The 260,832-nt window shown below is 46.3% G+C and overlaps 6 protein-coding genes and 2 long non-coding RNA genes across 21 annotated transcripts; 3 read left to right on the forward strand and 5 right to left on the reverse strand.

The window, feature by feature from the left end:
* Nucleotides 1–7,800: 7,800 nt before the first annotated feature.
* LOC140708767 (TBC1 domain family member 3B-like) lies at nucleotides 7,801–17,462 on the reverse strand. 3 transcript variants are annotated; one of them, XM_073005558.1, is made up of 14 exons: nucleotides 17,296–17,462; nucleotides 17,051–17,133; nucleotides 15,715–15,754; nucleotides 15,146–15,226; nucleotides 14,582–14,689; nucleotides 14,143–14,252; nucleotides 12,852–12,900; nucleotides 12,206–12,326; nucleotides 11,397–11,491; nucleotides 10,982–11,068; nucleotides 10,412–10,511; nucleotides 9,892–10,044; nucleotides 8,557–8,912; nucleotides 7,801–8,370 (listed from the first exon to the last, which is right to left on the reverse strand). In XM_073005558.1, exons 1-14 carry the CDS (start codon nucleotides 17,383–17,385, stop codon nucleotides 8,116–8,118), a joined length of 1,728 nt encoding a protein of 575 aa, XP_072861659.1. In that variant the 5' UTR covers nucleotides 17,386–17,462; the 3' UTR covers nucleotides 7,801–8,115. The 3 variants fall into 3 exon arrangements, with proteins under 3 accessions (XP_072861659.1, XP_072861658.1, XP_072861660.1); XM_073005557.1 differs by having other exon boundaries at nucleotides 15,715–15,937; XM_073005559.1 differs by lacking the exon at nucleotides 10,982–11,068.
* Nucleotides 17,463–52,095: 34,633 nt separating this feature from the next.
* HEATR6 (HEAT repeat containing 6) lies at nucleotides 52,096–88,613 on the reverse strand. 2 transcript variants are annotated; one of them, XM_008011114.3, is made up of 20 exons: nucleotides 88,369–88,613; nucleotides 85,780–85,887; nucleotides 83,455–83,595; nucleotides 82,742–82,857; nucleotides 81,795–81,909; nucleotides 80,294–80,395; nucleotides 79,301–79,438; nucleotides 77,030–77,328; nucleotides 76,102–76,279; nucleotides 69,797–70,003; nucleotides 69,322–69,421; nucleotides 66,940–67,295; nucleotides 66,009–66,131; nucleotides 65,221–65,307; nucleotides 60,404–60,538; nucleotides 59,141–59,263; nucleotides 57,839–57,963; nucleotides 56,890–56,986; nucleotides 55,281–55,485; nucleotides 52,096–53,049 (listed from the first exon to the last, which is right to left on the reverse strand). In XM_008011114.3, the coding sequence occupies exons 1-20, from the start codon at nucleotides 88,585–88,587 to the stop codon at nucleotides 52,478–52,480; spliced, it is 3,546 nt and encodes a 1,181-aa protein (XP_008009305.2). In that variant the 5' UTR covers nucleotides 88,588–88,613; the 3' UTR covers nucleotides 52,096–52,477. The 2 variants fall into 2 exon arrangements, with proteins under 2 accessions (XP_008009305.2, XP_008009306.2); XM_008011115.3 differs by lacking the exon at nucleotides 79,301–79,438 and having other exon boundaries at nucleotides 88,369–88,609.
* LOC103242770 (uncharacterized) lies at nucleotides 88,527–186,996 on the forward strand. Of its 8 annotated transcripts, XR_012088792.1 has the most exons (11): nucleotides 88,541–89,136; nucleotides 139,200–139,347; nucleotides 140,775–140,898; nucleotides 141,165–141,328; nucleotides 143,604–143,736; nucleotides 145,017–145,329; nucleotides 148,944–149,030; nucleotides 151,314–151,439; nucleotides 153,603–153,688; nucleotides 177,043–177,930; nucleotides 186,915–186,996. It is a non-coding gene; the product is annotated as an uncharacterized lncRNA (long non-coding RNA). The 8 variants fall into 8 exon arrangements; XR_012088787.1 differs by lacking the exon at nucleotides 186,915–186,996 and having other exon boundaries at nucleotides 88,527–89,136; nucleotides 152,727–153,688; nucleotides 177,043–185,698; XR_012088786.1 differs by lacking the exon at nucleotides 186,915–186,996 and having other exon boundaries at nucleotides 88,532–89,136; nucleotides 177,043–185,698.
* Nucleotides 94,356–97,206, reverse strand: LOC140708640 (uncharacterized). Of its 2 annotated transcripts, none has more exons than XM_073004868.1 (2): nucleotides 96,880–97,206; nucleotides 94,356–96,272 (listed from the first exon to the last, which is right to left on the reverse strand). In XM_073004868.1, the coding sequence occupies exons 1-2, from the start codon at nucleotides 96,884–96,886 to the stop codon at nucleotides 95,230–95,232; spliced, it is 1,050 nt and encodes a 349-aa protein (XP_072860969.1). In that variant the 5' UTR covers nucleotides 96,887–97,206; the 3' UTR covers nucleotides 94,356–95,229. The 2 variants fall into 2 exon arrangements, with proteins under 2 accessions (XP_072860969.1, XP_072860967.1); XM_073004866.1 differs by having other exon boundaries at nucleotides 96,799–97,206.
* On the reverse strand, nucleotides 101,369–106,270 carry LOC103242771 (uncharacterized). The gene is made up of 3 exons (XR_500855.3): nucleotides 106,163–106,270; nucleotides 103,071–103,171; nucleotides 101,369–101,540 (listed from the first exon to the last, which is right to left on the reverse strand). It is a non-coding gene; the product is annotated as an uncharacterized lncRNA (long non-coding RNA).
* LOC103242769 (C-C motif chemokine 4) lies at nucleotides 168,503–175,823 on the reverse strand. Its single transcript, XM_008011112.3, has 3 exons — nucleotides 173,242–175,823; nucleotides 172,567–172,681; nucleotides 168,503–172,005 (listed from the first exon to the last, which is right to left on the reverse strand). Exons 1-3 carry the CDS (start codon nucleotides 173,315–173,317, stop codon nucleotides 171,918–171,920), a joined length of 279 nt encoding a protein of 92 aa, XP_008009303.1. The 5' UTR covers nucleotides 173,318–175,823; the 3' UTR covers nucleotides 168,503–171,917.
* Nucleotides 186,997–188,590, forward strand: LOC140708641 (C-C motif chemokine 3). The gene is made up of 3 exons (XM_073004869.1): nucleotides 186,997–187,139; nucleotides 187,826–187,940; nucleotides 188,355–188,590. The coding sequence occupies exons 1-3, from the start codon at nucleotides 187,067–187,069 to the stop codon at nucleotides 188,443–188,445; spliced, it is 279 nt and encodes a 92-aa protein (XP_072860970.1). The 5' UTR covers nucleotides 186,997–187,066; the 3' UTR covers nucleotides 188,446–188,590.
* A 36,101-nt stretch (nucleotides 188,591–224,691) lies between these two features.
* On the forward strand, nucleotides 224,692–234,318 carry LOC103242587 (TBC1 domain family member 3F). Of its 3 annotated transcripts, none has more exons than XM_073005560.1 (14): nucleotides 224,692–224,824; nucleotides 224,987–225,069; nucleotides 226,183–226,405; nucleotides 226,894–226,974; nucleotides 227,431–227,538; nucleotides 227,868–227,977; nucleotides 229,221–229,269; nucleotides 229,795–229,915; nucleotides 230,633–230,727; nucleotides 231,056–231,142; nucleotides 231,613–231,712; nucleotides 232,080–232,232; nucleotides 233,207–233,562; nucleotides 233,749–234,318. In XM_073005560.1, exons 1-14 carry the CDS (start codon nucleotides 224,735–224,737, stop codon nucleotides 234,001–234,003), a joined length of 1,911 nt encoding a protein of 636 aa, XP_072861661.1. In that variant the 5' UTR covers nucleotides 224,692–224,734; the 3' UTR covers nucleotides 234,004–234,318. The 3 variants fall into 3 exon arrangements, with proteins under 3 accessions (XP_072861661.1, XP_072861662.1, XP_072861663.1); XM_073005561.1 differs by having other exon boundaries at nucleotides 226,366–226,405; XM_073005562.1 differs by lacking the exon at nucleotides 231,056–231,142 and having other exon boundaries at nucleotides 226,366–226,405.
* The last annotated feature ends 26,514 nt before the right edge of the window (nucleotides 234,319–260,832 follow it).

Raw genomic sequence — 260,832 nt, forward strand, 5'->3', positions numbered from 1 at the left:
CCCGAGTAGCTGGGACTACAGGCGCCTGCCACCTCGCCCGGCTAGTTTTTTTGTATTTTTTAGTAGAGACGGGGTTTCACCGTGTTAGCCAGGATGGTCTCGATCTCCTGACCTCGTGATCCGCCCGCCTTGGCCTCCCAAAGTGCTGGGATTACAGGCTTGAGCCACCGCGCCCAGCCTAGCATTAAGTATTTTCAAACAAGCTTTCTAAGCGAAGGGAAACAGCTTCTTCTGCCTAATAATAAAGACAACTAAAGATGGTGGCCACCTTGAATGACAGAGAAACGGGACAGGGAGAAAGGAACTGGCATATACTGGATACGTCACTGTGCCAGATTTTATCCCCCTCCCCCACATCTCCTATCTCCACCCCCTTTAAAGATCAAAAACATTATCAGAAGTTATCTTCATTTCACACATGAAGAGACAATGGTTTGCCCAGGTTTACACAACTTAGTTCCCCAACTCTTTCGATTTCAAATCCCAACTTCTCTCCTTCACATGACACTGTTTATTACTTTTCCCTACACACTGCCGTTTACCTGATTTTAGATGTAAATATTAATGTTACAGGGCTCGGCTGGGCGCGGTGGCTCACGCCTGTAATCCTAGCACTTTGGGAGCCCGAGGCGGGCGGATCACAAGGTCAGGAGATCGAGACCATCGTGGCTAACACAGTGAAACCCCATCTCTATTAAAAAATACAAAAAATTAACCGGGCGTTGTGGTAGGTGCCTGTAGTCTTAGCTACTCGGGAGGCTGAGGCAGGAGAATGGCGTGAACCTGGGAGGCGGCGCTTTCAGTGACCCTAGATCCTGCCATTGCATTCCAGCCTGGGCGACAGAGTGAGACTCCATAAAAAAAAAAAAAAAAAAAAAAAAAAAACTTGTACAGGGCTCAGGTCTTGGCCTAGGAACAAGGACTGGCATCCTGTTTTCTTCTTCTCCCAATCTTCACAAAACTATCTAGAATTCCTCATTCAATCACACTATCTGAAATGTTAACAAGTAGAGACTTCCTAGGGTAAGAAGCCTCCTGGCTGTTCAGATGTAGGAGAATCCCGTATTTGATCATAATCACATTTTACCTCCTCCTTCCAACTTGAAAAATACTTAAGTCTTCTTGTATTATAGGTTCTCAGAAATGTTGATCCATCTTTTATATCTAACTTTTTATTTCTCCTTTTGCAAAAGCTGCTCCAAATACCAGCTGTGCTGCTCCGCAGGCTCTGAATGTTCAGAAGAACATTCTCGTTACGAGGATGACTCCATGGAATGCTTGACCGCTAAGTTTGATAAACAACTGGTCAGTCTTTTTCACTTTAGCCACAGTAGGGGAGGCAAGCCTCTATATGGGTGGCAGAGGCTGGCTGGCTGTTTAGCAGACTCATTTCTTCTTTCTGAGGACACAGTAGCTTATATTTCCTAGCTTTCTTCGCCATTGGTTTGCCATGGCCATGCCATTGAGTTCTAGCTAATGGAATATAAGCAGAAGTGATGCACCCCACTTCCAGGGTGCGACCCTGAACTCCCCTGCTCCCCATGCACAGCCTTCCACTCTCTCCTTCCTATTGCTGGCATGAAGCACATAAGCAAGCTATCTTGGAAGCCATGCGTTGAAGCTGGTGAAGACTACAAGATGGAAGGAGCCTGGTCCCGGAATCACCACTTGGAGAAAAGCTGCTTGCTGTTCATATACACCGGTTTTGGATTTCACACAGGGAGGCATAACCAGTAAAGAATAACCAGTTAAACCAGTAAGACTTGGATTTCTGACCCCCTAGCTGACTGACAGATCAGCTGACCCCCTTCTGATCCCCTAGCTGACTGACAGATTCATGGGAATGATTGTTATTTCAAGTCACTGAGCTTTGGGACAATTGACTTTTGTTGCAGCAGCTGATTAAGACATTGCAAATTCTCATTAGTTGCATCAGTTTGACAAGTCAGTCTAACCTCTTTCTTCTACCCACACCACCACGACCACCACTGCCGCCGCCCTCCACTGTACTCCTAAAGACAGTGGCTACTTTTGGGGATTCTTAATTTCTTGAAGTCACTGTGTGGAGGCCAAAGCAACTCCACGTTGGATGCTAATCTGCCATGTTGACTTCAGATTAACCTCTGCTCTGGGAAGACCATTAAGATTTCCAGTTTGTCTAGTATTCCGTGTGTAAGATCACATACTTACTGTAAATCCTGCCCTTAGATCAAAACAGCTTTGCTGTTGTCATACTTTAATTGTCCTACACATCACTTCTGAATCATGTATACTCTCTACCTGTGGGATATCAGCCCTGGGTCTGCAGGGTAATGGTGCGGGGATCTACCATCTCATCTCTCCACCACCAGACACTGACATGGCTTCTGTTTGTAAGTTCCTATTAAATATTACTTCATGTTTTTGTTGTTTGTTTATTTTGTTTTTTTTTTTTTCAGACGGAGTTTTTCTCTTGTTGCCCAAGCTGGAGTGCAATGGTGTGATCTTGGCTCACTGCAACCTCCGCTTCCCGGGTTCAAACGATTCTCCTGCCTTAGCCTCCCGAGTAGCTGGGACCACAAGCATGTGCTAATTTTTTGTATTTTTAGTAGAGACGGGATTTCTCCATGTCGGTCAGGCTGGTCTCGAACTCCCAAGCTCAGGTGATCTCCCCACCTCGGCCTCCCAAAGTTCTGGGATTACAGGCATGAGCCACCACGCCCAGCCACTTTCTAAGAGGTAGGATTTGTCAGCCGCTTTCTTCCGCCACTCAGATTCATTGTATTTTGGGGGTAGGTTTGCATAGATTTGCCCGCCATGGAACAACTATGAATTTTTTCTGAAAGAATGGCGGTGTTATAGTTGTGGAATACCATAGTCATATTACATTCAGGGAGTGGCAGCTCCTGCTGTATTTCAGATGTAATTTCATTCCTTCCTATAGGCTGGCGAGGCCAGAAGACTTTGGGGTTACATCATGGTGCATTTTGTAGAAAGGCAATATTTGTGATTCTTGGGGTTTCAGCATGAAACTGAGAAAGGGAAGCTCAGTGAAGAGGGAACAGTGGTAGAGCAGACACATTATTTTTTGAAGTTGGACCAGCCTGAAATAAGTACAGATTTCTGGGCCAACAATGACTGTCCATGGCACAGATCCAATGATACCAGTCAGAAAGCAGCCACTTCCCATTGAGCATCATGTAGTTTTTAGACTCCAGGGAAACCACAAGCCACTGTCAGGTGAGAGGTGCAATTCACACAACCCAGCACAGAGGCCCCCTCTTTATTTCTCAAAGTTTTGGGAGAACCCAAGACCCATAGCCTTTATTTTAGGGGCTGTTTAATTGGCTTGGCAGAGAAAGAGACTATGTAATTGACCCAGGTCTTTGAGCTCTTAGCATCAGCGAAGATCCTGTAACACAGGCAGATTTAGCTCTTTTGTTCCTATTTCTATATTTAATATAAATTTATATTAAATTTTTGCAAAAATTTAACTTTTGGCTAAAGTCAGCTTTCGGCCACATCTGTTGATCAGCAGGGAAACAGAAGGAGAAGAGGGATTTTCACACTTAGCAAGCGACTCATGTGTGCCAGTTGCACAAAAGCAGGGTTATAGTGAGATATCCAATTCCCATTAGAGAGACAAGGGAGCTGGAACTCAGAGAACAAAGTGATTTGCTGACAGTCAAGGCTGGTGAGTGGCGGTGCTGGGATTGGGGCCAGGCTAAATTGGCCCTGAGGTCTATATTGAACAGAAACCTTCTCTAGGATTCCCCAGCAGACACACATAGCCATGCCGTTTCAGGTGCACTCTCAGGTTGCTTCTGCAGAGGCCTTATGTGCCTGAGCGCAGAAACTCATAAACAGTTGAGAACCCACGTGGTGTTGTAGTCCAGCATGAACATTTCAAACTCTAACCACTCCTGCATCTGCAAAATGGCATTTTCCCTGCTGGGTGTCTAGGGTAGGGTAGCATCCTACCCGGTATGGTTCCTAGCTGGGGCCCCTGTCACCAGGGAAATGGTGCTGGTTCTCACCCAGAAATAGATAAAGAGGAAGTGTCTCTGCTGAATAAGAACGGATATGCAGCCTGTCCCGACTCCCTGCTCCCTGAATGAAGCAGGGCCTCCTGGCATCGCTTGATGTTTGTGAAGCTATCCCAGGTTACACTGGCAGTAGCCAATACCAGGGTTTTCCAGAGGCTGAAGTCCAACACACGGTTAATGTCATTGCCTTTTCTTCCCTTCCTGGGTATCAGAGGAATAAATATCTCTTACTTAGAACTGTTCTATGCAGACTTAGAGTGGCAGAGGAGTAATTTAACCTATCAAAGGTTATTTTGAGCAAAAGCCACCTTGTGTCTCTGAAGCTGTAGAACTGAGCCACGGTAGGAAACGGTTAAAGTCGCAGGGTCGAGGACTAGGTACCTATGTTATCCTGACAGCACAGAAGCACAGCCTGAGTCTCTTCTTTGGCTGAGCCCAGGGTGTGCTGGAGGGGCCTGAAAGAAAAAGGAGTGGCCCTTGTGACCAGTGCCCTTTCGGTTCAGAAGGAACGTCTCCTCTTGTTTAAGTGACTTGGCTGAGCTTGCTACTTCTGCTTTGAGGGTCAAATATCAGGATCAAGACTTTCATTATCCCCAATTTACAGATGATGAAACCATATTGGGCAGGAGAGTAAGTCACCCCAGGAGAGCAAGTTGGGCCTGGGCACTGGCTGAGGACACGGGGGAATGACCATTTGGAATGTAGCTCGTTAAGGGGCTTCCCAAGTGTTCTTGTGGTCCAGGTGTTGAGAGGATAGAGCAGAAAGGTTGCCACGGAGATGAGGGTGGGGTGCACTGCGGGACTGGGAGAAATTAAAGAGAACACACAACAAAGCCTCAGGACACCGGGAGGGGGATGGACCACTCTGTTTTGTGCTGCAGGAGAAGAGAGCAAGAAAAGGAATCTGTGTTCAATCCCGACAGCCTGCAGGAGAAGCAAATGCCCTTCATTTTGTTCATCCGCAGGGAGACTGGCATCCCTGTAGCTTTGGGAAACCAGGCTAGTGTGGATGCCAGCTCACTCCAGGGGCCTGATGACTGGGAGACCATGGGCTGGGCTTCTGGTCTGAGGCTCCTAGACCTGATGGGAGGAGAGTTCAGCCCCAGGTTTCCTGTACTTCAGCTCATATCCAGACGATGGGAATTGTTGGAATGAGAGACTCAAAGGAAGCTGGAACCTGAGCTTTGTTGTTGTCCCATGTGGACACCTGTGTTCACTTTCTAGTTCTACCTCTTGCTGTCGGTGTGTTCTCAGGTAACTCACTTAAACCTTTCTGAGTCTCATTTTGTTCATTTATAAAATAAAAGACACAACATTTATGTCATATATTGTCCTGAGGACTAAATGAGAGAAGGAGGAGCCTCTTCTGCATTCCCCTGGCTTCCAGTGGGTGGAGGCCAGAGAAGCTGCTAAACATCCTGCCAGGCGCAAGACAGCCCCATCACAAAGAACTGTCTGGCCCCTGATGTCAGTAATGCAGTACTCAGGAGCCCTGGTGTGGGGGAAAGAGAAGAAACTCAGAAGCTTGGCACATCTCAATTCAAACCCTGGTTGTACCACCTCCAGCAGGCCTTGGTCAGGGAATAGTATCTAGCTAAAATTCATTGACTTCATTTTGTTTTCATTGAATTTATATTTTGCTGGCTTTCCATTTGTGAGAGTGATAGAAGTTTCTTTTAAACATGAATTTGTAAATACGAACAAGTAGGCCATCCACAGAAACACAAAAATACGTCATAGGAAAGGTGGCACTCTCACGTGGCAATAATTATGACAGAGGCTGGCAAATGACCTGAGTGACCCGGAGTGACCTGAGCACTGACTTCCAAACACCGTCCGTAGGACATCCTGTATCCCCCAGACCCTTTCCTGGGTCCTTCTGGGCCCTAAAACCTTCTAGACCATCCAGACCTCAGGCCACCCACCTCTCTGTTGCCAGAGCAGTCTCCATTCCAGAACGTGCTGGTCACCACCAACAGCAGCTGCTCCTCCTCCAGGCAGCTCAGCTTATACTCATCCATACAGAGAACCTGGATGGCGCTGAGGTGGACCCAAGTCCTCAGCTCCCAGTAGACACTCTGGGCTTCCTCCCAAAACTCCCCCCGGCCAGGAATCCTGGGCTCATCTGTCTCTCCCAGTGCCCAGCACAGGCGTGGCGCAGAGGAAGTGAATGGACCGATTTGAACACATCATCCTCGATTCTCCTTCCCCGCTCAAGCCCTGCAGCTAACCCATCGGCGAGTCCTGGAGGCTCTGCCTCCAAAATACTGCCTATCCCATGTCCAAACGCCTCTCACCACGTCCACTGCTACTTGCAATTCTGTGTGTGTGGAAATATTTCCAGAAAATTGGAATGAGCAGGTCACAGCGGCACCTGGAGGGAATGCCCGGGGAAATGTGCCCTCGCCTTGTTATTCTATCCAGACACACCCAGCTGAGGATGGGGGACCTGGAACCACCCTCCTGGCAGTTCCGGACTCCTGGGAGCCAGCAGGGGAGGACCCAAGAGTGTTTTCAGTGACCTGGCTGAGCTGGTCATCAGTCACTCCCACCTTGGCCTAGGCCTCTACATGGCACAGATCACAGCGCATTCCAACCTGGCATTACACTGGCCTGTGCCGTGTCCTCAGGGTCACATTAGTCCCCCAGAAGCCGTGCAACCCTGGAAAACCCATGAACCTGTCTAACAGTCAGGTTCCTCCTCTATGCATTAACAATGACATTGACGCCTGCTTTGCAGGGTGCTGGGAGGGTAGAGGGAGGTGTACGCTGGAGAGTTCCTCAAGGGCAAGGCCTGGCTCTGCATCACTCACTCTCAGATCCTCAGAGCCTGGAGCTGGCCCAGCAGGTGGCCACCATTCCCTAAGAGTTGGATTTGATCCGTCAGTGCTGAAGGCAGGGGATGGAGCTTCAACAGACCCCCTGTGTCCTGTCTTCTTTACCTTCAGCTTACTCATCTTCACCCCTTTCACATGCACCCTGCAGAGCAGGTGTTCACTGAGCTTCCACAAAATTCACTAGAGCAGCTGATGGATACTGGGGCCTGGATTCACTGTCAAAGTGTTTCTCAAAGGGTGCTCTCCAGAACACCATGGAAAAATCATTTGCTGTATAAGTTTGAAAACCCCTGCCCACAGGTCTCCCCTTGTGTACGAGCAATCAGCTCTACCATTCAGCCCAGGTGTGTGTTTGCTGGACCATCTGGAGGAAGCTGAGGAGACATGAGCTGAAGGCAGAGGGTGAGTCCGAGGTGGGATCTTGGGACAGGTATGAGAAGTTGGGCAAAAATGGGATAATCCCAGCCTTAATAACCTTAGATAATAGTTCACATTATTATTTAGTTAATAGGATTGTACTCCTGTTGAACTGCTAATTTTTTTTAAGAGGGGAAGTCTCACTCAGTCACCCAGGCTGGAGTGCAGTGGTGCAGTCATGGCTCATGCTTCCTGGAACTCATGGGCTCCAGCAGTCCTGCCTCAGCCTCCTGACTAGGTGGGACTATAGGCACACGGCACCATGCCTGACTAATTTCTTTGACTTTTCTCTAGAGACAGGGTCCACCTGTGTTTCCCAGGCTGGTCCCAGACTTCTAGACTCAAGTGAACCTGAACGTCCTGCCTCCACCTCTCAAATTGCTGGGATTACAGGTGTGAGACACCACACCCAGTCTAAATTCGCTATGTGCCATGGTACTGCAAAACATCATTATTAGGGGCAGCTGGATGGAAGGTGTAGCAGGTCACTGTAGTGCCTTTTCAATCTTTTATATCTAAAATAATTTCAACAGAAAACATTTATTTTAAAACATGTAGGGGGTTAACCATCTATGAGTTGAAAATACAAAGGCAGGCACACGGTGTCGTCAGAATTCAGAAAGCTGGTCACACGGCTGGGGGTGCTGGGAGGGGCTGGGCATGGTTGGCTTTGTGATCTGGGGGCTGGTGTGTTCCATCTGTGAAGGTCTTTCGAGCTGCACACTTTCTTAATCAATTTTCGTAAGTTTAACAAAAAATAAAATGAGGACGTGAAGTTTGCTTGGGTTGTTAAGCCTCAGGAAGTTATCCAGCCATGAACCCTGCCCTAGATGCTTCTAGAAGGCTGGAGGGAACTGAGAATTTTCCAAGTAGAGGCGGCAGAGGCAAGGCCCTGAGGTGGGAGCGCACTGCTGCTCGTCCCTAGCTGTGACGGGGGTGTCCTGGTTGGAATCAGTGCTGGGTGCAGTGCAGGGCTGGAAGTCCATGTCCACATTGTGGCTCAGTGCAGTGAAAGCCAATCTAACCCCCTCCGCAGGGTGTTCCGCCTGCCAGCAGGTGGCCAGCTGGTCCTCCTGGGGTACGGTGCCATTCTAGAAATTGGGTGCAAGTCTCTTTTCCGTAGACAGGGTGCCCTGTTGCAGTGGGATATCTCCTTGCCTCCCTCAGTCCTGATGGGCCTGGGCAGGGCCTGGTGTCAGGGTCCCCGTGGGCTTCTCGAGATGGCCCTGTCCCACAGTCCTGGGGCTATCCAGGACACATTCAGAAGGGTCACGGACCCAGCAGCTCTGTTCGAAATCATAATGGGGGAACCAAGGGCCCCCTACATCCAGGTCCGTCGGGAGCCGGGGCATCGAGTTCCACTCCAGGAATCTCCAGGAACCCTGAGGTCTTCTCTGAGCCGGGGCCGGGCTGGGCACACCCCAAGCGCACACAGGGCAGGTGTCTTCCCGGACAGCCCCACCAAGACAGGATGTGGAAGAACGAGGTGCCCATGGTGGGGAAACTAGCCAAATGGGCCGCTGGAACCGGGCTGGTGGGCCTGGAGGGGCCTGTCTGTCCCCCTTGCAGAGGGTCATCCTGCCATGTGAAGCCAGCACAGGCCTGGGTGTTGAGGACCGTTGCTTGGGTTTGGCTGAAAGGAAAACAGACGTGGTCAGTGTCTCTAATGAGCCCATGCAGGCCTTTCCCGGCTGGGCCCCACCTGCCTGGGTCTCTGGAGTCCTCGGGGTCTCTGTGTGGCCCCCGGGGCCTGACACTGAGGACACGCCTGTAGTCTGCTGATCCCAGAGGGAGGGGTGTGTGCCACCTGGCATGGGGAAGCTGTCAGGGCATGACAGGTAGCTCCTAGGACTGCCCCCAGGGTTTGGACTGGCTGGCGGCTTCCTACCACACACGCTCGTCCCAGGGCTGTTGGACCAGGGATACAGCCCCCAGTGAGAACTCAGGTGGGAGGGAACTTGGATGTCACCCAGCCCCTTGTCACCTCACATGGGGACCCATCTCCACAGTGGGTGATGGGACCTGGAGGTGGGTCACCCTCTGCCTTCCTGGGCTGCCCAGTCCATGCCAGGACTGACCGTTCCCACATCTGCCTGAATTCTTGGCTCTGGCTCTCGCCTGGGGTCCTGCCTGTGCCCTCTCCCTGAATGCTCTGGGGTCAGGGACACCGGATTCCCTTGTCTCCCTGGCTCAAGGCTGGTTGTCCTGGCAACCTTGGAGGAGTGTGCAGCAGTGAGGGGCCTCTGCTGCTCTCTGAGGCTGTGGCTGCTTGCAGGGAGGCCTGGGGTTATCCACAAATGGGTCTGGATTCTTTAGTGCCCTTGACTGCCTTGTGATGGGGAGACAGAGACACTGCGGAATGTGGGAAGGTGCTTGTTGGAGGGTCATGCCCACATCCCCCTCTTGCGTGCACATCACATCCAGTACACACGCACTGAGCGCCTGCCCTGAGGACCGGTGGGCCTTCTGTACTTTCTTAGAGTCCAGGAGGAAGAGGAGGAAGAAAAGGTGAAGAGGAAGGCCCAGGTACTAGGGTTGCGGGTCTCGGGGACTCTCCCACTATTAACTGCCCCAGAGGGTGACATGGGAGGGGACATGGCACTGGAGCCCACCTGGGGGTGGCAGGTCCCCTTGCTTCCTTGTTAGTTTCTTCATAGAGGCCCTAAGATGCTTGAGCACAGAGTCATCATCCAACTCCCAGGTATGGAAGAACTGGTTCCAAAACCGTGTCCACGGGCCACACCTGGACGTCTTCGTGAGGCGCTCTAGGGACAGGGTGGACATCAGGCCAGGAGAGTTCCCTGGGAGGGGGCACAGCTGATACCCCATGGCCACTTCAGTCTCCCACTAGGCGATGTGGGAATCTTTTGTGGCCACCCCGGGGGTTCGGATGTGCACAGGAGACTGTGGCCAGGGGAAGTGGGTAGGGAAGTGCTCAGGACACTCCTGACTTTCATCTGGGCCATGTTGGGGACGGGCTCGGTGTCACTGTGCCTTGCCCAGCCCACCTGGCCAGACCTCCCTCTGAGCCAGAACAGAGGATCACGAGGACAGTGTGAGGAAGTTGCCCTCGGGTAAGTCGGGGTCTGACCTCAGGGCTCCCCAGGCCCCACTGGGCACATGTAGACTTACTTTTCTGAACTTTAAAGGCAATCCTTGTCATCGGCATCAACACCTGTTCTCCTTCCAGCAAATACACGTCCCACAGGCGCAGGATGAGCCCAAGAGAGATCTGTGGGGATAGTAGGTGTGGGAGACTGTAGCCCTTCCAGGCTGGGGCTGGTGGCTCAAACTGAGCCCACTGGGGCTTCAGTCCCCAGAGTCAGTAACCTTCCCCATGAGGGTTTCCTGAGTCCTCCAGGAGGCTGGGTCAGACAAGGTCTTGCAGCTCCTCATGGGGGGCACTCATTGGAGAGGGGGTGTGGCTCCTGGAGAGAGGGGCTTGCCCAGGGCTTGAGGCTTCCCTGATCCCTCCCAAGTCAGTTCTTGGCCCAGTCTGCCTATAAGGCTCATCCTGAGTCCCAGTTATTGCCCTGGGATGAACCCTCTTGGGCAGAGGGTTTTGCTTGGGTGTCCTGTGGGGACCCCCCTGTGGGCGGAGCCTCCTGTGGGCTGTGGGTGAGCCAGACCCCCGGGCTGGGGAAGCAGGGCACTGCAGGGCAAGGAGGGTCCCTGAGCCAGGGTCTCCCTGTGCCTTCTTACCCCGTCATTCAACATCTGGAGAAGCCAGCCTAACGAGGAACTCTGCGTGAAAAGACCTTCCTTGTCCTGATGGGAGGAACAGAGGTGCTCAGGGCCCCCTGGGCTGCCCTAAAAACTTCCCTCTTCCAGGGCCTCTGAAGACCCTTCCTTTAGTGCAGAACAATGGGCGGTGTCCAGGGCTCCCCACAACACCGTCCCCTTCCCACACTCCCGGTGGACACACTGTCCTTTGCCCTGCTCTGCGGGAGCTGGGCCCCCATCCCTGTGTCTCTGTCCTATAGACCAACTCCCAGCCCATGGAGAACCCGACATCCCAGGTCAGCCAGTGGCTGGGACTCAGCCAGTCACCAGCCCCACGGGATGCAGGTCCTCTGGAGAAGAGCCCAAGCTTGCTCACCAGACGCCATAAACTCACCAGACGCCACATGGTCTTGGGCTGTGACGTGGGGACCACACGCTCCTGATGGTCTTGGAGGCCCTGGACTGTCCCGCCATTTGGGCTGTGGAATCCTGAGAAGCCCCCAGCCCGTCAAGAAATCAGAGCCTTTCCCCAAGATGTGGAGCCATCAGCTGGAAGAGCTGGGCAGCTGGAGAGGCCCCCAAACCGCAAGGCCTTTCACCCTCCCATCTGGTGACCCCACCATGCAGCCTTTGCCCTGGGGAGGTTGGTCAGGAACATCCCCTGGAGTCTGGCTGCAGGTTTCCCTAGAGGCCTCCTGGACCAGGGTGCAAAAAGGGCAAGCCTGACTTGAGGCCACCACATGGCGGCCAGAACAGGGCGGGTGCTGGGCTTCCTGGTCGTCTCCTGGAAGTGGGGTCGGGCCAGGGGACACGGGATGGGGAGATGCTGCCACCTGGGCTTGGTCGGCCCATTTGTGGGCACCAAGGGCAACACGAGCCTGGGCAGCTGGAGGGCAGGAGGACTCTCGGGGTGGGGGGAGAGTCAGCTACACAGAATCAGAGCCAGAGGGCGTGGCAGCAGGACACAGAGGGTGGCCACGGGGAGGATGAGATGCCCTCCGCTGATGGGGATGAAAGTCGTCTGACTTGGGCTTTGGGTGTCAGCCGCGGACTCCTGTGAGACCCTCAGCAGAGACACCCTGAAGACTCCCAAGGAGCTGCCTACACAAGGAAGGTACCTTGGCTGAAAGCCGAGATCACCTGGCCAGGGTGGCCATCCCTGGGTCTGGCTGTATGAGGTCCCATGGGCAGCTGTCCACTTACCCTGCAGGGAGTGCCTCTCCCTGGCCAGCAGCTGCACCAGTGCCCAGAATGCATCCTCCTCAGGCAGATACAGGAGGAATAAGGCCGCGATGGTGCTCAGGTCCCTGCAGTAGCCCGCCTCCTGCAAGAGCCAGAGTCACCGTGAAAGGACAACACCTGGGAGGACTGAGGTCACCTGGGAGGACTCATGTCATTGGAGACGGGAGAGGTGACTGGGGAGGCTTCCTCTGAAGAAGAGGCTTCCTCAGGGTGCAAATTCATTTCATGACAAGAGCCAAGTCCATCAGGCACTTCAGCACCTTGTCCAAAATCTCTCCTGATGGCACCGTCCTGCCTGTGACCCTGCCATGCTCCCGGGCTTGGGTGAAGCCCCAGGAGGAGGGCGTCATTTCTGGTTCGGAGAAGTGGTGGTCAGACCCAGGTGACACCAGGAGTCCAGGCCCCGACTCCTTTGTGTCTCAGCTTGACCCCTTGAGGCCACCCCCTTGCTTGGAGGTTTATGCCAGCAGTGAGCTGGAGTCCTGCCTCCTATATCCTGGTGGGTCACAAATACTAACTTTAAAAGAAGCAGCGACACCCCCACCAGACACCCACTCCTGTGAACAGGGAAATACTGCCTGGAAACATCACTGCCGGGAATACTCACCGGGTTATACTCCGAGTATGCCAGGAGGATGTAGAATAGTTCCCGCTGCCTAGGAGACAGAGAAAGGAGGCTTTTGTTTGTTTTGTGCAGATGCCGTTAGTTTCAGTTTGTCTACAAAGCCTGACAACAAATCCCATTTCAGGTTCAGATGATTCACCAGATAAGCAGTGAGCTCTTCAGGGTCTTTGACTTTGAGGAAATGTTTCAGGAAAATCCACATCTGTGACATGCAGATAGCCCAGTTGTACCGTGACTTGCCTGCTCCTTTATACTCTGAATAATTTTTTTTTTTCAATTTGCACACACGGCAGCTCAGTCTTTGGATGTACAGTTCCTCCACGGTTCTAAATCAATGGGCAGAGTCTCCTGGCGACTGCTTCAGCCCCTCCTGGAGCGACTCCTTCATCTTCCAAGTCTCCAGGGTGGCCCCTATGCACCCGGCCTCTCCCTGATCCCTCAGCCCCCGGCCACCCAGACTGCTTGTCAGTCCCTATGGTTTGGCCTTTTCCAGAATGGCCCAGGAATGGGAATCCTACGTGGTAGCTTATTGGGTCTGGCTTCTTTCCCTCAGCAAAATGCATGTAGGATCCACCCACGTTCGTGCGGGCATCACTGGCTCATTCCCTTTTCTCACTGTGTCTTCCGTTTGGAGGGAGGACCAGCCTTGCTCTCCCCGTTCCCATGTTGAAGACCGTCCCCGAAGGCTCCTTGTGTGAGTGACGATGAATCAAGCAGTGGACGTGGCATGCAGGTTTCATGTGGACATCAGTTTTCAAATCAGTGGGTTCAATATTTGTGATACTTTGGGGACACGTGGTTCAAGTCCATTGAGCTTTGTGAGTCACTGCCAAACTGGCTGCCAAAGGGGCTGTGCCATGTCATGTTCCCAGCAGACCAGGATGACAGTTTCCAGGACCCCTAATTGCCCCAGCATTTGGTGCTGTCAGTGTTGCCTGGAGAGGCTCATGGGCCTTCAATCCTGCCACCCTCCCATGGGTCCTACCATGGGTCCCCGTGGGTCAGGGAGAGCACCTTTCACCATTGTGCATGATTTTGTTTGCTGACTTCTGTCTCCTCAGGGTCCTCCTCGTTTCTGACCCCACATGCTCCAGTCTGGCCCAGGGCTTGGAACCAGGTCCTCATTTCATGGTGCCAGCTGCTCCCTGGGTCAGGGGAGGTCTTGGCAGCTCTGTCATCCCTCCTAGGTGACCCTGGCCCCTTCTCCGGGGAAGCCCCCATCCCTTTCATTCACTCCATCTCTGCTGAGACCCTGTGGCTCCCATAGGCTTACTTGGTTCCGTATCGATCCCTGAAGAAGATGTGAGTCCTTAGTGTCTCTCTCACGTCCACATCGATCTGGTGGATGTGTTCAGATGACCTCTTGCCCTTCTCCTTCATGACCTGTAGGGCAGGGCCAAGAGGAGGAAGCAGCCTCAGAACAGATGGAAGACTCCCTGCCCCAAATGGCAGTCGGCCCACAGTCAGCACTCCGGGAAGGAAGGAAAGCAGGAAGGTTTCCTTCTGCACAAAGCTGCTTTTTGGCTTGTTACTGAAGCCGGGGAGGGTCACCGGAGCCGAGTTTGTCTGTGGTGACTATGCCACCGTCCGTGCCCAGGATGTGCATCTGACCATCCCACCCACCTGCCAGCCTGGGCTTGATGCTCCCTCCAGCTGGAGACCTGGGCCCCTGACACGGCCTGTCCTGTTTGTTGTGCTCTGGCTGAGCGTACCTCGTATGTTCTGGGGTTTTTCCACTTGACTTCCTGTATGTTCAGCAGGACTGACCACACTTGGCCCCTGAAGTTCATGGGAATGCCCTTATATACTCGATCTATCAGCTGTGGGCAGAAAACAACCTGGTGTCACAGGCCACGGGGCGACCCCAGTGAGGACCAGAGCCCGAGGATTCTGGAAATGGTTGGTTTTGGCTCCATGATTCCTCGTTAGAGGTGACATTAAGCTGGGACAGGGTCTCTCTTTTCAGGATTGAAAAAGTGGATGGACACTCAGAGTCGGGACTCTGATCTGAACCTTTTCCTTCCTTTAGGTCACCAGGGTGGAAATCCCTAGCCTTGAGCTCTGGGTGTTTCCAGCCCTAGATTCAGATTCCCTCCCAGCAAGGTGACGCTTGCATAAATAGGCAGGCAAACCACCGACCAGGCCTGCAGTCCTCTGGGTGAGGACAGTGTGCCACCCACCCTCAGAGAGGCTGACGGTGCCAGGCCATAGCCATGGGTGCCTGTCCCCTGTCTCTGCAGAAAGTGGTTCCGGGGGCCTCTCCCTCCACACATTACCTTTTTACTGTTCTTATATGTCTCCCATTGTCGCAGCATTTCCATCCACTTGCTCTTTCGTGTTATCTCCCGCCGCATTTGCTGTCAAATGAGGAATGTTGGTGTTAGGGGAGCTGCCAAGCTTCCCAGAGCCACCTGTGGATGCTGGGTCTTGGGCTCTGGAGCCCTGGTGGACCCAGCTGAAGGGAACCAGGGAAGGGCAGACCCTAAGGGCTGAGAGCCTTTGAGCAAAGGAGCACCAGTGGGCTGGCTTTGGGACCCCGGGACGTGCCATCCTCAGGCCACAGACACACCAGTCTTAGGTCAGGTCCCAGCCTCTAGGTGGGGTCCTGACACAGGCGGGCAGCCACCCCCAAGCCACAACTGTGGTTCTCACTTTGGAATCTTATCAAGCTGCCAAAGTTACAGCAACCAGGGGTCAGGTCCAGCAGAGAGTGCTGCCCCTCCCAGGGACATCGTGTTGGCCTCACCCGCCACCGCCCAGGCCAGCTGCCTCCTCTGCCTCACCGACCACCCGCCCAGTCCCCACATCCCTGGTTCAGCCCCCTCCCCATGCATCAGGCTCTTACCTTCACCTCCCGAGCAGTGGCAGGAGGCAGCTCTGTCTCACTGTAAGACAACGCAGGCAGAACTGAGGACCTGCACAGGGCCTGGAGCTGCCCCAGACTGGGACCCAACCCCCAGAAAGGACAGGCTCTGTCCCTATCCGGCTCAGGGCTCAGTCCAGGAAAAGACACAGGGAAGGGAGGACAAGGGCCTTCCTGTGGGGCTGACTCCCAGGAGGGGCAGGACCTGGGAGAAGAAGGAGTGTGGGGCCAGCCTGACTGGGGTTACTGGGGCCCCTGGCGTGGGGGGCGGTCAGGCTGCACAATGGGGCTGCCCATCCTGGACTGGAGGTGGTGCTTTCCGCTGGAGCTGAGAAAGGTCAGGCCTGAGACGGGATGGGGGCTGCCCAGGGTGGGCGACAGGGCCCTCACAGGAGTCCCTCAGGGAGTGACTGCATCACCCCACCAGGGTCAAGGGAGCCTGCCGTGAGACCTGCCCGGTGTACTCCTGGTGCACCAGGGGCCCATCCCACTTGACAGCCCCAAGGCCTGACAGCCCCAAGGTTCTGACTCCCCGCATCCACCTGCCTCTCCCTGCACCTGACCCACACACCCTGCGTTTCAGAAGTGGCGCCGCTCATCAGCTCCCTCCCACCCTACCTCCCCCGGGATCCTCTGTCTCTCCATCCTGTGATCCCTAAGGGATGGACTCCTGGCTGGGCTCCTCTTACCTGGCCCCAGATCCCTTCCCAGCACCAGACCCAGGGTCTGTAGCCACAAGCCCGGCTGCCTCCCTGGCCTCACGGTGAGATGCCCATAACAGGTCCCTGCCCATCTTCTCCTCCATTCTCCTAGGGCCACCGCTCCCATTGTTCCCATGCCTTTCCCCCTTCTCCAAGGGGACAGTGAGGGCTGTAGCTCTAGGAAAATGAGGGAGGACAGGGGCCGGTGGGCCCTCAGAGACCTGCTGGACAACAGCCCTGAGGCTAGGCCAGGCGTCCCCTCACCCTGTAGCCAGAACCCTTGGATTTCACTGGGGTTGTTTCCAAGTAGACATGGCCAGACCCTCAGGCTGCCCCGCTCCTCTTGTGCTGACTTGGGGACAGAACTGCTGAGAGTCCAGGGGCCTGACCTAGCCCAGTCTCCATTCCCACCCGCTCCCTAGATGGGCCCCGCACCTCTGGCCTAACAGCAACCTGGGGCTGGACCTGCAGGGGAGCCAGGGAGGAGTTCTGACCCTGGAAAGGAGGTTGGCCTGATCTGGCGAGACAGTCCCGCCTCGGAAAGGCCTTTCTGAAAGCAAACCCATCCCTGAGCTGAGACAGGTGCTTCAGGGGTGAGGGGAGCACAGAAGACTCACTGCAGAATCCCAAAGCGATCAATGTTGTTGTAGATTCTAACAGGCCCAGGCCCCATGTCCTCTGGCAGCCCAGCTAGGTGTCCCTGCAACCCAGAGGGAGGCTTGGTGAGGGGCCCAAGTCAAAGGGTGCAAGGGCCTGGGGGTAGTAGCCACCCGTGCCCACTCTGTGCTCCTAGGGAGCCCAGGACCCTTTGACCAGGGCGCACTGGAAGAGGCCTCCCTCCAAGGAGCAGACCCACCTGTACCTTCTCATAGTTCATGATGATATTCTCTCGCTCCTGTGCCCACAAACTATCTGCATCCTCTATGATTACCATCCTGTGAAACAAAATCATCTAAAAGTTACATTGTACTTGAGAGTTTCAGAGAACACCTGAACCGTTCCCGCCAGGCTCCCAGATGCTGGCTGGCCATGTAACCCTGATTCCATCACTTTCCCCAGGTAAAAAGGTGCCAGACCTAGTGTCCCGCACCTGCATGAGTGTCTGGAGTCTCCAGTCCCAAGCAGGGGTGGGCATCATCCCAAGGACTTGAGGACAGTGGGACCTGGACAGAGAATCCCATCATCCCCAATTGCCATGAAATGGGGACACACCTGCCCCAGCAGGTTGAATAGTGTCCACCTGCCAAGGGTGAAAGGCCCATGATGGGCTATTCCAGGGATGTGGAGGGAGACTGAGGTCAGCGACCAGAGGTCGCTGTACAATCGGCCTTCTGGGATGCTCGGGGACCACAGAGATGTCCAGTTTTCTACAGGGAACAAGATCTCTCCTGACTGCTCAGTTCTACTCCACTCATCACTTTGGCTCCCGTGGCCCTTCAGTCTGAACTGTGAAGTCACTTTAGGAATAATGCCAGTTGAGCAGGAGGGTGTTCGGTTTGGGGGATGAAAATGATCTATTGTGCTAGGGGAAACCCTCACTCGGGGAGGAACTGTGGACTCCACTATTTTGTACTGTCCCTACAGGAGGGGGCTTCATTTTCCCAGGTCACTGTGGAAGGAGAGTGGGTCCTTGGTCCCGGAGAACACCTGGATGGACCGTCCCTCCTGGGAACACTTGGGGCAAAAGGAGGGCGAGGCCTCGAGAGGACCAGACAGAGCAAGAAATACGTGGAGAGAACCCCAGTGCCTGGACCCCTTTGAACAGAAGGGAAGATGGTCTCCCCCCAGCCAGCCCTCCAGGGCTCCTTCATTTTCCACAGTTACCCAAGGGCAGAAGGTTCCCCAGGACAAGGGACCATGTGTGTTCAGTGAGGCACACAGCCACCATCAGGACCCAGTTTAGGGCACAGAGGTGTTCTGAGGACCCTCCTATCCCCCCCACCCACAGTGGATCTATCCCAGTGGCTCTGCCAGGGCCAGGCTCTGCCCCATCGGGATGGGAAACCTGGGAAGACTTGGGATCTAGGGCAGGGAAGTCACAGGGTTCAGGCCTGAATTCCAGCACAGCGCATGGCAGGGCTGAGAGCAAAACCCACGGTCCTGTCTGGATTCCCAGGCCAGTTACCGCCTCTCTGACCCCAGACGTCTCACCTGTCGAATGGGTACACTAGGGAATGGCACTCACTCCATGAAGCCACCATGAGGACGAAAGAGCCAATTGTCTACACTGGCAGTGTAGAACGGGCGACCGGTGAGTGCTCAGGGATGACCCTCCTTGGTAGCTGCCCAGAGGCCAACACCGCCCACAGCATAGCCACTGTCTCCAAGTCAGCCTGGAGGGAAGAGAGCAGGTCGCACTCACCTGATTCTGATGAATCAGCTGGCCTGCGTTATGCCTTTCAGGTAGAAAACCTTTGAGTCCACAAAACTGTTCCCAGATACCACTGTGCGTGTGTAGCTGATACCACTGTGCACGTGTAACTGCCGTAGAACACAGAGGCAGGCCTGAGAGCGGATTGGTGCTAAGCACCAGTGACACTCTGAGGTCATGGCACGCATCACAGTGGGGCCTTGCCCGGGTCAGCAGGGTCCAGAGACAGGGTCCTCCGCTGCCTGTGGCGGCCACATGCCTGCCTGCAATGTGTTTGTGTGCATGCGTGCACAAGTGTACATGGATAAACACATCTGTGCACGTGTGTGTGCTTTCTCTGGCCAGGCCTGGCTGCCCCACTCATGTGTGCACCCAGTTCCTCATCACTGTCATCCCCCAGGTCCAGGACCAGTATCAGAGCATCCACGGGTGTTCCCTAACCTCAGCCCTCCTGGCCCAGGGTGGTCTGGGATACACATAAGGGTGGGGGGAAGTGACCAGTGCTGTTGAATCTCAGAATACAAATGCTAATACTATTACCTAATGGTTTTCTCGTGTCTCTAATGGTATCTTTTTTTTAATTTCTGATATTTTAACTGGGTATTTCTCTCCATGACCCTTGAATGTTCTAGCTAGAGGATCCTATGGGGAAAGTGCCAGGCACACAGGAGGGCCTCACTCTATTCCAGACACGTTATCTAAAATCTGGTTCATCTGTCCTTCCTTCCAGGGCCAAATTCCAGGGTCCAGAAAGAGTTTGGGATAAAATGAAACTTCAAGGGGTGAACTTTGACCGGGGCTGAGTCTGCCTGTGCCATTCAAACGGAGTCTCAAGTCTGGAGATAGGGCGTCCAGATGCCCCAATGCAGGGACCTCTGATCGACACCTGCTCCCCTGTACTCATTAGCAACCTCACCCACCCTACTCTCAAAGCACACTTGGCCGTCATAACCAGGAGCTCTGCATCTGTGGGTTCAGCAACAGCAGATGGAAAATATTCAGAAAATAAATTGGATGGTTATGTCTCTACTGAACATGTGCAGACTTTGTTCTTGTCATCATTCCCTAAAGAATACAGTATCACAACCATTTATGTAGCATCTGCATTGTATTACATATCATAAATAATCTAGTAATGGTCTATGTCTACTGGAGGATGTGCATAGCTTTTATGTAAATACTAGGCCATGTTATATCAGGGACTTGAGCATCCATGGATTTTGGCATCCCCGGGACCCTAGAACTAATCCTCCATGGATACCAAGGGACAATTGTATAAACTCACTCAGGAAGGCTGCTCATTGGAGGAAGGGCCCAGTTCAGTACAGATAGGGACATCATACCTGGACTACTGTCCATCCATCCATCCATCCATTCATCCATTGGCACCACCCTCTAGTGCTGTCCGAGTGACAGCCCTAGCAAGTGGAGACATTTAAAAAGACCGGCTCACGTTGTCCAGGTTTGAGGTCTTGGAAGAAGTTGCACCAGTGTGAGAATAAGGGGTCAGTTTCCTCCAGGATCCAAAGAGCATATCAGGGCCCCTTGGGGTGAGGAAAGGAGCGCGGCCTCTCCAGTAGCCACACGGGCTGCAGTAGGATGGGGCTGGGGCTGGCCCTGTTTATCACTTGGCCCTCATCAGGGGAACAGAAAGACCGGGGGCAGAGGAGGAGCATGGGGCAGCTGGTTGCCTAAGCAGAAGGCACCTCAGGGAAGGGGTTTTAGCTTGTTTTCACACTGCTGTAAAAAATGCTTGAGGCCAGGCGTGGTGGTTCACACCTGTAATCTCAGTACTTTGGGAGGCTGAGGGGTGGATCACCTGAGGTCAGGAGTTCAAGACCAGCCTGGCCAACATGGTGAAACCCCGTCTCAACTAAAAATACAAAAAAATCTAGCTGGGCGTGGTGGCTGGCGGGCGCCTGTAATCCCACTTACTTCGGGAGGCTGAGGCAGGAGAATCCCTTGAACCTGGAAGGCAGAGGTTGCAGTGAGCCTAGATGGTGCCGTTGCACTCCAGCCTCGGTGACAAGATTGAAACTCTGTTAAAAAAAAAAAAAAAAAATACTTGAGACTGAGTAGTTTATAAAGGAAAGAGGTTTAATTGACTTACAGTTCAGGGAAGTTACAATTATGGCAGAAGGCGAAGCGGAAGGGACACCTTCTTCAGAACGCGGCAGGAGGGAGTGAATGGAGAACGAGGAGTGCCACACCTTGAAACCATCAGCTCTCCTGAGGACTCCCTCACTCTCAGGGGAGCAGCACAGGGGAAACTGTCCCCAGATCCAATCTCCTCCCACCAGGTTCCTCCCTTGACACAGGAGGGATGAGTTTTGGGTGGGGACACAGATCCAAACCTATCAGGGTCTCAGCCTGTCTTGCAGCTCCCCAGGGCTGAGGCTGAGTACAGATCTGCTGGCCCTGCTCTACAGCACCGGGGGCTCTGCCTGTGCGCCCCCATCTGCTGCTTCCTGGGGTGGTAGCTGCTTCCTCAAGAAGAGGTTGGATCTGCTCTCCTACCCACCCCTCTCCAGGGCCTTGTGGTGCCCTGGCCACATCCTCCCAGGGTAAGGGCAGGAAACTGGGCTCCTTGCCCTTCTTGTTGCTTGGGTGACCATCCTGGGGTCATTCGTAGGCCCCATCACTGTTCCTCCTTCTAAATGGAGAGCATTTTGGCAAATCTTCCCGGTAGAGGCCGGGGGCTCATTCCTGTTATTTGTTCTAGCTTGGTAAAGCCAGGTGAAGACATCTGGGCAAGCAGAAAGTAGAGTGGCCCCCAGGAAGGGTGGGTGGAGGGTGCTGGCCTTTGGGCTTGCCTGGACCAGCGTGTGAGGGGCAAGATTATCAGCAAGTAGGGTTGTCAGGGCTAACATCAGGAGGCAGTAATAATGCTGGTGGGGGGACGGCGGTGTGGCTGGCTTGGTGTGGGGCATGAGAGCCAAGGTTTGTCAGCTCGCAGAGAGGCGCCTGACCCATAGAAGAGTGGCTGTGGAACCCAGTGGTTGCCCTTAGTTCCTGGATCCTGGGAGACTTCTGGAACCTGGTTCTGGGGCAGCCTAGGGGTGCAGCTGGTGGGTGACAGGGGTAGGGGTCTCTGCTTCTCTCTTTCAGTAAGAGGGAGAACCAAGAAAGGCACTGAAGCATGGTCTGCAGAGAAGGCACTTGTGCAATCACCAGGAAAATGAGGGGCCTGAGTTGTCTTCATTTCTCCTAAAAACACACATTCCCTCCCAGGACACCCTGGTGAGGGCATGAAGCACAGGGTATGTGTGTGCATGTGTGTGTGTGCGCGTGCATGTGTGCATGTGTGTGTGTGCGCACATGTGTGCATGTGTGTGTGTGCGCGTGCATGTGTGCATGTGTGTGTGTGCGCGCATGTGTGCATGTGTGTGTGTGCACGTGCATGTGTGCATGTGTGTGTGTGCGCGCATGTGTGCATGTGTGTGTGCATGTGTGTGTGTTGCAGGGCTTTACAGTGGACAGGATGTGGGAAGGCAGCTGCAGTTCCAAGCTGCGAGTCTTTCTGATAGAATGGTTAAGATTCCCTGGACCACAGAAAGAGTGTTTCATTTGCACCCATTTTTATTAGCATTTAAATCTGCATTATTTGTAGCAGGTAAACCTTATGTTGCTTAACTATTTTCAGAAACATTTACACCAGCGTTCCCCAAACTTTTTGGCACCAGAGACCAGGTTTCTTGAAGACAACTCTTCCATGGACCCGGGAGAAGGGGAAGCAATGATGCAGAGATGATTCAAGCCCATTACATTTATTGTGTGCTTTATTTCTATTATTATTTCACATATATTTCTTTTTTTTTTTTTCTTTTTTTTTTTTTGAGACGGAGTCTTGCTCTGTCGCCCAGGCTGGAGTGCAGTGGCCGGATCTCAGCTCACTGCAAGCTCCGCCTCCCGGGTTTACGCCATTCTCCTGCCTCAGCCTCCCGAGTAGCTGGGACTACAGGCGCCCGCCATCTCGCCCGGCTAGTTTTTTTTGTATTTTTTAGTAGAGACGGGGTTTCACCGTGTTAGCCAGGATGGTCTCGATCTCCTGACCTCGTGATCCGCCCGTCTCGGCCTCCCAAAGTGCTGGGATTACAGGCTTGAGCCACCGCGCCCGGCCATATATTTCTATTATTATTTCATTCCGTCTCTCCACTATCTGTGGGCTAACAGGCTGCGTTAGTTTCCTAGGGCTGTTTTACAGGACCACAGACTAGGCACCCTCAACAACAGAATGTTACCGTCTCCCAATCCTGGAGGCCATGAGTCCACCATCAAGGTGTCAGCAGGGTGGGTCCCTCTGAAGCGGTGCAGGAAGGTTATGTTCCAGGCCTGTCTCTTGCTGTGTGGGTGGTCGTCTTCTCCCTGTGACTCTTGGTTAAGGGTGACTCTGGTGAGGGCTCAGAAGAGGAGAGCCGGACAGAATGTGGGTAGCCTATGGAGGGGTTCGGGCCTGGTGTCTCATGCCTGGAATCTTAGCACTTTGGGAGGCCAAGACAGGAGGACCACTTGAGGATGAGACTTCAAGACCAACCTGGCCAATGTAGGAAGACTCAGTCTCTTAAAAAAATAAAAATATGGATGGGAAAAATCATTCAGATGAAGTCTCAGATGGCAATGAAGAACATGTTATTGGAAACTGGAGGAAAGGTGATGCTTGTCATAAAGTGACAAAGAACTTGGCTGCATTGTGCTCCTAGTGTTTTCTGGAAGGCAGAGCTTGAGAGTGATGAACCTGAAATTTGGCAGAAGAAATATCTAAGCAAAGTATTGAAGGAGCAGCTTCAATCTCTTGAATGTTTCTAGGAAAATGAAAGAAAAGAAGAATGATTTAGAGACAGAACTTATAATCAAAAGGGAAGCAGAACTTAAAAATTTGGGAAGGTTCTAGCCTTCTCAGCCTGTCCATATTGAACAGATAAGGAAGTGTGTTTGGGAGAGAACATGAGGGTGTGGGTCAGGAGGCCTGCATGGATCAGGGCTGTGCTCTTCACCAGGACAATGGAAGAGAGACCCTGAAGGCAGTTTGTAGATCGCTCAGGCTGCACTCTCATCACAGGCCATGGTGCCAGGGCAGTGACAGCAGTACGGTTTCCAAGGAAGGCCCTGGGGCGCCCTGAGGACCTTGGGACTTGCTGCCGAGCACTCCCTGACGTCACTGGTCCCCACATTCTGGTGTGGCACTCCTTGACTCCTCCAAGTGTTGCTTAACGGGCTCCTGTCCAGGGGGGAAGTGATGTCACCCCTCCAGGGGGCACAGGCAGAAAACCCTTCGGCAGCATCCATGTGGTGCTAATGCTGCAGGTATACAGATTTTGCTTTTCTCTTATAGAAATGGTGGAGTCAATGAAGAAAATAGCAGGGATGGATGTGGAGCTGACAGCTGAAGAAAGAAACCTCCTATCTTTTACATATAACAATGTGATTGGAGCTAGAAGAGCCTCCTGGAGAAGAATCAGCAGCCTTGAACAGAAAGAAGCAAACAAGGGAGGAGAAGACAAGCTAAAAATGATTCGGAAATACTGGGAAATGGTGAGACTGTTGTACAATAGTTCCCCCTTATCCGCAGTTTTAGTTACCAGTGATACAGTACAATAAGATATTTTGAGAGAAAAAGAGATTACGTTCATACAACTTCTATTAGTGTATGTTACAGTTGTTCTGGTATTAATCTTTTACTGTGCCTGGTTTATAAATTAAACTTTACCATGAGTAGGTATGTATAGAACAAAACAGTATATATCAGGTTTGGTATTATCCATGGTTTCAGCGTATCCACTCGGGGGTCTCAGAATGGATCCCTCTCAGATAAAAGGGAACTATTGTATTTTCAAGAAAAATGATGAGTGGTTTGGGTTAACTTTGTTCCATTCTTCTTTTTATTGAAAGACTCAGGTTTATTTTTAAATCCAATGTCGTAGTTTTTAATCTTTGGGTTTTATACAACAGAAATTATCTGGGAGAAGGAGGCTGTTGTTACCTGAATATGTCCTAATTTTTGCCTTTTATTTTTATGGTTTTAGAAAATGTCTCTGAAAAGGGAGGCTTGTTTCTTTTGAGTGTCTGGCTTAGTTCTCAGGCTTACGTCTCTCAGTAATTCGGCCATAGGGATTGGCGTTTGAGGTCACCAGCCTAGTGCTCAGATGACTGTATATATAGTACACATTTTATATCTTGGCGGATTTTTGTCTTTTGCTCACATGGATTAGGCTACAGAATATTTCAGGGCAAAGGCGAATATCTTTTTCTCCTGGAAGCTGCAGTAGTGGGCAAAAAAGTGAGACCCTGTCCCTAAAAATAAAGTTGTAAGCTGGGATTGATGTTACCACTACTATGAAATATGTTGGGTCAAATAATTTTGATGACCAATAGACAAGTTTTGTGTCCCAGAGGAATGAGGAAGTGAGAAAGCTGAAAGAGGTGAAGAAAGAAGTCCATGAGCTACACTGTGGGACTTGGGCTAGCTACGAAAGGGAGCAGGAAGCAAAGAGAGCAACTGATACATTTGGAGAAGATGTGAAAAGTTCCAGTCTGGATGTCTTAGATGAGATACATGCAAAAGAAAGAAAGAAGGAAGGAAGGAAGGAAGGAAGGAAGGAAGGAAGGAAGGAAGGAAGGAAGGAAGGAAGGAAGGAAGGACAGAAAGAAGGAAGAAAGAAGGAAGGAAGGAAACGAAGGAAGGAAGGAAACGAAGGAAGGAAGGAAGGAAGGAAGGAAGGAAGGAAGGAAGGAAGGAAGGAAGGAAGGAAAAGAAAGCAAGAGAGAAAGAGTGTAGATGTCTTGATGAGTCCCTAAATAGATACAAGAAGAGAAAAGGAAATAAAACACGAAGCCATGGGCCAAGAGTGGAGCATTACAATGTAGACTTCTAGTATGGAGCAGCACAGTTAGGGATACGGACAAGTGCAAGTCTTGGAGTAGAAAGCACAGAACTCTGTTGACTGGAACGTGGCCACACCACACCTTGGTGTGATCTCAGGTATTGGATAGGTTGGCTGAATGAGGGAGAGGGGCCTAGAGATCTACTGATGACAGAAACTGAGAAATAGAATGTAGAATATCAGCTTGTAAGTAGGAAGGGTTTTGAGTAACAGGAAAGGAGTCACTGAGTATGTGAAGAGCTAGGAGAACATGGAAACCTTTCGTCTCCTACAGCAGTCTCTATTTGAAAAGCCATCAGGGAGATACTTGATTCAGAAAATAGTTTTGCTTAGCTAAGATAAGGATGCAATTATGGAAGAAAGGGTGAGCGAATGTTTTACAGTGGAAAGGACGTTCCAGGAGCATGAGAGGAACCTAGAAAGGTCCAACAGTAGTGCCATGAGTTCATAGAAAATAGGAAGCAAGCGGCTGGGCACAGTGACTCACAGCTGTAATCCCACCACTTTGGGAGGCCGAAGCTGGTGGATCACGGGGACAGGAGATTGAGACCATCCTGGCTAACATGGTGAAACCCTGTCTCTACTAAAAATAGAAAAAAAAAATTAGCCAGGCATGGTGGTGGGTGCCTGTAGTCCCAGCTATTCAGGAGGCTGAGGCAGGAGAATGGCATGAACCCGGGAGGCAGAGCTTGCAGTGAGCTGAGTTCGTACCACTGCACTCCAGCCTGAGGGACAAAGTGAGACTCAGTCTCAACAAAAAAAAAAAAAAAAAAAAAAAAAGGGGAAAAAAATACGAAGCAAGCTGGCTATATGCGTTTAGAGGTGCTGTACATTTTCAGCATTATAAATGAATAGAGATGAGTGGCAATAGTTTTTTTAGTCCATAGATTGTTGGTAGACTAGTTTTGGATCTCTTCCACTAAAGGGATTGCCTGTTGAACGTTGTTAGGAATGTAAGTACTGAAGGCAAACTGCCTGGGTTTGAATTTTATTCTGTCCCTTGCACCCTGCTTGGCTTCAAATCCTAGCTCTACTTATTAAGTTCTTTTAAGGGGATGATCTTTGAGCAAATGTTGAGCTCCTGTTTTCCCAAGTCAATGGACACAATAGTTGCTACCTTGTGAAGGATTCATGTAATTGACCAGCATTTACCAAGTAGCATCAGTGTTTAGTTTTAGTCATTGGTGATTCTGTAGTTGGATTCTGAGGGGGTGTTGGGGTGGGAGGTGGTGTGTGCCTGTAGCCCGGGAGGTGGTGTGTGCCTGTAGCCCTTAATTGCAGGCAGAAAAGAAAAGATACTTTTGATAACCCAGAGGCAGCTTTTCTCTGCTTTTGTGTCAAAAGAGAAGAAGGGAGTTTGCAGAGGGATAGGAATCCTCTTGAATACTAAGCTCTCTTCCACAAAACCAGAGGAACATGGAATATGTAATAATTCACAGAATTTCTAGACTGAAACACTCTGAGTTTTTACGATTTATTCTTTATTTCTTCAGGTTGAGACAGCTAAAGTTAATCTGTGGCGACGTTGTGGATGCACTGGCCAGACACCTCATTCCAGCAGCAAGGCTTTCTATTATGAAATGTAGGTTCTATAGTAGAAAGGAAAATGTAAGATTAAAACTTGGCCTTTTTAGAATCATGACTTTCTTCTATGTAGGTCTCCAACTTTTATTTAAAAATAATTGTTTAATGTTAGAAGGATAATTGATGTTGGAATAAAAAGATGGTCAGGCTATTATAAAACTGCATTAGCTTTTGCTTTACTTATATTCTTTTGCTTTCATGGGACCTATCTCATTCCCCTCCCCCAAACGGCCACACATTGCACAGTGCTGGCTGAATGTTTCATGTAGAAATTTTATTTTATGATTAATACTCTTGTGCCATTTCTTGGAACTACCTGCTTGTTTAATTCTAGTCTATCAAGTGATAATTTTGTTGATATTTAGAGGCTCCCCACTTAATTTCGGTGCGATTTTTGGTTATATTTAATAAGGAAAATATACGAAATGTCTCAGAAAAAAAAAAGAAACAAAGTCAATTATTCCTGAGACTTTTTTAAATTATTGAAGTACACTTGTTAATTGTTAGTGTAGAACCTACATTTCATAATAGAAAACCTTGGACTTGCCAGTGGTAGCTGCTGGAGTGAGGTGTCTGTTCAGTACATCCAGAACGTCGCCTCAGATTAACTTTACCTCAGTCTCAACCTGAAAAAATAAAAAATAAAATTAAAAAAATCAGATTGTTGAACTCTAGAAATTCTGTAAATTATTACACATTCTACATACCTCTGATTTTGAGGAAGGGAGCTTAGTATTGAACAGAATTCCTTTCCCTCTGCCAACTCCCTTCTTCCCTTTTGACACAAAAGCAGAGAAAAGCTGCCTCTTGGTTACCAAAAGTATTTTTCCTTTCCGCATGCAATTATGTGCCAAACACACACACACACACCACCCCCCACCCCAACACCCCCTCACAGTCCAAATGCAGAATCACCAATGACTAAAACTGAACACTGATGCTACTTGTTAAACGCTGGTCAATTACATGAATCCTTCGCAAGGTAGCAACTACTGTGTCCATTTACTTGGGAAAACAGGAGCTAAGATATTTGCTCAAAGATCATCACCTTAAAAGAACTTAATAAGTAGAGCTAGGATTTGAAGCCAGGCAGGGTGCAAGGGACAGAACAAAATTCAAACCCAGGCAGTTTGCTTTCAGTGCTTACATTCCTAACAACGTTCAACAGGCAATCTCTTCAGTGGAAGAGATCCAAAACTAGTTAAGATACCACAAATCTATGGACCAAAGAAACTCTTGCCATTCATCTCTATTCATTTATAATGCTGAAAACGTACACCACCTCTAACAGCACATACCCAGTTTGCTTTCTTTTTTTTTTTTTTTTTTTTCGTTTTTTGAGATGGAGTCTCACTCTGTTGCCCAGGCTGGAGTACAGTGGCAAGACCTCGGCTCACTACAACCTCCATCTCCCAGGTTCACACCATTCTCCTGTCTCAGCCTCCGGAGTAGCTGGGACTACAGGCACCTGCCTCCACGGCCGGCTAATTTTTTTTCTATTTTTAGTAGAGACGGGGTTTCACCGTGTTAGCCAGGATGGTCTCAATCTCCTGACCTGGTGATCTGCCCATCTCACCCTCCAAAAGTGTTGGGATTACAGGCGTGAGCCACCGCGCCCTGCCGTTTTTTTTTTTTTTTTTTTTTTTTTGGTGTTTTTGGTTGGTTGGTTGTTTTTGAGACGGAGTCTTGCTATTCTCCTGCCTTAGCCTCTCTAGTAGCTGGGACTACAGGCTCCCACCACTACGCCCGGCTCATTTTTTTTATTTTTTTATTTTTAGTGCAGACAGGGTTTCACCGTGTTAGCCAGATGGGTCTCAATCTCCTGACCTCGTGATCCGCCTCCGTCGACTTCCCAAAGTGCTGGGATTGTAGGCGTGAGCCACCATGGTCGACCTACTCATTGTTTTTAAACAGAACAGAACCTATCAGAGTGGGACATGTGAGGGGAAGAATGATTTAATGAAGTTTTTTCACATACCGTGTGTGTATATACATAGAGAAAAGGGTTCTTATCGTAGATCTTGCTCCAAAAACTTTGGTAGCCATCATTCTAGTGCAGCGGTTCTCAATGAGAGGTGATTTTGTCCTTCAGAGGACATTTGACAATGTTGAGAGTTACTTTTGACTGTCACAGCTTGGAGGGTGCTACTGACATCGAGTGGGGTGGAGACTAGGATGCTGTAACCATTCTACTATGCACAGGACAGTCCCCACAACGAAGAATGATTCTGCCCAAACTGTCAATAGCGCTGCTGTTGAGAAGCTGATTCTAGTGGAAGAGACAGGCGTGTAAACACATGAAAGAGAACACGGAAGGGAATTGCAGGGCAGGTGGAAAGGGAGCTTGGTAGGGAGAGGGCAAGGTGGGGGAACCACAGTTACTGACCCACCAGCTCTACTGGGCACTGTCCTGAGTGGGAAACTATTTGTATTATGTGTATTTGTGTAAGGTATTATGTGAAATCTTTAAAATGGCACTGGAAGGGGTAGGTATTATCCCAACCTATGAATGCAGAAACCAGGGTTCTGAGTGTTTAAGTAACATGCCTGAGGTCACATAGAAAGTTATGAGTTGGGGCCAGGCATGGTAGCTTATGGCTGTTATCCCAGCACTTAGGGAGATGGAGGCAGGAGATGCGTTGAGCCCAGTAGTGGGCAAAAATGTGAGACTCTATCTCTAGAAATAAAGTTGTAAGCTGGGATTGATGTTACCATTGGATGTTACCACCCAATCTGAAATAGGTTGGGTGAAAGAATTTTGATGACCAATAGACAAGTTTTGTGTCCCAGAGGAATGAGGAAGTGAGAAAGTTGAAAGAGGTGAAGAAAGAAGTCCATGAGCTACACTGTGGGACTTGGGCTAGCCAGGGAAGGGAAGCAGGAAGCAAAGAGCAACTGATACATTGGGAGAAGATGTGAAAAGTTCGAGTCTGGATATTGTCCTGAGGATGAAATGGGAGAATGAGGAGCCTCTTCTGCATTCCCCTGGCTTCCACTGGGTGGAGGCCAGAGAAGCTGCTAAACATCCTGCCAGGTGCAGGACAGCCCCCATCACAAAGAACTGTCTGGCCCCTGATATCAGTAATGCAGTGTTGAGGAGCCCTGGCATGGGGGAAAGAGAATAAACTCAGAAGCTTGGCAGATATAAATTCAAACCCTGGTTATACCATCTCCAGCAGGCCTTGCTTGGTCAGGGAATAGTATCTAGCTAAAATTCATTGACTTCATTTTGTTTTCATTGATGATTTGTTGGCTCTCCATTTGTGAGAGTGATAAAAGTTTCCTTTAAACACGAAATTGTAAATATAAACAGGTAGGCCATTCACAGAAATATATAAAATATGTCATAGGAAAGGTGGCACTCTCACATGGCAATAAATATGACAGAGGCCAGCAAATGACCTGAGTGACCCCGAGTGACCTGAGCACTGACTCCCAAACGCCGTCCGTAGGATGTTCTGCATCCCCCAGACCCTTTCCTGGGTCCTCCTGCACCCTAAAACCCCCTAGACCATCCAGACCTCAGGCCACCCACCTCTCCGTTGCCAGAGCAGTCTCCATTCCTGAACGTGCTGGTCACCACCAACAGCAGCCGATCCTACTCCAGGCAACTCAGCATATACTCGTCCATACAGAGAACCTGGATGGCGCTGAGGTGAACACAAGCCCTCAGCTCCCAGTAGACACTCTGGGCTTCCTCCCAAAACTCCCCCCGGCCGGGGCTCCTGTGCTTATCTGTCTCTCCCAGTGCCCAGCGCAGGCGTGGCGCAGAGGAAGTGAATGGACTGATTTGAACACATCATCCTCGATTCTCCTTCCCCGCTCAAGCCCTGCAGCTAACCCATCGGCGAGTCCTGGAGGCTCTGCCTCCAAAATACTATCTATCCCATGTCCAAACGCCTCTCACCACGTCCACTGCTACTTGCAATTCTGTGTGTGTGGAAATATTTCCACAAAATTGGAATGAGCAGGTCACAGCTGTGCCTGGAGGGAATGGCCGGGGAAATGTGCCCTCGCCTTGTTATTCTATCTGCCCAGCTGAGGATGGGGGACCTGCCACCACCCTCCTGGCAGTTCCAGACTCCTGGGAGCCAGCAGGTGAGGACCCAAGAGTGTTTTCAGCGACTCCCATCAGTCACTCCCACCTTGGCCTAGGCCTCTACATGGCACAGATCACAGCTCATTCCAACCTGGCATTACACTGGCCTGTGCCCTATCCTCAGGGTCACATCTGTCTCCCAGAAGCCGTGCAACCCTGGAAAACACATGAGGCTGTCTAACAGTCAGGTTCCTCCTCTGTGCATTAACAATGACATTGACGCCTGCTTTGCAGGGCGCTGGGAGGGTAGAGGGAGGTGTATGCTGGAGAGTTCCCCAAGGGCAAGGCCTGGCTCTGCGTCACTCACTTTCAGATCCTGAGAACCTGGGGCTGGCCCAGCACGTGGCCACCATTCCCTAAGAGTTGGATTTGATCCGTCAGTGCTGAAGGCAGGGGATAGAGCTTAGACAGGGACCCTGTCTCCTGTCTTCTTTACCTTCAGCTTACTCATCCTTGCCCCTTTCACATGCACCCTGCAGAGCAGGTGTTCACTGAGCTTCCACAAAATTCAGCTAGAGCAGCTGATGGATACTGAGGCCTGGATTCACTGTCAAAGTGTTTCTCAAAGGGCGTTCTCTGGAACACCATGGAAAATTCTTTTACAGTATAAATTTGAAAACCCCTGCCCACAGGTCTCCCCTTGTGTATGAACAATCAGCTCTACCATTCAGCCCAGGTGTGTGTTTGCTGGACCATCTGGAGGAAGCTGAGGAGACATGAGCCGAAGGCAGAGGGTGAGTCCGAGGTGGGATCTTGGGACAGGTAAGAGAAATTGGGCAAAAATGGGATAATTCCAGCCTTAATAACCTTAGATAATAGTTTGCATTATTATTTAGTTTATTGGATCGTACCTACGTTAAATTTCTTAAGTTTTTTAAGAGATAAAGCCTCACTCTGTCACCTAGGCTGGAGTGCACTGGTGCAATCATGGCTCACTGCTTCCTGGAACTCATGGGTTCCAGCAATCCTCATGCCTCAGCCTCCTGACTAGGTGGGACTATAGGTACACGCCACCATGCCTGGTTAATTTCTTCGACTTTTCTCTAGAGACAGGGTCCACCTATGTTTCCCAGGCTGGTCTCAGACTTCTAGATGCAAGTGAAGTCTAGACCAGCCTGGGCTAAGTCGGCCTGTGCCATCCAAACGGAGTCTCAGGTCCTGAGACAGGGCGTCCAGATGCCCCAGTGCAGGGCCCTCCTGATTGACACCTGCTCCCCTGTACTCATTAGCAACCTCACCCACCCTACTCTCAAGGCACACTTGGCCCTCGTATCTGGGAGCTCTGCATCTGTAGATTCAGCAACAGCAGATGGAAAATATTCAGAAAATAAATTGGATGGTTATATCTCTACTGAACATGTGCAGACTTTGTTCTTGTCATCATTCCCTAAACAATATAGTTATCACAACCATTTATATAGCATCTGCATTGTATTACATATCAAGAATAATCTAGAGATGGTCTAATGTCTACGGGAGGATGTGCATAGCTTGTATGTAAATGCTAGGCCATGTTATGTCAGAGACTTGAGCATCCATGGATTTTGGCATCCCCGGGACCCTAGAACGAATCCTCCATGGATACCAAAGGATGATTGTATAAACTCACTCAGGAAGGCTGCTTAGTGGAGGAAGGGCCCAGTTCAGGACACACAGGGATATCCTCCCTGGACTACTGTCTATCCATCCATCCATCCATTGTCCTCTACTCCCATGCCCATCTATGATTGTCCCAATGACAGTCCTAGCAAGAGGAGACAAGAAAAAAGACCAGTTCACATTGTCCAGTTTTGAGGTCTTGGAAGAAGTTGTACCAGCATGAGAATAGGGAGTCAGTTTCCTCCGGGATCCAGAAAGCACATCAGGCCCCCTCGGGGTGAGGAAATGAGCATGGGCTCTCCAGTAGCCACACAGGCTGCAGTAGGATGGGGCTGGGGCTGGCCATGTGGATCACTTGGGCCTCATGAGGGGACCAGAAAGACCAGGGAGCAGAGGAGCATGGGGGCAGCTGGTTACCTAAGGAGAAGGCACCTCAGGGAAGGGGTCTGTATTGGTTTGTTTTCACACTGCTATAAAGAAAGACCTGAGATGGGGTAATTTGTAAAGGAAACAGGCTTAATTGACTCGCAGTTCAGGGAACTTACAATCATGGCGGAAGGCGAAGGGGAAGCAGGCACCTTCATCACAAGGCGGCAGGAGGGAGTGAGTGGAGAATGAGGAAGTGCCATACTTTGAAACCATCAGCTCTCCTGAGGACTCCCTTACTCTCAGGGGAACAGCACAGGGAAAACGGTCCCCAGATCCAATCCCCTCCCACCAGGTTCCTCTCTTGACACAGGAGGATTACAATTCTACATCAGTTTTGGGGTGGGGACTCAAGAGCCAAACCTGTAAGGGTCTCAGTCTATTTTGCGACTCCCCAGGGCTAAGGCTGAGTACAGACCTGCTGGCCGTGCACTGCAGCACGCGAGGGCTCTGCCAGTGCGCCCCCATCTGCTGCTTCCTGGGGATCGTGGCTACTTCTTCCAGAGAAGGGTGGATTTGCCCCCCTGCTGCCCCTGTAGGGCCTTGTGAAGCCCCAGCCAAGTCCTCCAAGGGTAAGAGCAGTAAACTGGGCTCCTTGCCCTTCTTGCTGCTTGAGTGACAACCCTGGGGTCATCCCTAGGCCCCGTCACTGCCCGTTTCTAAATGGAGAACATTTTGGCAAATCTTCCTGGCAGAGGCTGGGGGCTCATCCCTGTCATCTGTTCTAGCTTGGGAAAGCCAGGTGAAGACATCTGGGCAAGCAGACAGTAGAGTGGCCCCCAGGAAGGGTGGGTGGAGGGCGCTGGCCTTTGGGCTTGCCTGGACCGGGGTGGGAAGGGGGAAGTTTACCAGGAAGTAGAGCTCTCAGGGCTGTGGTTAGGAGGAGATGGTAATGCTGGTGGGGGATGGGGCTGTGGCTGGTTTGAGGTGGAGGATAAGTGACAGCCAAGGTTTGTCAGCCTGCAGAGGGGTGACTGACATGGACTCGGGGCTGAGGAGTCCAGTGGTTGCCCTTAGTTCTTGGATCCTCGGAGACTTCTGGAGCCTGGATCTGGGCAGCCTAGGGGTGGAGGTGGTGAGAGGCAGGGGTAGGGGTGGGAGGGGAGGCCTTGCATGACAAGTTGCAGGGCAGGAAGCCAGCCAGGGACTGGTTTGCAGTGGCTGCTCCCATCCCCATTCCCACGCCAAAACCCACCCCTACTCCCACCCTGGTGCAGGGTCTGTCCTGGGCAGGTGTCCTCTGGCCTCAGCAGATCCCAAGCTGGAAGCGGGCAGCCACACAGGGATGTCACTTGTACCAGCTTTGTCCTGCACTTTGCTTCCTGAAGTGTGAGGCGCCTGCCCAGGAGAGCACAGGCACACCCCACACCTCTCATTTTGAGGATGCTGGGAGATGGGGGACCGAGGTCCTATAGCTCTGTGCTTGTGCCATGAAAATTAGCCTAGGAGTCCCGTGTCCACCCATCCACGTGAATTCCCAGGAGCATGAACAGTGTCACGCAGCGAGATGAGGACGGAGAGAGAAGTGGAAAAGAAGGAGAGAGAAAGAAAGATTGGGAGAAGGGAGTGAGAAAGAGGAAGAGAGATGGCGAGAGAGACAGAGGATGCTGAGAGGATAAGGAGCGAGAGAGATGGGGAGAGAGACACAAAATGCAAAGAGACAGAGAGAAACGTGCATGAGGAGGAGGTCGAGTTACTCTTGATGCCAGTTCCCAGTGAAAACTGTAGGCCACCATCACCTAACCACACATGCAATAAATCTTCTGCCTGCTGCTTAGAGCCCTGAGAGCCCCTTCTCGTGGAGCATAAAACCTTTGACTGCAGCCCTTCCGCACTGCAATTTTGTTATGTCTTCCGGTGAACCCTGATGTCTTGTCTATTGCCTTCCTGGGCTCAAGGATCCACCAAAACCTGATGCCTCTTTTGGGAGGAATTGCAGTGCCTTCAACTCGCTAAGCTCCCCAGGATGCTTGCGCACTTGGCTTGGGCCCTAAACAGCTGGGGCCATGCTGGGGCTCTGCTTCTCTCTTTCAGTAAGGCGAACTAAGAAAGAGACTGAAGCATGGTCTGTGGAGAAGGCACTTGTGCAAACACCAGGAGACCGAGAGGCCTGAGTTGTCTTCCTTTCTCCTAAAAGCATGCATTCCTGGCTAGGAGCGGTGGCTCAGGCCTGTAATCCCAGCACTTTAGAAGGCCAAGTTGGGCGGATCACCTGAGATCGGGAGCTCAAGACCAGCCTGACCAACATGGAGAAACCCCATGTCTACTAAAAATAGAAAATTAGTCAGGTATGGTGGCGCATGCCTGTAATCCCAGCTACTCAGGTGGCTGAGGCAGGAGAATTGCTTGAATCCAGGAGGCGGAGGTTGCAGAGCTGAGATTGCGCCATTGAACTCCAGCCTGGGTGACGAGTAGAACTCCATCTCAAAAAAAAACAAAAAAACCCATGCATTCCCTCCCAGGCCACCCTAGTGAGGGCATGAAGCACAGCGTGTGTGTGTGACTGTGTGTGCATGCGTGTGTGCAGGTATATGCACATCTAGGTATGTGCATGTGTGTGCGCATGTGTGTGCGTGTTTGTGTGTTGCAGGGGTTTACAGTGGACAGGATGTCAGAGGGCAGCTGCAGCTCCAAGCTGCAAGTCTCTGACACAATGCTTAACATTCCTCGGACCACAACAAGAGAGTGTTTTCATTTGCACCCAGTTTTATTATCATTTAAATCTGTATTTTTTTGTAGCATGTAAAACTTAAGTTGCTTAACTATTCCTTGAAGCATTTACACCAGTGGTTCCCAACCTTTTTGCTACCTGAGACTAGTTTTCTTGAAGACAACTATTCCACAGACCTGCAAGGAGGAGAAGGGATGATGCGGAGATGATGATTCAAGCCCATTACAATTATTGTGTGCTTCATTTCTATTATTGTTTCACTGTAATATATAATGAAATAATTACACAACTCACCATAATATAGAATCAGTGGGAGCCCTGAGCTTGTTTTCCTGTAACTGCATGGTCCCATCTGGGGGTGATGGGAGACAGTCACAGATCATCAGGCATTAGGTTCTCATAAAGAGCACGCAGTCTAGATCCCTGGCTTGCACAGCTCACAGTAGGGTTCATGCTCCTATGAGAAACCGCTCATCTGACAGGAGGCAGAGCTCATGCGGTAATGCGCGGGATGGGAAGCAGCTGTTTCTACAGATGAGGTTTTGCTCACTGGCTGGCTGCTCACCTCCTGCTGTGCAGCCTGGTTCCCAACAGGTGGGGACCTGATTTACCCAGCAAGATAAATACATTATTGGCCGGGCGCGGTGGCTCATGCCTGTAATCCCAGCACTTTGGGAGGCCGAGGCGGGCGGATCACAAGGTCAGGAGATCGAGACCATGGTGAAACCCCGTCTCTACTAAAAATAGAAAAAATTAGCCGGGCGCAGTGGCAGGCGCCTGTAGTCCCAGCTACTTGGGAGGCCGAGGCAGGAGAATGGTGTGAACCCGGGAGGCGGAGCTTGCAGTGAGTCGAGATTGCGCCACTGCACTCCAGCCTGGGCGACAGAGCGAGACTCCGTCTCAAAAAAAAAAAAAAAGATAAATACATTATGTCAATTGAAATTATTCACCCTGCATCACCCAAAGTTACCTTGTACACCTACACCCACCTGAGGGTCCTATAGTGCACTTTGAGAGCTGTAGACAGTAAGCCTGGAGCTCCGTTGCACACTCCATCCCTTCACCATCTGTGGGCTAACAGGCTGCGTTAGTTTCCTAGGACTGTTTTACAGGACCACAGACTGGGCACCCTCAACAACAGAATGTTACTGTCTCGCAGTCCTAGAGGCCATAAGTCCAAGATCAAGGTGTCAGCAGGGTGGGTCCCTCTGAGGCTGTGCAGGAAGGCTCTGTTCCAGGCCTGTCTCCTGATGCGTGGGTGGCCGTCTTCTCCCTGTGACTCTTCATTAAGGGTGATTCTGGTGAGGGCTCAGGAGACTTGGACAGAATGTTGGTAGATAAATATGTCAGTGGAAACCAGAGGGTAAACAGGATTCCATCCATGCCCAGGGCTTTCTGGGGACAGAGCTGTCTGAGCAGCAGCCATTCCCAACCGAGTTCTATTCCTGGAAAGCCAGGCAACAGCCAGGGCTGGGCCCTCTAAGATTTGTTTAGTGACCTGATTATGTGGGAGGCCTGGAGCGGGTGGTTGGGGGCGGGGTGGCAGCGCCCCACCTCATTACATCACTCACTTCCCAGGCCCTGCCCTCAACCCCTCCTGACCAGGCCCTGGCATGGTTCTCAGTCACCCTGTCCCAGTGGGTGCTTCAGACCACTCACTGACCAAGTGAGGGACTGACTGGAGGTTACAGAGTGCTGTGTTTATGTGACCTGAGAATATGTGTGCACAGACTGTGCCCGCAGTGTCCTTGCACAGTTGAGCATGTACATGTGCTGCCCGTGTGTAGGCAGCCTGTCCACACATGCCTAGGAGTGTGACTCCGTGTCCTGGTAGATGGGTAAGGAGAGAGGGAGTTGTGCCCAGGGTCCCCTGATTACTTCTGTGGGTGCATGTTTGTGCGTCTTGTTAGGGGTGCTTGGGGGTATGCAAGATTCTGCCCTGGGTGCCCTTGATCACGTGTGTGTGTGTGTGCATTAGGAGGTGTACTGTGTTACAGCATCCTCAACCAATTCTGTATGTGTGCTTATGTTTGTGTGTGTGTCCTACAGGTGTGAGCGAGTGGACGCTTCCACTACGTGCCTGCACACTTGTGTGAGCACTTGCATTGTCCTTGCACACCTGCGTGTGTCCCGTGAGAGTGAACGGAGCCCAGCATGTGCTGGCACCTGGAGGAACGTGTGAGTGTGCGTTCTACGGGTCCCTGTCCTGCTGGCTCCCCGCTTGTCCTGAGGGTGTGCGCGCGTGGGGTCCCAGACAGGCGTGCCCTCCAGTGTGACTGCGAGTGAGTGTGGCCCACCCAGCTCTCTCTGCCCTGTGCTGCCCGCGCAGCCCGCACACTCATCCTGCGTGGTTGCTGCTGGGTGACGCCAGCAGCTCACCCTGCTTGGTTACAGCGGGTGGTTGCTGGGCCGGCCCCCTGCCTGCCAGCTGCCCAGGCGGTGCAGCGCTGCCTGTATGACCTCCCTCCGCGGCGCGGGGAAAAGGCGACCATCTGCCTCCAGGAGCATGTGGCCATCGACATGTACCCTGGACCCAAATCTCTGGCTACTTCCAGCGGGACCTGCCCCATGACGCCCCCGCGTGCCTGGCCACCTCCGAAATCACCCGCGACGATGGCGAGGATGGGGACCATCTCTTCGGAGCCTAAGGATCCAGCACTGCGCAGCCGCCCTCCAAGCCGCCAGAGGACGAGCTGGACGCCGAAGGCTACGAGTGGACGACTGCAGTAGGTTTCCAACTCGCCGACTTCGCGCCTCTCCACTGGCTCCTGCTTTGCTGTCCCTGGCTTCGGGGTGCCCTCGGTCCCTCCCCGTCGCGTCCTCGTGTCCTCCCTTGGCATAATCCCCACCGCGGGGCCACAGACCCCTAAAGGCTCTGTGCTCTCTCCGCGCCCTGCCCAACGGCCCCGACCCCTCCCCCGAACGGACAGGAGAGGTGGAAGTTTGGCGGCACCCGCTGCGGGTGTCCCATTGCAGGCGCTGGGCTCCCTACCCGCCAGCCCTTTGGGAGCTCAGGCGCTGGCAGCCGCTTTTGTTCCCGGGAAAGGCGGAGTTGCGTCCCGGGGGGAGACGCATTGCAGCCGGGAGCGTGGTCGCTCCCCGCTGGCCGGCCGCTCCGGGAGGGCCCCGCAGCAGAGGGTCGGGGCTGGGGCGGGCTGGGGAGGGGGCCCAGGGCTGGGGCCGGTTCGGCCTCCCGGGTGGCGCGCGGGCCTAGGAAATAGGAGGACCATCGGGCTGCTAGTCCTTTGGAAAAACCTTGGCGGTTACTCCTCTGGTGGCCATGGACCCCGCGCGGCGTTCTCCAGGACCGCGGACCTTTGCCACTGGTTGCGCCCGCTGCCCCGGGGCAGAAAGGACGCCCCTCCTCCCGGACCGAGCCCCAAGCCCCATGGAGCAGGCAGGCGTCGGAGTCCCTGGGCCAAGGCAAGGTCAGCAGGCGCTCTGGCACCTTTTCCCGCCCCCGAGGGTGCCTGTCAGGCGCGGCAGGGACTGGCTGGCAAACCGAGGCCGGAAGAGGTCGCAGTCCACCGAGGAATCAATTTGTGGGGTGGGGCTGGGATGGGAGACCTCTCCCCAGTCCCACCAGCCCAGCCCAGCTGTGGCCTCAGCCGTATCACTCAGAAAACCAGCCTCAAGCCCCAGCCTTGCCAGGGATGTGGATCTTGCCTGGTGAGAGTCCTGCTCAGGATTCTCCAGGGCCCCTCCCCCGCGCAGCAGGGGTGTCTGCGCCTGGCCTGGGCACTCACCAGGGCCTGCAGGCTGCCGGGCTGGAGTTTCCCTAGCATCAAATGTGCCACCGGAACCTGAAGGTGGGGATTGGATTACCAGTGCCCCGCGGAGCGCAGACCTCCCCATCTCTCCAGGATCCGGGGTCTGCTTAGGGGTCCACTTAGAGGTGTATCCCTCAGGCATTGGAAGTGGGGATGGGAGGCCCTGAGCCATGGTGGCTCCCCCAGTCCCCAGTTCTTTCTCTGTGTAAATCCAGCTTTGCAGGGAAGGGGATGTGGTGCATTTCCCAGAAGAACTGGGGTCCTGGGGTGTGGGGAGCTGGGGTTGGGGTGTGGGGAGGGGCCCAGGGTGGGTGAGCTGAGCAGGACTGTCACAGGCCTCTGGAGGGCCTGGGGGAAGCTGGAGGTCCCCGGGATGCACCCTAGCTTGTCCACTCTTCTAAGGGCCAGTCTCAGTTTGCTCATCTGTAAATAGGGTTGATTGTCCCTGCCCCATGTGGCTGTTGTGAGGATTCAGTGAGCGCAGCCAGTCCTGGGAGACTCTTGGGTTTTTTAATTGTGTTAAAATACACAAATATAAATTTCCCATTTCAACCATTTTTTACTCCTTCACTCCCCACCTACCCACTCATTTTTAGCGTCCATTTCAGTCGTGCTCAGTACCTTCTACCTTCACACTGTGTGCAACCCATCTCCAGAACCCTCTTCACCCTGCAAAATTGAAACTGGACCCATTAAACAACAGCTCCCCATTCCTCCTCCCCTGTCCCTGGCAACCGCCATTCTGCTTCCTTCTCTGTAGATGTGACTATTCTAGGAACCTCGTATAAGTGCAATCACCAGTATCTGTCCTTTTGTGTCTACCTTCTTTCATTCAGCAGAATGTCTTCAGGCTTTATCCATATTACAGCGCGTGTCAGAACTTCCTTTTTCAGGCTGAATGACACTTGAGAGTCAAAATCTCCTCTCCCAAACACCGCCCCAGCAACAGCGTCTGAGAGGCCCAGGGAGGGGCAGGGCTGGGGTTTTGGGGAGAGGCTGTCCTCTCAAAGCCAGATCCCACATCTCTCCCCTCAGTGCCAGCGCCAGCCAGGGCCTCCTCTCATGGCTTACTCCACCTGTCCCTCCCGTCGGAACTGCCCCTAAACCATGGGGTCAGTTTCTGTCTCTTGCCAACTCGCCAGCTGGGGAGGGTCTACCCAGGAGCCCCCCAACAGCTCCCTGACCTGGAATCAGCCTCCTGCCCTCCCCCTTCTGTGGACAGAGGTCACACTCCGTGGGAGGGCAGCCCCACAGAGGGCTGACTGGAGGCACTGGTGGGAGCCCCGGCTCAGGGCCAGGGAAGCCACTTGTTTGGGCCCAGAAGCTGGCGGCAGCACAGTGACACAGCCTCAGGAAGTGCCCACTGGTCCTTTTGCTTCTGGCCAAATGTGTGGCTGTTCAGGGTGCTCAGGGACCTGCCGGGTGAAGGAGTGGAGAGGCGGCACAGAGGGCCCATCACAGTCCAGGGATCTGAAAGACAGAGCAGGCATCGCTCCTGTCCCAGTGTGGCAGCACCCCCAGCCTAGCCCCCAGGGGCCTCTTGGGGTGCAGAGGTGGGACAACCAGAGCGACTAGACAGACATGCCAAAACTTCTGGTGGTCCAGAGATATGCAAGTGAAATGTGTCAGGACCCAGTGAAAACATTCTGAGCTGCAACAAACAAATGTATACGAATTGTAAGACTAAGACACGGTGGTCAGGCACCCCCTGCACAGGGTGGGCCACCAGATTCCCAAAGCTCTGCACTCCAGGCACGTGGTGGGAAAGGCAAGAGGCCAGGGTGAGGGAGTTGGGTTTGGAAGAGCAGCCATGTCACCGTGGGCGCACATGGGGCCACTGAGCCAGGCCCTGTCCACGATGTAGTCCCACAGTGCAGGGCACAGCTCAAGATATGTCCTCCTGACCTTAGCCACTTCTCTGGCATCTTGCAGGGGCCTGGCATGCAGGGAAGGGGAGGAAACGCTCTGCCTGCCAGACCCTGTGTCCACATCGTCTCCCTCTTTCTCACTTCAGCCCTGGGAAGATGGGACTACTACATGCTTACCATTTTTTGTCTTTTAAATTTTGGGAAACGGTTTCAGTCTGTTGTCCAGACTGGAGTGCAGTGGCATGATCATGGCTCACTGTAGCCTCTGCCTCCCAGGTTCAAACAATGCTGCCTCAGCCTCCCTAGTAGCTGGGACCATAGGTATGTGCCACGACAGCCCAGCTAACTTTTAAATTTTTTGTAGAGATGGTGTCTCACTATGTTGCCCAGGCTGGTCTTGAACTCCTGGGCTCCTGGGCTGGGATTACAGGTGTGAGCCACTGCGCCCGGTTCAGGCGCAGATGATGATAAAGCTGAGGCTTAGGGTGAAAAGTACTCATCCACTTCATAGCTAGTGAATACAGGGGCTGAGCCCAGAAAGCAAGCCAGCCGACCCCCAAACTTCTGCCCTTTGCCAGTGGCAGAGTAGTAGGTGGTTGGAAGCCCCCCGATGCCCCGGAGCTCTGCCAAACCAAGATGGGGTCGGCCTGGGAGGAAGACAGCCTCCCCTTGGAGATGAGCCTGGTGTGAGCTGCCATGCTGCCTCCCCGACCTGGCTGGGTGGAAGCCTTGCGGTGCATCTTTGGATAATGTTCTGGGGTTACCGGCTGCGCCCCACAGATGCCACAGCTGCCTGCCTACAGCCCTGTGCTCCAGCTCAGAAGAAAAAAAAATGCAATTTTCAGAAACAAGAGCCTGCTGAGGTGAGCGAGAGCTGACAAGAGCCCATCTGTGTGTCCCTGGCTGTACACGCTTGGCTGGGTTTTCTAAAGGAAGCGAAGGCAGAGTGAGTGAGGGGTGCCGTCTTGTGGACGAACCCTCTGTGGCCGGTCAGCTTATGTGACCTCTGTGAACTGACAGGGAGTTGTGACAAATATGGCCAGCAATGGTGCCTGGTCTCAGACAGTGTCCTGGGGTTCCGTGCATTTAGGGCCAGTGAGGGACATGGCCTCTCAGGAGGCCCTGCTGGGAAGATGGGGGAGGGGAGTCAGGACCAGGGAAGGGCCTGACCAAAGCGGGGTGGGGAGGGAGTCTCAGAGGAATGCCAGTCACCGGGCTTTCAGGATGATGAGGAGACAAAGTCTGTCCTGACAGGGGCCCCGTGACACCTGCCCTGGGCCAGGATGTTTGGGGGAGGGGAGATTGCACGGGCATTGGGCCGCCCTCACTCCTTCTGTCTGGAGGTGTGGGGCCAGGGGCTTCTGTGAAAGAGGCCATAAATGGACCCAGCCAGGAGATCCAGGAGACAAAGGCATCTGCTGGCCCAGGCACCTGCAGGCCCTAGCAGCTCTGTCTCCTTGATTTCCTGTTCACACCCTTTGCTGTTCTTTACCCAGGACCTGAAGCCCATGGACCACAATGGGCTGTCAGACCCCTGTGTCAAGCTGCACCTACGGCCAGGAGCCAGGAAGGTGAGGGAGTTTCACCCTGGCTTGCCCACCAGCTGTGACCACTCATGGCGATGGGGCCTGGACTGGGCTGGGGGCACCCAGGGAGGCCCACAGATGCCACTCCTCCTCAGAGCCCAAGCAAGCTGATGAGACCTCAGCCATTCACCTCCATGCAGAACAGCCGGTCTGTCCCACACCGGGGATGCCTTCCAGCATAACCTACCTGCTGATCTGGGGAAAGCCCTGGAGAATTTCCAGGCTGGTTTTTTATAAGAAGCATTCTCAGCTGGAGGTTACTATGATGTGCCAACAAAGAACTGTGGTCAGATCACATTGGAAAACATTAGTAAACCAGTTTCTTTACTGCAGGACTTACCAGAGCCTTTAATGTGCTGATGGCCTGTTGCCTGACTCTCAGTAAGGGGGATGAAGTAGGCAGCATCTGCCCAATGTATTTGACCACAGAATCCTCATTCCCACGAGAGGTGGGCCAAGAGGCCAACCACAAATGCACTTAAGGCACCAGCACAACACATACATCTAGGAGAGGAGAGAAAAAAAAATGCTATTAAATAAAAGCATCAAGGTGATCTTGAGCCATGAAAAATCAGAACTTCTTAGACTTACTTCCTTCTGTGCATCCTGCACTTCAGTGTTGTTTTATTTTTAATTTAATAGGGCAGAGTCTGAGTTGACTTGGGGACCTAAATGTGTATGCCTGGGGCCCACCGCAGTCCAGGAGGCCCACCCCAGAGGGGAACATTGCGCCTTCTCTGGGGAAGGCAGGGCTGTAGGAAACACGGCAGTGCCCCACCACCTACTCCTGGGGAAGAAATGGCTCCTCACACCAGGCCTCGATGTCCTTACGCTGCAAGTGGAGCTCAGGGATGTGAGAGCCAAGAGCGAGTGTAACCAGAGAAGTATGCCCAACGTGGGGGCTCAATGACCCCTAACTCGTGGGACTGGAGCTGGCAGGGCCTGTTATAGGAAGTCCCCGGGACTCTCCCCAGTGTTTTATAAAGAGCAGTCTCCTTACAGGCAAGCTCCTGAAAGCAGTGCGAGAGAGGGATTCCTGTGTCCTTTCCACGGTGGGGAACCTGACGCTGCCACAGAGCTGGAATTGGAACCCCGGGTTGTCTGACCTCCAAGCCTGGGCCGGGGTGGCGGGCATCAGACTGAGTCAGACACGGAGCTCAGAGTCACTGGCACAGAAGGAGTTGTGGCAATGTTCCAGCTCAGAGAGGTCACTGCAGGAGCATGCCCAAGGACAGGATGGGTTCCAGGCAGAGGGGACAGTCTGCAGAGACAGGGCATGCCCTCGGAAGGAGACTTCAGTTCCACACCAGGCGTCCTGCAGTACCCACCCCAGGGCATCGGGGCTGGAGCTGGGATCCTCCTTGGATGAGCCTCCTATGGCTGCTGCAGCAAATGACCACAAACTTAGAGGCTTAGAGCAGCATACTTACTATCTCACAGCTCTGCAGGTTAGAAGTCCAACAGCGGTCTCCCTGGGCTCATGTCAAGGTGTTGGCAGGGCTGCATTCCTTCTGGAGCCTGGGGATTCCACCCATTTCCTGGCTCTTTCCAGCTTCTAGAGGTCGCCTGCCCTCCTTGGCTGGTGGCCCCTTCCTCCATCTTCACAGCTGTCCCGGTTGCATCTCCCTGACCTTCTTCCTTGGTGACATCTTGCTCTCTCTTCTCTGTTCTTTCTTCTGCTTTTAAGAAGCATGTGACCACATTGGGCCACTCAGTCTAGGATAATCTCCCTATTTTAAAGTCAGCTAATTAACAACCCTAACTCCATCTGCAGGCTCAGTTCCCTTTGGCATATCAATAACATATTCACAGCTTTGGAGATGAGGACATGGCTATCTCTGGGGGCCATTGTTCTGTCTACCACACCTTTTGATGCTAATACGATCATTTTTTCCTTTCTCCAGGCAAATAAGCTCAGAACAAAACTTTCCGTAACACTGTGAACCCCGTGTGGAACAAAACCCTCATTTCCTATGGGATCACAGATGAAGACATGACCCACAAGACCCTGCAGTGGGTGAGGGCCCTCGGCTGCCTGCCCCCTCCCCAACCCCCACCCACAGAAACTGATGCTGGTGCAGGCTCAGGTTCAGACCTCAGACCCTAGTCTCCCACTTTGCTCCCTCTCTCCTCCTGAGGGACCTGGAGGACAGAGTGTGCCCCTCCTCCTTCCTGGCATAAGCATCAGGTCAGTTGCAGTGAAGAAAAGGGTCCCTTGTGCTTGGAAAAAAGAGCAAGCATTCCTCCTGGTTCTCACTCCGCCCTTCCCCTTCCCCTCCACTTCCTGGTTCGCCCTTCCCCTTCCCCTCCACTTCCTGGTTCACGCTGAGTACTCGGGGCCTCCAGGTGGTTGCTCATGGCATCGTGGCCCTACCACCACCACAGATGTCCCTTTCAGGAAGACTTGGGGGCAGTCCAGGGCCTTGTCTCTGGGGAGGCCTGTGGGGCTGGCTCCACACTATGACCACAACTTTGTAGATTCCCCACGATGTATATTGGATTGTGCACACGTGCACACACACACATTTGGAGCAGGTGTAAGCGCACACTTAAGAGTGTATACCCATACACACATGTACACATACCATGAAAAAAATCTGTAATGAAACATATCAAAATGAAAAATATCAAAATCTCCAGGTGGTAAGAGAATAGGTAATTTTTTCTTACATATGTGTCTTGTGTTTTCCAAATGTTTCACAATGAAGATTGATTACTTTTATGATATGGAAAAACAAATGTTATTTAGAAACCTAATCTATAATGGCTGTAATATTAAAATAATTTAGTCTGGGCATAGTGCCTCACACCTGTCATCCCAGCAATTTGGGAGGCTAAAGCAGGAGGATGACTTGAGGCCAGGAGTTTGAGACAAGCCTGGGCAACATAGCGAGTCCTCCATCTCTACAAAAAAAAAAAAAAAAAAAAAGATTAAAAATTAAAATAAATAAAATAATTTAAACACTTTGATAAAAGAGAGTGAAAACAAATTTGGGGAGTAGATTACATGAAGGCTGGGAATCCACTGGGCTGAGTGGCCTTTTCCTTAACATCCCAAAATGGAACAACCAAACACGACTTCAGGAACTCTTCCAGCACCTGCCAGCATGTGTGGCCTGTACTTCTCTGGAGAGGAAACCCACTGGCCCAGTTTGGAAAAGAATCTAGTATGAGACTATATCTGATTTATCTGTTTATTGAGACAGGGTCTCACTCTGTCACCCACGCTCGGTGCAGTAGCACAATCTCAGCTCACTGTAGCCTTGACTTCTTGGACTCAAGCCATCCTCCCATCTCAGCCTTCCAAGTAGCTGGGACTACGGGTGTGTGCCACCATGCCCAGCTAATTTTTTAATTTTTCTTTTGTAGAGATGGGATCTTGCTGTGTTTATCAGGCTGGTCTTGAACTCCTGGATTCAAGTGATCCTCCCACCTTGGCCTCCCAAAGTGCTGGGATTACAGGTGTGAACCACCACACCTGGCCTTGTATCAGATTCAGTACTGATTATCTTTTGAACTATCGTAAGTTTAGTATGTCATCATTTTAGAATTCACTGGTTCTCAAAAGAATGAAGGCTACAACAGCCTGAGTCTCTTTTTTTTACAAATTCCCCAGATGATTCTGAAACACACCAGCTTGAGGCCCTGTGCTGTTGCATGTTTGAAAGCAGTGGTTCTCAAACTTGGCTGCAACTAGAATCACTCGTGCAGCCTTTAAAACTCTCAGTGGCGAGACCATACTCCAGACCACAAAACTCAGGGGTGGGGTGAAGGGGGCTGTTCATCAGTAGTGTAAATGTCCCCAAGTGGCTTTAATGAGCAGCCAGGTTTGAGAACCAGTATTCCGAAGGGAGCAACCTCATATCCAGGTGTTGTGCTCCCTGAGCCTGGGATGTAACTCTGGCAAAACCTTGCGTCTGAATAACTTTGTGTTCTCTGTCTCCATCTGGTGGTCATCCCCCTACATTGCTGTTATTTACCTGTGCAACTTGGGATCTTGTACTTTTAAGATCAGTTTGCCAAAAGAATCAAAAAGAACCAAAAAGACTTGAAATTTCCAGAAATAAAAATGGCTACAAAATATGCCATTATAAAGATCCGAATGATCTAAGAGTTATAAATGCATTTTAATAATGCATCTGAATCTTTTGTAGTACTTGGCAACTTGAAAAGAGTCAATAAATGCTACTTATTCCCGTTATAATTAAACGGAAGTTAGACCCCATCTTTCGGGCACCAGTGATTCATTTTGAATGAATGGCTTTAATTCAACCAAAAAACATATTTAATCTTATTATTACCTGGCATACTGTTGGCAGTGGTGAACAGACACATCTGCATGGTGAGAAAGAGATTGTGTGTGTGTGTGTGTGTGAGAGAGAGAGAGAGAGAGAGAGAGAGACAGAGAGAGAGACAGAGAGCGAGAGAGACTATTATTTTAATAAAAAGACTGTTTGGGAGTATACCGCTCTATGAGTGTTGTAACCCCACCCCAATCAGGATTCCGAACGGTGAGAGAGAGTATTATTTTAATAAAAAGGCTGTTTGGGGGTATACTGTTTTGTGAGTGTTGTAGCCGCACCCCAATCAGGATTCCGAACAGTTTGATCATCCCCACAAAACTGCTTCATGCTTCCCTGTCGTGGCATGCTTGCCTCACCCCAATCCCTGGCCACCAACCGATTTGTTTTTTGTCCCTGTAGCTTTGCCTTTTCCATAATGTCGTGTATCCATAAATATGTAACCTTTTGAGAGTGGCTTCTTTAACTTACCAACATTTCCTTCCTTCTGCTTGTTTTAGATTCATTTTGCCCTTTTTTTCTTTAGTTTATTAAAGCTGAGGTTTAGATCGTTGATTTGAGCCTTCCTCCTTTTCTAAAATAAGCATCGAATGCTATACATTTCCATCTAAGCTCTTCTTTAGCTGCATCTACACATTTGGATGTATTGTGTTTTCGTTTTTGTTCAGTTTAAAGTATTTTCTAATATTCTCATTTCCTTTGAGACTATCTCCTTTGACCCATGGATTACTTAGACGTATATTATTTAATCTCCAAGTATTTAGAGATTTTTGTCAGTTATCTATCTCTGGTTTAATTCTATTATGGTCAGAGACCTTGTTTTGTATTATTTCAGTTCTTTTAAATTTGTTAAGATTTGTTTTACGGGCTTGGAGCGGTGGCTCATGCTTGTAATCCCAGCACTTTTGGGAGGCCAAGGCAGGTGGATCATTTGAGGTCAGGAGTTCGAGACCAGCCTGGGCAACATGGCAAAATCCCATCTCTACCAAAAATACAAAAATTACCCAGGTGTGGTGGCACAAGCATGTGGTCCCAGCTACTTGGGAGGCTGAGGTGGGAGGACCATTTGCGCCCGAGAAGTTGGGCTGCAGTGAGCTGAGATTGCATTAATGTACTCTAGCCTGAGCAGCAGAGCAAGACCCTATCTAAAAAGGAAAAAAAAAAAAAAAAATTGTTTTACGATCCAGAATGTGATCTATTTGTTCTAGGGATTACTGAGAAAGGCAGGTTGGGGTCTCCAGCTATCATTGCTGATCTGCCATTTCTGTTTTCGGTTCTGTCAGGTTCCCCTCATGGATTTTGAAGCTCTGTTGTTAGGTACATAGATGCTTAGGCTTGTTAATGTTTCCTTTGAAAATTGACCCTGTTATCATTGTGTAATGTCCCTCTCTATCCTTGGCAAATTTCCTTGCTCTGAAGTCTGTTTTGTCTGATGGTGTATAACTACTCCAGATTTCTTTTGATTAGTATTTGTATATCTTTCTTTTTTGTCCTTTCATTTTTAATCTATACTATTTACTTAAAATGAGCTTCTTAGACACAGAGTTGAGTGTTGGGTTTTTTGTTCGTTAGTTTTTTACGTTCAACAATCTGTCTTTTTATTAGCATATTTCAACTTTTTAAATTTAATATAATCGTTGGTATGTTTGGATTTATGTTTACTATTTTATTGTTTGTTTTCTATTTGTTTTCTATTTTTCCCTGTGTTTTTCATTCCTGTTTTGACTTTTCCTGCCTTCCTTTGGACTATTTGAATTTTTTTGAATTCTATTTTAATTCACTGATTTTTTAAATCATATCTTTTTGTGTAAGTTAAAAATGTAGTTGCTTTAGGGATTACAAAACACATAGGTTTTTATAGTCTATTTAGGATTATATATTTAGTGCTTCACGTGAAATGTAGAAACCAGCTTGACCAACATGGAGAAGTCCTGTGTCTACTAAAAATACAAAATTAGCTGGGCGTGGTGGCGCGCGCCTGTAATCCCAGCTACTCGGGAGGCTGAGGTGGGAAGATCCCTTGAGTACCAGGAGTGTCTTCAGGAAATTGAGGTTCTCTCTGTTTTCTGCATGTCAAATAATTATGGACAGTATCTTGAACATTTGAATTTTGTGTTATGAGACTCTGGGCCATGTTGGAAGCCTATGTTTTTGCTTTAGCAGACAATCATCCTGGTTAGGTTCAGTTCACAAGTTCTTACCTGCCTCCTGTGGGTTGTGGCTCAATGTCAATAAAGCTTCAGAGCCTTTTTCCGCGCTGTTCAGATCCGCCCGGTGTGTGCGCCACCCAGTGACTGGTAGGAGACTGGGCAGTGGTTTGTCCCACGGTTCAGTTCTCAAAGCCTTTGGTCAGATCCACACATGTAAAGCCGGGGCGTGAACCCAGAAGTTCATATACAACTTGAGGGTATTACCTTCCTGCCTTCCCTCCTTTCTGGAATCTCAACACTTTCCAGTCTCAGGGGTCCCTCTTTTGGGTCCTCTGGCTAGAAAGTCAGGGTTTTAACTGTACTGCTCTGTGCTAGCTTCTGTGACTGTCTGCCTCACGGCCAAGCATAGAAGGATGTGTAGAGAAAAAAAAGCCATGGGCATGGCTCCCTTGCTGTTGGGACCATTCTTCCCCTGGCAGAGACACGAGTTTCCTTCCCTTGAAGCTCTAGGCACCTGCCTGGCTGCCACTGCCGCAGTGAGATTGCCTGGGGGCTGGTGTGGGGAGAAAAGAGACAGCAAACACAGGATTTTGCTATATTGCCCGGGTTGGTCTAGAATTCCTAGGGTTCAAGTGATCCTCCCGCCTTGGCCTACTGGGATTACAGATACGAGCCACAGCACCCTACCTGAGAAGAGGCGCTTTCCTTGAGTTCTGGAAGGGGGTAGGAATTAATGTGTGTGTGTTTTTTTTTTTACTGGTCACAGAAAAGGTTCAAAGAGTAAGATAAGCAATGTCTCTTAATGCTGTAGTCTAGTGGACAAGGGCCCTAGCCATCTGTGCCTGGATGACTCTTCCTCCCAAGTTTTAAGTGTCAAAAGATAATTTAGAATCTGGTATTCTGCATTAGAAATCTGCATCAGTGGGGCTGTCTGCTGATTTTCACCAGCTTCAGGTGTCTTTATTGTCTGTGGCTTCCTTTCCCCACAGCAGCTCTATGGAGGCACGTGCCCAGACATCTGAGGAGCATCTGTCCTCGGGTGTGCGTCCACTCACAGCGCTGCAGAGAAGACAATCAGCGTACTGTCGGGACACAGCAGGTACCACTGCCCTCTGAAATTTCTAGAGGTGCTATGCCTTGGTTCTTTTTCTGCACATGAACATGAACATCCACATCAGGATCTGGAAACCTTTACAGAAGCTAAAGTTTTAAAAAGAAAATGAATGGGATTTTATTCAAGATAAGGAAAGGACAAAAGTGAATCATCAAATGAAACCATGAGGCCACTTCGCAAATATTTTATCACAAAACTCACCTGAGAAAACTCAAAAGAACCACAGTAATAAGCTACATATGCCATATTTTTCCTTTTTTGAAAAGCCAAGAAGCTACTACTAAGAATGTATTCAAGAGAAGGAAGTTCCAAGATTTGTCACAGGGTCAAGTGGGCTCAGCTTAGTTTCCCGGGCCCTCTATAATACTTTATGTTCAGAATCGTCTCCAAAGAAAAGCAGTTTAAAGGACCATTCATTATGGGTGTCTTTGCTGTGCTTGCAGTCTTAAGTCTGTGGACACTGGTACTCTATCAATGGAAAATCGAGCCTTTAGTGAACTTGAATACCCTGTTCCCCAGTCACTGCCCAGAGAGCAGTTTTGAGCTGCCAACATGTCAGAGGCAGGAAAAGTGCAGCTAAAAGGCAAAGGAGAAAAACAGAAGACACATGCCTTTACACGTGTATGTTAAGCTAAATAACCGTGATTAAATATCACCAAAACCCATTTTTTGTATCTTCTTAATTGTCCCACATCACATTAAGTATGGGCTTTAATTGGTTCTTATATATCCCTAAATTTCTAATTGAAATCAATTCCAATAAATTGTCGGTGCTCAATAGAGAAATGCAAAATTTAACTATACATATTCAGTAGAAATTACTTTCATAACTTTTGGGGCATTATCAAAATATAATTGGAAACCCCTCTTTGTAACCAACTAGATTAATCAAATGATCTTTTCTTAAAGGCACAAATTAAAAGATGGCAAAACTATAAATTTCGTTGTGGGATCACATTCTCCTAAAGGGCATCAGGAAACTGAGGTAGAAGTCGATGTTGTGGCCTAGGTTAGAGGGCCCTGCTTGCTGGGAGTTAACTCTGGTTATTGGATTGTGGGGAGGTGCGGCAGGGAAGGCGGTCGGGGGAGCACGGGCACTCCAGCAGCTCAGAGCAGCAGCTCCTCATCCACTGTGAGGACTGTCAGTCTCCTTGCACCCCGTGCAGCTGCGCCAGTACCAACCAGCTGCACTGCAGCTCTGCTTGCAGCCTGCCAGAAATACAACTTGGTAACAACAGGAGATTGTGGACACATAATTCTTCATTAGTTTATTACAAAACTACAGATACAATATATAAAATTCTAATTCCTAAATCCTTCTACTTTTTTTTTTCTGAGACTAAATGCCCTCAAAGCCCCTGTCTGCTTAGCCCATATTATAACCTGACTCCTCGGCTCCTGGATGCACAGGTCAGACGTTCCAACAACCCTGAACATGGCCAGTGCCATGGAGCCACTCCAAAGGTGGTTGAGCCCTCTGTGAAAATTTAAATTGCTGCTAAGTCATTCTAAATAAATAGTGAATGGATTGTTTCTGCCCCTAAGATGAAATCCCACAGATGTTACGCTCAAGTTCAGGTCTTCCTATTGTCACCTTCGACACCCAGAAAGTATGGTGGGATCCTCACTGATCCGTTAACCCTGGGAGTGCCCCTTGTGATCCAGATGACTCAAAACAAATGGCCAGGATCTCTTCTAAAAAGCCCATGATGGTCCTTCTGGCTGTGTCTCCAGCTGGTGCCTGGATGCTGCCCATGTGCTTAAGGGCCATTCTGACCATCTGGTCTGTTTCCTGTGGACTGTGAGGTGCTCCAGTGTCATCTCCCTCTGCTCCAGATTTTAAAAACTGTAGGATATAGGACTGGACCATATTCCCATTCAGTTCAAGGATTTCTTTGATACAAGGGAGGTCCGAGGCACTGGCCAAGCTCAAGAGGTGAATCAGTGCCTGGCAGATTTGGGTCCGTAGGCTGGCACAGTACTTGAATTCCAAAAAGTCTATGGTGTCTTCGCTCTTCTGTAAGGCGGTGACCAATGCATTCCAGATCCGAGCATACTGTTCAACAGACCCATACTGCTCTCTCTTCCCCGGGACGGAAAGGGCAGCGGCAGATCTGATGCGCACTTTGAAGTTCTTGCATGATGTCACGACCGATGTCAGGGCACTGTAGGCCTGGGAGGTCCACGGGGCTGTCCCTAGAAAGAATCCACAGTCACTAAAACAAATGCAGGCTTAGAACTAGGTGGGGTGAGAAGGAGAGGGGCGGAAGGCAGCATAAACACTAGTGCCCAAAACACTCATTTTATGTGTTCACTTCATTCTCACGATCATCCTGTAAGACAACGGTGGTGACTGACTGTAGGATCCTAGGTAAGTGGCCAGGTGCCAATCCCCAAACCTCCCTCTTTCCCTACCTCAGCCTGTGACATGCTTAGAGCCTCTGCTACCCGATATAGGGCCTTTGGTGACTCAGAAAAAGGCTTCTTCTCTGGGAGGATTCTGTCCCATGGGGTATGGCTTCGTGGGCAGAGCATGGACTGAATTGCAACCCCACCTGTCCTCTCAGTTGGGCACTTCCGAGCTGTGTGCAAAGCACACTCTGCATGTGGCAGTCCTGTTCATGCTGGCAAAAAGAATTATTTCCTCACTTGCAACAGCATCCAGACACTGTTCTGGCCATACCAAGTCATGCATTTTAATGCAAAGAAAAAGAAAATGTCCAGTTTCAAGAATAAGATGCCCAGATTTCTATTCTTTCTCCGTACCTGTAGGCCCTAGGAAATCAGCCTGCTTTCCTCCTTACCAGAGCTACTGCTACCCACTCCATTTTGGGGTGTCCTTACTCCTCAAGATGGGCGACAGAGTAGAATGCAGCTTCTCTTAACTCACCCAGCCCCTCCCGGCTTCTCTGTTGCCTCTGAAGACAGGCAAGCAGGCCCTTTCCATTTGGTGGATGCCACTGCCATTGACAATGGGCCACTGCTAGACCTACAAGACACTCACAATCTGACCCGTCAGAGTTCTTTATCAGTTTCTGGCTCCCTTTTCTTATGTGGCTCTTGATAGCTCTGCTACTGGATGTTTTCTAGTTCTCAAACTTCCTGCCTCTTTGGAGATTCCCTTTCCCTCCAAGTCATGCAGGTCACCTTCTCTCTCTAGTAGGCTGAGGGCAAGGGCCATACAGGAAGGCAGGTAGGAGCCAACCACCACTGAGGTGCCCTCGTTTCAAGGACTCCTTGGCTCTCCAGAAGGCAGACATCCACCTCAATGAGCTCCAACCCCAAAGGTCACCCTTAGGTGACTTCTCAGTGGAAGAAGCCAGGAGGCTACTTCTCCACATGCTCCCAGCTGACTGGGCGGCCTGGACGCTCTGGGCAATAAAGGGGAGCAGAGCCAGACTTCCCTCACTTGATGCATGAGCTCCTCTCCAGGAACACATCGAACATAAATAAAGCGAACACTGGCATTCAAAGTGAGTGACGTTTGGAGGCTCCGATCCACACACCTAAGCAGCTACTGGTCCTGAATGACATATCAAGGTGCATGGCATGCCGCTACTTAGAGACAGATGCCCTCCTTACATTTATTAATGGCATCCACTTCTGTACACAGCTCACAGGGAATTTCCAGTTTATATCCCCTCTCATTCCAGTTTTGTTTCCTTCCTTTTTTCTTGACCATTAAAACAATATATGCTTATTGTAGACAACTGAGAAAATGAAAACAGAAAAAATCCTACTCAACCAGAGGCAATCAGTGTTAATAATTGGTCCAATTTCCTTTCAGTCTTTTTTCTACCCATCGATTGAGGTCATTCTGTAGAAATGATTTAGTATCTGCTTTCATTTGTTTAACATCAGAAGTATTTTTCCAGATTATAAAACTCTTGTAAGTGGCTGGGCGTGGTGGCTCAAGCCTGTAATCCCAGCACTTTGGGAGGCCGAGACGGGCGGATCACGAGGTCAGGAGATCAAGACCAGCCTGGCTAACATGGTGAAACCCCATCTCTACTAAAAAATACAAAAAATTAGCCAGGCGAGGTGGCTGGCGCCTGTAGTCCCAGCTACTCGGGAGGCTGAGGCAGGAGAATGGCATGAACCCGGGAGGCGGAGCTTACAGTGAGCCGAGATCCGGCCACTGCACTCCAGCCTGGGCGATAGAGCGAGACTCCATCTCAAAAAAAAAAAAAAAAAAAAAATTCTTGTAAGTAATTTTCAATGGCAACAAAATATCCCATTATATATCCCATTGTACAGGTAATGATGTATTTGTATTTCAATGTTCTCCTAAACTTGTTCTCAGTATGTCTCCATTTTTTCCTCATACTGTGATAAATAACATGTGACAAACATCTTTAACAACAATGTAGATTGGTGTGTATTGTCCAAGAGGCTTTCCACCAGGGAGTGAAGGGAAACTTTCTTACCTAATGGAAGGGCAGGATTTTTAAATACATTTCCCATTGCATAACAAGCATTCCATCGGACTTTCATGGCAGCTTCTGTTAGAACAGTAGAAATTAGGGCCTGGATAGACTCCTCAATTATTTCTGCAAATGTGGGTTTTTCTATATGAGAAGGTTGCAGAAAATGAAGCAAATTTCCAAGGGCCCGGACTGCATTGCTCTTTACCTAGAAAAAAGTGTAAACGCTTTAGAAATCTGCTTTGCCAAAGAGATGTTTTCAAAAGTCTAATTTCAGCTTTAAAAAAAACCCAGGAGGTCCTCGACTTCTTAAAGCAAGTCCTTGGAACTCACAAGGTCTGCTCTGGTTAACATCCTGAGCCATCAGAAAGGTGAGGTTCTACAAAACTCCTCTCTCTGATTATGTATTTATTTATTTTATTTAGTGCTAGACAGGACCTCAGAGAGGTCCATCTTCCTTGTTTTACTGAGATGGAGTATAAGGACCGGGGACAACAGGATAAGGCTGGTTGATAGCAAGATGACGAGGAGAAGCTAGGTTCCATAATTCCAGTCCAATACTTTTCTACTACACTAGAGTCTCAACCTCTGCAGCCCACCAGAATCATTTGGGGAGGTTTTTCCTTTTGTTTTAAAACCAATGTGCAGGCCCAAACCTCAGAATTTCTGATTGAATTACTCTGAGGCAGGGCTTCCTGGGTGATTACCAGATTTTCAGAAGTAGTATTAAAGTGAGCACATGGTATGGGTCAGGAATTGTGCTAGGTGCTTTAACATAAGGCATCTTTATATCCAGTGAGGTATAGAACTTCCATGTTACAGGTGAGGAGCTGACCTTCAGAGAAGTTACATAATATACCAAAGTCACCCAGCTACTAACGGGCAAGCCAGGGCTTGAATCCATGTATGTCTGACCTAAAGCCCAGACCTGTGCTTTTTAAACTGATTAGTTTAACAGGTAATATTCAAAGCCAAGAGCTACTCATTTTTCTGACTTGTCAATTCTACTTAAAATTTTTTTTGGCCGGGCGCGGTGGCTCAAGCCTGTAATCCCAGCACTTTGGGAGGCCGAGATGGGCGGATCACGAGGTCAGGAGATCGAGACCATCCTGGCTAACACGATGAAACCCCGTCTCTACTAAAAAAATACAAAAAACTAGCCGGGCGAGGTGGCAGGCGCCTGTAGTCCCAGCTACTCGGGAGGCTGAGGCGGGAGAATGGCGTAAACCCGGGAGGCGGAGCTTGTAGTAAGCTGAGATCCGGCCACTGCACTCCAGCCTGGGAGACAGAGCGAGACTCCGTCTCAAAAAAAAAAAAAAAAAAAATTTTTTTGGGAGGGGGAAATAAAAAAAAGTTAATTTAAAAGGAACCTGAATATGTCATGTAGTATTACAATGGGCACTGGTATTTTTCAGGAGGCAGGAGACAGTAAAGAAACCATACATGTGTGGAATGGGCCGTTTACATCCTGAGCACACGCTCAGTCTCCTTTGAACAGGAGTACATTTGGTGGGATAGTCTGAGGAGCATCAAGCCACACTAAACTGCCACACTGCAGCTACAATACATTAAGTATCTGTTTGGGAGATACTGGGTTTTGTTGTGAGTCTACCTTGTCTTTATCCTTGGATGCTTCTATAGCTGATCGCAACATTTTCAAGAGCAGGAGACCACAGAACTCTTCCTGGAAACTTGGGTCTGGTGTTTCCCTGTTCCACCCAATGCAGGCAACACATGTTAAAAGGTAAATACACTTAAATATATACATATAGAAATATATTCACTTAGTATAAGCATAAAAGTTTAGGAAAACAGTTTAACAGATCTGCTTAGATTGTATCAAGAAACTTACAGTATATATATTTTGACCCAATAGTTCCCCACCTAGGAATGTCTCCAAAAAAAAATCTCAAAATGCAGATTTCATGCACAAAAATTTTCACTGAATATAAAAACCTACAAGCCTAAAGCCTAAAACAAATGTTCAGAAATAGAAAAATGGTTAATCATCACACAGTGATAATTATGTAATCATAAATAAGGGTTTCTAACAAGGCAATAATAAAAGAGAATGTTTACACATGTTACATGTCGCTTATATGGTGAAGTGACAAAAAGCAGGACACTTGCACATGAATAACCAGCTACCTCTGGGGAGGGGAACTAAGGTGTCAGGGTAGAAGACAGGCTGCACACCAAATGCTGCTTTGTACTATTTGGCTTTTTTTTAGCCTGTGAATATACCACTTTAAGAAATTTTTTAAAATGCATTTTAAAAGTACAGTAACCATTACTAAGGTTTTGCTTTTATGTTTTCTATAATGTGGACATATTACTTATATTGGTATACAGTATTTTTAATACATATATGTCTTAATATATTCCTAATATATATTAACAACAGCTTATTTTATTTTCTGAAAGAATATCAGAAAAAAACAAAGCAGGATGTGGGATAATAAGCGGAACTACTGTTGATTCTTTCATGGTAGGGATTGAGGACATTCTCTTGGGCCCTCAGTCTCAGAAGTCAGCTGGAGAAAGCAAGGTGAGTCACCTACATGTTGACAATCAGAGTGTCTGTCAGGTTGCCCAGGGACCAGGCTGCTTTGGCTCGAACATTCAGAGACTTGTCTTCAAGTGACATCAATATTGCATTTGCTGTGTCTGCAACAAATATGACATCCTATAAGACAAAACAAAACACTGCCATTACTTCAGCAGGTCAAGTTGCTACCTTTGAAATTCTCAAACTTATTTTCAGATAAAGCTATAAGCCTTCACGCAAATTTCTACTTGGAAATAAAAATTCATCTACTCAATCAATTTACTGTTCTTTTTATATTTTACAATTTGGACACTCAGAAAAATCCCAGGGGAAACTCCTATGATTTTGGTATGTGCCATGGACACCCAAGAAGCCTATGGATTTTGCCCTTATGAACATCGAATATATAACCTGGCCTGGGACAGTTATCTGTGAACTCTGTGCTTGGTTGATTTCCATTTCAGGAAATAATGTTCTGAAAAGGAAATGCATTTATTTCCAAAACATATCCTACACACCTCTCAGTGAGATAAATGTCACAAGTAAGAGTGAAAGAGGACCTTATGTCCTTTTGAGTAAAAACTATGTCAGCTTTCTAAATGATGACTACCACCTGGTAATGTCCCATTTCATTTTTATTATATCATTCATTAATTTAAGCATTTATTGGGCGCCTAAGGTCCCAGGCAGTGTGCTAAGCAATTAAAAATTAAAAATAAATACCATATTTATATATGGTAATGCCTCAGTTCATTTATATATATGATCTATATGTGGTAATGCCTGTAGTTACATATATACAACTATATTTATGTATAACTATATATAGAGAGCGTGTATCTGTGTGTGTGTGTGTGTGTGTGTGTGTGTGTGTGTGTGTGTGTGTGTGTGTGTCTGGCTCTGCCACCCAGGCTGAAGTGCAGTGGTGTGATCTCTGCTCACTACAACCTTCACCTCCCAGGCTCAAGTGAGCCTCCCATCTCAGCCTCCCAAGTAGCTGGGACTACAGGCACACACCACCATGCCTGGCTAATTTTTTTATTTTTTGTAGAGACGGGGTTTCACCAAGTTGCCCAGGCTGGTCTCAAACTCCTGAGCTCAAGCAATTCATCTGCCTCGGCCTCCCAAAGTGCTGGGATTACAGGCATGAGCCACCATGCCTGGCCCATGACTGTATTTTAGTAGCAATTAAGGAAATCAGATTACAAAGCAATTTAGTTTCCTTTACTGTCCAATGCAGGAGCTCTATATCCACAAAATAGGGGTGTCATGGACAATAAAGGAGCACAGAAGAGCTAAATAGGCTCACTCTGACCTGTCTGAGACAGGGAAAAAGCACATAGACTCCCAGGGCCCGTGAGGTTGCAGCTTTCACTAAGCGATTCTTGCTGTCATTGAGTCCGAGCAGCACTGTGATGCACAGGATCTGCCTGTCATTCTGCAATGAGAAGGTTGACAAGGGAAAAATGAGAATGAAAGAACTACGAGCCAAAGGCTTCCATAAAAGATGTGAAATATCTGTGTCTGAGACCATATTCAAGAGTTGAATACCACTGCGACCTTGAGGTTATCCTGGTAAAGAGCAGGTTCAATGCAGACCCCATGATTATCTGAGCACCCACTTTGTGCAAGACACACACAGCAGCTCATCACATTTAACCTTTATTAAAGTTGCCTTCTTTATAGAAGCTCATTTATGTAAATAAGAATGGATGCAAACGTCACTGAGGACTAAAGAAAAAGAGCGGTCTGCAGACCGCTATTCTGAATAGCAGTATTCTGAATGTTTATGCTCCCTCAAAATTCCTATGTTGAAATCTTCACTCCCAGGGTGATGGTATCAGGAGGTGGGGCTTTGGGGAGGAGATCAGGTCATGGGAACAGAGCCCTCATGAAAGAGATGAGTGCCCTTATGACTGAGGCCCCAGAGAGCTGCCTTGCCCCTTCCATCACATGAGGACACGGCTCACATGGTGCTACCTGTGAGCCAGAGTGAGCCCTCCTTGAGGCACCAAATCTGTCTGTCAGTGACTTGATCTTAATTCCAGCCTCCAGAACTATGAGAAATACATTTCTGTTGTTTAGAAGACACCCAATTTATGGTATTTTATGACAGCAGCTCAAACAGACTAAGACAAATACTATATGTGTTGGACAACGAATCTGTGTTTTCACATACTTTGTTATTTTTCACATGACTGCCATCTTATTGATGATAATATCACGTTTTAGAGAGGCTAAGAGTCAAAGAGCTAGCAAGTCGAAGAGCTGGGCTTTAACTCAGGCCTTTCAAAGTTTAGATAAGAAATCTTCCTGAAACCTCTCTGCTTTCCAAGCTTCTGCTACCCTTGCCTCTACCACCTACATTCTAACGCATGGGGGAAACAGCTTTCCTGATATATTAAGGCTTCAAGTTTTCCTATTTGCTGTTCCTCAGTGCTCTCATCCCCAACTCAAGTAGAATTAGCACCTTTTCATCAGAGATGATGCTGAATACTGGTTCAAAATGCAAAAGCATCAAATTCTAGCTCTGGTGCTCCAGCCATGATTTAAGGGTGAGAAAACACCCTTACATTACCGGCAGACTGCTGAAGGCCTCTGGCAAGATGGAAGACAGGGCATCACAGGCGCTCGCCTGGAGAGTTGGGTGCTCCGAATTCTGCAGGGCTCTGGGTAAAGGACCATTCAGCATCATAGTCCAGAACATCACCACCTGGAACAGAGGCAAAGGAAATGCTGCAGCCCAAGACATAACAGGAGAACCAACTCGGAGATAAGCCTACCAGAAATGGCCTTAGTAGTGAAACATTTTTCCTTAAAGTAGCAGCTTTCTGTAAATGTTTTCATGGGCTCTTCTTCCACAGTGATGAAAGGACTTTAGAAAACAATTGCAGTGTTTAAGCCTTCCTTTCAACTCCTATTGATTAGGAGACTGTGGTCTGATAAAGTTAAGCAACAACCGTGATAATAATCAAGAGGAGGCTGAAGACGGTGATGACAGTAACAGCAATAGCAGCGACAGCTAATGTTCTTCAGAGAGCTCATCCCATGCAAGCCATTGCTCTAAGTATTTACACGTATCAACTCATTTTATTCCTTGGCACAAATAAATGGGGTCTGTAGCATTATCCCTGCTTTTTCACAGAAGGAAACTGAGGCACAAAGCGACAATACAACTGCAGCAGGGGTGAACTAGAATCCAGATCAGTTGACACTCGGCTGGGGCTTTTTCAACTACTTTGCAGAGTCTGTGTGATAATAAAATGTAATGCTCTGTGTAAGGTTTCTAGCGCAGGGTCTGATACACAGTGGACACTCTTAAACTGGGCAATAGGTTCTGTTTTCAGCACTTTGAAGAACTATCTCACTTCACAGCCTCTAAAGTAGCCATGTGAATAGTTTCCTTTCCATGCTTTATACATATCCTGTGATTTCATGTTCATTTGCGAATCTCTATAGTTTTGGTATGTTTTGTTTCTGTCCCATGGACCTAGTCCAGGGTTTTGCTGTGTATTTCACACACCAGTTCTGTCTTTCTCCTACTTCAGCTCCTGGAAACCCAGTCTGGGCACTCCCTACCCCACTCCAGAAGAATGTGGACAAAAAGTGGTTGCCAGTCTCCAGGATGGCATACAATTACACTCACCTACTAATATTTACAACCTTGTGTAGTCCCCTCCCATACTGAACAGGCTGACCTGTGTAACCATTAGGATGTTGTGGAAAAGACGGCATGAAACCTCCAAAGCTAGCTCATATAAAGCACCACAGCTGTCTTGCTTTCTTTCCCTTGGATCACCTGCTATGAAGGAAGCTGGCTGCCAGTCAAGAGGATACTCAAGCAGCCCTCTGAAGACGTCCTCATGGGGAGGAAATGAGTTGAGGTTCTGCCAGCAGCCAACACTAATTTGCTAGGTCTATGGGTGAGCTACCCTGGAAGAAGATCCTCCAACCCCATCAAGTCTTGCAACCCATCAGTTGACTGCAACCCTGGGGGCGTCTTGATCCCAACCTCATGTGAGAACTAAGCCAGAATCACTCAGTCAAGCGAATTCCTGACCCACAGAAACTGTAAGGAAATAAACGTACATTGCTTTAAGCTGTTAAATGTTTAATTTATTACTCACTAATAGACAAGCAATATAGAAAACATGTCTTTTTTTTCCCCATAGATGAACAATACCTGAGTGGGAACAGTTAAGAGGCTTGCCTAAAGTTATTTATCTAGCAAAGGGAAAAGTTTGAATTCAAACCTAGTTCTGTCTGATAACAAAGCTCAGCTCACCTCCCTGCATATGTTACATGGAAGCTTTAGTGGAAGTCTAAGGCAGGGACTAGGGTTAGAATCTTTAACTCATTGCAAGGATGGCAGAAATTGTGAAGGGAAAAGAAGAAAAGAATAGGCAGCATGTGGAGGCAGAGGGAGCAAAGACCACCAGCACTGAGCTGATTTGGCTTTAGCACTAAGTAGAAGCCTTTTTCGGTGTGGTCACGTGCCCTTCATCCATCTTTGGAACTGGCACAGTGTGGAGGTAGCAGAAACAACCTGAAATCACAGGAATTTAATAGAACCATGGTGGGGCTGGTGGGGGGCAGGGAGGTCGCGGGTACCAGAATTACCTCCTATGTGTTAGCATCTTTACATGTCATTCGATTTTTCAACAGCCTTGTGACTGAGGGGTTATGGTTTATTATTCCTTTTTACAACGAGGAAACCATGCCTATAACCACATATCCATTAAGTGGCTGATATGGTTTGGACGTGTGTCCCCTCCAAATCTCATGTTGACATGTGACCTCCCATGTTGGAGGTGGGCCTAGAGGAAGGTTTTTGGGTGATGTGGGCGGATCTCTACTGAATGGCTTGGTGCTAGCCTTGTGGTAATAAGCGAGTTCTTAATCTGATATTCAAATGAGAGCTAATTGTTTAAAAGAGCCTGGCATCTCTCTTGCCTCCTCTCTCGCCATGTGACATGCCTGCTCCCCTTTCGCCTTCTACCATGAACGGAAGCTTCTGGAGTCCTCACCAGAAGTAGATGCTGGCACCATGCTTCTTGTATAGCCTACAGAACTGTGAGCCAGACAAACCTCTTTGAAAAATAAATTGTCCAGTCTGAGGTATTTCTTTACACAGCAGAAAAGAGACTAATACAGAAAATTGGTACCAAGGAATGGGGTGTTGGTATAAAGATACCTAAAAATGTGGAAGCAACTTTTGGAACTTGGTACTGGGCAGAGCTTGAGAGAGTGTGGAAGGCTCAGAAGATAGGAAGACAAAGGAAAGTTTAGAACTTCTCAGAGACTGATTAAATGGTTGTGACCAAAGCGCTGATAGAAATATGGAGAGTGAAAGCCAGGCTGAGGGGGCCTCAGATAGAAATAAAAAAGTTTGGAGAACTGGAGGAAAGGTCACCTGTGTGACACCTTAGCAAACCACCTGGCTGCATTATGCCCGTGTCCTAGGGATTTGCATAAGGTTGAACTTAAGAGTCATGACTTAGGGTATCTGGGGAAAGAAATTCGAAACATCATTCACCAGGTGATGTGGCAGCTTCTCACAACCTATAGTCAGATGTAGGAGCAAAGGAATGACTTAGAGTTGGAACTTACCATTAAAAAGTTAGCAGAGCATAAAAATGTGGAAAATTTGCACCCTGGCCCTGTACTGGAGAAGGAATCCAAGCTCCCAGCAACTACTTGCTAGACAGATTAGCAGGACTAAAAGGGAGCCAGGTGCTAATAGCCAAGACTATGGGAAAACAGCCTTGAGGGCATTTTAGAAATCTTTGAGGCAACCCCTGCCATCACACACCCAGAGGTCTAGGAGGAAAGTGGTTTTGGGGGCCAGGCCCAGGGCCCCACTGCTCTGCACAGCCTTGAGACACTGCTCCCAGCATCCCCAGCCTTGGCTCAAAGGGCCCCAGATACTGCTTGGTTTTCTGCTTAGTGGGTACAAGCTGTAAGCCTTAGCAGTTTCCATGTGGTGTTAAGCCTGCAGATGCACAGAATGCAAATGTGAAGGCGGCTTGGGAGCTTCTACCTAGATTTCAGAGGATTCCCTAAGCCTGGGTGCCCACGCAGAAGCCTGCCACAGGGACAGAGCCCCCACTGAGAGCTTCTACTAGGGCAGTGCCAAACAGAGATATGGGGTTGGAGCCCCCAAACAGAGTCTCCAACCGAGCACAGCCCAGTGGAACTCTGGGAATGGGACATGGCCTACACCCGGCAAAGCCACAAGGGCAAGGCTGCCAGAAGACTTGGAGGCCCACCCCTTGCACCAGTGCGCACTGGATGCGGGACATGGAGTCAAAGGACTATTTTGGAGCTCTAAGGTTTAGTGTCTGTCCTGCTGGGTTTCGGATTTGTGTGGGGCTTGTTGCCCCTTTCTTTTGGCTGATTTATCCCTGTTGGAATGGGAATGTCTACCCAATGCTTGTACACCACTGTATCTTAAAAATCAATAACTTGTTTTGGATCTTACAGGCCCACTCTTACAGGCTCACAGGTGGAAGGAAGTTGCCTTGAGTCGCAGCTGAGATTTTGGACTTTTGGGTTGATGCTGGAAAGAGTTAAGACTTTGGGGAACTATTGGGAAGAGATGACTGTATTTTGCAATGAGAGGAACATGAGATTTGCAGGGGCCAGGGGCAGAATGATATGGTTTGGATATGTGCCTCCTCCAAACCTCATGCTGAAATGTGACCTCCAACACTGGAGGTGGGTCTAATAGAAGTGTTTGGGTCATGGGGGCGGACCCCTCTTGAATGGGTTGGTGCTGTCCTTGTGGTAATGAGTGAGCTCTCACTCTATGACAGCTGGTTGTTTAAAAGAGCCTGACATCTCCCTCTTGCTTACTCTCTTGCCATATGACATGCCTGCTCCCCCTTTGCCTTCCACCAGGATTAAAAGCTTCCTGGGGCTTCATCAGAGGTAGATGCTGGCATCATGCTTTTTTGTATAGCCTGCAGAACTGTGAGCCAGATAAATGTCTTTTCTTTATAAATTGCCCAGCCTCAGGTATTCCTTTATAGAAACATAAAATGGACTAATACAATCATGTTCCCTAAATTTGATCCCATGGCTTTGGATACAAAATTTCTGGTTCTTTGTCTCTTGGGCAGGCTGAGTAACCAGACTAGGTTTTATGCAAAAGAAATACTAGTTTTACTATTGCTGGTTATATGTTATACACAAGCCTACCACATACTAAATTGCAAATAAACTGAAATGTAAAATAAAACCCATTTATACTAGTTTCACATTTTCCTGGATTATAAAACACAATTTTTGACACTGGAAGACACCATATCATCTACTCCACTTATCACTGAGCTTCAAAATAAAACTGCAACTGAAGCACTAATAAAAGAAAACTATGAATTGACATGTATTTACCAAGAAGACTGGCACTCTCTGCTCAGGTGCTACAGTAGAATCCGGTTTATACTGCTGTATTAAGCCTGTGCCCAGTTCTTCCAGAAGCTGCCAAGAAAAAAGAATTACCAAAGCAGAGGATTAGGACTAACAAACAACTTCACTTTAGTTTGGAGATCACCTCAAATCAAGGGGAAACATAATTCGCAACTACTTTTCTTCCTTTTTTTAGTCACTCTTTTTTTTTTTTTTTTTTTTTTTTTTTTTTTGAGACGGAGTCTCGCTCTGTCCCCCAGGCTGGAGTGTTGTGGCCAGATCTCGGCTCACTGCAAGCTCCGCCTCCCGGGTTCCCGCCATTCTCCTGCCTCAGCCTCCTGAGTAGCTGGGACTACAGGCACCCGCCACCTCGCCCGGCTAGTTTTTTGTATTTTTTTAGTAGAGATGGGGTTTCACCGGGTTAGCCAGGATGGTCTCGATCTCCTGACCTCGTGATCCGCCCGTCTCGGCCTCCCAAAGTGCTGGGATTACAGGCTTGAGCCACCGCGCCCGGCCTTTTTTAGTCACTCTTAACAGAGGTATTCTTTCAAGGACTGAAATCAACAGCTATATCTTATTCATTTGTTACCGAATCAATTCTTGGGGTTTACATGTAAGAGCTGGAAACAGAAGAATGTATAGTCTTCCTCACCTGAAATCTCTTTAAGAAATCTCAGAGTTGAAGGACATGTGACAGAAGAATATAAAGTGAAGAAAAGGAGGGATATAAAGTGACGAGAAGGAAAAAGCGTTGTGGTTTTGATGAACATTACCTTTGCTCCATGAAGCTGAATGGATGGATCTGCTTCCCCCATGCACTTGCAAATCACCTCTCCAAGCTCCATCAAGTAGGCTTGAGCCATTGAAAAGTAGCCCCTTGCCAGAAGAGCCAATACCTGCAGAGAGAGCTCAGAATTAACCCTCTAAGACCTGAGTGCAAGGTTGCAAAATCCAGAAAAGTGTTATAATATTTCAGAAATCGCTTATGTTTAACAGGGGCTGAAAACTGTCAAATGAAATTAAGAACTATCATCTTTATTTCATGACTAACATCAATTAACTGTATCATAGTTCTATGGTGCTTTAGTATATGATTGCTTTTCATTAATGTAATCTCATTTAAGTCTTGGAACTATTCTTTAAGTTAGGTATTAACTGAATTTTACAGCTAAAGAAACTAAGCCTGACAAGGTTAAAGGACATGTTTCATGTTGTCCAGTTACTTAGCAGCAGACCTCAGGACCAGGCCTAGTCTCAGATCATATTTGTATAGAAAAAGTAAACTCTTTTATCTAGGATTGTTTTCTTTCTTTGAAGGAACAATTATTTTGTTGCTCTAAGCAGGTACAAGACCAAGGAGAAGCTTACAAAGAATTAAACATTTAAGTTGCAAAAATCGAAAATTAACTGTACAATTTCACTCAGAATTATTCTACCATCTATTACATCCACCTGTCATATAATACCTGAAGTGACTAAAATAATTGGCAATCAAAGAACAAAAAGGAACGAATCTGCTATTTTGCAACCAAGGAACACCTCCCCAAAACAAAACAACAAAAACAATAGACCACCCATACCTAAAATACGACTCCCACAAACACAGCTGACATATGGCTTGGTGTCACCTGCTGGCTCCTCACGGGCACTCTGAAGGAAGAATGGTTACTTCCACTTCAGAGATGAGGACATGAAACCTCCTACCTGTAAGGCCTCCAGTCGCATGGGGGATGGTTCGTAGGCACTTCCTGCTGCAGAGCCAGCATCGCTACCTGAACAGGAATCCTCCTTGGGCAGTACGACAATGGAAATGCAGAGTCGAATGAGCCAGCAGGGCTCTGAAGACCCCTTAGGTGAGCTAACTGATGTTTCTTCCAGAGAGGGTCCTGCAGGGGCTTTCTTCCACCAATCAGGAGGGCTGAGGTGAGGGGTTGCTGAATTGCTATTACCGAGTCCAGAAGAACATGGCTGTTGCAGAAGTAGCTGGACCTCAGGTAAAGGTGCGTGGGTGGACACCATAGCTCCCAAGAGTGTGAGACTTGACACGCGAACATTAACATCTGTTAAAGGAAGCAGTAAGAACTTATCACCATGGGAACAGCTACCGTAAAGATGGTAGTTATCCCTGCAGGCAATTAAGAATAGTTCCTTGTGTAACCTGAATCTAATCAAACTTCTAGACCTCATTTCCAGTTTGGAAATATATGGGACAGGAGAATAAGTTAACACCATAAAGAAACAATCTGACAAATTGAGAATGTGGTTTATTTTGTTATCTTTGGTGACGAGCTTAGAGTTCACATTCTACAAGACAATTGGGCTGGATTCTTTCCTAAGTCAGTTTGATGTAAAAAAGATGGGTGGGGGGACTCTAGATTTAAAAAGACTACAGTGATATGATAACTAAATGCAATGCATGTACACTGAATGAACCCCGAATTTTAACAAGAAGTATTTTTAAAAAGCTAAATAAACGGTCTGTGCCTAAACTCATTTTTTTTTTTTTTTGCATGTGATGTCCAGCTGTTCCAGCACCATTTGTTGAAAAGTATCTGCTCCTTTGTTGTAGATCAGTTGACTATATTTATGTGGGTCTATTTCTGGGCTCTCTATTCTGTTCCACTGATCTGTTTGTCTCTTCCTTGGCCAATATCACACTGTCTTAATTACTGTAGTTTTATAGTAGATTCTGAAATTAGGGAATGTCAGTCCTTCAGTTTTGTTCTTCTCTATCAATATTGTGTCGGCTATTCTGGATCTTTTGCCTATCCATATACATTTCAGAATCAGTTCGCTGATATCTGCAAAGTAACCTGCTGGAATTTTGATTGAGACTGCACTGAATCTATAGATCAAGCTGGGAAGAAGTAACATCTTTACAATATTGAGCCTTCCTATCCATGAACATGGAATCTCTGTCCATTCATTTAGTTATCTGATTTATTTCATCAGAGTTTCACAGTTTTCTTCATATAGATCTTGTACATATTTTGTTAGGCTCATACCTAAGAATTTCCGGGTTTAAACATTTTAATGAAAAAAAGTTACTTGAGGATAAAGTCAGATACTTGAAAGGAACCTTTAAGACATGGCGCACACTCTTCAGCTGAAGATGCAGATAATGAAAAGCTGGTACGGTGGAATGAGCAGGGGTTGTTTTCATCTAATTTCTGCCATGAATGTGATGGGAAACTTTAGGGTAAGACTTATCTTTCTGGGTCCCTTTTTTACACATTAATGTAAGTAGTGAACTAGACTTAGTTTACACACACCTCTTATCTCATTTGAGCCTCATAAAAATCTAATGACATAGTTATAATTCTTGCTGTTAGCAAGAAATTAGGGTTCAGAGAGGGCCATGGCCATGAGGTGGCAAAAATGGGAGTGGGCTCCAGACCCTTGGATTGACTTCAGGTCCCATGCTCTTCCCACTATGTCACTGAAAACAGCCACTATTCCTTCCTTGTTACAATCCTGTCTGAAAAACTGAACTCATCAGAATGTGGTGTGATGTGAAAGCTTGCAAACAAAAGAAAAGCAAATCTACGAAAGGCAAGTGTTTATAGCACATACACATTATGTGTGGGAGGAAATAATAAGGCTGCAATTAGTAAAGATTTGAAGTTCTGGGATTTTATCTGAACTTACAGGAAATAACGTCAAAGAAGTTAAATTTTGTATTCGTTTTTCTTTCCAAAAAGTAGATAGTATCTATCTGTCTGTCTGTCTGTCTATCTAACCATCCATCCATGCTCTACTTATGCCTAAGGGATTTAAACTATCACACCCCTGAGTGGGGCTGCTTGCACCTGGCTCAGTCTTAATTGTAAAGGGATACTCTGGTCACTGCCCTGAACATTAAACAGGCATTACACTTTACAATTAATTCTCTAGCTCACTTCCACTGGGACTTGAGGGGTCAATTCTTGCAACAGCTGATACCCCTGAAAAGTTGAGAATAATAAGCAGAGATCTCTTAAGAGTTGTAAAAATGCTTTGAATATATACATATATCTATACCTATGTATTTTTACTAATAGTCTGTATCTGATATAAAGAAGCCATCAGGTTTAAGACACTACCAACCTTTGTGGCGAATATAAGGCTTTATCTGGTTCCAGACTTTGGTCAGCAGGCTGAGTTTTAGACGATTATAAGGTGCATTTGATACTAAATTTGCAAGGCACTGTAAAACACAAAAAGTAGTTCATCAAAAGGCTTGATTAAACCACAGCATAGAAACAAATTTTGCAGCGTTTAATTAGAAAAGTTTTCACACAACTAAAAATTAGTTCTTTTTTTTTTTCAAACTAATACTTGTATTCTCATTGGTACAACTAAAGATAAAGAAGTATTTTTAGCAAATCATTTATTAGGACATACAGACATACAGAGATTATAGGTAAGATCACACAAGTAGGTACAGACTTCCAAATAGGGTATTTTTAATAAAACTATTACTTAGTTATATTCTTAAGTCAAGTTACTTTTGGGCTATGTAAAACAGTATACAAAATTAAAACAGAGAAGCCCCCTCTGGAACCCGCAGTTGGTACATTACCTTAATTATCTGAGTAAGGGTCTGTGAGGATGACTCTGCCACCAAAGCTAACAAAAGACATCTGTGCAACTCTCTAATGCTGGAAGCGATCATTACAGAGAAGGGGGTAAAAGCCCTTCTGTGGTCACTGGTATCTTCAGCAACAGAAAGAAATTGCTTTGAGCCTTCCAAGATGGCAGATAAAACTTGCAGAGCACAGGCACGTGTCTGAAATTTCGGGATGATTCACACTGATTAGCTGAAAATTAGGAGTCAGATTCCCTTCTTCCTATACATGCTTAATGTTCAAAGTATTTACAATCATTTTAATTAGAAGAATAAAGGCAATGGGATTATCTGTTAGTTCCTAAAAACTAGGCCACTTGCATCCCACACCTAAGAAAAGAATCTTTATTTTAGAGACACAGTCTCGCTCTGTCACCTAGGCTGCAGTGCAGTGGTGCAATCATAACCACTGCAGCCCCAAACTCCTGGGCTCCAGCAATCCTCCCACGTCAGCCCCACAAGTAGTTAGGACTACAGGTGTGTGCCACCACACCTGGCTAAAAAAAACTCTAGAAACACATTGCTGTTAGATTTCTTATAGTAAGAAGTAAATCTAAGCTACACCATAGCACAAAAATCTGAAATCCTGAGCATGAGAACAAGGATTAGAGGCCTGCTTTATTCAAGCAGAATGCCAACTGAAAAGTTAGAACTAAACAGCCCACGGCGTAGAAAAAATACATGTGCCTAGAGTCTGTTTCCTGTCAAAGTTCCTGAGAACATTATGCCTCATCTTCCATTCTTACGTATGTGTTCAATTTAACTTAAATAGGACTTTAGGAACTTGGTGTACATGCAACTTGGCAGACATCATTAGTGATCCAACTTTTAGAAACAGTCTCAGGTACAGGAAATAACACTGCCTGCAGTGACAGTATTTGACAATTCAAAAAAGGAATACCATTAAGTACAATCTTATGAATGGAAAGGACAAAAAGTACATCTTTGTCATGGACTGCTATATTTGTCAGGAAAGGTGTCACTGGCACCAAGATTTTCTTAATAAGGTTGAAAGATTACTTTCAATTGGTACTCTGACGATTTTGCAGTATTAAAAATCAGAAAGGAAAAGAAAGTCCAACTTTACAAAAACAGGATACAGGTAATAAGCAAAGGACTATTAATACGGAATAATATTGTGCTCTCTTTAGCCAGCTCATCCAAAAATGACAATTAACATTTTTAGTCAAAAAATTTAAAAGCAGGGAATCAACATTACAATTCTAGAATCTAACCTAAATAGTTACCCAATATGAAGCATATCTGAGTTTGGAGCAAAAAAGCTTTTCCCAAAAGCCTTCAATTATATTATCTCCAAATAACCAGATGATAAATTACCAGGCAGGCCTTTTATAGACTGGAATCATAGAAATCTAGACTTATTGCTCCGAAAAGAAATTTGAAGTACAGTAGCATCAGACTTCAGAATGAACCATAATCCCCTAAGGTGGAAAACTGACAATGTATTAGGAAACCGTGTGTATATGTGCGAAAAAACGAGACATCAAGAGCATGAACACAAGTCAGCTGATCCAAAAAGGACTCAGATCGGGGGCTGGCAAACTTTTCTGTAAAGAGCCAGTGGTACACATTTTATATTTTAGACTCTGCAGGTCAGTTTTGGTCACAACCACCCAACTCTATGATTGTAGCACAGACACGTAAAGGAGTAAATGTGGTTGTATTCCAAAAAGACTTGATTTACAGACAATGAAATCTGAATTCCATATAATTTTCACATGAGACATTATTGTTTTATTTTAAAACCATTTAAAAGTGTAAAAACCATTCTTAGCTCACAGGCCATACAAAAACAGGTGGTGGGCCAGATTTGCCCTATAGGCCACAGTTGGCCAATCCCTACTAGAGGCTGGTCCGAACTCAACAAGATAGATCTTATGCTAAACCTTCATTTCTTTAGAAGACAATTAAAATTCACAATTCCAACAGCTCATAAACTGAATAAAATTAAAAATCGAATGGAAAGAAATGAACTAACATTCCAAAAGTCAAAAATTTTAGCACAATTTTGGCATCTTAAGGGGAAAATCACGACTATCACAGATGCAAACAAATGTCATAGAAATTCGTTATTTTTTTCCACCAAGTTATAAAATCTACATAGAAATTTGATACTACATCATATTGTACTTCTCACAGTTCTGAGTTAATTTCCTTTAAACTCTGTTTAACATATCTTTGTTGTTATAATTGTTACTTAAGATACTGAATCTGGTACAAGTTTTGCTTTATTCTTATATCAATATTTAATATCTTGTTTGCCAGTTCTAATCAGCACTTTCAGCAGAAATTACTAATGTGCAAGCAAATCTTAATAGGTGTAGCTCTCCAGGGAGCTCATTTTGTTAAGTTTTTATTGTCTGAATATTTAAAATGATGAATGAAAGGCTTTTCCGTCTTACAAAAGTCAGTGTGCTTGGTTTTACTAGTGTATAGTTTCATCTCCTTGGTCATGAAGGCTTATCTAAAGCTAATAGAACAGAAAAGTACTTTTCCTTTTTTGCTACTTAAGAACGTAGCAGAAATGTTTGCTGAGGCAGCTTAGTCAATCCTAATTTGTTTTCTTCTTTATGTGTGTTTGGTCTCAGAATATTTCTGGAAGGGTGACAAAGAAGTCCCTGCTGGGAGTGGGTACCACTGAAGTTTCCATACAGGGCACCTGACTGTTCACACGTTATTTTATTGGATCTCACTTCCAAAGTCAGTTGTCTTTTACGTAAAGGCATTTCAACATTGTGTCAGGGACTCTGGATCGGGAGGTATCTAAGTGATATGGTTTGGCTGTGTCCCCACCCAATTCTCAACTTGAATAGTATCTCCCAGAATTCTCACGTGTTGTGGGAGGGACTTGTGGGAGGTAACTGAATCATAGGAGCTGGTCTTTCCCCTGCTATTCTCGTGATAGTCTCACAGGATCTGATGGGTTTATCAGGGGTTTCCGCTTTTGCTTCTTCCTCATTTTCTCTTGCTGCCGCCATGTAAAGAAGTGCCTTTTGCCTCCTGCCATGATTCTGAGGCGTCCCCAGCCATGTGAACCTGTAAGTCCAATTAAACTGCTTTTCCTTCTTAGTCTCGGGTATGTCTTTATCAGAAGCGTGAATACAGATACACTAATTAAAGACTGCCTGTTCTTTGCTAATACACTAAGCAAAGATTGCCTGTTCTGGGCAGGCCATATGAGAGAAAATCTACCATTCCATAACGGTTAACAATTCCAACCTTTTCATTCTCTTTTCTAGTTATACCATCTATTATCTTGATTTTGATTTGTTTTCACTTTTTATAGTTATCTAAAACAGCAATAAATCATCATCCTAAAATTTGTAAATCAGGATAATTCTCAAGGTACCAAGATAAAGGTTTGCCCTGTAGTTTGTTTCTTAGACAAGTCTTGATGATATTCTCCATAATATGCCTTTATAACACCTAAGGAAATCATATAAAAGAAATTATTAAATTAGTCTTGTTCTTTTTATTGATAATTTGCTCTGTCCCTTTTGGAAGCATATAAAATGTGCTCTCTGAAGCACATTTCCAACATGGAAACGTGATCATTTCCCAAGTACCACAACACTGCCAAATCCTAATGGACATTTCTAAGTTTTCTTCTCCCCAGTTAACCATTCTAGCATATCATGTTTCAATTTCCTAAAAGTAGCCTCTGTTTAATGTTGGCATTCTGACTGGAAGAGTCTAATCACCTTTCCTTCTGTCCATTTGTCTTTAGAAAATTTCTCAGTACACCAGTTAAAATTGTGCTTTCAGCTGAGTATGCCATGGGTCATATCAGACCTGCCATAAAGTCAAAACTAACCACTAAGCACTTCAATGACAAGATAAACTATTGTTGTCTTATTTAATCCTGGCTAAAAGGAACTCCAGCCATCTAACTCTACATGCACAAGGAATACCTGAGATGACCACTTGGCCTGAAATCATGGCAGCTCTTTTAATCTGGTCAATCCAGAATGCTGTTGCATTCTAATTACATGATCTGTTATTTTTAATTTTAACGTACATAACTTTCTAGAAGTCTTTATTTTAAAAGCCTGTCCCACTGCGCTGGGTGCGGTGGCTCACGCCTATAATCCCAGCACTTCGGGAGGCCGAGGCAGGCAGATCACCTGAGGTCAGGAGTTCCAGACCAGCCTGATCAACATGGAGAAATCCTGTCACTACTAAAAATACAAAATTAGCCAGGCATGGTGGTGCATGCCTGTAGTCCCAGCTACTCGGGAGGCTGAGACAGAATCACTTGAACTCAGGAAGTGGAGGTTGCGCTGAGCCGAGATCCCACCATTGCACTCCAGCCTGGGCAACAAGGGCGAAACTCCATCTCAAAAAAAAAAAAAAAGCTGTCCCATGACATCACCTACCACAACACTTCCTTCTAGTATATGTCTTGGTGCACAGTTAATTACACTATGGACAGACTGCAAAGGTATGTTCCAAGCTTTGTTGTAAACAATAATCTCCACACTTATTTAAACCCTTCCAAGTTAACACTTGATTTAAAAAATCTCTTAAGTACAATCATTTCACTTGCAATTATACTGAACTAATTTAATTTTTTTCATCTTTTAAAATCCTCTTTAAGTAGGATGACTGGTTTTGTTTTGTTTTGTTTTGTTTTTTATTTCTCCAGGAGTTCCTTGTGGCTTTTTGTACTGGATCTATGACATCTCCAGAAGGAAGTTCTGTATCTTTATTCCTCAGCACATTTCTTGCATTCACCAAACTTAAACACCTAGAACAAGTCTAAAAGGTACGTAAATCAAGGAGATGGATAAGACCACTTTGCAATATGTGAAATTTCTCCTGGCACTTTAAGTGAAATATAAACATTTTTTAAAATATGAAGACATAAACATCAGGAAAATTATTCCAATTCATTTTCATCAGCTATGACCTCATAACCTTTATGTCTTCATGTTCCAAACCCCCACGTCCCGTATCCCCTTGGCTGGGCAGCTGTGATACAGGTGATGAAGCTGGGCTGCTGCTTGCTCCACAGCACCATCTCCTTGGCCACTGCTGGCAGCTCCCCTAGCTGGAGTGTCTTCAAATATATGTTCTCAATATTTTTAGCAGCTTTTATTTCAATTACTCTAATGGCTTCATTACTGATTTATTTGCCACTACTCATTTTCCATTTTTCTCCCAGGTTCTCATTCACTATTGATTTAGTTAATTTGTAAAATTTCTGCCAGTTTAATTTCCTAGGATAAGGAGTATTTGAAATACCCCACAAGTCATTTTTTTGCGGGGGTATAAAATTGAAGCTAACTTATTTTTCTTTACCTTGTAAAAGCTTCTGATGGGTCATCCAGAAATGTTCTTATATAGTAAGTTACTCAAGGAGATGACTCATATGGAATTCCAACATATTGTGGGTTACCACCCCTGACCCCTTAACAATCTTTAAAATAGAAAAGGAACAATACGCTGTTGGCCTAATTAAAACTTCTCTCTTTGTGGGTAGTTGGTTACCTGAGGACACCCAGATGCCATTCGGCATGACTTTTTAATATTCACTGTTGTAAACAGCAGGCTATTTTCCTTACTTGGTTAAGTGGCTAAATTCTGGAGAGGAATTAACATATTCAAGCAGAGGCAAATATTTGATCAGCCGTGAGATATCTTGCTATAGGTATCCATGCCTGCCAATCATTTTCGTCTTCTTTTTAAAAAATAAGTTTTTCTCATTAAAATATGTAAATATTTATTACACATGATTTGAAAACTGGAAAAGTTACAAGGAAAAAAACATGTTTGGGATCCTACTGTACATATAATTCCATATCCTGTGTTTTCACAGAACATTTTGAGCATTTTTCTAAGCCTTATGCATCCTTCATAGCCATTAGGTACCATAATATTCTACTGAGTTGTTTAAGCCATTTCTGATGTTTTCTTATTATAAATATCACAGCAATCAACATTTCCACAAAACGAAGAGAAGCACAGTGCAGTTCAAGGGAGACACCAAAGTTAGAATTCAATGTGCTCAGGCTTCAAGCAAGCCCTGGGGCAGAAGTGATCCTACATGATCGGCCTCAGCATATTATTCACAAAAGCCCACTTCCTATTTTCCTGTCTGTCCAGTGGTTCTCAAGTCAGAACTTGGGTCAGTGTTACTAAGAGCTATATTCAGATCAGATAGGATAAGGCAGAGAAAACAATAAGGATCTGTACATTTTTTCTTCCTATTATAAAGCTTAGAGTTTAAATTCTCTTACCTTTGGAGAAGGGTCTTTCAACGTAAGAGTCATCAAGGACACTGATTGTGGGCTGCCAAGTTCAGGCGTATCAGGAATAAAGGCCGACCAGTAGCCATAAAGAACTTTTTTTTCTATCGATTTTATAGTAGAAAGAAAACAAACTAAGGCTCCTTGGCGAACTTTGGCTTGGTAAGACCTTTCATACCCAAGAGAAAAAAAAAGAAAAACATTTTAAAAATCTTTTTTTTTTTTTCAAAATGCAAACATGAAATGGTATTTGGTATTTATTTCCACCAATTCAAATGATACATACAAAAATTAAACATTCTAAATAATTCCTAAAGATGTCAATGTGTTATTAAAATTTTTCTTTCAAAGTACAATCAAAACATGTTAAGACAATTTGTTTCTATAACAAGTTATTAAGGCTGACAATTAAAAAACACAACTGGAGAACAAGAGGACAATATTTTGATATCAGGAAACTAGTGTTAGACATGAAACACTGCCGAGTATCCATCCATCCATTCAACGAGTATTACTGAATGACCTGTGTATGTGCCAGGCATCATGCTGAGGCTGCTAGACATAAACAAAGCCCCAGCCTTGACAAGCTAGGCAGCGAGGGACAGTTAAGGAGATAACCATAATACATCACGAATAACACTAAGACAGAAAAGGCTTCCCGGGGAATATGATTTCAGAGCCCATATCAAAGATGAGTAGTGGTTCGCAAGATGAAAAGGCAAAAAAGAATATTCTAAGGAGAGGAATGACATGTGCAATGGCAGATCAAGACAGCAAGTCATGTTCTGAATAACACTATGCCCCCAGAAATCAGGCTCTTCAAGTTAAATCACATGCAGCAGTCAAGTTTTTCAGGAAAGTTATAAACTTACATGCAACTTAGAATATAACATATAAAAATGTAACAAAATACTACTACCTCATTTTACTCTGCATGCCTCCTTCAGCATCAGAATAGTCTGACTCACTACTGCTGACCCTTTTCCAACTGGAAGAACTGAAGGGTGAGGAGACTCCATCTTTTCCTGCAGCTCCACTTCCATCTAAAGGCAAACTCTGGACACCCAGGGAGGAGGGAGACCAAGTGCTCCCTTCATGCAGGTTCACTCTGCCTGTGCCAGTGACTGAGGCTGCCTCTATTTCACCACTGGATTCCTTTTCCTCCTCCTCTCCTTGCTGGATTTTCTTTGGTTTAACTTTGGATTTTTTCTTTTTATTCTGATTTTAGGAGCAAACGAAGACATACATAATAGCTACTTCAGAATGGCTTTTCACTGAACCATTACTTCTTCATGTTAAAGTGACTAAATATGTCCCCAACATGTAGTTTAAAGAAAGAAGAAAAGAGAAAAGAAAAAAGTGGAACTTCTTTAATACCCTAGGCATCAGGCACGATGCTAAGTGCTGACTGTCTACTATAAGAAAGAAGGAATGAAATACATGAGACACAGTAAAACACGTGGCCTGGGTTTAAATTGTACTTCTCTGACTTGAGGCAAATCATTTAGCCTCTCTTGAGCTTGACCTTGCTTATCTGTAAGTATGCGGCTAATCCCACCTACCTTGCACAGGTGTTGGGAAAGTACTCAGCCTTCTCAATTGGAATTTCTCAAGAGCATTAAAGCCTAGAGAAAATGACTTGAGTGTCTATTTTATCCATTCTCCAAATAAGATACATAGCTAGTATCACTACATGCCTGCATAAAAGAGATGGTAGTCCATTACATACAATGCACATTTCAGGGCCTTGGGTCTCTGTAGAAGTAGATACTAAGTAGAAGCCAGTTTTCTTTCTTTCTTTCTCCCTGTTACTCTCTTTCTGATATCCAAGTATATCTGGAATCTCTGTCTTCCTCCACGTTCTCAAAGTCTGTGGCCTTGGGGAAGGAAGCTCCCATTACTTCTATCTTGGACTACTTATTGTGGCCCCAGACCCATACTTTTTTATTTGCTACCACAGTGATTTTTCTAAGACGCAAATCTGATAACGTCATTCCCCTATACAAGATTCTTTAATGAATCTCTATTGCCTACGAGAAAAAAACCCAAACTCCTCAGCCTCGTGTACAAGAATCTCATCATTCAGCCTCTGCTACACAATGGCTCCACTCTTTCTCCACCGCACTGAAACTCTAGTCCTGCTAGTTAACAAATGGGCAATGTATACTCTCATTCTCTATGTCTATGCGCCTTTCATTTTATCAGCATGAAACACTCATTCCTCCTTGTCAGTACTGCTACTCACTCTGAAATCTCTGTTTAGCTACCACACCTTTAAAAAGCCTCCTCTTCCTCCTCCATTTAGACTGGGTGCCCTCAACGTGTTCCCAGAGTACTCTGTGACTATTCTAATGAGAGAAACAATAATATTGCATTGTAGTTGTTTATCCATCTTTGCCTTCTCCCTCAAACTCCTAAAAGCAGCCAGTCTATATACTTAGTGCTTAGCACAGTGTCTGGAATACAGCAGACGTTGGGTAAACGCTGAGTGAGTGAATGAGTGAAATAATTTCTAATAAGAAGCATTTTGATCAGGTATGACATTTCTGGAAGTGAATCCTTGGCCATACATCTGTATGCTCCAGGTTCTCCAACCTAAGCATGAGGCAGATGGCAGCTATCGGGAAAGGCTGGGAAATGAGGTGAATGTCAGGTGTGGAGATGGCGCGCTGACTGGTAGGTGGGCTTCTAACGATCTAGAGAGGGGCTGGCAAATTATGGCCCAAAAGCCAAATCCAGCCCAACACACGGCCTGCTTCTGTAAATAAAGTTTTAGTGAAACAGTCATGCCCATTCATTTACATAGTGTCTATGGCTGCTTTTGCTCTGTTACAATAGAGTTGGCAGTTATGACAGAGACCTAAAGTATTTGCTAGCCTTGTAGAGAAAGTTTAGAAAACTTTGTTGACTCCTGGTCTTGGGCATCATGGGGATGACAATGCTTGGTTTGGGGTATAAAGTGGATGCTCATTTTTATAGCTGTCACACTGACTATACCTCTAAGAAGCATAAGATGCTTAACTGGTACTTTGAGCATCAGATGAATTTAAATTTATTATGCTAACAACCCTAAACTGAAATAAAATTCAAGGCAGGCTTTTAGGGTAGTAGTGATGCAAATCACAGAAAACACACATAGCAATCTATTAAAAATAAGCCACAACTTAAATCGAAATAAACATAAATGTACCAAAGTTGGTCGAGAAGCACTGGATTCTGATTGCTGTGGTTTGATAGGTGTTCGCCCATCATACTGAGGAAGCGGAGTTGGGTACAACACCGTGGGCATCTCTATGTTTAGTCCGGGGAGTCCGTGAAACATGAACTTCTAATAATGATGAATCAAACACACACACACACACACACATACACAAAACCAAAAAAACCATTAATCATAAAACAGAACTATTTACCATGTCTGGATCAGACCACTCACAGATTAATGTTCAAAAGACTACTAAGGAAATATAAATGAGACAGAAAATAGATACCTTGAAGGCGTAGGGCTTAAAGAAGAGCTGAAGTTTATCTGGCCTCCAGCTGGATCTGGTTTAGTCAGATCAAATCAGGTCTGGTTTTAGTTTCCTTATTTATTCATAAAATTTATCCAATTACTTTATCTGTCTATAATTTTTTTAAACCAATTTATCATTTTTATTTACCTATCTCCACCTATAGCTATCTCTCTATTTGATGTGGGAGCAAGAGACTGCCACAAGGAAAGAATTACTTCTTACTTTGCTGGCTGAAGAAGCTGGGTCCCCGGAGATGCCGGCCTGACTTTCCGACTGACTGGCACGCTCGGAAGCTGCCCACTGACACACGTCTTGGTTGGCCTGCCTACTACTTGGAGGAGAAAGCCAAGGAGAAGCACTGGCTCTTCTTGCAAGTACAAACAGGTACAATATAATCTATAATTAAATCTTCTACAGGTCATACCCCTCTACCTATTCCCTACCTAAGATTCAGAGATAATTTTAAAATGTTGATGCATTTATTAAATGGAGATTTATTATTTTCTGTTCTTAAGTGTCTTTGAATATGAACATTTTTGTCTACTTTCTCAAAATATATGTAAGAACTTTTAATACCTCAAAGTTAGCCTTAGAATAAGGATGTAAAGTGGTCCTTGTACCATGGGTTGAAACAGGAAAGACAATGATCATATGAAGACTTGCCTTACCTTTAGCACAGCTAAAAGTGCTCCAAGTTCATCAGTCTGTGTTAGTTTCATTCTCCCACCATTTAGAAGTGACTGTATACCTTTTAATGCATTTTGCAGTAACTAGGGGGAAAGGGGAGACCCAGTTAGAAGGCAGAATAAAATCTGGTTGTCCAGGAATCAACTTACTAGCACCACTTAGGAAGCAAGAGAGACAGTCTCTGGATGATGGAAAAAACCTTTAGACACACACATACACACACAGAGCAGAGATGAAGATCCAAGGAGACCTGATAAACTACCATGAATTCTTTTCTAGAAGAAAAGAATAATGAAGTGGTCTTATTGTACACATTTATAAACCCGTATGTACAAATGGTAAGAAAAAAGACAGAAGATGTTTAGCAAGAAAAATGTGATAAGGGATAAAAAAGAGATAGCACAGATCAGAATTGGGGAAGCTCTGTAACATGGCAAACCCAGCCCTCTTAAAGGAAAGGGGATGTATGTGGGAACAGATGATAAATTATAAAAACTTGGTTTCTGGAGGGCAATTCTGACCAAGACTGATTTCTTGACTCAGTAATCTCATTTCTAGAACTCTGTCCTTAAGAAATACTTCCTACATTGGGATGATGTGAACTGTAGTCTTGTTTGAAATAGTGGGAAAATTTTAAAAACTTTAGTTATGATGATTATGATAATAATTTTAAAAGAAGCTAACCCTCTGCTAAATGTAAAACTCAACAACAAGAACAGCAGACCCTTTGAATGCTTTATTTCATCTACTTCTCTTAAGAACCCCACAATGCGGTTATATCAGTCCCTTTTCAGGGAGGGATATGGAGGCTCCAAGAAGTTAACTAATTTGTCCAAGGTCTTCCAGCCATAGCAGTTAGAAAGTATGAGGTATATTAACAGGAACCGAATAGATGTCCCAGAGATATTAAGTTTTAACAAAACAAGAAAGTTACAAAACAGCATGTTAAATATGACCCCATTTAAAGTTGTAAATATGCTCATTTACATACATAAAAAAAAACTGAGAGCACATAGCACAAATCGTCTTCAGTGGCTACATCTGAGCAGGAGACTAGAAGGAACTTTATCTTAGATATATAACATTCGAAATGTGTTACTCTAAATTTAAAGGATGTTAACAAACTGTCATTTGCATCATATTTTTTAAAAAGAAATAAAATATTGTAGATATATTTGGTGAAATCTCTCTTCACTTCCATCTTAAAGATAGTCACTAGCCTGCAACTGTTGGTTTTATACTCAGAAGGAAAAAGAATAGTTTCCTCTAAAAAGCTAGAATTGTAAAATGTAGCAAATAAAAAGCTTCTTATAATTTAAACCGAAACGGTATGATTTTAGTCTTTCTAGGTTACAAACATTTCATATATGTGTATTGCTCTAGACAAAGCTAATAGTGCAAATTAAACTCATTAGTAACACTTTTCCAATCTGCTGCTAGACACATCCACGACATTCACTAGAGCAATGATAGTCCACTTACCATGCAAAATGTGATATCATCCATATCAGATGATTTTGGAGATTGTAAAATAGTCAGGAAAGCTTGGAAACAGATATTTTGGTAGGGTTCCTCCAAATATGGCTGTCCAGGCACACTAAATGTGTATAGAGAAAACAACTCAAACTCAGTCTCTTTTGAAATGAGGCTTGCAAAAGACTAATTAAAAATAGCAGTAATATGGACTATTAGAGTTAGAATATACCCTTGAATGCAACTATGCTATGAAAAGTTATTATTTTGGTTAATTAGTTACTGCTGGGGGACAGGCACAGGGCTAGAATGAGTAAGAGGAAGGGTGGATTCCATAAGGAAATGTTACAGAATTTTGTGGCAGAAAAAGTATGGAGAAAGAAAAATCTTGTTTTAGTTCTGCTGTTCAGTCCCAAGAGGGAAATAATCCAGACAGGTCCTGTCAAGCTAGAATCACACATCTGTACCTGCCTTCCTACTCACTGGACAGCACTGTGCCATGCAGAGACGAGTTCACATTTGTGCTGCTCGTTTTCAATTGCCTACTGTGAGAATCTAGGGGGAGCAGCTGGGGCTGTTTCTGTCTTCTTCAAAGAAAAGAAACTGCCCTTTACAGATACATCTCGCCAGCACTGAAATTTGCATGAATATATCCTTCTAAAAACTTAATATCCTTAGAAGTTATACCAATAGAAAACAAAATTTTGACATACTGCACATTATGTCACTATTACCACATTTTAGGAATATGGTCCTAGTCTATTTTTTCCTTCTTTACAAGCAATATTAAAGTTAACAAACAACATAAGATGATTTTATTAGTAAAGTACATGGGAAATGCAAAGTTAGCTATTTGTCTAAGTCGGCCCCGGCTTCAGGCAGAGGGAACTACCTACAAAAGGCCCAACAGAGGAACTATCTTATGATTGTTGAGAAACTTGACTGGAGCCACATACCTGAGACATAAGTTTGCCATACAATGTACTGCAGCTCTCCTGACTTCAGGATCAGACTGAGCCAAGTCACTCAACTTCATTAAGAGTCCGGTCTTGCCTAGTAGCTCTGGGAGGTACTAAGACAAGTAAGAGTCAACATAGGTCAAAGAAAAGCTTCTAGGAAAATATTATGTTTTACACAGTTTTCCTTCCTTCCTTCCCTCCCTCCCTCCCTCCCTCCCCCTCTCCTTCCCCCTCCCTCCCTCCCTTCCTCCCTCCCTTCCTTTTTCTTTCTTTCTTTTTCTTTCCTTCTCTTTCTTTTTTCTCTCTCTTTCTCTCTCTCTTTTTTTTTTAACTAAATGGCAGTTAAGCACCAAAAGACTAGCTGTTAGATAAATGTCTCAGATGGATATGCAAAGATATGCCAAAAAGCATCAATAAGGATCATTACTCCCAGCCTAGGAAGCAGCTGATGCTCTTTAGTGTGGCCGAATGGCTGATGGGTAATGATAATATTAAGAATAATGGTTACTATTTACCGAGGGCCATGAACTTGACAAGTATTGTCTCACTTCATCCTCAGAGTATCAATTTTATACATGAGGAAACAAGGCCCAGAGTGGTTAAGTAAGAATTGCTAGAGATTAGTAGCAAGATAGAAACCTGAACACAGTGTTGGCACCAGAGCCTGTGCTCCTGGCCTTTCAAAGGAAGGATAAAGCACTTTAAACTACCTTTTGACATTTTGAGCCATTGCAGTACACCAGAGCTGCCAGGGCTTGAAGAATTTCCATGTGTGTCCAGGAACTACACTGATGAATAGCCGAAATAGTATACGCCAACAGGAAATCCAAGTGCTGTTCATCCACAATTACCTAACACAACAGGAAAAGATATATTCTGATCTAAATTTTAAAAGATATTATGCTTTCATGGACATGTATGCTCACCTGAATCAAGCTGTATAAAAGACAGAGTGTGTGTCTGTCATTTATGTGTCAAAAGGATCACCTCTAAAGGGCCTGAAAGTTTGATCAACGTAGGGGCCTTCTCCCCGCCCTAAGGTCTTGCTCACTTCTTCCTCTTTAGTAAAGTAGAACTTGATAAAGTACTTGTAACTTTTCCTTGAACTAACCAGACATTGGCAGCTGTGAATACACAGATATGAGTATTTCAATGCACTGAAATTTAATTAAACTGCCTTATACATAATACACTCAACAAATACACAGTGAACCAATATAACTGCTAAACACCTACTGTATCTCTAACATGACCTAGGGAATACCCCCTGAAGACAAGGCATATCCCTGCTGTCACAGGGCTGATCATCTTGTTGGGACAGACCAGACTAATCCAAGTGTCAATTCACGGACAGTTGAGACTGTCACCAAATGCTGGAAAGCTGGTAAAGGGTGATAGGTGCCACAGGTGTTCAGGAACAGCTCCAATTGCCAGTGTTACAAAGACGATACACCTGAGAATAGGAAACATACAGGAGCTACCCCATGTTAGTTTCAACGATTCTAAACTGAAAACAGCCTTACTCCATGCAGCAGAGTTGGTTGGTTACCTACCAGCATCCATTTCTTCCTTCCCTGCTGGCAGAGTACTAATTTAATTTGGAAGTCCACCTCTCCCACATGAGACCTAAGGGTAAACGCTAATTAGTTTAAGAGAGTGGGGCAACCTGGGGCAACCTTAACCCCCAAGAAACATTTGGCAATGCCTATATACATTTTTGACTGCCACAACTGGAGAGCTGCTACTGGCGTCTAGTGGGCAGAGGGCAAGGATGCTGCTAAACATTCCACAATGTGCAAGACAGCCCCTAAAACAATGATCTGGGCCAAAATATCAGTAGTGCTGAGGCTGAGAAACCCTGATGTAGGCTAATTGTTGCTGCACATTGTAAGCATCGAGGGAGCTTAAGCCCTCCTCCAAGTGATTCTAATGTGTAGTGAAGGCTGAAACTACTGGCTGGAGCTATTAGTCTCTCCAGCAAGATACTAGGGAGTCTAGTAGAGAGTTTATGGGACACATTTCCTTACTCTTAAGTACAAGAAACACAATATAAAATACAGTTATTTAGCTTCTGCTGAACATTAATCATTTCTTTGGCAGGGGATGTCCAGAATTGGCATAGCACTGTGAGAGATGCTAGCTGAGGGTAACCCACATGCTGAGGATGGTGAAGGGAAAGATGAGCCTCTTATTATTAAGGGGCTACAGATGCCTCCCTTGGGACTTAGGACATGGAGTGATTCCTTTTTATTTTTTAAAAAGTTGTGTAGTGACTCTGGGATGGCTTTTCTGCTTCTTGCAGCCAAAAGCATCCTAATTCACATAATGCTAGTTGATATATTTTGTGCTCTTAAATATATGCACATACTCATGTGGTAACAGTCTTAAATAAATAACTGGGCTCTTTTTATCCTTCTGTCCCCTTGGTCCCAAGCTACTTCTTATATTTTAGAAGCATCAAAAGTAGACCACAAAAAATGGTAGCTTCAGGAAAGGGGAAAAATATTGGTGGGAAAGAGGTAGGGGGTTATTTCAATTTATTCTTAGATATATTTTGTTCAAATATATCTTCCATAAGAAATTATAAATTAGCCAGGTGTGGTGGTGGGCGCCTGTAGTCCCAGCTACTTAGGAGGCTGAGGCAGGAGAATGGCGTAAACCCAGGAGGTGGAGCTTGCAGTGAGCCAAGATAGCGCCACTGCACTCCAGCCTGGGCAACAGTGTGAGACTCTGTTTCAAAAAAAAAAAAAAAAGAAAGAAATTATAAGGTTGGGGGGCCTGAATTATACTGGTTAACTGAACCAAACAGAAAGGCATACTTTTAATAGACAAACTACTAGAATTCTACAGAATAATTTTTTTTTTTTTTTGGATCAGTTATATTTGCTTTAAAAGTATTCTTATTAAGGCATTTGCTTTTCCTATAGCATCTCAAAAAACAATCTATCATACCTACTACAGATGTAGTATTTCAAAGGTATCTGCATAGTCTCAAAAGTTCATGATCTGAATTCTAGAGTTACACACATGATTACCTGTAATCTGTTAAGTAAATGGTGGATAAGCTGGGACACTTTGCTGACAAGATGATTCTGGTTAAGAGGTACCAGTCGGCAAGCCTGGACAAGAAGAGCACTAACGTCCTACCAAAAAAAAGAAAACAAAGAAGAAGTAAAATACTTATTAGTCAAGTGAAGATCCTCAAAACACAGCCAAATGGGAAAACAAAAGTAAATATTCACATTCAAATGGGGAAAGAAAATGTGAGGCAGGAAGGAAAAAAATGAAGTGACAGCACAAAAATAGGATGTGCTAAAAAAGAAGGAAAAAGTCAGGCACAGTGGCTCACACCTAATCCCAGGTCTTTGGTAGGTCAAAGCGGGAGGACTGCTTGAGCCCAGGAGTCCAAGACCAGCTTGGGCAACATAGTGAGACTCCATCTCTACAGAAAAAACTTTAAAAAAAAAATTATCTGGAAATGGTGGTGTGTAGTCCTAGCTTCTTGGGAGGCTGAGGTGGGAGGACAGCTTGAGCCCAGGAGTTCAAGATCACAGTGAGCTATGATCTTGCTGCTGCGCTCTAGTCTGGATGACAGAGTGAGACCTTGTCTCTTAAAAGAAAAAAGAAAAAAAAAAAGGAAAAGAATCAACATGGTTTTGGTCAGGCTGAAGACTCTACTCTCTATATATGTAGAGACAATATAATTAAACAACCAAAGAAAGGCTTCTAGGGCGTAAAAGCACAAACTGCAAGTTAAAAATACCAAAAGGTAAGTGAACCAGATTTTCAATGTCATTGGGAAAAATCAGACCTAACACTTCTATGGATTTTATGCATAATTGAGGAATTCGCAAAAAAAAAAGAAGAGGGACCTATTTGCAAGTCACACTTTTCATTCATCCATCGATGTTTACAGAATGACAAGGTTCCGAGCACCCACAATGTGCCATAGTGTGCTAGGTCCTTGGGCTCCAAAGGTAAAAACAAACATGTTCCCGAACCTCAAAGAGCTCATAAACTAGTGACAGAAAGAAACACAACAAATAATTAAAATAAGGTGAATAAAGTGCTGAAAGAATAAAGTACAAACTCTGTCCAGAAACAGTAATTAGGGAGGCCTTGTGGAGGTGACTGTAAAGCAGAACCTGGAATGATTTGAAGGATGAGGAGAAATTTGCCAGATAGGGCATCAAAAAACACTGCAAGCAAAGTGGTCAGAGTATGCAAAAACCTGGAGGTGTGAAACACCAGTAGGTGCCTGAAGAACAGCAAGTTTTAAATGACTGCACACAGGAACAAAAGGAGTAACAGGAGAGAATGGAAAGGTATGACGTTTTGTTGCAAAAGTATCAAATTATACAAATACAGCAAAAGTCCCCGACTACTGCCTTAATCTCACTCTGCTTCCTAATGACATACACTATTATTCTGTTGTCAATTCTTTCAGACCTTTTACTTTGCATACATAAACACACATATTTTAAAATCCCTCCTCCAGCTTCATACAGATCTCATTCTGTATGAATTGTTCTGCAACTTGCTTCAACCATTTACCGATACGTATTGAAGACTTTTCCAAAGCAGATTTTAAATTTTATGATTAAATTTTTTTCCTCCTAAAGAAAAGATCATTCTGGCATCAGAGGAATGACTGGCTTGGAGAGGAGCTAGACAGGAGGCAGGAGATCAGTTAGAAGAGACCAGTGGAACAGTCCAGGCATAAGACGCCTTGCCTGAGGTCTAAGGCACTCGCTATGGGAACAGACAGGAGGGGATGAACTGAGAAATATATATGAGACACATTCTGAAATATCTGAATTGGACAGGATCTGGGATGAAGGAGGGAAGAAATAGTGTTTGTGTCTTGTGTGACTTGGTGGATGGTGCATGTGTGTTGGAAGGTGGGATGGGTTGGGGACGGGAATATGAGTTTGGAGCTAATGAATTTCATCTTTAGGAACTGTCTAGTTTGAAATGTCTGTGCAAGCAGGCAACTTGCACCACTTTCCTCTTTCCTACGTAGGGCCAGAAGGCCATGGTGTCAACAGTTCAGAGAATTCATTAATTTAAGGCCTTATGTGTGTAAGATTACTCAAAAAGACGGCAGAGGGGAGGAGTCAGTGTCTAGGAACATAAAACGTAGGGGCTTTGTGGCAGAGTTTTGTATACTGTATTTTTATGAGCTTCAGTATTTTCATCAGCAAAAAACGACCTAATACTACTCAAGTTGTAAGATTCCCACGTGGTCCGTGTACCATGTACGCAATAAACAGTACTAAGGCATTTTGTCAACAAAGTGTTCTGGGTGCATAGAGAGGGAGTGAAGGAGGGTGCGGACAGATGGAAAGGTGGTATCAGAGAGGAAACCCGAGGCATTATCAGAGAAGGAGTCGTCAAGTTGGGTTTTGAATGAGTCGAGCGTGCCAAGCACTGCAGGGTCTTCCAAATGGAGAACTAAGAATGTGCCAAGGTAGGAGGGGGCACGCCAGCCTGAAACTAAATCATCAGGCGCGAGAGTAGGAACAGCAGGGAAAGGCAGCCGGAGGCCACCAGCTGGGTTCCCGGAGGGGTGGGGCTGGGGCCAGCAGGCGCCGCACCAGCTCTCTCCCGGGCGCGCCGCCTACCTCCGGAGCCACGCCACTGCCCTCGCTGTAGTTCTCGGAGATGAGCTGATCGAAGAGCAGGTGGATTTCGGTGCGGGCGGAGCTGCTGCCATCCGGGCGAAGGGCGCAGAGCCTGGCAGACAAGCGGCGAAACGCATTGCCTCGCTCAGGGATTGCTTCCTGCGGTGCCTCCCGCGGCTGCTCGGAAGGCAAGGAGCCCGCAACTTGCACAGCAGCCATCTTTTCTATGTGTCCGGGAGGGGGGAGGTCCCAGGGAAATACTTCCGGGGCATCCTCCCGCTCTGCGCGCTATTTCCGGAAGTACTTTTTTTGGACAGGACTGGGACTCAGAGGGGTTTCCGTGACTGCGGGACGCCTCTGACTAGTACCCTACAAATGCTTGTCAGAAATTGGCTTGGAGGCCGGGCGCGGTGGCTCACGCCTGTAATCCCAGCACTTTGGGAGGCCGAGGCGGGCGGATCACGAGGTCAGGAGATGGAGACCGTCCTGGCTAACACGTTGAAACCTCGTCTGTACTAAAAATACAAAAAAAAAAAAAATTAGCCAGGCGTGGTGGCGGGCGCCTGTAGTCCCATCTGCTCGGGAGGCTGAGGGAGGCGGAGCTTGCAGTGAGCCAATATCGCGCCACTGCACTCCAGCCTGGGCGACAGAGCGAGACTCCGTCTCAAAAAAGAGAGAGAGAGGAGAGAAGAGAGAGGAAATTGGCTACAGAAAGAACTGACTTGGAGATTTTTCGCTGGCCGCTCCTTCTTGAGCCCTGACTGAAAAGTGAGTTCTCAATTTGTGCTTCCAGAAAGTTTGCCCTCCCAGAATTTGTTCCTGGACAGGGCTGAAGGTACTCTATTAAGTACTAGAGTTTCAGATTCGGGCTGGAGTTGGAGAGGTTATGCTGTGGATGGCAGTAGCAGAAACTGCTAGTTGTAAGACACCCTTCTACTCTTCTAAAATCTTGCCCCAGGCACAAAACCACCCGGAATAAAGGCTACATTCCCCAGCATTCCTTGCAGTTGGCTGTGGCTATGTGATTACAATCTGGCCAGTGGAATATAGGGCAGCTTTCCCTACTTAAGTGACAGCTGGATGCACTCTTGGTTCCTTTTTCTCCCCTTTTCCCAGTGTGAATCCTGTCATACATCATGAGGCACCTCGCCTCACTAGAAGAGTAATTTTGGAGTTCAACTGAATCATGTAAAACATAATCTGCCCAAGGGTGACCGGGTTGAGTTGAGACACCCCAAGATTTTTTGAAGTCAAGAAGCTGGAGAATACAATGGCCATTTAAAAATCTGTGATCAGTTTTCAGTCATCCAGGAAGTGGAGGCTTGGCTTTCACAGTTGGGCAGATTGGGAAAACCGTCTCTAGGGCCTTTGAGTTATGCAAATATAAAGCAAAACCTCACCCTTGGCCCTTAGGGAAAGCCTTGAAGTCACCTGAATGTATATTTTATCCTGAGAATAAAACATTTCTGTTCAGGAATGAAAACTGGGGGTATGCTTTAGCAGAGGTAGTTTTCTGAAGACTTTGGGCTTGGAGAGAGATGTTACTTTTTTTGTTTGGATTTAGATTCCATTGTGCTGGTATATTATTTCTTATTCCTGGTCTGTGTCCGTATGTGCATGGTATATGTGCATGTATGTGTGTGTATTCGTTTAAAGAAATGTATTCAAGCATTTGTTCAGAGAAGATCAGGAGCTGAAACCTAGTCGTTGGATATTTTAATCTGGGTTCCCTGAAATCAGAGCCTCAGACGACGTTGATGGGTGAGTGGTTTATCCAGGAATATACAAGGAAGGAAGGAGAATTAATACCAATATGTGCTATTGAAATGGCCGTTGCAAGGGGTGACTGATTGTTCAGTCCTCAGGAGTTTCTGAGAAGCCTTGTGAAGCTCTCAAAACCCTTCTTCTGAAGGAACAGAGAGGGGAAGCATTTATCTGTCAGCTTTTGGACTCTATTGTCAAAAGTTGCCCACAAGGCATTAATTCACTGGTGTTCCTGTGTTGAGCATGTATCTGTGCTTGGTTCCTGCAGGAGTCCTATGTTGCATAGTCAAAGAAGCCCTGAGGCAACAGTGAGGAAACTAGGGTGCATATCTGAGGCAAGGCTCTCACCAGTTAGACCTATGCTAAGCTAGTAGATGCCTGTGATAAACTACTTGCTGTACCAAAGGCTAGAATAAGAATGTAAGACCAAGAATATGTGAAGTAGTACTAAAGAGCTGTCTTACACATTGGGCTAGAAGGATGTGAGTGGTCATTTTCACAATGCAGGTGGTTCAAAAAGACTGTGGGAAGGATCTGGGTTTGGTGTGGTTGACCTTAAGTTGCAATATGGATGACCTATGTATTGTGTTATTCAGGTTGGAATGGTCCAGGAATTGTAAAATACAGTATACTGATACCGGTCTGTTGAGTTCTGGTAGAAAATACCCTTGTGAATTAGTGTGGTTCCTTTAAGGAAATGGATATCCCTACTCTGCAATGATTACCAACTAAAGGAAACATATCTCAAGCTCTGAGGAAGGTCTTGGAAGGCACCCTGCATTGGCTTGAGTTTATACAATAGCACTCCTGCTCCCATCTCCAACACTGAAACTGTGGAAACACACCATGGCAAAAGCCTTCTTCCAAGAAAATCTCCTGTCTCCTCCTCAATTCTCCACATTTTCATAGTCCTATAGTGACTGAGGGGCTTTAAGCGGTGCTAAGCACATTGTCATCGGATAATCTGGAACCTCAGTGGAATTTCACTCCTTTCGTGTTTGGAAACCTCTCAAGACTTCATTTTTATCCCTTCATGAGAGTCTGGGTCATCCTAACTCACATAGGCTTGCATACCCCCATTTCACTATAATTCACATCTTTAATTATTTCCTTCAGAAAATTTATCATAACCTGCAGTTATCTTGTTTATTTGCTTACTTTATCATCTGTTGCTTCCTCTAGAATGTTAACTCCTTGAAGGCACAGATCCTGTTTGTCTCATTCGCTGTTGTAGCCCAGGGCTAGCACAGCCCCTGGAATGTGAATGAACTCACTAACTTTTTATTCAGGGTCCCCTGTTTGCCATTGGTTGATGTGCAAATCAAGTGGGATTTTTGTGAAAATGCTTTGTAAACTATAAAGTTTTATAAGTCTTAGCATCAAATGAGGTAGATATTATTTCTCCCTTTTACAGTTGAGAAAATGGTGCCAAAGAGTATAAACGGTTGGTCAAAGCTGCACAGGCAGCAAATTGGTTGAAATCAGATTGCAGCCCAGGCTGGCTGTGATTGTGAAGAACATAGACAAGAAATTATAAACACATTGATTTTTACCTCCCACATTTTGTAATGGGGAAAACCAGAAGAGAGGAGCTTGATTTCAGTATCCAGATTACACATTGAACCAGGAGAGGCTAGGAAGGAGGATTGGCCTTGAGTTCTGTTTCAGGGTCATCAGACTATCTATTTGATTACATAGTAGTCCCCCCCTTATCGGTAGTTTTGCTTTCAGCCTTTTCAATTACCGTGGTCAATCACAGTATGAAAATATGAAATGCACTGGGCGCAGTAGCTCATACCTATAATCCCAGCACTTTGGGAGTCCGAGACCGGCTAATCATTGGAGGTCAGGAGCTCAACACCAGTCTGACCAACATGTTGTGTAGGAACCTAGTTTTTAGATTCCTTCCTGGGCAGGGGTTGTCACGAGAGACCACTCGACACGGAAGTCACAGTGGAGAGATTTATTGCTAGCGCGCTAGGGTCCCATGTCCGAGGTTGGCCACAGGACCCCGAATGCTTGTTACAGACAGTTTATAAAGGCAAAAAACCACAAAATTTTACAAAGCTTGAGGCGCAAGATGATTGGAGCAGGTTATGGCCTGAGCGAGATGTCTTACTTTAATTGGTTGGTTTGAACCTGGTTTGAACCCGCGCGGGGTATTTCCCGGACTTGTTCTTCTGTTTGAGTTCCAGGAATATGGGTGGGTGTTTTAGATAGCCACACGGACATCAGGCGGGTGCTTTAGATGGCCACCTGGTCGTTGGGTGGGTGCTTTTAGATAACCACCTGGTGTGGCTTTTCTAAGCTTCTAAGTTTCTAAGTCTCTAAGTCTCTGAGCTTCTAAGTCTATAAATTTCTAAGTCTCTAAGTTTCTAAGCTTCTAAGTTTCTAAGTCTCTAAGTTTCTAAATCTATAAGTTTAAAGGTTTCTAAGTTTCTAAATCTATTTTCATTCCCTCCTCTTTTTGTGACCAAGAGGCTCAATCTTGAGCCTCCTCTTCTGTTCTGAGGGCTTGGTACTGTTGGGTTAGGACCATAGCCTGCACAATGTTTAACTTATCTTTAATAAAGGCGAGTAAGCGGTTAAGTATACACGGCCCGAAAGTCAGGATGAGCATGAGTAGGATAAGGGGGCCTAAGATGGTGGAGACTAAGGTGCTGAACCAAGGAGACTGGTTGTACCAGCTTTTAAACCAATTTTGTTGAGACTCTCTTTCTTTTTTCTGTTTGTCTAATCTTTCTCTTAGTTTTGCCATAGAATCTTTAACCACTCCTGAATGGTCTGCGTAAAAGCAACATTGTTCTTTGAGGGCTGCACAGAGCCCGCCTTTCTTTAAGAAGACAATTTTTAGTCCTCGCCGGTTTTTTTTAATACAACTTTAGACAGAGAGGTTAGAGATTCTTTAAGTTTTGAAATAGAGTGTTCTATGGCTCTAAGGTCTTTATTTATGGCTGCCCTAAGTTGTTGCAGATGGTAGCTACCACGTACGAAAGCTGCTGTTCCGGTCCCAACCCCAGCTGCTACCCCCACTCCTAGCATTACAGCGAGGGTGAGTGAGACAGGTTTCCTTTTGGGTCTACTATAAGCTTTCTGTTCATACCGGAGGTCAAAGGAGTTTCCAGAGTGATAGTATACTCGGGGAACAACCTGTACTAACATGCAATAGTCTGTGCTGCGGTTAAACACTGCTGTGGATACACAGGGAGTGAGTCCAGTGTTGCAAGCCTACCAGTCTGTCCCGGAAGGGACCAAATAGTGATTGGAGCTAGGCACTGTCAGAGTCTTGTCACAGAGATGCTGATGGCTAGTGGGTACCTTTTCTATACAGATTCCTGACCCGGAAACTTCAGCCAGGGTCAGCTTTTTATGCTGATCCTATGCACATCCAGTAGGATTAGTGGAGTTGGTGAAATTATTAGTGGAGGCAATGCCCTCATAATAAGGGGGGGCTGTCGCTAGGCACAGCCAACAAGAGGAGGTGGATTCTGGCCTGGTCTGGTTCAAGGCAAAGTAAGAGCCCTTTTATGAGATTAAGGAGCCTGTCACCTAAGCCCGGAGAACTCAAGGGCAGGGTAGTGCCTGGAGGGGCCTCCGGCCGAGGGCCCTGAGGGGCCTCCGGCTGAGGAGGCCTTGCTTCTGGTAAAACTGGGTTTTGCCCTATTGAGACAGGAGCTGAGGCAGGGCTGACTGCTAGTCTAATTTGGATGGGGATTCTAAACAGTGGCTTTTGGTGTAAATATAGGCCCCATATTAACCCTGACATCTAGCGGCCATCAGATTTCGCCGCTTTTTTGAATTTGATGCAGACCAGATTACAATCAGCCGAATACCGGGTTCTGGTGCAGGGCTTAACAAAGGACATGGATATGTACCATGGTGTTGTGGCCTATTTTCATTCTCCATTATTACTAGTTACACAAGTCCAGCTAGCACAATACAGGGAAGTTATATCCCTGCAAGTTTGTTTTATTTCTCCTGTCCGGAATCCGGGGCAGGCATAGAACCCGTTCTGGCTTATGGACACCTTTCTAGCCTGTTTTCTCCATGCTCCCCCTTCCATGTTATCTACCCCTGCTACTTTATCTAGGTTGAGATAGAGGTCAGGGAACCAAGTTCCCACAGGGGCAATTTGTGAAGTCTCATATAAGACTTCATGGGTGTTAAAATTAGTTACTCTCCAGGTTAGGTTAAAAGGTTGGTGGGGGTTTTTGGTGTCAGCGACGCGGGGAAGGAGGGCTAGTAGTAAGTAAAGGGTTAGGTACGAGTAAGTCTTATCTTGAGGGGGTCCTCGGAGCGACGGAGTCTCCATGTCCTAGGTGGTCCGGGCGTCTCTGGAGCAGCCTTGGTGTGGGATGCGTGGATCTAAGTGGCGATTCCGTCAACCTTTATGGCTGTGGGTGTGGTCAGGAGAACAATGTAGGGTCCTTTCCACCGAGGCTCCAGTCCTTGAGAACGGTGTTGTCTAACGTAGACGGAGTCCCCCACCTGGAAGGGGTGGCTGGTCTGCGAATGTCCTGGCCGGTACAGTTCTGCCAAGGGGGCCCAGATTTGGGTCTGTACTGCTTGTAGTCCTTTTAGCCGGGCCTGTAGGTCAGTCTTAGAGTTGGAGGGAGAAAAGGAGTCAAGTAGGGTTGACAAAGGGGGAGGTCCTCCATAGAGGATTTCATATGGAGTGAGCCCAAAGCGGTTAGGCGTATTCCGGGCTCTTAATAGAGCTAGAGATAGGAGGCGTCTCCAATCTTTTAAGCCAGTCTCTAAGGTCAATTTAGTAAGGGTCTCTTTTATTGTTCTATTCATTCTTTCTACCTGTCTTGAGCTCTGGGGTCTATAAGCACAATGCAATTTCCAATTAATCCCCAGTATCCTGGCTAGCCCCTGACTTACCTGGGAAACGAAGGCCGGCCCGTTGTCTGACCTAATTACCTTGGGAAGTTCAAATCTAGGAAAGATTTCTTCCAGAATCTTCTTGGCTACTATGTGTGCCGTTTCTTGCCGGGTGGGGTAGGCTTCTAACCATCTTGAAAAGGTATCTACAAACAGTAGTAAGTACTTATACCCAGCATAGTGAGGTTTTACTTCAGTGAAGTCTACCTCCTAATAAGCCCCCGGGCGGCTGCCACAGGTTCGTATTCCTGCTGGCACTCGAGTAGCCCCAGCGTTCACCTGCTGACAGACCTTGCAGGCAGAAGTCACCTGTTCTATTAGAGTACTTGCCTTAGGAATTAGAAAGTCAGTTTTTTCAATCAACGTTTTTAACTTCCGGCTACCTAAGTGTGTCCAGGCGTGCATCTGCTGGATCATAGCCACGGCTTCTTTTTGTGGGAGGACTGTCTTCCCTTCTTTTTCCCAGTTTTTGGTGTCCTTGTTTCTTATAGCTCCTATGGCTCTTGCCTCTTCCTGATCTTCTGGGGTGTAGGTGTGTCCATCCTGGTCGGTCTTGTTGGGTTCTGAGGCTAAGGTTAGTACTTTTGCCATGGCTGCCTGCTTGGCCACTTGGTCTGCCTGTCTGTTTCCCACTGCAACTGGATCCTGTCCTTTCTGATGTCCGGGACAGTGGATTATGGCTACTTCTCGTGGGAGGAAGAGGGCTTTTAACAAGGCAATTATTTCAGCTTTGTTCTTGATTTCTTTCCCCTCTGATGTTAGGAGACCTCTTCTTTCATAAATACTTCCATGGGTATGAGCCGTTGCAAAAGCATATCGGCTATCTGTATAAATATTAGCCTTTTTCCCCTTGGACAGCTCTAGGGCCTTTGTTAGCGCTATTAGCTCAGCCTTTTGTGCAGACGTGCCAGGGGGCAGTGACTGCGCCCAAATGGTGGTGTGGCCATCTACCACTGCCGCTCCCGCCCTCCGGGTACCTGAGTCAAGATAGCTGCTGCCGTCTGTATACCATGTGTGGTCCGCGTCTGGGAGTTCTGTGTCCTTGAGGTCCTCCCGCGTTCCGTGGGTTTCTGCCAACACCTGCCGACAGTCGTGAGGGCTCAGTTGGTCTCCTGGTAGCGGCAGCAGCGTTGCAGGGTTCAGGGTGACCGGAGGGCCAAACCGGACGCGGTCTGTGTCCAATAGGAGGGCCTGGTAGTGGGTCAAGCGTGCATTGGTAATCCACCGGTCCGGGGGCTGTCGCACTATGGCCTCTAGAGCATGTGGAGTAATAACAGTCAATGGCTGCCCAAGGGTTAACTTAGCAGAGTCTTTGACTAACATGGCAGTGGCTGCCATGATGCGGAGACACGGGGGCCAACCGGCTGCTACAGGATCTAGCTTTTTAGACAGATACGCTACCGGTCTCTTCCAGGGCCCTAATTTCTGGGTTAAGACTCCTTTTGCAATTCCTTGCCTCTCATCTAAGAAGAGGGTGAAAGGTTTTGAGGTATCCGGTAACCCAAGGGCTGGGGCAGAGAGGAGTGCTTTCTTTAGAGTCTCAAAAGCCAATTGATGTTCCTCCTGCCAGGTAAAAGGGGTACTTCCCTTGGTGAGGGTATAAAGGGGGGCGGCCAGTTCAGCGAAACCGGGTATCCACAAGCGACAGAACCCAGCAGTTCCCAGGAATTCACGCACCTCTCTGGGATTCCGGGGCGGTGGAATGCGAGCCACAGTCTCTATGCGCCTAGGGGTGAGCCACCTTTTCCTCTCACTCAGTATGTACCCCAGGTAGGTTACCTTGGTCTGACAAATTTGTGCCTTCTTGGCGGATGCCCGGTATTTTTTTCTCACCCAGTTCCTGGAGTAGATGCCTAGTACCTTGCATGCAGGCTTCCTTTGTGGGGGCCGCCAGGAGGAGGTCATTTACATACTGGAGCAAGGTCACTTCTGGATGCTGGGTCCGGAAGTCAGTTAGGTCCCGGTGGAGAGCCTCATCAAAGAGAGTGGGAGAGTTCTTGAACCCTTGGGGAAGTCGGGTCCAGGTCAATTGGCCCGAAATTCTTTCTTCAGGATCTTTTTACTCAAAGGCAAAGAGTTCTTGGCTTTGGGGGGCCAAGGGTAGACAAAAGAATGCATCTTTTAATTAAGGTGCTGAGCAAGTTGTAAGGCACTCAGCTCCTGAAGTAAATGCCTGGTAGGCACACTGGTCCTTATCTACTTTAGGCCGCCTCCGCTTTTCCCCCTGTCTCCCTGGCCTTTTCTCCGTTACTACTGCCGCCAGGATTTTTGTTAAATACTTATCTCTCTTTTATCTCTTTGATCCTCTCGTTCCTCTTGTTCCTTCGCTAGCCTGGCCTTCTTTTCCTCGGGAGTGTTTTTTTTTTTTTTTTTATTATACACTTTTTTGTCTTTCTGACTAATTCCTGTAATCTATAGGTCTGGATCCCATCTAATCTTTGGAGTTTCCCTCTAATATTTAGTGCTGCTTGGTCTATGAACGACATGGCCACGGCAGCCTTATGTTCTAGAGCCTCTGGATTAAATGGGGTAAACATTCGGAACCCTTCTAGAAGTCTTTCCATAAAGGCTGCCGGGTTTTCGTCCTTTCCCTGAATTATGGTCCTTACCTTGGCCAAATTGGTGGGGTGTTTCCTTGCCCCCTTGAGACCCGCCAACAGAGCCTGGTGATAGATTCGGAGACTCTCCCTACCTGGTGCTGTCTCATAATCCCAGTCTGGGCGGGTGAGGGGAAATCCCTCGTCTATTTCGTTGGGGAGCTGGGTTGGAAGGCCTCCTGGCCCCGGCACATTTTTCCGGGCCTCCAGGAGGACTCTTTGCCTTTTTTCGGTGGTCAGAAGGACCTGCAAAAGCTGTTGACAATCATCCCAGGTAGGCTGGTGGGTGAGGAGAATGGATTCTATCAATGAGGTTAAGGCCTGAGGGTCTTGGGAAAAGGGGGGGTTGTGAGTTTTCCAATTGTAGAGGTCGGAGGCAGAAAAGGGCCAGTACTGGATCGCGCGGTTGACCGTGCGAAGGGGGAAAAGGGAAGACTGCCAGGTGGGAGTGCCATCCGGGTCTTCAGTCCGCCGTAAGCGGAGACGAGGTGTTGGTGGCGGCGCGGAACGGCGGAGGGGAGGAGGGGCGCGGGAGCGGCGGTCGGCCAGACGCCGGGCCACCACCAGGGGCGGGCTCCCCTGACCTCTCTCTCTCTTTTTTTTTTTTTTTTTTTTTTTTTTTTTTTCACTGCGCAACCCCTCCGACCTCGCCTTTTACCGCTGGAGGCACGCAAACCCCGGGAATGTGGCTGCGAGCGCGGCCGGGCGGGCCGCGGGGCGGGCTTCCGGCCCCCCTGACGCGCGGAGCGAGCGGGGAGGACGGGACGGTGGCGGCGTTCTAGGGGTTAATTTGGGCGGGGTTGGAGAGGGAGGCGAGGTCGAGGAAGGGACCGATGAAGGGGCTGGAGAAAGAGTAGGGGCCGAGGGAGTAGTGGGAGGGATTGGGGATAGGGTAAGGGACGAGGGTGAAGCGTAAGGTGGCTGAGTTCCATCAAGGAGGGTAGATTGGGACGGGGAGGGGGAATGGAAGAAGGGTTTCACCCAGGAAGGGGGGTTTCGGACCAAATCTTCCTAGGTGATTATGTAGGCCACTTGGTCCTGGTGTCCTTGTGGCCCAGGATTCATCACTTTTGCTTTAACCTGTAAGATAATGGAGAGGTCAAATGTTCCGTCCTGGGGCCACCCAACCTGGAGGGTTGGCCATTCAGACGAACAGAAAGTTTGCCATCGTCCTTTACGGACTTCCACGGAGAGATCGTGGGCTCGCGCCCGGACGTCAGGGAAGTGGGTCAAAGTCAAGGCTAAAGGAGTTGTTAGTGTCTGTCCCATAGTTTCGTCCAGAAAGTCACGCACACACAAGGACGAAATGACAACAATATACACAGTGACCAAACAAACACAGAGGAGCCGCGCGGCCAGAGAGTGGCTCCACAAGATTACAAAAGATTCAGACGGCAGGCGTAACCTGCCTACCGATTTGAGGAGGCCAACAGAGTCGTCAGCTTTCCTCCCGACAACCACCAGGGCGTCCCCCGGGGCACAAGGGGGAAGGTGCCGAACACGTCTGCCCCCCTTCCCCACTTGATTATTCAGACGGAGTACTCCTCAGAGCTAGCCGGCAAGACAAACAGAGCACAGAGTGAAACGAAAGTACCTGACAAGAGTCTGTTCGTCCGGTCAGCAGTCGGTGGCCCGGGCCAATTGTGTCTCCACTGGAGGGGTCGAGGGTCCTCGGGCGACCCCCATTCCCGGCCAACGCACCAAATGTAGGAACCTAGTTTTTAGATTCCTTCCTGGGCAGGGGTTGTCACGAGAGACCACTCGACACGGAAGTCACAGTGGAGAGATTTATTGCTAGCGCGCTAGGGTCCCATGTCCGAGGTTGGCCACAGGACCCCGAATGCTTGTTACAGACAGTTTATAAAGGCAAAAAACCACAAAATTTTACAAAGCTTGAGGCGCAAGATGATTGGAGCAGGTTATGGCCTGAGCGAGATGTCTTACTTTAATTGGTTGGTTTGAACCTGGTTTGAACCCGCGCGGGGTATTTCCCGGACTTGTTCTTCTGTTTGAGTTCCAGGAATATGGGTGGGTGTTTTAGATAGCCACACGGACATCAGGCGGGTGCTTTAGATGGCCACCTGGTCGTTGGGTGGGTGCTTTTAGATAACCACCTGGTGTGGCTTTTCTAAGCTTCTAAGTTTCTAAGTCTCTAAGTCTCTGAGCTTCTAAGTCTATAAATTTCTAAGTCTCTAAGTTTCTAAGCTTCTAAGTTTCTAAGTCTCTAAGTTTCTAAATCTATAAGTTTAAAGGTTTCTAAGTTTCTAAATCTATTTTCAGTTGAAACCCCATCTCTACTAAAAATACAAAAATTAGCCGGACATGGTGGCACACACCTATAATCTCAGCTACTTGGGAGGCTGAGGCAGGAGAATCACTTGAACCTGGGAGGCAGAGATTGCAGTGAGCCGAGATCGCACCATTGCACTCCAGCCTGGGTGACCAAAGCAAAACTCCATCCAAAAAAAAAAAAAAATACGAAATGGAAAATTCCAGAAATAATTCATACATTTCAACTTGCTGCTGTTCTGAGTAGTGCGATGAAATCTTGCACCGTCCCACTTCATTCTGGAATGTGAATCATCCCTTAGTCAAGCATACCCATGCCTTATATGCTACCCACCCGTTAGTCACTTAATAACCATCTCAATTATGAGATCCACTGTCCCAGTGCTTGTGTTCAAGTAACCTTTATTTTGCTTAATAATGGTTTCAAAACATAAGAGTAGTGATGTTGACATATTGTTTTATTTGTTCTATTTTATTATTAGTTATTGTTAATCTCTTACTATGCCTAATTTATAAATTATACTCTATCATAAGTATGTATGTATAGGACAGAACACATGTATATAGAGTTCGATGCTATCCATGGCAGTATATGTAGAGTTTGATACTATCCATGGTTTTGTGCATTCACTGGGGGTCTTGGAACATATCCCCCATGGATTAGGGGTACTACTGTGTTAATAATCATTGTAGTTAACACTTACTGAATGCTTTCTATGTGTCAGTATTATACATGACCCTCTTTTATCTTTGTAGTTTTATGAGGTACTATTATATATATAAGAAACTGAATCACAGAAAGACGAAGATTCTCACTGAAGGCAACATGGCTGTGTGGTGGGCCTGGGTTTGAAATTCAGAGTCAGGGCTCCTGACTACCATACTATAATGCATAGGCCTTATGTGGCATTCGACATGAGATTATAGTTTAGGCCCTGACACTTACTTGCTATATGACTTTGCCCCAAACCTGAGTGTCCTCAAATGGTGATGATAAGAAGTGCAGTCCTGTAATCCCAGCACTTTGGGAGGCCGAGATGGGTGGATCACAAGATCAGGAGATCGAGACCATCCTGGCTAACACGGTGAAACCCCGTTTCTGCTAAAAAACACAAAAAACTAGCCGGGCAAGGTGGCGGGCGCCTGTAGTTCCAGCTACTCGGGAGGCTGAGGCAGGAGAATGGCGTAAACCCAGGAGGCGGAGCTTGCAGTGAGCTGAGATCTGGCCACTGCACCCCAGCCTGGGCGGCAGAGCCAGACTCTGTCTCAAAAAAAAAAAAAAAAGAAGTGCAGTCAAAAGATTGTTAAGGATACTTAGATAATGTCTAGGGAGAATTTAACATGGTCCTTGTTGATAGTCAGTACGCAACAAATGTCATCTGTCCTTCTCCCCCCTCCTCCTCACCTTTAACCAAATAACTCAAATAGTATGAGTGCTTTTAACAGTGATGATTTATTAAAAGAAACAACCCCTCTTCCCTGCCTCCCATATCCCCTGTAGTCCCTATCCACAGGCTCGCCATTTTCATCCATCTTCTTAGTCAAGGAACTCCAGACAGTCACATCTTGGAAGATAGGAACTCCAAGAAGGGATGCTTATCTTAGAGAAAGATGATCCTTAAGATAACTCTTCATCTGAGAAAAAGACAAAAAAATTATGCCCCAGACCTGCTGGTTTGGGGACCTGGGTCCACAGAATACAATCAAGAGGCAACAGTTCCTGATTTGGGAAATCAATCACACCTGCAAAGAGCCAGCCAGGCCCTAAGCACCCCAAGGATTGCAGGTGGATTGGCCAAATAATACATTCTGAACACAAAGGGTTTTTATTTAAAGTGTGTGCTGATTCTTTTGTGTTTAGTGCAACTTAGTTTATAATCAAAACTGAATTATGGTAGCTTTTTATTATGCATTTTTCAACTAATGGCTACTGAAAACAAATAAATTATCCTGTGAGGCCCCTGAGACATTTTCACAGAAAAGGGGTTCTCATAAGTCAACATGGCAGTGTACATCACAGGGTTAAAATGAACATACTTTTCTAGGATGGAGTGCAGTGGTGCAATCTCGGCTCACTGCAAGCTCCGCCTCCCGGGTTCACACCATTCTCCAGCCTCAGTCTCCTGAGTAGCTGAGACTACAGGTGCCCGCCACCATGCCCGGCTAATTTATTTATTTATTTTTTCGTATTTTTAGTAGAGGCAGGTTTTCACCGTGTTAGCCAGGATGGTCGCATCGCCTGACTTCGTGATCCTCCCGCCTCAGCCTCCCAAAGTGCTGGGATTACAGGCATGAGCCACCGCACCCGGCCAATGAACATACTCTTTAGTCATCAATTTTACATCTTAGAATTTGTCCCAAGGACAAATATGTATACAGTTTAGTACTTGTTACAGTCCTATTCATAATATCAAAATAAGAAATATCTTAAACATGTATTACTAAAGGTTGCTAAGTATCTGAGCATAGATGATGAACTTCTATCAAAGATGATGGGATAGAAGCATTAGTATTGACATTAAAGTTGTTTGAGGCTGGGCATGGTGGCTCAGGCCTGTAATCCCAGCACTTTAGGAGGCCAAGGTGGGCGGATCATGAGGTCAGGAGATCAAGACCACAGTGAAACCCCGTCTCTACTAAAAATACAAAAATATTAGCCGGGCACGGTGGCTGACGCCTGTAGTCCCAGCTACTCAGGAGGCTGAGGCCGGAGAATGGCGTGAACTCAGGAGGTAGAGCTTGCAGTGAGCTGAGATCATGCCACTGCACTCCAGCCTGAGGTGACAGAGCAAGACTCCGTCTCAAAAAAAAAAGGCACAAGATTATCTCATTTTTATATAAATATTATATATTTGTGTATGTTTAAAATATGCACCAAAGTGTTAAGCAGACATTGTTTTGAGGTGGGGGATTATGTGTGATTTTTATCATTTTGCTTAAATAAATAGTCTGATTTTGCTCCAGGACATACTGGGTTAGGGAATTATTTTAAAGGTCTGGAAACCACCATCTTGTGATGGATGCATCTTTTTCTTGGGAAGGTTGGGGGAAGAGGGAGACAGGTTTCTGTCCTACTCATTTCTGGAAAGTCCCACTGAGGCTAAGTGCACAACCTACCTAGACTGAACAACGTTTGGGAAAGCAGAGAGGGCCGGGTGTTTTTACCTGTCCTTACTCTGCAACACACTCATGACCACACCCATTGCTGACACAGTGCTCTCCGGGATTGCAGTCCCAGTCACCTGTGCAGAGCTCGACGCAGGTACCTATGGAAGAACAGATGTGCTGAAAACCACCATACTTTTGGGACAGATGCTACAAGAACAGTCCTTGATTAAGAAGTCAGTTCTGCATTTTTCTTTTCATTCATTATGCAATATGATTTATTACTTGCAGAATAATATCATTAACATCTTATACATTCCAGTTAAAGGCAATGCATTCACATGATCTCAAAAAAGTAAGGTCTACTTTAGAGATGGGGATAATTGTGTTTGTGGAGGGGAAGTGCAAAGAAGCCCACTGAAACGTCTTCACTCCCCACTCTGCAGGGAATAGAGTGGAGAAGAAGAGACTCACACTTACCACGTGTCATCGGGAGTCCCTTGCAGTCACCCCATGCAGTGAGTCTTACTAGGCCCACTTTACAGGTGTGGCAGTTGGGGCTCAAAGAGGTGACTTGCTAGCCAGTGGGTACAGAAGTGAGATTCAACTGAGATTTGCCTGGCTCCTCAGTCTGAGCACCTTCTGCTATCCCACATGGTGAAGCTCATCCTGACATAAGTACATATCTCCAAATTTCAAGGAGTCATTCCGGACCTGATTGGAGGCTCCCAAGTTCCCAGAACATCAAGCTCTTTGAGGACCAATGAAGTAGGTTCAAAGAGTTGGTTAGGATTCTACCGGCTTCTAGGAAAACATACTCAGAACTCTGGATGAATATGTACTGTACTTTGATTGGCTACTCAGCTGTTAGCAGGAATTTCTTTACCTGATTATGTCTCTGGATCTTTCTGGGACTTGTCTCATCTGTAAAAAGGGGCCCCTGGGTTCAGCAGGGGTAATGAGTTTTATTCTCCATTGTCAACTTCAGTCAATGGAGGTGGCTGTCTGATGCTGTTTTGAGAAGGGTCAGACACCTTGTCCAGGTTCAAAGAGAATGAGTGCTAGGACTGATTAGCAGTATCTGAGGGGTGTAAGAAGGGGACCTGGTGGGATATCTTCAATGTAGTTGTAGACCTCAGAGAAAATCAATACCATCCCCCCATGCTTCCCGTAGCTTTTGTTGATTTGTGGTGAGCAGGCTGAAGATCCCTCTTCACCACTCACAGCAGTTTGACTTATTAAATCAATAATATCTACTTATTAAGTATATATCTGTTGATTTCTTACTATGTATAAAAGAGGAAATTATTCAGCAAATACAAAGATGTAAGACAAACAGCTTAGAGTCTAACAATATGGATAAGACATATTCAAAGTACTAAAAACAAAGCAATATGTAACAAGTGTCCTAAGAGTGGTATATTTGAAGAATTAAAGAGTCTCAGCTGGGTGTGGTTGCTCATGCCTGTATTCCCAGCACTTTGGGAGGCTGAAGTGGGAGGATCGCTTGAGCACAGAAGTTTGAGACCCAGTCTCTACAGTTTTTTTTTTTTTTTTTTTAATTATCTGGGCTTAGTGGCACATGCCTGTGGTCCTAGCTACTTGGGGGACTGAGATAGGAGGATCACTTGAGCCCAGGAGATTTAGGCTGCAGTAAGCCATGATTGTGCCACTGCACTCTGGTCTGGGCAACAAAGCAAGATCCTGCCAAAAAAAAAAGGCTCAGAGAATATGACATTACTTCCAATTAGATTAATCAGAAAAGGTGAGTTTTGAAGTGCAGGAATCTTTTTAAGTCAGAACTGAGGGGCATGGGTGGAGTGTTGTGAGAAGAAAAAAGAATTACTAACAACAATTCACAAGGGGAAATGCAGGGCTGGGATTAGGGTGAGGCAAGTGAGGTGCCTAGGGCATGCGATTCCAGGAGGCCCTTGCACAATGCTGGCGGTGAGCACCCGTTTAATGTTTGCACCCTGGGTACCTCATCCACTTCACTCCTCACCCTGAAATACAAGGAACACAGGAGGAGTGGCAAATGGAGGGCTGGCTAAGTGTTAGGGAACAGCTGGAAATGAAGCAGGAAAAGTAAATAGGGTATCGATAAAGTTACGGGGCGTGGGGGGTGCAGATCTTGAGGGCCTTAGGAGTTTGGACCTCATTTGATAGATCAAGACAGGGATGTGATTGATGTTTAATTAGGAAGATTATTCTGGCATGAGAGCCTAGAATGGAACAGAATGCAACAAGCAAGCAAACTGCAGCAGAAAGACAGGGGCAGGGAGAGCTGTTAGGAAGCTCCTGGCATGGCCCAGACATGAGGTCATCGGGGCTGGAAATACTGCGTGACAATGGGAGATGGCAGGGGAAGGAAAGAACATATGCAAGAGACACTTTCAGAGAATGGACAGTATTTGGCAACCAGTTTAATGTTGAGGGAAGGAGAGCAAAGAAGAAAAGAAAGTAATAACTGAATCCAATAATGTTTAGAGAGAAGAATAAAATATCATGAAGGATAATGCAGGAGAAAAGAAAGTTTGAGAACTGAGGAGTGGCAAGCAGTGTCAGACACTACAGAGGTTAAAGACTTGGCGACTGAGGAGTCACGAGATTTGTCCACAGAATCTGGAAGAGAAGTTTCAGGAGAGTGATGGGGCAGGGCTGGAGGCTGTAGGCCATCTTCAAGGGGTCAAGGAATGACTTATTGGGAAGTAAGAACAGAGAACTAAGATTACTCCTTTGAGAATGTTGGTAAAAGGAAAAGAAGAGATTGAGATGATTAATGTTTAACATGATTAAGAAAATATTTTCTCTAGGTGATCCAATTTATTTGTAGCAAGAGAGGAAGAAGCTTATGGAGAGGGAGATGGCAGGAGTCAGAGGGTGGCTGATGAGGGGGAAAGAAGGGAGGTACAGAGAGTCCAAATGGAGCGGTGACCCAGGGAAAGGAGTGGGGGAAAGTGGAGGTAGAAGAAAAGAGATTCTGCTCTGGGGAGCTGAGTAGCACTGGAGGGTCCCTGCAGTGGCCCTTTAAGACCTTTTCTTCTCTCCTTTCTTCCCCTCTCCTCCCCAGCACACACTGGTCCCTGATGTCCTCCTTTCTGGCCCCCTCATTCAAGGAAAAATGAACTGGGCTACTTTTTGCCTGGACTTACCCAAAAGTCTCAACGGTCTCACTGCAGCCTGAAGCCCTTGTACCTCTAGGCTGAAGATGATGAGAATCACAAGGAGGAGGAAGGCTGCCAACTTCATGTTGCTGTTAGAAGGCTTTAGAAATCACAGCAGGGCTGAGAGCAGCTGAAATTTATACCTTCCACCTGCTGAGCTGGAATGCAAGGCCAGGGGTGGGACTAGGGACTGCAGACACCTAAGCCCTGCCCAGAAACTGACATTTCCGGAGAACAGCCACCTACCTTGTGTACCCTGGGTCCTTCCACGTTACCTAAGCAAGGCTCTGAGCCAAGGGAACACCCTCCTCTGACAGACAGATAGGACTACTACACCAGGCCGGGTGCAGTGGCTCACATCTGTAATGCCAGCACTTTGGGAGGCTGGGGCAGGAGGTTCACTTGAACCCAGGAGTTCAAGACCAGCCTGGGTTACAAGAGCAAGACCCTGTCTCTACAAAATTAAAAAAAAAAAAAAAAAAAATTAAATAATGAAAAAGATTCCTAAATCAAAAAAGCTGTGAGTGACTGAGAAAAGGGCTGGCATAAGTATTGAACATAAGTATTGAATGTCTGCTATGGGCCAGGCATGGGCTCGGCAAGAGAGAATCCCAAAGAGAAATTACAGTCTGGGAGCTAGGTGCCAGGTAGCAAGGGTGCAGTCTGCTCTTTCCCTTCTTCCCCCGACCCACCCACCCCCAACTTCCAGGCCTAGCACCTCTGGAAATGAGGGTAGGGAAAAGCAGTACAGAACAGGCAGGGATGTTCCTTATCACCTGCTGGTGGTACAGAGGTGACCTCAGTCTCCCACTGCTTTGGTCTGATTCTCTCTGCTGCTGGGCACCTAGGCAGTGATGGTCTTTGCCTGTAGGAGCTATGTAATTTTCTTGAGATAAAGCTCTGCTTCCTCTCATCCAGCTTCATTTCTGAGAACCCAAACTCAAGTTACACATATTAAACTCTTCTAGGATATCTCTCATCCTGCAGTTCTGGGGTGGGAGTGGGGGTGGGGCCATAGTAACCAACCTGCTGGGGAGTGAGGTTTCATTTCCCCCTCCTTGTAGCACTCCTAATCTAGACGAATGATTTTCTTAAACACACACTACCCTTGTTTTTTTTTTTTTAGTGGGGAGTGGGGGTGGTGTCAGGTAGGGAGAAATATGCCCTCTTCCCTCTCCAATGGCAAGGAAGCTGGAGACATATATAACCTTTGGCCATGTGTCCTGTGTCCCAAAAGATATATAATATGAGACAAGGAGGATACCTGGGCTGGTAGAGGGTAGTGGGATAAGTTTGCAACCTTGTGATAGTCCCCCTGGGCCACTTTCTAAAGTGAAGTCAACTTTAGACTTCACTTGTAAGTCTAAAGTACTTGATGTTTCACTTCTGGTTCCTAATTCTGAGGCTACAGGGAGAGACCCCCTCTGTTCTACTTCATGTATCACAGTTCCTGAAACGCTATTAGTTAGAGGTCCTTTGGGCAAACAGCTGACCTTTTCTGCAAATCCTTCTTATCTAACAAGACCCAGCCTAAATGTCACCTCCAAAACTTTCCTCAACCTCCATCCACCCCAGGAGAGTAACATTCTCTTGGTACTTATCTTGTCATAGGACTTATCAGACTCTATTGTAATTAATTATTGTGATGATTTTACATTTCTCTCTTGTATCTTGATGGCTAGCATGGGGTCTTACTGATCTTTCGTCCTCAGCGCTCAATCATGGGCACTTATTGTCCTCACTAATGTGTGTTTTGGGAGGATGAGGAGAATTCAGAGAGCCGTTGTAATTAGGAAGACACTCACATGGCTTCCAGTACAGATAGGCATTATTACTGCCATGTTACAGTTGAGGAGACTAAGCCACGGAGAGTTTTAGTAGCCCAAAATAATAGTTAAATGCAGAACCACAACTAAACTCCAAAGACAGTGGTCTAAACTAGTACACATGACTGTCAGGCTACATCCAAATTCTTAGAAAATAATTTGGACTCATCTCTGGGTACAGATAAATGACCGTTTTGAGGTCAGAGAATTCTGTTTCATCGAGTGTGGCACTCATAATCATGATTTCATTAGCGTAGAATAACTGCTTTGAGCTAAGCAACTTACTCTAGAGGCTTTGGAGTGCTCAATCAGATTAAAAATAGGTGCCATCCACCCAAAACTGTTACTTTGGATTTCAGTGAGTTGAGGAACAGCATGATGACCCTTATTGCTGGCTGTTTACTAAGGTCATTTCGAGGTTGTGAAAAGAAGCCTGATCCAAGTACAGCACAGTGGCTGAGAGTGAGGACCCCGGAGTGTGACAGGTCTGGTTTGCATCTGGCTCCACTACTTGCTAGCTGTGTGACCTTGGGAAAATTAACTTCCCTTTCTGAGCCTCACTTCTCTTTTCTATAAAGTGGGGATTATAATTCCTACTTCAATGTTGGACAGACCAAATTACAATATATGTACACAAACATACTCCTGGCACAGAGCCCTCAACACTAGCAGCTACTATTCTTGTGAATTTCTGTGAAAGGGGATGCGTGTCTTTCTATTCCCTAGAGCGGGGCACCTACAGACAGCTCATGCAAAGTGTATCATTTCATTAAGGAAATATCTCAAGATAAAGAAAACTCAGAACCTGTCCCTATTTTATTCTGCTGGATATTGTAAACTGAACCATGAGAGACTCCAAGGCTGAAGCTAGTATTACTGTCACTTCCATAGCTCTATGTGGGCTCATGATTTCCATATGGAGATCAGGAAGCTTCGTATGTGACCAATTCTGCCTCAAGAGTCATTAGCCAGGGGAGGGTCAAAAAAATCACAGTCTTACATAATTTCCTCACAAGGTGACAAAGAGCATAGCAATTGTCTACAGGGTACTGTCGCCACCCAAAGGGCTCCTGCTCCCAGTGAGAGCCTTTACAATATGAGAGGGTCATTATCAGCAATGGCTTGTGAGTACTCAGCTCTCCCAAATATCAGCTCCACTGCTCCTTATGCTCTGAAACTAGAGCATGAGACCAAGACCTGGGTTTCTGGGAGGGGCCTGCAAGAGATAGCTGGACACCACAGTAAGTATGTGTCCTTCCACCTACACCTCTTCATCTTGTACCAGATCTAGAGAGTGTAGATAGTGTAGCAGGTAAGCCTAAGAATCTGAGCTCAGGAACCAGATCACCTGGACTCAGATCCTGACTCCAACTTAGTAGCTGCATGACCGAGGACAAGTTGTTTAATCCCAACATCATGTTGCTGGGGGAAGTTTCCTTTGATGACAACACAGATGGGCAGAGATGGGCTGAGATTTACGTCTTCCCTCCCAGCATGTGCGTCCTGGGTGATGACACAGGTATTTGTAAGCTTAAGCCACAATAGGAAGCTGACCTTTCTGGATTCTATAGATCTATGTTTAGCATTAAGTATTTTCAAACAAGCTTTCTAAGCCAAGGGAAACAGCTTCTTCCACCTAATAATTAAGACTTCTAAAGAATGGTAGCCACTTTGAATGACAGAGAGAAACAGGGCAGGGAGAAAGGAACTGGCATATACTGGGCCAATTCCTTCTATGTGCTAGATTTTACCGCCCAACTTTTAAAGATCAAAAACATTGTCAAGGTTGTCTTCATTTCACACCGGAAGAGACAGTAGCGTGCCCAGGTTTACACAACTTAATTACCCAAGTCTTTCTGATTTCAAATCCCAGCCTCTCTCCTTCACATGACACTGTTTATGACTCTACTTTACACACTCCCATTTACCAGATTTTAGATCCAAATATTAATATTACAGGGCTCAAGTCTTGGCCTAGGAACAAGGACTGGCATCTTCTTTTCTTCTTCCCCCAATCCTCACAGAACTATCTAGAATTCCTCATTCAATCACAGTATCTGAAATGTTAACAAGTAGAGACTTCCTAGGGTAAAAAGCCTCTTGGCTGTTCAGATGTAGGAAAATCCCGTATTTGATTATTATAACATTTTGCTTCTTCTTTCCAACTTGAAGAAAACTTAAGTCTTCTTGTATTACAAGTTCTCAGAAATGTTGATCCATCTTTTGTATCTAAGTTTTGTGTTTTTTTCTCCTATTGCAAAAGCTGCTCCAAATTCAGCCCTGCTGCTCCATAGGCTCTGAATGTTCAGAAGAACATTCACGTTACGAGGATGACTCCATGGAATGCTTGATCACTAAGTTTGGTAACTAGCTGGTCAGTCTTTCACTTTAGCCACGGTTGGGGAGGAAAGCCTCTATATGAGTGGCAGAGGCTGGCTGGCTGTTTAGCAGACTCATTTTTTCTTTCTGAGGACACAGTAGCTTACATTTCCTAGCTTTCTTTGCCATTGGTTTGCTACGGCCAAGCAGTTGAGTTCTAGCTAATGGAATATAAGCAGAAGTGATGCACCCCACTTCCAGGGTGAGACGCCTAACTCCCCTGCTGCCCATGCACAGCCTTCCACTCTCTCCTTCCTATTGCTAGCATGAAGCACATAAGCAAGCTGTCTTGGAAGCCACGTGTTGAAGCTAGTGAGGACTACAAGGTGAAAGGAGCCTGGTCCCGGAATCACCACTTGGAGGAAAGCTGCTTGCTGTTCAAGTACACCAGTTTTGAATTTCACACGGGAAGGGATAACCAGTAAGGGATAACAAGTTAAACCAGTAAGATTTGGGTTTCTGACCCCCTAGCTGACCAACAGATCAGCTGACCCCCTTCTGATCCCGTAGCTGACTGACAGATTCATGAGAAATATTGGGGGAACCCGCCCCCCAGTATTTCAATGTAGGTCCTTTCTATTTTCCATAAGTGTCAGCCAGCTGAGAAAGAATACAAAGAGAGGAATGTTACTGCTGGGCTGCCAGGGGTGACATCACATATCGGTAGGACCATGATGCCCACCTGACCCTCAAAACCAGCAAGTTTTTATTAAGGATTTCAAAAGGGGAGGGGGTGTATTAACAGGGAGTAGGCACAAAGATCACATGCTTTAAAGGGCAAAAAGCAGAACAAAGATCACAGGCTTCTGAGGAAACAGGAGAAGGGCAAAAGTAGAACTCCTGACAAGGGTCTATGTTCAATGGTGCACATAATGTCTTGATGAACATCTTAAGGGAAAACAGGGTTTGAGAGCCAAGAACTGGTCTGATCACAAATTTACCAGGGCCGAGTTTTTCCCCACCTTAGTAAGCCTGAGGGTACTGCAGGAGACCAGGGCGTATTTCAGTCCTTATCTCAACCACATAGGACAGACAGTCCCAGGGTGGCTGTTTATAGACCTCCCCCTAGGAATGCATTCCTTTCCCAGAGTATTAATATTAATATTCCTTGCTAGGAAAAGAATTTAGCAATATCCTTCCTACTTGCACGTCCGTTTATAGGCTCTCTGCAAGAAGAAAAATATGGCTCTTTTTGCCCGACCCCGCAGGCAGTAAGACCTTATGGTTGTCTTCCCTCATTCCCTAAAAATCGCTGTTATTCTGTTCTTTTTCGAGGTGCACTGGTTTCATATTGTTCAAACACACAATCAATTTGTACAGTTAACACAGTTATCACAGTGGTCCTGCGGTGACGTCCATCCTTAGCTTACAAAGATACCAGAATTAAGAGATTAAAGTATAACAGGCATAAGAAATTATAAAAGTAGGCCGGGCGCAGTGGCTCAAGCCTGTAATCCCAGCACTTTGGGAGGCCGAGATGGGCAGATTACGAGGTCAGGAGATCGAGAGCATCCTGGCTAACACGGTGAAACCCCGTCTCTACTGAAAAAAAAAATACAAAAAACTAGCCGGGCATGGTGGCGGGCGCCTGTAGTCCCAGCTACTCAGGAGGCTGAGGCAGGAGAATGGCATGAACCCGGGAGGCGGAGCTTGTAGTGAGCTGAGATCCGGCCACTGCACTCCAGCCTGGGCGACAGAGCGAGACTCCATCTCAAAAAAAAAAAAAAGAAATTATAAAAGTATTACTTGGGAACTGACAAATGTCCATGAAATCTTCAAATTTATGTTCCTCTGCTGTGGCTCCAGCCAGTCCCTCTGCTTGGGGTCCTGACTTCCTGCAACACTGTCCCTTTCTTTTTATATAAATGTGCCATGGCAATGAAGGCTTGTTCATTCTCTCGGTTTTGACACAGGATTCTTTGACTGGTCCGGCACACTAAAGACGAGCTGATTAAACAGAGAAACATAATTCCAAAATTTACTACAGTGGAGCCCCCAATAGACTTAATCCAAGTCATGGGGTTTAACCCATATTTTCTGCCACCTGATCTAATACCTCAGCTCCAGGCACAATGGATAAATGAGCTTAAGAGGCTTCAAAAATTTGTTTATTTAATTTAGTTATGTCCAATGATAAATTATCTTCCCTACCCAGAAGGTGTCCTTTGACCATTTCCCATGAATGATCAGTCTTATTATAGGAATGCAGGATGATACAGAAATCAGAGGTATTCCAGTCACTCTGCATTTGCATGTGATGTTTGAGACTTATTAGCCGATCCCCAAGCCAAATAACAGACTGTCTTAAATCATTAATTTGATTAGCTAATTTCTGATCAATGCCTTGTTGAGAATTCCACATTTGGGTGGAATTGGTTGGCCAATTATTAACAAAATGAGCCGTTTGAATAGATTGGTGTAATGCCACTCTGGCAGTGATGGCCAGTGCAGTGACTGTAATTAGGTCCATGATCACAGCAATTAAAGTGAAAACAAATCTCTTAGATCTTTTGAGAATTTGTTGTAATACTTCATTAATTAAATGTACTGAGGGGGAAGATTCCCAAGGTCTGAGTAAAGTTGCCGGTATCTAGATTCCTTCTCGAGCTCGAACCAACATTACACTTTTCCTGGAGTCAAAACGGGAGTTAACACAAGTGTATAAGTGACAATGCATTGGACAGTTTGATTGTCCAAATTTTGATACTTCCCACTAACAGCAGGCTTAACACAGCTCTGAATAGGAATAGTCAGGTTGGAGGTAAACAAAGCAGAATGTTTGAATCTATGTTGATACTGAGGGAGAGAAGCGGTGGTGGTCACACCAGATTATCTCCACCATAAAGAAGCAGTCCGAGGTGCCCAGGGATGCTGGAGAGGTAGAGGGGCATACCTGGGTTGAGAAGAATTATCATAATGCCAATTGGAGTCCCATAAAGGGGAATCAAAAAGAGGAAAAGGGTTCAAAGGGGATTTATCATGGCGGTAGTGGGGACAACAGACAGAAAAGTTTCCCCTTCCCATACTCACAGTCCAGACATGGCAATAGCCAATTTCCAAAGTTCTGGGTGTTCTGGGCTCAGAATGGGGAATATCATATGAGGCCTTGGTGGGGGAGGGGGGGTAATGCCCTTATCTTCCCATTTTTAAGGGAAAGAACAAACTGAACCTCCTATGCAAAGTAGGATGATGATCCTTGTCCTCCCAATAAGAGATAAAATAAGTAGCCTCCAGGCATTCCCCCAGAGGAGCAATTGTTTTTTAAATAGCCCTTTGGTGCCCAGTCTACTACTAAACCATATGAGTCATTTTTTAATACTACTGCATGTGAGTTAATACAATCTTCCCAAATTAAAGTTTTAGATGGGCCCTCAAAATTTTTAGGACATGGTTTTCCTACAGGTTTATATTGAAAGTATGAGGTATCTCCTATTACTCCCCTTTTCATTTGTCCTAAAGGAGAAAGGGAGAGGCTGGAGACCAAATGTCCCCATTATCCTGTAGCCAATCTCTCCAGAAGATAAGCAGCCCAGACTTGAGTTTCTAGATGGATACAACCAGGTGCGTGTCCCAGGCACAGAGGAGGGTATTTATAACCCATAGTAACATTAAATGCAGTGCCTTCTGGTTGAGTGGGGCAACGGTCATCTATAGCTCCAGGCAACAACACACTATCATTAGTATGGATTTCTGCAGAGCAGCCATCCAGGTAAGAGGTTGAATAAGTGGAGGAAAAAGCACATAAGCCTAATAATAATTTTGTGTAGCAGGTAAATTCGTTTGAGGGGAAACTAGTGAGACAGAAAGTATAAGGAGGAGAATTATTAAATAAAACCTATTGTAAGTGAGATCCAGTGCTGAAAGAGGAAGAGAAGAACAGAGGGATGTTTTCAGGCTAACAGAAATGGTGAGATTTTTAGGTTCATAAGGAGAAAAAGGGAATTAGGAGAAGTGGGATTAGTTAGAGGGGTATCCATGCCATTAGGGAGGATTGAACCAGACGCATTTTGATTTGGCCTGCCAGTTTCTGAGGAGTCAGCACAGATCTCACCAGGTATGAAGGCAGTCTCTGACGCTGATGTCTTTTCCTGGTAGTTTTCATTTTCAGTATTCACATGAAGTTTAAGTCTTCTAGTGGGCACCCAGACAGGGAATTGATGATCTGGTGAAACGCAAACATACCCTCTTCCCCACATTATAATTGTTCCAGGTTCCCAGGTATTGGTCTGGGAGTTTTTCCATAACACTGGCTTGCCTTCATTTAGGGAGAATTTTTCACCTGTATAGTGGTGTTCAGCTGCAGTCAGAGTATTGTCTTTAGGAAAATTTAGAAAGTTTAAAGTAAACAAAGCTAAATGTAATTGGGAGTGGGGAGTGGTTGAATTATGCTTTTAAACCAGCCTTGTCTTTTACAGTAACTTGAAGAGGTTTAGTAATTCCTTCATGTTTTGGACCAAGACCGAGTCTGGGAGCAAACCTCATGTTTTCCATTATATGTTGACTGGGAGCACTATAAGAGTTATGTGGAATATTAATTTCAGCCCCCTCATTGTGCCAGCAAATCTCTACCCCAAAGATTAATGGGGATTGGCATGATACAAGGCTGAATTTTACCCTTTTGACTATCAGGGCCAGTACAAGGCAAGATAAATGTGCTCTGGTGAACTTCATCAGCTTTCCCAACACCTACTAGTCCCATGTTAGCAGGACGTTTAAGCCAGGAGGAAGGCCATAAATCAGAGGAAATAATAGAAGCATCAGCCCCAGTATCTGCTAGGCCCTCAAACTTTTTTCCTTGAATGTGTATAGTGCAGGTGGGCCATTGTTTAGAAATTACGTTAATCCAATAAGCAGCTTTTTCACCACTGGAGCCCATCCCAGGGCTCTATGTCTTATCTCCTTTGTTTAAAACAATATTAGGTAGTAAAAGTAATTGAGCAATTGACTCACCGGCCGGAATGGAAACAGGAACCTTGGCAGACACCATAAGTTTAATCTCATCAGAGGAATCAAAATTAATGAGACCAGTATGAACAGTGATTCCTTTAGCAGAGGTGGATGCCCTACCTAACACCAGGCCCACCGAACCTTGAGGTAAACGGCCAGTGACCCCTGTGGGGACAATTAAAGGCAAAGAATTAGGTAGTAAACTTAGAGGAATGGTACTACAGAGATCGACCACCCTGCCCCCTACTGTGGAGGTAGACAAGCATTGTACTGAGACAGAAGAGGCTGGGGCCCATCTGGGTTGGCTGTAGGTAAATTTGTTTGTGCTGGGGGCTGTGTTGGGATGGCCTGAAGTGGAAACGCAACATTGGTCTGAGTCTGAGGTGTCCCATTTGATACTGGGGCCTGAGACTGGCCCCGCTTCCCATTTCCCTGGTTCTGTGGCAAGGGATTTCCATCTATATCAGACTTAGAGAGGCAAGTACTTGCCCAGTGTTTACCTTTACGACAATGAGGGCAAACAGTAGCAGGAGGATTTGGCCATGTTTGTTGAGCTGGCTTGGCCGCTTTTAAGTTTTTAACAGTGCAATTTTTTTGTGGTAACTGCAAGGGATCACAGGATTGGTATGTCACTAGGATGGCACGTGCCAAGGCCCAATCACTCTAAACAGTGATGGGAACATCATTTCCTGTCGGGACCAGTTCCCAGAATTTTGCAGCAACATGACCCATGGTTCCATATCTAATGTTCCCTTTTCAGGAAACCAAGGACAGTGCTCTTCCACCACCCTGAATAGGGTGATGATATTTTCCAAGGGCACCCGAACTCCACCCTGTTTTAACAGGAGTTTAATATAGCAGAGATAAGCATAATGTTTACACTCCATGTGACCCATAGTTACCCCAGACAATACACAGACAACTCACCAATCGTCAGGGAGCCAAACAAGCGTTTCTGTGGACTGGACGGATGAACGTTTTCTCTGTACCTTCCAAAGGGAATCGGGTTCCCACATGCACTTAGGAAATAGAAAACCACGTTGGCCAGATATCAGCAGAACCCACCCCCAATAGTTCAATGTAGGTTCTTTCTATTTTCCATAAGTGTCAGCCAGCTGAGAAATAAAGAGAAAGAGTACAAAGAGAGGAATTTTACAGTTGGGTGGCCAGGGATGACATCCCATGTTGGTAGGACCGTGATGCCCCCCAAGCCTCAAAACCAGCAAGTTTTTATTAAGGATTTCAAAAGGGGAGGGAGTGTACGAACAGGGAGTAGGTACAAAGATCACATGCTTTAAAGGGCAAAAAGCAGAACAAAGATCACAGGCTTCTGAGGAAACAGGACAAGGGCAAAAGTGGAACTCCTGATAAGGGTCTATGTTCAGCAGTGCATGTACTGTCTTGATAAACAAACAACAGAAAACAGGGCTTGAGAGCAGAGAACCGGTCTGACCACAAATTTACCAGGGCTGGGTTTTTTCCCACCCTGAGGGTACTGCAGGAGACCAGGGCATATTTCAGTCCTTATCTCAACCGCATAGGACAGACAGTCCCAGAGTGGCTGTTTATAGACCTCCCCCCAGGAATGCATTCCTTTCTCAGAGTATTAATATTAATATTTCTTGCTAGAAAAAGAATTTAGCAATATCTTTCCTACTTGCACATCCGTTTATAGGCTCTCTGCAAGAAGAATCTCTTTTTGCCTGATCCCGCAGGCAGTAAGACCTTATGGTTGTCTTCACTTGTTCCCTAAAAATCGCTGTTATTCTGTTCTTTTTCAAGGTGCACTGATTTCATATTGTTCAAACACACATGTTTTACAATCAATTTGTACAATTAACACAATTATCACAGTGGTCCTGAGGTGACATACATCCTCAGCTTACGAAGATACCAGGATTAAGAGATTAAAGTATGACAGGCATAAGAAATTATAAAAGTATTATTTGGGAACTGATAAATGTCCGTGAAATCTTCAAATTTATGTTCATCTGCCGCAGCTCCAGCTGGTCCCTCTGTTCGGGGTCCCTGATTTCCCACAACAGAGAATGATCGTTATTTCAAGCCACTGAGCTTTGGGACAATTTACTTTTGTTGCAGCAGCTAATTAAGACAGTGCACATTCTCATTAGTTAGAATGGCTGACTTTGACAAGTCAGCCTAACCTCTTTCTTCTACCAACACCATCACTACCACCATTGCTGCCACCCTCCTATATACTCCTAAACAGAGTGGCTACTTTTGGGGATTCTTAATTTCTTGAAGTCACCATGTGGAGGCCAAAGCAACTCCATGTTAGATGCTAATCTGCCATGTTGCCTTCAGATTAACCTCTGCTCTGGGAAGACCATTAAGATTTCCAGTTTGTCTATTATTCCGTGTGTAAGAGCACATACTTACTGTAAATTCTGCTCTTAGGTCAAAACAACTTTGATGTTATCATACTTTGTCCTACACATCACTTCTGAATCATGTATACCCTTTCCCTGTGGTGTATCAGCCCTGGGTCTGTGGGTTAATGGTGCGGGGATCCACCATGTCATCTCTCCACCACCAGAGACACAGACATGGCTTCTGTTTGTAAAGTCCCTATTAAACATTACCTTTTAAGAGATAGGATTTGTCAGCCTCTTTCTTCAGTCTTTCAGCTTCCTTGTACTTCGGGGGTAGGCTTACATAGATTTGCCCACCATGGAACAACTATAAAGTTTTTCTGAGAAAATGGCATTGTTATAGTTGTGGAGTACTATAATCATATTACATTTAGGAAGTGCCAGCCCATGCTGTATTTCAGATGTAATTTCATTCCTTCCTATGGGCTGCTGCGGCTGGAAGACTTTGGGGTTACATCATTGTGCATTTTGTTGGCATAGGAGAAGGTAATACTTGTGAGTCTCGGGGTTTCAGCATGAAACTGACAAAGGGAGAAGAGGAGAAAAATGGTGGATTGGACACTTTTTTTTTTTTTTTTTTGAGTTGGACCAGCCTGAAATAAGTAAAGATTTCTGGGCCACCAGTGAGTGTCCATTGCAAAGATCCAAGCACACCAGTCAGAAAGCAAATACTTCCCAGGGAGCGTCATGTAGCTTTTAGACTCCAGGGACACTACAAGCCACTGTCAGGTGAGAGGTGCAATTCACACAACCCAGCATAGAGGCCCCCTCTTTATTTCTCAAAGTTTTGGGAGACCCCAAGACCCATAGCCTTTATTTTAGGGACTGTTTAATCGACTTGGCAGAGAAAGAGACTACGTAATTGACTCAGGTCATTTGAGCTCTTAGCATTAACCAAGATCCTGTAACATAGGCAGATTTAGCCCTTTTGTTTCTATTTCTATATTTAATATAAATTTATGTTAAATTCTTGCAAAAATTTAGCTTTTGGCTAAAGTCAGCTTTTGGCCACAGCTGTTGATCAGCAGGGAAACAGAAGGAGAAGAGGGATTTTCACATTTAGCAAGCAACTCATGTGTACCAGTTACACAAAAGCAGGGTTATAGTGAGATATCCAATTCCCATTAGAGAAACAAGGGAGCTGGAACTCAGAGAACATAAGTGACTTGCTCACAGTCAAGGCTTGTGAGTTGCGGTGCTGGGATTAGAGTCAGGCTAACTTGGCTCTAAGGTCCATATTGAATAGAAACCTTCTCTAGGATTCCCTAGCAGACACACATACCTATGCCGTTTCAGGTCCACTCTCAGGTTGCTTCTGCTGGGGCCTTATGAGCCTGAGGGCAGAAACTCATAATCATTTGAGGACCCACGAGGTGGTGCAGTGCAGCATGAACATTTCAAACTCCAGCATGACATTTCAAACCATATAGGGTAGCTCCTTACCCTATATGGTTCCTAGTTGGGGCCCCTGTCACCAGGGAAATGGTGCTGGTTCTCACCCAGAAATAAAGAGGAAGTGACTCTGCTGAATAAGAACGGATATGCATGACTATCCCAACTCCCTGCTCCCTGAATGAAGCAGGGCCTCCTGGCATCACTGGATGTTTGCGACACTATCCCAGGTTGCATTGGCAGCAGCCAACACCAGGGTTTTCCAGTGGCTGAAGTCCAACACATGGTTAATGTCATTGCCTTTTCCTTCCTTCCTTGGGATCAGAGGAATAAATGTCTCTTACATAGAACTGTTCCGCACAGACTTAGAGTGACAGAGGAGTAACTTAACCTATCAAAGGCTATTTTGAGCAAAAGCCACCTTGTGTCTCTGAAGCTGTAGAACTGAGCCACAGGAGGAAACTGTTAAAAGTCGCAGGGTCAAGGACTAGGTACCTATGTTATCCTGACAGCACAGAAGCACAGCCTGAGTCTCTTCTTTGGCTGGGCCCAGGGTGTGCTGGAGAGGCCTGAGAGAAAAAGGAGTGGCCTTTGTGACCAGTGCCCTTTCGATTCACAAGGAACGTCTTCTCTTGTTTAAGTGACTTGGCTGAGCTTGCTACTTCTGCTTTGAGGGTCAAATATCAGGATCAAGACTTTAATTATCCCCAATTTACAGATAATGGAGCCATATTGGGCAGGAAAGAAAGTCACCCCAGGAGAGCAAGTTGGACCTGGGCACTGGCTGAGGACACAGGGGAATGATCATTCAGGATGCAGCTTGTTAAGGGGCTTCCCAAGAGTTCTTGTGATCCAGGTGTTGAGAGGATAGAGCAGAAAGGTTGCCAGGGAGACGAGGGTAGGGTGCACTGCAAGAGTGAGAGAAATTTAAAGAGAACACACAACAAAGCCTTGGGACACTGGGAGGGGGATGGACCACCCTGTTTTGTGCTATGAGAGAAGAGAGCAAGAAAACGAATCTGTGTTAAATCCTGAGAGCCTGCAGGAGAAGCAAATGCCCTTCATTTTGTTCATCCGCAGGGAGACTGGCATCCCTGTAGCTTTGGGAAACCAGGCTAGTGTGGATGCCAGCTCACTCCAGTGGGCCTGACTGGGAGACCATGGGCTGGGGTTCTGGTCTGGGGCTCCTAGGCCTGATGGGAGGAGAGTTCAGTCCCAGGTTTCCTGTACTTCAGCTCATATCCAGACGATGGTAATTGTTGGAATGAGAGACTCAAAGGAAGCTGGAACCTGAACTTTGTTGTTGTCCCATGTGGACACCTGTGTTCACTTTCTAGTTCTACCTCTTGCTGTCTGTGTGTTCTTAGGTAACTCACTTAAACCTTTCTGAGTCTCATTTTCTTCACTTATAAAATAAAAGGCATAACATTTATGTTAGATATTGTCCTGAGGATGAAATGGGAGAATGAGGAGCCTCTTCTGCATTCCCCTGGCATCCAGTGGGTGGAGACCGGAGAAGCTGCTAAACATCCTGCCAGGCGCAGGACAGCCCCCGTCACAAAGAATTGTCTGGCCCCTGATGTCAGTAAGGCAGTGTTGAGGAATTCTGGTGTGGGGAAAAGAGAGTAAACTCAGAAGCTTGGCAGATCTCAATTCAGATACTGGTTGTACCACCTCTAGCTGAGTGACCTTAGGAAGGTCTGTGAACTCTCTGAGACTCGGCCTTTTCATCTGTAAAATGAGGGAGATAAAACTACCAAGCTCACCCAGAAATAACCCCATGCATATATGGTCAGCTAATCTTTGACAAGGTCATCAAGGATACACAATGCAGATTCTTTTATTCCTTTACTTTCGTAGTAGACTTGCTTTCACTTTACTCTTAAAAAAAAAGAATGCACAATGTAGAAAGGAAACTCTCTTCAATGAATGCTGTTGGGGAAAGTGCCTGCAAAAGAATGAAATTGCACACTTGTTTTACATCATATGCAAAAAAATAGCTCAAAATGGATTAAAGATTTAAATGTAATATCTGAAACCATGTAACTCCTAGAAGGAAACATAGGGAAAAAATCTTGGCATTGATCTTGGCAATAATTTTTTTTGCCATAACACCAAAGAACAGGCAACAAAAGCAAAAATAAATAAATGGGACTACATCAAACTTAAAATGTTTTACATAGCAAAGGAAACAATGACCACATGAAAAGGCAACCTATGGAATGGAAGAAAATATTTGCAACCCATGTATTTGATAAGGGGTTAATTGAAAATATATAAGAAATTCACACCACTCAGTAGCAAAAATTAATAAATACATAAATAACCCAATTAAAAATAGGCAGTGGACCTGAATGGACTTTTTTTTTTCCCCAAGGAAGACATACAAATGGCCAGCCAGTATATGAAAAGATGCTCAACACCACTAATCATCAGAGAAATGCAAATCAAAACCACAGTGAGATATTGCCACATAGGATAGGACGGCTATTCTAAAAAACGACAAGAGATAACAAGTGTTGGTGAAAGTGTGGAGAAAAGAGAACCCTTGTACACTGTTGGTTGGAATGTTAAGTGGTATAACCTTTATGGAAAGCAGTATGGAAGTTCCTCAAAAAATTAGAAACAAAGCTACCATACAATTCAGCAACCCCACTTCAGGGTATATACTCCCCAGAATGGAATTAGAATCTTGAAGAGAGATCTGCTCCCCATGCTTGTTGCAGCATTGTTCACAATAGCCAAGATATGGAAACATCCTAAGTGTCCATCAACAGATTGAATGGAATGGATAAATTATATATATATATACACATACACACACACACACACATATATATACACACACACACACACATACACACACACACACACACATACATACACACACACACACCATGGACTATTAACCATTAAAAAGAAGAAACTCCTGTCATGAATAAACCTGGAGGACATTACGCTAAGTGAAATAAGCCAGACACAGAAAGACAAGTTTTGTATGATCTCACTTATATGTGGAATCTAAGAGAGTCAAACTCATAAAAACAGATAGTAGAATGGTGGTTGCCAAGGGCTGGAGGCGGGGAAAATGGGAAGCTATTAATCAAAGGGTATAAACTTTAAGTTATAAGATGAACCAATTTTGGAGATTTAATGTACAGCATAGGTGGTAATGGATGTAATAAGTTTGTGATAATTAGTACACAATATATACATATATGAAATCATCAGGTTGTATGCATTAAATATATACAATCCTTGTCGACCAAATTTTTTTTTTTATTTAAATGCCTAGGTCATAAGAATTCTGAGAATTAAATACAATAACATACATGAATGGGTCTGCTACATAGAAGGTGCTAAATAGGTTTGTTTTGTTTTATTTTATTTCAACTCTGGCAGATGTAGACTTATTGGGAAAGAATGTAGAATACACTTGTGCACAAAGCATTATCTATATGATGACTAAATATCTTGTATACATGCCGTGTCATTTCTAGTCCTCATTCAATGGATAATAAAAGCAGAACCAGCCTTCTGGTGATCACAAAACTATTTGAGATGAGAAAGGCTCATGATGAGCAATTTGGCAGTGTACACCCCAGAGCATGCACACCTTTTGACCCACAGCTACCATGATGTAATGTCTAGCAATTAGTCCTAAGGAGATCATCAGAGATGTGTAAAGAGATTACATTCTAACAGCATCCTTTGTGGTGGTACATGTCGGGGGCTGGCAGACCATGTCCAGAGGAGCAGGCTGCATCTAGTCCACCACCTGTTTTTGTAGTTTATCAGAACACAGTCATGCCCATTCATTTACAAATTGTGTATGGCTTCTTTCCCTGCAACTGCAGAGTTGAGTGTTGCAACAGAATCCTATGACCTGCAGAGTTTAAAATATCTACTCCTTGGCTTGCTCTGTCACCCAGGCTAGAGTGCAGTGGTGTGATCTCGGCTCACTGCAACCTCTGCCTCCCGGGTTCATGCCATTCTCCTGCCTCAGTCTCCCGAGTAGCTGGGACTACAGGCGTCTACCACCACACCCAGCTAATTTTTTGTATTTTTAGTAGAGACAGGGTTTCACCATGTTAGCCAGGATGGTCTGAATCTCCTGACCTCCTGATCTGCCTGCCTTGGCCTCCCAAAATGCTGGGATTACAGGTATGAGTTACTGCACCCAGCCTAGTCTTTGGGCTTTTATGGAAAAAAGTTGCTGACTCCTGGTGAGTATATTAAGAAAAAGTTGGAAAAACCTAAATCTTTAAGAGTGGATTATTAGAAAGTAAGACGTGTTATGTAAAACAGACAGTGTGTGTGTGCATTTATTTGTGAACATATTGTTTGGAAGTAATGTCAACATCTGCTGCAGGTCTTAAAAATTGTTCAATATGGCCGGGCGCGGTGGCTCAAGCCTGTAATCCCAGCACTTTGGGAGGCCGAGACGGGCGGATCACGAGGTCAGGAGATCGAGACCATCCTGGCGAACACGGTGAAACCCCGTCTCTACTAAAAAATACAAAAAAACTAGCCGGGTGAAGTGGCGGGCGCCTGTAGTCCCAGCTACTTGGGAGGCTGAGGCAGGAGAATGGCGTAAACCCGGGAGGCGGAGCTTGCAGTGAGCTGAGATCCGGCCACTGCACTCCAGCCTGGGCGACAGAGCCAGACTCCATCTCAAAAAAAAAAAAAAAATTGTTCAATATATAGTGTTAATCAACAAACAGGCAAATTATAAAATGTAGACAGAATGTGATTGTGTATTTTGTGCATCCACCAACAGAAAAGGGTGCTGGGAAGCCTGTGGACCCACATGCTAAGTGAGGCTCCTTTGACAGTGGTGTTATGGATTTTTACAAATCTTGGTTTTGTGAAGATTCTGACTTTCCGATAATGAGTGTGAATAATAAATACGTATTTTTTTTGAAATGTAAAAATAACTTTGTCTTCCCAGATTTCTCATAATTGAAAATGTTGGAACAAATGTCCTGGGACAGATCTTTCCATTGAGAAGGACAGAGGAGGGGATTCAGCTGGGTTTCTGTTGCATTTCTAGTAACACACAGTTGTGAAAGGCCAGTGTTGGCCATTCCCCAGGACAGACTGGAGTAGAGGAGGTCAGGACTTAACTACTTGAGGGATCGGGGAACAGATGTGACCACAGCCCTTCCTGACTCACTGTTTTCCTGTCCACAGTCCCCGTCTTCTCTTCACTGATGCACATAGATGCCTGACCAGAGGAGAGACTTTGTTTTCATCTGAGGATTATCTCTTATGTTGCAGTTCTGAAATTCCCATGATGTTTAAACTAGAACACAATTCATTTCATTATCTCCAATGTGTATGACTTGATAGAAATATATTCCATTATGTAGCACCTTAAATTCAGATAAAACATAAGGAACTTTTATTCCATGTTTGTATGATCAATGTTAATAATATAAAAAGTCTAAAAAGTAGCTATTTCCTATATTACAGTATGAAAGAAATATGTTGAATGATTTGTTTTGGGGGGTGGGAAGGTGTAAGACTGAGGAGGGTGCCTGTGGGGAACAGTGAGAGGAGTCCTTTCTTAAGGGTTGGGTTTTATATACATCTTTTAAAATAGATGATATCATTCATAAATTATATGTGGTCATCATGCAAAAAGTTTATAATATACAACTTTATGAGCTTGACAGTTGGTTAAACACTTTTCTGTTTAAAATTTTATTTGACCCTCCCCAAAAGAAATGTTTGTTTATGGGTATTAGGGTAGTTCCAGTAGTAATGCCTCAAAAGAACCAGGAGGTACAGTGTTGTCTAAAATGTGGACTCAGGAGCCAGACTGCCTGGCTGTGCAACCAGCCTTGTCATTTCCTAGATATGGGGCAAGTTAATTAACTTCTCAGTGTTCTTATCTGTAGAATGGGGATAATCATAATATATATCTCAGGGTTATATTAAAAATTGAAAAAGTTAATTTTGTAAAGCACTTAGAATAATACCTGGCAAATAAATGTGTTTATAAAAATACACCCTATAAAAGTGTTTACTCATTACATACAATAATCTGAAACCATTAGTGATTTAAACATTTGTGGCTGACTAGGTACTATTTATGAAAATAGTGTATTTATAATCTTTGACCTTATTTTACTTATTTTACAATAAATAGGAGTTTATTGTATAGTAAACATTTTCACAGGGAGACAAAAATATTACTATAAAATCATATTTATTACATCTATCTGTGCAAAAGGAAAAAACATTAGGCAAATAAAATGACCAACAAAAGTGGTATTGGTTCAATGAATTATAGTAAGTCTGCTCATTAGTAATCATATAATCCAAAAAAATGAGGCATATTTATGTGATATGGGAAGATCCACAACTAATGTTAAATGGTAAAAGATATAAAATGTTATGCCCAATAAAATACTTTCTGTGAGAGAATATATGTTAATTTATGCAAGCGTGCCTATGTAGAGGGTTTGTGCTAATTTCATTATACCTCACAGGCAGACCTGGGCTCTCCCACTCATTATCCATGTGGCCTAGGGTAAGTTATTTAACTGCTGTAAGCCTCAGCTTCTTCATCTGTCAGGCAGTGATACCCTGACTACCTTGGTAACTGAGATTTAAACATGATAATCTCAGAATATGCCTGGCAAACAATAGGAGCTCAGAACTTGATGTTTTTTCCTACAGTAAGTGCATGTCTTTTGGGGACAGCCATTAATGCATGAGGTTGGTAAATCCTTATATACATCAAATATTGTCGAAACATAAGTACATGCTACTGTTCTTTCAAACCTCTTTTTTTTTTTTTTTTTTTCTTTTTCTGAGACAGAGTCTCACTCTGTTGCCCAGGCTGGAGTGCAGTGGCACAATCACTGCACCCTCCGACTCCCAGTTCAAGTGATTCCTGTGCCTCAGCCTCCTAAGTAGCTGGGATTACAGCCATGTGCCACCACGCCCGGCTATTTTTTTTTTTTTTCCTTGTATTTTTAATAGAGATGGGGTTTCGCCATGTTGGCCAAGCTGATCTCCAGCTCCTGGCCTCAAGTGATCCACCTGTCTCAGCCTCCCAAAGTGCTGGGTCAAACCTCTTATATCCAGTAAAACAGCCTCACTGGGTCAATGGATATCCTGTGGCTGCCTACCATTTTTACATTATAAAAGGTCCTCATGAGGCCATTCGAAAGTATGAATCAAAACATTTTAAGATGAACAGGACCATAGCTTTGCATGAGGCCTGTCAGTGGACCTCCAGGATGGAGACCAAAGTAATTGCAATTTCATGGCCAGCAGCCATGTTCACACATGGAACAGGACAATGACAACCAGGAATAGCTGCCCCCGGTCATATGCCCTCATGAGCCCAGCTTCACAGGACGGGGCCACTAGGCCCTGCTTAGGGGAAAGGAAGGGGGTTTGTAAAGGAAGCCCAGCCAGCCAACCAGAGATGGGAAAAACCCATTGGGAAGAACTTGCTTGCTCTAACTGGACTTCGCAAAGAACAGGAAAAGATGAGTCTAGACAGACAGAAATGGGCCCGAGTGGGAGCCTGGCCGAGAGCTTGACTCAGGGTGTGGTCAGTAGCTGCCACACCAGAACACAAGATATGCAAAGATGCTGGGTGTTTGGTTCTTAAAGATTTTGTGCCTTGAGAAAACTAAAGGATGCAGACATGGGCAGAAGGTGGCTCTTTAAAAGTGCTTCAGGTGGCCGGGCGCGGTGGCTCAAGCCTGTAATCCCAGCACTTTGGGAGGCCGAGACGGGCGGATCACGAGGTCAGGAGATCAAGACCATCCTGGCTAACCCGGCGAAACCCCGTCTCTACTAAAAAATACAAAAATCTAGCCGGGCGAGGTGGCGGGCGCCTGTAGTCCCAGCTATTCGGGAGGCTGAGGCAGGAGAATGGCGGGAACCCGGGAGGTGGAGCTTGCAGTGAGCTGAGATCCGGCCACTGCACTCCAGCCTGGGCGACAGAGCGAAACTCCGCCTCAAAAAAAAAAAAAAAAAAAAAGTGCTTCAGGCAAGGAGGCATTATGGCATGGTGGAAAGTGGTCTGGTTTTTCAGTTGAAGAGACCAGCCTTGCCATTTATTTTTTAACAGATCACTTCACCTTCTGGGCCCTAATTTTCATGTCTGCACAATGAGTATAACATTATAACTAAGATGTAACAGGAAATGAAAGCACAAGTGTAAGATCACCCCATACTTTCACCTCATCCACCCTAACCAGGGCTGACATGGATGATTTTACAGGTTGTGCACTGAACAACTATGTCTGGTGGCCAGGATGAGTGGGACCATCATCCATCTCCAGTGTCATTTCTAAAGTGCCACACCCTGGCAATGCCTGCACCTAGAGGAAGGGGCACTTTTCCTAAATAGGATAAAGGTGCTGTCTGTTTACCCATGGGACTCTGTCTACTGGAAGGGGGCCTTTTTCTAATTCTCATAGAAGTCTCATTTAAGATAATGGTGGTCTTCATCCAGCCTGCCATGACTTTCTGCATTCAAATGCAGACTGTTTACACACACATTTCTCACCCTCTATAGAGCTGAGGCTATGGTTTTTCCTCTCTGGAACCAACTACTCTTTAGTACAAACTGGGGACAATTGTAGGCATGAGAACCTAATGGGACTCTGTTTATTCTGGGAATAGGGTAGAGATGAATCCTGCCTGGGATGTGGGAAAGAAGAAAGCCTTTGACTCATCCCTTCAAGAGAAGGGGCTTTTGGCAATCTGGGGTCTTTATCTTTTCTGAGTTCCTGACTGACACTGATGTTTTAAAGGTTAACACAGTTTGGAAGGTCCAACTCCCAGGCTGACCATTAACTCCAGCCCGTGCCACAAGCACCCCAGGAAGCCAGGGTTGGAACCCAGAGCCAGAGGGAGGGGTGGCAGCCCAGGCTCACAGGAGCCAGTTTCCTAAGCCTGGTGCATATCAGGCAGAATCAGACAATGCCTGTCCTGAGTGTGCTGGAGCTGGGCTGCCTGGAGGTGAAGAATCATACACAGAAAGGAGCCCCTGAGAAATGCCCCCAGGCTAGGAGGAGAAACCCACATGACTATTGTAGAAAGTGTGGATTTTGGTGTAGAATTTGTACTCGATGATGATTTGAGCACTTTTCATCACCACGGTGGGCCGAGGACGTGCCCCAACCCCCAGATATTGCTCCAGACAATGAGTCTTGCAGCCCCCAGTGACTATTTTCCCTCTTCAGCTGCACTACTTGGGAGGCTGGCTCTGTTAGGAAGATGTGGGCAACCCTACTCCCCCACCCCAGGATTGAACCAGGACCAAGCTGTATCCAGGAAAGCCGCTGTGGCCAGCCTGAGCATAAGAGAGACTGAGACTCCCTGCCCAGTGGAAATACACTGTACTGCAAGATGCCAAAAGAAGCCACTTGAATCCTCTTTTGGGAAGTCAAAAGTACAGTGAGGCATGAGAAGAAGGATCTCCAGCTCCAATTTGTTCTCCCTCTTATGGCTGATCACACTGTTACCAGATACTTATCAAACCATTTGCATATGGTACAAGCCCATGTGGGAGAAATGAGAGCTCTGTCAACTTCTACCCATCTTCTGTCCTCTCCTGACAATGCATTTCCATCACTAATGGTGGCTCCTGGGTTTTACTTTCTTCTGTGCACAAAGAAAACAGCTGGTGGCACTCGTACATAGAGAATTCCAGAGGCAGGAAACTCAACCTATTTTTGGACAGTGCACAGCAAAATGTAGTTCAGCCAACCTGGATTGCAAGCCACCTGGAGCAACATGGCCTTAGACAAGTCACATGACTGCTGGGAGCAACTCTCCGAAAGAGAGTAGTGAAGATGCCTACTTCAACAGAAGGTTAAATAGAATAACATGTGTGACTGGGCAGAGCACACAGAAGGCACCACATATGTGTTTTTTAGACCCTTTCCCAAATCTAGGAGATGCAACTTAGCAATGAAATGCCTTAAAACCTAAAAAAAAAGTGATAAAAATACATTCATGGTCATGGAAAAAATATACATTAGGTAAAAAAAGGGAGATTATAAATGTATGTAAAATGTAAGGTAGTAACTAGTTTGCGTACACTCAAATAAAAGTTCTGTAAGGATATGCACTGACCAATTTCCTATGGCTAATTCTTCTAGGTTCTAGGAACCCTGACAGGTTTCTGTTGCACTTCCCAGCGACATGACTCCTAATCCCCTAAGCCCCTAAACCTCCCTCTTTTCTGCTCACAGAGAACTGATAAGAGGAGAGACTCAGCTCAAAAGTGTTAAGTGAATGAAATCATTTCTTAAAATATTGGGCTTATTGTTTCCTTTTTTAAAAAAATAAAACAAATGATTATAAACTTTTTGCTGGAAAAATAATAAAACCTTGTTTAAAAATGGAGAATGTTAATGTTAATGAGATATTTTCTCCCTTAAAATCTCATCTGATACTCCCATCAAATAAGATTTATTTTTTAGGATTTGAGTAATTCTGGGAATAAAGCCATAATAAATCAGGAAGGAGAATGTAGTCCTCAAGTGGCTGGGTGCTGCAGACGCTGGTTTCCAAACCAGCTCCTTACTGTCTAACTTCTGCCAAGTTACTTTGCCTCTCTGAGCCACAGTCTTCTCATGTATAAAACAGAGTCATTAAAGTTCTCACCTCAGGATGTCATGAAGATTCAAGGTCCAGGAACAGTACCTAGCACAGCACAAGCATGATATAAGTATTTGCTAAGTGAATGAATAAAAATTTGATGATCTTTTATTATGCTGCCTGATTTGGTAGTATATGTTAATATCAGGGGAACCAGCCCCCAATATTTCAATGTAGGTTCTTTTCTATTTTCCCTAAGTGTAGGCTAGTCTGAGAAATAAAGAGAAAGAGTACAAAAGAAAGACATTTTACAGCTGGGTCTCCAGGGTTGACATCACATGTCGGCAGATTCCATCATGCCCACGAGTCACAAAATCAGCAAATTTTATTAGCGATTTTCAAAGGGGAGGGAGTGTACGAATAGGGTGTGGGTCACAGAGATCACATGCTTCAAAGGCAATAAAATATCACAAGGCAAATGGGGGCAGAGCAAGATCACAAGGCCAGGGCAAAATTAGAATTGCTGATGAGGTTTCATGTCCCACTGTGCATGTATTGTCACTAATGAACATCTTAACAGGAAACAGGGTTCAAGAGAAGACAACTGGTCTGACTAGAATTCGCCAGGCTGGAATTTCCTAATCCTAGCAAGCCTGGGGGCACTGCAGGAGACCAGGGCGTATTTCATCCCTTATCTACAACTGCATAAGACAGATACTCTCAGAGCAGCTATTTTAGACCCTCCCCCTGGGAATGCATTCTTTTCCCAGGGCTGTTCCTTGCTGAGAAAAATAATTCAGTGATATTTCTCCTACTTGCTTTTGAAAGAAAAGAAATATGACTCTATTCTGCCCAGCCCCATAGGCAGTCAGGCCTTATGATTATCTCCCTTGTTCCCTGAAAATCACTGTTTTTTTGGGATGCCCAGATTTCATATTGTTCAAACAGACATGTTTTACAAACAATTTGTACAGATAATGCAATCATCACATGATCCTGAGGCAACATACATCCTGTGCTTACGAAGATGATGGGATTAAGAGATTAAAGTAAAGACTGGCATAGGGAATTATATGAGTATTGATTGGGGAAGTGGTAAATGTCCATGAAATCTTCACAATTTATGTTCAGAGTAAAGACAGGTGTAAGAAATTATAAAAGTGGCTGGGCATGGTGGCTCAAACCTGTAATCCCAGCACTTTGGGAGGCCGAGACAGGCGGATCATGAGGTCAGGAAATCGAGACCATCCTGGCTAACACAGTGAAACCCCGTCTCTACTAAAAAATACAAAAAACTAACCAGGCGAGGTGGCGGGCGTCTGTACTCCCAGCTACTCGGGAGGCTGAGGCAGGAGAATGGCGTAAACCTGGGAGGCAGAGCTTGCAGTGAGGTGAGATCTGGCCACTGCACTCCAGCCTGAGCAACAGAGCGAGACTCCATCTCAAAAAAAAAAAAAAAAAAAAGAAATTATAAAAGTATTAATTTGGGAAACTAGCAAATGTCCATGAAATCGTCACAATTTATGTTCTTCTGCCGTAGCTTCAGCTGGTCCCTCCGTTTGGGGTCCCTGACTTTCCGCAACAGTTAGTAAATGTTTATGATTAATTTTATCATCTCACTCTTAGGAATGTAAACAAATCACTTCTAGAAGTGTACAAAAACACTTGCATATGATCCTGTTCATTTCAGCATTATATGCAAGAGCAAAAAATTGCAAACAATTAAAATGTTCAGTAAAGGAATGTTGATTAAATGGATTATAGTAAATTCATTAAATGGAGTATGACATAGTCCTTTGTAAGGATAAAGTAGGTAGATTTATAGGTTGATAGAAGTATCTATTCACAATTATTGTTAAAATGAAAAAATATGTTATAAAATGTTAGGTATAATACACTTTATATAGCATTAACATAGTATCTGTGAATATTTTCAAATATAGTCCGCAGTGGATATTTCTCTCATGCTATACAGACAGATCAGCGTCATGATCTTGGCTCTGCCCCTTATTATCTGTAGAACTCTGGGAAAATCACTGAGCCTCTCAGAGCCTGTTCCCACATGTATAAGGTGGTGACAACATCAATTATTCTGCAGAGTTGTTTTAGGTTTTCTTTTCTTCTCTTTTTCTTCTTTCTTTTTTTCTTTTTCTTTTTTTTTTTTTTTTTTTTTTGAGATGGAGTCTCACTCTTTTGCCCAGGCTGGAGTGCAGTGGTGCGATCTCAGCTCACTGCAACCTCTGCCTCCTGAGTTGAAGCGATTATCATTCCTCAGCCTCCCAGGTAGCTGGAATTACAGGTATACACCACCACACCCAGCTAATTTTTGTATTTTTGGTAGAGATGGAGTTTCATCGTGTTGGCCAGGCTGGTCTTGAACTCCTGGCCTCAAGTGGTTTGCTCACCTTAGCCTCCCAAAATGCTGGGATTACAGGCATGAGCCACTGCGCCTGGCCCTGTTGTAGGTTTAAATGGCATCATCTCCATGAAAATCCCTAGCAAGCAGCAGGTCCTCAGGGTGGTGTTTGTTCCCACAGTGACTATAGGTATTTGGGGGACAACAGGGGTAACGCATGAGATTCACAAGTCCATGTGTAACCCACACACTGTCTGTAAAATTAATAAGTGATGTTACTCTTTTCAAATATAAGTAGAGACTGCTGTAAATGACACAAACTCCTATTTAGTGGCATTACTGAACCCATTAGGCAGGTAGACATACTATAAATTTAGCTATCCTATGAGTAATTTAATGTTTCTGATGTTTTAAAAGGTCCCTCATGAGACAATTTGAAAGTATGTATCTAAAGCCTTAATATTAGGCAGGGCCCTGGGCTTTGAATAGAGACTTGTTTTGAGGTCCACAGAGAGGAGACACAAGGTCACAAGATGGTCCCAAGGCTAGCAAGTGGCAGAGTCCAGATCCAAAGGATGTCTGTCTGACTCCAGACCTCAGGATCTTAACCCCACACAATGCCCATGTTCCTTACTGACCGAGGGAGGTTCAGAGAAGGTCCATACCTCGTGCCAGCTTCACACGACCATTTATTGAGCACTTGCTGTGTACTCACTAAATAAGCACTAAGAGCTGGGTGATCCCATAATCTCATTCAAATCTCAGAACAAACCTACAAGTAGAAGCTATTGTCTCCATTTTAGGATGAAAGAGGCTCTGGGAGTTTGATTCACTTGCACAAAGCCACAGAACTAGGAAAAGGAGGGTGCAGGGTTTGAATCGAGTCTATGTGACTTCAGCTCCCCTCACAATGCTGCTGCCCGTCTCGGTGGGGCTGGGACTGTGATGGCGGCCCCAGGAATGGCTGGCCCAGTCAGAAGCCCCCATGATCTCATGTCTCACCCAGCTGCTGCTTCGAAGGCCAGAGAGTGGTTGTGGAGGATTCCAGCCAGCCAGCCAGAGATGGGAAAACCCCATTAGGACAGAATTTGTTTGCTCCAGTTTGGACTTGGCAGAGAGCAGGAATGCATGGGTCTGAGCTGGAAGAAACGGTCCTGTGCATGAGTCAGCAGCTGCCACAGCAGAAAGCATTTGCGGCTGCTCTGTGCAAAGGTGCTGGGTGCTTCTTTTGCTGTTATCTTATAGTTGGGTGTTTCTTTTCCTGTTATCTTATAGTTTGAGTGGTTTGGAAGAAAATGCAGAACCATGTGGACAGCAGCTCCTCATGATTACTTCATTCCGGGAGGCAGCACGCTGTGCTGAAGTGTTCTGGCTTTGGCGGCAAACAGATCAGCTTTGCCATTTACCAACTGCTTGATGTGGGACACATTTCATCTCTCAGAGACCCAGTTTCCATGCATTTGAAATAAGGATAATAATATTTACTTCAGAAAGGTGTTAAGAAGAGCAAATGCAGATGTGAAATTTACAGGTATTTCCACCTCATTTGCTCTAGCCAGTACTGCAGTGGGAAGGTCATGCACTGCACAGTGATTGCCAGTAGAGGGGGCAAGGGGCCTGCCGCCATCCCAGGCTTTGTTTCTGTACCCAGCAGGAGAGGGGACACCTTTAGCTACAGTGACTTCCTGGGGTCACCATTGCGATATAATCCCAGTGACTTAAAGGAGAGAGTAGAAAGGAATCATGGTAAGGTGCGCAAAAGAAAAAAACATTTTGTTGATTCCTCAGTTTCCTCTTCTGTAAAATATGGGTGCTATAAATCCACACATCATAAAAAGCTCTCAAGATTAAAAAAATAATGTACTTGAAAAGATCTGACACAAAAAGGGTGCCAACTACATGTTTCATGCATCCTTTTCTTACTCTGGGAGATTCCAACTTATTACAAAAGATTGTTGAAACATTCCTCCAAACAAGCAAATATTTCACAAACATAACTGAGGTGTTTTTTTTTTGTTTTGTTTTGTTTTTTTTTTAAATGTATATGACTTAAAATTGTAAACTCATTGTCAGGCCTCTGAGCCCAAGCTAAGCCATCATATCCCTGTGACCTGCACATATACATCCATGGCCTGAAGTAACTGAAGAATGACAAAAGAACTTAAAGTATAATAATAATAATAAAAAAATTAAAAAAAAAAAAAGAAGTGAAAATGGCCTGTTCCTGCCTTAACTAATGACATTACTTTGTGAAATTCCTTTTCTTGGCTCATCCTGGCTCAAAAGCTCCCCAACTGAGCATCTTGTGACCCCCACCCCTGCCCTCCAGCGAACAACACCCTTTGACTGTAATTTTCCTTTACCTACCCAAATCCTATAAAACGGCCCCACCCCTATCTCTCTTCGCTGACTCTCTTTTCGGACTCAGCCCGCCTGCACTCAGGAAATAAACAGCCTTGTTGTTCACACAAAGCCTGTTTGGTGGTCTCTTCACATGGATACGAGTGACATGAGTGAAACTCATATGAAATTATACCTACCGTCAAATAGTGAAAAATTAAGCTATATCCAGTATTTGGAGGTTGATCAAAACTCTTTGGCATACAAAAATGTAACCTCATAACAGCAATTTGGCAATGTATTTTTGGAGTTTCAAAAGCATGCATGCTGGCCAGGCACAGTGGCACGTGTCTGCAATCCCAGCTACTTAGGAGGCTGAGGTGGGAGGATAACTTGAGCCCAGGAGTGTGAGACCAGCCTAGGGAACAGGAATGCCTAATTTTTTGGGGATCCCTAAAAATTAAATAAAATTAAAATGTAAAGAAATGCTTGCTTTTTCAACCAGAAACACTTCAAAGAATATTTCCTGAGGAAACAACCAACTGAATGGAAAGATTTCATTCTAAGGGAATCTTTTGCAGCCTAAATATCCATTGGTCAAGAATTAGTAAATAAAATGTGGTATATGCACATGGTGAGAATGATGTGAAGCCTTGGGGGGGAAATGAAATTGTAGAAATACATCCGCTGATAGGGGAAGCTGTTTACTGCATATTGTTGAGTGAAAAAAAAAAGAAGAGGTTCAAAATTATGTAGAGTGTGATGTCTCGATTATTTTGCACACACACGCCTTGGATCAAAGTAGGAAAGGACATGACAAAACATGTAAGTATGTTTATCTGCTGGTAATGAGATTACGAGCAAGTTTTACCATCTCTTTGTTCTATACATCTGACTTTGCTATAATAAGTATCTATTCCTTGGGAAATATGAAATGATTTTTCTTTTCAGGATTCTCATACTTGAAAATGTGGGAGTAACAGGTCTTAGGATCAGCCCTTCCCTCAGGAAGGGTGAGGGCAGAAGGAGCCCTCAGGCCGTTGGGGGCATTTCTGGGTGACCACACTACTGTGAAAATCCAGATAGCACCGAATCCTTAATCAGTCCTGGACAGGCCAGGTGGGGAAAGTCGGGACTTACCTGCTTGGGGAGGAGGTCTGGGGGAGTGGGGACATAGATGTGGCAGCAGCCCTTCCTGATGCAACATTTTCCTTCCTTGTAGTCCCTGTCTTTTCTGCATTGGTGCACACAGATGCCTGCCCAGAGGAGGGACTCAATTAAAAGCTTTTAAGTCTTACATATTCAAAATCAAAATAATATTTTCAAATGCTTTTTTTTTTTTTTTTTGAGACGGAGTCTCGCTCTGTCGCCCAGGCTGGAGTGCAGTGGTGCAGCAATCTCCACTCACTGCAAGCTCCGCCTCCCGGGTTCACGCCATTCTCCTGCCTCAGCCTCCCAAGTAGCTGGGACTACAGGCACCAGCCACTGCGCCCACCAAATTTTTTGTATTTTTAGTAGGAACGGGGTTTCACCATGGTCTCAATCTCCTGACCTTGTGATCCGCCCACCTCGGCCTCCCAAAGTGCTGGGATTACAGGTGTGAGCCACTGTGCCCGGCGTCAAATGCCTTTTAAAATATCGTCAAAACCATCAATTACCTAGAGATAAATCTAACAAACCTTGTGCAGAAAACTGATATTACTAAGAAAATTTTGTAGGTGCCTTAATAAATGGAGAGATGTACCATGTTTGTGGATTAGAAGATTCATTATTAGGCCAGGCACGGTGGCTCAAGCCTGTAATCCCAGCACTTTGGGAGGCCGAGACGGATGGATCACGAGGTCAGGAGATCGAGACCATCCTGGCTAATATGGTGAAACCCCGTCTCTACTAAAAAATACAAAAAACTAGCCGGGCGAGGTGGCGGCGCCTGTGGTCCCAGCTACTCTGGAGGCTGAGGCAGGAGAATGGCGTGAACCCGGGAGGCGGAGCTTGCAGTGAGCTGAGATCCGGCCACTGCACTCCAGCCTGGGTGACAGAGCGAGACTCCGTCTCAAAAAAAAAAAAAAAAAGAAGATTCATTATTATAAAGCTGTCAGTTTTCCCCAAATTCAACAATAAATTTAATACAATCTCAGTCAAAATCTTAGAAGAATTTTTCATGAAAATTGATAAACTGATTCTAAAACTTATATGAAAATTCCAAAAGTCAAGAAAAATCAAGACAGTCTTAAATAAAGTTGATGGACTTAAGCTACCATTTATCAGGATTTATTATAATGTGGCAGTACATGGAAAAGCAGTGCAAGACACCAAATAGACCAGCGTAACAAAAACACACCATCTCACAATTTATGACAAAGGAGCCCTGCAGTTCAAAGAGGGAAAGAATGCTTTTTCAGTAAAGGTAGCTGGCTTAATTGGCTTATTCATAGAAACACAAAGGAAGCTTGTCTCCTACCTCATACCACACACAGAAATCTCTTCCAAATGGATCATGGACCTAAATGTGAAAGAAGAAACAATAAAGACTCTAGAAGATAGTGTAGAAATAGTTTCATGATCTCAGGATAGGCAAAGATTTCTTTTCTTCTTCTTCTTTTTTTTTTTTTTTTCTTTTGAGACAGAGTTTCACTCTCGACACCTAGGCTGGAGTGCAATGGCACGATCTCGGCTCCCTGCAACCTCCGCCTCCTGGGTTCAAGTGATTCTCCTGCCTCAGCCTCCCAAGTAGCTGGGATTACAGGTGCCCACCACCATGGCAGCTAATGTTTGTATTTTTAGTAGAGATGGGGTTTCATCATGTTGGCCAAGCTGGTCTCAAACTCCTGACCTCAGGTGATCCACCTACCTCGGCCTCCCAAAGTGCTGGGATTACAGATGTGAGCCACTGTGCCTGACTGATTTCTTAAATGTTACAGAAACATCATTGATTATAAAGATAGGTAGATAAATTGGATCTCATTACAAATGGGGAGTTTTCTTCATTGAATGACATGATTAAGAGAGTGAAAAGAGAAGCCCCATTGGATGAAAATGTTTGTAGCACATACGCACAACACACTGCTTGTATCCAGAATCTGTGACAAGTCCATAAAGACAACAGAGACAACCTAATGGAAAAATGGGCAAAAGGATTGAATAGATAATTCACAAAGGTGGGAGTTAGAAGTTGTTAAAAATAGGCCAGGCGCAGTGGATCACGCCTGTAAACCCAGCACTTTGAGAGGCCAAGGCAGGCAGATCATGAGGTCAGGAGATCGAGACCATCTGTGCTACTACAGTGAAACCCCGTTTCTACCAAAAATACAAAAAATTAGCAGGGTGTGGTGACAGGTACCTGTAGTGACAGGTACCTGTAGTCCCAGCTACTCGGGAGGCTGAGGCAGGAGAATCGCTTGAACCCGGGAAGTGGAGGTTGCAGTGAGCTGAGATCACGCCATTGCACTCCAGCCTGGGTGACAGAGCAAGACTCCATTTCAAAAGAAAAAGAAAAGAAAAAAGTCAAATTCTGGGAAGGTGTTTTTAATTATGTAGTGTTGACATAGTTTTTGAATCTTCCAAACCTCCCCATTCAAAACACACAGAACAATTAAACTAGCAAAAGTCAAACAAAGCACAAAGACAGTAAGACTAGAAGGAAGATATCCCCTCAAACTCCAAAATAGAAGTGGATGGGCTGGGACAAAGCCCATCATCATCACCCATCAGACCCACGAGGTCTCTGCATCTGTGCCGGGGAAATCTGAGGAAGGTGATGAGGTATGATGGAGACGACGGGGAGTAGTGTTCCCATGAGAACTCCCTGAGGAATCCACTAGAGATCGAGCTTCAGCCAGCCAAGCAACTGGCGAGACATCAAAATGGGGACCAGGTAGGCCATTAAATATATATTTACTGTAGAAGTAAGACCAAATAATAGTTTAAGAAGAGAGTGTTTGCAACAGCTCTATGCTTTGACAATCTGATCACAAAAGGCCTCTGACAAATGTAAACATAATATATTGAAAGTTGAGGCAGGGAAACCTAATTTTTTATTGCCAAATTATTTAGGGATGTAAATGTAAAAAAAATAAGACGTGAACAATTTTCATAGCACAGGTTAATGTAAATAAGCAATTGCACATACTGTAGGATTTTTTTCAATAATTATCTCGCCTCTTAAAGTTATTTCACTAAACTGATTCAGAATATTGGAAATTGCAACAACAGAAGAATTACTAAAATTTCAAAAACCTTGGAAAATTCTACCAAAACTCAACAGAATCACGCGAAGCATAAAAAGGCCATGTTCCAAATATGGCTCCACGTCAGGGTTGAGATCTTTTTAAACATGGATATTTTCTAGATGATCTTGCGCCTAGAGGGGATTTCCATAACAGGTTTCATATAAAATTACCCTCATACTAATTAAATATAAAATCTAGATCTTTAGATTTATAAAATGGATAATGTAGGAAATGAATTGTAAGGAACCTAAAAAAGAACATTACATTCTAAAAATAAAATAAGCAGAAGTGGGGGTGGTCTGGAAAGAGTATATGAAAAGCAGAGCAAGGCTGATGAGTACCTTGGAATGATTAGAAGGGGAAGAAAGGATATTACTTCAGATCAGCTGCCTTGGCAGGGGACAGGGAATGGTGGAAGGAAAAGAATTAGCCTTAGCTAGTTTTGTTATTAATATTACTCATATCAGGACACCTTTAAATGATAATTCAAAAAAAGAGAGAGCAAGGGTTGTACTTAAAGGTCTTAGTGTCAGGTAACCATTAGAACAAAATTAAAACACTTTTTTTTTTCCTGTGAGACAGAGTCTTGTACTCTCGCCCGAGCTGGAGTTCAGCGGCGCGATCTTGGCTCACTGCAACCTCCACCTCCCGGGTTCAAGTGATTCTCGTGCCTCAGCCTCCCTAGTTGCTGGGATTACAGGTGCCGACCACCAGTTCCAGCTAATTTTTTGTAAGTTTAGTAGAGACAGAGTTTCACCATATTGGCTAGGCTGGTCTCCAACTCCTGACCTGGGCTTCCCAAAGTGCCGGGATTACAGGAATGAGCCACTGCACCCGGTCTAAAACCCTTTTAAAATACACAATGAGTAGGAAGAGAGAGAGAAAGAGAGCGAGAGAGATTACACAAATAAAATAGATTACTCAGTGAAAGACCACATATGTAATAAAGACAATCATTAACTCCATTTTGTCTCTGGTTCTGAGCGTTCTTTTGCACGTCTTCCTTTGCCACGTTTGGATGAGAGGAGGCATGCCCTCCTGCTAGAGGGGACAAAGGCTCATGGACTAGGTAGCGTGCAGATACTATTAATGCCAATTTTTGAGCACTAACCTTTTGACAGGCTGGTCAGACTCTTTTTTTTTCTTTTCTTTCCTTCCTTCCTCCCTCCTTCCCTCCCTCCCTCCCTCCCTCTCTCTCTTTCTCTCTCTCTCTCTCTCTCTTTCTTTCTTGTTATGGAGTTTTGCTCTTGTTGCCGAGGCTGGAGTGTGATGGCGCAATCTCGGCTCACTGCAACTTCCACCTCCTGCATTCAAATGATTCTCCTGCCTTAGCCTTCTGAGTTGCTGGGATTACAGGCACCCGTCACCACACCTGGCTAATTTTTTGTATTTTTAGTAGAGACGGGGTTTCACCGGGTTGGCCAGGCTGGTCTTGAACACCTGACCTCAGGTAACCCACCTGCCTCAGCCTCCCAAAGTGCTGGGATTACAGGTGTGAGCCACCGTGCCCGGCCTTGATAGGCTGTTAATAAGCTTTAACTTTTTCTGTATTTCTCCATGTAACAGACAATCCCAGAGGCAGAAACTATTATTTCCATTTGCTAAGTGAGACATTTGAACTTAGGATATATATTCAATTTGACCATGCTACCCAAGATAAAAAATGTCAGAGCCAAGATTTGAACTCACCTGTGTGACTTCAAAGCCCGTGCTTATGGCCCACATAGCACGGCTTTGTTATTACAGTTGAGGAGGGGCCATGGGAAATACCTGCTCCCTCACATATTTGATGAGTGTTTGATTCAGAATAGTTTTAGATTTACAAAAAGTTACAAAGATAGTACAGAGAGTTCTCATATACCCCACATCTTGCACACGTATTTTTGACAAAGTCTACAGGGCAACTTGGGTAAATTTGTATATATATATACAGATATAAACTTGATTTAGAATAAATCAGAGTCTCAGGCAACCACTGGTCCCAAATTGTGTATCTTGGAACACATGCCAGAAAGCAGCAGTGGCCAGGAACTTGTTGGGTGCTGGACTGAGATTTAGCTTGAGATTGTGGTTTCAGTTCCAAAGCCTTCCATATTCTCACAATTTTTAGGGAAAACTTATTTTTGGCTTGCTTCTCCCTTTTTCTCTTCGCCCCAGTGACTCCGGCATAATCCAAGAAGCTGGGGACGAATCCAGGCCACAGTTTCCAAGCCTGATCCGTCCCTTTGCTCCAGCAAACAAGGCCTCATTACTGGGCTTAGACTTTCTTCTTTCCTTCAAGGTGAGTCTGTTCCCAATTGCTTCTGAGTTCCGCAGGTCTGAACAGGTACCTGGCAGAGCCACCTGATGGACTGGTGTGATAGCCCCCGATTATTTGCATAAATTGAGTAAAGCTAATGTCTGCCATGGAGTGTCCCAGCTAGAGACAGATAGAAGGGAGATCGAATTGATGGTTACCTGCCTGTGTTCTCTAGCACAATGACTCACGGTACTTTTGAACCCCATTAGAGAGCAGTAGTCATTTTCTCTCACACCATTTCTTCCCAGAACACAGTGTGACAAGTAGACTGAGGAGGAATGAGAATCAATGCCATTGTCACCCTTGGAGGGTCTTGTATATTTGAGAGCATCTGGAGAAAATGCACTGGACTCCAGCCACAGATGGCTTGGCAGTGAGCAGACAACACCAGGAAGTCTATGGAAGGACACGGGTTGGCCTTATTCTTTTTTCGTATGAACGTATGGGGTACAAGTGGAATTTAGTTACATGCATAGGTCGTGTAGTGGTGAAGTTAGGGTACCTGAATAACGTACATTGTACCCATTAAGTAATTTCTCATCATCTACCCTCTCCTACCCTCCACCACTGTTCCAAGTCTCTACTGTCTGTCATTCCACATGCTATGTCCATTGAATGTTTGTGTCCCCCCAAATTCATATGTTGAAACCAAATCATCAACATGATTGTATTGGGAGATGATGGAGGGGTCGTGGAGGTGAATAGATCACAATAGTGCAGCCCTATTGGAATTAGTGTCCTTATAAAATAGGCCCAAGGGAGCCAGTTCACTCATTCCACCATGTGAGGACGCAGCAACAAGCCAGCGTTCTGCAACCCAGAGGAGGCCCTCACCAGAACCTGGCCACACTGACACCCTGATCTTGGACTTTCCAGTCTCCAGAATAGTGAAAAATAAATTCGTGTTATTTATAAGCTATGGTATTTTGTTATAAAAGCCAGAATGAACTAAGACAGAAAGAGATGAGTTGGAGAAAGATGGCTCCATTTTCAAGCAGAAAATAGATTATAGAAAAGCTAGGGATTTCTAAGTGGGAAAACAAAATTATTTCTCACCTGCAGTCCCTCAAGCCATTAAAGGAAACTCAAAGTAGTATATAATATCAGTAGTGTAGGTTTAATAAAAAGTATGGCTGTGGGACACTCTATTAAGAGCTCTGTAAGATTTAAGGTGGTGCTTAGTAGATACTTTGAGCTAGACAAAATAGCTTCTAAAAATTTTAGGGTTCTTGTCCAACAGATGCTTGCAACTCTCAAAGAAGAGAGAGACCTGTTCACAAAAGAATCATGGTAGACTTTTGGGTCATTGAGATCTGAACCAGTTTCACAGGAAACCTTTGAGGTTTTTAAAATAATTGTATTGTTAAAAGCACTACCACTCAGACTACAAGGGACTAAGGCAAAATCATTAGGAAACTGTTGCTCTCAAATTTCTGCAGACAGGCAGCAGGATGAAATACCTACTGTGTTATAGGTTCCCAAGACATTTTTAGGCTCAAAGTTTTGCTAGGAGGACTCACAGGACTCAGCATAGAGTCATACTCATGGTTCTGATTTGTTACAGTGAAAGGATACGAAACAAAATCAACAAAGGGGAAAGGTGTATGGGCAAAGTCTGGAGGAAACTAGGTGTAAGTTTCCAAAAGTCCTCTCCCAGTACAGTCACACAGGAATAACTTAATTCCTTCAGTATCCAGTTGTGACAGCCCATGTGAAACGTTGTTCACCAGGAAAGTTTGCCTGAGCCTAGGAGTTGAAGATTTTTACCGGAGGCCTGTCATATAGGCACTCCTTCTACCTAGCATGTGCCAAAATCCCAGACTTCCAGAAATAAAACATGTATTCAGCACAAAGCATACTGTTTGCACAGAAAGTTTAGGCACAGTGAGGCACTCTTGTCAATTAGGGAAAATTTTGTATCAGTGTAGGGAACTGTTTAACTTTCCAGTTCCCAGATGTCAGCCAAGGACCAACTTTGCAAGCAGGCCTTTCTAAGGACTGCAATCTCAGGCCAGCTATGTTATCTTTTCTGCACAGCTAATCAGATATAAGCAAGAACTTGATGGTAACAGAAATCTCGGTGATTTCCCAGGATTGAAGTTACTATGAGCTGAATGTTTGTGTCCTTCCCAAATCCATAAGATGAAATCCTAACTCCCAGGATAGTGGTGCTGGGAGCTGGGCCCTTTGGGAGGTGATTAGGAATTAGGGGCAGAGACCTCATGAACAGGATTAAGGCCTTTATAAAAGAAACTTTACAGCACTCACTGGTGGCACTGTCCATGGTCCTCTCCTAGTGGGAGCTGACTTCCTCCTAACTCAAGGGGTTCTGGTCTGTAAACTGGTTAGTTTTGGTTTTGGGATGAGAAGTCATTACTTTCCAGTATGGTGGTTCCTAACATGTATCTGTTCCCTAGACCAAGAAGTTGTGTGCACTCTCTTGCTCTCTCACTTTCTCTCTTTCTCTGTCTCCCCTTCCTCCTCCTCCTCATCTCCTTCTTCCTGTCTGTCTTTCCTTCTTGCACATACATCCACAAAGGCCTCAGTAGGTTGCCCATATCTTCTATCCTAAGAACACCATGCCTAGTTAGCCATTGCCAAAAACATACACATATTCCCTAGATTAGTGCTGATATAAATTGGCAAAAATAGTTCAGTATTTTCACATGTATTTTATCTCCCCCCAGGTCGTATTTTGGACTTGACCTTTGGAATGCAGCTGGGATATGACTCTTGGACTCCCAGTATTCTGGAGGCAATGAGAGGCAATGGACTGTAGCTCTCCAAGACATTCAGTAGAAGTTATTATAGAAACTTCAGGCAAGGGGGTGGCAACTTCCTCAGGGGAGCTGGGGCTGTGACTGCTGGTCGGGAGAGTCAGTGGAGCTCTGGGAAGTCAAGGCGCTCATATTTGTCAGAATCATTGCAGTCTATAAGGCCTTACTTTCCCCTCTTCATGTCTTAGTTTAAATATGACAGACCTGGCAAAGCTGAGATTCAACTTGCTTTGTAATTCATAGTCACTCTGTCAAATTTGGTTCTGATCTCAAATATAATGGAAACAGATTTCCTTAGGGCAGAAGATGTCAGCTTTTTCTCTGACCTTGTCTTCAACTGATAATTGAAAGCCCTGAGCTTATTTATTTTCTGTAGACTCTCCAGTGCAGTTAGAAGGCACCATCCCACTCCATATAACCACCATAATGTTCTATTTTAAGAGCTCTTTGGGTTCCTAAATACTTCTTTTTAAAAGGCATTTCATCCAAAGCAACTATAAGTGATAATTTCAGTACCTATCTTACCAATCTGTGCCCTGGACTCCCAGGATCCTACTTTCCGCTGGCAATGTGGCCATTACTGCCTTTAAACACAACCAGCAGAGACAACCTCTCCCAGATTTCCATCTTTAAGGTGTGGTTTCTTGGAATATTGTTTTCCCTCTACAGCACCTGCACTAGTCCAGAGCCAGGTGTCTGTGGTGTCTGTATTGTCAATGAGTGGGGTGCTGGTTGGGAGGATGCTGATGTTTAAGAATTGCAGCTCACACGTTTAATAGTAAGAAGGACCCAGACTGTGTAAAGATACATCAAGAGTTCATTCAGGAAAAATATTCTAGAAATCAGCCACTCTAGCATTCCCCTTGAAATCTTCAGAAGTCAAACTTTAACCTAGACCCACTGTGGATCTTTTTATTCTAGTGTTGTAGTTCCAGGGTGCAGAAAACAGCAGGAAAGACTGGAAAGCCTGGCCTTATCAGGATATTAGAGGTCCATCCTTGGACTTGGCACTGGACAAAGGAAGTAACATTACACTCTTTATGAAAATACCACAGTATCTTGAGTAGTGTAGCTTTACAGTAGATCTTGAAATTAGATAATGTGAATCCTCTAACTCTGTTCTTCCTTTTTAAGATTGTTTTAGCTAGTCTAGAACATTTTCATTTCCATATACATTTTAGAATAAGTCTCAGTCTTTAAAAGAAGATTGCTATAATTTTGATAGAGATAAGTTGAATCTATAGATTAATTTGGGGAAAATGAATATTTAATACTGTTGAATCTTTCTGTCTGTCATTGTGGTATGAATCTCCATTTATTTAGGTTTTATTTATGTGCTCACAAACAAGCCCACTCAAGTCCTTCTCATATGGCCTCTCTGCAAAGCCACTTGAGCCCGGAGACCCATCACTGCCCCCGCTTCACCGTTGCCAGTGTCCTCATGGGAATGCCGCCCTGTGCAGCACGACAGTCTCTCCAGGTGGCCCTGAAGCTGAGAGTCGAAGTGACAGGATGGTGCTGGGTTCCCATTAGTCTTCACCCCATCGGTCACATCATGTTCTGGACAGCAATGGGGAGACGGCTTCTCTCCTCACAGGGCTCAGAAGTCCTGTGAGATATTGGCTGGAGAAGACAGGTAGAAAGCCACTTCCTCCATTTCTCCTGCCTCTGTCTCTGACATGAGTACCCCAGACTTCCTGGAAGGTTCTCCCCACCCAATTCATGTTACTAACTCATAGGGGGGACATTTTTAAACTTGAAAATTCATATTTCATAATTACTTTTGGTTCTTTACAGTCTTGTTCAGCCACCTCTTACGTAAGGGCTTTTGTTTCCTTTTGCACAACTGTTGGGAGCGTTCATATCTTGCGGGCTGACTTTGTGGAATGTATCACCTCAATCTTGACCACAGCTGGGAGATGGGAGGCTGGATGTGGGGTGACCTCCTAGCCATTGTTGCATAAGCCATGTGGGTTTTATAAAACGAATGTGATCTCTGCACCTCCAGACCACCCTCTTGCTTTCCACCCCTCATGCCTTCCATTCCAAGAGCAAAGGGGCCATTTCTGTGAGATGTCTAATTTTTGAAGGTCCTGTGATTTCTCTTGATCCTCAGTATAGAAGGGGCTGTTGCACATTGTTATCTCTGTGATTTAATTGATTTTTACATGCCATTTTGTATCTGTGCACAACATGGAATACGAATACAACAACGATTCTCTCTGATTTAAAAGAAGCATGCACAATCTGTCTGATAATATCCTTCCTGATGTAAGTGGATTTGGGCCTCTATAGATTCTATTTGTGATTTTAAAAAATGAAAATATATGAATTTAAACATAAATAAAAGTTTACAGTGAAAAGTAATAATTTTCTGACTGGGTGCATTGGCTCACACCTGTAATCCCAGCACTTTGGGAGGCCAAGGTGGGCAGATTGCTTGAGTCCAGGAGTTCAAGACCAACCTGGGCAACATGGCGAAACCCCATCTCTACTAAAAATACAAAAAATTAGCTGGGCCTGGGGGTGTGCACCTATTGTCCCAGCTACCCAGGAGGCTAAGCTGGGAGAATCACCTGAGCCTGGGAGATGGAGGCAGCAGTGAGCCGAGATTGTGCCGCTACACTCCAGCCTGGGCAACCAGAGTGACACCTGGTCTCAAAAAGAAAAAAAAGAAGAAGAAAAGAAATTTTCCTCCTGATTCTGACTTCCAATACCTCCCACCCTATTATCTCCCCAGGAAGAACTGCTATTATAATTTCTTGGGTTCTCTTCTAGAGATATTGTAGTTCTCTCTCTCTCTCTCTCTCTGTATCATCTGATCAATAGTTATATACATTTTTCTGTATGTGTGTTTGTCCTGAGAATATTCTGATAATATTTCAATGTAATGCTTGGGTTAATGTCAAGATTATTTGGAATGTATAGTTGGGATGATACATATTTGAATTGAAGTCATGATATGGCCGGGCCTGTAATCCCAGCACTTTGGAAGGCCGAGGTGTGCGGATCACGAGATCAGGAGTTCAAGACCATCCTGGTCAACATGGTGAAACCCCATCTCTACTAAAAATACAAAAATTAGCCGGGTGTGGTGGTGCATGCCTGTAGTCCCAGCTACTTGGGAGGCTGAGGCAGGAGAATTGCTTGAACCCAGGAAGTGGAGGTTGCAGTGAGCTGAGATCATGCCAGTGCATTCCAGAATGGTGACAGAACAAGACTCTGTCTTAAAAAAAAAAAAAAAAAAGGCCGGGCGCGGTGGCTCAAGCCTATAATCCCAGCACTTTGGGAGGCCGAGACGGGTGGATCACGAGGTCAGGAGATCGAGACCATCCTGGCTAACACGGTGAAACCCCGTCTCTACTAAAAAAATACAAAAAACTAGCCGGGCGAGGTGGCGGGCGCCTGTAGTCCCAGTTACTCGGGAGGCTGAGGCAGGAGAATGGCGTAAACCCGGGAGGTGGAGCTTGCAGTGAGCTGAGATCCGGCCACTGTATTCCAGCCTGGACGACAAAGCGAGACTCCGTCTCAAAAAAAAAAAAAAGAGTCAGGATACATATTTGGGCTGTTTTCTGATCTCTGACTGACTTTTTGTTTGTTTTGTTTTCAGAGTAACTTTTTATATTTTTAAATTATAAATCTCTTTGTGGGAGGAAGGGAAAATTAAAAAATGCTACTGGAGATGGAAAATCCGTTTATCCATTTGTATGATATCACACACTGTAGTTTTCTGAAATTATATCAATTTTTCATTTTCTGGATCTACACTAGGGGTCAGTAAACTTTTTCTGTGAAGGGCAGGAGTAGATACTTTAGGCTTTGCAGGCCATTCAGTCGTTGTTGTGACTCCCTAACTCTGACATTGTATCTAGAAAGCAGCCATGGACGATACAGAAACTACTGAGTGTAGTTATGTTCAAATGAAACTTTATGAGCACTAAAATTTGAATTCCATTATTGTTTTACATATCACTAAATATTATTAGCCTATGTGTCTGTTTGTATTTTAAACATTTTAAAATGCAAAGATCAGTTTAGCTCATGGGATGTGCCGAACCAGGAGGTGGCTGGATTTGGCCTGTGGGCTGTAGTTTGCTGATTCCCCGACTATCTGAAAACTAATAAAAATCAGTATTCAGGCTGGGTCTGGTGGCAGCCTGTTACCCAGGCTCAAGTGTGGTGGCACGATCTCAGCTCGCTGCAACCTACACCTCCCAGAGTTCAAGCAATTCTCCTGCCTCAGCTTCCTGCTGAATAGCTGGGACTACAGGCATGCGCCATCATGCCTGGCTAATTTTTGTATTTTTAGTAGAGACTGGGTTTTGCCATGTTGGCCAGGCTTGTCTCGAACTCCTGACCTCAAGTGATCTGCCTGCTTCAGGTTCCCAAAGTGCTGGGATTACAGATGTGAGCCACTGCACACAGCTGACTTCTTCATTCATTCCCTATGACCCGGCTCTGATCCCCACGTTTGGTGCTCTCTCAGTCTACCTACATCTACCTCAGTCTACCCTACATCTTTGATATGGTTTAGCTGTGTCCCCTCCCAAATCTCATCTTGAGTTATAGTTTCCATAATTCCCACGTGTTGTAGGAGGGATCCGGTGGAGATAATTGAGTCATGGTGGGGGGTTCCCTCGTACTGTTAGTGAATACATCTCATGAGATCTGATGGGTTTATAAGGGGAAACCCCTTTTGCTCAGTTCTCATTCTCTCTTGCCTCCCACCACGTGAGATGTGCCTTTGCTCCTCCTTCACCTTAAACCATAGTTGTGAGGCCTCCCCAGCCATGTGAAACTGAGTCCATTAATCCTTTTTAAAATAATTTACCCAGTCTCAGGTGTGTCTTTATTAGCAGCATGAAAACAAACTAATACGATCTTCCTCCTCCCATGGAGGCTAAGCAGAGGGTCAGCCCCACTCACCCTTAGACAGACAGCAGTTATATCCAGATGCCACTAAAGATGTAGGACGATACTTGAGGGACTCTGTTCTTAGAATTCCCAGAATTGCTTTCAGGCCTCCACATACATGGGCCTTATTATTTTTATGCTACTTTTATGCTATTAATAATGCCACTAGTCCAGAAAGGGCCCCTTAGAGACCTTACATAGTATAAAGACTCAGATTGGATAATGCCAGAACAGCTTATTCTGGGTAAGAGTTTTTAGGATCAAGATTTTCTGGATAAAAGTTTTCCTGTGGACATTTCTGAAATTGAATAATTAAAATAAGGCTATTTCTTCCAGGTTTGTAGTTCCAAGGATGAAGGACAACCAGGGCTTGGGAATGGATGAAGAATCTTCTGAAGAAGTGACCTGGCAGCTTTTATAAAGGTCTGTGCCTCCACCTGCATGGTCATCACTGCTGTTGACATAAAATACAGAATTTATCATGAGCCATTCCCTGCTTAAACACCTACCACGGTGCTCCATTTGAACCCAAGTAGGGTATTTAAGGTGCTTTAGACTCTATCTTGATCCTCCTTTGCAAATTTCTCCCTGCCACTACCCTATGGGGAGTCTCTTGCCACATCCTCCCCTGCTCTAAATCTCTATGGCTTTGGCTCATCCAGGGTGATGTGACCATTGCTTCCTCTGCCTGGCTTGTCCTCTTCGCTCTGTTAACTCCTGCTCTTTGTCAAGATCTAGCTCAGATTATTATTTCTTCTCTGAAGACTCTTCCTGGTAAAGTTGTTGGCTCTGCACTGCTTCCTCAGATCTCTGTTCCCTTATTACATGCTTTTTAATTTGTTTTATGACTCGATAGAGCCTAGTCCCTAACTAGTCCTAACTAGACTGAAAGCACTTGAGGATGGTGACCTTTTCATATTATTCTTGTTATTTAGGCACGTAACACACAGCAGCTGCCACATGATTGCTGGTCCCTTTTCTTTCCTCCTCCCCAACCACTCGCCCTGTTGTCAGGCAGAAATAAGCCCAAAAGTCCACGGAAGTTGGACAGCTGTATTGACAATTGGGCTATGTCCAGGATCAAGCTATCTCTTCTTAACTGCTTAGCATGCTTCTAAGCATGTTTCAGGGAAGCCAGGACAACAGAAGAGCTCAGAGAAGGTGGCCAGAAATCCTGGAATAGTCAAAACAATTCCTGCTTCCCTGTGGTTATCCTAAGGAAGACCAAAGCATCATTTTCCCCTGGGAGCATCTCAGGGGCTGGCTTTGACTTGTTTCAGGAACAACTGTGCACAGATGGCTACAGCCATTGCTTTGGCATCTCTTTGCCCTGGACAGGATTTCTCTCCTGGGCACATGTTAACACAAATACCATAGGCTCCTTTTGGCAGGTCCAGGAAGGCACCTATTTCAAAAGGTTGCTTTAGGAATGAAATTGGATACTGTTCAAGTTCCATCCATATTGTGACTTCATCCACTACTGCCCACCTACCAGATCCTCATGTGTGAACTCTCCCTGCACTCATGAATGCCCTGCCACACAAGCGTTGGTTGAATGGAGTATTGTTTAGAAGCAAATCAGCCTTCAATGTGTACCATGGGCAGATATAGGCATGAAAATCTGCTGGTTGCCCTATGATTTCTATGAACCAAGGGATCCCGACAACGAGGGAAAGATGATTCCCACAGACAGAGGCTGGGCAAAGGCATTTGGTCCATTTGCATTTAAGGCCTAAAATTTCAAGAAATGCCTTGAAGTGCTTTCAAGTGCTCACAGGGTCCAAAGGTCTGACCCTGAGTTCTGCTCTTTAGATGTGCCCCCCACCCAGTAGGAGAGGCTCCCCACCTGGCTACTTCTTCTATTATCAGATCAACTGCACCACCCGGTTCTTAACCTATGAGTCTCAAGTCCCTGCCAGCCCACAAAAAAAGCTAATCACATCTTCCTGCAGGAGTCAGGGGACATCTCACCCTCTTGTTACTATTAGCTTGGTGCAAAAGTAATTGCGATTTTTGACAGTACTTTTAATGGTGAAAACCACAATTACTCTTGCACCATCCTAATACAAAGCCTGTATGTATTGCCTCTGCTGGTTCACCCTGCTCCCAAGTGGAATCCCTGTGGGTCACCGCATAGCATGCAGTATCCTCCTCCCTGAGGCTGTGAGTATAGGTGACACTAATTCTATGTGCTATTCATCTCATCTGTTCAGTGTCAGGTGTCATGTGATCAGCCATCTCATACTATTTAGAGTGGGGGACCCGTCCTTCACCGATGGAGTGGACAGGTGATCAGAGAACCATCCCACCAAGAGAAAGGCCCTCTTGAGACCCTCCATCTCTGCCTGTCAGGTTCACACTAGGTCTTAACGATGCCAGACCTGAGTCCTTATGCCAGTCTTCTCTTCTTCTTCTCCTATCACCTTTGCACCCTTCTCCCACCCACACACCTACATACACTGGGCCCCTGACTTCCCTCCTCCCAACTTCTCTTTCTGCTATTAACTGGCAGTTGCTGCCTAAACTTGCCAATCACCCTGAGAATTGTGAGAGGATAGCCTGGCAGCCTGTAGCTCTGTGCTGGGGGTGGGGAGGGCGGAAAGGAAGAGGATGCCAACCTCCCAATATCAAGTTGCTGAGTGAAGTCCCCTTTGATGACAATGCAGCTGGGCTAAAGTGGACTGAAATTTGTCTTCTCTCTCTCAGGCTGTGAGACGGAGCATAGAACCTGTGTCAGGTCACAGGAGAGTGATCCCACAACACTCTGGGCCATGTTCCAACCCCGCCTGCCCCAATTCCCATTGTGTAAAATCCACCTGCAACCTATTCCAGGTGGGTGGAGGATCTTCCCTCCAGGTTAATTCAGCTTCCTGGGATATAGAGGCTATGAGATTAAATAGGAGCCCCTAGTGAATGGGGACTGAATTGTACTCACCTTTTCCTCGGGCAGGCAGTTGGGGCTGCAGACACAACCCTCACACAGCAATACACTGGGAAGGAGATCTTCTGGAGACACAGATTCGAGACAAATATGTATCTCTCTGACCATGAAGGGGGATGTTAGAACCCCAGAACAGAGATAACATGTTTTGCAGGGACACAAATACTATGGGGCCAGGTGTGGAGGCGTAAAAATTCAAACATTCTCTTTCCCCTGTGACAGGGCCCCATTCAGGCTATAAGATATGGGGCTACCATATGTTCCCTGGTGGAGGTGGATGTGGTTAGGGTGGGACCCAAGAATAAGGTTGGTGAATGTCTAGCTCCTAAAAATCCATTTTTTTTTTTTTTTTTCTGAGACAGAGTCTCATTCTGTCACCCACTCTGGAGTGCAGTGGCACGATCTCATCTAACCTCTGCCTCCCAGGTTCAAGCAGTACTCCTGCCTCAGCCTCCTGGGTAGCTGGGATTACAGGCGTGTACCACCACGCCTGGCTAAAATTTTTTTTTTTTTTTTCCATTTTTAGTGGAGACAGAGTTTCACTATGTTGGCCAGGCTTTTTTAGTAGTAGTTTTGCTGACGCGCGCATTTCAATCCTTCAGCTGCAGGATTGCTGAGGAGGGAATGATAAGGACAACAGTTGACGTTTGTTAAGCATGTGCTTGTAGGTCAGCTCCCCAGCTTGCCCTTTATACCCATCGTCTCCCTGAAGCCCCGCCAGCCTGTGGGGTCCATTCCATTGCAATCCCCATGTCACAAATGAGGAAAGTGAAGCTCAAAGGAAGTCGACAGCTTGCAAATGCTTCAAGCCCACCTCAGACCCACTGATGTGGAATCTCCAAGGGTGGGGTTCGGGTAAATCTCCCAGATGCTGTGCATGCATGTGGGAATGAGCAGACGCTCTATCGACTTCATAAAAGCTCTATTTCTTTGTGAATAACAAAACAATGTTCCCATTAAAAGATTTCTAGAGCTCTGGTGACAATCACAAATTTGGGCATTTGGCAAGGTCTCGTAACAGATTATCATTTGAAAGGGCTAGGTATCCACAGCAGCCATCTCACAGGTATTAAAATTAACAGAAGACTGAGCGGACATTGGGAATCCCTGGATGCCCTCAGTCCACACACCTCGTCCTTCATATCTGGAGCCATCAAAGTTTTATTCCTTTTTTTCAGGCTGGCTTGTGAGACCTTAGGCGTGAAATGGCTTCTGTGTTTAGACTCCTGAATATGCTGGAATTCTATTTTTCCTGGAATTTTATGTTGCAGAGAATCACTTCCTATTCCTGTCAAATCCTTCCAACACCTAACCGCGCACCAGCCCCAGACCTTGATCAGATTACATCTTTGTCCTGTTTCATGAGAAACTGAGGATGAGCACCAAGATGTAGTGTCACCCAGCATGAGACTTAGATGGGTCAGAGACAGTGACATTTAAAAAGTCAGATGGCAAAGATCTGTCCAAGGAAGTCTCCTCAACACAGGAGGGGCTGTTTGCCTTTCTGTGTTACTTAGAGCATGTGCCAGGTAATATTTTGAGGCTTCTACAAGGTCTTTCTCTTACTCTCCCACTTTCCTTTTTTTCTAAAGTTGAATTAACAGCGTATTTTATTTCTCAGTAACTCCATGTACACTAATTAAACATGAGATGAATAGAAACATTATTAGTTGGAAAACAAGACAGAATTCATGTCATCCCCAAGAATGGGACACAAAGGGAGGCTGGAAAAGGATTTAGAGAAAATTTTATAGAGCTGCATTCACACTCTTTGTGACGGCTAATCGGTTAATACTGAGTGTCAACTTGATTGGATTGAAGGATACAAAGTATTGATCCTGGGTGTGTCTGGGAGGGTGTTGCCAAAGGAGATTAAGATTTGAGTCAGTGGGCTGGGAAAGGCAGACCCACCCTTAACCTGGGTGAGTGCAATCTAATCAGCTGCCAGCATGGCTAGAATATAAGCAGGCAGAAAATGTGAAAAAAGAGACCGGCCTAGCCTCCCAGCCTACATCTTTCTCCCCTGCTGGATGCTTCCTGCCCTGGAACATCAGACTCCAAGTTCTTCACTTTCGGAACTCAGACTGGCTCTCCTTGCTCCTCAGCCTGCAGACGGCCTATTGTGGGACCACGTGATCGTGTGAGTTAATATTTAATAAACTCCCCTTTATATATATAGCCATTCCGTTAGTTCTGTCTCTCTAGAGAATCCTGACTAATACACTCTTCTTCAGTTGCCTTTTCTGAGTGGAAACATTAAATCTTAGTGACTGGGTAAAAAGATATCACACACGGAGAACACTGAAATTGGCATGCATGCAAACAGGGCCTGCACTCAGTGGTCGCAGGGCACAGGGAGGTGGCACAGCCTGCTGTAAGTCCAGGTGCCGCAGCTCACCAGCTGGATTCTCCATAACTTCTCTGGGCTTCATTTCCTCTCTGAAGCCCAGAGAGGCCCCTGCATCTCGAACTGTGTGGATCCTTCCACTTTTCCTGTAGAGAGCCTCACTGGAAGAACGTCATTACTGCAACCTCGCCAGTCATTCCCAAGTAAGAGCCTGTTTACTGCAAATCTTACGAACCAACTAAGTCAAACTGAATGCCATTGTTATCATTGGAAACTATGATTAAATAGTCATTTTCTTTTTTTTTTTTTAATTTTACTTTAAGTTCTGGGATACATGTGCAGGTTTGTTACACAGGTATACATGTTCCATGGTGGTTTGCTACACCTATCAACCTCTCATCTAGGTTTTAAGCCCTTCATGCATTAGGTATTTGTCCTAATGCTCTCCCTCCCCTTGCCTCCCACCCTCTGACAAGCCCCGGTGTGTGACGCTCCCCTCCCTGTGTCCCTGTGTTCTCATTGTTCAACTCCCACATATGAGTGAGAACATGCGGTGTTTGGTTTTCTGTTCCTGTGTTAGTTTACTGCGGATGATGGTTTCCAGCTTCATCCATGTCCCTGCAAAGGACATGAACTCATCCTTTTTCAGGACCGTGTAGTATTCCATGGTGCATATGTGCCACATTTTCTTTATCCAGTCTATCATTGATGGACATTTGGGTTGGTTCCAAGTCTTTGTTATTGTAAATAATGCTGCAATAAACATACATGTGCATGTGTCTTTATAGTAGAATGATTTATAATCCTTTGGGCATATACCCAGTAATGGGCTTGCTGGGTCAAATGGTATTTCTGGTAACAGATTCTTGAGGAATCGCCACACTGTTTTCCACAAATGGTTGAACTAATTGACGCTCCCACCAACAGTGTAAAAGCATTCCTATTTCTCCACAGTCATGGCAGCATCTGTTGTTTCCTGACTTTTTAATGATGGCCATTCTAACTGGCATGAGATAGTATCTCATTGTGGTTTTGATTTGCATTTCTGTAATGACCAGTGATGATGAGCATTTTTTCATGTTTGTTGGCCGCATAAATGTCTTCTTTTGAGAAATGTCTGTTCATATCTTTGCCCACATTTTGATGGGATTGTTTTTTTTTCTTGTAAATTTGTTTAAGTTCTTTGTAGATTCTGAATATTAGACCACTGTCAGATAGACAGATTGCAAAAACTTTCGCCCATTCTGCATGTTGCCTGTTCACTCTGATGATAGTTTCTTTTGCTGTTCAGAAGCTCATTAGTTTAATTAGATCCCATTTGTCAATTTTGGCTTCTGTTGCAATTGCTTCTGGTGTTTTAGTCAGGAAGTCTTGGCCCATGCTTTAACATCAACCTTTGACTTTTAAATCAGTTTTGTGAGTCATTTACCACAAGCTAAATGTGTAAACCATGACAAAAACAATTATTGTATAGCTCTTGCCTTTCTAAATATTCCTGATTTGTAATACCGTATAAATCATCAGCATCAATTAACTTTCCTTCTTTTACTCTATTAGTAAAGTAGGCACAGATCTCTCCACAACAAATCCATCTCAGGATGCTGTGCCTCCCTCACTGTGCTCTGTGGCAGGTGTGCCCATTTTTGGCCCATTTTTGTCAAAAGCCTAATCCACTCATGGCTTCTCTTGGCAATATGTACTTAATAGAGAAGATTTTGCTTTGCACCCGCATAGGAAGCAAAGTACGTATAGACCAGAAATGTTCAAATTACAAATCACTTAAGTGTTTTGTACACTAAAAATGACAAGGGTTATTATATAAGTAGCCTTTTAAAAGAGTTCTGCACAAACAGCTTTGTATTTAGACTTATTTAAAACTGTTGCTAATAATGTCTGTGTTAACAGTGCTCTGTAATTCACAATTGCTAATATGTAGAACCAACCTAAGTGCCCGCTGCCTAATGAGTGGGTACACAAAATGTGGTATATATACACCGTGGAATACTACTCAGCCATACAAAAGAACAAAACAATGTCTTTTGTAGCAAGTTGGGTGTAGCTGAAGGCCGTTATTCTAAATGAAGTAACACAGGAGAGGAAAGCCAAAAACCGTATGTTCTCACTTGTAAGTGGGAGCTAAGCTATGAGTATGCAAAGGCAAACAGAGTGATATAATGGACTTTAGAAATTCAGAAGAGCGAAGCTGAGAGGGGGGCTAGGGATAAAATGCTACACATCAGGTAAAAGATACACTACTCAGGTGACAGGTGCACTAAAATCTCAGATTTCGCCACTCTGTGATTCATCCATGTAACAGAAAACCACTGGTATCCCAAAAGCTATTGAAATAAAAATAAAAAAACAGTCAGTGCTCTAGGCCAGTGGTCCCAACGTTTTTGGTACTAGGGACTGGGTTCATGGAAGACAATTTGTCTACAGACTAAGGGGTGGAGGATTGGGTCAGGATGATTCAAGTGCATTAAATTTATTGGGCACTTTATTTCTATTATTGTTACACTGTAATATATAATGAAATAATCACACAACTCACCATAATGTAGAATCAGTGGGAGCCTTGAGCTTGTTTTCCTGCAACTACATGGTCCCATCTGTGGGTGATGGGAGACAGTCACAGATCATCAGGCATTAGATTCTCTTAAGAAGCACACAACTTAGATCCTTCACATGTACAGTTCACAATAGGGTTTGCACTTGTATGAGAATCTAATGCTGTGGCTGACCTGACAGGAGGCGGAGCTCAGACAGTAACGTCAGCGATGGGGAGTGGCTATAAGTACAGATGAAGCTTCTCGCTGGCCCGCCATTCACCTCCTGCTGTGTGGCTCGGTTCCTAGCCGGTCACGGACCAGTACCAGTCTGTGGCCCGGGGGCTGGGGACTGCTGCTCTAGGCCATTGGTTGTCAGAGTCGGGAGTGCACAGTGCCTATGCCAGTCATTCAGTGGGTCCCAGTGAAACAGGAATAACAGGCTGGAAACAGTGCTCTGCCCCATGTGTGGAGGAGAGGAGAACTCCAGAGGGAACCCAGAGTTCTCTACCTGCAACCAGCCTCTCCTTCACAGTGGAAGAGGAACTCTTCCTACAGGCTGCTTTTATCCACACAAAATTATTATACTCCAGGATAAACAAGCACCACTGTCACCTTACTTGAAAGAGAGCTTGGGTTCTATTTTTGGTGTTGATCTTCTCACAAAATACCTATCGGCCAAAAGACTTTGACCAATTTTGACATCTTATTAGACATTTCAAAAGCACCCCCCACAAACTGTCTTAAAGATAGTTCCATTTTTTTCCTAATGAAGTACAGACAACTCTACTGTATGTACATGTTACCTAGTACCTTCCCTGGTTTTGCGTATTCAGTCCCTCATGAATATTTGGTAGTGATCTGTGTTCAGTCCCGATGTGAAATACGTGACTCCATTTAGATTCAGAGTGTGTGATTCCGTGTGAAATGCTGCCCATGAAAAGCTGGTCATGATTTTCGGTGTCTCTTTGCTGATCTCTGGCATTAACAGCTGCAAGTTTTCATCATCCTCTGTAAGGGCTGCCTGATCCTCTGCTTCCGATTCTGCCTCATTTCCGTCCATGCTGTAGGCAGCCTTTCCTCCCAGTGGTTGCAGTTTTCCCCCTTCCCCAGCAGCTTCCTCCGCCTGCCATTGGGGAGGACAGGCTGGTCCTGCTTAGCGCCTCCAGTCTCCTGAGCTTCCTGGCTTACCAGCAGGGCAGCCAGCACCTGTGGGGTGTGGCCCAGTGCAGCAGCTTCCCCAAAGCCTCTCCCACCACAGGTGTGTTTTCCACCACCTGCTCCTGGCCAGGCTGCCCCTCCAAGGCTCCTCCTCAGTGACCACCTGAATCTCATTGGTTTCCTCTTTCTCACTTTGTCCCTTCAAATCTAAAGCCACCTCAGAAATGGGGGCTGGTGTCTGGGACTCACTATTGCTGGGCCTGTTTCCCTTCCCCAGTGGCACCTCAGCTGGCATCCTGCCATCCAGGCTGAGGCTCTCTGAGGGCTTGGAGCTGCTGACTCTGGTCTTTTTTTCCACTCAGGTGTCTGGAAGCTACAGCTTCATTTCCCTTTTTGGTGACCTCTTCTGTGGGCTCCTCACATGGCTCCTTCGCCTCCTTCGTTCAGTCAATGCACTGGGTCAGATGCATTGCTCTCCAAGTTGGTCCAGCCCTTCTGAAACTGGAGGCCATCCTGCTACGGCTTGCTGTAATTCCTGTGTATCCTTTAGCTGGTCTTGCAGGACTCCTATGAGCCTCTCACCCAAGTGATGCTCTTCACTAAAACCCCCTTTTCATCCTGGGACAGCTTGTCAGCGCTCTCCAGCTAAAAGCTGTGGCTGGACTGGATTTGGCTGAGCTGATCTCGTTGCTTTTCCAGCCCTCCCTGAAGCTCATTCTTTTTCAGCTGCACAGAGCCCCTCTCCATGGCCACCCTGTGGACCCTGCTTTCCCGCTCCTGATCCACACCTGGCAGGGGGCGGGCGGGGGGGAGCTGGTCGCAATCTAGTAGTTGAAATAGTTGAAACCCACGACAATGACACAGGCCACCAAGGAGGGCTGCATAAGGGGTAGCAAGTTCATGCAGTGATGCCTATTTCCCAATGCCATCATCTCAAAATCAGGACTGAGAATCTCCCTGACATAGATTGAAAATTAATCATTTCTGTAAAAGCAATAGCAAATATTCAGGGCTTTCATATCACATTAGAAAGAACATAGCTCTTATTATTCTCCAGAGACGGTTTCTTGATTTGAAAGATCAGAAAGGAGACGCCATAAATCATGAAACCTTCCCTAACAAGGGAAGGTTCCCCCGCCTCCCAGCCACCTTTGACGTTATTACTAGTGACACCCAATAAAAGCCTTTCTCCAGCAAAGCCAGAAACCCATTCTGGAGGTGAATGTGAATTCACCACAGGCAGCATCATTGCCCAGACAACACCCCGGCAGCACAAGTGTCCCCTGTCCCTGACTTTCCAACCTTCACTCCCACTCCCCTGTTTTGCCAGCAATCATCATCATCATCATCCCCGACCGGGGTGGGGGGTGGGTAGAGTTTAAACAAACAAGTCAGTTGAGTTCCTCAGTACTTTTTTTTTTTTTTTTTTTAACTCAGACAAAATAGTTCTGAAAGTGCATTTCAGGATCTGGACTTTGTGAGAGAAAAGGATCTGAGTGTGGGAGAGAGAAGGTGCTCCTAAGGTCAAACTTCCAAAGACAATGGGGATAGGGATGATACCATTAGTAATATATGCATTTTTAAATTAATGATAATTTTTAAAAGCTAGTTTCCCATGTATTGAGAGAAAATCAGATAGACATTCGTGAGAGAATGAAGTGAAAAATGTGAGCCACAAAGCTGGACATCTGAGAATGACCCCAATAGGGCGTCCATCCTGCCTAGGAAGAGGGAGGACTGTAGGTGCAGGGGAGCAGGAGGGAGATGTGCCCGCCAACACCACCAGTTTTTCCAAGAAGCCCCTGGCCTGGTAGGCTCAGAGAAGCTTAGGGTGGGACAAAGGGGACAGAGTCACAGCCCTGACCCAGGAGGACATGGCCTGGTAAGCTCAGAGAAGCTTAGGGTGGGACAAACAGGACAGAGTCACAGCCCTGACCCAGGAGGACATGGCAGGACAAGTGACCCGGCAGTAACCAGAAAGGTTGAAATGCACCTCATCAGTGGCTATCAGGGGTCAGGGGCCAATCGTGAGAATCCTGCATCCCCTGACAGCTCAATCACACTCCAGCCCTCCAGAATGCAGAGGGGCCCTGGGAAGAACTGGAGGAGTGAAGAGGAAGAAGAATGGGAGATGGAAGATTCTCAATTGGAAAAAAAAACCAGCAAGAAACTTTGTTTACCTTGTTGGTCAGATTAAATTTCTGCCACCAAAAGAAATTGAGATTGAAAAGCTAAATTTAATTATGGAGGAAAATAGTTACTTTTTTTTTTTTTCCCACAAGAAAGTCATTGACTGTGAAATTTATAAGCATCATATGAAGCAGGCAGTTTTACGAAACTTATCAAGGATGTTTCCAGCAACCCCTTATTTAGGGAACAGAGTAAAGGGGAGAAAAGGTAGCATTTTCAAATCTCAAGAAAGTGTTTTATGTCAGAATTCAATTTGTCCCAGAGCACAGCTGTCAAAAGCTTTGTAAATCTAGGCCTGTAGGAGGAGAGGACTAAAGTACTTTCAGGATAAAGGCTGGAAGCCTAAGGCCCTGATCATTTGGGCAGTCCCCATTATCGCATTTGCTGTTCCCTTCTCTGACACTTCTAAAAGGCTGGGGAATCTCCAGATGCATTCATAAAAAAGTGGCAGCAATTATTCATTGCTTCTAGGAAAGGGAACTGGATATGATACAACAAAGTTGGTCCCCATACAAATGGAGTCTTTCCCTGTTCAGTGCTGTGAAGTCAATATACAAAACCAAAAGTGAATGTCAAGTAGTGCAGGCTTTATTCCATGGCCACTGTATTAGTGAGGGTTCTCTTAGAGGGACAGAACTAATTGGATAGATAGATGATTGACAGAGAGACAGACAGACAGACAGATACATAGATAGACAGATGTAAAGGGGATTTATTAAGTATTAACTTACATGATCACAGGGTCCCACAATAGGCCATCTGCAAGCTGAGGAGCAAGGAGGGCCAGTCCGAGTTCCCAAACTGAAGAACTTGGAGTCCGATGTTCGAAGGCAGGAAGCATCCAGCATGGGAGAAAGATGTAGGCTGGGAGGCCAGGTCCATCTCTCCTTTTCACGTTTTTCAGGCTGCTTTATATTCACTGGAAGCTGATTAGATTGTACCCACCAGATTAAGGGTGGATCTGCCTTCCCCAGCCTGCTGACCCAAATGTTAATTTCTTTTGGCAACACCCACAGACACACCCAGGATTAATACTTTGTATCCCTCAATCCAATCAATTTGACACTCAGTATTAACCATCACAAGTCCACCCCTTGTCAACTTAAACCATACACATCTCCTGAGATCATACATGATCTTCAAATAAAGACAGTAATGAGGTCATAATTACGTGTAACATAATACAATTATCCTTTGCACAACCAGAAACACACCAATCCCCAACCCAAATACTATTACATACAGTGAACAATACTTAAATGCTGATGTGAAGCCAATAAATCTTATGTCACATAATAAAGGAAAAGAAAAAGAAAATAAAATGAAGATATTTTCTTAGTACAAGTCTAGACATGCACAAACATGTTTTTAACAAAAGAAGGAGAAAATACTCATGACAGTTACAGTCCTCATTTCTGCAGCTGGTCATGTGGTCGTAGCTGGTATTGATGACTACCTTCTACTCCCCACTCTGTATTCCCTTAGCTTTCACCAAGAACCTCAGTAAGTCTTGTTTTTGCTGTTGTTGTTTTGTTTGTTTGTTTGTTTGTTTTCCTGGTGGAGTGACCCAAACCTTCATTCCTGAAGGGTCTGGGTCATTTGCAGTCCTGCCTGGATTGGGCTGTTGTAGTTTCCCATTGACGTTAATCACAGGGCATGGTAATACTAAGAGACTCCCTAGTGGATCTCCTGTATTCCATGAATACTCCTTCTTACCTCTGTTGTGGAGTAGTAGTCTGATTTCATTATGATAGTTTGGGTCAATCACCCCAGCCAACACTGTAACTCCATTCTTAGCCTGTTGACTGAAAGGTAGGAGGAGCCCAAAGTGTCCCTGTGGCAATCTTAACTTCCAGTTTAATGGAATCGTCATTGTGTCTCATGGCGGCAGTGTTCCTCCCTCTGGAACTAAGACCTCTAGGCCAGCAGAACACAATGTTGTGGGAATAGGAAGCAAAAATTTTGCTGGTGGATCAGTAGGGTTGATGGTGAGTGGTGCCACTTCCACTTCCACCCCTTGATTCCTGGACCCCTGAATCCTGGCTATAGGAGAAACAGTACCATATATTGGAGGCTGATTCAGAGCATACACGGCCTTCTGGAGAACTTTGCCGCAACCCTGCAAAGTATTGTGAACTAGTTGGCATTGGCATTGTGACTCCGAAATGCCATTCCACCATTCTATCAGTCCAGCTGCTTCAGGATGATGGGGTACAAGGTAAGACCAGTGAATTCCATGAGCATGAGCCCACTGCCACACTTCGTTAACTGCAAAGTGAGTGCCCTGGTCAGAGGCAATGCTGTGTGGAATGCCATGCTGGTGGATAAGGCAGTTCCATGAGTCCATGGATGGTAGTCTTGGCAGAAGCACTGCATACAGGATAGGCAAACCTGTATCAGGAGTAAGTGTCTATTCCAGTGAGGACAAACCTCTGCCCTTTCCATGATGGAAGAGGTCCAATATAATCAACCTGCCACCAGGTGGCTGGCTGATCACTCCGAGGAATGGTGCCATATTGAGGGCTCAGTGTTGGTCTCTGTTGCTGGCAAGTTGGACACTCAGCAGTGGCCATAGCCCGGTCAGTCTTGGTGAGTGGAAGTCCATCTTGCTGAACCCATGCATAACCTCCATCCCTGCCACCATGGCCACTTTGTTCATGGGTCCATTGGGCAGTGACAGGGGAGGCTGGGGAAAGAGGCTGAGGGTGTCCACATTACGGCTCATCCTACTCACTTGATTATTAAACTCCTCCTCCACTGAGGTCACCTGTTGGTGAGCACTCACATGGGATACAAATATCTTCACAGTTTTTGACCACTCAAAAAGGTCCATCTACATACTTCTTCCCCAAATTTATTTGTCACCAATTTCCCAATCATGCTTTTTCCAAGTCCCTGACCATCGAGCCAAGCCATTGGCTACAACCCAGGAATCAATATATAATTGCACATTTGTCCATTTCTCCTTTCATGCAAAGTGCACAACCAGGTGCACTGCTTGAAATTCTGCCCACTGGGAACATTTCCCTTCACTGCTATCCTTCAGGGATGTCCTAGAAAGAGGCTGTAGTGCTGCAGCTATCTGCTTTCGGGTGGTGCCTGTGTATCATGGAGAACCATCTGTGAACCTGGCCTTAGTCTTCTCTTCCTCTGTCAATTGATCATAGGGTACTCCCCATGAGGTCACTGGTGCAGGCTGGGGGAGAGAAGGCAGGGTGGCAGGAGTGGAGACCATGGGCATTTGAGCCATGTCCTCATGTAACTTACTCGGCCTTCAGGACCTGCTCAAGGCCAATCACATATATACCACTTTCATTTGAGGATGGAATGCTGCTGTGCGTGGCCAACTTTATGGCTAGATGGGTCAGAAAACACCCAGCTCATGATAGGCAGTTCAGGTCACATGGTGACTTGATGACCCATAGTTAAACGTTCAGTTTCCATCAAAGCCCAGTAACAGGCCAAGAGCTGCCTCTCAAAAGGAGAGTAGTTATCTGAAGAAGATGGCAGGGCCTTGCTCCAAAATCCTAGAGGCCTCTGCATTGATTCATCTATGAGAGCCTGCCAAAGGCTCCAAACAGCATCCCTATTTGCCACTGACACCTCAGACACCATTGGATCTGCTTGTCATATGGCCCAAGTGGCATAGCAGCTTGCACAGCAGTCTGTACCTGTTGCAGAGCCTTTTCCTGTTCTGGATCCCACTCAGAACTGGCAGCCTTTCAGGTCACTCGATAAATGGGCCAGAGTAACACACCAAATTGAGGAATGTGTTGTCTCCAAAATCCAAGTAGGCCCACTAGGCATTGTACCTCTTTCTTGGTTGTAGGAGGAGCAAATGCAGCAACTTATCCTTTGCCTTAGAAAGAATATCTTGACAGGCCCCACACCACTGAACCCCTAGAAATTTTACTGAGGTAGAATGACCCTGAATTTTAGTCAGATTTATTTCCCATCCTCTGGCATGCAAATGTCTCACCAATAAGTCCAGTGTGTTTGCTACTTCTTGCTCACTGGATCCAATCAGCATAATGTCATCATTGTAATGGACCAGTGGGATATCTTTCAGAAGCCAAAAGTGATCAAGGTCTTTCTGAATAATATTATGACACAAAGCCAGAGAGTTGATATACCCCTGAGGTGGGACAGTAAAGGTATATTGCTGGCCTTGCCAGCTGAAGGCAAATTGCTTCTGGTGGGCCTTGTGGACAGGAATGGAGAGAAAGGCATTTGCTAAGTCAATAACTGCACACCAGGTACCAGGAGACATGTTAATTTGCTCAAGCAATGAAATCACATCTGGTTTCATTGGAAACCAGCTACAATTGGAGTCACCACTTGGTTAAGCTTACGATAATCCACTGTCATTCTCCAAGATCCGTCATCTGCACAGGCCAAATGGGAGGCTTAAATGGATATGTGGTGGGAATCACCATCCCTGCATCCTTCAAGTCCTTGATGGTAGCACTAATTGCAATTCCTCCAGGGATGTGATATTGTTTTTGATTTACTGTTTTTCTAGGTGGTGGCAGCTTTAATGGCTTCCATTTGGCCTTTCCCACCATATTAGCCCTCACCCTTCCAGTCAGGGAGCCAATGTAGAGGTTCTGCCAGTTACTGAGTATGTCTATGCCAATTATGCATTCTGTCACTGGGGAAATGACCACAGCATGAGTCCAGGGACCCACTGGGCCCACTGTAAGTCAGACCTGAGCTAAAACTCCATTAATTACCTGACCTCCATAAGCCCCTACTTTAACTGGAGGACCACAGTGACATTTTGGGTCCCCTGGAATCAACACCAAATCAGAGCCAGTGTCCAGAAGTCCCCGAAATTTATGATCATTTCTCCTTCCTCAATGCATGGTTACCCTAGTAAAAGGCTGGAGGTCTCCTTGGGGAAGGATGGGAGAAAGATTCACTGCCTAAATTGTCAATAATGTAGTGGGGTCCTTCCTCAAGGGGACCTGGCCTCCCCTTCATTCAAGGGGTTCTGGGTCTCTAAACAGGCTCAATCCTGGAAATTGATTGAGGGGTCATGATTCTCTGTTTTTACAATTCAAATTAGTCTTTTGTCCATTCGCCCTGGAAGTTCTCAGTAAAATTTCAGTAGGAATGCAGTAGGCTTCCTACCAACTTCACTTCTAGGAACACTGTGATTAATTAGCCAATGCCAGAGCTCTACACGAGTCAGATTATTCCAGATTATTCTGATTGCCACTTTGCCTCTGCTGTCCATTACAGTAGCTATGCCCACCTTGCCTTTGATGGTTGAGTGCTGCCACTTAGCCCCTGCTACCTTGGGATCCAATTATTTCCATTGTATTTAAATTTTGTAGTTGAGTGACTGCAGTTCCCACCATTAAATGTGACATACAGAGAAGAGCAATCACAGGGCTCTTCAAAGATGCTGGTGCTGCACTCACAAATCTATTTCTCAAGGCATTGGTCAAGGGTATAATCTTCTGGACCCTCCCCATTGGGATGAGTAGGTCTAAAGTTACTAATCCACTCCACCATCCCAATCTCCTTAAGCCAATTGATCCCTTCGTGTACATTCATCCAAGAGAAATCAGGCATTTCCAGCTCACTCCCGGTGGGCCATCTTTTAGTCCATATTTCAGCTAACCAAGCAAATAAACTATTACAATCTTTTGTAACTCTCCAAGCTGCAATATTAAATGCAGAGTCCCTACTTAGTGGGCCCACATCAATAAATTCAGCCTGATCCAACTCTATGTTCCTTCCATCATTATCCCATATTCGTAACATCAGTTCCCATGCCTGTTCTCCAGATTGCTGTTTTTATAAATTAGAGAATTCAAATAGTTCTTTTAAAGTGCCGTGCACCTCCTCATGGGTCACACTCTCAACCTTACCTCCAGGGGCCCACCAGGACTTTAGTTACAGGTGTACACTGTCATCAATGTAATGGACCAGACTTTAGTCTAGTTACAGGCCTATACTGTCATCAATGTAGTGGACCAGGAAACAGGGGTGTTGGGGTGGCTCCTGAGGAGAATCAACATTATTTTGCCTGGCAACTGCCTCAGGGGAGGCCATCTCTGTTGCCTGAGGCAGTACAGGCTTTATCTCCTCAGACAAAGGAGGAAAGGCTGATGGCAACATGGGTCGGGGAGTGGATGTTGCCACTACTGGAGATGGGGAAGCTGTTCCTTCTGGCAAAAGAGGTTCATCAGAGTTTACAAACTCAGTGACCCCAGCTTCATCTGGGTCCTCCCACATTTCCCCATTCCAAGTAGCAGGGTCCTATTATTTTCCAATCAATGCCCTCACTTTAACAGTAGACACCTGGTGAGGCTATACATGTGCCTTTTGTTGCAGGTCAGCCACTTGCACAATAAGAGTTTGTGTCAGTTTTTTCACAATTTCAGCTCTTTCTGTACAGGAGATAAGGGTCTCACTCAGGTCAATCTTAGCAGATTTGAGGCTCAGTATCCGCTTCTGAAGCCAGGAGACAGAATCCCTGAGTTCATCATTTTCTTTCATTACTTTGTCTATTGAACTCAGGGGCAACCAACCAGCTTCATTATATTCCTTGGTTCTCCACATATGGTCAAAGGTATTATGTATAGAATCATTAAACTCCTTGCCACTCACAAGAAGTGAATCAAGCATGTCAAATGCATTTACCTTGCTTAACTCTAAACAGTTCACACCAAGGACTATCAGTGTTCTCCATACTATGAGATGTAGAGTCCTTAGCATTTTGGGGTCTAACCATATTAAGCAGCCAACTCTAGAAACCCCAAAACCATTGAAAGAACTCCATCCTTAATATTCTGTTTCTCTAGAACCACCCCAGTACCAAAATCTGTGTTAGTCAGGGTACTCTTAGAGGGACAGAACTAATAGGATATATATATATATTTTAAAAATAGGATATATATAAATAAATATATGATATAAATAAAAATAAATAAATCCCACATATATATATATAAATCCCACATATATATAAATCCCATATATATATATATATCCCATATATATGTACATATATACATATATGTGGGATTTATTAAGTGTTAACTTACACAATCACAAGGAAACATTCAACAGAGGAGAAAGATGTAGGCTGGGAGGCTAGGCCCATTTTTCCTTTTCCAAGTCCCTAGCAGAAAGACAAGAGGACCCCCGAAGGAAATGAATCAGGAGTCACTGTAAATAACAAACGTCTCCTTGAGGAGCCCAGGGACATAGGGTCCTCAGATTTAGAAGCAACTAACACAGCCTGAAGAAATGATTTCCCTGCAGCTGTGCTGGTCTCCCAATGGGGAATGTTTCCATAGAAGGGGAGAGTCTCCCAGACCATCCTCCATCAAGTCCCATCAAGCCCATCTTTCCTGAAAAAAATTAATTTTGATTTTCTCGTTCCTCCTATATATATATATTTTACACACTTATCATATAGAGTCATCCCTTGGTATCCACAGGGGATTGGTTCTAGGAATTCTGATGGCTTCCAAAATCTACATATGCTCGAGTCTCTGACATAACATAGTATAGTATTTGCCCATAACCTATGCATATCCTCTCCTATACTTTAATCTCTAGATTACTTAGAATATCTAAACAATGTAAATGCTATTAATACATGTAAACGTAGATGGTTGTTATACTGCATTTTTTTATTTTTTATTTTTTTAAATTTTTTAGTTTTTGAGCAGGATATTGCTCTAGCGCCCAGGCTGGAGTGCAGTCACGTCATCTGAGCTGTTTGTAACTTCTGCCTCCTGGGCTCAAGCGATCCTCCTGCCTCAGCCTCCCAAGTAGCTGGGACTACAGACATGTGCCACCTCACCCAGCTAATTTTGGTACTTTTTTGTAGAGACAGGGTCTTGTTATGTTGCCCAGGTTGGTTTCGAATTCCTAAGTTCAAATATTCCTCCCACCTTGGCCTCCCAAAGTGCTGAGATTACAGGTGTGAGCCACTACATTTGACCGATTGTGGGTTTTTTTCCTCAAATATTTTCCATCCATCATTGGTTGAATCCACAGTTGTGGAACCCACATATACAACGTGTTGACTGTATCTAAAAATGAAACTATTTAAAAGGTAGAAAAATGCACCATGATTTTGTCTCTCAGTTCTTGTCTTCAATTTTCCTGTATGCTACTCAGTGGGAACCCAAGTGGGAAGGAGTTTAGATGGGAGAATAGGTAGATATAAGTGGGAAAGAGAGGGCATTAAGGCCCTCAAGTCTGTAAAGGGTGAATGCAGACTGCAGCACAGGACTGCTACTGGTCGCTGGTCTCAGCCTCCAGGAAGAGCTGTGGCTTTGTCACCATCCTCAGCTCATCTTGCTCCCTTGATCCCTGCCTCTGCTTGCTTGGCTCCTGGCCTCGTTGGAGGAAAATGCCTGTGTCAATGGGAGCACGATGGAGGGTTCCAGGTTGAGGTGCGATGGGGGATAAGGACATGTTTGCATGAACGTGTCCACTGGAGAGTGAGCTGGGGGAGGCGGGCACTGCAAGGAGCAGGAAGACAGGCCGGATGTCTAGAGATTGCTCCATAATCCATAGTTCCTATTGAGTGTCCTGCTTTGTCTGTTCTGGCTTTTGCCCCCACCCAGAAACCTGGAGAAACCTCAACTGGAATGTCAAGTAAGCAGATTCCAGCTCTCTGGGCCCAGGGTGAGAAAAGGAAGTTGTATGAAAAGAGGAGAAAGGAAAAAACAGTCTCGTATTGTGCAACAGGTGAAGTCCCACATTGCCACACTTCGAGGATTCCGTGCTGCCGTTTGTAATTCCTGGTGAAGCATTTCTTCATGAGGCTGCCCAGGCTCCTGCAGCCTTCCCTGGTGGTCCTGCCTCTGTGGAGCTGAGCTCCTTCCTTCCCATTTGCTGAGTGGGAAAGGGACTCCATCGTGAGGGAGGAGACCTTGATTCTGGCCCTAGCCCTGCCTGCTCACTAACGATGAACCAGAGACAGGTCATGGCTCTGCTCTGGGCTGCATCTGACAGATGAGAGGATGGACTCTCCCAGATAGGAATCCAGGACCCCTCAGAGCACCCTAGGTGTCTCTAGAAGAGGCATGCTTCCTAAGGGTCTTGGACCTTGGGTCATGCCTCAGCCCCAGAACTCAGTTGCTGAAGCAGATCTCCCCTTGGGACGCCTCTCCTCATTATAGTTCATCTTGAGGTGTGTCCCTCTCACCCTGGGTCCCTCCTGCAGGGAGGTTTGGCTCACCCTCTAGAATGCTCCCTTTCCTGCCACACTGAGCTATTGGGGCTCACTATTGGTGATGCGTCAGTTGGTGGTTGTATTTGTTTCCTACTGCTGCAAAAAAAAAATTACCACACAGTTAGCATCTTATAACCATGTATTTATTCTCTTAAAGTTCGGGAGGTGAGAAGTCTGAAACTAGTTTCCCTGGGCCGCACTCCCTCTGGAGGCTCTAGTGGGGGAACCACTTCCTTGCCTTTTCCAGCTTCTAGAGCTGCATCCTAACACCTCTTGGCTCCTGGCCTCTTCCTCCATCTTCCAAGCCAGCAGCATACTATCTTGCTTCTCTGGTCACATTGCTACCTTCTCCGCTATTGCCACATTTTTCTCTTCCTCCCTCTTATAAGGACATTTACAACTACATTTAGGGCCTGATCAGGTAATTCAAAGCAACCACTCATCTCAAGATCCATAACTTGATCATATCTCCAGAGTCCCTTCTGCCATATGAAGTGACATTCACAGGTTCTGGGGAATAGGATGTGGATGTCTTGGAGGCCATTATTCAGCTACCATAGTGATCTATACCTTGTCTCTGGCCTGGGGTCATCCATTCTCTCTCCCATCCCATCCCCTATAATAGAATTGTGTATCTTTCTCCAAATCCACACCTTAATGTTACAGGCCATCCCAATTGCCCCTCCCTTCACTTTCTGTAGGCTCTGAGAACATTCTAGGAGAGTGCTCTCAAGCGGAACTTTCTGCAATGATGGACAGAAAGTCCAAAATCCGTGCTGTCCAACATGGGAACTAACCATGTTGCCAAGGGTTGCTGAGCACTTGAAATGTGACTAGTGTGACTCAGGAACTAAATTTTAAATTTTATTTCATTTTAATTAAATGCAATGAGAATGTAAATAGCTGCTTTGGCCAGTGGCTAACATATTAGACAGCTCAGATCTAGGCAAATGAAAGCAGAAACTACGGCCAGGCACATTCTTTGCTGTTAGCCTCTTCTCACACCTGTTTTGGATGAGCTCTGCCCCCTAACCTCCTTCTCTCAGTGCCAGCAGAATCTGAAGGAGGCTTCCACTGGGGCTCTGGAATGATGGAGGTGACTAAGGGCAGGACAGAAAGGGAATTGTGTCTGTTTTCCCCAGAGAAGTACAGGGCCCCACTTCTGCTTTTGCATAGGACTAAGAACACTCAAAGGATTTTCAAGGTATTCTCGGCCTTGTCCTTACTCAACTGGTCTCCCTTTTGAGGACCCCAGAGGGTGTCACTAGGGAAGGTGTGCAGGAAAGGGCCCGAGCCTGGGAGCTGGCACTGGCCAGGGTCCTGCTCTGCTATGTACTTGCTGAGTGACATGTGGCATGTTACTTCCAGGTCTTGGCCCTCAGTTTCCATAAAATGAGAGGCTTGGACCAGATGGTCTAAAGTTTCCTTTTAGCTTTAGTAGACCACGAGTCTATGTCCTGAGGATCAGGCTTTATTGTGCATGTAATTCTGTTTCGGAGCCGTGTTGTCTCTAACCCATGGAATAGGCAGTTCTGATTGAAGGATAATTAAGTAGAAGTGGCTTTAGGTTACTCCTGCAACACTTCCAAACAAAACCAGACCTCTGGCTGGGCGCAGTGGCTCATGCCTGTAATCCCAGCAGTTTGGGAGCCCTAGGAAGACGGATCATGAGGTCAGGAGATCGAGACCATCCTGGCTAACACAGTGAAACCCTGTCTCTATTAAACATACAAAAATTAGCCCGGCGTGGTGTGGTGGTGGGCACTTGTGGTCCCAGCTACTCAGGAGGCTGAGGCAGGAGAATGGCATGAACCCAGGAGGCGGAACTTTCAGTGAGCTGAGATCGCGCCACCGCACTCCAGCCTGGGCAACAGAGCAAGACTCTGTTTCAAAAAATAAAAATAAAAAAAAACCAGACCTCCATCCCTCTGTCCTCATGACAACACTTCACAGTAGCTTGGGCTTTAAGAGTGCTGATCTGTCAACTAATCTAATCCTCATGATGATCCTGATAATTGCTGGGTCCATTTTATTTGAAAAGGCTGAAGCTCACAGAGGGAAGGAGAGAATCTTCCAGGTGCCCAGTCCCATGATGGATGCTTTACATATCACCTTATAACAGCCCTTCACAGTGTTTAATAGTATCCGCATTTCACAGGTGTGAACACTGAGTTCTAATAAGGCGAGATGACTTTCCCAATGTTATGCTGATAATAAGAGGATGAAGTCACTTTCTCACTCTTCTTCCCCCTTTGCTGTGCTACTTCCCCTGTTTACAACTTCCTCTCAAGATGTTGAAATGATAAGCTCCTTTTTTGGGGCATTCTTTCATGACACTCCCCAAGCAGACCTACGAGCCTCAACAAGTCACTTCACCTCTCTGTGCCTCTGTTTCCTTAACTGTGAAACTGGGGACAACAGTCCCTACTTCATAAGGGTGTAAAAACCCTTGTTGAAAGTACGCAGTGAGAGCATGTATGAAGAGTGCTCAGCCCAGAGCTCATATTAAGAACTCAGCAATTTCTCAATCTTACTCCTTTTAGAAACTGTAGTTTGCCCCCGCCCAAAAGTACCAGGCAATTCCTTTTACCCCCAAATCAAATTAAAATCACAAAGAAACTGCATTTTATTTTGAAGTTTTATTATGAAAACACATGGAATTAACGGTGTTATCCATGTATTTGCAACAGCAGAGAAACAGTGACAGTGGACCATCCCCACAGGGGACACTTATCCTTTGGCTAAACAAATATAAATAATGCAAATAACACCTAATACAATAACACAGTACCTAGATTAAATTAAGAGAAGGGACAGGAACTGCGGAGAGGAGTCCTGAGTGTGGAGAAGATGCGTCTCATGGAGAAGCATCCAGGCTCAGGTGACCTTCCCTGAAGACTTCCTGTCTCTGAGCAGCTCAGTTCAGTTCCAGGTCATTAACATACTCCTGGACCCAGGTCTCACTGGGGTCAGCGCAGACTTGCTTGCCTCTTTTGGTCTGGAATCTGTAGAACAAGGAGTGGACAGATGAGAATCCCATGAAACCTTCGAGGTCATCTTCCTCTGCCTGACCGTGGTCCATGTGGGCAGCTCTGGTATATGGGATCCTTCCTGGGGCAGCGCTGGAACCAGACTCCCTATAACTTCCACCCACTGGATTTAGCTGTGGGCCCCAAGGGTTGCCCATATTAGGAACAAATGGGCATTGCAATCAATATGAATAGATCTGCCCATTCCCTGCCAGCCTGGCAGTGACTCTTCCACAGGTCTTTCTAGCACGGTTTGAGAAATCGTCCATATCTCATGGGACCTGTCCGACTTCCCCTGCTTTCCTGTCCTCTGGATAACTTCCTCCCCAGGAACCCCCTTCTCTCTCAGCTCCCACTCAGCCGCCTTCAGCACTTGAAAAGTGAGTTCATGACCTGTGTCCTCACTGCTCTCAGGGAAGCCTTCAGCCCTGAGAACTGCCTCCCCACTGCTCAATCACCCCCTCCCCAAAACAGGCCCCCTTTTAAAATCCAGCCCTCCCTCTTGCCTCCCAGAGCAGCCCAGGGGTTGATACTCACACCACAGCTGGCTGGGAGCAGAGGCTGCTGGTCTCGTAGTAATCTACCACAAAGTTGCGAGGAAGCTTCCTCACGGTGTAAGAAAAGCAGCAGGAGGTGGGAGGGTCTGAGCCCACTGAAAGGAAAGGCCAGGGTGAGATCAACACTGCACATGGGAGCTGTTTATTTTGGCTTCTAATTTTGCATCTTCATTGAGCATCTTTGTGGAGCTACCAGAACCCCAAAGAAGGTCCCTTGTATCCATTCCCACCTAACCTGAGCAGGAGTCTTATTCTGAATAGTGGATCTTCAGAGAAGAACAAGAAGGAAATCTAGAAGACTGGAACTGGATTCAGTCTCAGAACACATCGGACCCCCTTCATGTGACAGATGGGGAAACCAAGGCACAGAGAGGGACAGGGCTTGCTTGAACAAGTAATTAGAAGCAGAGCCACTTCAACAGTCTGACTTCCCACCCATCCTTTTCCTCTGCTGGTTGCTCATTCTTAAGAAAATAGGAACTTGAATGTTATTGAATATCTACTAGACTCTACATTTAGCAGTACATTTCATGACCATCTTCCTAGCTGCCTTTTGTCCTATCTCCAGATCCCACTGTTTGAGCAGCCACAACTAGAAAAAAAGATTTTGCCTACATCTTGGCTCTGGAAATAGCAGCTGCGAAAGCAGACTTACTTGGTGCTGAGAGTGCTGGAGAGCAGAAGGCAGCTACTAGCGCGAGGACAGACAGGACAGTTACGCACAGCTTCATGGTGGTGGTGGAAGAGAGGTTTTCTCAGAGGTGAGGCTACAGAACTCAGAAGCTTCAGAACCCAGCTGTGTCCTGTGCTGATACTGAGTTGGGAATCTCTCTTTATAGAGACTCCGAGGCCTGGGACAAATGTGGGGGCTCAGGAGAGTGAGCGGAATTTCCATGGTAGAGATGATGTCATGGCTCCTGAAGCTAGCTGAGTGAGGAGTTCCTCTCAGCTTCTCTTCCCCAGAGCGATGTCACCATAGAGCAAAGATGAGGGAGGTTCAGGGGAGAATAAAAGGGAAGTGGTACAACCAAAGGCAGCGACCGAGACTGGGGAGAGAGTTGCAACCCCCAGAGGAAAGATGAAATGTTCACACCTGCTACAAGTGGCTTGTAGACAAGAACTGTGCTGCTCTTGGTGGTTGGCACCCCCAGATGCTGGAGGGTTCATGTCAGTCTTTCCAGGCTGGCCACAAGCCTGGCCCCCAGGACAAAGGGGGAGCCAGGACCCCCCATCCCCTTCCTGTGCCTCTTCTGCTGAGCTGAGTGCCACTGACTTTTGTGCCCCATATGTTTCCTTGGGCATGAAGAGTCCAGCATTGGATGTGCAGAGGAACCCAGAAGGGTGACTCAGGAACATTTGTAACTTCTTATTGGACAATTACCTTGTATCAGGCACTGGGAAAGCTGTCTTACACATATTATATCTAATCCTACCATAACCCTGGGCAGGGGTGTGTAATCTCATTTTACAGATAAGACAATTGAGGATTAGAGAGTGGTCCACTGATGCGCTCAGTGCCACACAGCTGATGAATGGCACTACCAAGATTTGAATCAAGATTCGTCTGACTCCCAAGTCCATTTTCTTTACATGCTATAGTCTCCAGAATAAACATAGAGTGTGACCACAAAGAGAAACCGTTGACTGATAGACTGCTAGGAGCTATTCCACACTCAAAGACCGATTGTATTTGGACTTAATTCAGGAAAGGGATAGAGCTAGTCAAAGGGATAATTCAGGAAAGGGATAGAGCTAGGATAGAACAAGGAGGGAACGGAGGAGAAATAAAGATTTCAGGATATTTTTCTGGACCAATAAAAGAACAGGACAAATAAACCAGTAATAATCAAGTTTGGAAGACCCAGATAGAGAATGTTCTTCTAGTATAAAAACAGGATTGAGCTGGATGCAGGGCCTCACACCTGTAATCCCAGCACTTTGGGAGGTCAAGGCAGGCAGATTGCTTAAGCCGAGAAGTTCGAGACCAGCCTGGGCAACATGGTGAAACCCTGTCTCTACATTACAAAAAAAGAAAAAATTTGGCTGGGAGTGGTGATGCACACCTGTAGCCCCAGCTGCTCAAGAGGCTGAGGTGGGAGGATTACCTGAGCCCAGGAAAGTCCAGGCTGCAGTAAGTGGTGATTGTCCCACTGCACTCCAGCTTGGATGACAGAATGAGACCCTGACTCAAAGCAAAGCAAAACAAAACAAAACAGAATTGTATACCTAGTAATGAATTTATCCGTGTTACAGACAAAATGTGGAATCTAAGGATGTGGGTGTGTCCCAGCCAGTCCATAGGGAATGCCTGTGCTCATGTTAAGCTCTGGCTAGTTTGACAGTTGCTGGGCACCTGTACAGAAGGTGAAGCTTACAAAGGCCCTGCATACAGGAGTGTGCAAAGTTGGACAAATGAAGGAAATGAAGATAATTGGATCAAGATCTCTATCTGCCTTTACCTCTACTACTCTAATCCGCCTGCTCATCCCTAACCCCACATTATTACATGCTCTTCTCTGAGAAAGAAAAAAGAAGAGTAAAAAGAGGGAGCCATGACTTCAAACTACACTACAGTGCTACAGTAACCAAAACAGCATGGCACTGGTACAAAAACAGACACATAGACCAACAGAACAAAATAGAGAGCTCAGAAATAATGCTGCATACCTGTAACCATCCAATCTTTGACAAAGTTAACAAAAACAAGCAATGGGGAGAGGGCTTCCCATTCAATAAATGGTACTGGGATAACTTGCTAGCCATATAAAAGGATTGAAACTGGACCCCTTCCTTACCCCATGTATAAAAATCAACTCACAATGGATTAAAGACTTAAATGTAAAACCTAAAACTATAAAACTAAAAAAATATGACAACCTGTACGATAACCTAGACAATACCATTCTGAGCATAGGATCTGGCAGAGATTTCATGATGAAGATGCCAAAAGCAAATCCCAACAAAACCAAAAACTAATAAATGGGATCTAATTAAACTAAAGAGCTTCTGCACAGCAAAAGAAACTATCAGCAGAGTAAAGAGATAACCTACATAATGGGAGAAAATATTTACAAACTATGTATCTGACAAATAATATACAGAATCTATAGGGAATTTAAACAAATGTACAAGCAAAAAACAAACAACTCCATTAAAAAGTGGGCATTGAACATAAACAGACATATTTCAAAAGAAGACATACATATTGGCCAAGAAACATACAAAAAATGCTCAACACCACTAAACATTAGAGAAATGCAAATGGAAACCACAATAAGATACCATCTCAAACCAATCAGGATGACTATTTTAAAAAGTCAAAAAATAACAGATGTTGGTGAGGTTGTGGAGAAAAGGAACAGTTATACACTGCTGGTGGGAATGTAAATTAGTTCAGTCATCGTGGGAAGCAGTTTGGCGATTTCTCAAAGAACTTAAAACCGAACTACCATTCAACCCAGCAATCTCATTATTGGGTATATACCCAAAGGAATATAAATCGTTCTACCATAAAGACATGCGCACATGTATGTTAATTGCAACACTATTCATAATAGCAAAGACATGGAGTCAACCTAAATGCCCATCGATGGTAGACTGGATAAAGAAAATGTGGTATATATATATATATATATATATATATATGCGCCATGGAATACTTCTGTCATTAAAAAAAAAAAAAAAAAAGAACAAGATCATGCCCTTTGCAGCAACATGGATGGAGCTGGAGGCCATTATTCTAAGTGAACTAACACAGGAACAGAAAACCAAATACTGCATGTTCTCACTTATAAGTGGATGCTGAACATTGAGTACACACGGACACAAAGAAGTGAACAGCAGATACCAGGGCCTACTTAAGGGTGAAGGGTAGGAGGAGGGTGAAGATAAAAAAAAAAACTACCTATTGAGTACTATGCTTATTACATGGGCGATAAAATAATCTGTACACCAAATCCCTACAACACAAAATTTACCTATATAACAAACCTGCACATGCAACTCTGAACCTAAAATACAAATTAAGGAAAAACAGGGACCTACAGCATCTGGGAGCCATAGGAGAGGTTGGAGCAGCATCCTGGGGTACTTCAGGGTCATTACATAAAGTACACGGTCATCCTACCTCAGCATTCTCCCTCACTCCCCCACCCGCACACACAAGCTGCACTTCTCTCCTCTGTTCTCTCCCCCTTTTCTTTGAACAGCTCTTGCTTCAAATGTTCTGATCTTCTCCAAGACCCTTGCCCCCAGCTGCAATGTTCCGTGTTCCCTGGTAGCACACGTGTTGGTACCTCTCCTGACCTTTCCTAGTCGGTGCAGTTTCATCTTCATGCATCAAGGACCTTACTTTAAGAGAAGCAGAATGTGTTTCATGTTCTCTGGATTCACACAGACTTCGTTATCTATGACATTTTGATTCAACCCAATGTACTAACCATCTGCTGTTTTTCAGGGCAGACAGAGCTGAACGAAGCCCCATCCCTGCCTTCGAAGAGTTCCATGTCTAGAGATGGCATTGACAGTGACAGAAATAACTATGCCACGAGGTGGAATAAGCTAAGTGTCATGTCAGAGGAAGAAACAAAGTGTCAGGAAGCCTGAAGGATGGTGAAGGCTGTCTCTCAGCTGTAGATGAGTAGCTCCAAGTTAAGTATCAATCCCCACTAGAGCAGCTGTCTGAATGAGCAGGGTGGAGGGGTTAGGAGGATGCCTGTTCTGGGTTTCAGGAGAACAATGATTCATAAAATGGGTGATTAGTCACCATTGAGCCATGCAATGAGTTTGTCTGTTGACTTTTGTTTCCTAGCCTTGATCCGATCTTTGGCTCATGGAGGTAAAAGGTTCTGAGGGGTCTTCGTGAAGATCCTAACAATAATACTGTGTCTGCACCCAGTGGAAGTCCACACTGAGAGTAAAAAGGACTTGTATCATTTTGTTTAGCCACCCCAAGATTAACTCCCCCCACCCCAAGATTTAGGCACTGGTGCCATTTGGAACTCCTGGAGGGCAAATGTGGAGACTGGAAAGCCAAGGGGAGCTGGAACGTAGGGTCATTTGCCAAGATAAATAAACCAAAAGGCAAATCCTGTGGTTTTGTCAATATGGTGTCCAAGTCACTTTGGAGGAAATGGGAGCAGAAGCTGAACTGTGAATTGAAGAAACAAGTACACAATTATCCCGAGTGCAGAATTCTTCAGGATGAAATTCGTAGGACAATGAGCTGGTTGGAGCAGCTCATCAGTGACTGCCACACTCTGACTACGGAGCTGGCCGGCCCCGCTCTTCTTACTGTGGAAATGGACCTTGGTTGCCTGCCACAGCCTGCTCTTAGTTGTGAAAGGTAGAGGTCAGCAACTTCAGGAGATGTTAAATTCCTGAGAGAGGGGTAAAGCCTCACCAGCAGTCATGAGATCAAGAAAACTTTCAGTATTCCTTGTGAAGCATCTTCCTTCCAATTGTTTCTGGCCTCTTTCCATGCAGGTCGTAGGGAATACTCCAGCAAGAGATGAACATAATCAGTAAAGCTTTATTGAGTAGCTACTGTGTGACAGGCATTGTGTCCGAGGGTGCGGGTATGCACTTTAGATGGTGGTAGTGAAGTGTTAAGGAAGGCTTCCAAAAAATGTGAGACCTGAATTTTTTTTCTGAAAAAAAATTTATAGGCCAGGCATGGTGGCTCGTGCCTATAACCCCAGCACTTTGGGAGGCCGAGGTGGGTGGATCATATGGGGTCAGGAGTTTGAGAACAGCCTGGCCAACAGAGTGAAACCCCGTCTTTACTAAAAACACAAAAACTTAGTTTGGTGTGGTGGCGTACGCCTGTAGTCCCAGCTGCTCAGGAGGCTGAGGCATGAGAATCTCTTGAATCTGGGAGGTGGAGATTGCAGGGAGTCGAGATCGTGCCACTGCACTCCGGCCTCTCAAAAAAAAAAAAAAGGCCGGGCGCGGTGGCTCAAGCCTGTAATCCCAGCACTTTGGGAGGCCGAGACGGGCGGATCACGAGGTCAGGAGATCGAGACCATCCTGGCTAACACGGTGAAACCCCGTCTCTACTAAAAATACAAAAAACTAGCCAGGCGAGGTGGCGGGCGCCTGTAGTCCCAGCTACTCCGGAGGCTGAGGCAGGAGAATGGCGTAAACCCGGGAGGCGGAGATTGCAGTGAGCTGAGATCCGGCCACTGCAGTCCAGCCCGGGCTACAGAGCAAGACTCCGTCTCAAAAAAAAAAAAAAAAAAATTACATTAGTTTGGTTTTCTGTTATAGAAAATATACATGGTCGGCCGGGCGCGGTGGCTCAAGCCTGTAATCCCAGCACTTTGGGAGGCCGAGACGGGCGGATCACGAGGTCAGGAGATCGAGACCATCCTGGTTCACACGGTGAAACCCCGTCTCTACTAAAAAATACAAAAAACCAGCCGGGCGAGGTGGCGGGCGCCTGTAGTCCCAGCTACTCGGGAGGCTGAGGCCGGAGAATGGCGTGAACCCGGGAGGCGGAGCTTGCAGTGAGCTGAGATCCGGCCACTGCACTCCAGCCTGGGCGACAGAGCTACACTCCGCCTCAAAAAAAAAAAAAAAAAAAAAAAAAGAAAATATGCATGGTCATTGTACAAAATTGAGAAAATATAAGGAGGCATAAATAAGAAAATTAAAATTGCCCTATCATTCTGTACCTAGTTTTATATTTTATTATTGGTACTTAATATTCTTTCAAGAACTAGTATATCGTATTGTTACTTAATCTTCTTCTGTGTCATTACAAACTTAAATATTACTCAAAAATGGCATTGAGTATATGCCTGATATTTTATTGTATAGATATACCAAAAGTTGTATTTAATCATTCTGCTATTCACATCAGTCCATTTACATGGCTCTAACTATTCTCTATTATAGATTGAACTGAGATTAGCCAGGCAAAGAGAGAGATAGGGGTATACAGGCAAAGAACAAGAGACCTGCACTTGTTTTTGATGTAAAATGGATGTACTGAAATATTTCAACAATAATAAAATGGTAATAGTAATAATAGTAGATAGCACTTAACACAGCACTTACTATGAACCAGTAATGTTCTCTGCCTTTCATAGATATTAATGCATCTAATCCTCACAGTGGCCCTCTGAGGTAAGTGCTATAACTATCCCCTTTCACACACGAGGAAACTGAAGCACAGAGAGGTATGTAACCTATGGAAAAACACACAGCTGACACACAACAGATTTGAAGCTGAAGCCAAGACGTCTGGCTCTAGAGCATGAATAAGCCAGAAAAGGGGAAGTGTGCTGTATTATAAATTTATGTTAAAAGCATAAGAGCCAAAGTTTCTGTTATTCTAATGTAAAATGTCTTTTCTGTGCATTTTGCATGTCTTTGAACAGCAAGATCCATGGATTTCTCTCTTTTTCTTAGAAAAATTGGGAAATTACAGGCTGGGCTTGGTGGCTCACACCTATAATCCCAGCATGTTGGGAGGCCAAGGCAGGTGGATCACTTGAGGTCAGGAGTTCGGGACCAGCCTGGCCAACATGGTGAAACCGTGTCTCTACTAAAAATACAAAAATTAGCCAGGCATGGTGGCACATGCCTGTAATCACAGCTACTCGGGAGGCTGAGGCGGGAGAATCACTTGAACCCGGCGGGAGGGGGAGCGGGAGGCAGAGGTTGCAGTGAGCTGAGATGGCCCCACTGCACTCCAGCCTGGGCAACAGAGCAAGACTCCCTCAAAAAAAAAAGAAAAAAAGAAAAGAAAAGAAAAGAAAAACTGGGAAATTACACAGTGTTTTTTCTTAATTGTTCTAAATATGAATCCCTGCAGCTGTCATGGGATGGGCCCACATTCATAGTATTACACTCTGCCCTGTGGTTTACAACAAGGGGAAATTGTGCTTTACCCAAGTCAACACCTCTTTCATTAAAAGCAGGGAAGAGAATTGCACATTTAAGGAACCACAGGTAGAGCCAAAAGGCTGAGTCTTGGTTTTCAGGAAGTCTCAGTGTAGCAAGCCACGAGGCCAGAGAGGTAGACAGGGGTCAGGTTACAGAGAAGCTTCCATTTCATGCCAGAAATGATGCAGAATGTTTGCAAGATTTTTAAAAGGAGAGAAACAGAATGATTTTGAGCTTTAGCAAAATTATATTGGATGCTGCATGGTGGGATAAATTAAAAAGAGACAAAACTAGGCCAGGCGTGGTGGCTCACGCCTGTGATCCCAGCACTTTGGCAGGCCGAAGCAGGCAGATCAGATCACTTGAGGCCAGGATTTCAAGACCAGCCTGGCCAACATGGTGAAACCCCATCTCCACGAAAAATAAAAAAAATTACCTGAGTGTGGTGCCACACGCCTGTAATCCCAGTTACTTGGGAGGCTGAGGCACCAGAATTGCGTGAGCCTGGGAGGCAGAGGTTACAGTGAGCCAAGATCGAGCCATTGCACTCCAGCCTGGGCCACAGAGTAAGACCTTGTCTCAAAATAAATAAAGAAAGAAATAAGAGACAAAACTTGAAGAAAAAACAGTTGCTAGGACCCTCTTCTAGTTGTCATGGTGAGAATCCATAAGAACCTGACCTAAGACAGAGGCAGTGGGAATGGTGAGAGGCAGACGCACGTAAAATTGAATGTAGACTAGAGTTGGTGATTGAACAGGTATAGGAGATGACAGAGAAAGAGGAGACAAGGGTGACTCTCAGCTTTCTGGCTTGGAAGATTGATAGGAAGAGGCACATTTTATTGCCTAGAGAATATGGAAGAAGGGGCAAGGGACTGGGAGAGGGATCAGATCCAGTACCAAGACATACACCCTGACCTACTGTGCACATGCAAGAAATGGCCAGAGAAAATAACAAGGACTCAGGACAGGAAACAAGGGGCTGGCTGTAGAAAGAGGGGGCTGTGTCAATGAGATATTGTCTGTCTAAGATGCAAGACAGGGGACTCCAGGCTGCTGCTTTTGCCTGCAGGAAAGGCGAGGCCCACACCTGCTGCAACCTGACCACGCAGACCACATATGAGAAAAGAATGCCAAAGCTGGGCCGAACAGTGTGTCATCATCAAGTGAACCCATCCCTGGGGCGCCTGCTGCCAAAGGAGCGAGCGGAGGGGGACACTTGGGGAAGTGGAGCCTCGGGGCCAGAATCTGGAAGGAAAGCAATGCCCTGCGCTAGACAGCATGGGCAGCAGCACACAGTGGGGAGGCAAGCCAAGCAGTGCAAGGCAAAGACGCCGCAGAGGACAAACTGCTCAGCCAGGATTCCCTGCACTCTAAACTGGGATGCTCTGCTGGACTGAGGTGGAGCCTCATAGAGGCTGAAATGAGCCAGAATGCTGGGACACAAATCAAATCCCTCCATGCTGAAGGGTCCACAGTGTGGATTGCTGGCTACTTTCTGTCACCACCACCTGAGGAATCTTCGGTGGTCAGTTTCCCAAATATCAAGACCGTGACACCATGGCCTTTTTCTTACTTTGTTTCCTTTTCTCTCTCTTTCTTTCTCTCCTTCCTTCCTCTTTCTCCCTCCCTCCTTTCTCTTTCTCTCTCTCCCTCCCTCTTCTTTCCTTTTTTTCTTTCTCTCTCTCCCCCTCCCTCCCTTTTCTTTCCTTTTCTTTCTTTCTCTTTTTCTTTCTCTCTCTCCTTCCTTCCTTCTCTCCTTCCTTCCTTCCCTTCCTTCCTTTCTGCTTGCCTTCCTTCCTTCATTCCTTTCTTCCTTCCTTCCTATCTTTCTCTCTTCTTTCCTTTCTCTTTAAAGCAAATCATAACCTTTATATCCAAGTTACTGAAAATGTCTTTCTATAAGTTTAATTTACATTTCTCTTTCGTATTATATCTTTATTGGGACCGTCAATTCTTTTTTTTTTGTTTCTGAGACAGAGTCTCCCTCTGTCGCCTAGGCTGGAGTGCAGTCTCCCTCTGTTGCACTAGGCTGGAGTGCAATCTCGGCTCACTGCAACCTTCTGGGTTCAGGTGATTCTCTTGCCTCCATCTCCCGAGTAGCTGAGACTACAGGCATGTGCCACCATGCTTGGCTACTTTTTGTATTTTTAGTAGAGACAGCGTTTCACCATGTTGACCAGCCTGGTCTCAAACTCCTGGCCTCAGGTGATCTGCCCACCTTGGCCTCCCAAAGCGCTAGGATTACAGGCATGGAGCCACCATGCCTGGCTTCAATTCTCATTTTATTTAAAGATTCTTCCTTGGCTCTGGAGACCAGTCACACTTCTGACTTTCTCTCCTGATTCTCTGTGTGTGTGTGTGTGTGTGTCTGTGTGTGTGTGTATGTGTATGTGTGTGTGTGTATGTGTGTGTGTCTGTGTGTGTGTCTGTGTGTCTGTGTGTGTGTGCGTGTCTGTGTGTGTATGTGTGTCTGTGTATGTGTGTGTGTCTGTGTGTGTGTATGTGTGTGTGTGTGTGTGTGTTTGGATGCATGTGCAGGTTACGTAGGTAAACTTGTGTCATGGGGGTTTGGTGTACAAATGATTTCATCACGCAGGTATGAAGCCTCGTACCCATTAGTTATTTTCCTGATCCTCTCCCCCTTCCCACTCACCATGGCCTTTCTTATCTTACCCTTCCCATTAGTATTTCAACTCCATAGTGAGAGTTCAGGCATAACACATGTTGTTAGTCAAATCAGTGATTTATTTATTCATCAAATAGATATTATGCTTCACTATATGTCAGCATTGTGGTTATCACTAGAGATACACTGGTAACTAACACAGACAGTGGAATATAAAACCGACCAATTCCATTTGCACTACCCTGGCTACATTATTTCAAGTGGGAACATCAATTTACCACCTAGGAAATGCCTAAGACCCTCCCAACTCAACCCCGTCTTACATCTCCCTTACATTATTCATTCAAGGTATATAAATTAAGCACATGCTATGTATGCAACCATATTTCACTCCAAGCAAAAACACATGGCAAAGGCATATATGTCCTGGTTTGGGGATTGATAGAGAAAGTCTTCCAAATATATAAACACTGAAATAGAATCATATATTCAATAAATCACCTTTATTATAAAGACCACAATAATAAGAGAGAGAGACTAGGTCTGGAGGCTCATCATGTTGTAATCATCATGTGCTAGGATTTGGTTTAAATCAACCAACAAGACATGGTCTGAAGTTGGTTTAAAATCTAAGAAGACACTCTAAAAAATCTGCCATTATAGGATTGTTGTGAGGATCAAATATAATAAGTTGTGGTACAGGACGTGTAGTGTGTGGTACCTAGAGTCAGACTACCTGGATTTGAATCCCTGCTCTGCTAGTCATCAGCTTTATGGCCTTAGGAAAATTGCTTAACCTCTGTTTACTTTGGTTTCTTCACCTGTTCAACTGAGAAAGTATAATGGTAACTAAATCATAGGGCTGTTTTGAAGAGTAACAGTTCAAACATGTAAATCCCTATTATGGAAACTGATGCATGGTGGTCTCTCAGTAAATATTACTTATTGTGAACTAAAATTTGTGTAGTTGCTAATCTATCATTAGCACGAAATAAAAGTTTGTTTCCAAACTCCCACATTGCCTTCATTAAACTGTAAATTTCTTGAGAAAAAGAAACTAAAATAAAATCAATAGGACATGGTCTAGATTTTTGAAGAGCAAATTACATAGATAACTAATTATAACACACTGTGCAGTAATCACAGAGGCAGAGGATGCCCCTAGCCAGAACACTGACTGATTCACCAGTTTCCATTTCCTTTTCTCGCCCTCCGCAACTCACAGAAGCCAGCTCTCAGAAACGGAATCATGAGTATGGAGGGGGTTCCCCTAAGAAGTGAGTGAGGGAATGCAATTCGGGGTATCAACCGAGAGCTGGGAGGCAGAGGGTGGGGTGAGAAGGAGGCATTGCTGTGATGTAGGTTTCTAATGAAACAAGTGACAGAGATACCTTTATTTGGAATTGGTAGCAATAGGGGAAGATACGTGGATGCCAAAGCTCCGGTGAAACCTACCAGGGCGCCTGATCTTGCCTCCGCTTCTCCTCCCTCAGGACTGGCACTAGCCATCATTGGGGTGGGATGGAAACAGAGCTCATGTGTATTAAAAGACCTAACTCTACAGACAGGACAGAATTCCAAAGACGTGGTCCCACTTAGCTTCTGTCCTCCGTTGTTCTCCAGCATCAAACGTATCAACTCTAGCCCCTTTTGGGGGAATTCAAGGCCTGTCCTGGTTTGGTCCCAATTTAGCTTTATCGTCCATATTTGCCCCCACTACTCTGCAGCTCCACTGAAGCACCCCCTCTTTCCTCTGAGCCCACAATGTCACACCCAGGACTCTGCCTCAGCTGGGCCTCCACTGCCCACCCATCTATAGATGCCTAAATCCCGGGCAGTTATCCAGACACAACTAAAGTTCCATCCCTTCCATGAAGCCTTCCCCAACCCTCTGGTGGAAGGTCACTTCTTCCCCTCGTGGGGTTCTGAGCTTTCATTTCTTTTTCTATGAGGAGTCTTAGCACTTTCTGCTAAGTGCTACAATTACCTGTTCACATACTCTACCTGCCCCCACGAGACCAGGGGCATCTCAGAAACAAAGATCATTAAAATCAACTAAATCTATTTTTCATTATAAAATGAGGTATGCTGATTGATTGTGAAAGAATAAAATAATAAAGTATGGAAAATTTTTAAAAAACATATAGATTTGGCTGAGAAAGTAGAGACCCTTCCACACCACTGAAATTCTGTATTGAAAAGAATAAGGAAAAACCTGCTTCAGTTTGGCATGATTTATGTAAGTACGGTATAGGATCCTTAAAATGGTTCAAAGAAATGGAAAATCAAGACTTCATTTTGGCAAAGGCCATTGAACAGAAACTTTAGCGTATTTATCAACAATTTCTTTCAGATTAAACAACTGACCACAACCCACTTTTCAACCAGTGATGCTGGAAATGTTTTAAAACAGAATTAGTTCATAAATTTGTGGGCTGACCAAGAAGGTAATAAAGTCTCACTAAATACAACGAGAAAAATTCAGAAAAAGAAAACAATAAGAAAATAAACCACCCATGGACCTAAGCACTGTTCATTTCTTCAAGGCATGTATTTTCAAGCCTTTTTATTTTTTCCAGGCCTAGTGTTAGCATGGCATATATATATATATATATATATATATATACACACACACACACACACACTCTTATACAATTCTTCAAATTTTATAGATTTGTATAATGTCGTATCTTGCTTTTTTAAACCATTGATGTTATAAGCATATTTATGCCACTTCCTTCATTTTAGAGACGTAATAATAACCGATCTAGTGGATAATTTATCATCCCCTGATGGAGAGAAATGAGCTTTGCTGAATTTAGAGTTATAAATGACGCTGGGTCGGGGGTCTTTGTGTTTGAAAATGACTCCATATTTGGGCTGTTTCCATAGAACTCTTTCCTAGAAATGTTTTTTTCTAGGTTAATGGCTATGAATATTTCTAGGCACCTGACATATTGACACCCACCTCTAAAGTGTTTTTATGATCCACAACTAGCGTTTAACACAGCGCCCTAGTCACTCCGTGACTAATAAATAGACAAATGACTGAAACGAAACGTGACCTCATGCTTTCTATTCCTCAGCTTTCATTCAGTTCCTTGCCTCTGGGAGGAGGGGGGATGGTGCCACCCTCCACAGCATCACCCCATCAACCCTACCCCTGTGGTTATAGCAGCTGAGGAAGCAGAATTGCAGCTCTGTGGGAAGGAATGGGGCTGCAGAGTTCACGCGTAGACCAGTTCTTTGTGTGTGTGTGTGTGTGTGTGTGTGTGAGAGAGACAGAGTTTCGCTTTTGTTGCCCAGGCTGGAGTCCAATGGCATGATCTCAGCTCACCACAACCTCTGCCTCCTGGGATCAAGCGATTCTCCTGCCTCAGCCTCCCGAGTAGCTGGGATTACAGGCATGTGCCCCCATGCCTGACTACTTTTGTATTTTTAGGAGAGACAGGATTTCTCCACGTGGTTAGGTTGGTCTCGAACTCCTGACCTCAGGTGATCCGCTGCCTTGGCCTCCCAAAGTGCTGGGATTACAGGCATGAGCCACCATGCCTGGCCTCATAGACCAGTTCTTATGAGAAGGGATCAGCTAAGAATAGCCTTGGGTTGACACACACTCCTCTTCACACTCACAGGAGAAACCATTTCCCCATGAAGCTAGAACCAGTCATGACTTGAGAGTTGAGAGTTAGAGAATCGCTCAGAGATGCTATTCTTGGATATCCTGAGCCCCTGTGGTCACCGGGGACCCTGAATTGTGCAACACTCAGCATGACAGCATCACTATGCTTAAAAATTTCCCTCCTCAGCCCCAGATTCCGTTTCCCCATCCGCCAGGGCTGCCTATAAAGAGAAGGAGAGATGGCTTCAGACTTCAGGAGGACACAGGCAGCATAGAGGGGTCAGTCCCTTCTTGGCTGTGCCGACACTCGAGCCCACATTCCATCACCTGCTCAGAATCATGCAGGTCTCCACTGCTGCCCTTGCTGTCCTCCTCTGCACCGTGGTTCTCTGCAACCAGATCTCGGCAACATGTGAGTCCAAGTTTCGTTGTGGGTATCACCACTCTCTGGCCATGGTTAGACCACATCAGTCTTTTCTTGTGGCCTTAGAGCCCCCAAGAGAAAAGAAGGAACTTCTTAAAGGCTGCCAAACACCTTGGTCTTTTTCTTCACGACTTTTATTTTTATCTCTAGAGGAGTCTTAGCCCTCCTAGTCTCCAGGTATGAGAATCTAGGCAGGGGCAGGGGAGTTACAGTCCCTTGTACAGACAGAAAAACAGGGTTAGAAACAAATCAGTTTACAAGAGGCAGAATCCAGGGCTGGTTACTTCCCAGTGGGGCCTGTTGTTCACTCTCCAGCTCACCCTAGGTCTCTCAGGAGCCCTGTCCCTTGGATGTCACACGAGAGATGTCCAAGGCTTCTCTTGGGCTGGGGTCTGACTTCTCGAACCAGAAAAAGTTCCCTGAAGAGAGCTGAGATAAGAGAACAGTCTGTACAGGTATCTGGATCACACAGAGAAACAGAGAACCCAGTATGAAGAGTCAAGGGGAAAGAAGGAAATAGACAGAAACAAAGAGACATTTCTCGGCAAAAACGCCCAAATGCTTTCCAGTCACTTGGTCTGGGCAAGCCTGCCTTCCTCACCTGCTTGGGGATGAGAAGCTGCCTGGCCTTTTCTTCTGATCTCTCACTCGGGCTTATTGTCTTTTCTCCACAGTTGCTGCTGACACCCCGACCTCCTGCTGCTTCAGCTACATCTCCCGGCAGATTCCACAGAATTTCGTAGCTGACTACTTTGAGACCAGCAGCCAGTGCTCCAAGCCCGGTGTCATGTAAGTGCCAGTCTTCCTGCTCGCCTCTAGGGAGGTAGGGAGTGTCAGGGTCGGGGCACAGACAGGCCAGAAGGCCACCCTGGAAAGGCCCAGCCTTCCGGAGCCTATCAGGGATACAGGACCCAGGGCTCCGAGGTGTGACCTGACTTGGGGCTGGAGTGGGGCAGGTGTTACAGAGTCAGGAAGGGCTGCCCCAGCCCGGAGGAAAGGGACAGGAAGGAGGCAACAGGACCCTCTGAGAGCCCCCCGCCCGGAGTCCCTGAGAGAAGCTCTAGACGGAGATAGGCAGGGGGTCGCTGAGAGAGGAGAAGGCCCCGAGCTTCGCAGGACAGAGAGCGGGAAGGAGGGGCCACGGTGGGCCCAGGATTCCCCTGCTGGATTCCCCAGTGCTTAACCTTCCTCCCTTCTCCACAGCTTCCTAACCAAGAGAGGCCGGCAGGTCTGTGCTGACCCCAGTAAGGAGTGGGTCCAGAAATACGTCAACGACCTGGAGCTGAGTGCCTGAGGGGTCCGGAAGCTTCGAGGCCCAGTGACCTCGGTGGACCCAGTGGGGAGCGGGAGCCTGAGCCTTGGGAACATCCCTGTGACCTCCACAGCTACCTCTTCTATGGACTGGTTGTCGCCCAACAGCCACTGTGGGACTCTTTAACTTAAATTTTTATTTATTTATACTATTGAGTTTGTGTAATTTATTTTTGATTTCACAGTGTGTTTGTGACTGTTTGCTCTCAGAGTTCTCCTGTGCCCTCCCCCTTCCCTCACACTGTGTGTGGTGACAACTGAGTGGCTGTCATTGGCCTGCCGTAGGCAGTCATGGTACCAAAGCCACCAGACTGACCAATGTGTATCGGATGCTTTTGTTCAGGGCTGTGATCGGCCTGGGGAAATAATAAAGATGCTCTTTTAAAAGGTAAACCAGTATTGAGTTTGGTTTTGTTTTTCTGGCAAATAAAAATCACTGGTTGAGAGGAATCATAGGCAAAGATTGGGAAGAGGTGAAATGGAGGGAAACTGGGAGAGATGGGGAGGGCTACCACAGAGTTATCCACTTTACAACGGAGGCACAGTTCTGGAACATTGAAACTACGAATATGTTATAACTCAAATCATAGTATGCATGCTCTAGGAGAATTCACTCCTCGAATAGACACCATTAAGCAGAGTATTCTATAGTGCATATTCATGATGAATCAAGCTTTTAATAGCAATTACTTACATTGTTGAGGCTTACTCCTACTGAGTGCTTATTAAGCATTGTTCATTTAATCTTACCAATGCAATGGTACAGCTTAAGTACTCTTTTTTTGTCGTTGTTTTGGTTTTTTTTGAGACAGAGTCTTGCTCTGTCGCCCAGGCTGGAGTGCAGTGGCCGGATCTCAGCTCACTGCAAGCTCCGCCTCCCAGGTTTACGCTATTCTCCTGCCTCAGCCTCCAGAGTAGCTGGGACTACAGGCACCCGCCACCTGCCAGCTAGTTTTTTGCATTTTTTAGTAGAGACGGGGTTTCACCGTGTTAGCCAGGATGGTCTCGATCTCCTGACCTCGTGATCCGCCTGTCTCGGCCTCCCAAAGTGCTGGGATTACAGGCTTGAGCCACCGTGCCCGGCCACCTTAGGTACTCTGAATACTTCATTTGACAGAAAAGTAACCCACGGCTCAGAAAGGTTAGGCAACTTGGCTGAGGTTACACAGCACATAAAAGGTCAATTGCATTCCAAACCTGGACTTTTATTGAACTACAGACTATGCTGTTAACCGCTGACCAGTGTATTTCCCCAAACATGATCCCCCTATACTCAAATCTTACCCTATTCTTTAACAGATGATATTTCATCCATTGCAATCACTTCCTGTCAGGATTCTGAGTTGACATAGAGTGTTTGAGAGTGATTGTTTAAGCCACTTACATCAAGAGCTTTAAGTGTAGACCTGGGAACTGATATTTTTATCAAGCTCGTGAGGTGTTCCATAGCCTGTTAAAGACTGAGAGCCACTGTCAATAGAATTCACCACTGTTTTCTAATGTGGTAAGTATCTGCATATGGCAACAGGTGTATAATACATTATTTCTCTAGAATCTACACTCTACAAAATAAATAGCTAATGTTAGAGAAGGAAAAGACATCCAGCTTCCGTGTGGAGCAGGATACTGTCTATAGGTTTACTGTGAAAGGTTAAGTTATTTATTAGATGGATTGCTTGCATTATATGTACAAGAAGTGCATACTAAGTTAGGGTCCTTTTTGCAGAAGAAAGAGAAATTCAAAATATTTGTGTGAAAACCAAACGTGTTAATTTTTGTGAGCTATGCTTATTTCATTTTATTTAAAATAATCTAATTTTTGTGTCCAAACATGTTTAGAATTGTACGGTTCAAACTCTTTAAAGCGTAATTAAACACTACTACTTAGCAAATATTAAATGCACATACTATGTGACCTACATTCCATTTGACCTGATCCCATTTCTAGGAATCTGCTTTATAGAAACACTGCCAAAAGCTAAGAATATGTAGACATGAGGATATTCTTTGCAGTGTGGTTGGTAAAGAGCAAAGAAATGCAAACAGTCATCACTAGCGGATTAATCAGTAGAGGATTAAGATGTCCAGTGGCACATTCTGCAGTCAGTGAAAAAAAAAAGCACCCATCTGTATCTGTGGAAAGTGTCCATAAAATATGTGTAAAAGGCATATTTATTTACATTCAGTATATGCATATGCATATATATTCTCTACATATGCTACAGAACTATCTGTTAAGGATATTATTTTGTTTTTACTTTGAAAGCTATATACACATGTATTTACATTGGCAAATATTTGGAAAGATACACATCAAATAGCTAACTACTGTGGTTCCTTTGAGGAAATGAGGCTTCTTTTTTTTTTTTTTTTTTTTTTTTAAGGAATGAGGGTTTTTCCTTTTTATGTTCTGCACTTTTAAAACTTTGAGTTATTTTCTGATTAGCTTGCATAGCTTACCTCTCTGGTCTCACCGTACCCTATTCTTTGATGGGTGAGATTCCATCCATCACAACCACTTTCTGGTCGGGATTCTGAGTTGATGCAGAGAGGATAGAGCTCAGCCTGGCTTACAGCGTTTTGATGCCATAACGGCTTCCATATAACGAGGGAACAGCAACAAACACGTCCTTTTGACAAGGCTGTTTCACTCTCTCTTTCTCTCTCTCTCTCTCACACACACACACACACACACACACACACACACGAGCAGCTTTTGTCCCCATAGATGCAGTGAAGGTGTCATCACTCCTTCTTTATGGGCTTTCAGGAGAATATAGGTGCATAAAACCCTTGCCTGCACTGAATGGTTTCTCAAGGCCCAGAAACCCAAAGCTAAACAAAGTTTAATCATGCCCAACCAACATTCCCTAAATACGAATGTTATGAACAAACAAAGTAAGTTGAACAAAGACCCCTGTTAGGGAACGGGAGAATGGGAATTGCATTTTTAAGCAGTTCAGCCAGTGTGACAGTCCCTAGCTCTCCTCCCTGGGGGAATGTCCTCCATGGACAATCTGAGATGTGCAATGTGGAGGATCTGCTTTCTGGAGGTTGCTGACTTCCTGTCTGTGTGAGTTAGCCTGAGGTTGCCTTCGGTATTGTGTAATCAAGGGCTGTTTGGAACCAGTCTCGTGGTTTCTTTGGCAATGTGACTGCCTTCTAATGTCCATAGGCTACTATTTGTTTCTGATCAATTCGTTGGGCCAGGTAGCCAGAAGCAGAGAAGTTGTCAATTACATAGTTCGCATTTGCATTTTAACTGGGGTTGGGGATGTGCACTTTCTTTTCTCTTTTTCTTTTTTTTTTTTTTTTTTTTTGAGATGGAGTCTCACACTGTCACCTGGGCTGGAGCAATGGTGTGATCTTGGCTGACTGCAACCTCAGCCTCCCAGGTTCAAGCGATTCTCCTGCCTCAGCATCCCAAGTAGCTGGGATTACAGGTGCCCACCACCACACCTGGCTAAATTTTTTGGATTTTTAGTAGAGATGGGGTTTCACTGTGTTGGCCAGTCTGGTCTTGAACTCCTGACCTTGCAATCTGCCTGCCTTGGCTTCCCAAAGTGCCAGGAATACAGGCGTGAGCCACTGCACCCAGCCGGGGATGTGGACTTTCTAGCACAGACCTCACTACCATTGTCACCCCGACCTCCCAGCCCCTGGCGAGAGAACTCTGCCTGCGTCTTGGCCCATGTGGAGGTGAATATTTGACCCTTGGCCTCGTTAGGTCTCTCATCTTCCTGTCTCTGCTCGTGTTAACTTTATCTTTGAGTAGAAAATTCCGCATTTACAGCCCTTCAAGTCTCCAGATGACTGGATTCTCAGTCAACAAGTTGGAAGGGCCTTTTTAAGCAAGTTCAATTTCTTCCTTTTTCAATTTCAGATGAGCCCATTTCAAAGTAGCCAAAACTCTTTCTTAAAGGACCTTACTGATGTAACACATAGCTACTAAATTCCAATATTCAGAATCTTTTTTTTCTTTTCTTTTCTTTTTTTTTTTTTTTTGAGACGAAGTCTTGCTCTGTCACCCAGGCTGGAGTATAGTGGCATGACCTTGGCTCACTGAAAGCTCCGCCTCCCGGATTCATGCCATTCTCCTGCCTCAACCTCCCAAGTAGCTGGGACTACAGGTGCCTGCCACCATGCCCGGCTAACTTTTTGTATTTTTAGTAGAGACAGGGTTTCACCGTGTTAACCAGGCTGGTCTCGATCTCCTGACCTCGTGATCTGCCCGCCTTGGCCTCCCAAAGTGCTGGGATTACAGGCATGAGCCACCATGCCTGGCCTATATTCAGAATCTCTTCTATCAAATTCCTTAATGCTGCAGCCTTGGTATTTAGCACAGGCTTTCAGCACCAAAATAAGACAGACCATAGTTTAACCAGCACGTGCAATACCTTGTAATGGGGATTGCAAAAGGTAGTGCCCAGACAGGACAGCATGGTGAATATCACCTGGGAACATGGTAGCAATGCACATTCTCAGCCCCACTTCCTTTCTTAATGGACCAGGGCCCAGCAACCTGTGTTTTAACAAGGCTCCAGGTAATTCTGATGCATGTAAGGTTTAAAACTGACTTTCATTTCACAAGGTCCTCACCAAGTCACCTCCTACTTTCTCGTTTCAGCCAGTTCCACACTTCAGTCAGGCCCTGTGACTTTTAACAGACCCTGTGTCTCTGCACAGATAGAGATCTCTGTATCTCTCAGGATGCTGGCAGTTTCCGGGCAGAAAGCAAACAAGCAAACCCAACTCTAAGAGGCTTTGAGTAAACGCACCTTGTGGCTCCAAGACTCCAGGGCATCGAGGTGGCCCTAGCTCCAGGCAAGGCTGGACGCAGCAGCCCTGTGGTGTCTCATGAGTCCTCTTTCTGATCTCCCTTTCCTGTGAGAGGCCCTGGGTGGCGGCCAGTACCTGCCAGTGTTACATGAATCCTTGTTCATTTTCTGCCGTGAAGAGTGAGTCTGTGTTCCCATTGGAAAAAGCATCACTAGGCCCTTTCGGATTTGACTGACTTCAGAACCCAATTCCTAACCAATCGCTGTGGCTATGGGGATGCGTTTCATTGATTTAAGTTAATCAAGGCACATAACTTGAATCTTTGGGTTTAAAGAATTTTACATAAACTTAAAACCTGAGAATTGTGGGGAAGGGGGATTTCCCCTGAGGAAATGTGAGTTTCTGGCATCAGGAAATATGCAGAATAGATGCTGGTCAGGAAACACATGTTTTCACTATAATGTGTTTGTCTTTTTCCTGTTAGTTTTGTCTTGGTGATATAACAGGCACTAATACTTTGTGTGTGATAAACATTTCTTCTCCTGTGCTCTCTAGATTAGAAACTATTAGTCGTCCACTTTCCTGAATGACTTTATTCTTAACAAGATGCTGACTTGTGTATTTCGTGTTGCCCAATAAATCACTATTGCCCAAATCTAGGACAAAAGAGACATAAACTCTTCATGATATCAAGGTAACCACTAGAAAATGGGGCTACATACCCACTCCAGAACATACTGAGAAAGATAGAACTGGCCCTGCCACAAGTACTACCCACCTTCCTTCATACAAGCCAAACATCAGGCACTGAGGATGCAGGTGGAGATGAGAGGAGTCTTAGAACAATGGGTCCTCAGTAGAAATTGCCCATGTTAAGGAAGAGAAGGGAGTCTTTTCACAGGAGATAGACAAAGGGGTAGACAAGGAGACTGCAAGCTAAGGAGACACTTAATACTTGCAGTTTTTATTCCTCCTCTTTCCTGGGAACTGCACCCACAAAAATACATTATGTGGGATTGACCACATCCCAAATGTTAGATGGGTCCTAATTAAAATAAGCTGATTTGCATCTTGAGTTTTTTAAACTTACCACAACATAAGCATTTCTCATGTCATTGCATTGTTTGTAAAGGCTGCCTAATAGCCAATCAAGGGAAGATCCCATAATTTTCTTAGCCATTTCCATATTATAGGCAATTTAAACTGGGTCCAATTTTAAGTTGCTATAAATATGCTGGGGACCAAATACACTTACGCATTGTTCTTTTTTCCCATATTTGAATTTATTTCTATAGAGAATAGATTCCTAGACATGGACCCTCTTGGCCAAAGGCTAAGAACACTTATTTCAAGGTTCCGTATGCATATCAGCACCCATATTAAACATATCTTTAGGTCCTTTGCTTAGTGCGTATCTCTCTTGAATGAACAGAGGTCTGGAAGCCTGGAATGAACAGATGTTGGAAGCCTGGAATGAACAGATGTTTGAAAGCCTGGCTATACTCTCATAGCTCAGTAGCTCAGGCTTCGCTAACACAGCTCTGTCCATCTGTGTGTGGTTTAAGTTGGGCTCTGCTGCTCAGGACTCCTGGCATCACTGCGTAAGTCAAGTCTACACCGTTAGAACAGCTGTGGGATAACATAGAAGTTTCTGCTCTGCCAGGGGAAACTATGACTACAGAGCTTTAGTGAGGAGGAACTAGCTAAGTGGTCCTGGGTGACACCAATATCTCACCTCCTCTCGCTGTGGAAACCACTTCCCCATCAACAGCCCTGAGACAACTGAGCACTTGAACTATTCTTGCAAATACCCTGAGCCCTGTGGCTACCAAGAACCCCTCGCATGTGCGAGTCAACAAGACACCACAGTGCTTAAAAACATCCTCTCTCATCAGCCCCAGTTTCCATCTTCCCATGACTCAGGGCTCACCTCTTAAGATAAGGGGACACAGCTCGGACCCTGCAGCTGGCGACTGAGCGACCAAGCCCTGTCCTCCTCTGCTCACACTCTTGGGCCCCCGCGTCCTCCTCATTCACAATGGCCCCGTGCTCCTGGGTCTCCTCTCACGAGTCTGTCTTTTCCTGCCTTTTGCTGTTGTTGACCTCTGGCTGGGGTCAAACCACATCACCAAAGCCCAAGGACAGAGGTACCCAAGTGAAACAGGAAACTTCCTAAGGGATTTTCGAAATGCCCTAGGCTATCTGTTCAGGAAGATTTTCTTACCCAAAAAGTTTTCACTTTCTATTCTGTAAACCTTAAAGGCAGGGTACCATCTTGTCCTACTTAGGGAAGGAGAACATCGAGTAGGTTTCAATCAGGGACAGAACCCAGCTACAACCGCTTCCTGGTGACCAGCTGAGTCATGAAATCGCCACAGGTCTGCCTCACAGGTGATCTGCAGAGATGGCCTCTTGCTGGAAAAAATCTCTCTTAGACCGTATTATGTTCCCCCAGTAGAGCTGGAATAAGAGGCAGACTATTTAATTAGTTGCAATTCCTACAGAGGGAGATGGAGGCCAAATCTAAGGCTCAAACAGAAATGGAAGGGAAAAATGGGGAAGCAAGAACTCCCGAACTTCCTGCTGGTTCTTCTCATCCCCAAGTCCCCAACTTCCTGCTGGTTCTTCTCATCCCCAAGTCCCCAACTTCCTGCTGGTTCTTCTCATCCCCAAATCCCCAACTTCCTGCTGGTTCTTCTCATCCCCAAGTCCTCAACTTCCTGCTGGTTCTTCTCACCCCCAAGTCCCCAACTTCCTGCTAGTTCTTCTCACCCCCAAATCTCCAACTTCCTGCTGGTGCTTCTCATCCCCAAATCATCCCCTGAACAGTACTGTCTCCATCTACTTCTAATTTTATCACTGGGTAGAAGGAGATGGCTCGGCCGGGCGCGGTGGCTCTTTCCTGTAATCCCAGCACTTTGGGAGGCCGAGACGGGCGGATCACGAGGTCAGGAGATCGAGACCATCCTGGCTAACACGGTGAAACCCCATCTCTACTAAAAATACAAAAAAAATTAGCCGGGCGCGGTGGCGGGCGCCTGTAGTCCCAGCTACTCGGGAGGCTGAGGCAGGAGAATGGCGTGAACCCGGGAAGTGGAGCTTGCAGTAAGTGGAGATCACGCCACTGCACTCCAGTCTGGGCGACAGAGCAAGACTCCGTCTCACAAAAAAAAAAAAAAAAAAAAAAGGAGATGGCTCACTTGTCCCCAGTGAAAAATGACCCAGGGTCACGTTGCTGCTTCCCTCAGAATGCCCAAGTGCCCAAGCACCCACGCATCTGCTGCTTTTCCTAGGACCCCCAGAAGACCCCTAGCAAAATGGTAGATGGCAATTATGAGACTCACAGCTGGTGCCAGGTAAATGTTGGTGCTCCTGCCCATCTCTGGAGAGAGGCAGGACTCAGAGCAGGGCAGCCTGCAAGGGCACCAGCTGATATGAGGGCCCTTCTGGGGACCCCAGGCCTTGGAGGTCCTATCTGGTGGTGGGACACAGGGAAGGGCCACAGAGGTGTTTTCTGGCCTGACCTAGGGTCTGCAAGGAACCAGGGAAGAGCTGCCCCCGGCAGAGGAAAGACAGGAAGTGTTAGCGGGAGGAGACTGCCTGAGGAGACCCCCCTGAGCCACTGAGGAAAGGTCTAGGGAGCTGAGGTTGGACAAAGAGTCCTGAGCAAGTGGACAGGCCCTACACTTGCCAAGGCAGACAGGAGAAGGTAGCATGGGACCAGGAATTTCTTTGCTGATTCCTCAATTTTTATAACTTGTCTCTTTTAACAGCTTCCAGAATGAAAGTGGCTGAGACTGGCAGGTCTGTGCCACGTCCACTGAGTTCTGGTGCCAAGTGCATCACTGCCCTCAGAGTCGAATCCCTGAGTAACCTGGAAGCAACAAGACACTGTCACATTTGTGGCAGATTAGGAAGCAGGGACCCAGGATCTAGGGACGTCCCTTCAATTCCTGAACCTACCCCTACCCAAGCAACCACACTCTGGGACTCTTCTTAACATGCATTTTAACTTATCTAGATTATGAAAGTTTTGTAATGTATTTCTATGTGTTCTTCACTGCTTGTCGGAAGGGATCCCAGAACACCCTCTACACCCCTTCCTCAGCCGCTCCAGTCACACACTGACACATATCCAGGCACATGGCTATTCTTTGCGGCTCTCATACAAGGTGGGGGGCTACGTTTAGCTTTTTCTAGAGGACATTGTTTCAAAGCTGTCAACCAACAAATATTTATAGAACATTATTTATCATTTCAGTGTTCATCTATGTAAAATAATGAATTCATTTTGAGTAAACCAGTCTTAAACTGTTGGTAATTCTATTGGCTTTGTTTTGTGACAAAACAAGGCGGTGGGACGGGAGGGGAGGAGTAGAAAACTCTGAAGAGGGGAAGTCAGCAGAAAGGAAATGACAATAATGCCTCTCCCCAAATAATGAAACACTATTTTATAAAACAATGACTATTTGATGAACTATTATGCACCCAGTGTATAATGCATATGCACTAGGTAAATTCATGCTTGAAATATTCATGCATTTCAGTTTATTTTTCTCACAAGTCAAGATCTCTTAAAAATTATTCACTGTCCTTCAAATTCTAACAATGTCTCCAAGAGCTAAGTCCTATTAATATTCCCATTTGATAGGAGAGGAAATGTTGGCTCAGAGAGTTCAAACAACTTGTCCGTGGTCACGTAGCGGATAAATAGTGTAACTAATATGCAAACCTATGAGCAGCCCAGAACCTCCTGGGATGGCTGTTTAAAATGCTCACAAGAGAATTGGGTTTGGATGTGGGAATCTAGATTTTTACCAAACTGCCAAGTGATACACGTGCAGACTAAAGACAAGAAACTACTGAATTTGTCAATAAGAATTTTTTTTTTTTTTTGGAGACTGCCGCCCCGGCTGGAGTGCAGTGGCGCAATCTCAGCTCACTGCAACCTCCGCCTCCCGGGTTCAAGCGATTCTCCCGCCTCAGTCTCCCGAGTAGCTGGGACAACAGTCTCCTACCACCACACCCAGCTAATTTTTGTATTTTTAGTAGAGATGGGTTTTCACCATATTGGCCAGGCTGGTCTCAAACTTCTGACTTTGTGATCTGCCCACCTCAGTCTCCCAGTTTTTTGTTTGTTTTGTTTTGGCTTGTTTCGAGATGGAGTTTTGCTCTATCGCCCTGGCTGGAGTGTTGTGGTGCCATCTCGGCTCACTGCAGCCTCCGCTTCCTGGGTTCAAGTGATCTTCCTGTCTCAGCCTCCCAAGTAGCTGTGATTACAGGTGCATGCCACCATACCCAGCTAAGTTTTGTATTTTCAGTAGAGACAGGGCTTCACCATGTTGGCCAGGCTGGTCTTGAACTCCTGAACTTGAGAGATCTGCCTGCCTCGACCTCCCAAAGTACTGGGATTACAGGCATAAGCCACTGCACCCGGCCTCAGTACGAATTTAACCACTCTTTTAAAAATAAGATGCACATGGTAATAGACATCTTACCTGGGTATTATTTCCTAGAATTCATGCTCCACAAAATCAGTGGTTAACATTATAGAAAGGAAAGACAGTCAGCCAATATATACAACAAGACTTCTATCGTGAATGCAGAATTATTTGATGGATTGCCTAGACCGAGGTTAAGAAACTATGGTCTTCAGAACAAATCTAGCATGACCTGTTTTGTAAATAAAGTTTTGTTGAAACACAGCCACTCCTGCCCTTTTACACATTATCTATCCCAGCTTTCCAAGACAAAGGTGGAGTCACATTGTTGCAACACAGGTTATATAGCCCACAAAGACAGTATTTACTATCTGGTCTTTTACAGAAAACGTTGCTAACTCCTGGCTTATGTTTTAGTATATACTTTTTTAAGTATAAGAAAGTTAGACTGAGTCAGGATTCCTGCTGTAAAATGCAAGGGTGAGAAATTCAACATACTTGTGAGAAATGCAAAATATACTAACTTTTTGATAAGCCCTACTTACTTTGTGTGTTTAAAACAATCTATTTTTTAGTATCAAAAAGTGACATTTTGGTAATCAGCATTTTTGAAGAGCAATGACATGGTCTGTAGAAAAATTTAAAATTTACATACTCTTCAATCTGTCTTATTTCTAGGAATCTATTTTAAGATACACTATCTAAAGAAACAAAGGAGGGCCAAGCACGGTGGCTCACTCCTGTAATCCCTGCACATTGGGAGACCAAGGCAGGTGGATATCTTGAGGTCAGGAGTTCGAGACCAATCTGGCCAACACGGTGAAAACTCATCTCTACTAAAATACAAAAATTAGCCGGGCATGGTGACAGGCTCCTGTAATCCCAGCTACCTGGGAAGCTGAGGCAAGAGAATTGCTTGAGCCTGGGAGGCAGAGGTTGTAGTGAGCCAAGATCGCGCCACTGCACTCCAGCCTGGGTGACAGAGTGAGACTCTGTCTCAAAAAAAAGAAAGACACAAAGTGTTGGCACATAGCTGTTGTTTGCAGCTCTGTTTGTAAAACAATCAATATAAATAAATTCTTTAAAATATGAATAGTTTGAACCATGATGGTATAGCCACATCATAAACATGAAATTACTGAAAAGAATAAAGTACATATACATACTGAAATGAAAGGTAGCTATGATATTAATGTAAAACTATGTATTGGCCGGGCACAGTGGCTTATGCCTATAATCCCAGCACTTTGGGAGGCCGAGGCAGGCAGATCACAAGGTCAGGAGATTGAGACCATCCTGGCTAACACGGTGAAACCCTGTCTCTACCAAAAATACAAAAAAAAAAATTAGCCTGGTGTGGTGGCGGGCACCTGTAGTCCCACCTACTCGGGAGGCTGAGGCGGGAGAATGGCGTGAATCTGGGAGGCAGAGCTTGCAGTGAGCTGAGATCGCGCCACTGCACTCCAGTCTGGGAGACAGAGCAAGACTCCGTCTCAAACAAAACAAAACAAAAACTATGTATATAGAAAATACATTCCATATGTGTATCTCTATACCAATCTCTATATTACCACATATTTATTATATAACTGTATATATAATAATATTGCTTTAGTAAAAGTTATATATATTTACATAAGCATAAGGACATTTGATGTGATATATCCCAGTCTATTAAATGTGATTTCCCTGGCAACCATGATTTTTAAGAAATGAGGATCTCCGCTTTTCATTTTCCATTCTTTGTGCTTTGATTTTCATAAGTATGAGTATGTGATTTTTAATTCAAAAACCAAGATTTGAGAAGCTGGGGCCTTGCACTAAAAACTGATTCTCTCTTAGTTCTCTTGAACCACTTGCTCTGGGTCTCGCATTGAGGGGACCAGTTTTGCAGATTTCAGTCTAGTTCAGAGAGCTTCAGGAATGTTCCCATCTGTTGTTGTTTTACCAATTGTATCAAGAGATCAAGGCAACAAACATGCCCTGTCTAGCTCCAAAGAGTATATTTTGACTCTCTCTCTTCCCCTCCACCCACACACCCACCTACATAAATAGCTATTCTCATGCAACATTTTATAATCCCTTCCAATTTTGAGATATTCCTCCTCTAGCCCAACATCACAGCAAACCAGCTAGGGCAAATGTGGGGGTATTATCCGGAATCATGATAGTAGCAACCTCAAGGATGTAATAGTCCCATCTTCCCAGGGCTGGAGCGAGAGGGAGGGAGACGATGTGGACACAGGGCCTGGCAGGCAGAGCGTTTCCTCCCCTTCCCTGCAGCCTGGCCTTGCAGCCAGGCCCCTGCAAGATGCCAGAGAAGTGGCTGAGGTCAGGAGGTCAGGTGGACATATCTTGAGCTGTGCCCTGCACTGTGGGACTGCCTCTGGGACAGGGCCTGGCTCAGTGGCCCCACGTGTGCCCACGGTGACATGGCTGCTCTTCCAAACCCAACTCCCTCACTCTGACCTCTTGCCTTTCCCACCACATGCCTGGAGTACAGAGTTCTGGGAATCTGGTGGCCCACCCTGTGCACGCGGTGCCTGACCACTGTGTCTTATTCTTACAATGCATATATTATTGTAGCTCAGAATGTTTTCACTGGGTCCTGACACATTTCACTTGCATAGCTCTGGGCCACCAGAAGTTTTGGCATGTCTGTCTAGTGGCTCTGGTTGTCCCACCTCTGCACCCCAAGATACCCCTGGGGGCTAGGCTGGGGGCGCTGCCACACTGGGACAGGAGTGATGCCTGCTCTGTCCTTCAGATCCCTGGACTGTGATGGGCCCTCTGCTGCCACCTCTTCACTCCTTCACCCGGCAGGTCCCTGAGCACCCTGAACAGTGACACATTTGGCCAGAAGCAAAAAGATCAGTGGGCACTTCCTGAGGCCGTGTCACTGTGCTACCACCAGCTTCTGTGCCCAAACAGGTGGCTTCCCTGGCCCTGAGCCAGGGCTCCCACCAGTGCCTCCAGTCAGCCCTCTATGGGGCTGCCCTCCCACGGAGTGTGACCTCTGTCCGCAGAAGGGGGAGGGCAGGAGGCTGATTCCAGGTCAGGGAGCTGTTGGGGGCTCCTGGGTAGACCCTCCCCAGCTGGTGAGTTGGCAAAAGACAGAAACTGACCCCATGGTTTAGGGGCGGTTCCGACGGGAGGGACAGGTGGAGTAAGCCATGAGAGGAGGCCCTGGCTGGTGCTGGCACTGAGGGAATAGATGTGGGATCTGGCTTTGAGAGGACAGCTTCTCCCCAAAACCCCAGCCCTGCCCCTCCCTGGGCCTCTCAGACGCTGTTGCTGGGGCGGTGTTTGGGAGAGGAGATTTTGATTCTCAAGTATCATTCAGCCTGAAAAAGGAAGTTTTGACACGCACTACAGTATGGATGAAGCCTGAAGACATTCTGCTGAGTGAAGGAAGGTAGACACAAAAGTTTGACAGATACCGATGATTACACTTATATGAGGTTCCTAGAATAGTCACATCTACAGAGAAGGAAGCAGAATGGCGGTTGCCAGGGACCGGGGAGGAGGAATGGGGAGCTGTTGTTTAATGGGTCCATTTTCAATTTTGCAGGGTGAAGAGGGTTCTGGAGATGGCTTGCCTTGAAGGTAGAAGGTACTGAGCACGACTGAACTGTACGCTAAAAATGGGTGGGTGGGTGGGGAGTAAAGGAGTGAAGGAGTAAAAAGAAATGGCTGAAATGAGAAATTTATATTTGTGTATTTTAGCACAATAAAAAACCCCAAGAGTCTCCCAGGACTGGCAGCGCTCACTGAATGCTCACAACAGTCACATGGGGCAGGGACAATCAACCCTATTTACAGATGGGCAAACTGAGACTGGCTCTTAGAAGAGCGGACAAACAAGGGTGCACCCTAGGACGTCCAGAGGCCTGTGACAGTCCTGCTCAGCTCGCCAACCCTGGGCCCTTCCCCACACCCCAACCCCAGCTCCCCACACCCCAGGACCCCAGCCCTTCTGGGAAATGCACCACATCCTCCTCCTTGCAAAGCTGGATTTACACAGAGAAAGAACCGGTGACTGGGGGCGCCACCTTGGCTCGGGGCCTTCCAAACCCACTTCCAATGCCTGAGGGATATACCCCTAAGTGGAACCCTAAGCAGACCCCCCATTCTGGAAAGCACTCCGGAGGGAACTGATAATCCCCACCTTCAGCTTCTGGTGGCACATTTGATGCTAGGGAAACTCCAGGCCCGCAGCCTGCAGGCCCTGGTGAGTGCCCAGGCCAGGCGCAGACACCCCTGCTGCGCGGAGGAGGGGCCCTGGAGAATCCTGAGCAGGACTCTCACCAGGCAAGGTCCACATCCCTGGCAGGGCTAGGGTTTGACACTGGTTTTCTGGGTGACATGGCTGAGGCCACAGCTGGGCTGGGGCTGGTGGGATTGGGGAGAGGTCTCCCATCCCAGCCCCACCCCACAAACCGATTCCCCGCTGGACTGCGACCTCTTCCGGCCTTGGTTTCCCAGCCAGTCCCGGCCGGCCGGGCCTGACAGGCACCCTCCGGGGCGGGAAAAGGTGCCAGAGCGCCTGCCTGCTCCATGGGGCTCGGGGCTCGGTCCGGGAGGAGGGGGGTCCTTGCTGCCCCGGGGCAGCGGGCGCAACCGGTGGGCGAAGGTCCGCGGCCCTGGAGAACGCCGCGGCGGGGTCCACGGGCACCAGAGGAGGAACCGCCAAGGTTTTTCCAAATGACAAGCGGCCCAGCGGTCCTACTAGTTCCTCGGCCAACTCGCCACCTGGGAGGCCGAACCGGCCCCAGCCCTGGGCCCCCTCCCCAGCCCGTCCGAGCCGCGATCCTACCCTGCGGTGCCCTCCCGGAGCGGCCGGCCAGTGGGGGGCGACCACGCTGCCGGCTGCAACGCGAGTCTCCCCGGGACGCAGCTCCACCTTTCCTGAGAATAAAAGTGGCTGTCCGCGCCTGAGCTCCCAAAGGGCTGGCTGGTAGGGAGCGGGCGCCACACCGGCTCCCCGGAGCCCAGCCCCGGAAATGGGACACCTCAAGCTGGTGCCCCCAAACTTCCCACCTCTCCAGTCCGGTAGGGGTAGGGGTCGGGGCCGGTGGGCAGGGCGCGGAGAGCGCACGGAGCGCTTAGGGGTCTGTGGCCTCGAGGCGGGGGGTTACGGAAATACCAAGGGGGAATGCGACGACGCGAGGGGGAGGGACAGAGGGCAACCCGAAAGCGGGGACTTCCAAGCCGGAGCCAGTGGAGGGGTGCGAAGTCGGCGAGTTGGAAACTTACTGCAGTCGTCCACTGGTAGCCTTTGACGTCCAGCTCGTCCTCTGGCGGCTTGGCGGGAGGCTGCACAGGGCTGGAACCCGGACTGAATCCTTAGACTCCGAGGAGATGGTCCCCATCCTTGTAGTCATCGCGGGAGCCGTCGGAGGGGCGGCAGGGGCAGGCGCTGGCCGCAGCCCGGCGCGCAGGGGCGTCATGGGGCAGCTTCCGCGGGAAGTGAAGGAAGTGATGGACAGATGGGGCCGGGGCACATGTCGATGGCCACGTGCTCCTGGATGCAGATGGTCGCCTTTCCCCTGGGCCGCCGGGGGTTCATACAGGCAGCGCCGCCCCGCCTGAGCGGGGCCTGGCCGGCAGCGACCCCGGCCCGGGGGCGGCTCAACAGGCCCAGCGGAGCGCGGCAGGGCCTCAGCGACTGCCGGCGCCAGTGAGTGCCATGGGCGGGCAGGCAGGTGGCCGGCCCCGCCCGAGTCACCCGGCAGCAACTATGCAGGGTGAGTGTGCAGGCAGCGCAGAGCGGAGAGAGCTGCGCGGGGGCCACACTTACTGGCACTCACACTGGCGGGCACGCAGGCCTGGGACCTAAAGGCGCACACGCCCTCGGGACAAGCAGGGAGTCAGCAGGACAGGGAACCGCAGAATGCACACTCACACGTTCCTGCAGGTGCCAGCACATGCTGGGCTCCGTTCTCAAGGGACACACGCAAGTGTGCAAGGACAATGCAAGTAGTGGAAGCATCCACTCGTTCACACCTGTAGGACACACACACACACAAACACATGCACACATACAGAGTTGGTTGAGGATGTTATAACACAGTACACCGCCTAATGCACACACATACACACACACGCACACATACAGAGTTGGTTGAGGATGCTGTAACACAGTACACCCCCTAATGCACACCCGCGTGTGCTCACACACACACACAGTTGATCTGCCCAGGGCAGAACCTTGCATACCCCCAAGCACCCCTAACAAGACGCACAAACATGCACCCACAGAAGTAATCAGGGGACCCTGGGCACAACTCCCTCTCTCCTTACCCATCTACCAGGACACGGAGTCACACTCCTAGGCATGTGTGGACAGGCTGCCTACACACGGGCAGCACATGTACATGCTCAACTGTGCAAGGACACTGCGGGCACAGTCTGTGCACACATATTCTCAGGTCACATAAACACAGCACTCTGTAACCTTGAATCAGTCCCTCACTTGGTCAGTGAGTGGTCTGAAGCACCCACGGGGACAGGGTGACAGAACCAGGCCAGGGCCTGGTCAAGAGGCGTTGAGGGCAGGGCCTGGGAAGTGAGTGATGTAATGAGGTGGGGCACTGCCACCCCGCCCCCAACCACCCGCTCCAGGCCTCCCACATAATCAGGTCACTAAACAAATCGTAGAGGGCCCAGCCCCGGCTGTTGCCTGGCTTTCCAGGAATAGAGCTCAGTTGCAAATGGCTGCTGCTCGGACAGCTGTGTCCCCAGAAGGCCCTGGGCATGGATGGTATCCTGTTTACCCTCTGGTTTCCACTGACATATTTATCTACCAACATTCTGTCCAAGTCTCCTCTTCTGAGCCCTCACCAGAATCACCCTTAATGAAGAGTCACAGGGAGAAGATGGCCACCCACGCATCAGGAGACAGGCCTGGAACAGAGCCTCCCTGCACAGCCTCAGAGGGACCCACCCTGCTGACACCTTGATCTTGGACTCATGGCCTCCAGGACTGCGAGACAGTAACATTCTGTTGTTGAGGGTGCCCAGTCTGTGGTCCTGTAAAACAGCCCTAGGAAACTAACGCAGCCTGTTAGCCCACAGATGGTGAAGAGATGGAATGTGCAACGGAGCTCCAGGCTTACTGTCTACAGCTCCCAAAGTGCACTACGGGACCCTCGGGTGGGTGTAGGTATGCAAGGTAATTTTGGGTGATGCAGGGTGAATAATTTCAATTGACATAATAATGTACTTATCTTGCTGGGTAAATCGGGTCCCCACCTGTTAGGAACCAGGCTGCACAGCAGGAGGTGAGCAGCCAGCCAGCGAGCAAAACCTCATCTGTAGAAACAGCCGCTTCCCATCCCGCGCATTACCGCATGAGCTCTGCCTCCTGTCAGATGAGCGGTTTCTCATAGGAGCATGAACCCTACTGTGAACTGCTCATGCCAGAGATCTAGACTACGTGCTCCTTATGAGAACCTAATGCCTGATGATCTGTGACTGTCTCCCATCACCCCCAGATGGGACCATGCAATTACAGGAAAACAAGCTCAGGGCTCCCACTGATTCTATATTATGGTGAGTTGTGTAATTATTTCATTATATATTACAGTGATAATAATAGAAATAAAACACACAATAAACGTAATGGGCTTGAATCATCTCTGCATCATCCCTTCCCCTTCTTGCAGGTCCGTGGAATAGTTGTCTTCAAGAAAACTAGTCTCAGGTAGCAAAAAGGTTGGGAACCACTAGTGTAAATGCTTCAAGGAATAGTTAAGCAACTTAAGTTTTACATGCTACAAAAAAATACAGATTTAAATGATAATAAAACTGGGTGCAAATGAAAACACTCTCTCGTTGTGGTCCAGGGAACGTTAAGCATTCTGTCAGAGACTTGCAGCTTGGAGCTGCAGCTGCCCTCTGACATCCTGTCCACTGTAAACCCCTGCAACACACAAACACGCACGCACACACATGCACACACACATGCACACACACATGCACATACATAGATGTGCATATACCTGCACACACACATGCATGTACACACAGTCACACACACGCTGTGCTTCATGCCCTCACTAGGGTGGCCTGGGAGGGAATGCATGGTTTTTTTCGTTTTTTTTGAGATGGAGTTCCACTCGTCGCCCAGGCTGGAGTTCAATGGCGCAATCTCAGCTCTGCAACCTCCGCCTCCTGGGTTCAAGCAATTCTCCTGCGTCAGCCACCTAAGTAGCTGGGATTACAAGCATGCGCCACCATACCCAGCTAATTTTGTATTTTTAGTAGACATGGGGTTTCTCCATGTTGGTCAGGCTGGTCTTGAGCTCCCGATCTCAGGTGATCCGCCCAACTTGGCCTTCTAAAGTGCTGGGATTACAGGCCTGAGCCACCGCTCCTAGCCAGGAATGCATGCTTTTAGAAGAAAGGAAGAGAGCTCAGGCCTCTCGTTCTCCTGGTGTTTGCACAAGTGCCTTCTGCACAGACCATGCTTCAGTCTCTTTCTTAGTTCGCCTTACTGAAAGAGAGAAGCAGAGCCCCAGCATGGCCCCAGCTGCTTGGGGCCCAAGCCAAGTGCGCAAGCATCCTGGGGAGCTTAGCGAGTTGAAGGCACTGCAATTCCTCCCAAAAGAGGCATCAGGTTTTGGTGGATCCTTGAGCCCAGGAAGGCAATAGACAAGACATCAGGGTTCACCAGAAGACACAACAAAATTGCAGTGCGGAAGGGCTGCAGTCAAAGGTTTTATGCTCCATGAGAAGGGGCTCTCAGGGCTCTAAGCAGCAGGCAGAAGATTTATTGCATGTGTGGTTAGGTGATGGTGGCCTACAGTTTTCACTGGGAACTGGCATCAAGAGTAACTTGACCTCCTACTCATACACGTTTCTCTCTGTCTCTTTGCATTTTATGTCTCTCTCCCCATCTCTCTCACTCCTTATCCTCTCAGCCTCCTCTGTCTCTCTTGCCATCTCTCTTCCTCTTTCTCACTCCCTTCTCCCAACCTTTCTTTCTCTCTCCTTCTTTTCCACTTCTCTCTCCGTCCTCATCTCGCTGCGTGACACTGTTCATGCTCCTGGGAATTCACGTGGATGAGTGGACACGGGACTCCTAGGCTAATTTTCATGGCACAAGCACAGGGCTATAGGACCTCAGTCCCCCATCTCCCAGCATCCTCAAAATGAGAGGTGTGGGGTGTGCCTGTGCTCTCCTGGGCAGGCGCCTCACACTTCAGGAAGCAAAGTGCAGGACAAAGCTGGTACAAGTGACATCCCTGTGTGGCTGCCCGCTTCCAGCTTGGGATCTGCTGAGGCCAGAGGACACCTGCCCAGGACAGACCCTGTACCAGAGTGGGGGTAAGGGTGGGTTTTGGCGTGGGAATGGGGATGGGAGCAGCCACTGCAAACCAGTCCCTGGCTGGCTTCCTGTCCCGCACCTTGTCATGCAAGGCCTCCCCTCCCATCCCACCCTTGCCTCTCACCACCTCCACCCCTAGGCTGCCCAGATCCAGGCTCCAGAAGTCTCCGAGGATCCAAGAACTAAGGGCAACCACTGGACTCCTCAGCCCCAAGTCCATGTCAATCACCCCTCTGCAGGCTGACAAACCTTGGCTGTCACTTATCCTCCACCCCAAACCAGCCACAGCCCCATCCCCCACCAGTATTACCATCTCCTCCTAACCACAGCCCTGAGAGCTCTACTTCCTGGTAAACTTCCCCCTTCCCACCCCGGTCCAGGCAAGCCCAAAGGCCAGCGCCCTCCACCCACCCTTCCTGGGGGCCACTCTACTGTCTGCTTGCCCAGATGTCTTCACCTGGCTTTCCCAAGCTAGAACAGATGACAGGGATGAGCCCCTAGCCTCTGCCAGGAAGATTTGCCAAAATGTTCTCCATTCAGAAATGGGCAGTGACGGGGCCTAGGGATGACCCCAGGGTTGTCACTCAAGCAGCAAGAAGGGCAAGGAGCCCAGTTTACTGCTCTTACCCTTGGAGGACTTGGCTGGGGCTTCACAAGGCCCTACAGGGGCAGCAGGGGGGCAAATCCACCCTTCTCTAGAAGAAGTAGCCACGATCCCCAGGAAGCAGCAGATGGGGGCGCACTGGCAGAGCCCTCGCGTGCTGCAGTGCATGGCCAGCAGGTCTGTACTCAGCCTTAGCCCTGGGGAGTCGCAAAATAGACTGAGACCCTTACAGGTTTGGCTCTTGAGTCCCCACCCCAAAACTGATGTAGAATTGTAATCCTCCTGTGTCAAGAGAGGAACCTGGTGGGAGGGGATTGGATCTGGGGACCGTTTTCCCTGTGCTGCTCCCCTGAGAGTGAGGGAGTCCTCGGGAGAGCTGATGGTTTCAAAGTGTGGCACTTCCTCGTTCTCCACTCACTCCCTCCTGCCGCCTTGTGATGAAGGTGCCTGCTTCCCCTTCGCCTTCCGCCATGATTGTAAGTTCCCTGAACTGCGAGTCAATTAAGCCTGTTTCCTTTACAAATTACCCTATCTCAGGTTTTCTTTATAGCAGTGTGAAAACAAACCAATACAGACCCCTTCCCTGAGGTGCCTTCTCCTTAGGTAACCAGCTGCCCCCATGCTCCTCTGCTCCCTGGTCTTTCTGGTCCCCTCATGAGGCCCAAGTGATCCACATGGCCAGCCCCAGCCCCATCCTACTGCAGCCTGTGTGGCTACTGGAGAGCCCATGCTCATTTCCTCACCCCGAGGGGGCCTGATATGCTTTCTGGATCCCGGAGGAAACTGACCCCCTATTCTCATGCTGGTACAACTTCTTCCAAGACCTCAAAACTGGACAATGTGAACTGGTCTTTTTTCTTGTCTCCTCTTGCTAGGACTGTCATTGGGACAATCATAGATGGGCATAGGAGTAGAGGACAATGGATCAATGGATGGATGGACAGTAGTCCAGGGAGGATATCCCTGTGTGTCCTGAACTGGGCCCTTCCTCCACTGAGCAGCCTTCCTGAGAGAGTTTATACAATCATCCTTTGGTATCCATGGAGGATTCGTTCTAGGGTCCTGGGGATGCCAAAATCCATGGATGCTCAAGCCTCTGACATAACATGGCCTAGCATTTACATACAAGCTATGCACATCCTCCCGTAGACATTAGACCATCTCTAGATTATTCATGATATGTAATACAATGCAGATGCTATATAAATGGTTGTGATAACTATATTGTTTAGGGAATGATGACAAGAACAAAGTCTGCACATGTTCAGTAGAGACATAACCATCTAATTTATTTTCTGAATATTTTCCATCTGCTGTTGGCTGAATCCACAGATGCAGAGCTCCCAGATACGAGGGCCAAGTGTGCCTTGAGAGTAGGGTGGGTGAGGTTGCTAATGAGTACAGGGGAGCAGGTGTCAATCAGGAGGGCCCTGCACTGGGGCATCTGGATGCCCTGTCTCAGGACCTGAGACTCCATTTGGATGGCACAGGCCGACTTAGCCCAGGCTGGTCTAGACTTCACTTGCATCTAGAAGTCTGAGACCAGCCTGGGAAACATAGGTGGACCCTGTCTCTAGAGAAAAGTCGAAGAAATTAACCAGGCATAGTAGCGTGTGCCTATAGTCCCACCTAGTCAGGAGGCTGAGGCATGAGGATTGCTGGAGCCCATGAGTTCCAGGAAGCAGTGAGCCATGACTGCACCACTGCACTCCAGCCTAGGTGACAGAGTGAGGCTTTATCTCTTAAAAAACCTAAGAAATTTAACGTAGGTACGATCCAATAAACTAAATAATAATGCAAATTATTATCTAAGGTTATTAAGGCTGGAATTATCCCATTTTTGCCCAACTTCTCGTACCTGTCCCAAGATCCCACCTCGGACTCACCCTCTGCCTTCGGCTCATGTCTCCTCAGCTTCCTCCAGATGGTCCAGCAAACACACACCTGGGCTGAATGGTAGAGCTGATTGCTCGTACACAAGGGGAGACCTGTGGGCAGGGGTTTTCAAACTTATACAGCAAATGAGTTTTCCATGGTGTTCCGGAGAACGCCCTTTGAGAAACACTTTGACAGTGAATCCAGGCCTCAGTATCCATCAGCTGCTCTAGTGAATTTTGTGGAAGCTCAGTGAACACCTGCTCTGCAGGGTGCATGTGAAAGGGGCAAGGATGAGTAAGCTGAAGATAAAGAAGACAGGAGACACGGTCCCTGTCTAAGCTCTATCCCCTGCCTTCAGCACTGACGGATCAAATCCAACTCTTAGGGAATGGTGGCCACGTGCTGGGCCAGCCCTAGGTTCTCAGGATCTGAGAGTGAGTGACGCAGAGCCAGGCCTTGCCCTTGGGGAACTCTCCAGCATACACCTCCCTCTACCCTCCCAGCGCCCTGCAAAGCAGGCGTCAATGTCATTGTTAATGCACAGAGGAGGAACCTGACTGTTAGACAGGTTCATGGGTTTTCCAGGGTCGTACGGCTTCTGGGGGATGAATGTGACCCTGAGGACAGGGCACAGGCCAGTGTAATTCCAGGTCGGAATGAGGTGTGATCTGTGCCACGTAGAGGCCTAGGCCAAGGTGGGAGTGACTGATGGGAGTCGCTGAAAACACTCTTGGGTCCTCACCTGCTGGCCCCCAGGAGTCTGGAACTGCCAGGAGAGTAGTGGCAGGTCCCCCATCCTCAGCTGGGTGTGTCTGGATAGAATAACAAGGCAAGGGCACATTTCCCCGGCCATTCCCTCCAGGCACAGCTGTGACCTGCTCATTCCAATTTTGTGGAAATATTTCCACACACACACAATTGCAAGTAGCAGTGGACGTGGTGAGAGGCGTTTGGACATGGGATAGACAGTATTTTGGAGGCAGAGCCTCCAGGACTCGCCGATGGGTTAGCTGCAGGGCTTGAGCGGGGAAGGAGAATCGAGGATGATGTGTTCAAATCGGTCCATTCACTTCCTCTGCGCCACGCCTGTGCTGGGCACTGGGAGAGACAGATGAGCACAGGAGTCCCGGCCGGGGGGAGGTTTGGGAGGAAGCCCAGAGTGTCTACTGGGAGCCGAGGGCTTGTGTCCACCTCAGCGCCATCCAGGTTCTCTGTATGGATGAGTATAAGCTGAGTTGCCTGGAGTAGGATCAGCTGCTGTTGGTGGTGACCAGCACGTTCAAGAATGGAGACTGCTCTGGCAACGGAGAGGTGGGTGGCCTGAGGTCTGGATGGTCTAGGGAATTTTAGGGTGCAGGAGGACCCAGGAAAGGGTCTGGGGGATGCAGGACGTCCTACGGATGGCGTTTGGGAGTCAGTGCTCAGGTCACTCGGGGTCACTCAGGTCATTTGCTGGCCTCTGTCATATTTATTGCCATGTGAGAGTGCCACCTTTCCTATGACATATTTTATATATTTCTGTGAATGGCCTACCTGTTTATATTTACAATTTCGTGTTTAAAGGAAACTTTTATCACTCTCACAAATGGAGAGCCAACAGATCATAAATTCAATGAAAACAAAATGAAGTCAATGAATTTTAGCTAGATACTATTCCCTGACCAAGCAAGGCCTGCTGGAGATGGTATAACCAGGGTTTGCATTGAGATCTGCCAAGCTTCTGAGTTTATTCTCTTTCCCCCACGCCAGGGCTCCTCAACACTGCATTACTGACATCAGGGGCCAGACAGTTCTTTGTGACAGGGGCTGTCCTGGACCTGGCAGGATGTTTAGCAGCTTCTCTGGCCTCCACCCAATGGAAGCCAGGGAAATGCAGAAGAGGCTCCTCATTCTCCTATTTCATCCTCAGGACAATATCCAGACTCGAACTTTTCACATCTTCTCCCAGTGTATCATTTGCTCTCTTTGCTTCCTGCTTCCCTTTCCTGGCTAGCCCAAGTCCCACAGTGTAGCTCATGGACTTCTTTCTTCACCTCTTTCAACTTTCTCACTTCCTCATTCTCTGGGACACAAAACTTGTCTATTGGTCATCAAAATTCTTTCACCCAACCTATTTCAGATTGGGTGGTAACATCCAATGGTAACATCAATCCCAGCTTACACCTTTATTTCTAGAGATAGTCTCACATTTTTGCCCACTACTGGGCTCAGCGCATCTCCTGCCTCCATCTCCCTAAGTGCTGGGATAACAGCCATAAGCTACCATGCCTGGCCCCAACTCATAACTTTCTATGTGACCTCAGGTATGTTACTTAAACACTCAGAACCCTGGTTTCTGCATTCATAGGTTGGGATAATACCTACCCCTTCCAGTGCCATTTTAAAGATTTCACATAATACCTTACACAAATACACATAATACAAATGGTTTCCCACTCAGGACAGTGCCCAGTAGATCTGGTGGGTCAGTAACTGTGGTTCCCCCACCTTGCCCTCTCCCTACCAAGCTCCCTTTCCACCTGCCCTGCAATTCCCTTCCGTGTTCTCTTTCATGTGTTTACACGCCTGTCTCTTCCACTAGAATCAGCTTCTCAACAGCAGCGCTATTGACAGTTTGGGCAGAATCATTCTTCGTTGTGGGGACTGTCCTGTGCATAGTAGAATGGTTACAGCATCCTAGTCTCCACCCCACTCGATGTCAGTAGCACCCTCCAAGCTGTGACAGTCAAAAGTAACTCTCAACATTGTCAAATGTCCTCTGAAGGACAAAATCACCTCTAATTGAGAACCGCTGCACTAGAATGATGGCTACCAAAGTTTTTGGAGCAAGATCTACGATAAGAACCCTTTTCTCTATGTATATACACACACGGTATGTGAAAAAACTTCATTAAATCATTCTTCCCCTCACATGTCCCACTCTGATAGGTTCTGTTCCGTTTAAAAACAATGAGTAGGTCGACCATGGTGGCTCACGCCTACAATCCCAGCACTTTGGGAAGTCGATGGAGGCTGATCACGAGGTCAGGAGATTGAGACCCATCTGGCTAACACGGTGAAACCCTGTCTGCACTAAAAATAAAAAAATAAAAAAAATGAGCCGGGCATAGTGGTGGGAGCCTGTAGTCCCAGCTACTAGAGAGGCTAAGGCAGGAGAATAGCAAGACTCCATCTCAAAAACAACCAACCAACCAAAAACACCAAAAAAAAAAAAAAAAAAAAAAAAAACGGCAGGGCGCGGTGGCTCACGCCTGTAATCCCAACACTTTTGGAGGGCGAGATGGGCAGATCATGAGGTCAGGAGATTGAGACCATACTGGCTAACACGGTGAAACCCCGTCTCTACTAAAAATAGAAAAAAAATTAGCCGGCCGTGGAGGCAGGTGCCTGTAGTCCCAGCTACTCCGGAGGCTGAGACAGGAGAATGGTGTGAACCTGGGAGATGGAGGTTGTAGTGAGCCGAGGTCTTGCCACTGTACTCCAGCCTGGGCAACAGAGTGAGGCTCCATCTCAAAAAATGAAAAAAAAAAAAAAAAAAAAAAAAAAGAAAGCAAACTGGGTATGTGCCGTTAGAGGTGGTGTACGTTTTCAGCATTATAAATGAATAGAGATGAATGGCAAGAGTTTCTTTGGTCCATAGATTTGTGGTATCTTAACTAGTTTTGGATCTCTTCCACTGAAGAGATTGCCTGTTGAACGTTGTTAGGAATGTAAGCACTGAAAGCAAACTGCCTGGGTTTGAATTTTGTTCTGTCCCTTGCACCCTGCCTGGCTTCAAATCCTAGCTCTACTTATTAAGTTCTTTTAAGGTGATGATCTTTGAGCAAATATCTTAGCTCCTGTTTTCCCAAGTAAATGGACACAGTAGTTGCTACCTTGCGAAGGATTCATGTAATTGACCAGCGTTTAACAAGTAGCATCAGTGTTCAGTTTTAGTCATTGGTGATTCTGCATTTGGACTGTGAGGGGGTATTGGGGTGGGGGGTGGTGTGTGTGTGTGTGTTTGGCACATAATTGCATGCGGAAAGGAAAAATACTTTTGGTAACCAAGAGGCAGCTTTTCTCTGCTTTTGTGTCAAAAGGGAAGAAGGGAGTTGGCAGAGGGAAAGGAATTCTGTTCAATACTAAGCTCCCTTCCTCAAAATCAGAGGTATGTAGAATGTGTAATAATTTACAGAATTTCTAGAGTTCAACAATCTGATTTTTTAATTTTATTTTTTATTTTTTCAGGTTGAGACTGAGGTAAAGTTAATCTGAGGCGACGTTCTGGATGTACTGAACAGACACCTCACTCCAGCAGCTACCACTGGCAAGTCCAAGGTTTTCTATTATGAAATGTAGGTTCTACACTAACAATTAACAAGTGTACTTCAATAATTTTAAAAAGTCTCAGGAATAATTGACTTTGTTTCTTTTTTTTTTCTGAGACATTTCGTATATTTTCCTTATTAAATATAACCAAAAATCGCACCGAAATTAAGTGGGGAGCCTCTAAATATCAACAAAATTATCACTTGATAGACTAGAATTAAGCAGGTAGTTCCAAGAAATGGCACAAGAGTATTAATCATAAAATAAAATTTCTACATGAAACATTCAGCCAGCACTGTGCAATGTGTGGCCGTTTGGGGGAGGGGAATGAGATAGGTCCCATGAAAGCAAAAGAATATAAGTAAAGCAAAAGCTAATGCAGTTTTATAATAGCCTGACCATCTTTTTATTCCAACATCAATTATCCTTCTAACATTAAACAATTATTTTTAAATAAAAGTTGGAGACCTACAAAGAAGAAAGTCATGATTCTAAAAAGGCCAAGTTTTAATCTTACATTTTCCTTTCTACTATAGAACCTACATTTCATAATAGAAAGCCTTGCTGCTGGAATGAGGTGTCTGGCCAGTGCATCCACAACGTCGCCACAGATTAACTTTAGCTGTCTCAACCTGAAGAAATAAAGAATAAATCGTAAAAACTCAGAGTGTTTCAGTCTAGAAATTCTGTGAATTATTACATATTCCATGTTCCTCTGGTTTTGTGGAAGAGAGCTTAGTATTCAAGAGAATTCCTATCCCTCTGCAAACTCCCTTCTCTTTTGACACAAAAGCAGAGAAAAGCTGCCTCTGGGTTATCAAAAGTATCTTTTCTTTTCTGCCTGCAATTAAGGGCTACAGGCACACACCACCTCCCACCCCAACACCCCCTCAGAATCCAACTACAGAATCACCAATGACTAAAACTAAACACTGATGCTACTTGGTAAATGCTGGTCAATTACATGAATCCTTCACAAGGTAGCAACTATTGTGTCCATTGACTTGGGAAAACAGGAGCTAAGACATTTCCTCAAAGATCATCCCCTTAAAAGAACTTAATAAGCAGAGCTAGGATTTGAACTCAGGCAGGGTGCAAGGGACAGAATAAAATTCAAACCCAGGCAGTTTGCCTTCAGTGCTTACATTCCTAACAACGTTCAACAGGCAATCCCTTTAGTGGAAGAGATCCAAAACTAGTCTACCAAAAATCTATGGACTAAAAAAACTATTGCCACTCATCTCTATTCATTTATAATGCTGAAAATGTACAGCACCTCTAAACGCATATAGCCAGCTTGCTTCGTATTTTTTTCCCCTTTTTTTTTTTTTTTTTTTTTTTTTTTTTTTTTGTGTTGAGACTGAGTCTCACTTTGTCCCTCAGGCTGGAGTGCAGTGGTACGAACTCAGCTCAGTGCAAGCTCTGACTCCCGGGTTCATGCCATTCTCCTGCCTCAGCCTCCTGAATAGCTGGGACTACAGGCACCCACCACCATGCCTGGCTAATTTTTTTTTTCTATTTTTAGTAGAGACAGGGTTTCACCATGTTAGCCAGGATGGTCTCAATCTCCTGTCCCCGTGATCCACCAGCTTCGGCCTCCCAAAGTGGTGGGATTACAGCTGTGAGTCACTGTGCCCAGCCGCTTGCTTCCTATTTTCTATGAACTCATGGCACTACTGTTGGACCTTTCTAGGTTCCTCTCATGCTCCTGCAACGTCCTTTCCACTGTAAAACATTCGCTCACCCTTTCTTCCATAATTGCATCCTTATCTTAGCTAAGCAAAACTATTTTCTGAATCAACTATCTCCCTGATGGCTTTTCAAATAGAGACTGCTGTAGGAGACGAAAGGTTTCCATGTTCTCCTAGCTCTTCACATACTCAGTGACTCCTCTCCTGTTACTCAAAACCCTTCCTACTTACAAGCTGATATTCTACATTCTATTTCTCAGTTTCTGTCATCAGTAGATCTCTAGGCCCCTCTCCCTCATTCAGCCAACCTATCCAATACCTGAGATCACACCAAGGTGTGGTGTGGCCACGTTCCAGTCAACAGAGTTCTGTGCTTTCTACTCCAAGATTTGCACTTGTCCGTATCCCTAACTGTGCTGCTCCATACTAGAAGTCTACATTGTAATGCTCCACTCTTGGCCCATGGCTTCGTGTTTTATTTCCTTTTCTCTTCTTGTATCTATTTAGGGACTCATCAAGACATCTACACTCTTTCTCTCTTGCTTTCTTTTCCTTCCTTCCTTCCTTCCTTCCTTCCTTCCTTCCTTCCTTCCTTCCTTCCTTCCTTTCCTTCCTTCCTTCCTTCGTTTCCTTCCTTCCTTCTTTCTTCCTTCTTTCTGTCCTTCCTTCCTTCCTTCCTTCCTTCCTTCCTTCCTTCCTTCCTTCCTTCCTTCGTTCCTTCTTTCTTTCTTTTGCATGTATCTCATCTAAGACATCCAGACTGGAACTTTTCACATCTTCTCCAAATGTATCAGTTGCTCTCTTTGCTTCCTGCTCCCTTTCGTAGCTAGCCCAAGTCCCACAGTGTAGCTCATGGACTTCTTTCTTCACCTCTTTAGCTTTCTCACTTCCTCATTCCTCTGGGACACAAAACTTGTCTATTGGTCATCAAAATTATTTGACCCAACATATTTCATAGTAGTGGTAACATCAATCCCAGCTTACAACTTTATTTTTAGGGACAGGATCTCACTTTTTTGCCCACTACTGCAGCTTCCAGGAGAAAAAGATATTCGCCTTTGCCCTGAAATATTCTGTAGCCTAATCCATGTGAGCAAAAGACAAAAATCCGCCAAGATATAAAATGTGTACTATATATACAGTCATCTGAGCACTAGGCTGGTGACCTCAAACGCCAATCCCTATGGCCGAATTACTGAGAGACGTAAGCCTGAGAACTAAGCCAGACACTCAAAAGAAACAAGCCTCCCTTTTCAGAGACATTTTCTAAAACCATAAAAATAAAAGGCAAAAATTAGGACATATTCAGGTAACAACAGCCTCCTTCTCCCAGATAATTTCTGTTGTATAAAACCCAAAGATTAAAAACTACGACATTGGATTTAAAAATAAACCTGAGTCTTTCAATAAAAAGAAGAATGGAACAAAGTTAACCCAAACCACTCATCATTTTTCTTGAAAATACAATAGTTCCCTTTTATCTGAGAGGGATCCATTCTGAGACCCCCGAGTGGATACGCTGAAACCATGGATAATACCAAACCTGATATATACTGTTTTGTTCTATACATACCTACTCATGGTAAAGTTTAATTTATAAACCAGGCACAGTAAAAGATTAATACCAGAACAACTGTAACATACACTAATAGAAGTTGTATGAACGTAATCTCTTTTTCTCTCAAAATATCTTATTGTACTGTATCACTGGTAACTAAAACTGCGGATAAGGGGGAACTATTGTACAACAGTCTCACCATTTCCCAGTATTTCCGAATCATTTTTAGCTTGTCTTCTCCTCCCTTGTTTGCTTCTTTCTGTTCAAGGCTGCTGATTCTTCTCCAGGAGGCTCTTCTAGCTCCAATCACATTGTTATATGTAAAAGATAGGAGGTTTCTTTCTTCAGCTGTCAGCTCCACATCCATCCCTGCTATTTTCTTCATTGACTCCACCATTTCTATAAGAGAAAAGCAAAATCTGTATACCTGCAGCATTAGCACCACATGGATGCTGCCGAAGGGTTTTCTGCCTGTGCCCCCTGGAGGGGTGACATCACTTCCCCCCTGGACAGGAGCCCGTTAAGCAACACTTGGAGGAGTCAAGGAGTGCCACACCAGAATGTGGGGACCAGTGACGTCAGGGAGTGCTCGGCAGCAAGTCCCAAGGTCCTCAGGGCGCCCCAGGGCCTTCCTTGGAAACCGTACTGCTGTCACTGCCCTGGCACCATGGCCCGTGATGAGAGTGCAGCCTGAGCGATCTACAAACTGCCTTCAGGGTCTCTCTTCCATTGTCCTGGTGAAGAGCACAGCCCTGATCCATGCAGGCCTCCTGACCCACACCCTCATGTTCTCTCCCAAACACACTTCCTTATCTGTTCAATATGGACAGGCTGAGAAGGCTAGAACCTTCCCAAATTTTTAAGTTCTGCTTCCCTTTTGATTATAAGTTCTGTCTCTAAATCATTCTTCTTTTCTTTCATTTTCCTAGAAACATTCAAGAGATTGAAGCTGCTCCTTCAATACTTTGCTTAGATATTTCTTCTGCCAAATTTCAGGTTCATCACTCTCAAGCTCTGCCTTCCAGAAAACACTAGGAGCACAATGCAGCCAAGTTCTTTGTCACTTTATGACAAGCATCACCTTTCCTCCAGTTTCCAATAACATGTTCTTCATTGCCATCTGAGACTTCATCTGAATGATTTTTCCCATCCATATTTTTATTTTTTTAAGAGACTGAGTCTTCCTACATTGGCCAGGTTGGTCTTGAAGTCTCATCCTCAAGTGGTCCTCCTGTCTTGGCCTCCCAAAGTGCTAAGATTCCAGGCATGAGACACCAGGCCCGAACCCCTCCATAGGCTACCCACATTCTGTCCGGCTCTCCTCTTCTGAGCCCTCACCAGAGTCACCCTTAACCAAGAGTCACAGGGAGAAGACAACCACCCACACAGCAAGAGACAGGCCTGGAACATAACCTTCCTGCACCGCTTCAGAGGGACCCACCCTGCTGACACCTTGATGGTGGACTCATGGCCTCCAGGATTGGGAGACGGTAACATTCTGTTGTTGAGGGTGCCTAGTCTGTGGTCCTGTAAAACAGCCCTAGGAAACTAACGCAGCCTGTTAGCCCACAGATAGTGGAGAGACGGAATGAAATAATAATAGAAATATATGTGAAATAATAATAGAAATAAAGCACGCAATAAATGTAATGGGCTTGAATCATCTCCGCATCATTGCTTCCCCTTCTCCCGGGTCCATGGAAGAGTTGTCTTCAAGAAACCTGGTCTCTGGTGCCAAAAAGTTTGGGGAACGCTGGTGTAAATGTTTCTGAAAATAGTTAAGCAACATAAGGTTTACCTGCTACAAATAATGCAGATTTAAATGCTAATAAAAATGGGTGCAAATGAAACACTCTTTCTGTGGTCCAGGGAATCTTAACCATTCTATCAGAAAGACTTGCAGCTTGGAACTGCAGCTGCCTTCCCACATCCTGTCCACTGTAAAGCCCTGCAACACACACACATGCACACATGCACGCGCACACACACACATGCACACACATACCCTGTGCTTCATGCCCTCACCAGGGTGTCCTGGGAGGGAATGTGTGTTTTTAGGAGAAATGAAGACAACTCAGGCCCCTCATTTTCCTGGTGATTGCACAAGTGCCTTCTCTGCAGACCATGCTTCAGTGCCTTTCTTGGTTCTCCCTCTTACTGAAAGAGAGAAGCAGAGACCCCTACCCCTGTCACCCACCAGCTGCACCCCTAGGCTGCCCCAGAACCAGGTTCCAGAAGTCTCCCAGGATCCAGGAACTAAGGGCAACCACTGGGTTCCATAGCCACTCTTCTATGGGTCAGGCGCCTCTCTGCGAGCTGACAAACCTTGGCTCTCATGCCCCACACCAAGCCAGCCACACCGCCGTCCCCCCACCAGCATTATTACTGCCTCCTGATGTTAGCCCTGACAACCCTACTTGCTGATAATCTTGCCCCTCACACGCTGGTCCAGGCAAGCCCAAAGGCCAGCACCCTCCACCCACCCTTCCTGGGGGCCACTCTACTTTCTGCTTGCCCAGATGTCTTCACCTGGCTTTACCAAGCTAGAACAAATAACAGGAATGAGCCCCCGGCCTCTACCGGGAAGATTTGCCAAAATGCTCTCCATTTAGAAGGAGGAACAGTGATGGGGCCTACGAATGACCCCAGGATGGTCACCCAAGCAACAAGAAGGGCAAGGAGCCCAGTTTCCTGCCCTTACCCTGGGAGGATGTGGCCAGGGCACCACAAGGCCCTGGAGAGGGGTGGGTAGGAGAGCAGATCCAACCTCTTCTTGAGGAAGCAGCTACCACCCCAGGAAGCAGCAGATGGGGGCGCACAGGCAGAGCCCCCAGTGCTGTAGAGCAGGGCCAGCAGATCTGTACTCAGCCTCAGCCCTGGGGAGCTGCAAGACAGGCTGAGACCCTGATAGGTTTGGATCTGTGTCCCCACCCAAAACTCATCCCTCCTGTGTCAAGGGAGGAACCTGGTGGGAGGAGATTGGATCTGGGGACAGTTTCCCCTGTGCTGCTCCCCTGAGAGTGAGGGAGTCCTCAGGAGAGCTGATGGTTTCAAGGTGTGGCACTCCTCGTTCTCCATTCACTCCCTCCTGCCGCGTTCTGAAGAAGGTGTCCCTTCCGCTTCGCCTTCTGCCATAATTGTAAGTTCCCTACAAGGTAAGTCAATTAAACCTCTTTCCTTTATAAACTACTCAGTCTCAAGTATTTTTTTTTTTTTTTAACAGAGTTTCAATCTTGTCACCGAGGCTGGAGTGCAACGGCACCATCTAGGCTCACTGCAACCTCTGCCTTCCAGGTTCAAGGGATTCTCCTGCCTCAGCCTCCCGAAGTAAGTGGGATTACAGGCGCCCGCCAGCCACCACGCCCAGCTAGATTTTTTTGTATTTTTAGTTGAGACGGGGTTTCACCATGTTGGCCAGGCTGGTCTTGAACTCCTGACCTCAGGTGATCCACCCCTCAGCCTCCCAAAGTACTGAGATTACAGGTGTGAACCACCACGCCTGGCCTCAAGCATTTTTTACAGCAGTGTGAAAACAAGCTAAAACCCCTTCCCTGAGGTGCCTTCTGCTTAGGCAACCAGCTGCCCCATGCTCCTCTGCCCCCTGGTCTTTCTGTTCCCCTCATGAGGGCCAAGTGATAAACAGGGCCAGCCCCAGCCCCATCCTACTGCAGCCCGTGTGGCTACTGGAGAGGCCGCGCTCCTTTCCTCACCCCAAGGGGCCCTGATATGCTCTTTGGATCCTGGAGGAAACTGACCCCTTATTCTCACACTGGTGCAACTTCTTCCAAGACCTCAAACCTGGACAACGTGAGCCGGTCTTTTTAAATGTCTCCACTTGCTAGGGCTGTCACTCGGACAGCACTAGAGGGTGGTGCCAATGGATGAATGGATGGATGGATGGATGGACAGTAGTCCAGGTATGATGTCCCTGTCTGTACTGAACTGGGCCCTTCCTCCAATGAGCAGCCTTCCTGAGTGAGTTTATACAATTGTCCCTTGGTATCCATGGAGGATTAGTTCTAGGGTCCCGGGGATGCCAAAATCCATGGATGCTCAAGTCCCTGATATAACATGGCCTAGTATTTACATAAAAGCTATGCACATCCTCCAGTAGACATAGACCATTACTAGATTATTTATGATATGTAATACAATGCAGATGCTACATAAATGGTTGTGATACTGTATTCTTTAGGGAATGATGACAAGAACAAAGTCTGCACATGTTCAGTAGAGACATAACCATCCAATTTATTTTCTGAATATTTTCCATCTGCTGTTGCTGAACCCACAGATGCAGAGCTCCTGGTTATGACGGCCAAGTGTGCTTTGAGAGTAGGGTGGGTGAGGTTGCTAATGAGTACAGGGGAGCAGGTGTCGATCAGAGGTCCCTGCATTGGGGCATCTGGACGCCCTATCTCCAGACTTGAGACTCCGTTTGAATGGCACAGGCAGACTCAGCCCCGGTCAAAGTTCACCCCTTGAAGCTTCATTTTATCCCAAACTCTTTCTGGACCCTGGAATTTGGCCCTGGAAGGAAGGACAGATGAACCAGATTTTAGATAACGTGTCTGGAATAGAGTGAGGCCCTCCTGTGTGCCTGGCACTTTCCCCATAGGATCCTCTAGCTAGAACATTCAAGGGTCATGGAGAGAAATACCCAGTTAAAATATCAGAAATTAAAAAAAAGATACCATTAGAGACACGAGAAAACCATTAGGTAATAGTATTAGCATTTGTATTCTGAGATTCAACAGCACTGGTCACTTCCCCCCACCCTTATGTGTATCCCAGACCACCCTGGGCCAGGAGGGCTGAGGTTAGGGAACACCCGTGGATGCTCTGATACTGGTCCTGGACCTGGGGGATGACAGTGATGAGGAACTGGGTGCACACATGAGTGGGGCAGCCAGGCCTGGCCAGAGAAAGCACACACACGTGCACAGATGTGTTTATCCATGTACACTTGTGCACGCATGCACACAAACACATTGCAGGCAGGCATGTGGCCGCCACAGGCAGCGGAGGACCCTGTCTCTGGACCCTGCTGACCCGGGCAAGGCCCCACTGTGATGCGTGCCATGACCTCAGAGTGTCACTGGTGCTTAGCACCAATCCGCTCTCAGGCCTGCCTCTGTGTTCTACGGCAGTTACACGTGCACAGTGGTATCAGCTACACACGCACAGTGGTATCTGGGAACAGTTTTGTGGACTCAAAGGTTTTCTACCTGAAAGGCATAACGCAGGCCAGCTGATTCATCAGAATCAGGTGAGTGCGACCTGCTCTCTTCCCTCCAGGCTGACTTGGAGACAGTGGCTATGCTGTGGGCGGTGTTGGCCTCTGGGCAGCTACCAAGGAGGGTCATCCCTGAGCACTCACCGGTCGCCCGTTCTACACTGCCAGTGTAGACAATTGGCTCTTTCGTCCTCATGGTGGCTTCATGGAGTGAGTGCCATTCCCTAGTGTACCCATTCGACAGGTGAGACGTCTGGGGTCAGAGAGGCGGTAACTGGCCTGGGAATCCAGACAGGACCATGGGTTTTGCTCTCAGCCCTGCCGTGCGCTGTGCTGGAATTCAGGCCTGAACCCTGTGACTTCCCTGCCCTAGATCCCAAGTCTTCCCAGGTTTCCCATCCCGATGGGGCAGAGCCTGGCCCTGGCAGAGCCACTGGGATAGATCCACTGTGGGTGGGGGGGATAGGAGGGTCCTCAGAACACCTCTGTGCCCTAAACTGGGTCCTGATGGTGGCTGTGTGCCTCACTGAACACACATGGTCCCTTGTCCTGGGGAACGTTCTGCCCTTGGGTAACTGTGGAAAATGAAGGAGCCCTGGAGGGCTGGCTGGGGGGAGACCATCTTCCCTTCTGTTCAAAGGGGTCCAGGCACTGGGGTTCTCTCCACGTATTTCTTGCTCTGTCTGGTCCTCTCGAGGCCTCGCCCTCCTTTTGCCCCAAGTGTTCCCAGGAGGGACGGTCCATCCAGGTGTTCTCCGGGACCAAGGACCCACTGTCCTTCCACAGTGACCTGGGAAAATGAAGCCCCCTCCTGTAGGGACAGTACAAAATAGTGGAGTCCACAGTTCCTCCCCGAGTGAGGGTTTCCCCTAGCACAATAGATCATTTTCATCCCCCAAACCGAACACCCTCCTGCTCAACTGGCATTATTCCTAAAGTGACTTCACAGTTCAGACTGAAGGGCCACGGGAGCCAAAGTGATGAGTGGAGTAGAACTGAGCAGTCAGGAGAGATCTTGTTCCCTGTAGAAAACTGGACATCTCTGTGGTCCCCGAGCATCCCAGAAGGCCGATTGTACAGCGACCTCTGGTCGCTGACCTCAGTCTCCCTCCACATCCCTGGAATAGCCCATCATGGGCCTTTCACCCTTGGCAGGTGGACACTATTCAACCTGCTGGGGCAGGTGTGTCCCCATTTCATGGCAATTGGGGATGACGGGATTCTCTGTCCAGGTCCCACTGTCCTCAAGTCCTTGGGATGATGCCCACCCCTGCTTGGGACTGGAGACTCCAGACACTCATGCAGGTGCGGGACACTAGGTCTGGCACCTTTTTACCTGGGGAAAGTGATGGAATCAGGGTTACATGGCCAGCCAGCATCTGGGAGCCTGGCGGGAACGGTTCAGGTGTTCTCTGAAACTCTCAAGTACAATGTAACTTTTAGATGATTTTGTTTCACAGGATGGTAATCATAGAGGATGCAGATAGTTTGTGGGCACAGGAGCGAGAGAATATCATCATGAACTATGAGAAGGTACAGGTGGGTCTGCTCCTTGGAGGGAGGCCTCTTCCAGTGCGCCCTGGTCAAAGGGTCCTGGGCTCCCTAGGAGCACAGAGTGGGCACGGGTGGCTACTACCCCCAGGCCCTTGCACCCTTTGACTTGGGCCCCTCACCAAGCCTCCCTCTGGGTTGCAGGGACACCTAGCTGGGCTGCCAGAGGACATGGGGCCTGGGCCTGTTAGAATCTACAACAACATTGATCGCTTTGGGATTCTGCAGTGAGTCTTCTGTGCTCCCCTCACCCCTGAAGCACCTGTCTCAGCTCAGGGATGGGTTTGCTTTCAGAAAGGCCTTTCCGAGGCGGGACTGTCTCGCCAGATCAGGCCAACCTCCTTTCCAGGGTCAGAACTCCTCCCTGGCTCCCCTGCAGGTCCAGCCCCAGGTTGCTGTTAGGCCAGAGGTGCGGGGCCCATCTAGGGAGCGGGTGGGAATGGAGACTGGGCTAGGTCAGGCCCCTGGACTCTCAGCAGTTCTGTCCCCAAGTCAGCACAAGAGGAGCGGGGCAGCCTGAGGGTCTGGCCATGTCTACTTGGAAACAACCCCAGTGAAATCCAAGGGTTCTGGCTACAGGGTGAGGGGACGCCTGGCCTAGCCTCAGGGCTGTTGTCCAGCAGGTCTCTGAGGGCCCACCGGCCCCTGTCCTCCCTCATTTTCCTAGAGCTACAGCCCTCACTGTCCCCTTGGAGAAGGGGGAAAGGCATGGGAACAATGGGAGCGGTGGCCCTAGGAGAATGGAGGAGAAGATGGGCAGGGACCTGTTATGGGCATCTCACCGTGAGGCCAGGGAGGCAGCCGGGCTTGTGGCCACAGACCCTGGGTCTGGTGCTGGGAAGGGATCTGGGGCCAGGTAAGAGGAGCCCAGCCAGGAGTCCATCCCTTAGGGATCACAGGATGGAGAGACAGAGGATCCCGGGGGAGGTAGGGTGGGAGGGAGCTGATGAGCGGCGCCACTTCTGAAACGCAGGGTGTGTGGGTCAGGTGCAGGGAGAGGCAGGTGGATGCGGGGAGTCAGAACCTTGGGGCTGTCAGGCCTTGGGGCTGTCAAGTGGGATGGGCCCCTGGTGCACCAGGAGTACACCGGGCAGGTCTCACGGCAGGCTCCCTTGACCCTGGTGGGGTGATGCAGTCACTCCCTGAGGGACTCCTGTGAGGGCCCTGTCGCCCACCCTGGGCAGCCCCCATCCCGTCTCAGGCCTGACCTTTCTCAGCTCCAGCGGAAAGCACCACCTCCAGTCCAGGATGGGCAGCCCCATTGTGCAGCCTGACCGCCCCCCACGCCAGGGGCCCCAGTAACCCCAGCCAGGCTGGCCCCACACTCCTTCTTCTCCCAGGTCCTGCCCCTCCTGGGAGTCAGCCCCACAGGAAGGCCCTTGTCCTCCCTTCCCTGTGTCTTTTCCTGGACTGAGCCCTGAGCCGGATAGGGACAGAGCCTGTCCTTTCTGGGGGTTGGGTCCCAGTCTGGGGCAGCTCCAGGCCCTGTGCAGGTCCTCAGTTCTGCCTGCGTTGTCTTACAGTGAGACAGAGCTGCGTCCTGCCACTGCTCGGGAGGTGAAGGTAAGAGCCTGATGCATGGGGAGGGGGCTGAACCAGGGATGTGGGGACTGGGCGGGTGGTCGGTGAGGCAGAGGAGGCAGCTGGCCTGAGCGGTGGCGGGTGAGGCCAACACGATGTCCCTGGGAGGGGCAGCACTCTCTGCTGGACCTGACCCCTGGTTGCTGTAACTTTGGCAGCTTGATAAGATTCCAAAGTGAGAACCACAGTTGTGGCTTGGGGGTGGCTGCCCGCCTGTGTCAGGACCCCACCTAGAGGCTGGGACCTGACCTAAGACTGGTGTGTCTGTGGCCTGAGGATGGCACGTCCCGGGGTCCCAAAGCCAGCCCACTGGTGCTCCTTTGCTCAAAGGCTCTCAGCCCTTAGGGTCTGCCCTTCCCTGGTTCCCTTCAGCTGGGTCCACCAGGGCTCCAGAGCCCAAGACCCAGCATCCACAGGTGGCTCTGGGAAGCTTGGCAGCTCCCCTAACACCAACATTCCTCATTTGACAGCAAATGCGGCGGGAGATAACACGAAAGAGCAAGTGGATGGAAATGCTGCGACAATGGGAGACATATAAGAACAGTAAAAAGGTAATGTGTGGAGGGAGAGGCCCCCGGAACCACTTTCTGCAGAGACAGGGGACAGGCACCCATGGCTATGGCCTGGCACCGTCAGCCTCTCCGAGGGTGGGTGGCACACTGTCCTCACCCAGAGGACTGCAGGCCTGGTCGGTGGTTTGCCTGCCTATTTATGCAAGCGTCACCTTGCTGGGAGGGAATCTGAATCTAGGGCTGGAAACACCCAGAGCTCAAGGCTAGGGATTTCCACCCTGGTGACCTAAAGGAAGGAAAAGGTTCAGATCAGAGTCCTGACTCTGAGTGTCCATCCACTTTTTCAATCCTGAAAAGAGAGACCCTGTCCCAGCTTAATGTCACCTCTAACGAGGAATCATGGAGCCAAAACCAACCATTTCCAGAATCCTCGGGCTCTGGTCCTCACTGGGGTCGCCCCGTGGCCTGTGACACCAGGTTGTTTTCTGCCCACAGCTGATAGATCGAGTATATAAGGGCATTCCCATGAACTTCAGGGGCCAAGTGTGGTCAGTCCTGCTGAACATACAGGAAGTCAAGTGGAAAAACCCCAGAACATACAAGGTACGCTCAGCCAGAGCACAACAAACAGGACAGGCCGTGTCAGGGGCCCAGGTCTCCAGCTGGAGGGAGCATCAAGCCCAGGCTGGCGGGTGGGTGGGATGGTCAGATGCACATCCTGGGCACGGACGGTGGCATAGTCACCACAGACAAACTCGGCTCCGGTGACCCTCCCTGGCTTCAGTAACAAGCCAAAAAGCAGCTTTGTGCAGAAGGAAACCTTCCTGCTTTCCTTCCTTCCCGGAGTGCTGACTGTGGGCCGACTGCCATTTGGGGCAGGGAGTCTTCCATCTGTTCTGAGGCTGCTTCCTCCTCTTGGCCCTGCCCTACAGGTCATGAAGGAGAAGGGCAAGAGGTCATCTCAACACATCCACCAGATCGATGTGGACGTGAGAGAGACACTAAGGACTCACATCTTCTTCAGGGATCGATACGGAACCAAGTAAGCCTATGGGAGCCACAGGGTCTCAGCAGAGATGGAGTGAATGAAAGGGATGGGGGCTTCCCCGGAGAAGGGGCCAGGGTCACCTAGGAGGGATGACAGAGCTGCCAAGACCTCCCCTGACCCAGGGAGCAGCTGGCACCATGAAATGAGGACCTGGTTCCAAGCCCTGGGCCAGACTGGAGCATGTGGGGTCAGAAACGAGGAGGACCCTGAGGAGACAGAAGTCAGCAAACAAAATCATGCACAATGGTGAAAGGTGCTCTCCCTGACCCACGGGGACCCATGGTAGGACCCATGGGAGGGTGGCAGGATTGAAGGCCCATGAGCCTCTCCAGGCAACACTGACAGCACCAAATGCTGGGGCAATTAGGGGTCCTGGAAACTGTCATCCTGGTCTGCTGGGAACATGACATGGCACAGCCCCTTTGGCAGCCAGTTTGGCAGTGACTCACAAAGCTCAATGGACTTGAACCACGTGTCCCCAAAGTATCACAAATATTGAATCCACTGATTTGAAAACTGATGTGCACATGAAACCTGCATGCCACGTCCACTGCTTGATTCATCGTCACTCACACAAGGAGCCTTCGGGGACAGTCTTCAACATGGGAACGGGGAGAGCAAGGCTGGTCCTCCCTCCAAACGGAAGACACAGTGAGAAAAGGGAATGAGCCAGTGATGCCCGCACGAACGTGGGTGGATCGTAGATGCATTTTGCTGAGGGAAAGAAGCCAGACCCAATAAGCTACCACGTAGGATTCCCATTCCTGGGCCATTCTGGAAAAGGCCAAACCATAGGGACTGACAAGCAGTCTGGGTGGCCGGGGGCTGAGGGATCAGGGAGAGGCCGGGTGCATAGGGGCCACCCTGGAGACTTGGAAGATGAAGGAGTCGCTCCAGGAGGGGCTGAAGCAGTCGCCAGGAGACTCTGCCCATTGATTTAGAACCGTGGAGGAACTGTACATCCAAAGACTGAGCTGCCGTGTGTGCAAATTGAAAAAAAAAAAATTATTCAGAGTATAAAGGAGCAGGCAAGTCACGGTACAACTGGGCTATCTGCATGTCACAGATGTGGATTTTCCTGAAACATTTCCTCAAAGTCAAAGACCCTGAAGAGCTCACTGCTTATCTGGTGAATCATCTGAACCTGAAATGGGATTTGTTGTCAGGCTTTGTAGACAAACTGAAACTAACGGCATCTGCACAAAACAAACAAAAGCCTCCTTTCTCTGTCTCCTAGGCAGCGGGAACTATTCTACATCCTCCTGGCATATTCGGAGTATAACCCGGTGAGTATTCCCGGCAGTGATGTTTCCAGGCAGTATTTCCCTGTTCACAGGAGTGGGTGTCTGGTGGGGGTGTCGCTGCTTCTTTTAAAGTTAGTATTTGTGACCCACCAGGATATAGGAGGCAGGACTCCAGCTCACTGCTGGCATAAACCTCCAAGCAAGGGGGTGGCCTCAAGGGGTCAAGCTGAGACACAAAGGAGTCGGGGCCTGGACTCCTGGTGTCACCTGGGTCTGACCACCACTTCTCCGAACCAGAAATGACGCCCTCCTCCTGGGGCTTCACCCAAGCCCGGGAGCATGGCAGGGTCACAGGCAGGACGGTGCCATCAGGAGAGATTTTGGACAAGGTGCTGAAGTGCCTGATGGACTTGGCTCTTGTCATGAAATGAATTTGCACCCTGAGGAAGCCTCTTCTTCAGAGGAAGCCTCCCCAGTCACCTCTCCCGTCTCCAATGACATGAGTCCTCCCAGGTGACCTCAGTCCTCCCAGGTGTTGTCCTTTCACGGTGACTCTGGCTCTTGCAGGAGGCGGGCTACTGCAGGGACCTGAGCACCATCGCGGCCTTATTCCTCCTGTATCTGCCTGAGGAGGATGCATTCTGGGCACTGGTGCAGCTGCTGGCCAGGGAGAGGCACTCCCTGCAGGGTAAGTGGACAGCTGCCCATGGGACCTCATACAGCCAGACCCAGGGATGGCCACCCTGGCCAGGTGATCTCGGCTTTCAGCCAAGGTACCTTCCTTGTGTAGGCAGCTCCTTGGGAGTCTTCAGGGTGTCTCTGCTGAGGGTCTCACAGGAGTCCGCGGCTGACACCCAAAGCCCAAGTCAGACGCCTTTCATCCCCATCAGCGGAGGGCATCTCATCCTCCCCGTGGCCACCCTCTGTGTCCTGGTGCCACACCCTCTGGCTCTGATTCTGTGTAGCTGACTCTCCCCCCCCCCGCCCGAGAGTCCTCCTGCCCTCCAGCTGCCCAGGCTCGTGTTGCCCTTGGTGCCCACAAATGGGCCGACCAAGCCCAGGTGGCAGCATCTCCCCATCCCGTGTCCCCTGGCCCGACCCCACTTCCAGGAGACGACCAGGAAGCCCAGCACCCGCCCTGTTCTGGCCGCCATGTGGTGGCCTCAAGTCAGGCTTGCCCTTTTTGCACCCTGGTCCAGGAGGCCTCTAGGGAAACCTGCAGCCAGACTCCAGGGGATGTTCCTGACCAGCCTCCCCAGGGCAAAGGCTGCATGGTGGGGTCACCAGATGGGAGGGTGAAAGGCCTTGCGGTTTGGGGGCCTCTCCAGCTGCCCAGCTCTTCCAGCTGATGGCTCCACATCTTGGGGAAAGGCTCTGATTTCTTGACGGGCTGGGGGCTTCTCAGGATTCCACAGCCCAAATGGCGGGACAGTCCAGGGCCTCCAAGACCATCAGGAGCGTGTGGTCCCCACGTCACAGCCCAAGACCATGTGGCGTCTGGTGAGTTTATGGCGTCTGGTGAGCAAGCTTGGGCTCTTCTCCAGAGGACCTGCATCCCGTGGGGCTGGTGACTGGCTGAGTCCCAGCCACTGGCTGACCTGGGATGTCGGGTTCTCCATGGGCTGGGAGTTGGTCTATAGGACAGAGGCACAGGGATGGGGGCCCAGCTCCCGCAGAGCAGGGCAAAGGACAGTGTGTCCACCGGGAGTGTGGGAAGGGGACGGTGTTGTGGGGAGCCCTGGACACCGCCCATTGTTCTGCACTAAAGGAAGGGTCTTCAGAGGCCCTGGGAGAGGGAAGTTTTTAGGGCAGCCCAGGGGGCCCTGAGCACCTCTGTTCCTCCCATCAGGACAAGGAAGGTCTTTTCACGCAGAGTTCCTCGTTAGGCTGGCTTCTCCAGATGTTGAATGACGGGGTAAGAAGGCACAGGGAGACCCTGGCTCAGGGACCCTCCTTGCCCTGCAGTGCCCTGCTTCCCCAGCCCGGGGGTCTGGCTCACCCACAGCCCACAGGAGGCTCCGCCCACAGGGGGGTCCCCACAGAACACCCAAGCAAAACCCTCTGCCCAAGAGGGTTCATCCCAGGGCAATAACTGGGACTCAGGATGAGCCTTATAGGCAGACTGGGCCAAGAACTGACTTGGGAGGGATCAGGGAAGCCTCAAGCCCTGGGCAAGCCCCTCTCTCCAGGAGCCACACCCCCTCTCCAATGAGTGCCCCCCATGAGGAGCTGCAAGACCTTGTCTGACCCAGCCTCCTGGAGGACTCAGGAAACCCTCATGGGGAAGGTTACTGACTCTGGGGACTGAAGCCCCAGTGGGCTCAGTTTGAGCCACCAGCCCCAGCCTGGAAGGGCTACAGTCTCCCACACCTACTATCCCCACAGATCTCTCTTGGGCTCATCCTGCGCCTGTGGGAGGTGTATTTGCTGGAAGGAGAACAGGTGTTGATGCCGATGACAAGGATTGCCTTTAAAGTTCAGAAAAGTAAGTCTACATGTGCCCAGTGGGGCCTGGGGAGCCCTGAGGTCAGACCCCGACTTACCCGAGGGCAACTTCCTCACACTGTCCTCGTGATCCTCTGTTCTGGCCCAGAGGGAGGTCTGGCCAGGTGGGCTGGGCAAGGCACAGTGACACCGAGCCCGTCCCCAACATGGCCCAGATGAAAGTCAGGAGTGTCCTGAGCACTTCCCTACCCACTTCCCCTGGCCACAGTCTCCTGTGCACATCTGAACCCCCGGGGTGGCCACAAAAGATTCCCACATCGCCTAGTGGGAGACTGAAGTGGCCATGGGGTATCAGCTGTGCCCCCTCCCAGGGAACTCTCCTGGCCTGATGTCCACCCTGTCCCTAGAGCGCCTCACGAAGACGTCCAGGTGTGGCCCGTGGACACGGTTTTGGAACCAGTTCTTCCATACCTGGGAGTTGGATGATGACTCTGTGCTCAAGCATCTTAGGGCCTCTATGAAGAAACTAACAAGGAAGCAAGGGGACGTGCCACCCCCAGGTGGGCTCCAGTGCCATGTCCCCTCCCATGTCACCCTCTGGGGCAGTTAATAGTGGGAGAGTCCCCGAGACCCGCAACCCTAGTACCTGGGCCTTCCTCTTCACCTTTTCTTCCTCCTCTTCCTCCTGGACTCTAAGAAAGTACAGAAGGCCCACCGGTCCTCAGGGCAGGCGCTCAGTGCGTGTGTACTGGATGTGATGTGCACGCAAGAGGGGGATGTGGGCATGACCCTCCAACAAGCACCTTCCCACATTCCGCAGTGTCTCTGTCTCCCCATCACAAGGCAGTCAAGGGCACTAAAGAATCCAGACCCATTTGTGGATAACCCCAGGCCTCCCTGCAAGCAGCCACAGCCTCAGAGAGCAGCAGAGGCTCCTCACTGCTGCACGCTCCTCCAAGGTTGCCAGGACAACCAGCCTTGAGCCAGGGAGACAAGGGAATCGGGTGTCCCAGACCCCACAGCATTCAGGGAGAGGACACAGGCAGGACCCCGGGCCCAGAGCCAAGATATCAGCCAGATGGGGGAACGGTCAGTCCTGGCATGGACTGGACAGCCCAGGAGGGCAGAGGATGACCCATGTCAAGGCCCAATCACCCACTGCGTAGATGGATCCCCATGAGAGGTTGCAAGGGGCTGGGTGACATCCAAGTCCCCTCCCACCTGAGTTCTCACTAGGGGTTGTATCCCTGGTCCAACAGCCCTGGGACGAGCGTGTGTGGTAGGAGGCCCCCAGCCCGTCCGAACCCTGGGGGCAGTGCCAGGAGCCACCTGTCATGCCCTGACAGCTTCCCCATGCCAGGTGGCACACACCCCTCCCTCTGGGATCAGCAGACTACAGGCGTGTCCTCAGTGTCAGGCCCCGGGGGCCACACAGAGACCCCGAGGACTCCAGAGACCCAGGCAGGTGGGGCCCAGCCGGGAAAGGCCTGCATGGGCTCATTAGAGACACTGACCACGTCTGTTTTCCTTTCAGCCAAACCCAAGCAACGGTCCTCAACACCCAGGCCTGTGCTGGCTTCACATGGCAGGATGACCCTCTGCAAGGGGGACAGACAGGCCCCTCCAGGCCCACCAGCCCGGTTCCAGCGGCCCATTTGGCTAGTTTCCCCACCATGGGCACCTCGTTCTTCCACATCCTGTCTTGGTGGGGCTGTCCGGGAAGACACCTGCCCTGTGTGCGCTTGGGGTGTGCCCAGCCCGGCCCCGGCTCAGAGAAGACCTCAGGGTTCCTGGAGATTCCTGGAGTGGAACTCGATGCCCCGGCTCCCGACGGACCTGGATGTAGGGGGCCCTTGGTTCCCCCATTATGATTTCGAACAGAGCTGCTGGGTCCGTGACCCTTCTGAATGTGTCCTGGATAGCCCCGGGACTGTGGGACAGGGCCATCTCGAGAAGCCCACGGGGACCCTGACACCAGGCCCTGCCCAGGCCCATCAGGACTGAGGGAGGCAAGGAGATATCCCACTGCAACAGGGCACCCTGTCTACGGAAAAGAGACTTGCACCCAATTTCTAGAATGGCACCGTACCCCAGGAGGACCAGCTGGCCACCTGCTGGCAGGCGGAACACCCTGCGGAGGGGGTTAGATTGGCTTTCACTGCACTGAGCCACAATGTGGACATGGACTTCCAGCCCTGCACTGCACCCAGCACTGATTCCAACCAGGACACCCCCATCACAGCTAGGGACGAGCAGCAGTGCGCTCCCACCTCAGGGCCTTGCCTCTGCCGCCTCTACTTGGAAAATTCTCAGTTCCCTCCAGCCTTCTAGAAGCATCTAGGGCAGGGTTCATGGCTGGATAACTTCCTGAGGCTTAACAACCCAAGCAAACTTCACGTCCTCATTTTATTTTTTGTTAAACTTACGAAAATTGATTAAGAAAGTGTGCAGCTCGAAAGACCTTCACAGATGGAACACACCAGCCCCCAGATCACAAAGCCAACCATGCCCAGCCCCTCCCAGCACCCCCAGCCGTGTGACCAGCTTTCTGAATTCTGACGACACCGTGTGCCTGCCTTTGTATTTTCAACTCATAGATGGTTAACCCCCTACATGTTTTAAAATAAATGTTTTCTGTTGAAATTATTTTAGATATAAAAGATTGAAAAGGCACTACAGTGACCTGCTACACCTTCCATCCAGCTGCCCCTAATAATGATGTTTTGCAGTACCATGGCACATAGCGAATTTAGACTGGGTGTGGTGTCTCACACCTGTAATCCCAGCAATTTGAGAGGTGGAGGCAGGACGTTCAGGTTCACTTGAGTCTAGAAGTCTGGGACCAGCCTGGGAAACACAGGTGGACCCTGTCTCTAGAGAAAAGTCAAAGAAATTAGTCAGGCATGGTGCCGTGTGCCTATAGTCCCACCTAGTCAGGAGGCTGAGGCAGGACTGCTGGAGCCCATGAGTTCCAGGAAGCATGAGCCATGACTGCACCACTGCACTCCAGCCTGGGTGACTGAGTGAGACTTCCCCTCTTAAAAAAAATTAGCAGTTCAACAGGAGTACAATCCTATTAACTAAATAATAATGTGAACTATTATCTAAGGTTATTAAGGCTGGAATTATCCCATTTTTGCCCAACTTCTCATACCTGTCCCAAGATCACACCTCGGACTCACCCTCTGCCTTCAGCTCATGTCTCCTCAGCTTCCTCCAGATGGTCCAGCAAACACACACCTGGGCTGAATGGTAGAGCTGATTGCTCGTACACAAGGGGAGACCTGTGGGCAGGGGTTTTCAAACTTATACAGCAGATGAGTTTTCCATGGTGTTCCGGAGAACGCCCTTTGAGAAACACTTTGACAGTGAATCCAGGCCCCAGTATCCATCAGCTGCTCTAGTGAATTTTGTGGAAGCTCAGTGAACACGTGCTCTGCAGGGTGCATGTGAAAGAGGCAAGGATGAGTAAGCTGAAGGTAAAGAAGACAGGACACAGGGGGTCTGTCAAAGCTCTATCCCCTGCCTTCAGCACTGATGGATCAAATCCAACTCTTAGGGAATGGTGGCCACCTGCTGGGCCAGCTCCAGGCTCTGAGGATCTGAGAGTGAGTGATGCAGAGCCAGGCCTTGCCCTTGAGGAACTCTCCAGCGTACACCTCCCTCTACCCTCCCAGCACCCTGCAAAGCAGGCGTCAATGTCATTGTTAATGCATAGAGGAGGAACCTGACTGTTAGACAGGTTCATGGGTTTTCCAGGGTTGCACGGCTTCTGGGGGACTAATGTGACCCTGAGGACACGGCACAGGCCAGTGTAATGCCAGGTTGGAATGAGCTGTCATCTGTGCCATGTAGAGGCCTAGGCCAAGGTGGGAGTGACTGATGACCAGCTCAGTCAGGTCACTGAAAACACTCTTGGGTCCTCCCCTGCTGGCTCCCAGGAGTCTGGAACTGCCAGGAGGGTGGTTCCAGGTCCCCCATCCTCAGCTGGGTGTGTCTGGATAGAATAACAAGGCGAGGGCACATTTCCCCGGGCATTCCCTCCAGGTGCCGCTGTGACCTGCTCATTCCAATTTTCTGGAAATATTTCCACACACACAGAATTGCAAGTAGCAGTGGACGTGGTGAGAGGCGTTTGGACATGGGATAGGCAGTATTTTGGAGGCAGAGACTCCAGGACTCGCCGATGGGTTAGCTGCAGGGCTTGAGCGGGGAAGGAGAATCGAGGATGATGTGTTCAAATCGGTCCATTCACTTCCTCTGCGCCACGCCTGTGCTGGGCACTGGGAGAGACAGATGAGCCCAAGAGTCCCGGCCGGGGGGAGTTTTGGGAGGAAGCCCAGAGTGTCTACTGGGAGCTGAGGGCTTGTGTCCACCTCAGCGCCATCCAGGTTCTCTGTATGGATGAGTATAAGCTGAGCTGCCTGGAGGAGGAGCAGCTGCTGTTGGTGGTGACCAGCACGTTCTGGAATGGAGACTGCTCTGGCAACAGAGAGGTGGGTGGCCTGAGGTCTGGATGGTCTAGAAGGTTTTAGGGCCCAGAAGGACCCAGGAAAGGGTCTGGGGGATACAGGACGTCCTACGGACGGTGTTTGGAAGTCAGTGCTCAGGTCACTCCGGGTCACTCAGGTCATTTGCCAGCCTCTGTCATAATTATTGCCACGTGAGAGTGCCACCTTTCCTATGACGTATTTATGTGTTTCTGTGGATGGCCTACTTGTTCGTATTTACAAATTCATGTTTAAAGGAAACTTCTATCACTCTCACAAATGGAAAGCCAGCAAAATATAAATTCAATGAAAACAAAATGAAGTCAATGAATTTTAGCTAGATACTATTCCCTGACCAAGGCCTGCTGGAGGTGGTACAACCAGGGTTTGAATTGAGATGTGCCAAGCTTCTGAGTTTCTTCTCTTTCCCCCACACCAGGGCTCCTGAGTACTGCATTACTGACATCAGGGGCCAGACAGTTCTTTGTGATGGGGCTGTCCTGCGCCTGGCAGGATGTTTAGCAGCTTCTCTGGCCTCCACCCACTGGAAGCCAGGGGAATGCAGAAGAGGCTCCTCCTTCTCTCATTTAGTCCTCAGGACAATATATGACATAAATGTTGTGTCTTTTATTTTATAAATGAACAAAATGAGACTCAGAAAGGTTTAAGTGAGTTACCTGAGAACACACCGACAGCAAGAGGTAGAACTAGAAAGTGAACACAGGTGTCCACATGGGACAACAACAAAGTTCAGGTTCCAGCTTCCTTTGAGTCTCTCATTCCAACAATTCCCATCGTCTGGATATGAGCTGAAGTACAGGAAACCTGGGGCTGAACTCTCCTCCCATCAGGTCTAGGAGCCTCAGACCAGAAGCCCAGCCCATGGTCTCCCAGTCATCAGGCCCACTGGAGTGAGCTGGCATCCACACTAGCCTGGTTTCCCAAAGCTACAGGGATGCCAGTCTCCCTGCGGATGAACAAAATGAAGGGCATTTGCTTCTCCTGCAGGCTGTCGGGATTGAACACAGATTCCTTTTCTTGCTCTCTTCTCCTGCAGCACAAAACAGAGTGGTCCATCCCCCTCCCGGTGTCCCGAGGCTTTGTTGTGTGTTCTCTTTAATTTCTCCCAGTCCCGCAGTGCACCCCACCCTCATCTCCGTGGCAACCTTTCTGCTCTATCCTCTCAACACCTGGACCACAAGAACACTTGGGAAGCCCCTTAACAAGCTACATTCCAAATGGTCATTCCCCCGTGTCCTCAGCCAGTGCCCAGGCCCAACTTGCTCTCCTGGGGTGACTTACTCTCCTGCCCAATATGGTTTCATCATCTGTAAATTGGGGATAATGAAAGTCTTGATCCTGATATTTGACCCTCAAAGCAGAAGTAGCAAGCTCAGCCAAGTCACTTAAACAAGAGGAGACGTTCCTTCTGAACCGAAAGGGCACTGGTCACAAGGGCCACTCCTTTTTCTCTCAGGCCCCTCCAGCACACCCTGGGCTCAGCCAAAGAAGAGACTCAGGCTGTGCTTCTGTGCTGTCAGGATAACATAGGTACCTAGTCCTCGACCCTGCGACTTTAACAGTTTCCTACTGTGGCTCAGTTCTACAGCTTCAGTGACACAAGGTGGCTTTTGCTCAAAATAACCTTTGATAGGTTAAGTTACTCCTCTGCCACTCTAAGTCTGCATAGAACAGTTCTAAGTAAGAGATATTTATTCCTCTGATACCCAGGAAGGGAAGAAAAGGCAATGACATTAACCATGTGTTGGACTTCAGCCTCTGGAAAACCCTGGTATTGGCTACTGCCAGTGTAACCTGGGATAGCTTCACAAACATCAAGCGATGCCAGGAGGCCCTGCTTCATTCAGGGAGCAGGGAGTCGGGACAGGCTGCATATCCGTTCTTATTCAGCAGAGACACTTCCTCTTTATCTATTTCTGGGTGAGAACCAGCACCATTTCCCTGGTGACAGGGGCCCCAGCTAGGAACCATACAGGGTAGGATGCTACCCTACCCTAGACACCCAGCAGGGAAAATGCCATTTTGCAGATGCAGGAGTGGTTAGAGTTTGAAATGTTCATGCTGGACTACAACACCACGTGGGTTCTCAACTGTTTATGAGTTTCTGCGCTCAGGCACATAAGGCCCCTGCAGAAGCAACCTGAGAGTGCACCTGAAATGGCATGGCTATGTGTGTCTGCTGGGGAATCCTAGAGAAGGTTTCTGTTCAATATAGACCTCAGGGCCAATTTAGCCTGGCCCCAATCCCAGCACCGCCACTCACCAGCCTTGACTGTCAGCAAATCACTTTGTTCTCTGAGTTCCAGCTCCCTTGTCTCTCTAATGGGAATTGGATAGCTCACTATAACCCTGCTTTTGTGCAACTGGCACACATGAGTCGCTTGCTAAGTGTGAAAATCCCTCTTCTCCTTCTGTTTCCCTGCTGATCAACAGATGTGGCCGAAAGCTGACTTTAGCCAAAAGTTAAATTTTTGCAAAAATTTAATATACATTTATATTAAATATAGAAATAGGAACAAAAGAGCTAAATCTGCCTGTGTTACAGGATCTTCACTGATGCTAAGAGCTCAAAGACCTGGGTCAATTACATAGTCTCTTTCTCTGCCAAGCCGATTAAACGCCCCTAAAATAAAGGCTATGGGTCTTGGGTTCTCCCAAAACTTTGAGAAATAAAGAGGGGGCCTCTGTGCTGGGTTGTGTGAATTGCACCTCTCACCTGACAGTGGCTTGTGGTGTCCCTGGAGTCTAAAAACTACGTGATGCTCAATGGGAAGTAGCTGCTTTCTGACTGGTATCATTGGATCTGTGCCATGGACAGTCATTGTTGGCCCGGAAATCTGTACTTATTTCAGGCTGGTCCAACTTCAAAAAATAATGTGTCTGCTCTACCACTGTTCCCTCTTCACTGAGCTTCCCTTTCTCAGTTTCATGCTGAAACCCCAAGAATCACAAATATTACCTTTCTACAAAATGCACCATGATGTAATCCCAAAGTCTTCTGGCCTCGCCAGCCTATAGGAAGGAATGAAATTACTCTGAAATACAGCAGGAGCTGCCACTCCCTGAATGTAATATGACTATGGTATTCCACAACTATAACACCGCCATTCTTTCAGAAAAAATTCATAGTTGTTCCATGGCAGGCAAATCTATGCAAGCCTACCCCCAAAGTACATTGAATCTGAGCGGCGGAAGAAAGCGGCTGACAAATCCTACCTCTTAGAAAGTGGCTGGGCACGGTGGCTCATGCCTGTAATCCCAGCACTTTGGGAGGCTGAGGCGGGCAGATCACCTGAGCTTGGGAGTTCGAGACCAGCCTGACCGACATGGAGAAATTCCGTCTCTACTAAAAATACAAAAAATTAGCACATGCCTGTGGTCCCAGCTACTCGGGAGGCTAAGGCAGGAGAATCTCTTGAACCCGGGAAGCGAAGGTTGCAGTGAGCTGAGATCGCACCATTGCACTCCAGCTTGGGCAACAAGAGAAAAACTCTTTCTGAAAAAAACAAAACAAAACAAAACAAAACAAACAACAAAAACATAAAGTAATTTTTAATAGGAACTTACAAACAGAAGCCATGTCAGTGTCTGGAGGTGGAGAGATGAGATCGTAGATCCCCGCACCATTACCCTGCAGACCCAGGGCTGATATACCACAGGGAAAGGGTATACATGATTCAGAAGTGAGGTGTAAGATAATTAAAGTATGATAACAGCAACTCTGTTTTGATCTAAGGGCAGGATTTACAGTAAGTATGTGATCTTACACACGGAATACTACACAAACTGGAAATCTTAATGGCCTTCCCAGAGCAGAGGTTAATCTGAAGTGAACATGGCAGATTAGCATCCAACATGGAGTTGCTTTGGCCTCCACATAGTGACTTCAAGAAATTAAGAATCCCCAAAAGTAGCCACTGTCTTTAGGAGTACAGTGGAGGGCGGCGGCAGTGGTGGTCGTGGTGGTGTTGGTGGAAGAAAGAGGTTCGACTGACTTGTCAAAGTGATGCAACTAATGAGAATTTACAATGTCTTAGTCAGCTGCTATAACAAAAGTCAATTGTCCCAAAGCTCAGTGACTTGAAATAACAATCGTTCCCATGAATCTGTCAGTCAGCTAGGGGATCAGAAGGGGGCAGCTGATTTGTCGGTCAGCTAGGGGATCAGAAATCCAAGTCTTACTGGTTTAACTGGTTATTCTTTACTGGTTATGCCTCCCTGTGTGAAATCCAAAACTGGCGTATGTGAGCAGCAAGCAGCTTTTCTCCAAGTGGTGATTCCGGGACCAGGCTCCTTCCATCTTGTAGTCTTCACCAGCTTCAACGCGTGTCTTCCAAGATAGCTTGCTTATGTGCTTCATGCCAGCAATAGGAAGGAGAGAGTGGAAGGCTGTGCATGGGGAGCAGGGGAGTTCGGGGGCTCACCCTGGACGTGGGGTGCATCACTTCTGCTTATATTCCATTAGCTAGAACTCAATTGCATGGCCATGGCAAAGCAACGGCAAAGAACGCTAGGAAATGTAAGCTACTGTGTCCTCAGAAAGAAGAAATGAGTCTGCTAAACAGCCAGCCAGCCTCTGCCACTCATATAGAGGCTTGTCTCCCCAGCTGTGGCTAAAGTGAAAAAGGCCAACCAGCTAGTTACCAGACTTAGTCGTCAAGCATTCCATAGAGTCATCCTCCTAACGAGAATGTTCTTCTGAACATTCAGAGCCTGCGGAGCAGCACGGTTGGTATTTGGAGCAGCTTTTGCAAAAGGAAAAATAAAAACTTAGAAACAAAAGATGGATCCACATTTCAGAGAACCTATAATACAAGAAGACTCAAGTATTTTTCAAGTTGGAAGGAGAAGGTAAAATGTGATTATAATCAAATACGGCATTCTCCTACATCTGAACATGCCGGGAGGTTTTTTACCCTAGGAAGTCCCTACTTGTTAACATTTCAGATAGTGTGACTGAATGAGGAATTCTAGATAGTTCTGTGAAGATTGGGAGAAGAAGAAAACAGGATGCCAGTCCTTGTTCCTAGGCCAAGACCTGAGCCCTGTACAATTTTTGTTGTTGTTGTTGTTGTTGTTGTTGTTGTTGTTGTTGATACGGAGTCTCGCTCTCCCGCCCAGGCTAGAATGCAATGGCAGGATCTAGGCTCGCTGAAAGCGCCGCCTCCCAGGTTCACGCCATTCTCCTGCCTCAGCCTCCCGAGTAGCTAAGTTTTTGTATTTTTTAGTAGAGATGGGGTTTCACTGTGTTAGCTACGACGGTCTCGATCTCCTGACCTTGTGATCCGCCCGCCTCAGCCTCCCAAAGTGCTAGGATTACAGGCGTCAGCCACCGTGCCCAGCCGAGCCCTGTAACATTAATATTTGCATCTAAAATCAGGTAAATGGCGGTGTGTAAGGAATAGTAACAAACAGTGTCATGTGAAGGAGAGAGGTTGGGATTTGAAATCAGAAAGAGTTGGGGAACTAAGTTGTGTAGAACCTGGGCAAACTACTGTCTCTTCATGTGTGAAATGAAGACAACCTCTGATAATGTTTTTGATCTTTTTTTTTTTTTTTTTTGAGACGGAGTCTTGCTCTGTCGTCCAGGCTGGAGTGCAGTGGCCGGATCTCGGCTCACTGCAAGCTCCGCCTCCTGGGTTTACGCCATTCTCCTGCCTCAGCCTCCCGAGTAGCTGGGACTACAGGCGCCCGCCACCTTGCCCGGCTAGTTTTTTTGTACTTTTTATTAGAGACGGGGTTTCACTGTATTAGCCAGGATAGTCTCGATCTCCTGACCTCATGATCCGCCCATCTCGGCCTCCCAAAGTGCTGGGATTACAGGCTTGAGCCACCGTGCTCGGCCATGTTTTTGATCTTTAAAGGGGGTGGAGATAGGAGATGTGGGGGAGGGGGATACGTGTCCAGTATATGCCAGTTCCTTTCTCCCTGTCCCATTTCTCTGTCATTCAATGTGGCCACCATTCTTTAGTTGTCTTTCTTATTAGGTGGAGGAAGCTGTTTCCCTTGGCTTAGAAAGCTTGTTTGAAAATATTTAATGCTAAACACAGGTCTGTAGAATCCAGAAAGGGCAGCTTCCTATTGGGACTTAAGCTTCCAAATACCTTCGTCGTGAGCCTGGACGCACATGCTGGGAGGGAAGACGTAAATCTCAGCCCATCTCTGCCCATCTGTGTTGTCATCAGAGGAAACTTCCCACAGCAACATGATGCTGGGGTTAAATAACGTGTCCTCGGTCACGCAGCTACTAAGTTGGAGTCAGGATCTGAGTCCAGGTGATCTGGTCCTGAGCTCAGATTCTTAGGCTGACTCGCTACACTCTCTAGGTCTGGTACAAGCTGAAGAGGTGTAGGTGGAGGGACGCATGCTTATTGTGGGGTCCAGCTGTCTCCTGCAGGCCCCTCCCAGCAACCCAGGCCTTGGTCTCATGCTCTAGTTTCAGAACATGGGGAGCAGCGGAGCTGATATTTGGAAGAGCTGAGTACTCACAAGCCATCGCTGATAATGACCCTCTTATGTTGTAAAGGCTGTCACTGGGAGCAGGAGCCCTTCAGGTGGCGACTGTCCCCTGTAGACAATCGCTATGCTCTTTGTCACCTTGTGAGGAAATTATTTAAGATAGTGATTTTATTGTCCCTCCCCCTGCTAATGACTCTTTAGACAGAACTGGTCACATACGAAGCTTCCTGATCTCCATATGGGAATCATGAGCCCACACAGAGCTATGGAAGTGACAGTAATACTAGCTTCAGCCTTGGAGTCTCTTCATGGTTCAGTTTACAATATCCAGCAGAATAAAATAGGGACAGGTTCTGAGTTTCCTTTATCTTGAAATATTTCCTTGGCCGGGCGCGGTGGCTCAAGCCTGTAATCCCAGCACTTTGGGAGGCCAAGATGGGCGGATCACGAGGTCAGGAGATCGAGACCATCCTGGCTAACACAGTGAAACCCCGTCTCTACTAAAAAATACAAAAAAAGAAAACTAGCCGGGCAAGGTGGCGGGTGCCTGTGGTCCCAGCTACTCGGGAGGCTGAGGCAGGAGAATGGCATGAACCCGGGAGGCAGAGCTTGCAGTGAGCTGAGATCCGGCCACTGCACTCCAGCCTGGGCGACAGAGCGAAACTCCGTCTCAAAAAAAAAAAAAAAAAAAAAGAAATATTTCCTTAATGAAATGATACACTTTGCATGAGCTGTCTGTAGGTGCCCCGCTCTAGGGAATAGAAAGACACGCATCCCCTTTCACAGAAATCCACAAGAATAGTAGCTGCTAGTGTTGAGGGCTCTGTGCCAGGGGTATGTACGTGTACATATATTGTAATTTGGTCTGTTCAACATTGAAGTAGGAATTATAATCCCCACTTTACAGAAAAGAGAAGTGAGGCTCAGAAAGGGAAGTTAATTTTCCCAAGGTCACACAGCTAGCAAGTAGTGGAGCAGATGCAAACCAGACCTGTCACACTCCGGGGTCCTCACTCTCAGCTACTGTGCTGTACTTGGATCAGGCTTCTTTTCACAACCTCGAAACGGCTTTAGCAAACAGCCAGAAATAAGGGTCATCATGCTGTTCCTCAACTCACTGAAATCCAAAGTAACACTTTTGGGTGGATGGCACCTATTTTTTATCTGATTGAGCACTCAGAAGCCTCTAGAGTGAGTCGCTTAGCTCAAAGCAGTTACTCTATGCTAATGAAATCATGATTATGAGTGCCACACTCGATAAACCAGAATTCTCTGACCTCAAAACCTCATTTATCTGTACCCACAGATGAGTCCAAATTATTTTCTCAGAATGTGGATGTAGCCTGACAGTCATGTGTACTAGTTTAGACCACTGTCTTTGGAGTTTGATTGTGGTTCTGCATTTAACTATTATTTCGGGCTACTAAAACTCTCCGTGGCTTAGTCTCCTCAACTGTAACATGGCAATAATAATGTCTATCTGTACTGGAAGCTATGTGAGTGTCTTCCTAATTACAACGGCTCTCTGAATTCTCCTCATCCTCCCAAAACACACATTGTTGAGGACAATAAGTGCCCATGATTGAGCGCTGAGGACGAAAGATCAGTAAGACCCTAGGCTAGCCATCAAGATACAGGAGAGAAATGTAAAATCATCACAATAATTAATTACAATAGAGTCTGATAAGCCCTATGACAAGATCAGTACTATGAGAATGTTACTCTCCTGGGGTGGAGTTTGAGGAAAGTTTTGGAGGTGACATTTAGGCTGGGTCTTGTTAGATTAGAAGGATTTGCAGAAAAGGTCAGTTGTTTGCCCAAAGGACCTCTAACTAGTAGCGTTTCAGGAACTGTGATACATGAAGTAGAACAGAGGGGGTGTCTCCCTGTAGACCCAGAATTAGTAACTAGAAGTGAAACATCAAGTACTCTACTTTCTAAAGTGAAGTCAACTTTATCTCAGATATGGCAATAGCCATCTCTGTCCTTCCTGCTGAGAGGGCGGGCCACCAAAGCTGATGTGAAAGCAGCTGTGGAAACAGTCCCAGTCCATAGGCAGGCTTGGCTCCCTGGCCTAAGTTTACCCAGTGATAATGACACCGCCAGTATATCCCCCTCAATGCAGTGGCCATAGTCAGAAAGTGGGTTCAGCTGTGCGCAGTGGCTCACACCTGTAATCCCAGCAGTTTAAGAGGCCAAGGCGGGTGGATCACCTGAGGTCAGGAGCTCGAGAACAGCTTGGCCAACATGGTGAAACTCTGTCTCTACTAAAATTGCAAAACAAATTAGTCGGGCATGGTGGCACACACCTGTAATCTCAGTCACTCGGGAGGCTGAGGCACAGGATTACAGCCACTGACATGCCCAGCTAAGTTTTGTATTTTCAGTAGAGATGGGGTTTCGCCATGTCGACCAGGCTGGTCTCGAACACCTGACCTCAAGTGATCCACACACCTCGGCCTCCCAAAGTGCTGGGATTATAGGCCTGGGCCATTGCATCCGGCCATCTCTGAATTTTTAAGAAGTAATTAATATCCTTAATATCTTTTAAAAATACAATGGTACAAAAATAAGGGAAAACGTTTAAAGATTATTTTGTTCTTTACAATTCTCTTGCTCTTTTTTGATTAGTTTAGGAATTAAATTTTGGGGGAGAGTCCAAAATGATGAAATTGGAAAATAAGCTCTATTAGGTGCACTATTAAGTAGAAAGAGCCTCTCAAGTTTTCTCCTAGGCTATTTGAAGTTATTTTATTTGGGAATTTTTTCTTCCTAATTCTGCCTTATAAGACAAAGTACTAGGAGATACAAAGGATAGTGATGTAATGGCACTGTTTCCCTAGCACTGAATTATTTTCATTTGGAAGAAGTTGGTCACTTTTCAGGAAAGTAATTATAAAGTTATTTTTACCTTTGGTTAATTTGATTTCTTAAATAGCACTTTCCCTGACAGAAATTTACAGTGTAAAGACAATACGTAACTGGTTCAGTCAGATGAAAATCCAATAATTAGCTTATGTTGAAACTAGATGTTGATTTACTACAGGATTATACACGTGGATTCCATAAAACCAAAGCAAACTTTATGGCAATATGGGAAAGGCAGAATCTCATGGGATCAGTATGAAAAGATATTGAGTAAGTTACCTTTTATATTATTTTGTAGAATATTTATTCAGATTTGGCTTTAGGATATGTTCACGGTTAATTGCAAATTGAGTGGCAGAACCATGGTGGAGATTTCACAGTTTTCAATTCCCATTTCCCTGTCTTTGAACATCACTGCTACAGTGTCATCCTAATCTACTTTTCCATTTTTATCTCATGCTTCCTCTTATTTTACTATTGGCTGCTGCCAACCTGGACTTTCCTGTCTTAATTCAAAGTGCAGCTTAGATGGTATCTTCACGGTATTTTGATCTCTTACCACCCACCCTAAGAATTATAACATTATTTTTATGATCCTCTGCAGATGTGCTAAAGAAAATAAAATTTTTAAAATTATAACATTATCAGTTACTGAAGTTCTCCATGTTTGTCTTCCTGTTTATCCACTATCTCTGCCCCCTCCCTTGTCCCAACAATTGTATATTACATTTGTATGTATTACAACAATAATACATACAAACTTATAGCCTTAATGTTACATTATTTAAGGACGCCCAACGTTTTTATGCTGATCTCAATCTATCATTTTAAATATTTTTTAAGGTGAAGTCATTTCGCCTCTCCTTTAATGATCTATTCTAGCATTTCAAACACAATTTGGGAAATTTTTTCACAACTGAACACCACTGACAATGTTAAGTCCCGTGGGCATCTCATTGAAGCTGAAGACTTTCCAATTCGGAGCCATCGAATGATACCTGTCATCGTGTCACTGGTGATAAATTATGTGATAAGTTTCATAAACTGTGATATACACGATTATCAACTATACATTATGTGTACTCCAAGAAACACTTTCCTAGAGATCCTTTATTTTGTTGTAACAGTTTCAACAGTAAGACAGTTGTCAGATTTCTAGTCCTTCAGGACATGTAAGCCTTTTTTTAATTTCCGTTCAGTGCATTTACATACACATTTTGAGGAATACACTGAGAACCTGTGTAGGGGATGCCTTTAATGTATAGACACTGAGCACCCCCCCACACACACAATGTGTGGGAATCACTAGAATGCAACCCATTGTAATCACTTGGTTTTTGAAAAATGGGCAGAAAAGATATGTTCGTCCATTCCTTCAACTAGCTCCTGAGGACCAACTCTGAGGTAGTCACAGTAGCAGGTAGAAATGAAAAGACCAACGTGGCCCTGCAGGAGTTTATAATCCAGGTGCTGGAGGAAAGTAAGGCAGGTACTCAAGTTAGTATGATCCAAGGCAGAATATGATTAGTGAAATGTGATATAGTAATGATACCTGACATTGTGTGTGTGTGTGTGTGTGTGTGTGTGTGTGTAGTAACTTACACAGTATTTTTTCATGTAATTTTTTTTTTGGCTCCATAATGATCTTTAGGTTGAGATAGAAATAATCAGTCTCATTTTACAAGCGTAGACATTGACACACTTGTCTAAGGTGAAGCTGCTATGAAAGGATGGAGTATAGATTTAAATTCAAGTCATCAGTCTCCCGAGTCCAGTGTGTTCTTGGTTATATCATTCTGCCTTCCTCGGTGGTGTTTTCTCCTGTGCTTTGCACGGTAGCCCTGCGTCTCAGCCAGGATTTCCATTTTAACAGCATGACTCTCTTTTGTCTTACTGTAGTGTTTATACAGTTAACTTGAATTTTAAAAATTTGGAGCCAGGCATGGTGGTTCACACCTGTAATCCTACTACTCTGGGAGGCCGAGGCGAGTGGATTGCTTGATCTCAGGAGTTCGAGACCAGACTGGGGAACATGGTGAAACCCCATCTCTACCAAAAATACAAAAATTAGCTGGGCATGGTGGCGTGCTCCTGTACTCCCAGCTACTTGCGGGCCTGAGGCAGGAGGATCGCTTGAACCTGGGAGGTTGAGAAGGCTGCAGTGAGCTGAGACTGTGCCACTGCACTCTAGCCTAACTGACAAAGAGACCCTGTCTCAAAAAAAAAATTGTTGGCTTCCTCAGTTTTCCGTTGGTGGACCGCATGTATTACTGTTATGGAAAACATTCCATTTCAACGGCTTTCCCTCCCCATATGCTACATACTAAATCAGTGCTACAGTTTACTTCCGCTTGGAGAAAATGAAGATAGCAGAGAAGGAAAGGAAAGTAAAAGTAAGATATTTTGTTTGTTTGTTTCTGAATGTTGAGTTATTTTTGTGAAAAACATAGTAAACTGTTAGGCCTAAAATAGAGAGGCATTAATACTTATCTGTTTATAGTAGATACCATTTTTGGGGGTGAAAGGGAAAGGATGATGCACTTTTGTTGTTCATTCAAAACTATGAAGAGACTCCATGCATCTACTTTCAAGATCACTGTGGTCACTCAGTTCCTCAGATTTTGTATCCTCTGTCAAAAATGTTTATAAATTTTCTCTTTTGTCCCAGGTCATATAAAAGTGGGTCTGCAGTAAACAACAGAAGAACTGAGCTATTTTTGAAAGAACATGACCACCTTCAAAAGTAGGTATTATTGAATGTACGTGCATGATGTGGTTTTCCGTGTTTATTGATTCATTGACTTACGTAACAAACATTTTATGATGTTTATTATAGTAAGTGCTTTATCCATGCTAATTCATTCTATTCTCCTAATGACTCTTTTCAATAGAAAAGAAATTGCAATTGTTCCCACCATAGTGAGAAAAGATCCTGTGCTGATCACTTAATTGTTACCTTAACATGTTTTTTATTGCCTTAATGTGTTCTTTTCCTTAGCAAGTCTTGCTCTAAAGCTTTTGTCCAATACTACAGGTTATTAGTAAAAAAATCATGCTGATAATGACTTACGTTTGAATGGCCTGTTACCACTTATATAGGAAGAAGCCATATAAAGAGACATTAGGTCATATATCAAATTCTAAAAAGGTTTTATTTTCCAAGATTTCAGAAGAAAGTACTTAAATACTTGGAGGCACTATATATAGTTTTAAAAATAAGCCACCATAGTCTGTTTCTTTACTTTTCTACTTTTCTCTGAAATGTACAGGTTTCTTTGCTCTTGACTTTGTGTTTTCTTGTAGAAACTAAGGATCAGAAAATGACTTATCTCTGTGGACTTGGCCTATAAGCATTTGAGCAGCTTGTATCCGTGAGAGTTAAGTGTTAGGAATTATGTTGATATTTGCTACTGAACGTCATAAATTAGTCATGTCTTATGGGCTTAACATACTGTTCAATTTACTTTTCTTTAAAAGTCACCACTTTAAATATAAACTGTTGAAATCAAAACACAGAAGGATCCAGACCTTTTTAGAAGCCTGGGTGCTCCTAGCGTTGGAACTAGTTTTCTGAATCTGTTGGACGTTATTGGTTCGCACAAGGGGGCAGTCTCTTCTACAGTATGTTTAGTTTGTGGTATTCATAGCTTTGGTAGTTCTCTTTGTATTTGACAAAGACCACTGTGAACAGAATTTTGCGTTGCATCCAAAATTATATTAATCTATTCTTGGGGAACACAGTAATTTAGGGGATAGAATATTCTAGTAGCACAAAATACAGATTAGGTTGTATCAGTATCTCTATATTTATTGCTTCAAAAGACACAGTTAGAAATGCAGTAGTTGACTTTGACAAGAATGATTCGATGCTGAGAAGAGTCTACCAGTTACTATACACACAAATATTATTTATTTCATGACTTCAGAACACGTCCCATATTAAAACTTCTATATGAATTCTGCAGAAAGTTTTGCCTTTGCTTTAATTATTCAAAGTAAATACTTGAGGAGTTTAATATCATTCATTTTACAGGAGAATGAAGCAATTCAAGTATATACATCTTTAATAATTTATTTAGGCTATAAACATGCTGAGAAGACGGAAATAAAAAGTTATTTTTCCATCTTTGATCAAAGTATAAAGTCTCAGACAATTTTACATATAATATTCTTTACATATATTATATACTTTATATACATTTCTTTCAACATTCTTGTGAAGAAGTTTGTGTGTGCCAAACCTATACAGAGAGAAACTGAGATAGGATGAAATTGAATGGAATGAGAGCTTCTATATATATATACTTCCAATATATATACTTTACATATATTATATACTTTATATACATTTCTTTCAACATTCTTGTGAAGAAGTTTGTGTGTGCCAAATCTATACAGAGAGAAACTGAGATAGGATGAAACTGAATGGAATGAAAGCGTCTGATGAATTAGAGGAGTTGTTGATTGTGAAAACCAGGGCTTAGTCATTGCTCTCAATATTGAGTACACGAGCTTCCAAATACATTTTTTTTCTTTTTCTTTTTCTTTTTTTTTTAGGACAGAGTCTTGCTCTTCGCCCAGGCTGGAGTGTAGTGGTGCGATGTAGGCTCACTGCAACCTCCGCCTCCCAGGTTCAAGCAATTCTCCTGCCTCAGCCCCCCGAGTAGCTGGGACTACAGGCGCCTGCCACCACACTCAGCTAATTTTTGTATTTTTGATAGAGATGGGGTTTCACCATTTTGTCAAGGCTGGTCTTAAACTGCTGACCTTGTGATCCACCCACCTCCGCATCCCAAAGTGATGGGATTACAGGCGTGAGCCACCAGCCCAGCCTCCAAATACTTTTTGTAGTCAATTTTTTTGAAATTAAAAACACTTGCTAGGTAGTAAGATAACATTAAAATTATTAGTAAAATATGTTTACAAAGTAATGTGAAAAACTAGTTTTTCAATGTTACTGTATTTCATTTGCTAAGTGCTTTGAGGAAGAAGTAGGAAGATATTTTTGAAATAAGTTTTTAGAAATAACAAAAGCTCTAAATGTGCTTTTGTCATAGTGCTCATTTTAAAAGGCATAGATAGTTCAACAACACAAAAAGAAAAATTTAAATCACACATTACTACAAATTCTCTAACATCTTTTACTCTTCAGTAGATTGCAAGCCTTTTCCCAGGTAATCTGATTTTTGTTGTTGTTGTTTTTAAACATATGGCACGGCCGGGCGCGGTGGCTCATGCCTGTAATCCCAGCACTTTGGGAGGCCGAGACGGGTGGATCACGAGGTCAGGAGATCAAGACCATCCTGGCTAACACGGTGAAATCCCATCTCTATTTGTAAAAAATACAAAAAACTAGCCGGGCGAGGTGGTGGGTGCCTGTAGTCCCAGCTACTGGGGAGGCTGAGGCAGGAGAATGGCGTAAACCCGGGAGGCGGAGCTTGCAGTGAGCTGAGATCCGGCCACTGCACCCCAGCCTGGGAGACGGAGAGAGACTCCGTCTCAAAAAAATAAAAAGAGATCGAGACCATCCTGATCAACGTGGTGAAACCCCGTCTCTACTAAAAATATAAAAAATTAGCTGGGCATGTTTGTGCACACCTGTAATAACCCAGCTACTCTAGAGGCTGAGGCAGGAGAATCGCTTGAACCCAGGAGATGGAGGTTGCAGTGAGCTGAGATCGCACCACTGCACTCCAGCCTAGCGACAGAGCGAGACTCCATCTCAAAAAACATAAATAAATGTGTGTATATATATGCATATATGGCCGGGCGCGGTGGCTCAAGCCTGTAATCCCAGCACTTTGGGAGGCCGAGACGGGCGGATCACGAGGTCAGGAGATCGAGACCATCCTGGCGAACACGGTGAAACCCCGTCTCTACTAAAAATACAAAAAATTAGCCGGGCGAGGTGGCAGGTGCCTGTAGTCCCAGCTACTCGGGAGGCTGAGGCAGGAGAATGGCGTAAACCCGGGAGGCGGAGCTTGCAGTGAGCTGAGATCCGGCCACTGCACTCCAGCCTGGGAGACAGCGAGACTCCGTCTCAAAAAAAAAAAAAAAATATATATATATATATATGGTGCATATATTGCATAATACAGAGAAACCATAAATCATGTAACCACTTCCCTAATGCTGGCCTTTTCTATTATTTTCTGTTTTTATTATTATACATAGTAAAGCCTTTGTGTGTATCCATCATTATTATGATAAGTTCCTAAATTAGAATTGTAGGATTAAAAAACACACTCATTTGCAGTTTTTTCTATAATATTGCCAAATTTCCAAGTTTGATATTTTGCGGTAGGATCAGACTTTTTATGGCAAGAACTATGTTTAAGCTTATGCTTCTTCATAAATCTTCTTTCATGATAATGTAAATTTTTACTTGTTCCAAAAGTACATATTTTTGTTTGGAAAAAGAGTAGATCAATTATTGTAAATGAATGCCAGACTTTAACACACACACAAATACACACACACACACACAGAGAGAGAGAGAGAGAGAGAGAGAGAGAGAGAGAGAGAGAGAGAGAATTAACTTTGTAATGAATTGTTTTTACCAGTTCTCCTTAATACTCTTTTTATCTGAAAATGGATGTTTGTAGGTTTTAGCAGTTTGTGTTATGGAAGACAGAAATTTCTTTTCCTACAAGGTGGATAAGGTAACTTTCATTTTTGGCTTGCTTTCCCTGAGTCTCAGTCAGAAGAAAATACTGACTTTGAATTAGTGTCAAGCTTGTAGCTATTTGTTTTTCACGGGACTGTTGATACATTTTTAGAATGGTTGCTGTTTCGGTTAATTTCTCTTCCTTTCTACAATTGTTGTCTTTCAGTACTCTCTGATATTTTTCTTCTTGAAGAAGTAGCTAGTTAATTTTAAAGTTCTTCTCCTCACCCCAAGAACTTCCGCCTTTATAATTGTTTTCTCTCTTCATATTTATTTTATACAGGATATGTGGCTGATTATACTATTTCTGTCTGTACAGATGGAGAGTTAAGGAATAAAGAGGACAGACTAGATTACCTCAAACACTGAAATGCTATGATTTGTCCCAAGTCATACATGCATTATCTGACCAGACATATGTGCTTTTTCTCTAGAAGCATTTTGTCATTTTGAATAAAGTAGGTCTTCTGAATTTACCTTAATGAAGTTGACAACTTTCAGAGGTTTTCAGTGGTGAAGAGAAACTTGGATAAGGAGATAACTGACACAAACAGAAAAAGCCTCGTCTCTTCTGGATTCCTTTAATGCCAGTGGTCATCACCAGCTGTAGATCAGCCACCCTTTACCCGGGCTGGGACCTCCACCTTCTCATCTACAGGTGTATCACCTCAGAAATCTTCTGCATCTCACTGTCACCCAACACATTTTCTCCTTCCAGGCCTCTGCGGTCTCACGAGTTTGTCTGTATTTTTCTTCTTATAACCAACCCTGCTACCCTAGCCAGCCTGGATCTCACAGGAGATTAACTGAAATACTCCCAACATTGGGCCTTTCCTGGGCCCCTGTCTTCCTGCTGTACCTTGGTAAAATGCCAGCCCAATCCAGTCTGTTGTTCTACTTCTGTATCTGAGGGCTAAAGAAAAAGCAACTAGTCATACAGATGAACCCTGTTTTAAAGTCACTACTAAATCTTTTCAACCTCATCTGAGTGCTCAGCCTTGCATGATGCCTTTTCCTTGCCCAACCCTGTTTAGTTCTCTCATTCTCTTCAACATCTTTACCCAATCTCCTTCCCCCTCTTGACCCTCCTGTCTCTTCACCTGATACTGAGGTTCTTAGCTCCTACTTCGTTGAGAATTTTAAGATTTTGCTCTCTTCCATAAATTGACCTATAGGAGTATCCTTCTTTACCCCTTTCCTATGGTTTTTAGTGGATGGAATATTTGTCCTGAGAAGGCCAATACATCCATTGGACACTTGTCTCTATCCCCATTTGCTACGTAAGTATTTGACTTCAGCCATCCGGTACGCTGGCTCTGTCTCTGGTTTATACCTGCTGTCTCTGTGTCAGCACTCACTTCCGCTTTAGCCCCTTGACTTCTTCCCTCACAACACTACTGAACTTGTCAATAGGCACATCGGTGATCTCCTGCATGCCAAGTCTCATGGACATTTTTCTTCGTGTTGTTTGTCTGCTGCTCTGCCTGACTTGATATTATAATCTCCTTTCCTGAAACCCTAGGCTACTGTAGCACAACACTTTACTGGTTCTCCACTTATCTTCCTTACTTCTCTTTCATTTTTTTTTCCAGGTCCCTCCAGATGTGGCCTAGGAATCCTTTCAAACACAGTGCTCCAGGCAGAAATTTGTTGGAGTTCGTTCACAAGATGCAATTTATTTGCCATCCACCTTTGCATTTCAGCTCCATGATTTGTCCTTGACATGCCTGTCTATGAAAACACTTTCTCCTTCCCAGAGATGGCAGCTAACAACACCTAGCAAAGAGAAATGGGAATTTTCATTCACAATTTCATAGGGAAAGCAATTGGTAAGATTATTTTACTGCCAAGGGTAATAAAATGAATGAGAGAGTTGAAGAAAGAGGTAAAAATTCTGAAACTGTCTAGAACCATCTAAGAGGCAAAGCTGAGGTGTTTTATCCATACTTGTAGGCTGTGATTGTTTCATAAAAGTACCCTCTGATTTATGGGCATGTCATTGATCACAACTAGAATTACAGATTGGGCACATTAAGCACATTAGCGTAAAAATCCTTGACATTTTGGCCGGGTGCGGTGGCTCACGCTTGTAATCCCAGCACTTGGGGATGCCGAGGCGGGCGGATCACGAGGTCAGGAGTTCGAGACCAGCCTGACCAACATGGTGAAACCCCGTCTCTATTAAAAATACAAAAATTAGCGAGGTGTGGTGGCACGTGCCTGCAAACCCAGCTACTCGGGAGGCTGAGGCAGGAGAATCGCTTGAACCCGGGAGGCAAAAGTTGCAGTGAGCCAAGATATCACACCACTGCACTCCAGCCTGGGCAACAGAGGGAGACCCTGTCTGAAAAAAAAAAAAAAAAAGAAAAACCTTGACATTTTAAAAATACCTCTGGCAGGGTTTCAGTGTAGTCATGATATTTAAAATATTACCACGATTTGTCAGTTTCTTATGTATAATTTTGTTTAGTCACATGCGTGATAAGAACATATAGACTTGCTGGGGGCATTGGCTCATGCCTGTAATGCTGTAATCCCCACTACTCAGAAGGCTGAGTCGGGAGGATTGCTTGAGGTCAGGACTTTGAGACTAGCTTGAACAATATAGCAAGACTCTGTCTCCTACAAAAAACGTAATCATAAAAAGATTTCTTGGTTTGTAGGGTTAGCTTTTAATATTTTCGTCCCATTAATTTGCCCCCCCAGTTTTTTTTGTTGTTGTTGTTGTTGTGAGATGGAGTCTGGCTGTGTCACCCAGGCTGGAGTGCAGTGGCATGATCTCGGCTCACTGCAACCTCTGCCTCTCGGGTTCAAATGATTCTCCTGACTCAGCCTCCTGAGTAGCTGGGACTACAGGCACGTGTCACCCCGCTGACTAATTTTTTGTATTTTTTTTAGTAGAGTTGGGGTTTCACCATGTTAGCTAGGATGGTCTCCATCTCCTGACCTCGTGATCTGCCCGCCTCGGCCTTCCTAAGTGCTGGGATTACAGGTGTGAGCCACCGCCCTCAGTCTAATTTGCCACTTTTATCTGACTAAGGTACCTTAATTTTTCCGTGGATTGGTGATACAGTGAAATGATTAGGGCAGGGTTTTGAAGGCAGAGAGATTTGGGTTCATATCCTGGTGTGGGCTGTAGATTTTGGGGGCAGTGGACTTAAAACCTCTGACTTTCCAGTTACTTTTATTTATTTTGTTTTTACTTTTTGAGATGGAGTCTCCCTCTGCCATCCTGGCTGGAGTGCAGCGGTGCGATCTCGGCTCCCTGCAAGCTCCGCCTCTCGGGTTCACGCCATTCTCCTGCCTCAGCCTCCGGAGTAGCTGGGACTACAGGCGCCCGCCTTCACGCCTGGCTAATTCATTTTTGTATTTTTAGTAGAGACAGAGTTTCACCGTGTTAGCCATTGTGATCTCGATCTCCTGACCTCGCGATCCGCCCGCCTCAGCCTCCCAAAGTGCTGGGATTACAGGCCTGAGCCACCACGCCCGGCATCCAGTGACTTTTAAGTGGGTAAAATAACCCTTACTTTGTGGAATGTTGCAAAGATTAGAGAGGATGTATGTAAAACGTTTACCTATTCCAGTGCTTGGTATGTAGTAGACGAATTCTAACATTACACTGAGCCATTTTGCCCACTGTGGCTTTAGAATAGAAAAGTATACTCATACATTAGAATTGTGCACCTAGAGCTAAGTGACTCCAGCCCTGTGGAAACCTTCAATGCCAAAATGGCATATAGGACTAGATAGATGAATGTCACCTGTCCCTGTCTGTCTAATAAAACTCACTGTATTGGGCCGAGGACATCGCTTGGCGGATGAGTAAGCCTCACGCATCTGGACAGCAGCATTTATACTTCAGCGTTACTTTTATCTTCATATTTGCTGCTTGTTGTTATTTATGTGGTAACTAGCATGAATGATTCACATACGCACATACATATTCTCTGTCTTGTTGTGAAATATTACACCAAGGAGAAAACACCATTGTGCAGTTAGTGACAGTAAAGTAGCCCCAGACACAGCGCTCTTCAGTGGAAACATGGGAAGTTTACGGAAGAAGCTCTGTGTCATAGTGATAGCCGTAAACTTTGGAATATGCAAAGATCTTGAAGTGTCTCTCTCACCTATACCAGGGATTTTGGTACAGTAGAGAATTGCATTTTGAGCTTATGAGAACTGGTAGCATTGGATTATTTCCCTTTATGTCTATCACTCCATTCATGGGTTATTTTCAGATTTCATGTCAAGGCTTCATTTGGTTCAGATGGTACAATTGTCTGCCATGTTGAAATAGGTGGCAATGCAAATTAATATTATCCTGAAACAAGACTTTATTTATTTATTTTTAAAATTTTTAAAAATTATAGTTTAAGTTCTGGGATACGTGTGCAGAACATGCAGGTTTGTTACACAGGTATACATGTGCCATGGTGGTTTGCTGTACCTATCAACCTGCCATCTAGGTTTTAAGCCCCGCATGCATTAAGTGTTTGTCCTAATGCTATCCCTCCCCTTGCCCGCCGTCCCCTGACAGGCCCTGGTGTGTGATGTTCCCCTCCCTGTGTCCATGTGTTCTCATTGTTCAACTCCCACTCATGAGTGAGAACATGCGGTGTCTGGTTTTCTGTTACTGTGTTAGTTTGCCGAGATGATGGTTTCCAGCTTCATCCATGTCCCCGAAAATGAGATGAACTCATTCCTTTTTATGGCTGCCTAGTATTCCATGGTGTACATGTGCCACATTTTCTTTATCCAGGCTATCCTTCATGGGCATTTGGGTTGGTTCCAAGTCTTTGCTATTGTAAACAGTGCTGCAATAAACATATGTGTACATGTGTCTTTATAGTAGAATGATTTACAATCCTTTGGGTATATACCTAGTAATGGGACTGCTGAGTCAAATGGTATTTCTGGTTCTAAAAGTCTTAAAATATCCTCTAAAGCAGATTTCAAAATACAAAATACATGAATCCACAGGAGACCTGCTCACAGACGGCATCTGTCATTTAGAGGAAGATGACGCTGACACTGGCTTAACCATGCACTTAGCACACCACAGTTACAGTGAAAATCCAATTTTGTGCCAAAAGCGGGAAATAAATGGAGGCGTAAGTGTTTGCTTTAGGAGATTTTGATTCATGTAAATAGAAAATGATTTTATTACATGTAAAATAAGATTTAAAGTGGTCACTGTGAGGAATCGCCACACTGTCTTCCACAATGATTGAACTAATTTACACTCCCACCAGTGGTGTAAAAGCGTGCCTGTATCTCCACATCCTTTTCAGCATCTGTTGTTTCCTGACTTATTAATGATCATCATTCTAACTGGCATGAGATGGTATCTCATTGTGGTTTTGATTTGCATTTCTCTAATAAGCAGTGATGATGGGCTTTTTTTCATATGTTTGTTGACTGTATAAATATCTTCTTTTGAGAAGTGTCTGTTCAGGCCGGGCGCGGTGGCTCAAGCCTGTAATCCCAGCACTTTGGGAGGCCGAGACGGGCGGATCACGAAGTCAGGAGATCGAGACCATCCTGGTTAACATGGTGAAACCCCGTCTCTACTAAAAAATACAAAAAACTAGCTGGGCGAGGTGGCGGGCGCCTGTAGTCCCAGCTACTCGGGAGGCTGAGGCAGGAGAATGGCGTGAACCTGGGAGGCGGAGCTTGCAGTGAGCTGAGATCCGGCCACTGCACTCCAGCCTGGGTGACAGAGCCAGACTCTGTCTCAAAAAAAAAAAAAAAAAAAAAAAGAAGTGTCTGTTCATATCTTTCACTCTCTTTTTGATGGGTTTTTCTTTCTTGTAAATTTGTTTAAATTCCTTGAGGATTCTGGATATTAAATCTTTGTCAGATGGATAGATTGCAAACATTTTCTCCCATTCTATTGGTTGCCTGTTCACTCTGATGATAGTTTTTTTTTTGCTGTGCAGAAGCTCTTTAGTTTAAGTGTTTAATTTAATATTTGTGTAATAATGTCCAGTTTTATCAAGCAGAATGATCTACATAGGAGCTTTTTTGCAGAACACATTCTTCTTCACTTAGAGCTTGTTAGTCTTGTAGTAAAGTCAAATCCATCTTCAGTTGCTACATGCCTTTGTTACACAGTTAAACTTGAGTTGGAGATGCTCCGCCGGAGGGAGGAATTTTCACTCCCCAGATGTGTTTGTGTAATATAATGTATTTTTCCCCTTTCCCCTGTGGAAACTTTGTGGACAGATTATTTCAGTGTTAACCTTGATGGATATTTTCATAATCGAACAAGTGTCTGTTACTCCTTTATTCATTTATTTATCAAGCACTTAATGGGTGTCTTCTGGGTGCCAGACACTGCACCAGACTCTGGGGAGTCAAAGGTGAATCACACTTAGTCTCTACCCTCTAGGAATTCATTCTGGTTAGAGAAATTGCAAACAAACCATTATGATCCTATGGGATATTTTTTAAAGTATGAAATGAGATAATGTGTGTGAAAAACTTTGTAAGCTTTACACTTTTTAGATTTTTTTCTCCAGTGCATAGCATGATGCCTGACATATTTTAATTGCTCTTTATACCCTTGAATGAACTGGTGAAAGGCCAAGAGTTATGAGACTATAATACTAGAGTGGAGATGGATTCGTTCTGTCTAATGGACAGGTGGGATGCAGAGGCTTCCAAGAGTATCACTTTTGAACCGGACTTGGAAATATAAGTTATTTATTTTAAGAATCGAGAAAAGAGATTCTGGGGGGCAGCTGTGAGTCGTTAAAGTGCCTGGATTAAGATGAACCACATATCTACAGGCTTACACACTTTACAAGACGCTTTTGTTTACCGTATCTCTTTTGAGCCTCATGACAGGTCCATGAGGTGAGTTCATACAACCAAGAGAAGCCTTGACCAGACCTGGGTTCTAGGGTGTAAGAGACAGCATCTGGCCAGTTTATTCTCTACAGTTTCATGAATGTTATGATTGCTAATATTATTGTATTTCAATTTGTGAAAGCATGGTTTTCTGAGTTACAAGTATATGAAAGACAAATATATACATGTAACAAAATGTATAGTTTTGTTTTTTGCTTTTTTCTTTTTCTTTCTTTCTTTTCTTTCTTTTTTTTTTTTTTTTTTTTTGAGAGAGAGTCTCGCTTGGTCCCAGGCTGAGTACAGTGGTGCGATCTTGGTGCACTGTAATCTCTGCCTCTGAGGTTCAAGTTATTTTCTTGCCTCAGCCTCCCAAGGAGCTGGGATTACAGGTGTGCACCACCATGCCTGCCTAATTTTTGTATTTTTAGTAGAGAGGGGGTTTCACTATGTTGGCCAGGCTGGCTTCGAACTCCTGACCTCATGATCTGCCCACCTCGACCTCCCAAAGTGATAGGATTTTAGACGTGAGCCACCGCACCCAGTCATAATTTCCTTTTTATTTCTGTAAAGTAGGTTAGCTTGTATTGATACATAAGGAGGTTTTTTCCAGAGGTTTCAGAAACAAGCTAGAAAATGCTTCCATAATATTTCATAGATTCTTTATGATTCAAGCAGTGTTTCAGGATTTTCAGTCCATTTAAAGCATTTAACAAACACTAAGTAGAAACTATGAGCTCTACGTTCTCTTGTAGGCTTTCTTTTTCTGTTATAGTTGAGCAACTTCGTTGGCATTTTTATTTTTATTTTTATTTTATTATTATTATATTTTTGAGACGGAGTTTCCCTCTGTCACCCAGGCTGGAGTGCAGTGGTGCGATCTCAGCTCACTGCAAGCTCCGCCTCCTGGGTTCATGCCATTCTCCTGCCTCAGCCTCCTGAGTAGCTGGGACTACAGGCACCTGCCACCACGCCCAGCTAGTTTTTTTTGTAGTTTTAGTAGAGACGGGGTTTCACCGTGTTAGCCAGGATGGTCTTGATGACCTGAGCTCGTGATCCACCCACCTCGACCTCCGAAAGTGCTGGGATTACAGGTGTGACCCACCATATCTGGCCCAGTTGTAGCTCTTATGTTTAGATCTTCGATCCATTTTGAGTCAATTTTTGTGTGTGGTGTAACGTAAGTGTCCACCTACATTCTTTTGCATGTAGATAATCCAGTTTTCCCAGCATTATTTGTTGAAAAGACTCTTTCCCACTGAATGATCCTGACACTTTTTTGAAAATCACTTCACCATATAAGTGAGAGTTTATTTCTGAACTCTATTCTCTTTCAGTGCTCTGTGTTTCTGCCAATACAACACTGTTTTTTATTTTATTTATTTATTTTTTTTGAGGTGGAGTTTCACTCCTGTTGCTCAGGTTGGAGTGTAGTGGCCTGATTTTGGCTCACTGCAACCTCTGCCTCCTGGGTTCAAGTGATTCTCCTTCCTCAGCCTCCCAAGTAGCTGAGATTACAGGCATGCGCCACCACGCCCAGCTAATTTGGTATTTTTGGTAGAGGGGGTTTCTCCATGTTGGTCAGGCTGGTCTTGAACACCCGACCTCAGGTTCCTGGTGCTTCCTATTGCACCATCTTCCCAGAATCCTCTCCCTTCCTGTTGTGCTTTTTTATAGCCACGCCTGCTTTCCTCCTGCTGCCAGACTTAGTCATAACCACTAATGTATTCATCATTTTGGTAATTTTGTTATCTCAAGGATGTTATATAAATGGGATAATAGAAGTTATAATTTTCCAGAGGCCAG

This window comes from Chlorocebus sabaeus, chromosome 16 (assembly GCF_047675955.1).
Source record: "Chlorocebus sabaeus isolate Y175 chromosome 16, mChlSab1.0.hap1, whole genome shotgun sequence".
NCBI lineage: Eukaryota > Metazoa > Chordata > Mammalia > Primates > Cercopithecidae > Chlorocebus > Chlorocebus sabaeus.

Excerpts from the sequence above, each read along its gene's own strand:
- LOC140708767 (XM_073005557.1), bottom strand. The coding sequence starts at position 17,385 with ATGATTTTGTTTCACAGGATGGTAATCATAGAGGATGCAGATAGTTTG. Across the intron at positions 14,253-14,581 it reads AAAACCCCAGAACATACGAG|GTCATGAAGGAGAAGGGCAA; the intron begins GTACGCTCAGCC and ends CCTGCCCTACAG. Across the intron at positions 8,371-8,556 it reads ATTTCGAACAGAGCTGCTGG|AATGGCACCGTACCCCAGGA; the intron begins GTCCGTGACCCT and ends CCCAATTTCTAG.
- HEATR6 (XM_008011114.3), bottom strand. The coding sequence starts at position 88,587 with ATGGCTGCTGTGCAAGTTGCGGGCTCCTTGCCTTCCGAGCAGCCGCGG. Across the intron at positions 67,296-69,321 it reads GCCTTATATTCGCCACAAAG|ATGTTAATGTTCGCGTGTCA; the intron begins GTTGGTAGTGTC and ends TTCCTTTAACAG. Across the intron at positions 60,539-65,220 it reads AGAGAGTGCCAGTCTTCTTG|GTGGTGATGTTCTGGACTAT; the intron begins GTAAATACATGT and ends CCTCTGTTCCAG.
- LOC140708640 (XM_073004866.1), bottom strand. The coding sequence starts at position 96,886 with ATGCAAGGTACTAGGCATCTACTCCAGGAACTGGGTGAGAAAAAAATA. Across the intron at positions 96,273-96,798 it reads CACAAATTTGTCAGACCAAG|AGGCCATAGTGCGACAGCCC; the intron begins GTAACCTACCTG and ends CACATGCTCTAG.
- LOC103242769 (XM_008011112.3), bottom strand. The coding sequence starts at position 173,317 with ATGAAGCTGTGCGTAACTGTCCTGTCTGTCCTCGCGCTAGTAGCTGCC. Across the intron at positions 172,682-173,241 it reads TCCAGCACTCTCAGCACCAA|TGGGCTCAGACCCTCCCACC; the intron begins GTAAGTCTGCTT and ends CTTTCCTTTCAG. Across the intron at positions 172,006-172,566 it reads TGCTCCCAGCCAGCTGTGGT|ATTCCAGACCAAAAGAGGCA; the intron begins GTGAGTATCAAC and ends CTTGTTCTACAG.
- LOC140708641 (XM_073004869.1), top strand. The coding sequence starts at position 187,067 with ATGCAGGTCTCCACTGCTGCCCTTGCTGTCCTCCTCTGCACCGTGGTT. Across the intron at positions 187,140-187,825 it reads CAACCAGATCTCGGCAACAT|TTGCTGCTGACACCCCGACC; the intron begins GTGAGTCCAAGT and ends TTTTCTCCACAG. Across the intron at positions 187,941-188,354 it reads TGCTCCAAGCCCGGTGTCAT|CTTCCTAACCAAGAGAGGCC; the intron begins GTAAGTGCCAGT and ends CCTTCTCCACAG.
- LOC103242587 (XM_073005560.1), top strand. The coding sequence starts at position 224,735 with ATGATTTTGTTTCACAGGATGGTAATCATAGAGGATGCAGATAGTTTG. Across the intron at positions 225,070-226,182 it reads GATCGCTTTGGGATTCTGCA|GTCCTGCCCCTCCTGGGAGT; the intron begins GTGAGTCTTCTG and ends TTCTTCTCCCAG. Across the intron at positions 226,975-227,430 it reads CATATAAGAACAGTAAAAAG|CTGATAGATCGAGTATATAA; the intron begins GTAATGTGTGGA and ends TTCTGCCCACAG.